Raw genomic sequence first — 256,709 nt, 5'->3', positions numbered from 1 at the left:
GGGGACGACCCGGCTTTGGCATCTCCGTGCTCCCCGGAGCCCCGACATCGACGGGACCGCTGCGTGGGGCGAAGCTGGCTGGAGCCCACTGCGGGGCCCGTGCCCGGCGTGGCCGTTTCTCGGGGGACGGCACCGAAGCCAGAGCAGGGGCACCCCCTGCCCGAAGCCACTTCTGACCTCAGCCGGAAGCGGAGTTGGGGCCCCTGAGCACGGGGTGGGATGCCCAAAACCCACGAGCGAGGGGGCTTTGTGCCCTCCAGGTATGGGGGGGCCCGGGCCACGGTCAGTGTAACGGGAGCTGGCCAGCCCTGGGAGCGTGAATAATGCATCGGGGAGAGCTGGCGGCGCCTCAGAAGGCAGGGTGCGGCGGCGCCGGGCGGGGGTGCCTGAGTGGAACTCACATGGGGCCTCGGGAGGCCCCAGCCCCCCACGCCAGGAAAGCCGGGGGAGCGGAAACAGGAGGGGGGGGGAGGGTCAGGCCCTGTTCTGACCCCAGGCCCGCTGCCGACAGGCTGTGTGGCCTCAGGAGAGCCCTTTGCCCTCTCTGGCCTCAGTTTCCTCATCTGGAGAATGGGGGTGCTGTTCCGTGCCCTCTTGTACACCCGCCACAACGTTTACCATTTCACCCATTTCAAAGCGCGCGTTCAGTGGCACTTAGCGCCTTCATGGTGGTGTGCAGCCCCCGCCTCTCTCTAGTTCCAGAACATTTTCTTCACCCCCAAAAGGAAGCCCGTTAGCGGTCACCCCCACTCTCCCTCCCCGCAGCCCCTGACATCCGCTAACGCCTCTGTCTCAGTGGATTTGCCTGTTCTGGGTGTTTCATCTACACCGAGGCAGACAGTGTGTGCTTCGGGGGCTAACTGCTCTCACGCAAGGCTCTTCTGTGCTGTAGCCGCTGAGCCACCTTAATTTTTTTTTTCTTTAGGGAATTGAACCCAGGACCTCGTGCATGGGAAGCAGGTGCTCAACCACTGAGCTCCATCTGCTCCCCTGTGAGAGCTGGTTTTTCCTTTGTTTGTTTTGAGGAGGTATCAGGGATCAAATCCAGGACCTTGCACGTGGGAAGCAGGTGCTCAGCCACTTGAGCCACTTTACTCCCCCCGAGTCACTTGTGCATCTGCATTAGGAAGAGGGGCTGGGAACTGTTAGGCGAAGGGGGGCCCAGGAAAACGTCGCGCTGGGCCTTTGGCCTCAGAACCTTCCCTCCTCACCCTCCACCTCTCCCGCCCATTCTGCTTGCCCCCCCCCCGACCGTCCCCTGCTCTCCCCCAGCTTCCCCCTCCTCTCGTCCCCCTCCCCTGCTCCCCATTCTCCTCCTCCTCTCCCTTCTCTCCCCCCACTCCCCCCACCGCATCCCTAAGGCTGACGATCTGGGCTAACGTCAGGCTTTCTACTCACTTTGGTCCCAGCCCTGCCCTCTCAGCTGAGGAAGGTTTGACCAAAGGGGGCAGACGTGGCTCGAGCGGCTGTGCGCCTGCTTCCCACACGGGAGGTCCCGGGTTCGGACCCTGGTGCCTCCCAAAAACAAAAACAAAACTGCGAGCAAACAAACGAAAAAACCGATTCAGGGGAGCCGGTGTGGCTCAGTGGTTGAGCGCCGGCTTCCTGCATACCAGGTCCCGGGTTCAATCCCCGGCCCCGGTCCAAAAAAAAAAAATAGGTTTGGCCTAAGAGACCCCAGAGTAGGGAGGTTCTTGGTTCTGTCACTTGCCAACTCCGCCCTGTGTGGGCCGTGGGAGAGGGACAGCGAGAGGCCCTTCCCTGGCAGGTGGCAGGAGCCGCAGGAGCCCGCCAGCCGGCAGGGCTCCTCTCCCGGCGCCGGCCTCCCGCCTTGCCCTGCCTTCCCGGCCCCTCTTCCTCCTGCCCCTCCTCCCCGGGATTCGCCGAGAGGCGGTGGGCGCCCAGCTCTCGCGGCGCCACGACCCTTGGGGTGAGCGAGCGCGAGGGAAACTGGAGCAATGGGGCGTCCTGGGCGGGGGGCGGCCCGGGATTTGGAGGGGTGCCGTTTTCCCCAGCGTCTCCTTCCAGGCTGCCCTCAAGCCCGCTCTCCCCTCTTCCTGGGCCCGTGGATGCTGCCGCTGAGGGAGAAGGAAGGGCGGGGCGTGGGGCACGGATGGACGGGTGGTGGACGGGCACGACGGGGTGGGCCCACAGGGTGGAATGTTGTTCAGCGTTAAAAAGGAACGAAGTACCCCTCCCTTAGACAACGCGATGACCCTCGAAGACCACCTGCCGAGCGAAATGAGGTCACCCCACGCTGAGTGGTTCCATTTACAGGAAATATCCAGAAGCGGGAAACCCGGAGCGAGAGAAAGCAGAGGGGTGGGTGCCAGGGCCCGGGAGGGGATGGGGTGGCGGAAATGGTTTGCTAGATGGAGGGGACGGGTTGCACAACACCGTGAATGCGGTAAACGCCACCAAACCGGCTGCTGTAAGACGGCTGATTTTATATTAGGCGAATTTCCCCTCAATTAACACGGTGAAAAACAAAAAGGACGGGGGAGTCTTTCCTTCTGAGCCCGGAGATGCCAGCACCAGCCTTGCCCCGCCGCGGAGCTTTTTTCCAGCCCAGAGGGAGCCAGGTGTTTCCCACAGTGGCCTCGCGATAGTATTTCCCTTTTCCAAGTGTGGGACAGGAGACTCCGAGAGGTAAGGGGACTTGCTCCAGGTCACCCCCGGGGGAGGTCCCGAGCTGCCTGGGTTGCTAGCCCCTCCTGCTCCCGAACCCCCGGGGTGCTCAGACTGCCCGGGGGGAGGGGTGAGCAGCGGGGCGGAGGCGGGGGCTCCAGGAGGTCTGGAGGCTGAAGCCCTTGACCGAGGGCAAGACGGGCCAGAGGCCCAGCCTGAGCAGGACCGGAGACCTCCAGGGACACAGGTCCCTGGACAGGCCTGGGGGGGGGGGCGCCCAGGGCGGCACCCCTCCGTGGAGCAGCCCACCCGGCCGGCCTGGCCGCATCCCTCCAGGGTCCTGCGCCAGCAGGCATCTGCCTTCTCCTTTACTCATTCCTTCAAAGGTGTTTCTGAGAATCCCGGGGCGCGCCAGGCGCGTCCTTCTAGGAGCTGAGGATGCTGCTGAAAAAATCCCCTGGGCTCACGGAGTTGTCACATGAGGGTGGGGGGGGGATCGTCACAGACCAGGAAAGGAAGTAGATGATATAATTTGCACAGAGGGTGTTAAGTGCTGGCAATTAAAATAAAGCAGGGAAGGGGTACAGAGTGCCAAGCAGTGGGGCGTGGGTGACGTCCAGCTCAGCAGGGAGGGACTCTCTGATAGTGAAGGGAGAGGAGGCAGGGTGGGGGCTGGGGGGGGGCGCAGGGGCGGGCAAGTCGGGCAGAGGGGATGGCAGCAGGTGCGATGGCACTGAGGCGACGGGGGGCCCACAAGGCCAGATGACGGGGTGTAGCGAGGGCCCAGGTGGGAAGTGAGCCCAGAGGTCCAAGGACCAGGGCCAGGCGCGAGGACCTTAGGCCGCGGTGGGGACCCCCGGAGGGTTTTGAGCATGGAAGGAGCAGGATTCTACTTGGGTCCCTGCAGGTTTCCCCACCCTGCTGTGGGGAGACCAGGGGAGACCAGACTGGAGGAGGCTGTGCTGGTCCCAGCAGGTGGGGGCAGACGCCAGGGTGGCGGTGGCAGTTGCCGGGGTGCACGGGAGCGGTAGGACGCTGGGCGAATTTCACAGGTAGAGCTGGCAGGGTTTGTTGATGGAGGAAGAGCGGAGTCAAGAATGGCCCCCAAATTAATGCACAAGGGTCACAGGGTTTCTGTTTGGGGCAATATAAAGTTCTGGTAATGGATGGGGGTGACAGTAGCACAACATGGCAAGTGTGATTGATGCCACTGAATGGTAGGCTTGGGAAGGATGGGGATGGGAGAGTTTATGTGAGAACTGGGTCAAATAATGGAGGAGAAAAGGCCCAAAAAGACTTTACTGGGACATATGAAAAAATTGGAATATGGACAGCAAGCTTTGTATCAATGTTCAATTTCTTGAACTTTATAACTGTGCTTAAGGTGGTTATGTAAATGAGTGCCCTTGTGCTTAGGAAGTATTGAGAGTTAGAGAACTGATGACTATGCTTAGGAGCCTGTGTGCCTGAAAAATGAACTAGGCCTAGAGCTGCAGGGTGCCTAAGAGTTACCTCTTGAGAGCCTCCATGTTGCTCAAATGTGGTCATTCTCTAAGCCAAACTCAGCATGTAAAGGTGTTGCCTTTCCCCCAGCGTGGGACATGATTCCCGGGGATGAGCCTCCCTGGTGCCAAGGGATTACTACCAATCACTAACTGAAGAAGCAACTAGAAAGAGACCTCGAATAAAAGGGTCAACTCAGACCAGCACAATATATCAGCCTACATGTTGGATCAAGTGTTAAAAACTGCTCTTTGACCTTGAATAAAAGGGGGAAATGGCAAAGACAAATGAGTTGATACGACTAAGAGTCTTCCCAGAAAAAGCCAAAATAGATACAATCCTAGGTACTGGTTCTCCTGAAGGCTATGGAGATCCACAGGGTATATAGTGATGGCAGATGGATTTGGAGCTCTGTGCCAGAGGGTCCTACTTTGGAATTTGTGCTCCTGAGGGTGATGGAGCTGGACTCAGATGTGACTTTTCTACACACGCCTCTTCTGTCACTTTTACTGAACCTGTGGTTGGCACTAGGGATGGTCGATACTCAGGAGACTTGAATCTCTGGACTGCTCATGTGCCAGCTGGACCCTGAGACCCAGCAGAATTGCAACTCCTACTCTCTGGTTCGTTGGTCTCACCTAGGTCAGCTAACAGGGAGGTGAAGATAGTCAACCACCACACCAGGGAATCAAGAGTGCCTACAACTGTAAGCAAAAGAATTGCATCTATCATCCATGTGGAATCTAAGCCTCCTCTTGATGTAGAGGTGGAGAGGATATCATCATCCCAGGGTCCACAGAAAGGAGGAATAAAATATGGACTAGAGTGGACTTATATTCTACTATAAAATTATTGTGATGAGTGATAGAAGAAATTTTAACATCGAGGTGGAGAAAGTGGCCACAGTAGTTGCTGCAGGCAGGGAGAGGGTAGAAGAGATGTGATGTGGGGGCATTTTTGGGATTTTGAGTTGCCTTAATGATATTGCAGGGTCAGATGCTGGACTTTATATATCCTGCCAGAACCCACTGAATGGACTGGGGGAGAGTGCGAACTACAGGGTAAACTATTATCTGTGTAGGGCAGCAGTGCTCCAAAATGTGTTCACCAAGTGCAATGAGAGTGCCGCAATGATGAGGGAGGTTGTTGGTGTGGGAGGAGTGGGGTAGGGGTAGGGGGTATACAGGAACCTCTTATATTTTTTAGTGTAACAGTTTTTTTGTGATGTATATATCTTCAAAAAAATACGATTTACAAAAATGATGTGTTGGGGAGTGGGGAATGGGTTATATAGGAACCTCTTATGTTTTTTGTGTTTTTTATGTTTTTTAATGTAACATTCCTTGTGTTCTATTAATTTTAAAAATTTAAAAATAAAATAATTTTAAAAAAGAGTTAGAGGAGCATGATGGATACAACCTACTCTCAGCTATTTAAAAAATAGATGACAGAAATGGATAGAGAGATAGAATGGCAGGGAGATGGATAGACAGATGATAGAGAAGGATGATAAAGAGATGGATGATAGAGGTGGATGATAGAGAGGTGGATGGTAGGATGATAGAGGTGGATGAGAAAGATGTGGATGGTAGAGAGGTGGATGATAGAGGTGGAAGATAGAGAGGTGGAAGATAGAGAGGTGGATGACAGAGAGGTGGATGATAGAGGTGGAAGATAGCAAGGTGGATGATGGAGAGGTGGATGATAGAGAGGTGGATGGTAGAGAGGTGGAAGATAGGTGGATAGAGTGGTGGAAGATAGAGAGGTGGATATAGGTGGAATAGTAGGGAGATGGATACACAGATCATAGAGTGACAGAGATGATAAAGAGATGAACAGAGATGGATGACAGAGCTGGATGACAGAAATGAATAGAGATGGATCATAGGAAGATGGATAGATGATAGAGAGAAGGATGATAGATGGATAGAGATGGAAATGAGAGGGAGGATAGACAGATTATAGAGACAGAAATGATAGAGATAGATGAATAGAGATGGATAGAATAACATAAGATGTGGCAAAATGCAAATAGTTGGTAAATTAGGGTATCTCGGTGGGGGGAAGGTTGGCATTCTCCATATTGTTTTGTATTATTTTTGCAATGTTAAGACTTTTATTCATTTGAAAATAAAGTGTTTTGTTGTGTGTGTGTGTTTTTTAAAGCAAAACCAGAGTGGTTCCAAGGTTTCAGACAGTCCCAAACAACTGGAAGGATGGGGCGCCATCAGCCGAGAGACGGCCGTGGGCAGGGCGGGGGCGGGCGGTGAGAGCCGGAGCTCAGTGGGCAGTGCGCAGCTCCAGATGCGAGGCAGCTGGCAGCCTCTAGATGGGGCGGAGCCACACCCCTGCATGGTGACGCCAGGGAGGGGAGCTGGTGGAGGAGAGCCCTGAACCCACACCGGGCTCCACTGCCCCAAGGCCGAGGAGAGCTGGAGCAGCCAGCACTGGGGCAGGGGGCTGGAGGGTTGGGCAGGGGCAGTAAGGGGGATGTGGGGTGACTGCGGGGCGGGGTGGGGGGAACAGAAAGGCCTCTGCTCCTGTCTGCTCGGGAAAGCGGCCTGGGGGGGACCCCTCCTGGTCTCTGGGATCCTGACTCCATCCCTGGCCCTTCTCGGTGGGCCAGGACCCCACGTCCCTCTCAGGGCCCCCAGCCTCTGCAGTAAGCACAGAGGGACTCAGGGAGCAAGTCTCATTCATTCCTTCCCAAATGTTTCTCGGGCACCTACTCTGTGCTAGGTGCTAGGAAGGGTGTGTGGGGGGTCAGAGTCGAGTGAAAACAGACACGCTCTTGCCTCTGCCTGGCGGGCCTGTGAGCCCCTCGCCCTCATCACTCTGCTCCAGCCACAGGACTCGGCACCTGTACATGCTGTTCCATCTGCCTGGAACACTGTTCCCTCTTCTGTCTGATTAACTCACGCTCCTCCTTCAGGTCGTCTCCTCAGGGAAAACTTCCTGGACTTGCCGATTTGCCGGCTGTTTGCTACGTGCCTGGCTCGGTGCTAAATCCTTTCCTGTCAATCTCACTGGACTCCCATAATACGTACGACAGGAACTATTGCTCCCATTTTGTAGCTCACAGGCCCTGGCTGAGAGTTTCCACCACTTGCCCGAGACCCCCACAGAGAAAGACTGCTGTCTCTGACTGCAGGGCTTGTGCTCGGAATCACCAGGCCCGACAGTATTCATTTAAGCCTCACTACGATCTCACAGAGAAGATGCTAATATTATTCCCACTCTACACATTGGGAGAGGCTCAGAGAGGTTTACTAAGCTGCCCGAAGCCGCACAGCATGAGAGTGGATTTGAACTCCAGGGCACTCGTGCTTTCCGCCTCAACCCCACATTGCCTCTGGGAAAGCAGCCTTGCTAAGAGGTCTTGGGGTACGAGGGGAGAAGGGACAGTGGTTTGGACCAGGGTGGGGCTGTGGTGGAAGGGAGTGGATGCGGCGGGGGCCGGAAGGGCTGAGGGCGGGGGCAGAGCAGGGGGGCCTGGGCCGGCCTGGGGCGCCTGGATGGACGGGGGCCGAGGTGAGGCAGGGGAGCGGGGCTTCGTGGTGTGGATGCGGGGGTCTTGGGGAGAGAGCGTGGGTACCTTGGAGGTGAGGCCAGCTGGAGAGCCGGGGGCACGGGGGCCCAGTGGGCGAGGAGAGGGGCCGGGGGCCGGGGGCCAGGCGCCGGGTCTGTCTGGGGAGGCCAGGGCACGCTCCAAGGCCTCAGTGGCTGACCGGGGCGGGCCCAGCTCTCACGCCCCTGGGAAGGCAGGACAGGTGCCTCTGAGAGGGGGGAGCAGGAGGATGGGGTGTCTTAGGAGCGGGGGGGGGCCGGAAGTGCTGCCCACTGAGGCCACGGGGACGCGGTCACGGGTGGCCGCCGGCGGGCGGGGCCGGGGCGTCAGGCCTCGGGGGGCTGTGTGGCGCCATGATGGGAGAGGGAAGCTGAGGAAATGGAGTCGCGGGGCAGGGACCCAGGGGGGCAAGCCAGGGAGGGGAGGTGGCCGAGGTGATGGCGGGTCAGGGCTTCACAGGTTCCATGGAGAGGTCTGAGGGGGCACGGGGGCCGGTCCAGAGCCACAGGCTGGTCCTTCTGTGCAGGCCCCGAGGCAGCTGCCACACCCCTCCATCACGGGGGAAACGGGGGTGCAGATGGGGGGGGTGGTTTGGAGACGAGGGAGGGCAGGTGGTGCCCGAGGGGAGCAGAGGGGAGGTGCTGGGGTGCGGGCTGGTCGGCAGGGCCGCCTCAGTCGCTCAGGACAGGGGCAGACGGGGGCGGAGGGCAGGAGCTGGGGCAGGGCCTTCAGGAGGCCCAGAGTTTGGGGGTTCTTGCCAAGGAGGTTTCTGAGTGAGGAATTGTAGAACCTCAGCTAGAGGTGGAGGTGGGGAACGAGCGACCAAGGGAAGGGCAGAGAGCAAGAGCACACGGTGCCTGCCCTCCGCTCCTCCCTGGCTCCCTGCAAGGCTGCGGGCAGGAGGGCTGCGGGCAGGAGGGCTGCGGGCAGGAGGGCTGCGGGCAGGAGGGCTGCGGGCAGGAGGGCTGCGGGCAGGCGGCTTGGGGACAGGAGGGCTGGGGCACATGGGCTGGGGGCAGGCGGCTCAGGGGCAGCCCAGCCCGCGGGGAGGAGCCTCTCAGAGCCCAGGGGCAGCGGGGTGGGAGGGCGCCTGGCACCGCCCCCCCACCCCCCGTGGAAGGCGAGCAATGCGGGGGAGCCTGCCCTGGGCAGGGCCGTGGGGGGCTCTCCGGGGGCTCCCCAGCCCCAGGGGGCCATCCCTCGCACACACCCGGGAGCAGAGCCAGAGGTCCAAGGACTCAACACTGACGCACACAGACCCAGTGAGGAACGATGCTGCCCTGCCTGGGGCCCCCGACCTCTGTGCTCACCCCGCGCCCGCTGCAGCCGCCCCGGAGGCAGGACGGACCCGCTCTGGGCTGAGGCCTCCCTGTAGGCCTGAAGCTGGGGTGACTGTCACCAGGGACTGGCTGGGGTCAGGAGAGGGGCGAGGCCGTCCCTGCCGGGGGCTCCCGCCCAGCTACCCCCCCCAGCCTGTCCCCTTGCGCCTCGCCCCGGGCCGCTCCCCTACCTGGGCGCCGCGGCCTGCTGCCCGCCTGCATGCCGCCGAGTGGGGGTCCTGTGGCTGGTGGGCGCCGGGCCCAGCCGAGCGGCTCCGGGCTGCGGGGCAGGGAGGCCCGGCCCACGCCGGCCGCCTGGGGCCCATGCATATTTCATGGGCTCTATTATTTCTGCTTTGTCTCTGGAGAGGGGCCTGAGCAGCTGACAGGGGAGCAGAACAGCCTGCAGGGCTGGGCCGCCGGGCTCCTCCCGCTCCAGCCGGGCCCAGGGGAGCACCCGCGCCCGCCGCCGGCCCGGTGCCCAGCGGGGCTGGCCCCCCGAGGCACACCTGCTCCCGGAGGCTGCCCGGCCCTCAGGCGGGTGCACGTGGACACCACCCGGGGCAGGTGCGGCCCCCGTGGGCCTCCACCTCAGCACCTGGAGAACAAGGGTGGGGTCCCGGCCCCTCAGGCTGCTGGCGAGATGCCCCGTCCCGCCCCTGGCACCCAATCGCAGCTCCAACGCTGCCTCTGCCCTGGCCAGGCCAGGGCCTGCTGCCCCGGGGACAGGCACGGCCGGGCTGCCTGCCCCACGCTGCCCCACAGGGCCTTCCGGATGCTGCCCTCCTCCGCGGAGGCTGCACCCCTTCTCCATGGCCCCAGGCTCGGGGCTGGCCCCCTCCGCTCCTGGCCCACCCGCGCAACCCCACGGCTGAGCTCGCCGGATCTGCGCAAAGCACCAGCATGTCTCGTCGTCAGCACGGGGACCGTTTTCCATCCTTTATTTCCAAAAGGCGAGCCAAGGGCCGGGGCTTGGGGGCCGAGGGCGCCGCCGCGAGTGGGCAGGGCCGGGGGCCCGGCGGCTTGGTGCTGGGCGGGGGCTGCCCGGGCAGGGGCTTTGAGGGGAGGCACTTCAGGGCGCACGCAGGCCGGCAGGGAGTGGCTGGGCCTCCCCAGTCCCTGACCGCCCTGGTGTCCACCACGGGACAGCCCCGGAGGCGGGGACAGCCAGGGGTCTCATCCTGGGGAGCCCCCTCCCCCCGGCCCCCGTGCCAGGGAAACCGGCGGAGCCGAGGGCCAGGTGCCGACACCCCTGCCCACGCGAGGATCTGCACGAGCCCGCATGGGGCTGGGGGCGCAAACTGCTCCCTCAGAGCCCAAAGGGGCTTGGGGGGTGGCCGGCCCAGGGGTCCACACCCAGGGCCAGCCCCCCACCTTGATCCCTCTGTCCCAACACTTTGCTTCATCTGTCTACGGAAGAAACTTCTGGAAAGAGCCGAGACGCGAGGGCCGCTCCCTGGGGCGTGCATCTGGATTTCCTGCCGGGCGTGGGTGGGTCCCGTGGGTGCCCAGCAGGCAGGCGGCGGGGGCACTACTTCTTGACAATCTGGATGACGTCCTCGTGCTCCATGGTGTGCGTGAGGCCCACCCGCTGGGGGCTGTACTTGGTGCTGGTGCCCTGGGGTGTGGGGGGTTGTGAGTGACGGGCCTCGCAGAGGGGTGGGCCCCACCCAGGACACACCCCGGAGGAAGGTGGGTGGTGGGCACGTCAGTCAAGCAGGGGCCCAGGCCTGGAGAACCCCAGAGGCCGCCTCCCGGTCTCCCAGGGGTCTGACCCTCTCCCAGGGGTGGGCTCCCTGCCTGTCCAGCCCTGCCCGGGACTCACCCACACCAGGGCATACTTGAACTGGCTGGCGAGGGACCGGTGGATCCGGTGGCACTGGTGGAGGGAGGGGGTCAGGAGGAGCCCGAGCTCTGCGGCTCCCCACGCTGACCCCAGGAGGCGGGGCTCTTCGGGACACCGCCCTGGGCCCCTCAGCGTGGAGCACAGCGTGGGCCTGACCCGCCCGAGCCCCCGGCCTGCATCCTCCAGAGCGCAAGGGGAGCTGGGACAGGCCTCGGGGTTGCCATGGTGACAGGTGGGCGCACTGGAGGGGGGCAGGGAGAAGGCCGCGCATGCTGCTTCCCCTTGGCCCACGCTCTCGGGGCGTCCAGGCCCGGCTGGAAGGGGCCCGGCCGGCCAGGCGCCAAACGCACAGCCCCGACAGCCACACCAGCTGACCGCGGAGAGCCAGCGCGCCCACGCCCTCCCCTGCCCCGGGCCTTCGCCCCTGCTCTCCCCCGCGTGGAGCACCTCTCTCCTCCTCCTTCCTTTCAGAGTGGCTGAAGGCACGTGTCCCCTTGGGCAAGAGGCCAAGGACCCCAGAGGGTGGACACGCTTGCCCGTGCCCGTTTCCAGGCAGCCCCAGGAAGGGCCCTGCACACAGGCCCAGCGGGGCGGGCTGCTGGGCCCCAGGCAGAGGACACTGCAGTCGTGGCCTGGGGTGGAGCTTGGAGGTCCATGGGGGCCCGAGGGGCTTCCGAGGACAGAGGGGAGTCCCCAGCGCGCCACTTTCAGACCTGCGTGTGCCCCTCGGCGTCGGTACCCCAGGCCGGCTCTAGGCTGAACTTGCTGAACGGACGAACCAATGAGCCCACCCGCCACCAACCTTCTAAGGCGTGGAGGGGACGGCTGGGTCTCCCAGCACCCTGCCTTCACCGCAAGACCCTGCAACTCAAAACCTAAGAGACGGAAGCCCGGGGAGGTCACTGTGGGAGCAGGAGCCACGCTGGACAGCACCTCTGGGCCGTCACCTGCTCCTGTCAGGCCCGGGTGCCCTAGGAAACACAGGACAGGCTCGCAGCCGAGGGACGGCTCCCGGGGTCACCTGGCTACAGGGTGACGCCTGCACCTTCAGCAGAGGTGGGGACAGGCGGGTCCCCACTCTCCCTGAGCCCGCCGGCTCAGCCTGCAGGCCCACCCAGCAGCCGTGCTCCTCTGGGCCTGGGCCTCTCACAGGCCGCCGGGAGAAGTCCCCGCCTCCACCATCGACCCAAGTCTGGGCAGGGCCCGTCACTCACCACGTGCTCCACAGAAGCCCCTTTCCGGAGAATGATGGCGTCGGTGAAGTCGGGCCTCTCTGCGCGGGCGGAGGGGCGAGAGTCAAGCCTGCCCATGCGCCCGCGGCTGCTCTAAAGAAGCTGAGCCCCTTCCGGACGGGCACGTTGGGCAGAGGCCCTTCTGGTCCTGGCCTCTGCCTAACCTCCCCTGCTACTCGGGACCCCTCAGTATAGACCCCTGGGACGTCTTCTATGCCCTTGACCTTAACACCGAAAATTAAAATGAAGTCCAGGATTCCAAGCGCCTGTCACTCCACCAGCCACTGAAGCTGCACCAGAAAGCAAGTAAGTGGTACTCAGGGCCCCTGGGCGCTGTGGCAAGAAGGGGACAGCTACTGGCATTGTCAGGGGATGCTGTGCTGGTGCCAAGTTCCAAAACCTCGGCTGCTGGCCCCCAGGAGTGTGAGTGAGCATGGCATGGGGAGCGGGTGGCTCCCAGAATAACTGGGAAGGCAGCTGCTGAGCCGGGGAGCAGGCTCCCCGCAAACCCCACCACCCACAGCGACAGCCATGGACAGGAGGGCTGCTGCTGCACCCACAGGAACGCCAAGACCCGGCCCGTGGCTTCACCCTCCGCCCCCAGGGCACCCTCAGCCGGCAGCCCTGCGTGCGCACTGGCCTCGTCCCAGCAGGAGGGCTGCGGCCACGGGCTCTCCCAGCCTGGGCTCCGGGGCTAGGATAGCTCGAGGCAAGTGCAGGGCCCCCAGCAGGGAGCCCGGGCCCTCCCCAGTGCATGGAGCCACTCACGTCCCCTCTTCTTGGTATAGATGCAGGTGAGGGCCAGGTACTCCCAGAGCATTTCCAGAAGGTAGTCCAGGTTCAGCTTCATGCCGCAGCTGCAGGAGGGGGTGGCCAGTCAGGCGGGGAGGGTTGGAGGGGCCCAGCCACCATCTGGCTGGGGCACGGGGGCCAAGCTGGGGTTGCCCTGCCAGCAGGCAGGGGAGGCAAGCCCCATTCTGAGGGCAGCTGGACGCTGCAGTGGCTGCTGCCTCCTCCCGGCACGGTCACACCTGGTACAGCCTGCCGTCTCTCCGGGGGAGGATGGGTGCTGGGAGAGGAGGGGTGCCCACGTGGCCCTGGGCAGCCCAGCGGGGACTTCCGCCTAGGGAAGAGGGAACAGCTGGGCAGCCAGACATGAGGGGACCTGGCCTGACATGGCTCTATGGCTGGTGGGGCGGCCTGGAAGCAGCCCTGGCCCGGGACCCGTCCCCCAACTCGGTCTCCTCGCTGAGAAGCTGCGGAGCGCCGTGGGCGAGCTGGGAAACCAGCAGAGGGGAGCACAGGAGCAGCCCACCGCACGGAGGACGCCCAGGAGGCGGGGTGCCCAGACAGCAGTAGGCCGGAGAGCAGCTGGCACTCCAAGGAACCGCCTGGCCAGGAGGGAGGCCACTGGGGACTTCGCTCCTCCCTTCCCTCCCGAGCTGGGCTTGGCCAGAAGCCACGTCTTCCAGAGCGCCAGTTTGGCTCGCACCCGGGGCTGCTCAGGGCCGTGGTCGAGCGCTAAGCCACCAGGCCCTCTGACCTTCTCAGCCCCTGTGGGTGATGCCCACGCCTGTCCCTAACCAAAGCCCCCTGGACGTGGGGACTCAGGGCTGGCGAGGCGACGGCCCCTGTCCAGGCCTCACCTGATGACCACGCTGTGGGGCCTTCGCGCCAGGCGGTCCACCTCCTCCATGGAGATCTGGTCGATTTTGTTGTAGACCTGGGTGTCAGGGGAGGGGGATCGGGGAAGGCAAGGAACAAGGGGCTGGGCGGAGGCCGCGTGCCGCACTTGCCAGCGCCTCCCTTGGGAGCCCATTGGGCGCCCACTCCCTGGCTCCCCAGCTGAGGGATGGGAAGGCACGGGGAGCGAGCGCCAGCCTCCCACGGCGCCTCCTGGCCTTCTGAAGGGAGCGGCGGGCGAGCCCGGGCGCCGGCCCCACTTACATACAAGCAGGGCATGTACACGCGGTTGCCCACGATGACGTCGATGAACTCGTCTGGGGAGCAGTCCTCTCGGAAGAGCACCTCCGCGTTGAAAATCTCTGAGGCTGGGGTTAAGGGCAAGACCCCAGGGCAGCTCTGCCTCGGCCAGGACACGGCCGGGGCTGCACGGGGCTAGGGCTGGGCGGGTGCCTGCCCCGCAGGTTTCACGAGATGCCCAAGCCTGGGGATTCTCCCCTCTTTTATTTTTAAAAAGGGACCACGTACGTAAAAGTTTGAATCAACCGTTTAGATCTTTCCTGTGAGGCAGAGAAGAAAACGTATTTTCTAGAATCCCCCAAGTTCCTCTGTGGAATCCTGGGTTTCAGCAAAAGGAGCCTGGTCTGAAAACGGCTGGTCTAAGCCAGCTTCTCCGTGCAGCACTCCCCCCCAGCTGGGCCATGCACCCTCTACTTGGACTCCTCTGGCGATGAGGAGCTCAGGCCCACGCCAGGAGCCTGTCCTGCTGTGAGCCTGCTCTGCCCAGGCCCTCCCCTTGCCCTCAGACACCTAGAGGGGTGCACGCAGCCTTCCTTCTAGAACTGAGACCTTTCCAGCCAGCAACCCGGCCCTCAGAGCCATGTCCCGCATGTGCCCCAGGGCTGGGCCAGGCCTTGCAGGCAGGGCCTCTGTCACTGTCCTCTCGAAACGGGCACTGCCACGGGGGAGGCACCAGCAAGCGCCCGCCCTGCCCCGGCCGCCGCGGCCCGCCTCTCCTCCGGGAGGATACTGTACTCGTGCAGGATGAGCTGCACCAGCTTTTCCGAGCACTGGGTCAGCGTGACGGTGGAGTTGAAGGAGATGCCACCGCCTTTCTTGGGCTGGAGGCGAGAGGCGAGAGGCGAGGGCGCTGCAGGAGGGCACGGCGCAGCCCCCTCCTCCCCCCGCCGGCCGGGGCCTCACCTTGAAGTAGAGGTTGGGCTTGCGCTTGTTGAGGCGGATGCCCACCGACTCCAGCTCCTTCTCCAGCAGCGACCTGCGCGGAGCCGCGGCGAGAGCCCGTCACGGGCTCCCCCGAGGCCAGCTGCCCCCGCCACCCCCCGCGCCGGCAGAGGCCGGGAGCCCCGGCTGCTCAGCGCCTGGAGTGCCGAGCCAAGTGGCATGAGCCTCTGTTAGGTGACCTGGGGAGGGGGTCTCCCTCTGGCCCCCACTGGTCTGTGCTGGAATCCCTGTGGCTGGCGGGGGCGGGCTGGCGCCTCTGCACGTTCCTGGTGGCAGTGACCAGGGGCAGCCAGGCCTCTGCAGGAGGAGCCGGGCCGGCCTCGCTCCTGGGGCCCGGGTGTCTGTGCTGCCAGGGGCCCCCCCCCCACCTGCCCGCCCTCGGCCCACGGACCTCTGCACCTCCCCCTTTGTGGCATCCAGCATCATGATGACGACGTCCGCGGTGCGGGCCACGGCGATCACCTGCCGGCCACGGCCTTTCCCTGGACGGGTGGGAGGGAGGGGTCGTGTCTTCGGAGGCGCAGGGCACCTGGGCGACCACCCCTCACAGACCTGCCATGTCCCTGCCCCCCGCCAACCTCTGGGCTGGGGCCTGCTTGCCCTTTCACCCGCTTTCTCTTTTCTCGTGGGGGCTCACGTTAGCAGGAAACTGGGCAACCCCCTTTGCTGGAGAAACAGGACAGCCCCAGCTGGCACTTGCTGCACCTCGTGTGGCAGGCCCTGCGCTAAGTGCTTTGTGAATCACGTTTCCTCACTTAATCCCAAAAACTCTGCTCTGAGGGAAGTGCTGTGACGCCCGTTTCACAGGTGAGGAAACTGAGGCGGGGCTTGGAGACACCCTACAACTTGCCCACGATCATAAGGCTGGCGCATGCGGTGCCCGGATCGGACCCTGAACCTGTCCCCGCTGGAGCGCAGGCCGCAGAGCCTGCCCCTCCTGCACTGGGGCAGAAGCGCCCTGGCTGTGGGCAGGAGACCATGCGCAGACCCCTTCCCCTCAGGCCGCCAGGGTGGCTGGCCCCGTGCCAGGGCCACAGCGAGCTGGGGACGAGCTGGGGATGAGGAGCAGCCCCGGGATCCGGGGGTTGGGGCCTAGGGCAAGGCCTGCCTCCCGCACCTGGGGACGAGGGGGCGCGGCCTGCTGCCCCCTGGCTCCTAGCACAGTGCTCACCCCGCCGCAGAGGGCCCGACCAGGGCCCGAGGGGGACGCGCTGGCCGGGACAGCAGCTTCCTGCGGCCACCACACTCCCACCCCGCCTCGACTCAGTGGAGTAGGCAGGACTGGGAGGGGCCAGTCGGGGCCGGGAGGGTGCAGGGGAAGGTGGCACAAAGGCCGTGGGCCCCGGGGAGGAGGCTGCCACCAGGGCAGGCTCAAGCCTGCTCTCGGCCACTTCAGTCTGACAGTGACCTGGGCCAGTCCTTGAACCGCACGCCTCCCAGGGGCCTCGGCCACGGAGCGGGCACGAGAACAGCCCTGACGCCGGGGATGCGGAGGACGACGTGCCTGCGCCGGCTCGGGAACACCGGCTGGGAAGCGCCTTGGAAGGCCTCCACTACCGCAGCCACCTGCCGTCAGAGCCCCTGGCAAGTCCCCTCCTCAACAAAAACCAACCAACCAAAAAGCCCAGTACAGCAGTGTGATGTTATCGATGAATTCCAAAAAGAAATATTGGATTATGTTTGTAAACTGGTCTTTTCCTCTGGGCACATGAGATTATATTGAAGTCATAGATTTACTTGATTCTGTATTTATGTAAACCTCTTGTGCCAGTAGGGCGTTGAGTCTCCGCCCCTTGGTGGGTGGGGACTCTCAGGTAAAAGGCCTGGCAAAGGACAGAGCTGAAGGTTCTTAATGTTGGAGTTTTGATGTTGGGAGTTTGATGGTGAAGCCTTAAGCTGGAGGCCTGGGGAAAGAGACAGAGCCATTCACCTGATAGTCTACAGCTGCCCTTGTGGAGAAAACAGAGGAGCTGAGCCCAGAGGAGCCCAGGAAGCCTGGACCCTGGCAGAGGTCCGCAGCCATCTTGCCCCAACATATGGAAATAGACTTTGGTGAGGGAAGTAACTTATGCTTTATGGCCTGGTATCTGTAAGCTTCTATCAAATAAATACCCTTTATAAAAACCAGCCAATTTCTGGTATTTGCATCAGCACCCCTTTGGCTAACACCCAGCAAGGACTCTAAGAGAGGAGCGCGGTCTGAGCGAGACAGCTAACAAGAGTGCACCTCCCAGGGGGCTGTCAGCGGCCTGACAGGAAGCCAGGAATGCAAGTCGTCCTATAAGCCATGTGACCCTGGGCAGGTCACTCCCCTCTCTGGACCTCAGTTTCCTTGGCTCTGAGGCGGGCCACCACCTGCTGGGGCAGCTCCCAGAACTGGCCAAGGCCAGAGGCCCTGAGGGAGGCCGGGCCCTGGGCCCGGGAGGCGGTGCTCTCCCGCCCACGAGCAGCCCCCATGGCCCAGCAGGGGCTCACGCGGCCCTGGCCCGCCCGTGCTCCATCGTCTCTCACCTTGTGCTGCGCCCTCGATGATCCCAGGAAGGTCCAGGAGCTGGATGTTGGCTCCTTTGTACTAGGATGCAGAGGAGAAGGCCGAGTGGGGAGGTGTGCCGGCAGCAGGGCCTACGGCTGCCACACTGGAGGCGGCTCCTGGACCCCCAGCACCACCGCGGCTCAGGGGCCGCCTGTGGGAAACCCAGTCTGAGCATTGTCACCGCCCGTGCCCGGGCACAGGCCAGATCGGCGGGGCCAAGGGGCCCCTGGGGAGGGACTCCAGCTCTGTGGTCAGCAGCAGCTGTCCCAAGCAGTAAGGGCTCTTCACACATTAACTGCTTTGCCCCGGCAGACTCTAGGCCATGGCGTCTGTGGCTGGACCCACAGCTGACGCTTACGGGAAACGGCAGGGTCCAGACGAGGAGCCAATAACGAGCAGGCCTGGGGTGGGGTGGGCGGGGGGCAAGGGGGCATCGGGGAGAGCTGCCAGAGGCCAGCCTGTCTCCCGGCACTGGCTGGAGGGCCAAGAACCTTGTGTCTGAGCTGCTCCCCGCAGGCCGCCCACCTCAGACGTACACACACCTACCCAGGCACACGCACGAGGCGGCACGCAGCTGCGGGCACACGCACACGCGGCCCGTCCCCCTGGCCGAGCAGACTTACTTCAATGACCCCAGGGATGCACGTCAGGGTGGTGAACTCGTAGGACGCGGCTTCGCTGGCCGTGGAGGTCATCAGGCTCAGGAAGGTGGACTAGGACACAGAAGGGGAGCATTCCATCAGGTGCTCCCTCCAGCTTCCACAGAGAAGCCCCACGGGCCGGCAGCCTGCGGGACGGAGGAAGAGCTGCCCTGCCCACCGCCCGGCCCCCCCCCCGGCCCGGCCTGGCGATGGGGCGTGAAGGGAGCAACCGCTCCAGTCTGCAGAGGTCCCTGCCTTGGTGGGGCAGGGGACCTGGTCTAAACGGGTTTCCCTCGTAGGTCGAGGGCCGCTCCCCGCTCCACACGACCCTCTGGAGCCTCCTGGGTGACGCACTGGGCTTGGGCAAGCTGTGCAAGGAGCGCTCAACCCTCCAGCCTGAGCTGAGAACGCTGGGGGGAGTGGGCCGGCTGGGCCGGCAGGGACTCGGCCGTGGGCACGGGTGACGATTCACGGGGGCCTGAGCCCGCAGCGTGGCTGGGAGCCAGAGGCCTGGCTCTGGATCCCGCCTCTGCCGGGGGCACCTCTGAGCGTCGCCGTACTCTGTAAAATGGGCACTGTCCCAGTGACCTTGACCTCCCAGTACTGGGCAGGGGTGAGAGGAGACAGCACACCACGAGCCTGGCCTGGAACGCAGTGAGGCCTTGGAGATGGCCGTGGTGGATGGAGGGCCGAGCCAGGAAGGGAAGAGCGGCCCCTGCCGCATGCCCGCCTGATCAGCAGGGGTCCAGGCCAGAGGCCGAGGCTCTAGGCTGGGTGGGCACAGCTCAGCCTCACACCCTCAGAGTCTCTGGGGCCCCGTGCGGGCACATGAAGGAAATCCTGAAAACTCAGCGCCCGGTACCTCTTGGAAACTCAAGGGAGGACAAAAACCTGGAGGGAGAGACAGGTGTGGCCAGCCCGGGGGCCTGAAAGCAGCGGCTGTTGAGACACACGCGGACACCCTTGCCCCGAAGACCAATCTCGGGGACACCCCAGTCTGGCCAGCCTCCGTGGGTGTGTCCTGGGTCCCCCCGTGGTTGGAGGACTCCTACTCCCAGCTGGGTGGGCAGGACCTGGCCCCAGGCCCCAGACGCCAAGGGGCCTGATGAGTCCCCAGTCCTTGGCTGGTTGGGAAGTGCAGTGGGTGGAAGACCGTCTCCCCCAAAGACAAGTTCGAGGGCTGGAGCCGGCCCTGTGAGGCACGCCCACTTGTAGGGAGCACCTCTAGAGGGGCTGTGAATCAGACGGGGCCTCGGTCCACTAGCCTGGAGTCCTCTAAGTGGGGGAAGTGGGGGCACAGCAGGAGTCAGACGGGGGAGCCGGCCCGGGAGGGGGCGGAGGTCAGGGCTTAAGAACGCCGGCTTCAGGGCCGGCGCAGCCTGCTGGCAGCTGCTGCTGGCTGCCAGCCTCCTGGGCAGGGGGACAGGAAGTGCTTGTTTAAGCCAACTGGTCCGCGGTACTTGCCACAGCGGCCTTGGCAAATGAAGAAAAGCAAAGTGAAAGAAAAACCTAAGGTGGCGGACTTGGCCAAATGGTTAGGGCGTCCGTCTACCACATGGGAGGTCTGCGGTTCAAACCCCGGGCCTCCTTGACCCGTGCAGAGCTGGCCCATGCGCAGTGCTGATGCGCGCAAGGAGTGCTCTGCCACGCAGGGGTGTCCCTGTGTAGGGGAGCCCCACGCGCAAGGAGTGCGCCCGTAAGGAGAGCCGCCCAGCGCCAAAGAAAGCGCAGCCTGCCCAGGAATGATGCCACACACACGGAGAGCTGACACAGCAGGATGACGCAACAAAAAGAAACACAGATTGCCACTGATAATAGAAGCGGAAAAAGAAGACACAGCAAATAGACACAGAGAACAGACAACTGAGGTGGGGGGGGAGGGGAGAGAAAGAAATAAACTTAAAAAAAATAAATAAAAGAAAGAAAGAAAGAAAAACCTAAAACGAAGGAGTCCATAATGACACCCACAAGGGCTCCAGCCTGAACAAAACCCACCCCCCCAGCACGCTGGGAAACAGGCATGAAAGCGCCAGCACGGCTGGTGCCTAACGGGCCACACTGAGGCTCCTCGCGGCCTTTCCAGGAGGATCCGTTCCTCACGGTGTCCATGGAGCCCCGTGGATGAGAGGAAGTGCTGCTTTAGAGAAGAGCATCAGCTAACAAGTGAGGAAGGAATGAGAGAACTAGAAAATCACCGTTCTGTAGCCACGAATAAACCGACGGCATGGGTTATCCAGGTGTCAGAATCTCGACATGGCTGTGGAGGGGGCTGACCCTTGGCAGGTTGCCGCAGCAATGCCCACAGGTTAGTTCCCTGGGGAAATGCGACTTATGATGGGGCTGCCTGTCACCCCCTCCTTCACCCAGCGGTTCTGGGGCCAGGCAGCCCTCAGGGGCTCTGGGACGTGCTGAAAAGCGAGGGACCTGCCATCTGTTACTGTGACCTGACCGACACAAGCGTGTCTTCAGCTCTAACTTTCGGCTCCTGGGAAGTATAAGGGATGGAAGGACAAGTCAGAAGCAGCCGGACAATGACAGACCAGGGACATCGCACAGGACAGCGGGCCTGGTCCCCAGGTAAGCCAAGGGCATGACAAAACGGACTTATGGGATAAAATACACAGGTGCCAGATGTGGTCCCAGAATGAATTTTGGGACAGATGGCCTTGGAAAGGTCATTTTGGAGTAAGTGGAGAAATCAGGATCTAGTCCAGCTACAAAACAAGCTTAGAGGATTATAGTCGGTTTGGGTTGGTGGGATACAATAGTTTGTGGTGAAGTGGGAAAAATCTCTTTCTGCTTTGGAGGTACAAGCCTAAAGGTCAGAGGTGAAGGGCCAAAGGTCTGCAACTTCCTCTTAAAGAGTTCTCAAAAACAAAACAAAAACAAAACAAAAACAAAATGCGTCCCTGCACATACCTAAAAGGACCAGTTACGGCAAAATGGCAGTCACTGGTGAGTGGGGGCCGAGGGCGGGTGGCTCTTGTTCTTTCAACCATTATCGCAGGTTTGGAACTTGGGGAAAATAAGAAAGGCCCGAAAGACAGCGGGTTCCAGAAAGCACCCAGGACTGACAGGCAAGGGCGCGCTCAGCCCGCAGGGGCGCCTGGGGTGGGGCCTGGCCCTCCTCCCCCGGGGCTCCTGCAGTGGCTGCAGTGGGAGGCCCGCACGGACGGCGACAAGCACCCTGACGCGGGAGGCCCCCCGCACAGGCCCGCAGAGGTGTGCAGAAGGCAGGCTCCCCCGTTTTATGGCAAGGGTCATGGGGTGGGCCAGGTGAGCTGCGGGGGCTCCGAGACCACCAGCCCACGAGAGCACCCACTGGGGGGGATCAGTTTGTCAGCCCCCTCCCTCATCCAAGGGAAGGCAAAGGCAGCCCCCCCCCCACCGCAGCCTGGGAACCTCCTGACAGCATGGGGCCCGCACGGGAGGGGCCCAGGATGCTGGGGGCGGTCCTGGTGGAGAGGACACGGCCCCCGAGGCTATGAACTCAAAGTCCCCACGTCCTCTTTTGGAAAGTGAAGGCATGAGGGCCCAGGACCACCGCCCACTGCCCGGGCATCCCTTCTGCGCCAGCCGCTTCTGCAGGCCCCCCTGGGAGGACAAGCGCAGGAACAGCCTTTCTTGACCACTTCTGTCCGCACAGAACCCTTCTCCATCGGCTTTTTCGGTTTTCTCTCGTGCTCTGTTCTCTGGCTGCTGCTGCTGCTGCTCGCCATTCTCAACACACCCGTCCTTAGCAGCCTTCTCCCAGTCCCCAGACTGCATCCCACCATGTACGATATACGGGCAAACGGGGTAACCCACCATGTTAGCTTAGTGTGCAAAACTGAAGTAAGACGCCCAAGTCAAGGCTGACAGGGCGCGTGGACTTGGCCACACCTGAGTGGCCAGAGGCGCTGGTCATCTTGGCCTAGGGTGGGTGCCGCTCCTGCCTTTTCAGCACATCTAAAGCACGTCCGGTGTGTTTATAATGCTCATTCACAGCAACTGGCCCATCTCCATTCCACCTGGCTCAGATGACTATGAAAAGGACGATGCTGGGGACTGACCACCAAGTCCCACAGGGGAGAGAATGTCGCTGAAGATCAAGAAGCACTTACATGCCCTCAGGAAGGGCTCTGTCTGCAGGTCGCGAGGCAGAGCCTTGGTCTACTCCACCTGCACATGCCCAGTCCCCTCCCCTGCCCAGCTCTGACACGCCACAAACGTGCTGTGGGTCAGTGAGCAGGCACCAGGGATCCTTTCCTAACTGTCCCCAATTACTCCTACCCACCCCCAATTATGCTTCTTCGGAGGGTAAACGGCAGGGCTGATGGCAGTTTTTAAAACCCATGAACCCCGACTCAGCGTGCCCCTTCCAGAAGCACAAGCCCGAGGACACAGAGATACAGTGGAGATGCAAGGGTATCGAATGCGGCCCTGTGCGCTGGGGCAAAAGGCGAGGACCACCCAGACACCCGTCAGCGGGGCTGGACATGACGGAACTGCTGGTCAGACACACCACTCCATGGAGTCCTCGGCAGCCTTCCAAGAGGCGAGGGAGCTCAGTGTGTGTGAGCATGACAGACACCCAGACAAAGTGCAAATGCCAGTGGCAAACGTGGGCATGATCCCATTTTCTTCATATGTGTGTATATAAAACGGGGAGGGTGGTTGGAGAGAACAAGCTGATAGCCCCCAACCCCTCACCACTTCTGACATGCATGTCCATTATACGGACAGAGGAGAAAACAAACAGAACAAAATCCACGGAGAGCACAAGGCCCGCCGGCCTGAGCAAGCGCTTATGCCTGGGAGAGCTTATCGACTCCGCTCATGCCTGGCCCCGAGGGGCGCACTTTTTTTTTCAGGCAGTTCCAGGTACTGATGCCAGGACCTCATTTATAGGAAGAAGGCGCTCAACCACTGAGCTATAACCACTCCTCAGTGAGAGTTGGTTTCTTTCATTTGTTTTGTGTTTGGAGATCCTGGAGTTCAAACCCGGGACCTCCTACATGGGAAGCAGGCGCTCAACCACTTGAGCTACACCCGCTCCCCTCCATGTACTTTTTAAGATGCATTTATTTATTTTTCTCCCCCCCCCCCGTTGTCTGCTCTCTGTTTTCATTCACTGTGTGCTCTTCTATGTCTGCTTGCATTCTTGTCAGCGGCACCAGGAATGTGTCTCTTTTTGTTGTCATCTTGCTGCATCAGCTCTCGTGTGTGCGGCGCCACTCCTGGGCAGGCCGGCGCCACTCCTGGGCAGGCCGTGCTTCTTTTGTGCGGGGCGGCTCCCCATGCAGGGCGCTCTCCTTGCGCATGGGGCTTCCCTACGCGGGGGACACCCCTGCGTGGCAGGGCACTCCTTGCGCGCATCAGCACTGCGCATGGGCCAGCTCCACACGGGTCAGGAGGCCCTGGGTGTGAACCCTGGACTTCCCATGTGGTAGGTGGATGCTCTATTAGTTGAGTCAAATCTGCTTCCTTCCATGTATTTTTTAACAGAATTAACTGGACAGTTGCTCCCCAGGTCCCCCACGTGCACCTTGGTCCCAGCCACTGTCCGTGCTGCTTGGCCCAGTTTAGCAGCCCCGGCTGGCTTTCAGCGTGCCTGCCTCTAGACTGTTACAGTGCCCACCCCGGCTTCTGACACCATTCTCCAAGAAAAGGAGCCAGGCCTCCCTAGAGGAACGGCTGGTCTAGGGCTGGGGCAGGGGAAGCACAGGATGAGGCCGGAGCCTCTTGCAGTACTGGCAAGTAAGGAGTTGTGCAAAAATAGTACAATGATTTTATGTAACATTTTTTGATTTATGTATCTTAAAAAAAAAAAAGCACAATGATGGAGGCACATCAAAGGGACACAGGTACCTATGGAACGAGCTCTCAAGAGCTGGAGCAAACTGAGCTACAGAATAAATAAGGCAGTAAAGGATTATATCCCAAAGTGTAAAATAATTACCCTTGAGTCCATGCTGATATAAAGAAATGGTTGAACAAATAAATAATTGGGAGAGGAAGCGGACTTGGCCCAGTGGTTAGGGCGTCCGTCTACCACATGGGAGGTCCACGATTCAAACCCTGGGCCCTCCTTGACCCGTGTGCAGCTGGCCCATGTGCAGTGCTGATGCACGCAAGGAGTGCTGTACCACACAGGGGTGTCCCCCACGTAGGGAAGCCCCACGCACAAGGACTGTACCCGTAAGGAGAGCTGCCCAGCATGAAAGAAAGTGCAGCCTTCCCAGGAATAGTGCCGCCCACATGGAGAGCTGACACAGCAAGATGACGCAACAAAAAGAAACACAGATTCCCGTGCCGCTGACAACAACAGAAGTGGACAAAGACAACGATGCAGCAAATAGACACAGAGAACAGACAACGGGGTGGGGGGGGATAAATAAATCTTAAAAAAAAAAAAAAATTATTGGGGGAGAAGAGATGAGTCTTGCAAGCAGAATTCCATAGGTTGCATGTGGATGCCCCACCCTCCCGGCAGGGGCTGCAGTGACTTCCCCACAAAGAGTACAGGGTGGAAAGTTTGAGAGGGAAAAAGAGTAACTTTACCTTACAAGAGAGAAACCTGACCCACACGACCTCAGTCGGGCAGTCAAGGTCAGTAAGAGCAGTAAGGCATGCCGACAGTGAGGACCTCTGATGGAATGAGAACGCCATTTGAACTCTGCATCTTCCTCCCACAAACCCAGAACCCTGGTCTCGCCATTAGGAAAACACCAGAGACAGACCCCAATTGAGGGACGACCTACAAAACCCTTGACCAGACCTCCTCAAAGCCATCCAGGTCATCCAAAACAAGGCAAGTCTGAAAAACTGTCACAGCCAGGAGGAGCTGAAAGGGAAGCCATAGTCTGAAGCTGTTATGTGCCCAGAAACTCCTGTTCTTGAAGGTAATCCATTCCTGTGGGTGTGAACCTGTCGTCCGCAGGACCTTTGGGTGAGGTCACTCCACTTAAGGACCTTAGACAAGGTCATTCAGTGAGGCCTGGCCCAGGGTGGGTCTGAATCCTCTTACTGGAGTCCTTTCTAAAAGAGTGAAATTCAGAGAAGACCGAGAGAGGAAACTACAGAAGCAGAGAGAAAGCCACGGAAGCCAGACGCTTCCAGAAGAGAAAGTCAGAAGAAAAGGGAGAGACCAGCAGATGCTGCCACATGCCTCGCCCTGTGCCAGAGTCCAGGATTGCCAGCAGCTGGTCTTTGGGGATAAAGCATCTCTGAGATGCCTTGATTTGCACAATTTTCTCGACCTTGGAACTGTACGCTTTTAAGCCAATAAATACTCCCTGTAAAAGCCAACCCTCTTCTTGTATATTCTAATTCAGCAGTCTAGCAGACTAACACAGGGGACATGACAACGAAATGGAATGCAGGATTTGCGATGGGATACTGGGTCAGAAAAGGTTAAAAACTAAGGCAATCTGTATAAAGTATGATCTTTAGATTATAAGTGAGCCCTTAATGATTCATTAGTTGTGACAGACTACACTAATATAAGCTATTAATTGGGGAAACTAGATGTGGTATATATAGGAATTCTTTATACTCTCTTCACAATTTTTCTGTAAATCCAAAACTATTCTAAAATAAACTTTATTTTTAAAATGTCTGCTCATGTCCCTTTTCTGCCCCACACCCTGCAATGACCCTTACCTGACTGCTCACATGAAAATTAAATCATTAGGGATTTTACACTAAACTTAACCGACAGAACACACCTTCCAGAAGAAAACCCTTCAGCGGCCCCCTCCTCACTCAGAGGAGAAGCCAAAGTCCTCAGGTGGCCCAAAGGCCATCCGCCTCTACTTTATCTCTTAGTGCTCCCCGCCACTCACTCCTACCCGGCTACCCCAGTCCCTTCAAAACACTGAGCGCTCCTGGCTAAGGGCCTCTCACTCACTGTTGGCTCTGAGAACATTCCAGGCTCCCCACCTTCTCCAGGCCCCAGAGAAGCCTTGCTTTTCCTTACCAAGAGCAGGCCCTCTCCCCCACCCCTCGCCCCACAGCCCTCTCCACAGCACTCAGCACCACGGACAGCCCACGGCCTCCGCCTTATTGTCCACCGTCCTTTCTCCCCACAGAGCGGGAGGTGTGTGTGGGCAGAAAGGCTGCTCGGTGCTGCTGCACCTCCAGCACCTGCACGGTCCACAGGTTAGGTACTTAATAAACGGTGCACGACGGATGGGTGTGGGAGAGCAAGCTAAGCTACCGCTGCACGAGGGAAGAAAGAGATGCCCTCCACGTGAGGTTGATAAAGCCCACGGGACTCCCTGAAGACATCCGGGCGAAACCTGGGTCAGGAGACCTGGAGCCTGGGACCTTACCCCTGGCGGGGTGGGTGGGGGGTGGTTCTCCTCTGTCTCTGGAGCTCACCCAGAAAGGGAGTGAGGGGAGGCCCAGCCAGGCACCGGTTTGGAAGGAGATGGCCTCCTGCCTCCCTCCCTCGGCCCACACTGAGCAGCGGCGACCGTCACTGACCTTACCCACGGAGGGAAAGCCGATCAGCGCCACCCGGGCATCGCCTGACTTCATGACATCGAAGCCCTCTCCCTTGGACGAGGCCGACTTGGACGGTTCCAGGAGCTGGGCCCGGTACTTGGCGAGTTTTGCTTTCAGCAGGCCCAGGTGATACTCGGTGGCTAAATGACATAAGGCAAGATGTGGAAGGTAAGTGCCCGGGGTCACCAAGCCCTGGGAGTCTGATGAGGCCCTGCACGTGGCCCAGGGCTAAGCGGGGACATCAGCACCAACAGAATCATTGTCAAGGAGGTCAGGAAAGGAAAAAGCCACCCCTCCGCATAAAACACCCCATTGGCTTCTGTGGCAGTTTGAGATTATTTTGTGAATCCCCTAAAGAGAAAGATGATATTTGTAAATTAATCAGTTCTTCTGGGTGTGGTACCCTGTGACTGCATTAAACTCAGCTGCGGGGTCTCTGATTAGATTGCCTGTTAAGACTGCTTTTAGGGCTTTTTGATTTGACTGCCTCAGTAAGGTGTGATGCAGGTCGAGTCCCCAGCCCCTTGTCGGGTCTGATATAAACAGACTCACGTGGACAGACAGACACAGAAGAGAGAGCTCTGCCATTTCTGATCCTGCCGTGTGACAGAAAGAAGGTTCTGACAGCTGAGGCCTTTGGGGAGAGATGAGTCATTTTGCCTGATACCTTACAGCTGAGATTGGGAGAGCAGCCCAGCCTAAACTGCTAGAGGCGGCCTGGAAAGAAGCAAGCCCTATGCCAGGAGAGAGGGGACGACAGGATCACTTAAGCGAAACGCCTCAAGAGGCTGGGCCCTCCTTTTCAAGGAAAGGTGAGGCTGGAGGGGAAGGCCATCTTGCTTCAACACGTGGCCGCTGCCTTTGGTGAGAAAGCTGTGCTGACGGTGCCCTGAGCTGGACTTTTTAAGGCCTTGTAACTGTAAGTTTTTGCCCCAGAGAACCCCCCACTATAAAAGCCAACAGATTTCTGGTACTTTGCATCAGCAGCCCTTTGGCAGACTAATTCAACGCCTCAGTTCGTGGAGAATAAAATCCTGTCTCCTCGCTGAGACCTCAGACCCTGGGTGAGCGGCGCCCAATGAGGGCAGCACCACCTGCTGGGGGCATGTTCTGTCGTCCCTCTCTGGAGAAGTCCTCAGGCAGGGCTCAGGGAAACCAGCTGCCCGCCAAGGGGCGAGTCAGTCCTGCACAGCCAAGCACTGTCCCGCGTCCCACACGACTCCCGGAAGACACCCAGCGGGGAAGCCCGGGTTAGCATCCCTGGAGCCTAGAGCCTAACCGCTCCACATTAACACAGGGCACTTCCCGCAGTTTCCTGTCCGCCGGCATTTCTGGGAACACAGCTACTGTGTATGTTAAGGGAAGACTATGTTACGTGTTGTTTGAACCTTGTGCTGGAGCTGCTCGCCGCTGTGGAAGTCGCACCGCCAACAGCGAGGCCTCTTACAGGGTCTCACACTGGTCGGCATCGGGGCTGACGCACCCAGGGTTCTGCCTGGAGGCCAGGGACCCGGCCACTGCCTTCTGCCTTCATCTCTTGGCTTGCCCCACTTGCACAGGGACATAGACACCACTCTTACTATAAAGGACTTTCCCTTTTCTCTTCCTTCGTATAGGATTTCTTTTGAAACAGCGGGTCTATACAGAAAAGGCAGTGTTTCAAAATCTTTGCCCTAATATTGTATGATCTTACTGATATGAAAATAATTATAACCAGAAAATTCATAGTACAGAAACGACAATACAGGTTAGCAGAGGCCAGGGTGGGATGGCTCATGCTTAATGGCTACAGAATTTGTTTGGGGTGATGAAGAAGTTTTGGTAATGGGTGGTGGTAAAGGCAACACAACGCTGTGTGAGGTGAACATGACAACCACTACATACAGAAACCAAGCAGCACAACGTTGTCAATATAGTTAACACCCCTGAATTTGAGTGTGATTAAAAAGGAAATTTTAAGTTGTATATATATTACTCAAATAAAAATTTAAAAATAACAACCACAGGACTGTACAAATCAACAGTGCATCCTAATGTGAATTATGGACTGTAGTTAATAGTGCAATTATAATATTCTTTCATCAACTGTAAAGTGTTAATAATAGGAGAAACTATGTATGTGGGAGGGTAATGGGAACTCTATTTTCTGTATGATTTCTCCATAAAGCTACAAAATCTCTTAAAAAAAAAAAAACACCAGCAAACTACTGGCTGGTTTACTCTGGAAAAGTTATTTAATCATCCTCACCTCAGTTTCCCAATCGGCAAAGGAGAGGTGCTAACGGTAATTAGGACTTCACAGGATTTTCGTCAGGGCTAGAGAGAACACTTAAGGACAGCGCCCAGCACGTGGAAAGCACCGGGGAGAGCTGGCCGCTGCTGCATGCACAGGAGCCAGCCTCCCCTCCCGCCGCTTCACCCTGTCCACTGCTTCCAAGGCTCTTACTTGAAACGATCTTTTCCCTTCTCTTGTCTGACTCTACTAGGGCAGAGGCTGGGCCTATCCCGGTTCCATCTGTATCCCCGGCTCTGGCCTGGCCCAGGGTGGGTGCTCAGGGTGTAAGTCCACAAGTGAGTGGAGAGCAGTGAGGAACGCCAGCGAATGGCTTCCACAACAGCCAAGTCTATGCGGTCCTCCCTGGAGCACCTCTGAAGGGAGGGACTGGGTCCCAGTCATTTGGACATCTTGCTCCTCCTCCGCCACCGCCACCACCTAGGCCAAGCCTGCAGTGTCTCGGGTCTGCTCTGGGCCTTTCTACTCCCTCTGGGTTCCCTATAGATGATTCTCCCCCCAGCAGCCAGAGCATACTTTTAAAACAGAAATCAGACGTTTCCGCCCTGCTTAAAATCCTTCACCGGCTCCCAGTCTCTTCAGAACAAAATCCAGAGTCCTTCCCAGAAGCTACCAGGGCCTGCCGAGTTGGCCCTCCCTCTCCAATCTCCACTCCCCTCCTCTCCTCTCCCATCACTGCCACACTCTGGCCGCACTGACCTGCCGGTCCTTGAACCCGCCAAGCTTGTCCTTGCCTCAGGGCCTCGGCACTAGTCTTCCCTCTGCCGGGAAGACTCTTCCCCCAGATCTTTGCACAGCTGGTTCCTTCTGAGGTCTCAGCTCAGCTCAAATGTCCCCTCCTCATGCTGGCTCTCTCTGATCCATCTCAATGCCTCTCCCTCCCACTCTCTGGCATTCTGCTACAAGACCCTGATTTGTCTTCAAAGCTCTCCGGCTGAAATATCTTGCTTATTTGGTTACTAGTTTACAGACTGTCCCTTGGTAGGACAGCTCTGCATGGGCAGGGATGAGCCTGCTGTGTTCACTGCTTTAACCACAGGGCCTAGCACACAGAAAGTGCTCAGTATAGATTTACAGAATGAAGAATGAATAACAAAACAACATGCCAGGACTCAGCTTCCCAATGCCTCTACCTTCAGACCTAAAGGGAGCCAAAAGAGGGCAGATGGAGACCAGCCACCCTGTGTTCCTTGCTACGCACTCCTGCAAGCCCAAACCCGACTGCAGGACTGCCCAGGCACTGGGCCTCACCCACCTTGGCAACTGCATTCCCAACTACCCCAGGTCCTTCTTCTGATCTAGACTGTTCTCACCGTGAACACACCATGCCCACCTGAATTCCCATACCTCAGCAGTGCCCCTCACCTGGAATACCCCTCCCTCAGCCAGCTCAAGTCCTGCCTCCTCATGGAAGCCTTCCTGGGTTTCACCAGCCGTCTCTCCTCTCTAAGTTACTCCAGCCCTCAGACCGGAAGGCCAGAGTTTAGGGTTTCATGATTTGTTATCGATGGTGAGGTACTTATTTTAAAATATTGAGTGCTAACCGTGCACCCAGCCCTTTGCAGCTGCTGTCTACTTTAACAGTTGTGGGGGCTAAAACGGGTGCTTCAGTTTCTTCACAAGTAAATGGGGGAATCCTGCCTACTTCAAAGGTGGAGGGAGATAAGGGTACATCCCCGATTGCAGATGAGGAAATTGAGGCTCTGAGAGGTGAAGTGGCTTTCCAAAGTTTCCCAGCAGGTAGTGGTGGAACTAGGTTCAAACGCAGGCTTGCCAGCCTCCCAGAGTCCTACTCTCTCCATTCCCCCTCCCGGCGGGCTCCTGGCTGCTATTGCTCCTAAGTCTATTCTTCCCAGCCCCAGAAGAAGGGCGAGCATGAACTCCCCAGGCCTGGCCATGGCCATCGGAGACTGGGGTTCGAACCCCGGCCCTGCCTCACCCGGTCTGGCACTGAGCGGATCTCTTGGGGACCGTCTGCAGCCAGACGAGGCTGTAGGACCCAGATCCTGGCTGGCCCTTCGGCCTCGGCACCGTCCTAGCACGTCTCCGCAGCCATCAAGCCGGATCCAGCTCTACCGCTGGAGCAGTTTCCCCCTTTTTACAGACAGAGAAACTGAGGCCGGCATAAAGGAAGGCCCCGCTGGGCCAGCCCTCACCCTTGTTCTTCTGCGTCCGAGCGATCTCTTTCTCGATCTCCGAGATCTTCTCCAGGATCCCCATGGCGGCAGCAGAGCTGGGCGCGCCAAAAGCAACCGCGGCAACTCCAGGAATTCCAGCCGGACGGCGCCGGCCGCGCAGTCTGCTCCCGGAAGCCTACGGAGAACAGAGTCCCCGCGGGCGCCTGGTGCCCCGGGATTCATGGTCCGGGCGGGCGACGTTGAACGCACTATGGGTTCCGCACGTCAGACCCGGCGGGGCGGGGTGGGGCGGGGCCAGAGTGCGCCGGGGCGGGGCAGTGATGGGCAGAAGCAGGCGTGGGAGAACCTTCGGTGGGTGATGAAACCTGGGCTCCGGGGCCCCAGCTAGAGCAGCCTTGAGTGGTGTAAAGAAAAGGCTCAGAGCTGAACGCCTGGTGGCCGGGCCACTTTGTGTAATTTAAAAGCAGATCCTCCTTTCCACCTTAGCTAGTTTCTCCAATTTAGCATTCCTACCGGATGACACCAAATTCTTACGATGCGATGCAGTGTAAAGTAGGCAACATCCCATATGTGAAATTCTTTCCAACTCTACTGTTCCTGAATTTAGAATGAGGAAGCCTCAGACAAATCTATGATGCCGGAAGAGTGGCCTGGGCTTTCCGGAATTGTCAATTACTGGGAGGTTTGGGGGCATAGGAGGGAAGCAGGGAGACTGCTTTCCATGAAAAGATGTTACGTGCAACGTGTGAATCTTACCCAGATTATGATTCAAACATTTTAAAAGCAGCTAGTAAAAGCCATTCTTTAAAAAAACCCAAAGCACTGTTCTTGGGGGAGCAGGTGGAGCTTAGCGGTTGGGTGCCTGCTTCAGAGGTAAGAGGTACTGGGTTCAATCTCTGGCCCCCACCCCCCAAAAAACAACAACAACAAAAAGCAGTTCTTGGAAGAAAGCTTTAAGACGAAACATGGGACTGTATAGCATAGCGAAACCTCTCATAGACAATGCGTATGGTTAATAGTGCATTTGTAAGAATGTTTTTCTTTGAAACAGAACAAATGTACGTTAATGTTATAAGATGTTAATAATATGGTGGTGATGTTTGGACAAAAATAAAAAGAAAACTGGACTCTAGGGAAAGTAATATATGAATATCCTTCCATCAATGGTTAAAAAAAAAAAAAAGGAAGTATGCTAAGTGAAAGAAACCAGACACAAAGTACTACATATTGCTTGACTCCATCTGTACAAAATGTAAATACAAATAAATTTATAGAGACAGAAGTAGATTTGCATTATGCAGGGCAGGGGGAGGATAGAGGGATTGAGAGGTGACTAGTAAGGAGTAGGGGGATTTTCTTTTTGGAGTAATGAAAATGCTCTAATATTGATTGCAATGATGAATGCACAGCTCTGTGATTGTACCAAAAGCCATTAATTGTACTCTTTGGATGGATTATATGGCTTATGAATAAATTTCAATAAAATTGATTAAAAAATAATGTATCTTGCTTTTCATATGAAGTATACCACTAGGCAACCAAATAGCTGATGAGGGTATGATTCTCTTTTTAGAAACATTTAAACAATAAGCAAAGACAGAATGGTAGAATTGGAATATCATCATTTTGCAACCCTTGCTGAACTGATGAAAAAGATACCACCACCTGAAAGGAATCTTCCTCCCCCAGAATCAAACCAGGATCTGATAAATCCTCTGGGTTCAACTACCAATTTGCAGGAAGTGCAGAGGGCAGAGAAAAGTGATAAATCAGTTACATTGCGGGGTTGCAATCAACGAAATTCTGACGCAGAGAGACTATAGAGGACAAATGGTGTACTTTCTTCAACAAATAAATTGCAAGGGGAAAAACAGGGGAAGGAGGAATTTACAAATTGAGACAAAAAGAAATAACCAAAAAAAAAAAAAGGCAAAGCTAACTGTAATGTTTAGGGATGCATACTCGGATAATAGAATTGCAAAGAAGGGTAAGAAGGTAATGATGAACATAAAAGTCCAGCTAGTGGGCTTCTGTTTGTTTGTGGGGAGGATGTTTTGGGGGAGATCACATGCATGACATCTGGGGTGGCTGACAAGGTCGTTGTCTCCCTTTCATGGGCGATACTTACAAGAGTGTTTGCAGTTATAACAATGTTAGTCTATTCATCAGTTCTATGCTGTTTTCTGTATTTCTGTCCCAAATTATAAAAAAAGAAAAAAAGAAAAAAATTTAAAAAGACATTCTTTGGACAATTGGCGAAACTGGAATCTTCTGGAGCTGTTCATTTTCTTGACCGTGAGTCTATGGAGACTGTCTTTATTCTTACCCCTGGTGCTGTGGAGTCGACCTATTTGTCAACAGCGTCTTTGAAGATGTTACTAGTTAAGGTGAGGCCAGACTGAATAAGGGTGGGCTTTAATCCAAAATGACTGGGGTCCTTAAAAACAGGAATTTGGGCACAGAAGGAGAAGACAGATGGGGAGAGGGTCAGCCGTGTGACGGAGGCAGAGACTGAGCAACAGAAAGCTGGCTCCACCAGGGGGCTACGGGCTGCAGAGACGGCACCATCTTGCCGACACCGTGATTCTGGACTTCCAGCCTCCAAAACTACAAGACAGTAAACCCCAGCCTGGGGAAGCAGATGTGACTCAACTGACAGAGCGTCCACCTACCATACAGGCAGTCCCAGGGCCTGCTGGCCCGTGTGCAGCTGGCCCATGCGCAGTGCTCCGCACACAAGGGGAGCCCCACGCGCGAGGAGTGCGCCCTGTAAGGAGAGCCACCCTGTGCGAGAAAAGCGCAGCCCACCCAGGAATGGCGCCACACACACGCAGAGCTGATGCAGCAAGATGAAGCAACAAAAAGAAACACAGATTCTTGGTAACGCCTGACAAGAATTCGGGCAGACACAGAAGAACGCACAGCGAATGGACACAGAGAGCAGACCACCGGGGCGGGGGCAGGGAGAAAAATAAATAAAAATAAATCGAAAAAAAAAAAAACGAATTCCAATCCGTGGTTTTTGTCACAACAGCCCTGGCAAACTAAGACAGTGTGGTGAAGTGAAAGCAGCACTGTGTTAACAATTGTCCAACCAGGGGGAAGGGTGTGTGGACGCCTATTGAACTATTTCAAATGTTCTGTATGTTTTAAATAAACAATGTGGGAAGGGGAGGGGGGCCCTTGTAAATTACACTACTGTGTTCAACCCCCAGATTCTTAGCTGTGTGAGCTTGGTTAAATTTCTTAACCTCTTAGAGCCTGTTTCCACATCCTAAAAATGGGGAAATAAATCTGGTTGCTAGGAAAATGAAATAATATATGCAGAATCTCGGTGCATAGTTTGCTTGCTCATACGTTCTTAGTGATTGCCAGAGCTATCATCAATCATTTCTTCTCTGTGGGTCTCATATCCTTCCTCTAATTCAACTCACATTAATTGAGCACCAGACTCTGGGCTAGGGGCTTTGCAAGCTTTGAGCTAGACATTCTCATCCACACTTTACAAGCTGAGGTCACAGGCCCTGCAAAGTGCCTGGCAGGGTGGCTCAAGAGGTTTAACAGGGAAGTGGACTTGGCCCAATGGACAGGGCGTCCGCCTACCACATGGGAGGTCCGCGGTTCAAACCCCGGGCCTCCTTGACCCGTGTGGAGCTGGCCATGCGCAGTGCTGATGCGTGCAAGGAGTGCCCTGCCACACAGGGGTGTCCCCCGCGTAGGGGAGCCCCACGCGCAAGGAGTGCACCCCGTAAGAAGAGCTGCCCAATGTGAAAGAAAGTGCAGCCTGCCCAGGAATGGTGCCGCACACACGGAGAGCTGACCCAACAAGATGATGCAACAAAAAGAAGCACAGATTCCCATGCCGCTGATAAGGATGGAAGCAGTCACAGAAGAACACACAGCGAACGGACACAGAGAGCAGACAGCTGGGGGTGGGGGGAAGGATGGGGAGAGAAATAAATAAAAAATAAATCTAAAAAAAAAAAAGAGGTTTAACAGCAGGGCTGAGGTTCGAACACATGACTTTCAGCAAGTTCCGGGCCCCCATGACTTGGTAGAATGTGGGTGGGACTATCTCCACAAGGTTACTGTAAGGTGAAAGGTGATGTATGTGAAAGTTGTTTGGAATGTAGGGAGTTTTGTACAGATGCAGAGGCAGGAAAGAACACGGCCCAGGAGTGGTTCCTTTTTTTTTTTTAGGAGATACCAGAGATCGAACCTAGGACCTCGTACATGGGAAGCAGGTGCTCAGCCACTGAGCTATATCTGCTTCCTAGGAGGAGGGTGCCCATGTTTCCAGAGTCCAGGCGTCTTGGCTGCTGCATCTGCCCAGCCCCAATCTCCAAGGATCGGGATGATCACTGCACGTCAAGCTTGCTCTAGGCAACCACCGCCCTTCCTGGTTGGAAGGTTTCCATTATCCAAACCCAAACCTGGGAAGCCAGCTGTCTTAGTCTGCCTGCGCTGCTATGACAAATACCACCCAGTGGGTTGGCTTAACCAAGCAGTTATTGACACACGGTTTCAGAGGCCAGGAGTCCAGCATCAAGATATAGGCAAGACTTGCTTTCTCCATGAAGACTGTAGCAATCTAGGGCTGGCTACCAGCGATCTTTGGGGTTCCTTGGCTTTCCCATCCCTTCTGACTGCTGGCTGCCAGCTTCTGGAAGGCCTCCAGGAATCCAGGTGAAAGCCCACACCTCAACTAAAACAACACTGTCACGAGGTCCTATTTACAGTGGGTTCCCATCCACAGCAAAGTGGATTAAGATGAAGGACAGGGGGGAAACGGACTTTGGCCCAGTGGTTAGGGCGTCCGTCTACCATATGGGAGGTCCGCGGTTCAAACCCCGGGCCTCCTTGACCCGTGTGGAGCTGGCCATGCGCAGCGCTGATGCGCGCAAGGAGTGCCGTGCCACGCAAGGGTGTCCCCCGCGTGGGGGGAGCCCCACGTGCAAGGAGTGCGCCCGTGAGGAAAGCCGCCCAGCGTGAAAAGAAAGTGCAGCCTGCCCAGGAATGGCGCCGTCCATACTTCCCGTGCCGCTGACGACAACAGAAGCGGACAAAGAAACAAGACGCAGCAAATAGACACCAAGAACAGACAACCAGGGGAGGGGGGGAAATTAAAATAAATAAATAAATCTTTAAAAAAAAAAAAAAAAGATGAAGGACAGGGAAGCAGACTTGGCCCAGTGGTTAGGGCATCTGTCTACCATATGGGAGGTCCGCGGTTCAAACCCCAGGCCTCCTTGACCCATGTGGAGCTGGCCCATGTGCAGTGCTGATGTGCGCAAGGAGTGCCGTGCCACTCGGGGGTGTCCCCGCATAGGGGAGCCCCACGGGCAAGGAGTGAGCCCTGTAAGGAGAGCTGCCCAGTGTGAAAGAAAGTACAGCCTGCCCAGGAATGGTGCCGCACACACGGAGAGCTGACACAACAAGATGACACAACAAAAAGAAACACGGGGAAGCGGACTTGGCCCAGTGGTTAGGGCATCCATCTACCACATGGGAGGTCCGCGGTTCAAACCCCAGGCCTCCTTGACCCGTGTGAGCTGGCCCATGCACAGTGCTGATGTGCGCAAGGAGCCTCCTAGCCATGCAGGGGTGTCCCCCATGTAGGGGAGCCCCACGTGCAAGGAGTGCGCCCCATAAGGAGAGCTGCCCAGTGCAAAAGAAAGTGCAGCCTGCCCAGGAATGGCGCCGCCCACACGGAGAGCTGACACAAGATGACACAACAAAAAGAAACACAGATTCCTGTGCGCTGATAACAACAGAAGGGGACAAAGAAGACGCAGTAAATAAACACAGAGAGCAGACAACCTGGGCGGGGGGAGGGGGGGAGAGAAAAAATAAATCTTTAAAAAAAAAAAGAAAGAAACAAAGATTCCCGTGCTGCTGACAATAACAGAAGTGGAAAAAGAAGAACACACAGCAAATAGATGCAGAGAACAGACAACCTGGGTGGGGGTGGGGGAGAAGGGGAGAGAAATAAATAAATAAATAAATCTTTTTAAAAAAAAGATCAAGGACGTAGCTCAGTCTACCACACCAACTATAAAACTTGCTTGTTTGTACCACTCAAGGGGCCCTTGAGACAGAATTGACACGATTCTGGAGAGGCAATTAATAAAGAATTTGAGAATAAACTCTGGCAAAGTAGCTGGGACCAAGCCTGGATCTTCCACTGACCACCCCACGTTTACGGAGTGCCAAGGTCGCTCAAGTTCATTTATTTGTGGAACAAATATTTCCAGAGCCCCTATCGTTTGCCCGATGACTCGTGCAAGGGTGAAGTGAGAACCGTCAGTCAGCGAGAGGCCAGGGGCTCAGGCACTCCCCCCTGCCCTGCTGAGAACTTGCTGGATGCCCTCGACAAGCCGCGAGCCCCTTCTTTGGGCCCCCTGCCTCATGCTGGGGCGCCGGCTGAGATCCCATTAGCCAACGCAGGCCAGCCTTGGGGGACAGAACCTGCTTCGCCCTCTGGATGGAGAAATGAAGGAGACACCCACGGGCCCCAGAGAGCTCGGAGCGTGGGCGGGTGCTAGATAAGTGGACAAAGACACAGGAAGTCTTGGACAAGAGACAGAAAGGCGTACACCGGGGATGGACGAGACACACCGCATTGCTTTCTTTATGCTAATTTCAGTCCAGCTCTTAGCCGCCCTCCAGACATGCTGGTGGGAATCTCAAGCTCCCGATGTCGGGCTTCGCCTCCAAAGATCTAAATAAGGGGGCGCCCTGCGGATGTTGCTCTCCCCAGGTAACAAAGGAACTGCCCTCCGGGCGCCCCTCGTCCTAGGGCCGGGGCTCCTCAGGTAGCCTCCCTTTTAAAGTCCTCTACCTGGGAAACTAAGTAAGATCAACACCTAAAGCAGACCCTCCTCTGGGAAGACAGGGCTCGTGGTGCCAGTCGGGGAACCCGCCGACCCCCGATGGCCCCGTGTCCGGGCTACAGCGCTGGGGCAGGCAGTGGGGGCTTCTTATGCAGCTGGGGGACCCCTCTGCCTGGCCTGGAAGTGGGGGTGCACTTCCAACCCTGGAAAAGAGGCTCCTGGACCCTAGTTGGGGTCCCCTGGGGGAGACTGCAGCTCCGTTGGGCCTCTGGGGCAGGGAGAGCAAGCTTCTGCACTGAAATCCAGAGCACGGGGCAGGAGGCGCCCTCGGCCTTGACCTGCGGTCTGGGCAAAGGGGTTTGCACTCTGACAGGCAGCTGCGGGCCCCGTCCTTCTGGAACAGGGAGGACAAAGGCATGTCGGTTGTATACATCGTGCTCCTTGTATACACGATACTTCCATGCCCATTTCCTACCAAAAAAGGAGTCCCTTTTTTTTCCAGTAAGAAAAACTTTATTTCCACCTCAAAAAATAACAGACAAAAGGCAACGCAACAAACGAAGGAAGCATTGCTTAAAAAAATCCTGCCCAGCATATTCATCTCACTGAATCCTAAAAACAAGCTCGGTGGTTTCTCCCGTGTTCCAAAAGATGAATAAATGAGCACAGATTGATTAAATGACCTGACCAAGATCTCCCTGTTAATGAAGGAAAGGAAAAAAAAAAAAAAAATGCTTGATCATAGTCACATCTCATAGAACCAAATCCCACATTCTTTTTCTTTTTACCTTTAGCATTGATCTAGTACCTTCTTTGCCTTTGCTAAAAAAATACTATTACTGTTAACTGTCGTCTATAAGTTACATTAGTTGTATTTTTCCCATAGATCACCATATTCTTTTTTTAAAAACTTCTCCAGTGCCTTTCTAGTGCACTTAAAGATTTATTTTTTATTTATTCCTTTCCCCTCCTCCCCTCCAGTTGTCTGCTCTCTGTGTCCATTCGCTGTGTGTTCTTCTGTGTCCACTGGTATTCTTGTCAGCAGCCCTGGGAATCTGTGTTTCTTTTTGTTGCGTCATCTTGCAGCGTCAGCTCTCCGTGTGTGCGGTGTCACTCCTGGGCAGGCTGCGCTTTCTTTTGCGCTGGGTGGCTCTCCTTATGGAGCACACTCCTTGAGCGTGGGGCTCCCCTACGCGGGGGACACCCCTGCGTGGCAGGGCACTCCTTGCGCACATCAGCACTGCACGTGGGCCAGCTGCACACGGGTCAAGGAGGCCCGGGGCTTGAACCCTGGACCTCCCACGTGGAGGTGGACGCCCTATCTGTTGCGCCAAATCCTCTTCCCGAGATGACCATATTCTTAACCTCAATCCTGATCTGCCGCCAAGATCACTACATTATACAGTCCCTAGATGATATGCTGCCTTTCAATGAACATTAACCCCTCTAGACCACCCCTTTTAGCCACAATCGCATTTATGAATCAGTAGTGTTAGTTATACACATTAGGGATATTCACTTTTTTTTGTTTGTTTAGTTTTTTCTTTATTTCTTCACTTTAAAAAAAATGTATTTTCAGCTTTATTAATGCCAAAGCAATTCAAGACAGGCAGGTTTTACCTGCCATTTATATTTATATTTTATGATTTACATTTATCTTATTCAGCTTGCTGTTTTTTTTTCACAATTGACTAGTAGTGGAAAGGGTTCTCACTGTAATTTTTTTAATACTCATTTTTAAAAAATTTATTGAAGTATCACTCATACATAAACATACATAAACAGTAACTGTATAGTAACTTACAAAACAAACATCTATAACACAATACAGGATTCTCATACCTCACCCTACCACCAATACCTTGCATTGTTGTTAAACCTTTTAAACAAATAATTAAAGAGCATTGTCAAAATATTACTACTAACCAAAGTATTTTCCCCCAACCCACTCTATTATCATTATCTTTATATCATTTATATATGAACATACATAAACAATATGTGCCTAGTAAAAGTTGTGAACTTACAAAGCAAACCTGCATAACATCATCCGGGGGTCCCGTACATCAACCCTCCACCAACACCTTGCACTGTTCTGAGACATTTGTTTACAAATTATGAAAGAATATTGTCAAAATCTTACTACTAATTATAGTCCTTATCTTACATTTGGTGTATTTCACCACCAACCCACCCTATTATTATTTTTTAAATACATTTTTAAGAAAGTTGTAACCCAACAAAACAATCATGCACATGTGCAGAATTCCTAAGCAACACCCCGCTATCAACACACCACACTGTGGTGGAATATTTGTTACAGGTTATAAGATAATATTATCTGATCGTTGCCACATCCATAGTGTACATTTGGCACACATTTTCCATACTACCTATTATCAACACAGTACATCTTTGTCATGGATGCAACAACATTACGTTATTACTACTAACCACAGTCCACAGGTCACTCCAGTTGTATTTTTCCCATGCTTCTCCACATTCCCACCACATTCCCACCATCAATAGTGATGTACATTTGCTCTAGCTCACAAAGGACACTCTTGCATCTGTACTATCAACCACAATTCTCATCCACCTCTGGGTTTACTGTGCTATTCAGTTCCTAGATTATTCTCTAGCGTACTGTCATTTGGCATTTACATCCCTAGACTACCATTTTCAGCCACATACCCATTTATAAACTAGCTGTTACTATTTGTTACCATCCACTCTATACATTGCCATAGTTTTACAGTAAAGCTAATTAAAACTTCCACGTACATTAAGCATCAGTCGTCCTTCTCAGCCCTCCTCTTATGTCCTTTAAGAATCCACAACCTACCACCAGGTCTTGAAGAAGTTTTCCTACATTTTCTTCTAGAAGCTTTATGGTTCTTGCTTTTATATTTAGGTCTTTGATCCATTTTGAGTTAATTTTTTGGATAAGGTGTGAGATAGGGGTCCTCTTTCCTTCTTTTCACTATGGATATCCAGTTCTCTCAGCACCATTTGTTGAATGGACTGTTCTGCCCAAGCTGCGTGGGTTTGACAGGCTCGTCAAACATTACTTGACCATACATGTGAGGGTGTGTTTCTGAATCATCAATTTAATTCCATTGGTCTATATGTCTGTCTTTATGCCAATACCATGCTGTTTTTACCACTGTAGCTAGGTAATATGATTTAAATTCTAGAGATTAGAGTCCTCCTACTTCGCTTTTCCTTTTTAAGATGTTTATGGCTATTCAGGACCCCTTACCCTTCCAAATGAATTTGATAATTGTGTTTTCAATTTATTTAAAAAATGATGGTGGAATTTTTATTGGAATTCCATTGAATCTGTATATCAATTTGAGTAGAACTGACATCTTAATGATACTTATGTCTTCCAATCCATGAATTCTTCCAATTATTTAGGGTTTTTAAAATTTCTTTTAACACTGAGTTGTAGTTTTCTGAATACAAATGCTTTTCATTGTTGATTAAGTTTATTCCTGAATATTTGGATTTTATCTGTTATATTTTATTTTCTCCACTCTTTTCACACTTTCAGTTACTTTTATTGGTACAATCCTCATTTCTACACTCTCTTCCAGGTCTCTCTCTTATCTTTTCTTTTTAGCCTCTAGCATACCCTTTAGTATTTCCTGAAAATCCTGAAATTCTCTCAGTTTCTGTTTATTTGTGAATATTCTAAACTCACCCTCATTTTTGAAAGACAATCTTTCCGGATACAAGATTCTTGGCTAGATGTTTTGCTCTTGTAGTATCTTAAATATATCATACCACTCTCTTCTTGCCTCCATGGTTTCTGGTAAGAAATCAGCACTTAATCTTATTGGGTATCCCTTATATGTTAAGTATTACTTTTCTCTTGCTGTTCTCAGAATTCTCTCTTTGTCTTTGGCAAACGACATTCTGATTAGGTTGTGTCTTGGAGTTGATCTATTCGGGTTTTTTTTTTGGATGGAGTACGTTGTGCTTCTTGGACAGGGATATCTACGTCCTTCAATAGGGTCGGGAGATTTTCTGCCATTATTTCTCAAATATTCCTTCTACTCCCCCACCCCCCCCCCCCTTTTTTTTTTCTCTTCTTCTGGGACACCCATGGCACATATGTTAGCATGCCTTTTGCTGTCATTTACTTCCCTGAGAGTTTGTTCAACTTTTTCCATTCTTTTTTTCATCTGTTCTTTTGTATGTTGCTTTCAGAGGTGTGATGGTTAGGCTATTATGTCAGGTAATTGTGCCAGTTGTTTGGTCAAGCAAGCACTGGGCTAACTGTAATACAAGGGCATTTATGGACTTTAGTCACCATTGACTTTACTGTAGTGGTAAATCATAGATAGCTGATTACATCAATCAGGGAGATGGCCATCAGCAATGAATGACGCTTAACCTGATCAGTTGAATCCCTAAAAAGGGGAAGTGATTCCACCATTGAGAGATAATTTCCCAGTTCATCTTTGGACAGCCAGCATCTCCCAGAACTCATCGAGGACCTTCATTGGACTTTCATCGGAGTTCCTGGTTGCACTACCTGTGGAACCTGGACTTGTGCATCCCCACGGCTGCGTGAGAGACTCTGATAAATCTCTTACTATTGACAGATATCCCTTGTTGATTCTGTTTCCTTAGAGAACTCTAATACAAGAGGCCATTTCTTCAAGCTCATCAATCCTTCTTTCTGCTTCCTCAAATCTGCTGTTATATGATTCCAGTGTATTTTTAATTTCATTTATTGCACCATTCATTCCCATAAAATCTACTATTTTTCTATGGGTGATTTCAAATTCTTCTTTGTGCTCATCCAATGTCTTTTTTTTTTTAAGATTTATTTATTTATTTAATTTCTCTCCCCCTCCCCCCGCACCCCGGTTGTCTGTTCTCTGTGTCTATTTGCTGCATCTTCTTTGTCCGCTTCTGTTGTTGTCAGCAGCATGGGAATCTGTGTTTCTTTTTGTTGCATCATCTTGCTGTGTCAGCTCTCTGTGTGTGTAGCACCATTCCTGGGCAGGCTGCACTTTCTTTCACGCTGGGCGGCTCTCCTCACAGGCGCACTCCTTGCGCAAGGGGCTCCCCTACGCGGGGGACACCCCTGCGTGGCATCAGCACTGCGCATGGGCCAGCTCCACATGGGTCAAGGAGGCCCGGGGTTTGAACAGCGGACCTCCCATGTGGTAGGTGGACGCCCTAACCACTGTGCCAAGTCTGCCGCCCCCAATGTCTTCTTAATAAAATTTTTTTTGAAGATTTATTTTTTTATTTCTCCCCCCCCCCCCCATTGTCTGCTCTCTGTGTCCATTCACTCTGTGTTCTTCTGTGTCCACTTGTATTCTTGTCAGTGGCACCGGGAATCTGTGTCTCTTTTTGTTGCATCATCTTGCTGAGTCAGCTCTCCCTGTGTGTGGCACTACTCCTGGGCAGGCTGCGCTTTTTTCATGCGGGGCGGCTCTCCTTGCGGCATGGCACACATCAGCACTGCGCATGGGCCAGCTCACCACATGAGTCAGGATTTGAACCCTGGGTTTGAACCCTGGGCCTCCCATATGGTAGACAGACGCTCTATCAGTTGAGCCAAATCCACTTCCCTTTTCTTAATATCCTTAATCTCTTTAGCCATCTCATTGAATTTATTAAGAAGGTTTGTTTGAACATCTATGATTAGCTGTCTCAACTTCTTTAGGCCATTTGGAGGCTTATCTTGTTCCTTTAACTGGGCCATATCTTTTTGGTTGGTGTCTTGGCATCTGGATTACTAGAGTATTTTTTCTGGGTGCAGATTTCCTCTGTAGTTTAGGGCTTCCTGCCCTTTCTCCCTTGCTGGTTGTGCAGTAGGAGCCAAGGATATAGTTGCTATAAGCTGTGGAGGCTCAAGCTGCCCTCATTGCCCCAGGGACCAATGAGTTTCTTCTTTGCCGAGGGTTGGGGGGGGGGTAGGGACAGAGTCACAGCTGTGTGGAATAATCCAAGTAATGTAGGCCTAGACTTTAGTTGCCTAGAGAGATTGATGAAGCTTTACTCCCTTTTCTCCCCTGCCTGGGGCAGGTGTGGGCAGCAATCTATGTTGTGCAGGTCCAAGATGACTGCAGTTGCCCCAGCAGGCTTGTTTTTTATTTTATTTTATTTTATTTATTTATTTTTCTCCCCATCCCCTCCCCCCCCCCAGTTGTCTGCTCTCTGTGTCCATTCACTGTGTGTTCTTCTGTGTCCGCTTATATTTTTGTCACGAGCACCCGGAATCTGTGTCTCATTTTGTTTCGTCATCTTGCCGCGTCAGCTCTCCATGTGTGCGGTGCCATTCCTGGACAGGCTGCACTTTTTTTTTCACGCTGGGCGGCTCTCCTTATGGGGCGCACTCTTTGTGCGTGGGACTCCCCTAGGTGGGGGACACCCCCGCGTGGCAGGGCACTCCTTGCACGCATCAGCACTGTGTGTGGGACAGCTCATCACACGGGTCAGGAGGCCCTGGGTTTGAACCCTGGACCTCCCATGTGGTAGGCGTACGCCCTATATGTTGGGCTAAATCCGCTTCCCTCCCAGTGGACTTCTGAGTACTCAGTCTGTGCCAGCCAGAGGTACCTGCAGTTCCCTGTATAGGCTGGAGCAGGGCTCCTCAGCCTCCTCTCTGCCGGAGGTGGGGCTGAAGCCTAGGCTAGAGCTGCAGGCCAATGAATTTTCTCTGCAGATGGACTGTCTTTTCCTTCCATTCCTTCGAGGATGTTGCAGGATGCTCTTCTGGTCTCCTGGAACCCCCAAACAGGTGCTTCAGCTATTTATTAACTGCCCTGAAGCAGGTGCTGACTCTAGGAGCTCTTTACTCTGCTGCCATCTTGCTGGTTGTTCTCTCACTGTGATTTTTAATTTTCATTTCTCTGATTTCTAAAGAGCTTAAGCACATTTTCGTAGATGTGCCAGCCATTCAAGCTTCTCTCTCTGTGAAGTACCTGGACAAGTTATTTATTTTTTTAAAGATTTACTTTATTTTGTGATTTCTTCCCTCACTCCTCATTATTTGTGCTTGCTGTCTGCTCTCTGTGCCTATTCGTTGTGCTCTCTCTGCGTCTTGCTCATCTTCTCTAGGAGGCACCAGGAACCGAGCACGGGATCTCCCATGTGATAGGCGGGCGCCCAAAATGCTTGAGCCACATCTGCTTCCTCGGGCAAGTTCTTGAGCCATTTGTCATTGTTTTATATTGATATGTAGAGTACTATAACTCTCCCAGATATAATTCTTTGTTTATGTATGCTGCAAATATCTTCTCCCATCTTGTAGTTTTTCTTTTCACTTTATTAATAATTCTGTTAAGGAACAGAAATTCTTAATTTTAATGTCGTCATGTTAATCCTTCTTTATGGTAGACACATTTTACATCTTATTTGAGGAATCCTTCACTACCCTGAGATTATGAAGACATATAGTTTTTCTTTTCACATTTAAATCTAGAATCCATTTGGGATTACTTTTTACTTCTAGGGGTTCTATTTGGTTCCTTTTCCCAGTTGAGAATGTGGCTCTCCACGGTCCCAGCGTTATGCGGGTATCTTCAATTGACACCTAACTTGGGGAGGCCCCGGGTCTTCAGTCCCTAAACGGGCTAAGAAAACCGATGCTTAAATTCACAAAAGTGATTAGGCCTCCCCTGCCACTCTGGATTCCTTCCTTCAGTTAGCTATTGACCCAGCCGTTCCTTACATTTTACCAGTTCATGGATGTGTCTAAAAGGACTGAAAAAGTGATCTAGCATTTTCAGTTATATTTGATGGGAGGATCCTTTCAGGGACCTAATTCTCCATGCTTGCTGGAAATGAAAGCCATTGAAAACCTCAATTGTTACATTTCTAGAAATTCCATCCTACTCCTTTTCAGGTCTGTTGGTAATTTTTAATAATCACTTACCCCTTGTGCTTATTTTTAGTTCTTGCTTTTATTTCTTTAAACCTACTGTACTATTTTTTTAAAAAATAATTCATACCTTATTTCAAATTCAAAAAATTAAATAACAAAGGCAGCTGAACAGGTTATGGTGGCATTACCCCAAAATGAACACAGATATTCATTTCTGTAGCCACATTAAATGACATTATTGAGTTCAAGAATTTTTTTTTTAAAGATTTATTTATTTTATTTCTCTCCCCTTCCCCCCTCCCCCCCACCCTCCAGCCCCGTTGTCTGTTCTGTGTCTATTTGCTGCGTCTTCTTTGTCTGCTTCTGTTGTTGTCAGCAGCAGGGGAATCTGTGTTTCTTTTCGTTGAGTCATCTTGTTGTGTCTTTTCTCCGTGTGTATGGCACCATTCCTGGGCAGCCTGCACTTTCTTTCGCGCTGGGCGGCTCTCCTTACGGGGTGCACTCCTTGCGCGTGGGGCTCCCCTATGCGGGGGACACCCCTGCGTGGCAGGGCACTCCTTGCGCACATCAGCACTGCGCATGGGCCAGCTCCACACGGGTCAAGGAGGCTCGGGGTTTGAACCACAGACCTCCCATGTGGTAGGCGGACGCCCTAACCACTGGGCCAAGTCTGCCGCCCGAGTTCAAGAAATTCAACATTGAAATAAAGCTTTCAGTCTATATTCCCATGTTTTCATATGTCCCAGTAATGCCCTTCTGAGCCTTTTCTCCTCTATTATTAGATCCAGTCGAGGGTCAAGTCTTTTTTAAAAAAGATTTATTTTTGTTTATTTCTCCCCACCCCCCTTGTTGTTTGCATTTTCTGTGTTTGTTTGTTTTGTGCTAGTCTTTTTTTATTTTTAGGAGGCACCGGAAACCGAACCTGGGACCTCCCATGTGAGAGGGAGGCACCTGATGCCTTGACCCACCTCTGCTCCCTGCTTTGTTGTGTCTCTCATTGTTTTCCTCCATGTGTCTCTCGCTGCATCCGTTCGTTGCGTCAGCTCGCTGTCTTGCTCGTCTTCTTTAGGAGGCATGGGGAACTGAACCTGAATCTCCCATGTCATAGGCAGGAGCTCAATCGCTTGATCCACATCCACGTTTGCATTTAATTGTCACTGTCTCTTTAGTTGCCCTTTTTTTTCAATTGTGGAAATACACCCATGTGTATTACAAACACATACACACACACACACTGCAACTATACAAGCTTTCCCATTGCTACCCTTTCCCAGGATTCTCTTCAGTGGCATTCATCCCATGCACAATGTTGCAACACCCTCACCTCCACCCACCACCCCCACACAGAGACCGTGCCCTCGTCATCCACCAGCTCCCCAGGCCCCACCGCCGAAGGCTGGGAGGAGCGATACGCCAGAAATAGGCAGGGCCGCAAGCCCCACCCTGCAGCTTTTGCTTGCTGTCTGCTCTCGGTGTCCACTCGTTGTGTGCCCTTCTGTGTGTTTTTACTTGTCTCCCTTTTTGTTGCGTCACCTTGCTGAGTCAGCTCTCCGCAGCACTAGCGGGCTGGCGTCTCTCCATGGCATGCGGGCAAGCCTGCCTTCACAAGGAGGACCCGGGATGGGAACCCAGGGCCTCCCATACGGTAGACCGGAGCCCAACTGATTGAGCCACAGCAGCTTCCCAATAGGTTGGATTTTATAATGAGAATTTATGAGGTTAAAAGCTCAGAGTTCTTGTTTTCCAAAGTGACTATTTGAGCCTGCATTTGCACAAGCAGTGTATGGAAATTCCAGTTGCCCCACAACCCTCTCAGCACCTGGTATTGTCAGTTTTGTTTAGTTTCATTTTTAATTTAGCTATTCTAGAGGTTATGTTGGCATCTACTGGGGTTTAATTTCCATTTTCCTGTTGACTAAGGATGTTGAACATTTTTTTCTCGTGCTTACTGATCACTTATATTTCTTCTTTGGTTAAGGGTCTATTCAAATCTTTTGGCAATTTTTTTTTTTTAATTGGAGGTTTGTCTTCTTAACCAGTTGTAGGAGTATTGGATGCAAATCCTTTATTAGATATGTGTGGGGATTTTTTTTGTTGTTTGAATTTTTTTTTATTGAGATGTAGTTTGCACACAATAAGATCCTATTATAAATGTAGAGTTAAAAAAAAAAAAGCTCACAGTTCTGAGGCTGAGAACGCCCAGGTCAGGGCGCCGGCGGCGATGCTGTGTCACCAGCTGCGGCTGTGGGGAGCAGGCCCAGGGCAGGGCGCAGTGGGCTCTGCCGGGCTCTGCTTTCTCCTCCAGGCTTGCTTTCTCCCCGAGCCCAGCAGTGGGCCAGCAGGCATAAGGCTCTTCTCTCCCCCAGCCTCGTCTCTTCAGCCTCTCGGGGGCCTCTTCCCGAGCCTCTGTGCTCTGCTGGCTCCAGCCGCCGGCATCCAGCTCCCCTTTCTCAGCCTCTTGAGGTTTCTCTGTCTCTGAAGTGTTTTTCTGTGTGTCTCTGCATGTTTCTACCATTTAAACGGGACTCCACTAAAAGGATTAAGACCCACCCTGGGTCATGCTCTACTGAAGTGATCTAATCTAAAGGAAGGGTCCTTAATGGAATCTAATCAAAAGGCCCCACCTATAATAGATTTACATGCACAGGAATGGATTAGCTCTAAGAACATGGACTTCCGAGGTCCGTCCAGGGTCAAACTGCCAGACTCCCTGACCACACCCTGGTAACCTACTCTCAAATATTAAGAAAATAGATAAATAGACAGACAGCAGACAAATGGATAGATGCATAGATGATAGGTAGGTAGGTAGGTAGATACAGCAAACATGGCTAAATGTCAAATTGGTGATATGAATATTGGGAGGTAGGTGGGTGGTATGTTGAGCTCTCCATAAGGGTTTTCTATTATTTTTGACCCTGTCCTACAACTTTCAAGTTATTTCAAAATAAAACGTTTGGGGAACAGATGTAGCTCAGTGGTTGAGCACCTGTTTCCCATGTATGAGGTCCTGGGTTCAATTCCCAGTATCTCCTAAAAAATAAATAAATAGAAGGTTTAATAAAAAAACAAAAGAAAATAAAAACCTAACCTCTCATGTTCCGTGTTTGCTCAACCCCACTGGTTCTCCCCTCAGAGTAAAAGGCAAAGCCCTTATCCAGACAAGGACCTAGAAGTTTCCGTGTGACCTGACCCCCCGCCCCCAGACACCCCGCCCTTGCTGTGTGCCCTCCTCCTCATCTCGTCCTGCTCACTTCCTCCTCATTCCTCTAAACGCAGCTCTCTCTCTCCCAGCAGGCTGCTCCCCCTGCAGGGAATGCCTGCCGCCTCTTTAGCCCCCACACCTCCTGGCCTTCTTTACTCAAACCTCACCTGTCCCATGAGGCCCACCTTGGCCACCACCTTTCTAAAACTTACCCATCACCTCCCGCCCCCATCTGGCGCTCTCAACCGCCCTTTCCCGGCTGTTTCTTTTCTTATCATATCCTTGTCACTGCGTGTGCGCGTTTAAAACTTTTTGTGAATTGCAGAACAGATCGTGTTCTTGGAATTAACCCATTCCCGTGGGTGTGGGACCCTTCGGTTGGATCGAAGTCAGCTGGGGGTCTTTGACTGGAGCACTGCAGCGAGTGGGTCTCGCCCTCCTGCTGGAGTCCTGCATAAATGGAGAAGCATGCAGAGACACGCAGACAAGGAGAGCCGCCCTTTTACCCTGCCCGGAGACCAGAGGAGAGGGGAGCCATGTGCCTGGTGGCCCACAGCTGAGTTCGGAGAGAATGTAGACTGGAGGAGAAGGCAGGCACCGGTTTTTGCCTTGCCACATGGCAGGAGTTTAGGACCGCCAGCAGCCAACCTTCCGTGAAACAGCCTCTCTAGATGATGCCTTGATCTGGATATTTTTGCAGCTCAGAACTCTAAGATTGTACCCTAGTAAATTCCTGTTAAAAAAGCCAGCCCATTTCTGGTATTTTGATGTGGCAGCCCTTAGCAAACGAAGACACTATCTAAGATCGCCTGACTTCTTCATTATGTCTGCTCTACCTTATCCCCCTCTAAAGACCTTAAGCCAGTCTCGGCATCTTCTGTGTGTTTTGTTCAACGGTTGCATCCCACGTTGTCTTAGTTTACCAAAGGCTGCTGATGCAATATACCAGAAATGGGCTGGCTTTTATAATGGGAATTTTATTAGGGTAAAAACTTACAGTTCTGAGGTTGCAAAAACGTCCAGATCAAGGCACCATCAGCGAGGCTTTCCCGCCCGAGGCTGCTGCTGGTGATCCGGGAGCCCTGCCAGGCGGGGAGGCAAGACGGTGGGTCCGCGGGTCTCTCCCTACTTTCTCCTCGAGCTCAGCTGGGCCTTGTCTCCTTGAGCCTCTCGGGGCTTCTGTCTTTCTGCAGCTGTAGCTGACCCTGGAGTCCTCTCACACGGCAGGTCAAAACGGCAGACGCCCCTTTCTCCGTGTCTCTTCTCGTTCTGAGTGTTCTCAGTTTCTATCAGACCCAGCGAGAGGGTGGAGACCCCACCTGAGTCCCGCCTCACTGACGCAGCCCATCCCAAAGCCCCGAAGCCATCTCATCAAGAGATCTAATCAGAGGTCCCTCAACTGAATCTAATCAAAAGCCCCCTTCCGTCTACACTGCTTTACAGGCACAGGAATGGGTTAGCTTAAGAACATAGTTTCTGGGGTCCACAAAAGACAACCCAGGACACAAATACACAGAATGGTGGTTAGCACGTAATAAGTACACAAGAAATATTTGCAGAAACGAACCAAAGTACTAAACCCTGATGACGATAAGACCGCCACGGACAAGGATAACTTCATCCCTTCTTTTTATTTTCCGAGGGTTCAGAGTCCCAGATGGTGCACTAGGCTATGCCGGCTCCAGCTGCACAAGGCAGGAGGACCAGGTGGCGTTTGCCAAGTGCCATTCTGACATCACACGACTGGAATGAGGGGGCATGTGCCTGGCCTCCTGCCAGCGGCGACCACGCATAGGGGACAGAGCCCACTGACATCGCAAGCCTGAAAGCTTTTCTCTAATTTCAGTGGGGGAACATCGGTTCTTCTTAGGAAATGAGTATCCAGGCCCAGTGCGTGGTTTCCAAACTTGCCTGCTCGCTGGCATCACCCACAGAGCCTCCAAAAAATCCAGAGGTTATGACCCCCCAGTCTGGGGGTGCAGTCTGGACATAGGAATGTTTAAGACTCCCCCTGATTTTAACATAGAACCAGGATTGAGAACCGCTGCTCTACACCAACGACAGCCAGCAGGAATGGAGAGGAGCGGCTGCTCAGACTGTTGTGGAGAGGGATGACACCTGAGGTACCGAGCGACGAAACCAGCTAAGAAACGAGGCCAAAACGGCAAAAAAACACAACGTGGATTTCAGCATTTGCTTCTCTACAAATGAAAAAAGCCTCACATGTTTCTCCTGCTATGTACAAATGGGGAAGTTTCAATCTTTAGTTCTTTTGGAAGAAAAATCTGGAGGGAAAGGCTGCTCAATTGCAATTCAATCTCCAGGCGCTTTTTCTCGGTTCAAAGCCAGCTGCCTAGTTCATTACCCAGCGATTTTAACGCTTTCTGCTCCCGAGCTGTGCGGATCAATGGAAACAGCCTTGATGGGATAATTTTTCCCTTTGTCCTGTCTTGAAGGTGGTTTCACACTTAATACAGAGAACCAACTGCCAAATTACACATTTCCGACAGTGCCCAAGGGTGGCCTAAAAAAACCCACAAACTGGGAGGCGCACGGTCACCGTGACAGTGCCACCTTCAAGGCCAGCACGGCCAGGAGGGGAGCACCCCTTCCTGGCCAGGCACCCACTCTGGCACCCTCTCCAGCACCCAGTCTGACACCCGCTCTGGCATCCACTCCAGGGCCCACACTGACACCCACTCTGATGTCCACTCCAGGGGCCACACTGACACCCGCTCTGATGCCCACCCCAGCACCCAGTTTGATACCCGCTCTGGCACCCACTCCGGCACCCACTCCAGAGCCCACACTGACACCTGCTCCGACGCCCACTCTAACGCCCACTCCAGCACCCACTCCTGTATTGGCCTTGGTCAGCCAACACATTCCAGCATCTTGCACCAGTCTTCGGGATCATTATTTTAATCTGTGCATGGAAAAGATGCAGAAAATTAATAAATACAATTTATATTGAATATACTCCAGGCAGGGGAGGAAGCAAGTAAAACGGGATTGGAAAAAGAAATCACGGTAAACCCTGCCGATACCAATTGCCTCCTGCCAGGAGGAAGAATTAGCAAGTGAAGATTTGGGGATTTTTTCCAGAATTTTGAAGAAAAACCCATGTATCACTGCCTCCTTTTTCTGTGTCCTTCAGGTTTGGATGTTAGATATAACCTCAGTGAGGTGGGCACATGCTATGTTGCAAAACTGCTTCAGAAACAACTCGATCTCATTTATTTAAACCTTAGGTTTAATGATAGGGGGTCCAATATGGAGACATGATTGCTAGAGTGCTACATGAGAATACAATTCCTTACTAAGAAGTAGAGTTTTATTGTTTTATTATTTTTGGAGTAATGAAAACGCTCTTCTACTGATTGAAGTGATGAATGCACAGCTCTGGTGGTACCAAATGTCGTTCATTGATTGTACACTTTGGATGGATTATATGGTTTGTGAATACATTTCAATAAAAGTTGGTTAAAAAAAAGAATACAACTTCGAAGTACCTGAGAACGACTGGGAGCAAGATTGAAAATAAGAGTGGAATTATTTTTCTTTCTTTTTTATTATTTTTATTAATTTTTAATTTTTTTTTAGGTGGAATGTTTTTGGCTGCAAGGCTGCAAATGGATTCATCCTTAGAGAAATTAGATCTGGGAGACTGCTCTAGGATGCAAAATGTGATTGCATTTGCTACTAGCCTAACACAAAATCAAGCAATTAGGGAAACAGACATAAATTGTTCTAAACCATATGGTGAATAGGAAGTGTTCACAGGTCACAGGACCATATGTTAAGAGAATCGCTGCCTTGTTGAACTACGCTTGAGCATGATATTAAAAAATGTATAAGGGAAGCGGCCTTGGCCCAATGGATAGGGCACCCACCTACCACATGGGAGGTCCATGGTTCAAACCCCGGGCCTCATTGACCCGTGTGGAGCTGGCCCATGCGCAGTGCTGATGTGCGCAAGGAGTGCTGTGCCTCGCAGGGGTGTCCCCATTTGGAGTGTGCCCCGTAAGGAGAGCCGCCCAGCGCAAAAGAAAGTGCAGCCTGCAGGAGTGGCACCGCACACTCAGAGAGCTGACACAACAAGATGACGCAACAAAAAGAAACACAGATTCCTGGTGCCGCTGATGAGGATAGAAGCGGTCACAGAAGAACACACAGCGAATGGACACAGAGAGCAGACAACTGGGGCGGGGGGGAAGGGGAGAGAAATTTTTAAAAAATGTATGAGGGAGCAGGTGTAGAGCAGTGGCTGAGCACCTGCTTCCCATGTACGAGGTCCTGGGTTCAATCTCCTAAAATATACATATACATAAAAACAGTTAGGTGAACTGCACTTGAACGCTAGCTGAGGCTACCCTGATGTCAAATGCAATAAAATACTCTGTGATAGACTGGTGCGTTTAGCTAATGACCTGAAAAGTATACCATCCTGCAGGTGATAGGTCTTGCTTTTAACAGAATAGAAAGCAAAGGAGCAAATGATTTTACTGAAAGTCTTGCTTCACATAACAGGAGTGTGAAAGCGTTCGGTAGTTAGTGACAACTCAGAGCAGGGGTTCTGAACCCGTTTTGTTCCACGGACCCCTTTGCCAGTCAGGTGAAATCCACGGACACCGTCCACCCTGTACTGTGTATTATTTTTATAAATATATCAAACCCACACCAACACATCCCCACAAGAATAATGCTTTTTTGAATTTAAATTCGAGCTCACGGACCCCTGGTCAAGATCCTCTGACACAGAGGGAGAAAGATGTGTTGCACTTCCACAGTCAGTGAAGACAAATCCCACAGTCGCTAACATCTACATTTGGGGAAACAATTTTTTTTTTTTCATTTCTCAATTAAATTTTTAAAAAATCATACAATATGTTACACAATATATTTTGCTCACAGTAATGCAATCATACAGTGTTTGTCCTTTTGTGTCTGGCTTGCTTTGCTCAACACGACGTCCTCCAGGTTCATTCATGTTGTCATATGGGTCATAACTTCATTTCTTCTTACAGCTGCCTAATATTCCATCGTGTGAATGCACCCCAGTTTATCCGTTCATCGGTTGACGGACACCTGAGTTGTTTCCGACTTTTGGCAATTGTGAATAACACTGCTATGGACATCGGTGTGCAGATGTCTGTTCATGTCACTGCTCTCAGTTCTTCTGGGTATGTACCTAGTAATGGTATTGCAGGGCCACATGGTAAGTCTATATTCAGGTTTTTTAGGAACCGCCAAATGGTCCTCCACAGTGGCTGCACCACTCTACATTTCCACCCACAGTGAATAAGTGTTCCTGTCTCTCCACGTCCTCTCCAACACTTGTAGTTCTCTTTTAATAGTGGGCTTTCTGATAGGTGTGAAATGATATCTCATTGTAGTTTTGATTTGTATTTCCATAATCATGGTGATGTTGGCTATTTCTTCATGTGGTTTTTTTTTTGCCATTTCATTTCTTCTTTGGATAAATGTCTGTTCAAGACTTTTACCCATTTTTTAATTGGGTTGTCTTTTTATTGTTAGGTAGTAACATCTCTGTATACCCTGGATATTAAATCCTTATCTGGGAAGTGGACTTGGCCCAGTGGTTAGGGCATCCGTCTACCACATGGGAGGTCCATGGTTCAAACCCTGGGTCTCCCTGACCCGTGTGGAGCTGGCCCATGCGCAGTGCTGATGTGCACAAGGCGTGCTGTGCCAAGCAGGGGTCCCCCACCTAGGGGAGCCCCACGCACAAGGAGCGAGCCCTGTAAGGAGAGCCGCCCAGCGCGAAAGAAAGTGCAGCCTGCCCAGGAATGGCGCCACACACATGGAGAGCTGACACAAGATGATGCAACAAAAAGACACAGATTCCCGGTGCCGCTGATAAAGATAGAAGTGGTCACAGAAGAACACACGGTGATTGGACACAGGGAGCAGACAACTGGGGCGGGGGAGAGGGGGAGAAGGGGGAAAGGGGAGAGAAATAAATAAAAAATAAATAAATCTTAAAAAAAGAAAAAACACCCTCATTTGACATGTGATTTCCAAGTATTTTCTCCCATTGAGTTGGCTGCTGTGATGGTCAGGCTATTGTGTCAACTCAGCTAGGTAATTGTGCCCAGTTGCTTGGTCAAGCAAGCACTGGGCTAACTGTAATACAAGGGCATTTATGGACTTCAGTCACCGTTGACTTTCCTGCAGTGGTAAATCACAGATAGCTGATTACATCAATCAGGGAGACTGCCATCAGCAATGAGTGATGCTTAACCCAGTCAGTTGAATGCCTTAAAAGGGGACGTGATTCCAGCATTGAGAGAGAATTTCCCAGCTCTTCTTTGGACAGCCAGCATCTCCCAGAACTCATTGAGAATCTTCACTGGACTTTCATCAGAGCCCCTGGCTGCAGCTGCCTGCGGAACCTGAACTTGTGCATCCCCACGGTCACGTGAGAGACTCTGATAAATCTCTTACTATGGACAGTTATCCCTTGTTGATTCTGTTTCCCGAGGGAACCCTGGCTAATACGCTGCCTTCTCACCCTTTCGAAAAGTCCTGGGAGGTGCAAGTGGTTAATCTTGAGGAGGTCCCATTTAACTTTTCTTTCATTGTTTGTGCTTTGGGTGTAAGGTCCAAGAAACCACCTCCTACCACAAGGTCTTTAAGATGTTTCCTTACATTTTCTTCTAGTAGTTTTATGGTCCTAGATTTTATATTTAGGTATTTTATCCATTTTAAGTTGATTCTTGTATAGGGAGTGAGATAGGGGCCCTCTTTCATTCTTTTGGTTATAGATAACCAGTTCTCCCAGCACCATTTGTTGAATAGACTGTTTTGTCTCATTAACATGGACTTGGTAAGTTTGCCAAAAACCCATTGACCAAACAGGTGAGGGTTTATTTTTGGATTCTCAATTCTACTCCACTGATCAATGTGTTTATCTTTACACCAGTACCATGCTGTTTTGGCCACTGTAGTTTTGTAATATGTTTCAAGGTCAGGTGAAATTTCTCCCATGTTGGTCTTCTTTTTTAGAATGCTTTTGGCTATTTGGGTGCACTTTCCCTTCCAAATGAATTTGGTAATTACTTTTTCTAATTCTGAAAAGTAGGCTATTGGAATTTTGATTAGTATTGCATTGACTCAGGTTGGTTAGATTGACGTCTTCACAGTATTCATTCTTCCAATCCATGAACATGGAATGTCATTCCATTGAAGTCTTTCTAAATTCCTCTTAGCACTGTTTTTTGCATGTAGGTCCTGTACTTCTTTGGTTACATTAATTCCTAGGCGTTGGAGTCTTTTTGTTGTTATTGAAAACAGAATATTCTCCCTTATTTCCTCCTCAGATTGTTCAGCGCTAGTGTACAAAACCATTACTGAATTTTGCATGTTGATTTTGCATCCTGCCACTTTGCTGAACTCATGTATTAGCTGAAGTAGCTTTGTTGTGGATACTTCAGAATTTTCTAAATACAGGATTATGTCGTCTGCAAATAGTGAGTGTTTTACTTCCTGTTTTGGGGGAAACAAGTTTAAAGAGGCTCTGTGTGCAGCACAGTCAGGCTGACTTCGAATGGGCTGTTGACAGCAGGACGGTACAGATGTTGGAGCCATTTCTGGGGGACTGTGTACAGCGGTCTCCAACGACCTTGACCATCAGTACTGGATACTAACTTACAGAGAAGCCATGGCCTCTCATCTGATGCGGGTTTCTCCCTTGCAAACAAGTTCTAAAATTTGTTTGTATATTTGTCTTATTGCTTTTAGTCCACAGTCAGCAATACTTTCCTTTTCTTTCATAAATTAGAAGCCACTTTTGTCCAATGTATAAAAGATATGACTATACTGAACTTTATTTTTGAAACCCAGACCTCTTATGTAGGAAGCTGGCGCTCAACCACTGAGCCTCGTTGGCTCCCCTGAGTTGTTTTTTTTTCATTTATTTTGCTTGTTTTTTTTTTCTTTCTTGTTTTGTTTTGTTTTTTGTTTTTAGGGGGGCACTGGGAACCAAACCCAGGATCCCATGTGGGAAGCTGGCGCTCAACTAACTGAGCCACACCCGCTCCCCGAGATTTGTATAATTGTCCATTGTATAAAACTGAGTAGTGTAGTAGGAAATTTTACCAAACAGAGACTAAAATTTTAACAGTGGAAAAAGAATAAAAGTGGCAGGGCGGGGGTGGGGGAGGGTGTAGGAAGCAAACTGAAGGTTAAAAATTGGGAAAGTATGAATTGAGATACAAGTTTCTTTAGCTGTAAGGATCAGGAAATGCCAATGTTTTATTCTAGATCATCAGTTCTTTTGAGGAGAAGCAACACACACACACACACACATATATATATATATTTTTTTTTTTTTTTTCATCATCCCCAACACAAAGAATGGTGCACTGCACATAGAAAGCCTTGGTAGATATTTGTAGAAATATCTGTAGTATTACTAGGAATTAAGAATGGTATCTGACAGGTATCCCCTAGTCTTTTCACAGTTTACAAAGTGCTTTCGGGCGTACCTCCTTGAATTCTCAGTGGCTCTTTGACAGAGGTAGGGGCTGCTTTTTCATCTCGTCAGTGAGCGGATGCACCTGGGATCACATCAGGACAGGGCAGGTCAGGAGGTAAGACCCCAGCTCTGCCCACTCTACAAAGTAACCAAGAGGAGGCTGCTTGGCCGAGAGTCTGCTCCTTTCTTCGCAGTGCGTCTTACGGGAGAAAAGTCTGTTACCGTTTAAACAAAATGAGATGATCCTTTGTACATGTAGAACGTGGCCATGCCATCGGTGTAAATTCTTAGTGTTCCTATCTGCTTAAGACATAAGCCTTAAAATACTTTTAAGATTCCTGTAAAAATTAAAATGCTGCATCCAGCTCTTTTCCCAGGCGCTGACATCACAAAGGGAGAACCAAGATGCTCGGGCAGCTGTCAGGGTGATGGGTCAAATCAGGTGAAAACCACACCAAGGCGGCCGAGCGAGACGCTCCAGGGTCCCCCACAGGAGCTTTCTTTCATTTCTCTCCCCATCCCCCCCAGTTGTCTGCTCTGTTTCCATTTGCTGCTTGTTCTTCTTTGTCCGCCTCTGTTGTTGTCAGTGGCATGGGAATCTGTTTCTTTTTGTTGCTTCATCTTGCTGCGTCAGCTCTCCGTGTGTGTGGCGCCATTCCTGGGCAGGCTGCACTCTCGCGCTGGGCGGCTCGCCTCACGGGCACACTCCTTGCGCGTGGGGCTCCCCTACGCGGGGGACACCCCTGTGTGGCAGGGCACTCCTTGCGTGCAGCAGCACTGCACATGGGCCAGCTGCACACGGGTCAAGGCAGCCCTGGGTTTGAACCCTGGACCTCCCATGTGATAGGCGGATGCTCTATCCATTGAGCCAAATCCTCTTCCCTCTCCCACAGGAGCTTTGAACCACCACAAGAACTGGCAGAAACATCTTTCTCAAAACTCTAGAAAACAGTCAGAGGATAGGCACCAAATCCAGGAGAAGGATGATTGAAGAGTGGAAGACCCTTGTGGCGCCCTGGCTGGCCTTCTTGCCAACTGCGTGGTGCAGAGCTGGCCCGGCTCCCAAGGTCACCCTCATGCATGTCCCAGGAGCATGTGTGCCTGGCCCAGTCTGTCCAGGGGTGGCCGGAGGGACTCGGCACCCCAGCACTTGCCCTGCCCGGGGGAGGCAGCTCCCCCGGTCTCTTCCGGAACGCTGCGGGAGCCAGCGAGCGGCTGCCCAGGGCCTGGGGCTGCTGGCCGGGGGACTCATGCTGCAGTGCCCAAGAGTGACGGAACTGTTCCCTGGGAAGGGGACATTTGTATCCGTGTAAATGGGCGAACTCCTAGGGCCACACACCAATGCCCAAGGAAAAACGTGTGCCGAGGGGCTCAGGGAGGCCCTATGCTTTGGCCTAGAGCTATTCTCTCAACTCGCTGTGTGGATAAACCCTGAAGGAGAGCACGTGCAGAGGACAATCTGCTAAGAAAACAGGAAAGGGGTATTCTTTTTTGTGTGTGTGTGATAGCTCCTGGCATTCAAGGAGAGCTCTGCCATACCACTAGCTGGAACACTTCAGGAACAGAAGATGCCTCAGAGGCTAAATTCCAGGGGCAACCCCCATAATGCACAGATTTCAACAAATCAGGCAGAGAAATAGGAAGTGATGGCCCAGGCAAAGGAGATTAAAACACTAGAACCCATCAATGAAGAGGTTTGGACCTGGAATATTCCAGACTTAAAAAAAAAAAAGGTTCTAAATATGCTCAAAAATCTAAAGGAAAACCTGGCCAGAGAACTAAAAGAACTCAGGTTGCCAGAGGTGATGGGGCAGAGGACTGGGGAGCTGATGCCTAGCAGGTACAGAGTCTCTGTTTGGGAGATGAGGAGTTCTGGTAATGGGTGGGGGTAGGGTTTGGCAATGCTGGGAATGGGATAAACCCCACGGAACGGTGTGCTTGGGAACGGCTGAGGTGGGGGAGTTTGTGCTGTGCATGTTCCCATAGTTAAAAAGAACAAGGCAGGCAGCGGCTGTGGCTCATCGGCTGGGCTCCCGTCTACCATAGGGGAGGCCCTGGGTTCGCGTCTTGGGGCCTCCTTGTGAAGGCAGGCTTACCTGCACGCTGTGGAGTGTCGACTCAGCAAGGCGACGCAACAAAGAGGGAGACAAGTGAAAAAACAGAGCGTGCAGCAAATGGACACAGAGAGCAGATGGCAAGCAAGCCGCAAGGGGAGGGGGAAATAAAAAACAAGGCACTGGAGAAAGAATGACCATCGGCTGCAGCGCGTGGTGCAGGACAGGCCCTAATGACGGAGAAGAAAAGGCTGGGGAGGGCGCCTTTTTGGAACATATGAAAAAATTGGAGTATAGACTCTGAGCTTTGCATCTGCGTGGAGTTTCTCGACCTTGGTGACTGCCCTTGAGGTGGCTACCTAAGGGGACACCCTTTAAGACCGCACGCGGCAGTACAATGTGCTCCAGGAGCGTGATGTATGCCACCTGCTCCCAAGTGTCCAGGAAATGAACTGGATGACAGATGGACAGAGGCAGACGGACAGACAGATGGACCGACAGACTGACAGACCAATAGAACGATGCGGTCCATGTGGGAAAATACTAAAATTGGTGGATCTGGGTTATCTGGGGGCGGGGGGGGGGGCGGGTAGGGGTGTGTTGGAGTTCTCTGTACAGTTTGTATTATTCTCTCTTGTACATTTGAAAGCATTTCAAAACAAGAGGTTAAATACATAAAAACAAAAATGAAGCATCCCGTGCCAACTGGCCGAGGGAGGGGCCTGGCCACAGGGCCGAGGGGTCAAGGGCGGGCCTCGCCGCCAGCGCATGGCTTCGCGGTCTCTGTCTGCTGGGGAGGGCGGCCGGGGCGGCCCCCTGCCCGGGCCTTGTGGCTCAGGCTCCCCCGAGGACCACAGGCTCCGGGGGGCGAGCGCAGCCCAGCTGGTGACCGCGTCGCCCAGGCGCAAAGATGGCGCCGCTTGCTTTTCTTTTTCCTTTGCGTGTTAAAAGCATAAATTCTACCGAGAGAGAAAGAACAAATGCTTCCACATTTCTCAAGAAATAATAGATACGAACAAAAGGGAGCTCGGTTGGAGCGTCGAGCTGCTAGAAACATCCAGAACAGCGAGGTGGGCGAAACCAGACGGCACGTGCGGCGGTTACCCAGGGCGGGCGTCGGCTGGCCCCCAGACCCCAGAGGATGGGCCCAGGGAGTCCCCGCTGCGCCTGGCCTGAGGGCGCATGGTGGGCGGTTTCTTGAGACACAACTGTTTCCATGTAGTAACAGGACCCACTTGCTGCTTAAATACCTTTATTATTTTTTAAAAATTATTTGGACATTGATAGCTCTGCAAAATACTTCTCCCCTCCCAAACCCTTGAACCCTTTCCACATGTCCTCCATAAAGAAACAAAATAGTCATACTTTGTGCCCGTTCAAATCTAATTTTTTAAAAACATAGAAATTCAAAATCAAATGTTTTTTTCCCCAAGAACTTGTTAGTAATTTTAAACCACAATGCAACATACTTAATGGCATTTCTTTTAAAAATTAGCTTATCACACTATTTTTATGAGAAAGAAAAAAAAAAACCAATTCAAGGCCTTGAGAGAATATAAATTCCCTGTTTCTGAAAGCAAAAGACGTTGAAAACCCCTTGGTGCCCCTGGAGTTTGTGACTTCAGCTCACAGGCTGACTTTCTACAAAGAGCTTAGGATGTCTGAAAGGCTGGGGTGGGGGTCGCGCTCAGGAACGACAGGCTGGGGGCCGCAGGAGGACGCTCTCTGGGCCGTGGAGGGAGACCAGCCCGAGCTCCTGGGGGCCCGGCTCGCGGCGGGCCTGTTTGGTGTGGAGGAAGACGGGAAAATCTGCAAGGTGTGCTCATTTCTTACCGACTCGAGCGCCAACCAACAATATTGCACATGGTATATCAGAGGCGTGTCGACCGCCGAGCAGGTTTGGAAAATAACTACACACGGAGACAGTCCTCCAGAGCTCCTTTGGGAACTGGCTGGAAGAAGTGAATTCTCTGAGAGAAAGGGAAGGCGTTGATGTGGATCGGCTGGACGTTCCCAGGAGGGGGTGGATCCTCAGCGGGCAGACTTTTAGGCAAACAAATCTTCATCACGGATGACTCTGAAAGATGCGAGGACAGGTATCGCTTCACTTCCCCCCAATACAACTGGCGCCTCGAGCTGCTTAGCTTACAGAGCAAGGGAGGGGGGACCAACAGGTGTGCCATTCCTTGCCAGTCCCCTCCTGTCGAGCCGGCCACCAGCGAGTTTTGCCAACTGCCCTTCCCCGCCCACTCAGCCTACCACCAGAGGCCACACACACAAGCCCCCAAGTGGCTTTGGGGCAGCTCCGGGTTCTGAGTGGGGCCTGCACCGTGAGGCCTGTGGAGAACAGGGCACGTTTCCTGGCACGCCGTGAGGAGGGCATGAGGTGGCCGGTGCCCCACGGGGAGCTGGCGCTCCTGCCCCTTGCGGACCCCGGTAGCTTCACGGGAGGCTGTGCTGCGCACCTGCTCCTCGTGGTAAAGCCAGGCGGGTCTGACCAGAGCTGGCTGCCCCGCTGCCTTCCTCGTTGTGGCGCCAAGAGAACTTTTCTGACCCATCTCCGGGAATGGACGTGAAGGGTTTTGTCACCTGAGACATGCGGGCCCTCTTGGAGGGGTCCAAGTCCCCGGCCTCACCAAGTGGGCTGGCTACACCTCTACAAAATCCTAGGCCGACAGGTTTTAGCTACCGCAAGTGCCCACTGGCTACTTCCGCAAGTACTTCTTCATGGCCGCCCCTGGCACTCGAGCTCGGTCGCGGGCAGTGCGTGGCACTAAAAGGGGAGTCCCTTTTTCTAAAGATAGAAGTGTCTGCCGCCGCTCACCTCGCCGGAGGCTCCCTTGCCCTGCCCGCACGCCGGGCTCCCGTGCGCCACGTGCTGTTTTGTTTTAAAGCTCTCCTTCCTGTGCTCGGAGCAGACCCCTCGGAAGCGCCGACCCTCGCCCGGCTCTGCCCGTGTTTGGGGGCTATGACTGACGCCAACCTGTTCAGCTTTTTTTTTTTTAACATTGAAAGAACAAAAACAAAGCAAACAAGAAAGTACACACACACACTTTGGCACGTTGAGCCTCGAGCCATCTGAGCAAGTTCACGCCTCCCGGTCCTCCCACGTCCCACCACCTCGGAGGCACCGTTTTAGGTGAACGTGGCTCCTTCGGCCCCATCTCAAGGGGCGCCGCCGGCTACTGCTGTTTTGAGTAGCAAGAGGAGGAGGTACAAATGCTAAACTGGCCCCCAAGACAGTTCTCGTGTTTAGCACTGCAATGTACGCAACGCTGCAAAACTTTTGTACCAGGATGACGAGTTTCAAAACTGCTGGTTGATTAAATATACATATATAGATATAGATATAAAAATTACTAAGTCAACATCTGCTGTTTTCAATGTGAAAACAATAAAATGCAATTCTGAACAATTGTGCATTTGCCATAGGGCCCTTGTTAAAGGGACCGTAAAAATAATTTTGTCATAAAAAAACTCTTATTTTTTATTACGTTTAGTATTGCCCTCACGTTCAAAAGTTTGGAGCAAAAGTACGGAGTAAGCAGGACTGGACTCTCTCGGTTCCAGCCAGGGATCGGGGGGCCTGGAATCTGGCGACCCTGGCGGCGGCGGGCCCAGGGAACGTGACCGCCCCGGCTGGTGCCGCTGACGGGTCGACCCGAGGCTGACCCGGCCCCACGTGCCAGCGGCATGTGCTCTGCGCTTTGCCAACTTCCTGCGCGGAGCTCTGGGGTCAGCTGTGCTAGGGCTCTGCCTTCTCTTGAGCTACCAGACAAAGCAACAGGGGTGGGGGGAGATGGGGAGGGGCCTGGCTCTGAGGTGGGGAGCAGAGGGGGCCCCACCGAGCACCAAGGTCGAGGGCACCTGGGGTGCTGGCGTTCCATGTGGCAGGAGGCGGGGACAGAGGCGGGGCGGGCACTGCAGTGATACAGAAGTTAGCTGTGCAGGAAGGAAAAGTGCATCTCAGGTAGCTTAAAAACAGGCGAAGACCAAACTGCCACAGAGGGGGAGGAAGACACACGCCGGCCCCCGAGCCAGCCCTGCCGTGGCCGCGCGTCATGGAGTCTGTGGGTGACACTCATGCTTTCTGATGCGGGTCTGCTCGCGGAGAAACAGGAACACACTTTCTCCTGGTTCTGGCAGGTGCACAGTTTTCTTGGCAAAGTTCTTTTTTTTTTCTTTTTCTTTTTTTTTTTTTTTTGCCAAGTTTCAGTTTTATTTGGTTACCATTCTGAACCACTGTCACCGGAATTCATAGATGGGCGCGCTGTGTTCAGGGACGTGAGTTAGATTGAGGGACTGATACCTGCAATGGGGGAAAAGACAGAAACGAACAAACAAAACAACAAAAACGGGAAGCAGTCATCGAATGCAGACTGGAAACTGAACCGAGGTGTCTGGAATTGTCAGGCCCCCGACACCCCCCAGGCTTGCAGGGCACACTCACCCTGCGCATCTTCAACTAAACCCAGTTTGAAGTTATTTACACGTACTTATTTTTTGATTAATCCTCTTGAACTGGTTTTAGCCTCTGCTCTCATCAATAAGCCATCATGTTCCAGAAACCCCCGCCTCTGAGCGATGGGGGAAGCTCGGGGGAGCCTGCCCCCTACTCTACCGCTCTGCTTCTCCTCCTTGGAGCATTTTGGCTGTGACATGTAGAGTTGCGGGGTGCGAGCCTCAGAGCCTGAGGGTAACGCAGCAAACCCCAGGCTCACGGTGAAGCCCGGAAAAAATCCACAGCTAACCCTGTGCCTTGCTTTCCCCTCGTTTCTGTGTTCTCACTTCCAGACCTGTCTTCTTTGACTTGGGGAGTGGAGCCACTGGAGGCGTCTGCTCTCCCCACCACGGGCAGGTGCTCCGTGGAGCTGGCAGGGGCAGACACAGGCCTGACAAGCCTCGTGCCGGGGGCGGGGTGATGGCGCAGGGGACTCTGGGTGCCTGTCAGGGCGTGGGTTCTCCCCTCGCGTGCATCACACAGGGATGGGGCAGAGCGTGTCGAGGAGGAAGGCAGGGAAATCGGAATCAAATCCCAAATCTAACGGGTGAAACAGGTCTGTGCGGTGGCCGCCAGCGGAGCGCAGACCGAGGCCACGGGGACTGCCTACTTCCTACCCACCAGGGCGGCTAGACTCAAGGGGGCCATGGCGAGTGCCGGCAAGGACGCCGACACACTGGAACTCGGGCGTGGCTGGAGGGAACGGGGAGCGGGGCGGCTGCTGTCGAGTCGGGCGGGGTCTCCAGCGATGACGCGCAGTCATCATCCACCCAGCAATTCTCATCCTGGGTCTGGGCCCCCAAGAACTGCAGGCAAGGACTCAAGTGGATCCGTGCACACCAGCGCTCACGGCGGCGGCGCTCACGGCGGCGGTGCAAACAACCCGGATGCCCACCAGCAGAGGGCTGGACAAGTAAGATGTGGTACAGCCGTGCAGTGGAGGGCCAGTCCCCCTGCAGCACGGCCGAAACTTGACAACGTTATGGCAAGGGAAGGAAGCAGACACAAAAGGGCAGATATTGTCTGATTCCACTTATATGAAAACTCCAGGATCGGCCAATCTACAGAAAGCAGATGAGTGGCTGCCAGGGGCTGATGGCTAAGGAGCCAGGGTTTATTTGTGGGGTGATGAAAATATTCTAAAACTGGGGTGACTGGCCACACAACTCTTTCAATATACTAATAACCACTGAAGTACATGCTTTAAATGAATGAATTTCACGTTATGTGACCTAGATCTCAACGAAGAGTTCTAAAAACTCATTTGAAAACAAAACAAATTTGGGGAAGCCTAACGATGGTGGCTAAGAGGATGGCATTTACCTTGCCGTTATGACTTTGCAGCCATGCAGTGGGGAACCGGAGCCATTCCAGGGCACTCGCGCATCACCCAAGCGAGGGACATTTGAAAAGACGTAGAGTACTTCTACGTTCAGAGAGGGAACCAGGTGTCGTGCGGCAGGCTGCGCACTCTAGGTGTAGCAAGGCACGAGGGGGGACAGTCCCCCAGAGGCGACAAAGGCCAGCCCTGGAAGTGGCCGCACATGAAACCCAGGGCGGAGGGTCAGCTCCCACGGCCCCTAACCTAGATCAACAGATGAGACCGCGTGGACGCAGCCTCACCAGCCACAGAACGGAAAAGGGCTGCCATCAGCCACACACACACTGCCCGCAAGAGCGGTAGGCTGACACTTCCGTTACGGCCAAGTCTGGAGGAATAAATATGAAACCGGCAAGACAGGAAAGACATTGCCAGGAAGACAGGCCTGGGTTCTAGGGCATTCCGCCATGCGTCCCTTAATCCGGCACTTGCTTTTCTTCTCCTTGACCTGGCTCGCTGGTTGGGGACGAGCCCCTGTTGTGAGCAACTGGGGTCACTTAAAGAGGCCCTAGCGTCCAAACAAAGCGCAGAATCTGTGCAGACGGGCGGCGGGACTTCCTCCAGGACCCGTCTGCAGGGGCGCGGCGGCTGCTTACCATTCTGAGCTCCTGTGGTAGTAGTAGCCCTCGATGGAGGCCGCCGACTTCTGGAAGCAGATGTAGTAGAAGCCAGCGAAGGAAGCGCCACTGATGTCTTTGATCGTGTGGTCTGGGACCAGGAACTGCTCCTGCGTGCAGACGGGAGGGCCGTGAGCGGGTGCGTCAGCCACAGGCCGCTGGGCCCCCCTGGGCAACACCGGGCGGCCCTGGGGGCCAGACGGCCCGAGCCCGACCTGCTGGGCGACAGCGAGCCCTGGGTTCAGGCTGACCTCTGAACGGCACTTGGGTGCTGCTGGGCGGAACATGCTGCGTGCTGCGTGCTGCGCGCCTCGGGCTCGCCCTGACCAGCACCGCTGGGCCCGCGCCTGACCAAGAGCACAGGCGGGACACGGCCTGGGACAAGGGCGTTTCCGCCCCGCCCCGCCCCGCCCCCAGGACTGCCCCTGGGCTCCTGACGTCTCCAGCACGGGGTGGGGGTCACTGCTGTCAGGCTATGGCTCGCCGGCAGGGTGGCCGCACCACGCCCTGTCACCAGCAACAGGCGCCTTGCGGGAGAGGCCGGGCTGCCAGCGCTGGCCTGGGACAGGCGTTCAGGGGAGACCCGGTCCCAGGTCCCAGGGCCTCGGGGGGTCGACCGGAAGCCCACGGGTGAGTGTCCCCGAGAAACTCGTGGGTGACAACACAACTTACCCCATTCTGGGTTTGGTTTGGCTTTGTTTCAAGACACTCTCCCCTTCCCCTTCCTCAACCTCTGAGAGTGTATTTATTAAATGAAAAGTAAATTAAAGCGACTTTGAGAATTTTACCAGACACTTCCTTTCAGGTTAACTGGCGTCTTTCCCATTAGCTAACAAGCTGGCCGGGGCGGGGTGCACCATTTTACTCTGCACCTGGCAAGCATCCACCCAAACAATGAAGAGTCCCACGTCCCCAAATCGTTAGGGAGACGAAGCAAAGATGGGAGATGCCGACTCCCAGGGAATCAACCATGCCGAGCTGGTGAGGTGTCAGAGAAAAACTGGTTTCCCGTACACTGGCCTGTGAACGTGGAGCTGTGAGCGCTTTCCCAAGGTGACTGCACCAACTTGCCCTGGGACTCTGCCGTGCTGTGGCTGTCACCGTGCCCTCAAAAGCGGAGGGCCGTCTTGGGCTGGCGTCTCACCCAAAAGCCAATGCACAGAGTCCAGCCACATGGAGTTCGCAGAGGGCCAGCGAGTGGGGACCTCATGTCCCTCCAGGCCCCTCAATTCCTGAGCTGGATGGAGCCACAGGAGCCCACGGGAAAGGACAGTCATTTAAATGGCCCCAGGCCCGATGTGGAGGCCTGAGCACGGTGGATGACCGCGTGCCGGGAGCGGCTGCTGTCCCCTCCCTCCACGGAGGGCCCCGAACGTTCGCCCCGAGGCAGCTCGGGCAAGAGAAAGCTCGAGTGACGGTGTCAGAGGGCGAGCCCCCGAAGCACGGACGCGCGCGCGGAGCACTGGAGCCGCCTGCCAGGGAGAAGCCGTGGGGGACGGCGGCGCCGGGCCAGTGCTGGCCACACCTGCTCTTGAGACGCCCCAGAATGCGCCTCCCACTCGGGAAGGCCTGGCTCCGCGGCCGGCGCAGAGGCCCGGGGTGCACGGCGGGCACGGGCGCCCGTGCTGTCCCCGGGAGGACGAGGCTCAGGGTGGGCCTTACCTTCCAGCGCATGAAGACGTAGTCCCCGTGCTTCAGCTCTTCGTAGTCGAAGTCGTCTGAATTAAATGACTTTGCGTACTGGTAAAAAGCCAGAAACTTGCCCTGAAAGCAGAAGGGAGAGGATGGTTGATGGAGCCGCAGAGGGAGAGGCTGGCCTGGGGACTCGCCTTGCGCCCAGGTCAGCGACGGAGACCCGGGCCTTTACGTCCACCCTCCCGGGAACTCAGCCAGAGCCCTTGGCAGAGGGCTGGCCGGGGCGCAGGCGCCGCTGCCCCATGCCTGCCTGGTAACGCGGCCCCAGGAAAAAAGCCAGAGGTTGGAAGCGGCCGGCAGATGCTGCTGGGGTCAAGTGCAAATCCACAGACCTTTCTCAGCGCCCCTTACCAAGAGCAGATAAAAGCCAGCCAGCACCTGGAGGGGCTCGGGCAGTGAGTCGCCTGCCAGAGAGGAGGCCAGCAGCCCAGGAAGGGCCTCGGGGCCGGCCACAGCGGGGGCTCGCGCGTGCTGGGGCTGCACACATCACGCCAATGGCCAGCGGCTTAGGTACAGGGCCAGTGTCATCAGTTTCCTCAAACACAGCTTTCAGCTGAATTTGAAGGGGTTTACTGCACTGTATTATTGGTGGGAAAAACCTCCTGCAGGTTTAGCCCTTGTTAAAGCACGCAGAGCCTAACTGGGTAAGGGGTTTTCGACTCCTAGTTTCTTTCTTTCTTTCTTTTTTAAAGATTTATTTATTTCTCTCCCCTCGCCCCCTCACCCCGGTTGTCTGTTCTCTGTGTCTATTTGCTGCGTCTTCTTTGTCCGCTTCTGTTGTTGTCAGCGGCACGGGAATCTGTGTTTTTTTTGCTGTGTCATCTTCTTATGTCATTTCTCCGTGTGTGTGGCGCCACTCCTGGGCAGGCTGCACTTTCTTTCACGCTGGGCGGCTCTCCTTACGGGGCGCACTCCTTGCGTGTGGGGCTCCCCTACGTGGGGGACACCCCTACGTGGCATGGCGCTCCTTGCGCGCATCAGCACTGCGCATGGCCAGCTCCACACGGGTCAAGGAGGCCCGGGGTTTGAACCGCGGACCTCCCATGTGGTAGGTGGACGCCCTAACCACTGGGCCAAGTCCACCGCCAGCAAGAACTTTCTTGCAATAGCTGGGCACCAAGCTTAGTATTTATTTTCTCCTCACAGTATAGGTAACAATTCACCATTTTCCTTCAGTTCCTGGACAATATCCAGTCCTCCAACAAGCTCCCTTTTTAACACACAGCCATGGAGATGTTGGCCAATTTGAGTCCACTTCTAATCCTTGCTGAACTTCTTCATCCTCCAGTGTACAAAACGTCTTGTGTTAGTTTAAAAAGACTAGAAACAGAATGTGCCTTTGCTTTGTACGATTAAGTGTGTATACCTGAGGGCAAGGACTAGAAAGAAATGAAAAACTCAAAGAGGTAAGTAAGGGTGGTGCAGTTAGGAGAGATTTCTTTTTTGGAAAATTCCCTTTAATGCTCTCCTACCTGTGCTTTCTGATAATAAAGGTTTTATGACAAAGAACTGAAGGCTACTTAAGACTCCAAAATGTATCTATGCATAGTAGGCAGCTATTAAATAGGATACTGTAAGGGAGTATTTTAAAATGTTGACTATACATCATTAAGTGACAAAAGGGAAAAAGGCAGGTGACAAAACTCTATCTTATGATCCCATTTTTGTTAAAAATAAAGAACATATACATGAAGGAGATTCAAGAAAAGGTTAACAGCTATGAGAGCTTTATGTGATTTCTTTCCCTTTTTTCTGTATTTTATTTATTTATTTCTCCCCCTCCACCCTTGTTGTTTTTGCGCTGGCTGCTTTCTGTGTATTCTTCTGTGTCTGCTTGTCTCCTCTTTAGGTGGCACCAGGAACAGATCCTGGGACCTTCCGGAGTGGGAGAGAGGTGCTCAGTCTCTTGCACCACCTCAGCGCCCTGGTCTGCTGCATCCCTTATTGTCTCTCCTCCATGTCTCTTTTTGTTGTGTCGTCTTGCTGTGCCAGTTTTTGCACGGGCCAGCACTCTCCATGGGCCAGTTCTCTGCACAGGCCAGCTTGCCTTTCACCAGGAGGCCCCCAAAATCGAACCCTGGACTTCCTATATGGTAGATGGGAGCCCAATTGCTTGAGCTACATCCACTTCCCACTTAAGCACATTTTAAATAAAAAACAAAATATGGAGATAATCATAAAAATGTGCCACCAATATTTTCCTTCTAACTAAATTATACATATAGAAGTCTGACCTTTATAGCAGCAGCAAAGAAAGATACTAATTTATGATGTAGATACTAATTTATCTACATCATACCAACATCTCTACCTGAGAAATTCTGAGGATATAATACAACATATCTGATTGTAGTTTCCAATCGGGGAATGGTGCCACAGGTGAAGTTTATTAAACATTTAAAATGCCAGAGGCCCCATGTGGGATCTGGGGATATGGGGTGTGTTGGGAAGCTTTGGGCAGTGCGGAGTGCTGCAGAGGAAGAGAACTTCTGGAGAGGATGGAAAGTTCTGGTGGCCTGGCTGCCTCGTTCTACTGCAAGCAGAGTACCAGGGCCAAGATGACCTTTATAGGCCCTCTTTCACCCAAAAAAGTTCAGTCCAGTCTAGCAAAGGCCAGAGCCCCAGATATTTGCCCACCTCTACTGGAAGATCAATGGGAAAATAAGAGTTGCTTTCCAGGCATTTCCTTTGCAGCCAGTCTAACCTAAAATTGAGTGTTCCGCAGACCTCAGGGGCTTTGCTTTCTGCAGGAGTGGAAATGGAAAATGAAGTGGAATAGGAGATGGGTGTGGGTTTTACCACCAGGAGGAACTGCTTCCCCAACGGCCGCCCAGGAGAGGAAGGCGTCGCCTCGTGGGGTGGCACGCGATGCGGCGGGGCCAGCGTTCGGCAGGGGTGGGCCGAGAGGCACGGGCGCCCCCCAGGCTGCTCTGGGATAGCCTGATTTTATCCGCTGTCTCGGCTGTCTAACTTGTTCTGCCTGTTTGCTACATGACAACAAAACACCTAGCTTTCAAATGGTCTTTAAAAGCTCGTTAAAACTTAAGATCTTGCAGAGTCGGTGTAGCTCAGTGGCTAAGTGCCAGCTTCACCACACATACAAGGTCCCGGGTTCAATCCCCGTACTGCCTAAAAACAAAACAAAGAAACAAAAACAAAAACAAAACAAGACAAAAACTTAAGATCTTAAAACTTAAGCTGCTTTTGTCTGTTATTTTTTGAAGCTGAAATAAAGTTTATTTAAGGAAAGAAAAAAAAAAACCTTTAAAATAGCTATCATCTTTCCCAGGCACAGAAAAATAAACCACCTCAAGATCTACTGAAACTCAGCATTTGCTAGGTGAATGTTCCTTTCTTAAGTAAAAAATAATCAGAACAGCTGCTCTGTAGTAAGGTTAGCTCAGACAAGGGGCTGCGGGAGGAATTCCCTGCACAGCGACTGTCGTGCTGAGCTTTGACAGCCGGTGTGAGCAGCAACGGGAAGAGCGAGGGACCCAGAATCCTCATTATGGTCACAACTGTGTCTGGTCGGTTTACAGAAGCAAGCCCCCTGGACTTCCTCGGTGTTAAAAATCCATCATTGTCACAGTCAAGGAAGCCAGAAGGCTCTTACGGGAGGCCTAGAAACAGGTTTCAGAGACATGAGACCTAGGTGACAACCAATGAGAAAACTCTGGGATGGTAACCCTACATTGTCTTGACGTGTGCACCACTGGTGAACGAGAACGTTCTGAATCTCATGCGTGAGGGTTAAAAATAAAAGGGGCCTGGGTTTTTCGGGGGTGTCCTTGTCCCAGTGGTACCCAAGCTACTAAGACTGTCCCGTGCCAGCGAGGTGGTCTGCCCGCTGGAATCGGCTAGCGGAGGAGGGGTTCTGCTGACAGCAGCGCCACCTCTGCCAACCTAACGCCAGAGGCCGCGGCTGTATGCACCACGAGCTCTTCCCCGAGCAGGGGTGACGAGAAAGAAAGGTGGGCAGAAGATGGACAAACAGATGGGAAGGACAGGGGGATGCTGCCAAGATTCTGAGAGCTAAGAAAAGTTGGGAAAGATATAAATACATAAATAAAAAGAGAGAAAAGAGAAAGAGAAGCGGGGGGTGGAACCCGGGGATTGCTACCACGAGCTAAGCATCTGCTATCTAAAGAGGCGCTTCAGTCGGCAGCGAGGCTCTTCCCATCCGGGAAGCAGGAAGAACTGAGGTGTGTGCGGGAAGAGGTTTCCATTTGGCTGCAAACCCTGGACAGCTCCCAATAAGATATGTGAGCTCTCCAGCTCCCGGCATTTCTTCAGCTCTCCAGCAGTCCTGGGATGACTCAAAGCAGATCAAAGATTTACTCACCCAGTGTTTCCGATCAACGTCTTCATCTGCATCCCACTTTCGAGTTAAGAAAGGATGTTTTTTGCTGATTATTTCTCCTTCAAAGAAGGTTGTAAGCGTTGGATATTCCTGTGACAGAAGTCCAAATGTCAAAACATGTTTAACAAGACCTCTAACCTTTTACAAAGGACAATCAGCTCTGTTTTCATTTCTTTCCAATACTTCGACAAAAATGATCACATTGCTAACCAGCCGTCCAAACCAGAGTTAAACCCTGCCAATGGGCTGTGGAAATGAACTTGCACCTGAGCAGCCCACAGAGCAGGGGGCCTCGGGGGCTTTCGGGGCTTGGTCAAAAACCAAGGACACTTTTCTGTCTTCCCTTGTTATCCAGAAAAAAAATCTGGATGGTTTAGGCCACAAGTAAACTCAGACTATTCTAGTACACAGAGTAGATGGTCCAAGGGATGGAACCAAGGAGGCCCCCAAATCAGTGTTTGCAGCTAAGTCTCCCTCAGGCCACACACGGATGCGCAGGTTTGCAATCTGGTTCAGTAGCTGGGCCCTTTTGAGCCAGTCCTTCAAGTGTCCAGGGGTGGATTTTTTGGGAGAATACCTTGAAACACTGGGGATTTATTTATTTCCAGGCTTCGTGTGACTGTAAGAACAATTTACACTGGGGTAACTATACGTAAATCATGTCTTCAATATAAAGTCACAACTATTAAAAAAAAAAAACATGAAAAAATATGCAAGCTGCCCCATTAACTGGCTGCCTAGACGCCTCGTGTTAATTTTATTTGCTATCTCTTCATCTGCTAATAAGCTGGCACCAGAATTTAGGAAAAGATCATGGCAGCAAAACACGGCGAGAAGTCTACCATTTCTCTGCATCTGTAAAAACCAACCAACCAACCAAAACGGAAATCAAAAACAAAAACAAAAACAAAAGAAACCCAACCAACCACGTACACACACGGCCTTGCCGAGCCCCTGGGGTCTGAATCGCTGGCCTCGCAAACGGGGGGTGACGGAGCTGACGGGACCTGCAGGGACCCCGCTTTTCTCCTCGGAGCCCACAGAAGTCCCCCCGTACTCTGCACCAAACACTTTTGTGTGTTTTAAACAAACTCCTTCAATGGTCTTGCCGCTTCTCCCAGCGCGGGCGCCACGGGGCTCAGCGTGGCCCCACTGCCACCTGCCGGCCCGGAGCTGCCCCGGAGCCCAGACCTCGCCGCCTGGGCTTTCAACTTTGTGAAGAAATGGCTGAGCCGTTCTGCTTTCCGAAGAGTGAATTTAAAATACTGTAACCGCAACACTCCCCAAGCCCCCACTACCCATGTACTCAACACTGACTCTGGGTATCGTATTTATACACGACACACACACACACGCACACACACAGACCGTAGGTATGTATACGGAATGAAGAAACTAAAGAGGAGAAATTCTACCCAAGTTTAAGATATAAACTAAATTATACTATAAGTGTCATAGAAGAACTAATTAAAGGAAGAAGTTCTATTTAAGTCGGCACCATAGATTTCTAAGGGGAAGTAGATCAGAGAGGTCACCTGAGAGGAATTAAGAGTCCTGTTAGGCCAGAACGCCAGCTCCTTGCCGTGATTTCGTGTGTTGTAATCAGTGATTTAAGACTTTAAAATTAAAAGATGTATGTAGTATTTATGGGTTTTGAGCTTTAATAATTCTTCAGAACTCCAAAAGGGAGAGAAGAAAATGATAACGTGGTCCTCTTACAGTAACACAATGAAAAATTCTTAGGGTTCAAATCCCCCGTTTTCATAACAAGTGCTTTTTGCGGCGCTGTCTTCTCTCACAACACTTGAGATTTTATCCCCCCGCAGCGGGGGCGCCTCCAGAACGCAGGGGCCGTGTGAGCCACCACTAAATCTTAGGCCAAAGAAAAGACAAGGCTCAGACCCACGTTGTCATCAGCGGCCATGGAGATTCCGGCAAGGCCACCGCTTCCGGCCCCCGACCTACAAACGTAGTGGGATCACTGAAAGAAAGTAGGAAAACGTCGCGAGGGCTACTGCGGCGGGGCAGGGGGCCGGCGGGCTGAAGGTGGGCGCGGTGCCACCCTGGAGACCCCCCGAGGTCTGAGGCCAGCAGGTGTCACGTGCCATCGTGGACGTCCCCGCACACGGGGACTCCATAGTGATGACGCTGGGCCCGCGTCGGGCTGACTGCGCTGACCGACGGCGGCTGCGTCTCAGGTCGGCTTCTCCAGGACGGGGCCGGCCCGGGAGCACGCCCTTCGGTGCACACTGGCTGCGAAACCAGGCGTGGGTGTCGACAAGGGGGGTGGCCCCGAGCCGGCAGCCAGGAAAGGGGAGGGGGTGGTTAAGGAAGTCGGCTCCGACGTCAAGAGCAGGGGCTGCGGCCCCAGCACGGCAGCATCTGCGCCCATCTCCGGCTGGAAGGGCGACAGTGTCTGGGGCCAGGTGCTCGCGGGCTTCGGTTCCAGGGACAGAGAGCAGCCGCCCGTGTGGATGGCAATGCCAGGGGAACCACGGTCGGCGCCCTGCCACCCACTCGCCCAGCGGAGCCCCTGCCCCTGCCCCTGCCCCTGCAGGATGTCTACAAAATTGGTGGCCTTGGTGCTGTCCCTGTGGGCTGAGGGGAGACCGATGCTCTCACCGGGCACAGCGGTCCCCTTTGTCCCAGGCAACGTCTGTCGGAATGCACCGGGAAGCTGGGAGGGACGCTCTTCCCAGGGACACCGTGGGCATCGATGCCAGGAACGGCCACGCGGCTGCTGACAGCAACAACAGCCCACCTGCGGGGGCAGCTGGCTTCACGGCTCAGGTGACCGTCTTGGGCCATCGGGCCCCACCAGTGCTGGCTGGGCTCCTATGCGGGGCGGTCACCTGGCAAGTCTGCCGAGCCTAGGGCCAGCTCGACCGCTGCTGTGCTGAGGAGCTGGACATCTGGTGACGCTGTGGCGGCTGACGTGGCTCCTGGCGGCCCGTGAGTGGAGAGCTCCCTGACTCTGCTGTTTGTGAGATGAGAGAGACCGATGCCGTGAGGGCTGACAAAGTGGTGCACAAGAACTGGGGCTGGCCAGAGCTGAGCAGGCCGAAGGACTGTCTCCCACACCCGCCCTGCAGTCTCCCTCGGAACGCCGCATCTCACTTGACCATTTATGTTTAATAGCAGAACAGTGGCCAGTGATAACGAGGCCCTGTGCATGCCTTCAGAAGGGAAGAGATGCTTTGTGGACCATTTGCTTTTCTGTGGTGGTTTTATTAGTTTTTAAAATTACTATTTTTAAAGGGAAACAACTTGACCAAAAATCTGTCACGGAATTTTGAGACCCATTAAAATAATGTTTATTGAAAACCTGTGTCATCTTTTTGAAAGGTCAACAACTCTGAACTTCTTAGGCAAAAGACTCGGATTGCCCATAATCTACTTTTGGTGTTTCATCTGCTGAAATTTGTTAAGAATTTGATAGTTCAGGTTAGCCAAATTAAAAAAAAATTTTTTTTTAGTTGAAGTCCATAGATTTATTTGATAAACAGTGACAAAAACAATGATGATTTGTTTTTTAAGGGACACACCTATTATAAATATTTAGTTTGCTAAGATGCCAAAATCCAGATGCTGTAGAATGGGTTGGCTTTTGCGATGTGATTTATCAGGCTTACAGTCCTGGGGCTGTGGATGTGTCCAAATCAAGGCACCGTTAGAGGGGCTTTGTCACCAAGGCTGCAGCTGTGAGGATCAGGTCCATGGCAGGGCACAGTGGTGGCACCTGCCTCTCTCTGGCCCCTCCAAGCGCGCCTTCCCGAGCTGCAGCTGCGAGCAGCCAGGCACATGGCAACATCCGCCCATCTCTGCCCTCTCCTCCAGGCCTGGCTGCTTTCGGCCTCTGGCTCGAGTGGCTCCTCTGCTCCCGGGGCCTTCTCTCTCAGCTTCCGGCTTCCCCCGTCTCTGTAGCTTTTTATCCCCCGTGTCTGTGGTTTTTTTATTCCTCTGTTTATAAAGGCCACCAGTAACAGAATTAATACCCATGCCCTACTCCCCAAAATTTTTAGGGTAGGAACTGAGGTTTTACTTTTACCGATGGCTAAAGGAGGGGTCATTCCTTTTGTTGATTCAAGTACTTAGTAAGCAGCTTAGGGGAGTGGTTTGTCGGTTCCGAGGCTCGGTAAGGACAGAAAAGCCAAGAGTAACTTGTCATGTTTATAAGCTACTTATGAGAAGGCCAAGTTCTGTAATAAAGGCCATGTGTTGCATAAAGAATTTTCCTTTTGTGAGGTTACTTCCATATTGAGTAAATTCGAGAGGTAATTGCATCTAGGTGCTAGGAAAAATAAAGATACTGGACGTCAGAAAAAACACCCACGAAACACTTTAGGCAGTATGTCAGAGTGACTCTAGGACCCCCAAATTCTGAGAGTTAAATAAAATAAACACCTACTGAATGAGGTTCAATAGGTACATTAGTCACCAAAAAGAAAATATTTCTCAGGGCAAAACAGGAAATTAAAACACTTGACTATAGCCAAATTAGTGGTATTTACAGAGCTAAAGAAAAAAATACATCGGGAAATGGACTTTGGCCCACTAGGGCGTCCGTCTACCACATGGGAGGTCCGCGGTTCAAACCCCGGGCTTCCTTGACCCGTGTGGAGCTGGCCATGCGCAGTGCTGATGCGCGCAAGGAGTGCCCTGCCACGCAAGGGTGTCCCCCGCGTGGGGGAGCCCCACACGCAAGGAGTGCGCCGGTGAGGAGAGCCGCCCAGCGTGAAAAGAAGGAGCAGCCTGCCCAGGAATGGCGCCGCCCACACTTCCCATGCCGCTGACGACAACAGAAGCGGACAAAAAACAAGATGCAGCAAAAAGACACCAAGAACAGACAACCAGGGGAGGGGGGGGGGAAATAAATAAATAAATCTTTAAAAAAAAAAATACATCAACTAAAGGAAAGATTTCAGGAAAACAAGGCAGGGAGGAAAAGCTGGTAGCCAGCACCATCCAGCCTAAGCAGGCGTGCTCTTTCTCCTGAGGACCTGGCTGTCGTCAGCTGCAGAAATTATCCAACCAACTCCCATTGCTGGTTCCTGGCTCACCAAAGGCTGTCTGGAGAAGGATACCTGGCTTTCCCTGCAGATCTGCCTTCTGGGAGATTAGAACTCAGTTGGCCAGTGAGTCTGCGGGGACTCTGGAAATTTTATGCACCATGTCTGGTTTATATACCAGTCTCTTGTGATTTTGGTTAGTGTGAGTCAGTTCCATGGTTCAGAGCAAGTCTAGCATACCTTCAGCTGGAGTTTCCAAACTGGGGTCTCAATTGGGGAGTGGGGGGTTGACCGCAACCTCCCAACTTCACCCCACAGTCCCGCCAGGCCCCAGAGCCCCAAGGCAGCTGGCTGGTTCAGATGTGCAAAGAGAATGCCACTGAATGCCCGCTCTTTTCAATGTGGGATACTTCATCCCAGAGGCAAACAGACACACTTTAATGCTGTGCTTGTTGATGAACGGGGAGGGCGACTAAGAGGCAAGTTATCCCCGGTGGTTAATATTGCCACATGGTACACAAGAAGTTGAAAGCTACTGTGACCTAAACCCAAATCACCTACACAATTTTAATTAAAATAAACGACGTATTTGATGTTTTAACAATTATAAATTGGAAGACAAATAGAAAGGGTATAAAATTCATTCCAATAATTGTTACACCTCTCTGCGTTTTACTAAATAGCTATAATGACCTGATATTAGATTTATAATTTAAAAAGTTATTAAATGGTTGCACAGCTCTGTGACTATACTAAAAGCTGACGAGCTGTGCTTTTAGTATAAATGGGGGATTATTTATATTATTTATACATGTGAATGATATAGCTCAAAAATTGCTTTGAAAACACCATTCAGCAAGGAGACGCCTACGAATCCTGAGGCTTGAGCAGGATGTGTGACCCGCTCAGGGAAGACACCTCTCAGGGCCGCTGCAGTGACAGACCCGAGCCCCTGGGCCGACACTGCCACTGCTGGACCTGAGCGCATCAGGCCGCGCGTCTGCAGGCACAGAAGGGTGGCCGGGATTTCTAAGCGCCCTGAGCCTGTGCAGGCCGCCCCCCTTCGCGGGAGCTGCCTCCCTTCCCGGAGGTTGCTAGATCCCTATGTAAAGGTCACAGCCACTGGCCGGTGGGTTTGAGGGTTTGTCTGCTACTTACAGCTTGTGTCTCCGCAGCTTCCGGGAACCCGAATGGTTGGTTCTGGAGTCAGTGTTAACATTTTGCACGTCAAACCTTGTTGGTGTCCTTATGAAGTTAAAATGTTTTGTGCTCTGCACCCTAGTGATAGATACAGCTGGCTGTCTAATAATAGCGAGTATATTTTACTATGTGTTTTCTCTCACCACAAATTCAAAGGTTAGACTCCTTTATTTTGCTATCGTTTTCTAGAAGTGGGGAAGAGCTAGCTGCTTATAGAGCCAAGAGATGCCCTTTTGGCTCAACAACAAAACTGCACAGGAAAGCCTTGAACTTCTGACACAGAAGCGGGAGGATCAGATAGAGCCGTGGAGCCCAAAAGAGCTGCTGCTGGGCTGACGATAATCACTGCTCCTCGGAGCCCCACGCTACATCGCATGAGAGGCTGTGTCAACTATTCCATTGTCCCCTGCCCCAAGGACAAGTCTCCTGAGCAGCAGGTATTTTTAATTCTCATTGGACTCAGATAAGGAAACTGGAATTTAGAGAAATAAAGTCACAGGGCCAGCGAGGGGTGGAGCAAGGAGCTCGTCCCATGCCCTGTCCGCTGTGCTGGGCAGCACTTCCGGGTCCTGCCAGATTATCAAGACAATGGGAACTGATAAGAGGCCAACAGGCGAGCCTGCCAGTTTCGGCACCTCCTTCCTCTTCCTGTTTACTCACTGATGGGAAAGGAAAGGATGCTCTTTCTTGCTTTCTGAACTCCCAAGGCTGTGGGGTTTTAAAAAGTTGGCTCGATGATCGGAAATGCATTTACTCAAGGAGCCGCTCCTGTTGGGAGCTGGACGGTGGCTTGGACTTGTTGCAAAGTTCTAGGGGGTTTAACGAAGTTCAGAGACCTCACCTCTTGAATGATGGGGGCTTATCTATGAACCTTAAAATTATGATGAGAATGCTCTCTCTTTCTTCCACCCAAAAAAAGGACTGAAAACAAAATCGATTGTGTGGGGCCCATTGAGACCTATTTCTAAACTTTTCTTTAAGAGACTTGTGAATGTTGACTTCCCAATGGGACACATCGAAACTGCAAGGGTCATGTCTACCTTACGGTAGCAATGCGGAGGCACAGAGCGTTTGAGCCACGTCTCCAGAGCGCTGCGACGGCCTGCCCTGAGTGCGAGGAGGTGCTGAGCCGCCCACCTACTCTCTGGCCTGTGCTGGTGGACGCTTACCTCGGTGAGGCCTTTAATCTTCAGGTAGCCGCAGAGGTAAGAGTTTTCCATGTCCACGTGCTGGAAAGAGAGGACAACGAGCCCGTTACAAACGATGGGCCTGGTGGGGGGACGAGCGGGGGGGACTCTGCAGGGCCACGGAGTCCAAGGGTCGGATGAGCCCGTGAGGCCCAGAGTGGGGAGGGGGGCCCCGGGGTCGGCACCCGCCCACCTCTGTGGTCTCCTGGGTTCCCCCCATTCACACGCGCGATGGGATGGAGCAGGCTAATCCCAGGAGCCTCTCCACCTGCTTAGCCGAGGAGCCCGAGGCCGCAGGGCTTTCCCTGAACAGAGCGCACACCCCCCAGCCTCACTGTCCCCACTCTCTTCCCCGTGAGCCCGTGCGCCTGGGCACTCGGCCCCCGGTCGCCCCCAGCCCTGGGCGTGGCAGGCCCTAGTGCACGAGTCCATTTCTGTTTCCGTGCCGCTCACCACTGGTCCAGGCGGCTGCCTCCTCGCTGTTATTTACAGTAAGCGCCAGCATGTATTACTCCTTTAAGAAAGGGCTGAATGTTCAGGGAAAGCATCTTAGAAGTCGTATGTGGCATAAAGTCTCAATCATGAACCAAGCTACCGGCTGAAAATCTAACCATCGTGTGTGCCCACATTGCCCATGGATACTTGTTTTGTATTTCTCAACGAAATCAGTTAGGAAGCTAAAATAAACAGAAATAACAGGAATGGTAGGATTTGAGGTTTAGCAGCCACAGATTACTGGTTGCAGAGACGCTGCCGGATGCCTTTTCAACAACCAATTTCCTCTTTTTTCCACGCTGGCGGGGCCCAGATTTTGTTCTGGTACCGACCCCACCCCTACAAGACCGGGTCAGTCCTGGTGGCTCTCAGCCCAACACTCGCTCCTGATCTCCCGCAAGTCGCTGGCTTAGGGGCGAGTGGCCCAGCTCTGACCAGGAACTGTTGAGTTTCCTGGGTGCTTCTGGTGAGGAAAACGGGCACGCAAGGAAGAAATGGTTCCTTTTCTTCCACGCGATGCTGAATCTGCATGCAGTGCTTGAGATCACAAGGGGATATGGTCGGGGAAAAGCTGAGGATGACAGCACAGAAAGATGGAACGGGCCCCCCAAGGGCCCCTGGGTTAGCCAAGCCGGAATCACGCTGCCTCCAAACTTCTGGTATTATGCGATAATAAAGGTACTTAATCTTTAAGCTATTTTCAAATGGCCATGCTAACTAGTACATTTCACCCCAAATCTACACAAATTCATCCCGAATAGGTAGATTTTCAGATTCCAGGTCAACTGGCTTAACTGACAAAGTCAAATACTGGAATCAAAGCAAAACAAAACCCCACGGTACTGCAGCGCAGTGCGTTTTTTATGTTAGGTGACCTCTGATTTCAAGAAAACTAGAGAAGTTTTGTAGCATTTATCAGATTTGGGGACTCAACAACTTCCAATTAAACCGTAAATCAAATCCTAAGGCACTCCGTACAAACTGTCACGAACTTAGTCAACCAGATGATGTCAGCACCAAAGCAAACTAGCCTCAGTGACGCCAAAGTACCTCACAGTTTGGTGCTGTTGACAAAGATACTCCATGAGCCAAAGAATTTTAAATATCCTCATGTGCTGACCTGGGCACCAGACGTTACGTACAGCAGCTGATTCACAGTGACAGGGTTCGGCAAAGAACTTTTATCAAAGGACACACAACTCTTTCCTGAGGCCCCAAGTTTCGTGCATGCAGTCCTCACTGAATTCAATCTAGTTTGGGGTTTTTCAAAGCCTGGAAAGGGTATCAGGTGGCAAGGGTACTTGACGATAAGGCTAAAAGTCAAACTGTAAATGGGTTAATACTTTGCATAGATTATTGCACGCTTGGGACTCAGAATTTCAGGCTGGCCTCCATTCAACCACATCTCTCTCCTGGTTCTGCCCAAACTGATCTTGAGGATGGCTGGGGAAGTTAAATATATGACACACACAGAGCTTGAACTGAACGGTGCCAGGCCAGCATCTTAATGGGAAAGATAAGGCAAATGTTTAGCAAGCAGGTCCCCTCAGCACAGCTGTGTCCAACAGCTGCTCTTTTTAATATTCCATTCCCAGTGACCCAGGGTTTCATTTACTCTTGGTTTCTTGGATGGCAAGGAGGGGAAGAGAGTAGACATAGTAATTAAAAAAAGAAAGACCCAGTTGGAACCTCTCAAAGGTTTGAGCAACTCCTTAAACTGGAATCTCAAAAAAGAAAGTGCCCCAACAAGTCCATGAAAGGATGCTCAAGCTCATGAGCCATCAGGGCAGTGCAGATAAAAACCACAAGGAGAGGGAAGCGGACTTGGCCCAGTGGTTAGGGCGTCCGCCTACCACATGGGAGTTCTGCGGTTCAAACCCCGGGCCTCCTTGACCCGTGTGGAGCTGGCCCATGCCCAGTGCTGCTGTGCGCAAGGAGTGCCGTGCCACGCAGGGGTGTCCCCCGCATAGGGGAGCCCCACACGCAAGGAGTGCGCCCCGTAAGGAGAGCTACCCAGCACAGAAGAAAGTGCAGCCTGCCCAAGAATGGTGCCGCACACATGGAGAGCTGATGCAACAAAAAGAAACACAGATTGCTGGTGCTGCTGATAAGGATAGAAGTGGTTACAGAAGAACACACAGTGAATGGACACAGAGAGCAGACAACAGAGGGGGTGGGGAAGGGGAGAAAAATAAATAAAAAATATCTTTGAAAAAACAAACCAAACCAAAAAGAACACAAGGAGACACTGCCTTCCACCCACTGGGATGCCCACAATCCAAAAGACAGGTGACAGCAAGTGTCGGTGAAGATGTGGGGAAACTGGAACCCTGGCACGTTGCAGGTAGGAATGTGAAATGGTGCGACTGCTGATGGAAACCTTCTGGTGGTTTCTCTAAAAAAAACACAGCTACCATTTGACCCAGCAATTCCAAGAGAAATGAAAAACCTGGCCACCCAAAAACTTCTAGATGAATGTTCTAGCAGCATTACTCCAAACAGCTCAAATGTCCATCTCTGACGCATGGGCAAATAAAACATGTTCTACCCATACAACGGACTGTCATTTGGCCAGAAAAAAAGAAATCAAGTACTGATATGTGCTAGAATGTGTATGAACCATGAAAACGTCATGCCAGGTGAAAGAAGCTAGCGATAAAAGACCACATATGGTACGATTCTGCTGATAGGAAATGCCCAGAACAGGTGAATCTAAAATAAAGGGGGAAAAAAAGATTCCTGGTTACCAAGGATTGGGGAAGGGGGGGTGACAGTTAAAGGGGATGGGGTTTCTTTTGGGGTGATGAAAATTAGATTGTGGTGATGGTTGTACAGCTCTGTGAATATACTAGAAACTATTGCATTGTATACTTTAAAAGGAGGAATTGTATGGTATGTGAATTATATCTCAACAAGCTGCAAAAGAAAGCGACTGCCCTATGCAAGGCAGGAGTAGTATAAGAAGGCTTGGAAGCAGAAACTAGTCCTGGCTGGAAAACCAGACGACGGGGCAATCCCCACACCCCTGCCTAGCCCCTGTGGTGGCCAAGCAGCTCCTGAGCCCAGAGGCAGGACGGCATTCCCTGGCATGAGTACCGCAGCCCCAGCCCCATCGTCCATCCTGCTCATGCGCCTCCCAGCCCTTGGCCAGGTCTCTGCTTTGGGCTGCCCAAGACTTATCAGCCATGCAGGAGCTTCCCTCAAACATCAGATTCTACAAACTCGCCAAGTCAAATCATTCCTTCCGCTGGCTCAAAGGAAACTGGGTACTCGACAGAAGTTCGGAAATTCCACACAGTAATGACAGATGAGAGCGGTCCCTGCAGGAACCAGGGCAGACTTCCCTCGGACACTTGGCCACACTGCCAGGTGTCCCCTACAGCATCAGAAACCACCCAAATTGAAAAACTGCACACAAGTTCAAGCTCACCCCAATCGGGATCCGCAACACAGATCTCACTTCCAGAATTTCCTGATTAGTTGTAAAAAAAAAAAAAAAAGCCCACACTTTCACACTAAATCCTCACATTTTAGGCAAAAGAGAAGGGGACTCATCGCACGGGGCCTAGCACTTTGAAGAACTGAAATTATCTCAGCCACAGTGGTTTCTCAATTACAATAAAATCACAGCTCATGCTAGAGCTTGGAGTTTACAGACCAAAGATATAATTAACACGAGGATGCAGTTTTCCCCACCGAAAAAAGAGAAGTTATTTATTCCTACGAAACAGTAAGTAAGAAAGGGAGACTGATGAAGGTGCTACAGTTAGCAGAAAGAAAACTGCCTCCCCATTGTTCAGATGGGAAGCTGTTTAGGGTTTAAGATAAAAGAAGGGCCGGAGGGTGAGTGGCCAGAAACGACACACTCCCCCCCCATTCTCGACACACTCCCCCATTCTCGCCTCTCCACGGAAGCCATCAGGTGCCAGGCTAGGACTTGGAGGCTCTGGTAGGGTTTCCAAGGGGAGAGGTGTTTGGAGGGGCTTTGGGGGAGCAGTCTAGGAGGCTGGGGTTCAGGCTAAGGAAGAAGGGGCAAAGGGAGGGAGAAGGTGGATCGTGCAGCAGGTGGGGTAAGTGTGGAGGAGAAACAGCTCCTTGGGGAAGGAAGAGAAAAAGGGGTATTCACCACCACCGATTTTGGGCTGGGGGGAGGAAAAAAGTCAAGTGTGCTACCATTTGTGTGACAGGGGTGAGGTACTGGACAGGGCCAGGGCAGGTGATGTCTGCGGTTCCAAAGCCTGATCCGGGCCTGGCAGCAGGTACTGAAGAGATCCAGGTCAGATGGGGGAGGCAGAGGGACATCGAAAGGAAATATCCGTGTGAGAAAGAGAACTGGGTGAGTTAGATTTCCCAGTACCCGGGTATCAGAGTCGTAGGAGGAAGCCCTGTGCCCGTGGAGATAAAAGAACCCAGGAGCAGGGCTCTCTGGAGCAAAATAAGGAAGATGAAGGTATGGGGTGGGGGTGGGGGTCTGGACAGAGAGCCCCAGAAGCCTGGGAGCAGACTGTGGGAGTGGCCAGAGAATGGGGGCAGGGAGTAGAGGAGCCTGGGGGTGGTGGCAGCTGTGAGGAGCTGGGTGCCTGGAGCATGAAGAGGCTGGAGCTGTGGGTGGTACCATGCAGAGGGGGGTCCCAAGACTCAAGATCCTAACACACTGGGAGGCCCCTCACCCAGTGGGTGTGGGGGCTGAGGGCCTGGTCTTGAAGGAAGCCCGGGTCTGGGGACTCAGCTGTGGGTGGGGGGCTCTTAGGGGCTGGTGGAGAGAGGGTTTGCTCCTGTATGCCGGAGCTGATCAAGCCCTGCCAAGAGAGAAATGAAATAAAGCGGGCCCTTACTGTCGGGGATTCCCTGGAAGTGAGGAAAGGGGGGGTAATGACTCAGGTCTGGGAGAATCTTGACACGGGCCCAGCCCATAGGGAGGGTCCCGAGTCAGGTGGAAATCAACTTCAGGGGCGGGGAGGGGCTAATCTAAGGGAGACAGGTGCTGGGGAGGGAGTGTCCGGCCCAAAGGGGGCCAGCTACGGTGGGGCTTCCGGATCACGTGGGGGCCGGTCCCGGGGGGGTCGGGTCGCGCGGGGCTCTAAGTGCGGCAGAGTGCTCAGGGTGTGCGGGTCACGAAGGCTCCCGGGCCCACGGCCGGGGCGCAGGTCGGGGCTGCGGCGCGGAGAGTTTGAGACGCCGGCTGGGCAGTTCCCGGGTGTGCGGCGCCGGGTGCGGGAGGCCCCGGCGGCGAGGGCCTGGTCGGCGGCTGCGGGCTCGAGGAGCCGCGGCCGGGCTCGGGCCCGAGAGCGCCGCGAGGAGGGCCCTCGGGCCCGGCGCTCACCTGCAGCACCACCTCGACGTCGTACGAGTTCCCCTTGCTCTTCTGGTGGCCGCGGAACTTGGAGCCGCTGTAGAGCAGGCTGGTGGCCACGCCGGGCTGCTGCGTGTTGATGGGCGGCGGCGGGATGAGCGAGGCCGCGGACGCGGCCGACGCACCGGCCGGCGGGGGACACTCGGTGCGGACCGGCATCGCGGGGTCCCCCGGAGCCAGGGCTGGGGGGAGGGGGAGAGGAACCGCCGCCGCCGCCGCGCGGGAGCCGAGGAGGGGGGCGGGGAGGGAGGGGCCGGGGCGCGCTCGCGCGGGGTGGGGGCGGGTGGGGAGACCACCCACCCGCTGCCTGCGGACCAGCGCTCCGGCCGCCCCCGGGACCCCGGGACCTGCGAGCAGGGCCTCCCCGTCCGGAGCTGGGTCCCCCTCCTCACTTGCCCTCGCACACACACACACCACCCTTTCCGATTGGCTCGGGCGTGCCGGGGGGCGGGAAGAGGCTCAGGCGGCTCTCCCGCTCATTGGCGGACGGGGAAAACACGTGGCGCGGTGCGCGAGCGGCCCTCTGGGACTTGTAGTCTTCTTCCCGAGGCGCGGCGTGGAGGGGCGGGGCCAGGCGCGTTTGTGACGCTGATTGACTCGGGGGCTTGCGCAGGAGGAGCGCGGGAGCGACGGCGCGCAGGTGGCGTCACGTGGAAGATGGCGGCGCCCAGGGGACGCTGAGGGCTCGGGGGAGGCTGCGAGAGAAGTTTCCGTACAGCCCGGGGCGCGACTTGGGGATCCCTTCACTCTGTTTCCTGCTCTCAGGCTTGGTGCCGCGCGTCCTCCCAGGCCTTCGGGCGCGATGTGGCGGAGCTGCCTCCGGCTGAAGGACTGGGGGCACTGCCTCCGGAACCAGCCCCCTGGTGGCCTCGCCGCCTCCGTGGGGCCGTGGCCAACCCGCCTGTCCCCTGCCCGGGCCTACGTCCCCCCGACAGGTGAGGCCAGGGTGCATTCCCTTTTGGCCAGGACCCGAGGCAGGCTAAGGTGGGCTTGAGGGGTTCGGCCGGGCAGGGCGAGGTAACCGAGGAGGGGCCCAGGGCCAATCGGGTCCTGTTACGGACCGGGAAAGCTAGGAGAGACTGCCCGAGGGCACCGAGCGCGTCCAGACAGGAGACGGTAATTGACATTCGGCCCGTGCAGCTTTTCTCAGTGCTTCTGGCTTTTCTTTCCTTAATGATGAAAGCAACTGTCATCCCTGGGGAGGTTCGGGTTCTGAATCGGGGCTTCTGCAAGGTCAGAAAACAGACTATGTGAGAGTTTGTGGAGGGCAACGGCCGGGGGCTCTGAGTCCTTCCACCTGGGCCCCCCATAGCCCCCCACCACAGGGGCCTACACAGAAGGGGCCTTCAGTTCTCCTTCCTGCCCACTTGCTCTGCCATCCCTCCCAGTGCCCTGCCATCACCCCTGCCGTCCCCTGCCTTCTCTGCTAAATGGGAGTGGACGCCGTGGACCTCCTTCCTCCACCTTGGCTCTGAGGACGTGGAGAAGGTAGTGGCTTTTTGTTGCTGGGAAGAGGTTTCAGGGTAAGAGAGGGAGGAATTCACTTCAGTGAATAGAGAGTAGTAACACTCTCCTTACATTCATTTTTCTGTACTGGGGGCAGGAGGTGCAGTGGTCTTAAAGACAGATGTAGTCCCCGCCCTGAGGATGTTTGATTCGACAGTAGTTATGACACAAAGAAGCTGTGAGACCATGCGGAAGCCTCTCCTCCCATGTTGGGGGTGTTCAGGGTCTAGAAAGGGTCTCGAGTAAATAAACATTTAAGCTGAGCCTTGGTAAATGGCGTAGGAGTTCGGCAATAAGGAGGAGGAAGGATGCTGGGGAGCTAGAACACGTCCAGAGGTGACAGTGAGCCTGGTGTGAGAAGGACCTGGCTGTAACACAGCCTGCTTTCGAAAATCCAGACCACCTCAGGCAGTTGGGCCCTATAGCGGTGCAAATCTGGTTCCCATGCTGGCTGAACCTCTGGTACTGTCATTGTGGGGCTGTGACTACTTTCTTTTGGCCTCATTTTCCCCTGTCATTTGCAGGGCTAGGTTGTCTCTGCGGGTCTTTCTGGCTCTTAAGTGACATAATTTTAGACAAATGGGAGTAGGGGGTTGGATGCTGCAGGGAGCCGAGGTTTCCACTATCCAGTGAAAGCCTGGAGATGGGCCATGAGAACCAGTCAGCGCCATGAGAACCAGTCAGCGTGAAGGAGGAAAGGCCTCCACGGAGGCCAGGCATGAGCTAAGGGTGGATGTGTGTTCACCAGGTTGACAAAGGTCTAGGGCTAATATTGGTGAGTGGATGCCCATGTTCCATCATGGTGGCGACTGGTCGACCCTCTCCTTTTCTTTTCCACTGAAGATATGCTCTTGGCAGTACCTGGCACAAGGTGGGTAGTCAAATGTGAAAAAAAAGAAAGGAATGAATGAGGTAGGGTAGGAAGGAGGCACACACATAGGTTGGTGCATGTTTTACAAAGACCTTCACAGTTGGGAGATTCTGGACTTTTCTGGAGTGGTGGAAGATTAAACCCAAGGGGACTGCTTGATGAAGGCTTCAACTGGCAAAGAGTTGAGTCCCTAGGAATGGACATGCCATTGGAAGTTTTCAAAAGGAGAGGGGGGAAAGATTTCCTGAGGTGTTGGAGGGGAGACCTTTGTAAGGCTGCCGTGCCATCCAGCTCTGTATTAGCGTGTCAGAAGCCATGGACTGGACTGCTTGGAGTGGGAGGCATTCTGCAGAGCTGAGTGCAGACACCACGGGGAGTCCAGGCTGGCAATCTTGTCTTCATCATTTACAAGCTGTCACCTGGACAAGTCCTTAGCTTCTCAGAGTCTCTACAGTCTCAGAGGCCTTACCCGTTCCTGTCTTCCTCTTAGGGTGGTTGTGTGGATTGAATTCTGTAGATAAGGGGTCCAGCCCACCACCTGGTTTTGTCAATAAAGTTTTATTGGAACACAACCACGCTCATTCGTTTATGTATCTATGGCTGATTCTACTACAATGGCAGATTTGAGTAGTTGCCACAGGATGGCCTGGAAAGCCTAAAATATTTACTATCTGGCTCTTTACAGAAAAAAGTTTGCCAACCCCTGTGCTAGATGCAGGGGCAATTTGGAAAATGGAGTGGGTTTAATTATTCAGCCTATTTACATTAATTACTATGCAAATACATTTGGCCTGAAGAATATTTCCTAACAGCTGTATTGGAATATAATTGACATACTATGCAATTCATCCATTGAAAGTAGACAATTTAATGGCCTTTCAGTGTATAATCACAGAATTGTGCAACCATCATCATAGTCAATTTTCGAATATTTCCATCACCCCCAAAGGAATCCCTGTACCTTTTAGCTATACTCCCTAACCCCAATCCCTCCAGCCCTTAGACAACTGCCAATCCCTTTTCTGTCTCTGATTTTGCCTACTCAAGATGTTTCATAAAAATGGAATCATACAATATGCATCCTTTTGTAACTGACTTTTTTCACTCGCATAATGTTTTCAAGGTTCATCCAGGTTGTAACACACATTAGAACTTTGTTCCTTTTTATAGCCAAATCATATTCCATTGTATGGATAAACCACATGTCTGTCGATTCATCAGTTGATGGGCACATGGGTTGTTTCCACCTTTTGGCTAATGTGACTAATTTTTTTTTGTAAGATTTATTTTATTTATTTATTCCTCCCCACCCTTTCATTGTTTTCACTTGCTGTGTCTGTTCATCTTCCTTGTGTCTTTAGAAGGCACATGGAACCCAACCAGGGCTGTGTTGGTTCATCTCCCTTGTTTCTTTAGGAGGCACCAAGAACCCAACCAGGGACCTCCAATGTGGGAGGGAAGTGTCTAATTGCTTGAGCCACCTCCATTCCCTGCTTTGTTGTGTCTCTCATTTTGTTTTTCTTCTTGTGTCTCTTGTTGCGTTAGCTCACCGTGCCTGCCCATCACGTTAGCTCACTGTCTTGCTCAACTTCTTTAGGGGGCACCAGGAACTTCCACTCACTGCTTTGTTATGTCTCTCATGTTTTTTCTCCTTGCATCTCTTGTTGTGTCAGCTCGCTGTGCCTTCCTGTCACGGCAGCTCACTGTCTTCTTTAGGAGGCACCAGGAACTGAACCCGTGACCTCCCTTGTGGTAGGCAGGAGCTCAGTCGCCTGAGCCGCATCTACCTCACAGTGACTAATTCTTCTATGAACATCCCTGCATTTGTTCATGTGAGAACATGTTTTCATTTCTCTCAGGTATATATACTTAGGAGTGGAATTGCTGGGTCAAACTACAACTGTGTTTAACAGTTTGAGGAACTACCGGGCGATCTCCAATACATGAGGGTTCCAATTTCTCTACATCCTTGCTAACACTTATTGTCATCTACCTGTTTTATTATAGCTGACTTTGTGGGTACAATATGCTATCTCCTTGTGGTTTGATTTACGTTTCCCTAATGACTAACGCTGTTGAGCACCGTTTCATCTGCTTATTGACCATTTATATATCTTTCTTCAGAGAAATGTCTAGTCTGGTCCTTTGCTCTTTTTTGAAGGATTGAACCCTGGACCTCGTGCATGTGAAGCAGGTGCTCAACCACTGAGTTACGCCTGCTCCTTTTGTTCATTTTTTAAATTAGGTTAGCTTTTTATTATTGAACTGTAGGAGTTCCTTTTATATATATTTGGCCTCAATCATTTTGTTTTTTGTTTATTAGTAATAGTAGAATTGAGATAATGAAAATGTACCGCTAATGATTGAAATGATGAACAAATGACAACGTGATTATACCAAATACCGTTGATTGTACTCTTTGGATGAAGTATATGATTTATTAATATGTATTAATTTTTTAAAAAGGCGTTTTGATACCTGAAAACAACAGCCCTGGGTTTCTGAGGGGACGACGGCCCTGTCAGAAGCCCACCAGATGGCACTGTTTTAAAAGATACAGGCAGTGAGGCGGCTCTGAGAAGGCGCTTCCTCTTTCCTGGGGCATGTGGGAGTTGTAGTTGCTGAGGCGGCGAGTCTTTCCAAAGCCAAGGCCAGCCCGGAAATTGTGACAGGTGGAAAGCTCACTCACTGATCTGGGGGTGGGGTGGGTAGCGACACAGAAAACTGCCGATGTCTCTTTATCTGGATTGAAGCAACAGGCAAAAAGGACCCATGGATGGCAGTTTCCAGAGTTCAGCACCCTTCACCCAGGCGGGTTCTCAAAGCTGCCCTCCCTCCGTGTGACCTGTGCTCTTGTGGCCTGCTTTGTAAACTCACCGCTTTTTCACATCGGTGCCTTGGCAGCTAAGCCCACAGAATTGTGGCTTTTGCCACAGATGTTCCAGAAAGGGCGTGGTTCATGCACAAAATAGACCTCAGTTCTGCGGGGTCCCGGGCCACTTCTCTGCTCTAAAGATGGCGTTCCGCCGCTGTTGGCTAGCCCAGCACTCACCGAGAACGCGGGAGCTTCACAGGCCGGTCTCTGGATTTGTCTGATGTGACCCAAGACCTCTGGGGGCCCAAGTGAATAACTCCTTTCTTTTTGACATTGTTGGAGAGCATGGATCCCACCTAAAGAATTTTCCAGGTTATGCTCTTGTTGGCCTACGTGAAACCCTTATTTAGCACCTTTTTTGTCCTCCTCATTGTACCCTCCATGGCTCCCTCTTCGCCAAACCTTTTCCACAGGATAGTTACAGTCTTGTCCTTCTGACCATCTCTCTAGTAGTTCTTGGAAACATTGTACTCTCTTGAAGGCCCAGACCTTTGTGTAAGCCGTTTATTTCACACACAAACCCCTCTGAAAACAAATCGGTCAGTGAAGTTTGGCTGACTCCAACTTCTTCAGGTCTTGGGTGAAGTCTGGCTTCTTGGAGGGCTTCCTTGAGCCTTCCACAAGAGTCAGCTTTGCAGAGTGCTAGGCCCTTGCCCTTTCACCATCCAAAAATCCCTCTCGTTGGCTGGTATAGTGTCCGTCTTCCTCATGGGACAGTTAGCACCTTGGCGGCAAGGACGAGCTCTGCTCCCCTTCTGTTCCCAGGACTTCTCCATCTGCTTCCTGCCGTGTGAGTAATACTCAGTGGAGTTTATTTAAAGACTGGAGCTTGCCCGTTCACGTGTCAGACCTTCATTCAGCACACACATCTGTCTAAAACATGCGTGCATGCATGATGCCTTTCAGTTTGTGGGGCCTGGTAGCTCCTTATGCCTCGGTGCCATCATTTTTATCCTTTGAGCAATTTTGGCCGCTCCTTCCCTGCCCCTCCTCCATCCATCCCACTCCCTTCCCGTTTTTTCTTTTTTTCTTTTTTCTTTTTTTTTTTATGATAGGTTTTAATTTTCTTTTTCTTAAAATATAATTTTTTACTTAAGCTGAGGTTATTTCATACCATTTATTTTAATTTTTCATAGTTTCAATGATGAAATTCTCTGATTGGTCATTGTCGTTATTAAGAGTTGTATATGGGAAACAAGTATTGATGTTTACCATGATTGAAACTACTATTGACCTGTAGTCAGTGGAACATTTTTGAATTTCCAAAAAATGGTTTCCACTGTGCTGAAAATTTCAGGAACAGCTTAGGATTCTGCTGTTGTTTTTGAAGGTTGGAACTGTCTTACTTCAAATTTTTCTTTGAATTTTAAGTAGTCTCTTCTTTTATCAAAATACTTTATCCACTGTTGAGGACAACTTGATTCAAATGAGTTTCTTAACTTCTTGCATTGAGAAGTGTCATCTGTGTTCTCCTCTAAACACGTCCAGTACTCATCCGGGCTCCCCAGCAAACCTGCCTTTCTTTCGTAGATGGGGCTGCCGTTCCCATGGGATCAAGCTGCAGGAGGAAAAGGTCACTCAGTCCAACAACCGACAGTGCGCGGGGGCCCAGCCCAGGCGCCGCGAGGGCGTGTGGCCGGCTGGAGCCCCTTTTTCTTTTTCTTGTTCAGTTTCCGAGGTGGGCCTGGCCAGGACCCAGGAGCAAGAAGGAAAAGAGACTTGGCGGCTTTTGAAAGTCTGGCCTGTGCCGTCAGCCTCAAGCCCACTGTCCGTCCCTCCAGTCCCACGTCTCCAGGGCCATGCCCAGGCCCGGTCAGGCAGCACGCTGGTGCGCTCACTGTCAAATGGTACCACCCGCCGGCGTTTCCCGCCCGTGGGGGACACCCCTCGCCCCACGTGAGTCAGAGCTTTCAGAGTCCTGCGCAGCCTCTGCCTGGCCCGCTTCGACAGGCTGCCCTGCCCAGGCCCCGGAAACGGTGTGGGATGCCATCCGGATGCCTGGATCCCGGCCAGAGCTGAAAGGATGCAGTGGGACAGCGTGGGAATTTACAAGCACCTGGGTCATGAAAACTTCCTGTTGTGGTGACAAATGTGTGGAAAATCAGGCAGGACATCGGCACATCATCTTGGTGGCCAGACCCGATCACTATTTTTTTCCTTTAGATGTTTAAGCTCCATGAGAAGAGGGGTTTTGTCTGTTTTTATTCACCGTTGTATCCCAAGTACTGAGGACAGTGGCCTCTAGCACATAATAAGCATGTAAATATGTATTTTTTGTGGGGGAAAATGGTTTGGGCTTTAGTAAGTGCAGCTGTGGAAATGCAAGTTTGGGCCCTCTGTGTTTAAGCATTAAGGAGTGCAAATGAGATTTATGGAAAAAACTGATAGGATGTGGAAAATGCAGAGAGATTGCTTGGCGTCGGACGAGATACCCTCTCTGCGTTACCCTTCCTCCAAAGCACGCACACCGAGGTCTCCTGAATTTTCAGTCTGTTTGGATTAATGAAATTTTAACATAAGGATGGCTGATTTTTTTTTTTAAGATAAAGCATTAAAAGCAAACTAATGAATCTCTTTTTCCTCCACACGCTGCATCATTACTTCTGATAAGTCCCTCAGTCGGGGACTCTGACGGCATTTAGTGCCAATGAGCCGACGAATGTGTGAAGGAATGAATGAGTGAGGGTTCTGTGCTCATCACAGGTGCTAGATGATGGGTTACGGTCAATAGCTTCCAAGATGTGACCTACTTATTCTTTATTCATTGACGGAATCTGCCTAATTCCTTATGAGGTGCTCTTGGTTTTTAATCCCTCCAGGATAAAAGAGAAAGACTGTGTTTACATTTTCGTGTAAGGTTCCATTCAAGTTATTCTCAATAGAAAACCCAGGACGCAGCCTTTCCCCTTCTGTAAAGGCAATGTTGGGAGCGCCTGCTGCATGCACACACGTGCAGGTTAATGAGGTTAATTAACTGGACAGAGGGGCTAGGAGGTGCTCCCGGGAGCTCTCCTTACTGCCTGCGTCCCCGCACGGCCCGGCCAGGGCCACCGGCTCTCCAGCTCCTCCCCTCTTGGCGGCATTAGAACCTTGCCTGCCATGGGGCTCTGGCTTTATCCTGTTGGGGCGCCATCTTTAGAAGCGGGATGTTGTGCCGATGGGGGGGTGTGGCACCGCCGTAGGTGACAGACATAGGGGCTAAATCAAGCAGAAGGCGGTCAGTCTCTGCCGCCTCCTGCCGCTGCGAGAGCCGAGCTCTGCCCGGGGCTGGGTGAGTGGTCGGGTGCGTGCCTGGCCTGCCCTGCTCCCCTGCCCGTCCCTGGAGAGTGCTCGCTACCCCCGCTCTCCCCCAGCCGCAGTCGGCAGCCATCGATTAGACTGTGCAGGGAAGGGCAGACCTTGAAGGGTGATAGAAAATCAGGCCAATCCATCAGCCCGGGCGGTAGCACCGCCAGCCGCTCGCATCGTTTCCCAGGCTGCCTCTGCGCTATTTTAAACTGCCTTTTTGAAAAATCTTTCCCACAGAAAGGAAGAGGTTTTATCAGAATGTCAGCATCACCCAGGGTGAAGGTGAGTGCCTGAAATTTTTTGACTGCCTCTTTGCGTGCGCGTGTGTGAACGGTCGGGAACGTTTTTCATCTCCAGCCGGTTCAGTGGAGAGATTATCCTTGGCGTTTTTGTCAGATGTGTCTCTGTCAGCCCTTCAGCCGAGGGACTCGGCGTCGGCTTTGTCTGCACCGACTCAAGAGGCTAAATATAGGCATGGGCACTCGATTCCACTTAACAACCCCTGAGAGGTTTTCGTTTGATCTTTCAAGGTGGCTTTGAGATAAACCTCGACCACAGGAAGCTGAAGACTCCCCAAGCCAAGCTCTTCACTGTCCCCAGCGAGGCCCTGGCGATTGCAGTGGCCACTGAATGGGACTCCCAGAAGGACACCATCAAGCTCTACACCATGCACCTGGTAACGACGTCACAGCGCACACCGGTGCCTCCTGCTCTCTGGCTGCTCCCTGCAGCAGTCGGCAAAAACGCAGGCTCCTTTCCCAGCTCCGATGAGCCCCCCCACCTCCTTTCAGTTCCCCCAGCATGCCACACTTTCCCCGCCTGGCCTGGCCACTGCAGTCCCAGCCGTTTGGAACCCCATCTGGGTGGCTGGTTCCTTCTCTGGTCCCAGGACAAAAGTCACCTCCTCTGGGAGGTCCTCCCTGATGGCCCCAGCTTTCTTACTTTCTGTCGCAGCAGCCGTTCCTTGTGTTTCTCCAGCACTCGCTGTTTGTAATTGGATGTTTCATGTGTGCGGGTCCTCCGCCTGTCTCCTCCCCACACCATGAGCAACACAAGGCCAGGGCACATCTGTCCCGTTCCCCAGCGTCCAGCCAGCCTCAGCATCGAGTTCAGTTGGCACTCGGTTAAAACGGGCTGGACGGAAGAGCAAGTGGAGGCAGATGGGCGCGCGCCCGGCGGGCGCTGGAGCGGGCCGTGCGCAGCCCGGGCTCACGAGCGCGTCCCGCAGCCCTCATGTCAGCCGGCTCCGCCGATGAGCTGACGAAATTGGGCGCCGGCTGTCAGAGTCCCCAGGCAGCCTGTCACTGGCTGGGGTGGCCCGAGCCCCGCGTTCTGAGGTGCTGGGAGCCGGGTGGGGGAGCTTTGCCCTCGGCAGATCCGATTTCCAGTGCCACCTTCCTGCTCAGTGACACTGTGTGACCGTGTGTTTGGCCTCTCTGGGCCCCAGTTTCCCCCTCTGGGAAGTGGGTGCAATACTCGTCGCTCCTGCAGAGGGTTGTGGTGAGGATTACACAGCAGGGCCTGGTGCAAAGAGCAGGAGGCCTTGGGAAGCTCACTCATTCTAAGGCTCGGGTTTTTCATCCGAGAAATGGGGATGACAGCTCCCGCCTCCCCGGGCCCCCTGAGAATAGCGGGAAAGCATGTAGCACGGGGCCAGGCTGTTCTCGGCTCTCAGCGCAGCACCGGGTTGCTTTTGTGAAAGCCCCTGGGGTCGGGCGAGGGCGTCGGCCCTGGAGCTGTCCATCCGTCGCCCCTCCGGCCAGCATTGGGGGCAGCATTTGGCCTGAGCCCGGCGGGGGTGACGGGCGCTCTCTGCCTTGGACGCAGACCACGTTGTGCAACACCGCTCTGGACAACCCAACCCAGCGGGACAAGGACCAGCTGATCAGGGCGGCTGTGAAGTTTCTGGACACCGACACCATCTGGTGAGCGACGTTTCCCCCGGGGTGGTTTTGCCACATATGCCCAGACCCTCAGCAGCAGGCGGAGGGGCAAGCCATTTTCCTTCCCCTCGCAGAGCAGGGCCGGAGTCGCTCTGGCACCTGCACTGGGCTTCCCTGCAGGGCCCTCGGGCCGCGACGCTCTCAGCGCTCTGGGCACTGCCTCCTCCAGCCCGCTGCCCGTCCCGTGGGCTGGGCTGGGGTCCCCGCAGCTCTGGCAGGCCCCAGCACCCTAGGGGTCACAGGCCGGCCCCCAGCGGCTCCCCTGACCCAGCACAGGTTCTGGCATCAGAATCCTTGTTGCCACCTGTCGGCTCAGGCACTGCATCCCGGAGCCGGCTTCCTCCCCTGCGAGGTCTCCCCTTGGGATTACGTTCATGCCGCAGGGAAGTCGAGGGCATGGCTGCCGTGGCTGAGCAGCGGGCTCTGGGCTCCTGCCGCGTCTCTTGGGGGCCGTAGGAGATTGACCTTGAGGGCCGATAAGGGGCAGGCCCCCCAGATCGCAGGTGGGCAAGCCAGAGGTATTTGTGCTAGGGATCCTCTCCTCAGCGCGCAGAACCCCGCTCAGCCCCGCTCAGGTCAAAAGGGGGCTTCTGGAAACCCACACAGGGAGCCCCAGGGTTGGGGCCTGAAGACTGGGTGCCAGAGCAGCCCAGGGAGTGGTCCTGCTTCTCGGGGAGTCTGTCCGGCCATCTGCCCCTCTCCTGGGCCTGGCTTTCCCTGCACGTGCTCATGGCTCCTCTCCCTCTGCCCCCACGAGGCTGTGCCACCTGCTTTGCCCACCCGGCTTCCCAGCCCATCCCTTTCAGCTCAGCCCCCCTCTGCTGACTTGGTCCCTGAGTCCCTGGGTCAAATCGAGGGGTACGGCCTGGCCTCTGTGCCAGCAGGTACAACCATGGCCAGGAGAGGGTGGGTGCAGGAGGTGTAGACAGGTTGAGGGGCTTGGGGCACGGTTCCTGGGAGAGAGTGAGGTTGGGGATGCAGTGCCTCAGCTTCTAGAACACTCTTCACTTCTGTGGCCCTTAGATCAGGTGCATGAGGGGCCAGACCTGCAGTTACTGGACAGAGTCTGCTTTGGCACAGCTGTAACACCAGCTTCTCCCGGTCACATAGGCGGGGGTATCTAGTTGGTGGTTCTCGGGCTGGAGCTTACCTGAGAGTCGCCTGGAGACGTGCCCAAGCCCTGGCTGCTGCGCTTTGTCCCCAGAGTTCCCAGTTCCAACAAGTGCAGGGTCGGGCCTCAGGTTCTGATTTTCGAGCGAGTCCACAGGTGATGCAGGAGTCACTGGGCCCAAGGCCATAGTCAGAACTGCTGCTTTAGGGCCACAAAGACGCGTGGGGCTGGGCTGAGAGAGAACTTGTGACCGTGGCCCGTGGCGTTGCCCTTTTACGGAATGCAGGGACTGTACTTTAAAACATTTTTTTAAATTAATGAGGTGGTTTTTGCAATGAATTAGCTACAGGGTGGAAGAGCCAGAGACGCTGGTGGAACTTCAAAAGAACGAGTGGGATCCAGTCATCGAGTGGGCCAAGAAGAGGTGAGCCGCGCAGCCCCACCACAGCCTGCGCCCCCGTCCCCCAGGCCCCAGGGAGACCCTGCTGCTCCCAGGGTTGGGCAGGGTCTGGGGCCAAAGAGCTGTGCTGGAGAACAAACACACTGCACTTTCCGAGCTGAGCAGCCCGGGGACTGGGCGCACTCATGTGTCTGGGGACAGGGTCCCCCTGGAAAAGTGCCCGCCAGCCTTTCCCTCAGACTGGTCTCGGCCTCCAGGCCCTGAGCACCTGCCTTTGGTGGGGGTGGCCGCGGTGGCTCTTCCTGGGGTAGCCACGCAGAGGCCCCAGGCCACCTTCCCCTGGTGGGCAGGAACGGGAGCGTGGTTTGAGTGCAAGCTCTGCCACGGATCAGCTGTGTGACTTTGGGCTGGTGACTTGGGTTCTCCGAGCTTTGGTTTCCTCGTCTGTGAAATGGGCCTCTTAGCATGTGGTGAGGAGTATGGGAAGTGACACTTGTAAAGCACTTAGCTGTAAGTGCAGTCTCAAAGCACGATGCACGGTACACGTGGAGGGTAGTCTGGGCAGCTTCACTGCGAAATCAGACCTAACGCTCGCCCTGTGGGTGTGCAGGTTCTAGGAATTGATCATGCCCCCTTTTTTTTTCTTAACAGGGAAAGCCTTTTCTTTTCTATTTTTAATTTATTTTAAGGAGGTACCAGGGATTGACCCTGGGACCTCATACGTGCGAAGCAGGTGCTCAACCACTGAGCTTCATCTGCTTCCCAATGGGAAGAGCCTTCTGAGTGCAAAATTAAGCCGACTATTGAAGTGGTGGCAAAATAAATTCAATTCTATTTCATCTCAAGGGAAATTTGGAAGGGCCGACTTCTTTCACGTTCCTCCCTTGCCCAGGGGATTTTGAAAGCCTACACGGGGTATTTTTTGGTAGAACATCTTTCACTAACCGAGGCCCATCGACCCATCTCGTTCCCTCGCGCGGGTATCCAGTGCTCCTGATGGGCGGGCATCCTGGGGTTTGGCAATAAAAGGCACCGCCAACCCCTCTAAAAGAACTTATCCCATTCAAGAGCTCAAACCTAATCAAATGTGACCTCTGTGGGACTGCGGGAGAAACAGCAAAATGTCATTCTGGAATCTAAGTAAATCTAACAATAACCCAGGTGCCTGGAGATCTCGCTGTGGTGCGAAATAGGTTTTTGTGGCTATTGAGATTTCCGGAACTTAATGATTTACAGAAAACCTTAGCCATTTCCTACGTTCGATTTATACTATTAGAAATTTCAGCAGGGATGCTTTTATTTTATTTTATTTTATTTAGCAAGAATATTTTTAAACCAGGGAGAGACAAAAATCATTGATTTTTTAAAGAAAATTACAAAAATTGTTTTACTCTGTATTTTTCATGTGTACTATATAGTTAGGACTATTATTGAAAAATCTATCTTTTCTGAAAGCCAGCTCCTATCCCATAGATCACAGGCCCAAGCCAATGCCTTTGCATATTAGAGAGGCTTAGTAAATATATGTTGTATCAATAAAGGGTTGGATTAGGTAAGATTCATGTGAATATTATAATAAGGAAAACAATATTTAAAAGAAAATTTTTATGGGTTCAGGTGTGAACAATTTTTTATTTTTTTTATTTTTTGGGGGGAGGTTCCGGGGGACCTCATACATGGGAAGCAGGCACTCAACCACCAAGCTACACCTGCTCCCCAGATGTGAACAGTTTTTTAAAAATATTTATTTATTTCTCTCCCCTTTTCCCCCACCCCGGTTGTCTGTTCTCTGTGTCTATTTGCTGAGTCGTCTTCTTTTTGTCTGCTTCTGTTGTTGTCAGCGGCATGGGAATCTGTTTCTTTTTGTTGCGTCATCTTGTGTCAGCTCTCTGTGTGTGTGGTGCCATTCCTGGGCAGGCTGCACTTTCTTTCGCGCTGGGCAGCTCTCCTTACAGGGTGCACTCCTTGCGCGTGGGGCTCCCCTACGCGGGGGACACCCCTGCATGGCAGGGCACTCCTTGCGCGCATCAGCACTGCACATGGGCCAGCTCCACACGGGTCAGGGAGGCCCGGGGTTTGAACCGCGGACCTCGCATGTGGTAGATGGACGCCCTAACCACGGGGCCAAGTCTGCCACCAGATGTGAATGGTTTTTAAAACAATATTCAAAAAGCAGGTAGCCCACGCTTTCCTGGGAGGTCCCGGGTGAGGGAATCAGAATGTGAGGCAGCCGCTGGAAGGGAGCCCCCTGCCGGCATGGCTTGCCAGCCATGCTGTGCCAGTCCCGGGCAGTTGCTTGGTCCTCTGGGTTGGCTCCTGGGGGGAGGGAAATTGGATCAGGGGCCACTGGCCTCCCCAAGCCTGGCTCCTCGGCCAGCTGCCTTGAGGGGCACACACGCTTTCCGGCCACAGAAGGACAGGGACACGCTGAAGCCCCTTCCTTTCAGATTCGGCATCGAGGTCGGCTCCTCCACCAGCATAATGGGACCCAGCCTCCCAGCCAGGACGCGGAAAGTGCTCACCAGCCACCTGGCATCTTACAACACGTGGGCCCTGCATGGTACTCCCGGAGCCTCCTGTGGGCTTGGGGGGCGGGGGGTGGGCTGATGCCCTCTGTGTCCCTAGGGCTCTCCGTGGAGCTCTGAGGCCGGCCCTTTGGCTCGGCCCACGGTGACAGCCTGAGCCCTTGTCCTCCAGACCCACCACCTGGCAGCAGCAAGTGGGGCTTCCTGTCTCCAGCCAGGGGGGTGGCGTGCTCCGACCGGCCAGATTGAGGCCGTCTGCCCAGCCCCAGGAGGAGCAGAGGAGGCAGCAGGGGGGCGGGGGAAGAGCAGCCCGGGCAGCAGCGCTCCCCGCTTCACCCCAGGCCAGCCCCTCCCCACGACTCCTTTCCCTCCCGGGGCTGGGTGCAGGAACTCAGGAGGGGGCAGGATGGGTGCCAGCCCTGGGTGGGGGTTGGGGCGGTCCTGGGCCCTGACCTGGCTGGCGTCCCTGCAGGGATTGAGTTTTTGGTGACCCAGCTCAAGTCCATGCTGCTGGCCTTGGGCCTGCTGGACCTGCACCTGACGGTGGAGCAGGCCGTGCTGCTGTCGCGCCTAGAGGAGGAGTACCAGGTGAGGGGCCGGGGCGGGGCCGTCACCCGAGGGCCCATCTGAATCCTGCTTTACAATCGGCCTTTATTACTCCTTGGACCTACCCCAAACCGAAGGCCGTTGCCCTGATGGCCTCGCCCTCCTCTCAGTAGCCTCTGGGGCGGCGGCTTTCGTCAGCCTCAGTCCCACGGGGTGGGGGGGGGACAGGCCCAGGGTCACGCGGCTGGAAAATGTCAGAGCTGGGGGATGAGGCCAGGTCTGGATCACTCCAGGGATCGGGGTCCTGTGCAGCCACCACACCCCGACACGTCACCCAGCGGTTCGCCTGGCGGGCAGAGGTGTGTCGGGGTGGGTAGCAGCGGTTCATATGCAAGTTTTGATTTAGCGGCCCCAGAATCATCAGGTTCCGCTATACTTCATTTTTTCACTCTGCAATTTATAGCAGTTTTTGCCAACCCCGGAATGTTAATTGCTATTGCAAGTTGGTTCCCAGGGAGAGAAAAACCTCTTTGTAATGAGACTATTTCCCCAGTCCATTGAGTCAGCCGCCGATTCAAAGAAATTCCAGTGGGGGAAAAGTCCCTCTCTGCACAGCCACAGATGCCAGCTGATCCCTGGGTGTGAGAAAGGATTTGGTGCGGGTGGGGCGATCGTGGGGTGTGGGCTAGTGGGGCCCCGGCTTCCAATCCGGCCCTCCTTTGGCCAGTGGGACCCCGAGCCAGGCCGCCTCTGAGTTTCAGCTTCCATCCTCCACGAAGTGGGCTGTCACCTAGATCACGTCGCGCTGGTGCTCTGCAAGTGGAGAATGTTCTCCAGAGAACATCTCGCAGTTTCTCAGGTCATGCTTGGGCAACCCAGGAGTGTGGAAAGATTTCCTGGCATGTCGGCTCCTGAGCTCCTGGACAAGCCCGGGAGGCCAGGCAAGGCTCCCGAGACCCCGACAAGCCAGGAGCCAGCGGACTTGGCTGGGGGGAGCCCTGCAGCCCTGACCTGGGGTTTAGACCAGTGGCTGCTGTAGGCCTGGGGGCCCAGGAACTGCCGTGGGCCCGAGCCTGGCCTGTGGGTCTTTTTTTTTTTTTTAAAGATTTATTTTTTATTTCTTTCTCTCCTCTTCTCCCCGCCCGCCCCCCCCCCCCCCATTGTTTGCTCTCTCTGTCCATTCGCTGTGTATTCTATTGTGTCCACTTGAATTCTTGTCGGCAACACCGGGAATCTGTGTCTCTTTTTGTTGCGTCTTGCTGCATCAGCTCTCCATATGTGCCATTCCTGGGCAGGCTGCACTTTCTTTCACGCTGGGCAGCTCTCCTTACGGGGCTCACTCCTTGCGTGTGGGGCTCCCCTACATGGGGGACACCGCTGCGTGGCAGGGCACTCCTTGCGCACATCAGCACTGCGCATGGGCCAGCTCCACACGGGTCAAGGAGGCCCGGGGTTTGAACCGTGGACCTGCCATGTGGTAGATGAACGCCCCAACCACTGGGCCAAATCTGCTTCCCTGGCCTGTGGCTCTTTTGCACCCACCCAGGGACACATCTGGGAGAAGATGGCCCCAGGCTCCCGCCGGCTGGGGAAGCGTGGGAAGGGGAAAGGCATATGGGAGGGGGTAAGGTGTTAGTGCTCTTGGGTGTGCTGCTCACCCCCCAGCACTCCCAGGCCCTCCCAGCCCTATAGAGCCCCCCAGGCGCACGCTGGCCACTGGCGGGCCTCTTGGGTTCTGGCAAGATCAGAGCCTGTCGCTGGAACGTGGCTTCGACCCGATTGGCCTCTGGGGCTCCAGCTGTCCTCCTGGCCCCACATCTCCTTCTCCCCACAGATCCAGAAGTGGGGCAACATCGAGTGGGCCCATGACTATGAGCTGCAGGAGCTGCGGGCCCGCACGGCCGCCGGCACCCTCTTTGTCCACCTCTGCTCCGAGAGCACCACAGTCAAGCACAAGCTGCTGCGGGAGTGACCGAGGCCGGGCGGCGCACGCCAGGCGGGACAGGGCCACGCAGCCAAGGCTCCCGGATCCGACTCCCCCAGCGCCTGCGTGGCTTGGCCTCTGCCCTGAGCCTGCCTTGGGTGCCGGGGGCTGTCTCGAAGCCGTTCCCGTTCCACCAAGGCACCCGAGCCCCGGCCTGCAGGGAGAGCCGTGGTCAAGGGGCTTTGTCTTGACCTTCGTACTCGTAAACCTGTACGCCTGGGTGGGGCCAGCCCTGCTTGGCCCCCGGGGCCCGTCTAGGTCTCCCCAAGGTGAGACAGCTTCCCTCACGTGCAGTGGACACGCCGATACTCTGCCATCTGCCGCCCTTGGCTGGGAACCACCCGCTGCGGGCAACCACCCCGTAGGCCGACAGCTCTGCGCGTTCTCCAGCCCTCCGCTGGAGGCGTTTCCTCTCCTGGTTTTCACCAAGTGATCTTTAGAGAGTGAATCTTGCTTGGTCTAAGCACACGTCTCTGTGTTCCTGCTGTTCTAGGAAAAAAAAAAGATTTACTCTTGAACAGATGACATCTTAAGTTGTTTCTGTGTTTCACAGTCTGAGCAGGCTTGGGGCCAGGTGCGAGTTTTCTGCGGGTCCTTGACTTCGGGGCCGGCTGCTGCGGGGACAGGGCCCAGGAGGGGGCAGCGGGAGACGCCGCTCCCAGGCGCACAGGCCTCCCTGGCTGAGTCCTCACGCACCCGGCAGCGGGTGGCAGTCGCTCCCTTCACACACCTCCCCGAGCCCAAATGGCAGGCCAAGGTAGGGACTGCCACGTCCCCACTGTACAAAAGGGGCTGAGACTGCGTGTCCTGGGCGGTGCCCAAGCCTGAGCTTGTCACCCTGGGGTCCTCAGATCCCTGCGCCTAAGTTCGGAGCAGAAGGGGCCACAGTGCCCGCCTTGGGCCTGGCCTGGCTCCTTCTCCCTTCGCTTCACTCCCAAGCACCCAGAGGTGAGAGGGGCTCAGCGCACGCCGGGCTCCAGCAGCCTGCCTCGGGCGCGCAGGGAGGCACGCAGTAGGCGCGCATCCGGGTCTCGGCAGCCAAGCCCCGGCCCGCCCAGGGTCTGCGGCCCATCTGCATCTCTCCTGCTCGCCCTCGAACATGCGTTCTGATTTTATTTATTTATTTTTAAGAGGAAAGGCGACCTAAGTCCTTTATGTTTGTTTCTTTTTTCTACATGTGGAAGGTTTTCCAGCAGAGGAGGAAAAATGGTGCTAAGGGAGCAGTGTGCTGAGAAATTCCACGTGGCTCTCCCGAGGGGTTGCTGACGCTGGCCCGCTGCGGGGCTGGGCTGAGGGCCCTGGGCGCAGGCACACCTAGTCCATGACTTCGCCGAGCTCCAGGCTGTCCAGCTCGTTCTGCGTGTGGTCGATGTACTGGTTGATCTCCTTCACTCGCTTGCGATTCCTCATGATCTCATCCCTGTGGATCTGAGGAGGGAACCCAGAGCCCCAGGCCCTTAGCGCAGAGAGCGCGTGCCTGTCTTCTCCTGAGCCTAGTCAGAGGGGAAGGGAAACGGTTCTTTAAAACCCGCCTGGTTGACCGTCTTCATTGGCTTCCGCCCTCCTGGCACCCCCTCACCTTGGGCCCCCCGGTTTCTGTGGATCTCTGTGGATCTGGGGTAGGAGTGAGCACGACGGGGCCTGTGAGCTTTAATGCCACTGACTGGGCCAAGTGAAGCCCTGAGTGTGGAATTCCACCCTTGGACGGTCCCTTCCGTCCCTCCTCTCCTAAAGGCCCACAGCACCCACTACCCCGCCGTGGCCCCCCTCCCCAGCGGCAGCGCGTACCCACCTTGTCTACTAACTGTGTACACCACGAGTTGACTCTGGTCATCAGCTCGTCCTCGCGGTTGTCGATCTTCAGGAGGTGGATGTCGTGGGACGCCCCGACGGCATTGACGATTGTGTCTTTGTCGACGAAAAGCTGATGCGGGAGAGTGACCGCAAGAGACCGGGACATCGTTAGGCCCTGAGCTCAAGTCAGCTGGGCGGCAGGGGGGCCTTGGGAGCCCCCTAGGCCAGCAGAGGCTGTGTCTCCCGCGGGGAACCCCTTTGTCCCGCCGGGTCACCGTCAGGTCACAACCACTCCCAGACGCACGCAGTGGCGGGCGTTACGGGGCAAGGGTAACCGCGGGGGTTGACTCTGGGAGCCTCGCTGAGAGCGGGTTTCCTCCAGGGAGAAGGCAGATGGCTGCCCCGGCAGTGACCCTGGCTCAGGACGTCTGCTCTCCCTGGGCTGCTGGGACACTTTGGTTGCTCTCGAAACCTCTGCTGGCCGGCGCTTGTCCAGGCTGCTCCCCGAGGACGGGCCCGCAGGCCCGTGGTGATCAGGCCAGAGGTCTCTCCTGCCCCTCCCGCCAACGAGCGCGGTCCTTGGTTCCATCTGGGGCTCCCATCTACCGCCTCCTGGCACTGACCCTGCTCTGCCTCGTAAAACGTTTCTAAAATGACCACCTTCCCGCCCCCTCGATCGGCCCGGCTGCCTCCAGGTGTTCACTGTTTGGTGCTGGGTGCAGGGCACGGCTGAAATCAAATGGAGTTATTTCCAGAGCTGGGGAGGGTTGCTGAAGCATTTAGCAAGGGGTTGCTCCTGCGTTGTGTATTTGTTTATATTTTGTAAAATTACTTTTATACATGCAGTATTACTGGTATTTGTATTTCACAAGGTCTCACTATGTTATATACAGTCCCATGTTACATTTTTTAGCTTTCCTTCTAGTAAAATACAAGTCCTTAGACTTTCCCTTTCAACCACTCTCATCCCCATACAATAGCTCTGCTAGTCACAAATGCCATGTGTTCTTGCCATTTCCATTCATTTCCAAAGATTTACAAACAACCTTTTCACCAATTCTGCACAGATTAACCCTCAGCTTTCCATTCTCTATCCTCATTCTATTTTCTGGTGACCTGTATTCTAGTATTAACTCCATGAGTTTACACAGTATATTTAGTTCATACTAACATAATCATACAGTCCCTGTCCTTTGGTGTCTGGCTCGCTTCACTCAACAGAACGTTTTCCAGGTTCATCCGTGTTGTCATATGCTTCACGACTTCATTTCTTCTTACAGCTTCTTAACATTCCATCACATGTACCCATCACAGTTTATCCACTCATCCCATGATGACACCTGGGATACCTTTTGGGTTGCTTCTCTGTGGGCGTGGGTGTTTGGGGAAGCCTGCACATGTGGGTGGACTATAAACCTGCTCCCTAAAAATACACCCACTTCCTAATCCCTGGAATTTGTAAATATCACCTTATGTGACAAAAGATGTGCTCAAATTAAGGGTCTCGAGATGGGGAGATTGTTTCAGACTATCCGGGTGCATCCTAAATGCAATCTCGTGTCCCTGTAAGAGAGAAGCGGAGAGAGTTTTGACAGAGACACGTGCCAAGAGAGAACGCCACGTGAGGACGAGGCAGAGTGGAGGGACGCAGCCACCAGCCAGGGAACCCTGGAGCCACGGGAAGCCGGAAGAGACACGGAACCCATTCTCCCCTAGAGCTTCCGGAAAGAGCACGGCCCCTCCGACACTCGATTTCAGACTTCCACCCTTCAGGATGGTGGGCAAGTAAACTCATCACTTTAAACCACCAGGCTGTGGCTGTGGCTGCAGGCCACCAGCGGAACACCTTATCCCCTCACGGTGCACAGCCTTCGGGAGACTGGAAGGTGCTGCGGAAAATAAACCTTTCGGCCTTGTCTCCTGTCAGTTTTCTGGCTTGTCTGGCCCTGGATTCTTGCAGAGCCGTGCCTGTTAATATTGTGTGGGGTGCTTGTTTTCCATGGAATTCCATGTTGGGAAAGCCAGGTGAGCTGGGGTGGGAGAGGAGCGCCTGGGGAACCAATTAGCACCGTTGCAGGAGAGACATGACAAGCTAGGACGGTTTCCTCTGCACGGAAGGTCCCAGGCCGCGCTCGGGAGGGCTCGGGGACGTGGGAAACCTGCCTTCCGGTGGGCTTCGGACACAGCAGCCGTGGTCCCCGTGCACATCGCGGCTGCATTTTAGAAATGCCATGACCACAGAATTGATCCATCAGGAAAAGATCCTCATTCTTTTTTTAACGGTGATAGCCGATATCCCAAGGCAAGCAGAGAAATCTTAACCCAAATTCTGCATACGTAGAAGACAGCTTCGGCAGCTGTGGGGAGCAGCAAAGGCGACGGTCTGCTTAGAAATGTCCGAGGTTAAAACTGGTTATGAGAAATGGGGCATCTGATTTAAGAGAAGGACAAGAGAGTGTAATTGTAAGCTGGCCTGGAGTGGTGGCTACTCCAGTTCCCCCACAGCATAGTTTCTGTGGGTAGAATATTCCGGATTCCCTTCCCATGTCCACAAAGGTGGACGGCAGGGGACATACCAAGTCGCGGGGAAGGCCAGCTCCACCCGCCTCGCCTGCGGCCCTGCTGACCCCCCAGCGGTGGCCCCGCAACGGCAAAGAGCACACTTCCTTGTGAGTGACCTCTTGGGGGTGAGCTTTCGAAAGGGGCATGGCTGGTTCCCAGCACCACGCCGGTCCTGGGGGCTTGAGGAGTTGCTGCCCCATCACGCGGGGTCACCCTGTTCTGTCATGCCCGCCCAGGCACCTGGCGACACTGAGCCCCCCCCCCACCACCACCACTGAGAAGCCGCAGAGGCGGCCAGCGCAGGGGCGAGTGCTGCCCGAGTCCCGCCAAACCTCACGGCCACTCAGCAGGCCGGGGTCCCACTCGTCACCGAGCGGACGGGGGACGCGTCGTCCTCCCCGCGGCCTGGGCCCGGAGCACGGCCCTGCACTCGCAGGTGGACACCCACGCGGGGCCGGCCCCAGCGCGCGCGTTCTGCCTTTCTCCCAGGGCTGTGAAGGATGTGACACCGCCGCTGGGATGGATTTGGCCCCAGCCTGGCATCAGCAGATGGCGGCCACACGACTGAACGACAGGGCGTCGGAGCTTCAGGATCACGAGAGCCACGAGCAGGTGTCAGGAACCAGAACCTTCTCACCCAAGCCCCTGCTCTTCCCCCTTCTCACCACGGGCTCGGGAGCTGTCGGCGAAAGGCGTGGCGTCCAGCTGCCTGGGTCCGAGTCACCGCTCCAGAGCATGTGCGTCCTCGGGGAGGTTTCTTTATCGCTCCGTGCCTCAGTTTCCTCGCCTGTGAGAGGGACCCACGATGCTGCCCCCGACGCCGTGCTGATGTGGGGATCAAAAGAGCAAATCCAGGCCAGATGCCCCTTGGGCTGGCCCTCAGGAGGGCCCTGGTGTTGACTCTCGGTTGACGTAGCCCGGGCACAGCTGTCCCCGAGAAGAATATGCCACATTTTGCTGCTTAAACATAAGGAGACTTAAGCAACGTGAGGTCCTGGCGGTGACTCCTGCTGCAGTGGGGGCCGTTTCTCAAAGGACAGCTCCCCCACGTGTTAGTCAGCCAGAGGGGCGCTGATGAAAATACCGGAATGGGCTGGTGTTTATAAAGGGTGTTTACTTGGGGTAGGAGCTTACAGATATCAGGCCATAAGCATAAGTCACTTCCCTCACCAAGGTCTACTTTCACGTGTTAGCGCAAGACGGCTGCCGACGTCTGCAGGGCTCAGGCTTCCTGGGCTCCTCCTTCCAGGGTCTTGCTTCTCTCTGGGCTCAGCGTTCCTCTCTTCCTGGTGCTTCTTTGTGTGCTGACTTCCTGGGGCTCCAGCTTAAGTCTTCAGCATCAAACTCCAACATCAAGACTCCAACATCAGACACCCCCACCTCTGCCCTTTGCCATGCCTTTTATCAGTGACGTGGCCCAATCGAAGCCCTAATCATAACTAATCACCCCCAGGTACGGACCAGGTGACAAACATAATCCAGTATCTGTTTTTGGAATTCATAACCTTATCAAACAGCTACAGGCAGGGAAGGGCCTCCATTGGCTCTGCCTGGAGGTGAGCGTAGGCCCCGGCCCAGGGCAGCTCCTCATCCAGGGGCAGCGAGGCCTGCGGCGGGGGGCAGAGGCTCTGACTCCCCGACTCCAGTCCTCCCCAGCTGGGTGTGCCCGGGCCACCCAGGGCTCGGCCTTGACCGCCCAGAGTGCTGGCCGCCTCGGTCGGCAGGTGCCGGCTGCTCTGGGGGCCGCGAGAGCGGGCGTCGGGGGCAGCAGGTGGAGCCAGCCCCGAGGGCGGGAGCCCGGGCTGCACGCGTCTCCCCGCGGACTCCGGCCTGCTTTTCTCCTGCGCCTGTCACTGGGGGGTGAGCTGGGGGCCAGGGGCGAGTCGCCCTGCGCCAGCCCGGGGCTGGGTTCAGGGTTGGTGCTGGAGGCCGCAGCGCCGCCCCACGGCTCCTGCGCCCGCCCCTCCCCGCATCTGGTCACCAACAGCGCCAGCGTGTCGCAGGGGCCGGGGAGGAAGGCTGTGGCCGAGTGTTCTCGGCGCAGGGCTCCCCGACACCAGGCTCCCCGCTGCGCCGGGCCTTTGTCCCGGACCTCTGGACGGGGCAGGCTGGCCGTGCCCCACTGCCAGCACCGGTGACTGAGCAGTGGCGGAAAGGACAGGTCCCCGTTCAGCACGCGCTTTGGTCAGCGCAGACCCCTAAGGGAGCACATCCACGCGAGCAGGAGGCTGGAAACGCCGGGCGGGCGCCCTGCGGGTGGAGACGTGGTCCCACGGCGGGGTCTGGCACCGGGTCAAGGGAACATCAGCCCGGAAGGAGCGGGCCGGGTGCGGCTGGGGCAGGGGCGGCGCCGGGAGCGGAGCCCAGTGGGTGGCAGGATCCCAGCTTGAGCGTCGGGGGGACACCAGTGGAGATCTCACTCCAGGTCACGGGACGCCCTCGAGGGTTTCGTGCAAAAGCTCTGCACGAGCTGGTCGGGGGTCTCGAAAGCCTCGCCCTGCTGGCGGGAGATGGGCAGATGGGGAGAAGGCGCTACGCTGGGGGTGGAGGGGACGGTGACCGCCAAGAAACGGTGTGGGCTGGGTCCTTCCGCCGTGGCCTGTGCCCCCTCCCCAGGGACACGTGCTGCTGCGGGTGGGCCCAGGGCAGCAGGTCCCCGGGGGACACAGCTGACCCCCGAGCCCCCTCCCGCCGGCCCCGTAACTGTTCATCCGGGATGCGCTGAAAATGGGGACTGCGTCCGCTGGGTGCGGGACGTGCTTGGGCGGCCCCCACCCCCCTGAAGGCGTCTCCACAGACACTCGGGGTCCAGGGACCCTGGGGCCTTGACCTTTGTCTGCCAGTGCCTCTCTCAGCTCGGGGGAGCCGCCCTGCTGGCTGGTCAACCCGCCAAGCTATCCCGGCTCCTTTGTCACAGGGCTCCCTCTGGGTGCCCCCCACCTGTGGTCTCTGTTTGTTTTTGGAGGTACTGGGCGATGAAAGCAGGACCTGGCAGGCGGGACGCAGGCGCTCAGCCGCTGAGCCGCCTCCGCGCGCCCCCACCAGCTGTTTCTCGGCCGCCTGCTTCACCCGCCAGCCTCCCTGCACTGTGGGTGACCGTCCCCCACAGATGGGGTGCTGCGGGGCCATCGACCGCCCGCTGGCTCCTGTGCCCCGGCCCCGGCCCGCGCTCACCGCGCGCACGTGGTCGGGCAGGTCCTCCTCCAGCTCGTTCTTGAGGATCCTCTCCAGGGTGTTGATGGAGATCTCCAGGACCTTCTCGTGGTGGTGGTTCTCCAGGTCCCGACACTGCGCCATTGTGCCGCGGCGGGTTAAGCAAAGGCCCCAGGGGTGGGGGTGGGGGGCGCGGCCCTGACCTGCCCGCTGGGTCGAGCCCGGGACGAGTCCTCCGAGGGCCCGGGGTCGCTTGGGCAAGAGGTGGGCGACTTCGGGGGGCCGTTGGTGTGGGGGGGCAGCCCTCTGAGGGCCGGGGGGCCCTGCGGCCCATGCAGCCTGGGTGCCACGGCCCAGGGCTCTCCCAACTCCCCTCCCCCTGTCCCCTGGTGCCCTCGGTCTCTTTCCGTCACCCACTGCTCTTCACCCCCCATGGCACCCTTGGTTCCAGGTCACCTGCTCCCCCACCTGGACCTCTGCAGGTGCCAGCCAGCCCGTGTCCCCCGCGCTGACCGCTTCTCTGCACAGCTGCCAGGAGAGCTGTAAAGACGCGGGGCGCCTCCTCTCCCCGGCCTCTTACCTCGGGGTCCCCGCCCCCTCAGGGGCTTCCCACGGGGCGCCCTCCGCGCCCCTCCCCTGCGCTCCTGGCTCACCCTGCAGGTTCCACCTCACAGGCCCCCGCCAGGAGCCCAGGCCCCACCCCTGGCCTGGCGGACTCCGGCTCCTCACGCCGTAAATCCCTGTCTCCCTGCCTGCCTGCGAGTCCCTCGAGGGCAGGACGCAGGAGCTGGCTCCCTGGCTGGAACGCAGCAGGGGGGCGCAGCCACGTGGCAGGGTCCCTCCCCAGCTCAGGAAGCCCCGAGCGTCGGCTCCTGCCTGATGAGCTTAGGAAGACTTCCTCGGGGTCCGACAGGGAGGCCCCTCCAGCTCCCCGAGCGTGGCCCCCACTGCACAGAGAGGCTGGGGGCGATTCCGGGTGTGCCAACAGAGAAACGTCACCCCTGAGGACACGGAGCCGGCGGGCCTGGTGCTGCACACGCCGCGGCCCGGCACGGCCAGCAGGCGGGGCCAGGGAACAGTGCTTCCAACAGGGCCACCGCGTCCCCAGAGCCAGCGGGACCCTCTTTTGAGCCTTCTAAGTGGCAGCCCACTCTCCATCGTTTGCAGGAGAACTTTTCCCTTAGGTCAAAACTGGAGGCTTTACTGTCCTCTAATTTCCAAGGTGGAGATTCCTGCTACCTGGGATGAACTGGAACGCCACCTTGGTGGAGGTGCCTTTCTCTAGACATCCAGTGGGGGGTGGAGGGGGGCGGATTAGGCATCTGAATGGTTATAAAGCGTGGACTTGACTCTCTGACGTGTTAAAGGCCCTGGAGGAGGCGTGCCTGGCAGAGCCCCCACTTCCGTGCATCCTGCTGAGTTTACTAAGAAGCTTTGCCCTCCCCTACCTTTTGTTGAAAGGGCAAGCACTCTCCCCACTCAACCCCCACCCACCCCGCCTGAGAAAGGGTTACCACAGGAAGGATATAAACTCTGGACGTTTTCGATGAAGAGTCCCACCAAGTCGGTGATGTTCCTTTCAAACAAGTTTATGGTCTCCTGGGAAGGATAAAGAAGGTGGTTGTGACTATTTGAATTTGGTGACTCACCCCCCAAAGGAGTATGTGTTTGAACTAATCCATTCCTGTGGATGTGAGACCCTTTGATTGCATTAGATTGGTCAAGGGACCTTGATTAGCTCGCTTTTTTATAGGACTACATCAGTGGAGCGTGACTCAAGTTGGGCCTCTGCCCTCTTTCTGGAGCCTTGTGTAAATGGAGACACAGAGGGACACACACGCAGAGAAAGGCAGCTGCCATTCCGACCCTGCCAGGTGAGAGAGAGGATTCCAGTTCACCCATAGCTGCAAGCCCCAGGAGGCCGAGAGAGTTCCCAGAGTCTGAAATCCCACAGAAGAGGGCCCCAAGGGGCTGGGCCCACGGAGCAGCTCAAGGCTGAGGAGCGCATGCCTGCTCGCCCACAGCTGGCCTCCAGGAGAAGGTGAGCCCGGAGGGGAGAGACAGCTGCCATCCTGCTTCACCCCGGGGCAGGACGCCCGCATCACCAGTAGCTGACCTTGGTGAGAAAGCATCTCTGGTGGGGCCTTGGTTTGGACATTTTCACAGCCTTGGAGGTGCACGATTTTCCCCTAATAAATTTCCCATCTCCTGGTACTTTGCATTGGCATCCCCGGGGCAAGCGAAGACAGTGGTTCGAGGTGTGATTTGGAAACCAACTTGGCTGGCCTGGAGCCAGGGCAGATGCAGCCTTCTTAGAACAACCTGGGCCTCCTCTGCTCGCAGACCTTCAGGCCCAGACCGCCTGCCGGGATCTCCCCTGGGAGAGGTTTGGGGACTGACCCCACCTCTCTGCACCGCTGGGTCCCTCTCCAGCCTTGTTCACTTAGTGCCATCCGCTGGACCTTCAGTACTTTCTCCTGGTACCCGCACTGGCCCCTCTGCCAGGAAAACCTGCCCTGGCCTTACCTGCTTCTCCCCCCACAGGTAGCAGCCCGGCAGGGCAGGGGCGCAGGCGTCTATGGGAGCAGAGCAAACCCAACATTTTCCAAATGTGCACGAGCGCAGTTAAAATGAAGGAACACAGCGTGGCTGGGAAGCCCGGTGTGCTCTCAGCTCCTGGGCCGCTGGAAGGGCCAGGGCCCCTGTGCCCAGGTTCTGGGGAACGGGGGCGGGTGTTCCGAAGGGGGTCTCCATGCTTGGAAGGCGTGCAAGCCCTGCCTGCTGCTTTCTGAAGCGCCTGAGAGGTCCCAGTGGGGAGCCTGTTGCGCAAGAGAGATTGTTGGCTGTGTGAGGGTGACGCCGAACAATCCATTATCCAGCCAGTGGCATCCAGCCAGCTTGCATTCGTCCGCCTGCAGACGCCCCTCGGCTGTCGTGAACACGAGAGGCCCTTCACGAATTTTGGACAGCGGCGCTGTCCCCTGTGCTGCTAAGTGCTGGGGGCGAGCTGTCCAACTGGCCCCGTGAGAGGCCGTTTCAGGCTGCGCGCGGAGGGGCCTCCGTTTCCTGGCCCTATCGGTGCCCACTTGCCCTGCCAGCTTCTGGGGGGGGGGGGGGGTGGATCTAAGAGAAAATCTGCCCCTGCCCCGAGTGGAGGAGTTTCTTCCAGGATGGGGCACATTCCGGAGAATGAGCTCGCCTCAGGTCCCCCAAGAATCCCTTCAAATCGGAATTATTAGGATGCGTTAAAAGCAAACGCGAGGGAAGCGGACTTGGCCCAGTGGCTAGGGCGTCCGCCTACCACATGGGAGGTCCGCGTCAAACCTGGGCCTCCTTGACCCGTGTGGAGCTGGCCCATGCGCAGTGCTGAGCGCACAAGGAGTGCCGTGTCACGCAGGGGTGTCCCCCGCGTAGGGGAGCCCCACGCGTAAGGAGTGCGCCCCGTAAGGAGAGCCGCCCAGCGCAAAAGAAAGCGCAGCCTGCCCAGGAGTGGCGCCGCACACACAGAGAGCTGACACAGCAAGATGACACAACAAAAGAAACACAGATTCCCATGCACTGACAAGAATCCAAGCGGATGCAGAAGAACACAGCAAATGGACACAGAAAGCAGACAACTGCGGGGGGCAGGGAAGGGGAGAGAAATTAAAAAAATAAATCTCTTTCAAAGAAAGCAAATATGGGGCGTTGGAGCAAGAAGGCTTTAGGCCAGGGGTTCTTAAACTTTTTTGTTCCACAGACCCCTTTGCCAGTCAGGTGAAAACCACGGACCCCTTCCTAAGTCCACACTGTGCTGTGTATTATTCTGTAAACATACCACACCCACACCAACAAGAATAATGTATTTCTAAATTTCAGTCCGACCCCTGCTTCAGTCCCACCCGCCGCACCTGCGCGGCCTCCGGCTCTCACGGCTTTTGCTGGGGCTCTTGCGGATGAGCCTGGCTGGGCCCCAGGAGATCCCTGCGGTGGCCGCGTCACACCTGTGCCCGGGGACGACCCCTCACCTCCAGCTGCTCCACCAGCTGCATTTCCAGCGACATGAGCGTGTTGAAGAGCTGATTGATGTCCTCACCGCATTCCACCATCTTCGTCTCGATGGCAGGCGGGTCAAGCTCCTCTCGAATCGAGCTTAAAATCTGGAAGCCAAAACCTGCGCTTTAGGAACCAACGGCCAACTGCAGCCAGCGGCAGCCGGCGGCAGCTTCGTCGGGTGGCTCTTTTGTGGAGGGGAGATTCACCTAAAGTAAAAATGGGTGATTTGGGTTTGTGGAGTCGGGTGGCTTAAGCTCAAGCCTTGGCTCCAGCCCTTACCAGCTCCGTGGTCTGGCCTGTGCCTCAGTTTCCTTGCCTGTCGTGAGGAGCACATGGGGGGCTTGGGGAGGCTGGGGGGCAGCCGCTGCCGTGCGAGCACTCCCTAAACCAGCTCAGGGTCCTGGGGCGCTGGGCAGAGCAGGAGGGGCAGCGGCTGCAGCGGTGGCCGGCCTTGAACGCAGGGACCCTGCCTTGCGCGGATTCGCGGTGCAGCCTCCGGGAGCCGCTTCCTGTCTCTAAGTGCCGGTTTTCTCGTCTGGGAAGGGGGTGAGGGTTCTGCGCCCCGCTGAGGCCTGGAGGTTGGTGCGTACGGGGCGCCCAGCACGTGGCAGAGGCTCCTACCGAACGCCCGCAGCGGGCGCGGGGAGTGGAGACGCTGGGCCGGCGGCCTTCGAGGAGGCACGTCGGGCCCACGCAGGACCCGGCTAGCACGTGGAAGCGGCGGCCTGCCAGCGCCAGCCAGCGGGAGGAAGGGCTGCCCACGGCTGGAGGGGCGGCGGGGCCCAGGCACTCCAAACGGCACCCACCACCCCGCCGTCCACAAAGGACCTGAGGCTCGGCAGCCGCCCGGGGAGGCCGTCGTGTGGTTGACGTTCGGTGTGAGCCGTGATGGGGGAGGGGGAGACGGCGTGGATTCAGTGGGGCAAGTGAGGTTTCGTTGTTTGTTTGATTTAGAAGGTACTGGGGGTTGAACCCAGACCTCTGCGCGGGAAGCAGGCGCTCCACTGCTGAACCACGCCCGCTCCCCTCAGTGAGATCTCTAACAATGGCTCCCCCGATGAGAGTAAAAGCAGGTATGAGCCTTACCTCAAGCCTTACATCAGAGTAAATTCCTGACAGAGCAAAGACAATGTGAAAAAAAAAAAATCAAACCATAAAAGTGCTAGAAGAAGACATATATGGGTGTGTGTTTTTAATAATCTCAAAGTGGAGAAATCCTTTCTAAGTCTAACCAGAAGAAAAGAACTGATAAATTATACTACATATGATTCTTTATAGATTCACTGCACACACACAAAAAAACTAAAACCAAAGGCAAAGTGACAAAATAAATGACAAACTGGGAAAAATAGTTGCAACACATTTCAGAAACACGGGGCTAGCTTCTTAATCTACAAAGAGCGCCTACAAAGAATTTTTTAAAAAAAGAAGGAAGGGAGGGAGGGAGGAAGAAGGGAAGTAGGGAAGGAAGGGAGGGAGGGAGGGAGCAAGGAAGGAAAAGAGAAAGGGAGAGAGAAAGAGACCAAAAACCAAATAGAAAGATAGGCAAGTGCAAAATAGGAGAACAAATAATTTGAAGAATAAGAAATACATATGGCTGTAAAAATACAATACTCACCTCCACTAAGGAGAAAATAAATGCAAATTAAAGCTCTCCTGAAATACCAGGGTGCAGCAGATTGGCAAAGATGAAAAAGCTTGATGACCTGCTGGGCTGAAGGGTGTGGGTGGGCCGTGAGCAGGACCTGGTGCCCAGGAGGGCTGCTGGACGGAAGCTATGATGAGTACAAACGCACAGTTCCTTGTCTAGGATTCCATCCTGCAGACCAAACCTGCACCACGTTATTCACTGCGACACTGTTTGAAAGAGAGTACGACGGGACAAAAACCTAACTTTCCATCCACAGGGGACGGGCTAAAGAGTTAATGGCCCATCTGTGCAATGGGACATTTTGCAGCTATGAGAAAGAGGAAGCAGTCCTTGAGTTTTGGAAGGGTCGCCAAGAGATATAGGTAAGATAGCAGAGTAAAGGGGAGAGCGGCGTGCTACGCTTTCACTCGCTAGGAAGGGCTCTGGTTTCAAACTCCTATTGGAAGGTTGTCTCTGGGGACGCGGCTGGCAGGAGCCAGGGCTTGGCGGGGGCTGACTCCCCGTGTGCTGATGCAGTTCTCCGCCATGTGCAGGTATCACCGGTGCAAGATAAACGGGATGAAACATGAAATGGGCCCTCCTTTCTTTAGCATCGGCAAAGCGTGGGGCCCCGCGCTGTGTGCCGCTGCTTGAGCTCACTGGGTCCCCACTGTGGCTGGGAAGGTTTCACAGATGAGGCTGAGAGAGGCCCAGGAACACGTCTCTGGGCCACCAGCTAGGGGGCCGCGTGAGCCCCCATGATGTCGTGGCGGCTCCGTGAAAAAGAGCAAAGGAAGGGAAGCAGATTTGGTTCAACTGATAGAGCATCCGTCTACCACATGGGAGGTCCGTGGTTCAAACCCTGGGCCTCCTTGACCCGTGTGGAGCTGGCCCATGTGCAGTGCTGATGCGCACAAGGGGTGCCCTGCCATGTGGGGGTGTCCCCCATGTAGGGGAGCCCCACGCACAAGGAGTGCGCTCCGTAAGGAGAGCCACCCAGTGCGAAAGAAAGTGCAGCCTGCCCAGGAATGGCACCGCACACACGGAGAGCTGAGGCAGCAAGATGACACAACAAAAAGAGACACAGATGCCCAGTGCCACTGACAACAATATAAGCAGATACAGAAGAACACAGAGCGAACGGACACAGAGAGCAGACAACTGGGTGGGGAAGGGGAGAAAAATAAATAAAAAATAAATCTTTAAAAAAAAAAAAAAGAGCAAAGGAAGGCATCTCCCTGCCTTGCCGAAGCAGGGTCTGGACGGGGAGAGGCCGCTGACCTCTGGGGGCTCGGCCTGGTGAGCGGGGGTCCAAAGCAGAAGGTGACACAGCTGAGAGAAGGGGCTCTTGGGGGGCAAAGGAAGTGGGGCTCCTCCAGCGCCTGTGGGCTCTGGTGAGCTTCCTGGACAGTGGGTGTCCACCGCGGCGGCACGTTAGAAGGCTCTGGGGAGCTCTGCGCACCCCCAAGCCGAGGCCCCACCCCAGACCAACTAACTCGGCATCTCCGGGTGGGGACCGGGCATCGGGAGGATTTCAAGTCCCTGGCTGAGCCCGATGGCGGGGGGGTGGGGTGATGAGAACCCCCTTGCTCTAGAAAGGATCAGCTGCGGGCAGCGCTGGGGGAACAGAAGTGGGGGAGACCAGCCGGCTCCCAAGGCCCACACCCCAAACCTGAGGAGCAGCGCACCAGGGAGCCGGGCCTTGTGGTGGCACCAGGGAGGGAGCGGGGCCGGCTCGGGCCTGCTCACGGGACTGCTCACGGGCCCGGCTTTCCAGGCCCAGGGCTTCCAGAGCCACCGGCTGACATCCTGGCACCCCAAACCCACTGCCTGCGGGGACCCGATAAGAAATGCTGAGGTGGGGGGCAGGGGAGTGGCCAGACAGGACCTGGGGAGCTGGCGACGGGGGCCGGTCCGGAGAGCCCTGGGGCCGGTTTTCCACAAACGCTGGCAGTCGAGGTTTTTAAGTGAAAATCGTCCAGTTTTTAATGTCAGCAGGATGTTCAAGCATTTTTAAAACCCTCTGCTGGCCAAACGAAACACATATGTGAGCCAAATGTGCTCCCCTGCTGACAGTTTTGAACTTCTGGTTTAACGCAGAACTACCCCACCCGGTAACAAAACAAGGAGGGTCTCTAGAAGCAGGTCGCGCACCGTGGGTGGTCTCATTAGTGCGCAGCTGATGAGACAGGGGCAGGGTGCAGCAGGAGGGAGGGCTGGGGAGCAGCTGCGAGTCCGCCGCTGGCTGATGCGGTTAGATGTGAACTTGCGCTGTCAGGGCGTTCAGCTACTTGACGCTGAGTGTTCCCAACCAGGCACGGCTCCCGGGGCCTCGGGAAGTCTGTGACGCTGTAAGCAAACTCAGTGTGTGTGGATATTTTTTGGGGTGGGGGAGAAAGAAGGTCTATAGTTTTCCTTAGAGTCTCAGAAAGACCAGTCGTTTAGAATAGGGTAAGAATCCCGTCTTTCTTATACCCGGAAAACTATAAGTCATTGTTGAAAGGAATTAAAAGAGACCTAAATAAATGGAAAGGCGCCCCATGCTCATGGCTGGAGAGACTTTATTTTGTTAAGATGCCAACACCACCCAAAGAGAGCTACAGAGTCCACACAATCCCAATCGAAATTCTAATCATCCTTTGCAGAAATGGAAAAGTGAATCATCAAATTCATGTGGAAACATATAGGGCTCTGAATAATGAAAAACATCTGGAAAAAGAACAAAGTTGGAAGACTCATGCTGCCCAATTTCAAAACTTACTGCAAAGCTACAGTAATCAATACAGTGTGGTACTGACACAGGGACAGACATACAGACCAATGTGATAGAACCGAAAGCAGGAATGAACCCTCACATCTGCAGCCAAGTGATTTTTGAAAAAGGTGCCAAGTCTACCCAATGGGGAAAGAATAGTCTCTTACAAGTGGTGCTGGGAAAACTGAGTACCCACATGCAAAAGAATGAAAGTGAACCCCTACCTCACACCATATGCAAAAATTAACTCAAAATGGATCAATGTTCTAAATATACGAGCTAAAACTATAAAACACTTAGAAGAAAACATAGCGAAATATCTTCAGGACCTTGTATTGGGCAATGGATCCATAGACTTTACACCAAAAGCACGAGCAACTAAAGAAAAAACAAATGAGAATTTGTCAAAGTTGAAAACTTCAGTACATCAAAGGATATTAACAGGAAAGTGAAAGACAACTTACAGAATGGGAGAAAAATATTCAGAAACCACATATCTGATAAGAGTTTAATATTCAGACTATATAAAAACCCCTACAACTCAACAACAAAAAGACAAACAACCCATTTTAAAAAATGGGCCGAGGACTTGAATAGACATTTCTCCAAAGAAGATATACAAATGGCCAGCAGGCACATTAAGAGGTGCTTCACATCATTAGACACCAGGGAAATGTAAATCAAACCATTTCACACCCACTAGGATGGCTATTATTAAAAACAAAACTAAACAGAAAATAACAAGTATTGGGAAGGATGTGGAGAAATAGGAACCTTGGACACCGCTGGTGGGAATGTGAGATGGAGACCACTGAGGAAAGTTAAGCATGGAATTACCGTGTGACCCCACAATCCCACTCCTGGGTATCTACCCAAGAGGCCAGAAAGCAGGGAAGCAGACATGGCCCAGTGGTTAGGGCGTCCGTCTACCACATGGGAGGTCCGCGGTTCAAAGCCCAGGCCTCCCTGACCCGTGTGGAGCTGGCCATGCGCAGTGCTGATGCGCGCAAGGAGTGCCCTGCCACGGTCCACGCATAGGGGAACCCCACGCGCAGGGAGTGCGCCCCGTAAGGAGAGCCACCCAGCGCGAAATAAAATGCCCAGAAATGGCGTCGCACGCACACAAGGAGAGCTGACACAGCAAGATGACACAACAAAAAGAGACACAGATTCCCGTGTCACTGACAACAGCAGAAGCGGACAAAGAAGAACACACAGCAAATAGACACAGAGAAAAGACAACTGGGGCCGGGGGGGAGAGAAATAAATAAATAAATAAATCTTTAAAAAAAAAAAAAAGACCAGAAAGCAGGAACCCAGACAGGTACCTGTACACTGAGGCTCATAGCAGCATTACTCACAGTAAGTGAAAGGTGGTAGCAGTCCAAGCATTTCTTGTCAACAGAAGAATGAATAAACAAAACATGGTCTACACACAATGGAATATTATTTGACTGTAAAAAGGAGTGAGGTTCTGATGGATGCTCCAACAAACGTCATACAGTATGCCTCCTTGAAGACATCACGTGGAATGAAATAAGCCAGACACAAAAGAAAAGATACTGTATGCACTCACTGCTTTGAAATAATTAGAATATGAGAGTTCATAAAGTCAGAAACTGGAATACAGGTTACCAGGGGCTGGTGGGGGTGGGGAATGGGGCATTAATGCGTAACGGGCATGGAGTTCCTGTTTGGAGCGATGGACCCGTTTTGGTAATGGATGTGGTAAAGGCAGCAGGCACAACATTGTGATGGAATTACCCCCACTGAACTGTATAACTGAAACTGGATAAAATGGGAAATTTTATGTTGTATGCTACCACAATTTAAAAAAAAAAAAGGACCCTGTCATTAAAAGTAATGCTAACTGAGAAGGAATATTTGAAGAAATAATGGTAGAAAATCTCCCAACCCTATTGAAAGACATAGATACCCATGTCCAAGAAGCACAATGTACTTTCATCCGAAAAAAATCTGAATAGACCAACTTTGAGACACATACTCATCAGAATGTCAAATGCCAAAGACAAAAGAGAGAATTCTTAGAACAGAAAGAGAAAAGCAATGCATAACATATAAGGGCTATCCAATAAGATTAAGTGCTGATTTCTCACCAGAATCCATGGAGGCAAGAAGACAGTGGTCTGATATATTTAAGATACTACAAGAGAAAAACTTCCAGCCAACAATCTTATATTCAGCAAGACTATCTTTCAAAAATGAGGGTGAAGGAGTTGGATGTGGCTCAACTGACTGGGCTCCCGTCTACCATATGGGAGGCCCTGGGTTCACGTCCCAGGGCCTCCTTGTGAAGGCAGGCTGCCCTGTGCCCATGGAGAGCTGAGGGCCCGCACCTGCAGAGAGCTGGCGCAGCAAGATGACGCAACAAAGGGAGACAAGCAGACACAGAAGGACGCGCAGCAAATGGACACAGAGCAGACAGCAAGCAAGTGGCAAGGGAAGTATAAATAAATAAAATAAATCTTTAAAAAAAAAAGAGGGCAAGATTAGAATATTCACAGATAAACAGAAACTGAGAGAATTTCTAAACAAGAGATCAGATTTTCAGGAAATACTAAAGGGTGTGCTAGAGCCTGAAAAGAAAAGACAGCAGAGAGAGGCCTGGAAGAGAGGCTAGAAATGAAGATTATATCAATAAAAGTAACTAAAATTTTCAAAAGAGTGGTGAAAATAAAACATGACAGATAAAACTTGAATAGTCAGGAATAAACTTAACCAAAAATGTAAAGCACTTGTATTCAGAAAATTGCAACTCAATTTTAAAAGAAATCAAAAAGGTCTAAATAACTGGAAGAACATTCCATGCTCATGAACTGGAAGACTAAATATCATTAAGATGTCAATTCTACTCAAATTGATATACAGATTCAATGCAATCTTGATAAAAATTCCACCAGCATTAAAAAAAAAAAAAAAAAGAAAACATGATAATCAAATTTATCTGGAAGGGTAAGGGGTCCTGAATAGCCAGAAACATCATAAAAAGGAAAAGTGAACCCTTATCTCCAGACTTTAAATCATATTATCCAGCTATAGTGGTAAAAACAGCATGGTACTGGCCTAAAGAGACACATACAGTGATGGAACCAAACTAGTGGTTCAGAAACAGACCCTCACATGTATGGTCAAGTGATTTTTGACGAGCCTGTCAAACCCACACAGCTCGGGCAGAACAGTCCATTCAACAAATGGTGCTGAAAGAATTGGATATCTATAGCTGAAAGAAGTAAAGAAGACCCCTATCTCACACCTTATCCAAAAATTAACTCAAAATGGATCAAAAACCTAAAAATAAAAGAACCATAAAACTTCTAGATGAAATTGTAGGAAAACATCTTCAAGACCTGGTGGTAGGTGGTGGATTCTTAAAGGAGATAAAAGGAGGGCTGAGATGGACGACTGATGCTTAATGTATGTAGAAGTTTCAATTAGCTTTACTGTAAAAGTGTGGAAATGTATAGAGTGGATGGTAACATATAGTAATAGCTAGTGCATAAATGGGGATATGACTGAAAATGGTAGTCTAGGGATGTAAATGCCAATTGACAGAATGCTGGAGAATAATCTTGGAACTGAGTAGCACAGTAAACCAAGAGGTGGATGAGAATTGTGGTTGATGGTACAGATGCAAGAGTGTCCTTTGTGAGCTACAGATGTACATCAAGCACTACTGCAGGGTGGTGGGAATGTGGAGAAGCATGGGAAAAATACAGGTGGAGTGACCTATGTACTGTGATTAGTAGTAATAATATAATATTCTTGCATCTATGCCAAAGATGTACTGTGTTATTAATGAGGCAGTATGGAAAATGTGAGCCAAATGTACACTATGGACGTGGTAACAGTCAGATGGTACTATCTTATCTGTAGCAAATGTTCCATCACAGTGTGGTGGTTTGATGGAAAGATGTTGTTTGGGAATTCTGCACATGTGCATGATTGTTTTAGAAGTTTACAACTTCTGTCATAAAATATATATTTAAAAAATAATAATAAGGTATGTTAGGGGAAAAACACACCAAATGTAAGGTAAGGACTATAATTAGTAGTAAGATTTTGGCAATATTCTTTCATAATTTGTAAAAAACATCTCAAGACAATGCAAAGTGTTGGTGGAGGGGTGACGTATGGGATCCCCCGTATGATGTCATGCATGTTTGTTTTGTAAGTTTACAACTTTCACTATACATTTAATTGTTTATATATGTTCATATATAAATGATATAAAGATAATAATAATAGGGTTGGTTGAGGCAAAAAATACTTTGGTTAGTAGTAATATTTTGACACTGCTCTTCAATGCAAGTTATTGGTGGTAGAATGAATTATGAGAGTCCTGTATGATGTTATGTATGTTTGTTTTGTAAGTTCACAACTATTATTTTACACTTATTGTTTATGTATGTTTATGTATGAGTGATAAACTTTAATAAATTAATTTTTTTAAAAAAGTGATGCTAACTGGGGAAGCAGATGTGGCTCAAGCAATTGAGCTCCCGCCTACCACGGGGGCGGCCCCAGGTTCAGTTCCCAGTGCCTCCTAGAGAAGACGATCAAGACAGCAAGCTGACCCGATGGGCTGGCACAATGGGCTGGCATGGCAATCTGAAGCAACAAGATGACACGAAAAGGAGACACAAAGAGGAAACTCAATGAGAGACACAATGAAGCAGGGAGTGGAGGTGGCTCAAGCAACTGAGCCCGTCTCTCCCACGTGGGAGGTCCCAGGTACGGTTCCCGGAGTCTCCTAAAGAGAAGAGGAGCAGACAGAAAGCAGAGAGTGAATGGACATGGAGAGCAGACAGCGAGCACAAACAAAGGAGGGGGGCGTTAGAAATAAATAAATCTTTTTTTTAAGTGCCTAGGAGGCACTGGGGAAAAAGGCACTTGTGAAAAACAAGATCATAAAAAAAAAAGCAATGCTAACTGAATAAAGACCTCCCGTCGAGGCCCAAGGTGGGCGCCTTTTAAGACGGCCCCTGCTCGGCCTGGGTGGGGCAGTGGGGCCCCTGGGGCCTTCGCCTTGCGGCCCCCTCCCGGGTGCCCTTCCCCCGCCATCCCCGGCCAGCCCCTCTGCCCGCCAGCCTTGGTCTTCCCTAACTCCGCAGCCTGCTCTGGGTGCTCCCTGCCCTCCCGAGGCCCCAGGCTCCCGCCCAGCACAGCGCTGACCACTCCAGGCTGCAGGGGCGCTGCGGGGGAGGGGGTGCCTGCTGTCTCACCCGGAGTGCCCAGGCCCAGGGAAGGGCGCAGAAAACGTCTGTTAAATAAATGAACAGCCAGAGGAAAAGCTGCCGAGGTCCCTGCGGTCGGCATCAGCGCGGCAGTCGCCCAGGAGAACAGCAAGGTGGGAAAAGCACGCGAAGGCTCTCCCACGCCTGGCTCGCTCCTGGCACTGGGCTGGCGCTTGGCCACTCATCAGCCTCGTCAGCTCTGATAAGCTGGGATGTCGGAGGGCACAGAGGCTGCAGCCCCGCAGGCCGGGGGGCCAGGCACGCCGGGGGGGGGGGGGGGGGGGGGCAGGGGAGGGAAGGGGCCCTACCTGAGAGTGCCTCTCCTCGAACCTGGCGATCGCCCGCTTGCCCTGCCCCTGGTTCTCCCGCACGGCCTCGCGGGTGCACTCGTAGAAGGTGTCCAGCTCCGCTCTCCGCTTCTCCTCCTGCTTCAGGCCGTACTCGAAAATGTTCAGGCAGATGATGACAAATTTGTCCTTGTAGGTGAGCGGCCGTTAAGGAAGTGTGTGGCCGTGTGGGCAGGTCGTTGCAGGGGGTCGGGGGCCCCTTCGGCCCGCGGGACCGATGGAGAGCCCGAGGCCCGAGAGCCCGGGGTCACGCCAGCGGCTCTGCGCTGTGCGGCATGACGTGTTGGTGGGCAGCTCCGTCCTCGGCCTGAGGGCGTCAGGAACGGGAACTGCGTGGGGGGGGGAGGCGGGGTGGTGGCTGGAATCGGCAGGGGAGGGGCTCCGGGGACACCGGGGGTAAGGGTGGGGACGGGGGGCAGGGGGCCCACGGATGCTCCTCGGCTAGCCCGGGAAAGCGGCCGGGTGAGGTTCTCAGCTGCTGCAGGGGCACAGAGGGGGCACGGGGGTTGGAAGGGCCACGCACGGGACTCTGAAGTAGACAGAAGTCCCGGCTCCTCCTCTGCTTCCGGGACCCCAGCCTGGCAAGTTGCTTCCCTCCCCGGGCCTCAGTTTCCTCGTCTGCAGCGTGAGGAGAACACCAGCAGCTGCTGGGTGGAGTCCTTGGCAGGAGTCCCTGGGGCAGGCAGGAGAAGCCCGTGTGCCTCCAGGGATGCCCGCTGGGACAGGCGCTGGTGTCCAGGGAGAGGAAACGACCTGCGCAGAGTCACCCGGCCGCATAGCACCAGGCCGGGATTCTAACCCACGTCTGCCCGGCTCGGAGTCACCCAGCGGCGGCCGCCGGGAGCCCGGGTGGCCTGGCCCAGAGCCAGGCTCTCGCCCGTCTGCTCAGCCCTGGACACCCCCACTACACCCCACCATTATTGCTGGGAAGTTGGGGTTCTGAGTGTGAACTTCTCTCTGTCCAGCTGTGGTGGTCCCGTAAACCCACCGCGCCTCGCGGCAGGAGCGCTGGGAGGCCGTCCTGAGCCTCTCGCTCGCACAGTGCTCCCGCGGGTCGGGTCGTGTGGGCCGTGATGGAGGGCACCGACCGCAGCCTCGGGGGGAGTCGGGTAGACAGGGGAAGGAAAGCAGGCTTTTGGGCCCCTGACCACGGTTCAGACTTGGCCTCCACTTGCAGGCCTTTGGCAAGTCATTTCTCCTCTCCAACCTTCTCGCTGGAAAATGGGACAGGTAACAGCACCCATCTCCTGGGGTGGCTGAGGATATGATAATGTACACAAAGCGCACAGCAGGAGCGAGCAAGTAGGGCTGGCGGTCATTATTACCCTTTCCGTCAATTCTTCCGTCTCTGAAACCAGGCTGCCAAGCCTGGCGGACCCGGGTCACAGTGGCCAGTCAGTGTGTCCCCTGGAATTAGACGGCATTCCCCCCTCAAAGCCAGCGTGGCTCTGAACTGCCTCTTGGGTACGTTCCTCAGAAGTGGGGCCGTGGCCTTCCAGGCCCCCTGCATGAGAGATGGGGACACTGAGGCCCAGAGAGGGAAGGGGCTTGCCCGAGGCCGGCTCCCCCACCCTGGGCTCCTCCTGGGAAGGATATGCCTCGAGGAGCTCGGGGACGCCCACCAGGTGGGCCAGCTTGCTGCCCTCCACGTCTTCCGCGTACATGCTGTCGAACAGGAAGGAGCCATTCAGTTTCTCCACGAACGCAGCCTGTGGTCAGAGCCACAATGCGGGCATGGGTGACTCGGCCCAGCCCTGCGGAGGCGCGCTGGGGGTGGGGTGGAGGGCACCGCGCTGGGCACTGGGTCAGGGAGGGCTTCCTGGAGGAGGTGATGCTGCACTCGGGCGTCCTGGGTGGGGGGAACTCCGGGCAGAGGGAATGGCCTGTGCGAGGTCCAGGCACCGACAGCCGCTGGCTGCCTTCAGAAACCTACAGGGGGCTGGGGAGCGGGGGCCAGCAGGGGCGCAGCCACAGCTCAGGGCCCTGTGGGGCCCGGGGGACCTGTCCTGGGGAACTGCCTGAGGGCACCAGGCAGCTGCCAGCCTCCCGGATGCCTCTGAGCAGCCCAGGAGCTGGGGGCAGGCGGGGGGGGGGGGGGGGGGACACGACGACGACGACGGGGGGGGGGGGGTAAGGTGGGGGGTCGTGGTGGGGAGGGAGCAAGACAGACGGGCCCCGCGGCTCCCGGCCCCGCGGGGCAGCGTGTTTCCCAGCCCAGGCCGAGTCTCCGGGCCGCCCGCGGGGGGAGGCACCCTGTGCTCCTCCGTCTCCTCCCGCCGCGCCTGCTCGTCCTCCTGCCTCGCCTGCGCCAGGTTCTCGCGGTGCCGGAGCTCGTCGAGCGCGTACTGGTGCTTGGTCTCCGCCAGCTCCTTCTGCGGGGAAGGGGCGGGGCAGTGTCACCCGGGACCCGGGGTGGGCGGGGCGCTCGGGCGGGGCCCGGCGATGGACGGGAGGGGGAGGCTGCGCCCCATCCCGGGGGCTTCCTGGGTAGAGCCGAGTGTGTTGTGTTAGGAGCCCCGCCCAGCGCCCTGAGTCTAAGGGGGGGCGGGCACTTAGAGCTCCCGAGATGCTCCCTCCCTAACCCCCAGCCCTCTCCTAGGATGGGGGGCCCAGGGCCACAGGGCTGGTCCCCTCCGGGCCTGGGGTGGGGTGCCCTTCCTCCTCCCAGCCTTTCTCCCCTCCACCTACTCCACCCACCCCAGGCGCCCTTCGGGGCTCGCTCACTGCACTCCAGGTGTCTCACCTGTGCCCAGGTATCACCCACCCTCGATCCCCAAAGGACATCCACTTCTCTGCCTGCAGCCAGGACCCCACTTCTGAGCTCCTCCCCCGGCTGTCAACAGAGCACGGCCAACTCCCCACGGCACAGAGGGGCTTCTGTCCTCCCAGTCTGGCCTGGAGAGCGGCCCCTGGCTGTCCAGGGCCCAGGCCTTGAGCGGCCCCCGGCTGTCCAGGGCCCAGGCCTGTGCCTTGGGCCCCCTGACCATCTCTCCAGGCTGTCCACTGCTTGCTGCCATCTCTTGCCAGGGCTCCTGCCTCTCCCAGATGCGGCCTGGCCCCATCGAATCTGTCCTCCGCCCTGACAAGCATCCACGCCGTCTTTATCAAACACACGTCTGCTCCCGTCGGCTCCCTGCTCACCTCTTAGGGTCTCCTCCCGGGCGGAGCACCTGCCGGGCCCTGCCTGCCTCCTCTTCTCGCCTCGCTGTCCCTTGGCTCTCAGAGCCCCAGCCCCTGGCCCTCCCTCCCTGCTGCCCCGTGGTGCAGGGCCCTGCCGCCTGCCTGGGCTGCCCCTTCACCCGTCCCGCAGATCCCAGCTCAAGAGCCCCTGCTTGGAGAAGCCTTCCTGTCACCCACCACCCCCGTCGCAGGCCAGGTCTGGCCCACTGCCCACCCACCCCCCTTCTATACCCTCTTGGTTTCTGGGTCCTTCCTCCCCGGCCCTCTCATCTCTCTGTGGGATTCTCTGCGATTCCAGGCCAGAAGCTTGAGGCGGTTCTGGGCTTCCCTCCCAGACAGGTCGTCATCGCGCCTCGGCCACAGAACAGCCCAGATGGCACGCTGTTGAAGCCTCTGGCCCACACGGAGTTGGGATCCTCCTAAAACTCTCGTCATTCATTGAGCTGTACTCTTCCATTCTGTTCCCTACGTAGTCACATGTTTAAAGTCAGAAGTTTAAAGTTTTAGAAATCTCTAGTATCCGCCCCCTCCTCTCGACTCCCCCAGCCCTGCCCTCCTGGAGGCCACCATCTCCTCTCCCCCTGCCTCCCCACCACGCTCACACTCTCCCGCTCCTCTCCCCCTCCCTCGGCCTCTCAGATGACCACGGCACCTTGCCTCCCTGTCCCCCGTCTCTTTCCCTCTACTCACTCCACCAGATGCCTGAATCTCTGATCAGATCACGACACCCATCTGCTCAGAATTCTCCACACACCCAATTCAACAGGACAGGACAAGACCCCTGTGCCCCCTCCTACCTGCTCCCCCCAGCTCCCAGCCCTGCCCGTTTCTGCCCGCTGCTCCTTGGGGCTGGATCAGGGTGAGGGCCAGCCTCCCAGGCACAGCTTGGTGAAAGAGGAGGCCCCAGGGGTCTCCCCGGGGAGCTGGAAGGCACCCTTGAGCCTCCGACCCGCCTGTGGCTGGGCTCAGCTGTCCCTCTGCCCGGGTCCCATGGCTCGGGGGAGCCTGTGGCTGGAGTCTGGTCAGATAATAACGTGGACGGGGGGCTTGAGGTGCCCCCGCCTTGCAGGACTCTTGCTTTGAGGACCTCTGGATTATGAGTGATCTGATGAGTCTAGGCAGGTCCCTGGATCCTCTCAGTGCCATGGGGGTGCCCAGGCGGCACTGCCCGCCCCTTGTCAGACCTTCTGAGGACCCAGCCGTGAAGACCTGGCCAAGGGCTGTGTAGCAACCACAGGGTGTGGGATGTCCCGAGGATCCGTAATGAGCGAGACCTACCCAGACGGGCCCAGGCCTGGCATCGGCACCCGTGGTGCCTTTCAAATTATTGTCTAAATGGAAAAAATTAAGCCTTAATATTCAAAAAACCCAGATTCTTATACTGTTACGGGACTGGAGTAAGCCACTCTCTCACCTCCCAAGAAGGTGCCAGTGAGCGGGGATCTGTGCTCCAAGGCCCCGGGGGGCGGAGCAGGCGCAGGGGGCACCTGTGGGCCTGCCCCTCTGCCTCGCTGGGCTCCCCCGCGCCCCACCAGCTTTCTGCGTGCTTGGTCCTCAGTCTCCCCAGCGCCCAGCATGAAGACAGCTCTGTCCCGCGCCAAAGGCCCCCCTGGCTGGGCCTGGTTTTTTGGTCTTTCTTGTTTTACCCACAGGAACCGTCCACCCTGTCAGCAGTGCTCCCGCCGGGGGTGAGAGGGGGCCGGCTCAGAAGCAGCCAGGCCACGGGCCGAGGAGCGACCCTTCCCGCACGATGGGGAGCTGTGGGCCAGGCGGTAGGTCCACCCTGGCGCAGCGACCTCACTGGGTGCCGGCCTCCCCGCGGTGAAAGCGCATCTTGGGGGTCTGGGTGGCTCGTGGCTCTGCCAGGAGCTGGCGATGCCGCGCTAACTGCTGAACCCCCACTCCCCGCTTCGTGCTCCCAGTCTGGACAATGGCACGGCCGCGAGGTGGCCTTGGGGGATGTGTGGCAGGGCCCGAGGAGAGAGGCGCCCCTGCCTTCCTCCTCCACCCCCCGCTCAGTCGGGGGGTGGGGGGTGCACTTGCCACGTGCTCGTCGATGCGCCGGAAGTCCAGGTAGACCAGATCGGGCAGGTAGGCGTAGATGAACATCTTGTACTCCTCCGACTCGGCGAGGGGGTTCCCCGAGAGGCTGAGCGTCCGCAGGTTCTTGAACCGCCGCAGGTAGAGGATCTGGGGAGGAAGGCCCGTTTTCCAGCCAGCTGCGGGGCCCAGCGCCCGCCCTGCGAAACTTCCCGGGTTCCCCATCCAGCGGCGGCGGCGGCCCTCGGCCTCAGGCGGGGAGGCAGGTGAGGATGGGGGAGCAGGGGTGTTTCTGTCCTGGAGGGCTGCGTGAGGCCTGAGGTCAGGTTCGGGTCTTCCCAGGGACTGTGGGACTTTGGGCAAGTTGCACATATCATCTGTGAGCCTCAGCGTCCTCACTTGTAAAAGGGGTGTAAGGCGCTACGTACGTGGCAGGTGAGGGAGGAAACCTACGGACTAGGAGGAGCATGTAGGAGAGTACCAACAGGTTGTAAGCACTCGGTAAATGGTAGCTGCTGCTGTCGTTGCTGTTACTTTTATTATTACTATTGGTCACTCGTATTACGTGAGCCTTTTAGATTGTAAACCTCAAATAATTTGGAAACAAGTGTAGAGTTAACCTTGGATTAACTGGGTAATAGCTACTAGAACAGTCCACTAACTGCTGCTTATTCTCCCTTGATTCTATTTTTAGTAAAATGAGGGAAAAGCTCAGATAGCTAACATCATTTGATAGAATCTTCTGAGCACCTAGACCCTGTGCTGTGCAAGAGATTAAAAAAAGAAACCTGGTGTGCTGGTCCGAGTCTTTCGTGGACCCCAGAAAATCCTGTCCTTAAAGCAAATCCATTCCTCTGCCTGTAAACCCACTGTAGGTGGGGACTTCTGACTAGGTTCAGTCAAGGGATCTTTTGATTAGATCACTTTTTATTGTTTTGCTTCACTTAAGGACCTTTGGCTAGATTGTGGGACCCAGGGTGGGTCTTAATTCTCTTACTGGAGACCTTTAAAATGGAGGAATAAAAAAACCACAGACAGGAGAAAAGTGGCAGAGACAGAGAAACCCCAAGAGGCTGAGAGAGAAATCCCAGATGCTGGAGGCTGGCATCGGCGGAGCACAGACGCTCCCAAGAGGCTGGGAGACACAAGGCCAGGAAGAGAGGGGAGAGAGGTCGCCCACAGCTGAGCTCGGGGAGAAAGCAGGCCTGGAGGGAAGGCAGAGACCAGCAGAGCCGCCGCTGCGCCCTGCCCTGGGCCTGCTCCCCACAGCCGCAGCTGGTGACACAGCATCTCCGATGGTGCCTTGATGAGGACATTTTCACAGCCTCAGAACCCTGAGCATTTAACTTCATAAATCCCCGTTGTAAAAGCCCACCCATTTCTGGTACATTTCTCCCAGCGGCTTTTAGCAAATGAAAAACCCCTAACATCCTCCTCTGAAGGGATCCCCTTTGGTTGTTTACTTGTTCATTCCCTCATATCCATCCCTAAGCACTTGGTAGGGAACAAGCCCTCCCAGCAAGAGCCTACGTTCTAAGGGCAGGGGACAAAAAAGTTTAAAAAACATCAGAAAAGCAAATCACGACAGTTTGGGGTAAGCGCTGTAAGAAACATAAGCATGGTGCAAGGCGAGAAAGGGGAAGCGGACTTGGCCCAGTGGCTAGGGCGTCCGTCTACCACATGGGAGGTCCGCGGTTCAAACCCCGGGCCTCCTTGACCCGTGTGGAGCTGGCCCACGCGCAGTGCTGATGCGCGCAAGGAGTGCTGTGCCACGCAGGGGTGTCCCTGCGTAGGGGAGCCCCACGCGCAAGGAGTGCGCCCCGTAAGGAAAGCCTCCCAGTGCGAAAGAAAGTGCAGCTTGCCCAGGAATGGCACCGCACACACGGAGAGCTGACACAGCAAGATGATGCAGCAAAAAGAAACACAGATTCCAGTACCGCTGACAACAACAGAAGCAGACAAAGAAGACGACGCAGCAAATGGACACAGAGAACAGACAACCAGGGTGGGGCAGAAAGGGAGAGAAATAAATAAATAAATCTTTAAAAAAAAAAGGCGAGAAAGGAATAGGGGGAGGACAGTTGAGGGGCCTGGTGGGGTGACCTTTGCACCAAGGCCTGGAGGAGCCAGCGGTGGAAGAGCAGAGTAGAGCAAAAACGGCACAGGCCAAGTTCCTGCGGCAGGAACTGGAGAAGGCCAGGGAGGCTGCAGCGTGGGGAGGGGTCCGGGGAGGACAGCTGGAGAAGAGGCTGGGGACAGGCAGGGCGGGTCCCAGGAGGACCTCGCAGGCTGTGCTAAGGGTTCAGGTTTTGTGCTAAGGACAATGGAAGCCACTGGAGAGTTTGAAGTGGGTGTGTGTGGGGGAGACGGGCTTTGATTTAATTTTGAAGAGACCCCCCCCCCCCACCCAGTGAGATGCCATTTTCCATCCTTGAGGCTGGCAAAGAGAGGGGCGTTTGGTGGCCCGGCGTGCTGGCGAGGCTGAGAGCAAATAGGCTTCTCGACTTTACTGGTGGGTGTGTGAAGTCTTCCCACTTCTCCAGAGGGCAGTTTGGCAAGATCTATCAAAATTAAAGTTGCACAGGAATTCCACCTCCAGGGATATCTCGGACAGATGGACTCACCCGTGTGCAAAGTAACCCCTGCTCACGGGTCTCCGTTAGCGCCTGAGTGCAAAGTCACGAGGCCAGAAACCGCCCTGCTGCCCAGCTCCAGGGGAGTGGAAAACGCGTCATGTCATACCCGAGCAATGCAATGGCCCAGGGAGCAGGGGGAGCCTGAGGATCGGGGCTGAGCTGTGGCCCGCCCTCCCCTTCGCCCCAGAAAACCATGTTTTGGGACTCAGTCTGCATTCCTGTGGGTGTGAGCCATTTTAAATGGGATCTCTTGGGGGGGTGGTTTTAGTTATTTGGCCTTAACCAGGACGGGTCTGAAATCCTATGCCCGGAGCCCTCTATATGGGGTGGAGTGAGGAGGCGGCCGGCACCGGAACCGGAAGGGGAAGGAGAAGGAGAAGACGTCGTCGTGGAACCGAGGAACCCCGGATGCACTGGCCAGCCAGAGCCTTCCAGCCCCCGAGGCCACGAGCCAATAAATGCCTGTGGTTTAAACCAGCCCTCTGGGTGATATTTGTAATAGCCTCCAGGCAACAAACACGGGGCAGTCACACAAAATGTCCAAATAACAGGATGCTGGAAAGGCACACGGGCCACTTAGCAGCAGCCGCGGCTGCCCGGTGGCAGGAAGCGGGGACGGAGGTCGGGGTGAGGAGAGGCCTGTCGCTGCGTGCCCTGGGCGCCGCTACATGCTTGTTTTGAACATCATAAACAGGTATTATGAGCCTCATTAAAAAAAATGAATGAACAACAAGGAAGGCTATAAGTAGATGGCAAATAGATAGGGCAGATAAAAACTAAAACCGCAGACGCTTGGGTCTCAGAGGGAACTTGCAGGTATTTGTCAGGACTCCCTGGGCTGTATTTGTCAGCTGAGCCCCGGGAGCACTGACGGCCGGGCCTGGGGAGCACGAGGACCTGGGTCTAGGGAGCATTGACAGCCGTGCCTGGGGAGCATGGGGACCTGGGCCCCGGGAGCACTGACGGCCGTGCCTGGGGAGCATGGGGACCTGGGCCCTGGGAGCACTGATGGCCGGGCCTGGGGAGCACGGGGACCTGGGCCCTGGGAGCACTGATGGCCGGGCCTGGGGAACACGGGGACCTGGGCCCTGGGAGCACTGACAGCTGGGCCTGGGGAGCAGGGGGACCTGGGCCCCGGGAGCACTGACAGCTGGGCCTGGGGAGCACGGGGACCTAGGCCCCGGGAGCACTGACGGCCGGGCCTGGGGAGCACGGGGACCTGGGTCTAGGGAGCATTGACAGCCATGCCTGGGGAGCATGGGGACCTGGGCCCCGGGAGCACTGACGGCTGGGCCTGGGGAGCAGGGGGACCTGGGCCCTGGGAGCACTGACAGCTGGGCCTGGGGAGCACGGGGCCCTGGGCCCTGGGAGCACTGACAGCTGGGCCTGGGGAGCATGGGGACCTAGGCCCCAGGAGCACTGACGGCCGGGCCTGGGGAACACGGGGACCTGGGCCCTGGGAGCACTGACAGCTGGGCCTGGGGAGCAGGGGGACCTGGGCCCCGGGAGCACTGACAGCTGGGCCTGGGGAGCACGGCGACCTAGGCCCCGGGAGCACTGACAGCCGGCCTGGGGAACACGGGGACCTGAACCCTGGGAGCACTGACGGCCGGGCCTGGGGAGCACGGAGGGTCTGGGGGTGGATGGAGAAGGAGCGTCCAGCTCCACAGCCTCTGTGGCCCCAGGCCTGGGCCTCGGTGGGGACGCAACTTGGCTTCAAGGGCTAACAAATCAGAAGGAGACTGATTTACCCCCAGGCCCTTGGGTACTGGAAATCAGCAGGGCAGAAGAACCTGAAAGGCTTCTGAGCAGCAAGGTTTGGGGTGGGCCCTAAATCTGAACATTCTGGAATAACTCTCACTTTCTGTGCACCTACTGGGTGCCAGGCCCTGGCACGGGCACTTCGTTCTAATTGATGTAACAGTCACGACGGCCCCGGTATGTTCCCGTTTTGCGGACGGGGAGATGGGTACGCAGGGTTCTAAGTCCCCGGCCTCAGGTCCGACCGAGGCAGGGCTGAGGCTTGAACGCAGGCTGACTCCAAATCTCAGCTCTCTTCACCGTCTCCCTGGGCCTCCGTGCCCCCCTGCCCTGGCCTCCCCAGGCGACACAACCAAGACTCGGGGCCTGGAAAGGGGGCTGGTGGGGGGTCACACCACCCATGCTCCTTCCTGTCCAACACGCTGGGCAAACTTCTGCCTCCAGGCTTGGGCCCTGCTGGACAGACCCCAGGCTGGCCAGCTCACCCCCCAGCCTCGCCAGCCCCCCAGCCGCAAAAGGTCTGAGGGTGGCTGTGGGCCCCGAGGCGGTCCAATCGGATCTGCGGGAAGGACTTGGAGTGGCTGCTGGGGGGAGGGCGTCCCTCTCTCTCTCGCCCCCCCCCCCCCCCCCCCCGGCCCGCCAAATGGAGACAATAAAGCCTGTGGCCTTGGCTGTGACCCGGAAGAGATTCGGCCTCGAGGAGCTGCTGAGGACAGCAGAGCTGGGGGGCCGCGGGAGCCCGCGTCCTTGAGGCCTGCCCTCCTCGCCCAACGCGCGGCGTCCTTGCTGTTTGCAGCAAGTGCCCGGCCGGCGGGGGATTCCACCCGAGTGGTGACAGGCCCGTGTCCCCTCTCCCGAGACTTCCCCAAAGCTACAGAGCCATGGGGGGTCAGGACTGTGGATAACTGCCCCAGGCGCCGGCCCTTCAGGTGATCCGCCCTGGGAGGCTGTTCCCGACACTTCCGGGCCTGGCAGAATTGAGCACCGCCCCACCCCCGGGGCCTCAGAGCAGCCACAGGCCTGCAGTTGGTTCTTCCTCTTCCTCCCTTGGCTCAGGGCAGCTTCAGGAAATCACCTCCCAAGCCAACCACCGGCTCCCAAGTCCTTGCCCCAGTCCTGAGCTCAAGCCCGTGTGACTCTGAGAACTTCCGTTCCTTGCAGGCAACGCATCCTTCCTGGGGTGTCTGTGATTCCCCTCAAACCTCTCCTCTCTGCGGCTGGGTTTGAACGTGCTGCAGCTCAGAAGCCTTCCGTGGCTCCCCACTGCTCTCCCGTCTGGGCACAGGCCCCAGCTCCCGCCTTGGGGTCCCTCCCCCACTCCAGGACTTGGGTAACCTTGGAATCTTTAACCGACCCGGGCCGGGCAGGCCTCCTCGAGCTCAGCTCTCGGCCGTCACGCCTCAGGGACGCCTGTCCCTCCTGCAGACGGGCACGATTCTGGCAATCTCCTAATGAGCCTGAGCCAAGGTCACCTCTCCTCCCCTGGCGTTCTACTAGGAACCATCTCAGCCACTGCAGCTCTCCTTGGTGAGGAGCTTGCTCTCGCAGCGGCAGCGCCGGGCCTTCTAACCTCGTCCGGCTCCCGTGGCAGCCTGAGGTGGGGCTGCCGGGGCCTTGCAGAGGAGGAAACAGAGTCCTGGAAAGCTGAGGTCAAGCCCAGACCCCTGCCTGCCTGAGTTGGAAAGGAGCCTCGGGAGGGTGCCGGGCAGCTCCCGGGAGGGGCAGGTCCTCACGGAAGCTGCCGGCTCCCAATTGTCCATCACGTCTCACAATCCCAGGTACAAGCTGGGCCTGGCTGCCGGTGGAGCTCCGTGCCTGTCCCCGAGATGGCTGGTCTCTGCTGCCTCTCCCCCCGCAGGCCTTGATTTCTCGCTACTCGTGACCCTGGCTCCTTGTCCCCTGACCACGTGGGCGTGTGCTGGTGTCCCCCTTGGGGAGCGGGACTGGGTCTGTACCCCACTGAGCTCAGAACCAATGCCCCACCTGGGCGAGTGTGAGGCTGAGGGACGGAAAGGGACGTGGCTGACGCAGAGGCTGCCATCGGGAACGGCCGGACCCCGGGATGTTTTGCTGGGCCGAGCGCGGTATTTAAATGTGAGCAAGCCTCTCGCTGGACCCATCTAGGTGGCCCGGCTCTCCGCCCGCCCCGGGCCCCACCGCCAGCTGCTGGCCGCTGCCCTGCGGCCTCGGCCCTGCCCTCGGCCGGGGTCCCTGGCGCCCGCCGCTCACGTTCATCAGGTTGTCGATCTGGTTGTTGCCCAGCGACAACACCTGCAGCTTGGCCAGGGCGTCCAGGGAGTCGATTTTGGAGATGCGGTTGTTGAAGAGGCTCAGGTCCTCCAGGTTCACCAGCATGTCCAGCCCCTCGATGGCCTCGATGTTGTTGAAGGACAGATCTGGAAGGGAAAGGGCACCTTCGTGCTCTGCGAGCCGCCGACAAGCTGCCGGCGCCCGCTGCCCGGCGGCTGGGATTTCTTTCCCCTGGTGCCAACTCTTTGTCACCCTCTGGTTCTGCTTTATTTATTTATTTTTTAACTCAAATTGTAAATTTTTTTTTTTAAGATTTATTTACTCATCCCCCCCCCCCCACTTGTTGTCTGCTCTCTGTGTCCACTGGCCGTGTGTTCTTCTGTGTCTGCTTGTCTTCTCTTGAGGCAGGACTGGGAACTGATCCTGGGACCTTTTGGAGTGGGAGAGAGGTGCTCAGTCTCTTGCACCACCTCAGCTCCCTGGTCTGCTGCGTCTCTTATTGTCCCTCCTCTGTGTCTCTTTTTGTTGCTTCTTCTTGCTGCACCAGCTCTCTGCGTGGGCCAGCTCACCTTCACCGGGAGGCCCCAGGAATCGAAGCCTGGACCTCTTATATAGTAGATGGGAGCCCAATTGCTTGAGCCACAACCGCTTCCCTTGTTCTGAGTTAGAACCTGGCCCCTGTTCTGGCTGGAGACACCTGGGCGGGTGCGCGCACGTGTGCTTACTGGCAGGGCCGAAGCAGGGGCTCCCTGGGATGGCTGCTTTCATGAGTCAGGCAGTGGCCTGGAAGTGGCTGGGAAAGTATTTCACAGATGGGATTGGCAACTGCAACCAGCTGACTTTACGTAAAGGAAGCTGACCCTTCATCACGTGGGCAGGCCTCATCCGAACCGGGGGAGGTCTCCGGAGCAAAGAATGGAAAGCTCCAGAATGGAAGGCGTTCCACCCCAAGACTACACCCTCGACTCTTTCCTGAGTTCCCAGCCTAAGGAAATTGGCACTCATGAATTCAAGGTCACTCTCACTGGCATTTCCAGCCCCTGGACTGCTCTATGAATTTGAACTTGGCAGACCCCACAGATCACGGGAGCCAATTCCTTATAATAAAGCTCTACACACACACACACACACACACACACACACACTTATGCATATATGAACACGTACACAAGTATGCCTCGATCCTGCCCGTTGTTTCCTGGAGAACCCTAGCTGACGCCACCTCCCAGGGGACACAGGCATCGGTGTCCCCTTCCCTCACGCCAAGGGCCCTTGGGCACTAATTCCTCCCACCTGCTTCGCATTTGCCAGGATGTGTCGTGCCTGTGGGTCCACCCTCTGACAAGTGCCTGCCGCAGCAGCTTGGAATCTCTCCCCACCTTACCCATCAGGAAGCTGAGGCTCGAAGGGCTTGGCCATATGCCCAGACTGCACCCCCTTCAGCTGACCAGGAGGTGGCCGGGTCCACCAAGGTCGGCTCCCTTGATGTGGGCATGTCAAGTGTTTCCGGCACATTCCAGCCGGCTTGGGGTCCCCACCACTGGCTCTCAGGGTTGCTTGGGGTTGGGGACTGTCACCCTATCCTAAGAAATGAGTGGCCCAGAGGCCAAAATGGGACAATTTGTCCTGAGCTTGGATATAACGGCAAGAAATTCGTATTTGAAAGGGTGACTTGGGAAGGTGGGTTTAACTGCGTCTGAATTCAGCCTCCTCTGCACATCAGGGGGCTCTGGCAGGCGGCGCTTCCGAGATGCTGCTTCCTGCGATGACAGCCGAGCCATCCTAGCTCACGCACCTTTTCTAGGTCAGGCCCTGCGCCGGCACGGCCTTATTTATTCTTCCCAGCATCGGTGACACCCCCGTCTCACACATCGTGCAAAGAGGCCCAGGTTCACAGAGGCGAAGGTGCTGGCTTTCCCACTGGGCCACCAGGTCCGTGTTCCTTGGCTGCCTGGGCGCCAGGCCCGGAGCTAGCGCTGGGCTGGTAAGTGTCTAACAGCTGGGGGAAGGCCCTGATGGGAGGTGTCAGTATTTCCGTTGCCACCTTCGGTTTCACGCCACTGGGCGCGAAACTGGACAGGGCACATACAAAGCCAGTCCCCTCCAGGGGCCACCAGCGGGGCACCCAAGGGCCCCCTCGCCCCCGCTGCACCCCGGGTGGGCCTGGTTCTCTGGATCCTGGTTCTCTGGGCAACTAGCCTGAGGCTGGACAGAGGCCGGCGCCTGCCTTTGGCTCTCACTGCCCAGAGCTCTCTCCTGTTCACTGCCCCCCACACCTGGGAGTGCTGGGTCTCTACCTGTGGGCCGGCCCCCTCCTGTTTGCCCGTGCAGGGGCTCCAGGTGGTGAGGCCGATAAGCTCTGGCGACGGGGGAGACTGAGACTAGCCTTCGAGTTCGAGCTGGGTGAGCGGGCGGCGGGGAACACGGGCCACCTGTTTAGGACTAAGGGACAGTGGGGCCCGGTCACTTCCCTGAGCTCACGGCGATTCCAGGGCCCAAGAGCGGCAGGCCATCCAAGGGTGTGGCCAGGGCTGGGCTGACCGGGTCACCCTCGGCGAAGTCCCAGGCCCGTGTCTTCAACCCACAGGCCGACAGATGACCCTTGGAGAGCTCCGTGGGCTGCCAAGCCCAGGAACCAGTGCTGGGGAGGGAGGCCTGGGCCTCGCACAGAGGCAGCTGAAAGCGGTTTGCAAAATGGGAGGGGCTGTGCCCCCCGGGTTATTCCTGTTATCGGGCAGCAACCTGATGAGAGAGAAGCAGCGTGGGCATCAGAGTCAGGCAGGCGTGGGCGCGAGCCCCAGCTCTGCTACGTCGTGGCTGGGTGACTTTGGCCAAGTGCCTTCACCTCTCTGAGCCTTGGTTCCTCTGCTGCAGAGTGGGATTGTAGCCGATCCCGCTCTCTCCGGATCCTGGTGAGCGAGGTGAGGTGTACACACCACCCTCAGGCCCGCTCCTCTCCGCTGGGGGCCCGCCTCCGGGGAGGCCTTCCGTGGCCTGGGCAGCGAGGGGCAGCGGTCTGGGCTGGATCGGGGTCCCTGTCCCTCCCCCTGCTTACTTGCTGTGGCCTCCCTTGGCTCATCACCTCAGTGGGGGTGCTGGGAGGATCTACAGGCCGCGCGTGGGAAGCTTAGAGGATAGGCTTAGTGTATAGTAAGCGCTCAGCGTGCCAGAGCAGCTGAGACAGTTCATCCTGGTCTGACCTGGCCTGGGGGGAGGGGAGCACGATCAAGGTCATGGGCGATAGAGAAGGAGCCCGCGGGCGCCCCTCTGCTCCCCTCGCAGCCCCAGCGCCTGGGCAGGTGGGAGCTGAAGGTGCTCTGCGGTGCTGCGCCCGGCCGGCCGGGGCAGGCCCTGGGCCTCACACACCAGCCGCTTTCTTGCTCCGGGCTGACGGTGGGGATGGCCTCGGCGGGAGGCCGGCTGTGAGGAGGGCAGACACGCCGTCCGGGAGGGGCCTTACCCAGCCAGACCAGGTGCGTGAGGCTCTCCAGGCCCTCGATCCTCTCGATGATGTTGTTGTCCAGCTGCAGCTTCCTCAGGTTCTCAAACTGCCAGAGGTGGTCTATCCGGAGGATGTCTGAAACCACGGGCGGCGACCCCTCGGGTGGCCCCGGCCTCCGGTCAGGCTCAGGGTCAGCGTGTCGGAGGATGGGGTCGGCTAGTGCGAACGGTACAAAGGGCCCCCCGCCCCTCGCCCCTATTAGGGCACTGCCACCAGTTGGCTCTGCTGCTGGGGACACAGGAAGACCTAGCGGGGGTCGGCGGGGGCTCGGCCAGACCTGCCCAGAGCACGGGACTTGCCCGAGCTGCCCCCGTGGGGGCCGGGCTGGGGGGCTCCTCAGGACCCTGGTACAGTGGGTGGCACCGGGCAGAGACAGGGGGCCGTCCTTCTGCGCTCTGCCCCAGCGCGGTCTCCTCCGCTGTCCCAGATACCCGAGGCCCGCCCCCGTCTCCACGGCCCCTGCACCTTGCTCTCCCCACTCCCTGGCACGCTGTCCCTGCAAAGGCAGACACAGCTCCCTCCCTTACCTCCTTAAGCTGGTTTTTTTTTTTTTTCAATTTTTAATTTTATGGTGTTAACAGCTGTACAACATAAAATTTCTTCCATTTTAACCACTTTCAAGCACACAGTGGGATTTACCACATTCAACAACTTGTGCTACATCCTGGTTGCCCATTACCAGAACCTTCCACCACCCCAAACAGAAACTCTACCATGAAGCCTTGCCTCCTCACTCCCCTTCCCCTCGGCCTCTGGTCGCCTGTACTCTGCTTTCCATCTCTATGAATTTGCATATTCTAGTTATTTCATCTAAGTGGCATCCTCCAGTATGTGTCTGCGTGTGCCTGGCTTATTTCACTCAACGTGATGTGCTCACAGGTTCACCTATGGTGCGTGTTTTGGGACTTCCTTCCTTTTCAGGGCTGAGTGATATTCCGTGGTGCGGCTAGACCACGCTGCTGGTCTGTTCATCAGTGGATGGACACCTGAGTTGCATATACCTTTTGGCTCTTGTAAATCATGCTGCTGTGAACATTGGTGTACAAATATCTGTCCAAGTCCCAGCTTTCAGTTCCTCTGGGTATGTGCCCAGGGGTGGAATTGCCAGGTCATGTGGTATTTCTATGTTTAACTTTCTGAGGAGCTGCCAGACTCTTTCCTACAGTGGTGGCACCATTGTACATTTTACCACTTTACATTCCCGCCAGCAATGCAGCAGGGTTCTAAACCTTGTAGTCTTTGCTTAATCGTTGCCTCTTTGGGGAAGCCTCCTCCGACACCCTGTACCCCCAGCTATCCTTTTCTCCTTACCTGCTTTATTTTTTCCCATGGCCCGTATCACCTCTAGTATATAGTCTATTTTCCTTAGTTGCTTCATTTATTTATTCTTAAGATTTAAGCGTCCTATTGTCTCTCCTCTGTGTCTCTTTTCGTTGCATCATCTTGCTGCGCCAGCTCTCTGCATGGGCCTGTGCTCCTGCATGGGGCAGCAACCCTGTGCAGGGCAGCACTCTGCACAGGTCAGCACTTTGCGCAGGCCAGCTCGCCACATGGGCCAGCTTGCCCTTACCAGGAGGCCCTGGGCATCAAGCCCTGGACTTCCTATATGGTAGACGGGAGCCCAGTTGCTTGAGCCCATCTATTTGCCACTTGCATTTATTGTTTGTTCTCCCACTTGAAGGTCGGCTGTGTGAGGAGAGGGCTTTTTGTCTTTTTTCTCACAGTTGAATTCCTAGTGTCTAGGAGAGCACCTGGCACACAAAGGCTCTTGATACATATTGCCTGAATGCATGTGGGTGAGGGGGGTAAGGGGAGCAAAAGGAAGGGGGTCGACTACTAAATGCCCTCATGGTGTCAGCTGGTCTGCAAGCTGTTGGACCCTTGGAGGTGGGAAACTGAGGCTCCTGCACAGCCCTGCCTGCTCTGGGTGGCCAGCACCCCTGCAGAGCTGGGGCCAGCCCTGGGAGCCACACTCTGGACAGGTCGGTGGGCTGGTCCCCAAGGCCGGGCTGAGGCAGGACCTTGGTTTGTCCTGGGTCAACCAGATGACCTGGATGGTAGTAGGCCCGGGACAGAGCAGGCAGGTGAATCACACAGGTGGCTCTGCTGCAGCCTCATTTCCAAAAGCACCGGGGTAGGTGCCAGAATCTGGGCCCTGCCTGCCGCTCTCACTGCCTCGTATGCCCCCTGTGCCCCGACTTGCTGGCCTTCTTGGCTCGGCCTGGCCCTGGGTGGGTGCTTCTCCCCTTGTCTTCGCAGCCAGCCCCCTTCCTCAGACGGGGAAACTGAGGTGGAGAGGGGGTCCTGCTCCTGAGCCACGCCCTCCCACTGCACTGCCCTGCCCCTCCAGGGGGGCCTCCCTCCGCGTGGCCCCGTGCCCCGCTCTGAAGCTGCTCCCGCAGGCCCTTCTTCGCTCCCTGGAGGCCAGGTCCTGGCTGCCTGGGCCCATGCCAACGGCTTCTGCTTGCTGGGGACTCTCATTCCCAGGACACACATGTGGAGTCACGTGGCGGAAACAGCCCGGGACCTTTGGGGTTCGTCTGATCTTTTCCTCTCTACTTATTTGGAACCAGGAGTTTATGGAGATTCAGATGCCAAGGACACTTTCCATCTGCTTCCCAGAAGTGTTTTGTGTGAAAACAAAACAACACGTCCACATTATCCCCAGGCCTTCACACCGGGGCTGTCCCGTGACCCGCCTTAGCAAGGAATTCCGAGGCTCAGGCTCAGAGACAGGGCGGCCCCCACCTGGCTCCCGTGACCCGCCCCCCCGGGCCCCCCAGGGGATACGCACTCTGGAAGTCCAGCTGCAGGGCCAGCACATCCTTGAAGAGGATGCCCTCCTGCTTGGCCAGCTGCCCGGCCTCGTCCCGTGGGCCTTGCTCGCTCACAGCCAGCTTGAGCAGGTCGTCGTCTATCACTCGCGGCTCCATCGAGTCGCCGAGCCGGTTCATCTTGCCCGGCGCTACCCTGAAAAGCACCACCGTCCGCTGCTTCCTTCGCGGGACGACGGGGCGGGGCCAGGCCTCCCCGGCAGGTGCCGTGGGGCATCGCGGCGGCCGCACACGGCGGCCGCTGAGGTCGGCTTCCCTCTACCTCCCCCGCCTGGCCCCCCACACTACAGGCTAGTAAACGTCACCCCCAGAGGCCCCAGGGCCTGGCCTGACTGGCCGACAGCCCGCAGGAGTCCATCCCTCGGCCTCATTACCCCAGCTGTGCTGCCAGCCGGGCCCATTGCACTGGTGTCCACACTGCTCTCCTTAGCTTTGGGATCTCAGGTATCCTCAGGCCTTGACCCTGTCCTGGGCCTCTGGTCTCTGTGCCCATCCTCGTCGGGGCTTCCTGGTACCCACCACCGACCACGTCCCCCTGGCCTTCCCGGCCCTCAGCCGCCCCTTCTCTGAGAGCCTTGCCTCTTCCCCCCATCACCTCACACGCCAGCCAGCGCATGGATGGATTTCTGCCCCAAGCTGGCTCTTCTTCCTCCTGAGAAAAGCAGCCTGTCAGAGCTGGCTGCTTGAGCTGGGGAGGAACGGGAGAGCTGGGGGGCAGCCGGGCGCAGGGTCAAACAGAGAAAGCATGAGGGGCAGATGTATGGGAAGCAGAGATGAGCACCTGGGCGATCTGGAAAAAGAAAGACCAAAGCACAGGCAGAAAGACTGAAAGGGACTGGGGCTGCCTTCCCCCGGCCAGGCGTCTCATCTCTACTCCCAGCCCCTGCGGGAAGCCTGGCTGTCAGCGGGCTCTCAGTGGGTTCCAGGAGGGCTTCTAACTTCCTGCATTAAATTCTCTTTTACATAAGCTAACTCCAATGGGTTTCCATTGGTAATGGTCTGTGTTGCTTTGAGTCTTTGGTGGAGCCCAGAAAATGATTTTCTTAAATTGATCCACTCCTGTGGGTATGGGACCCTTTGGATTGGATTCAGTTGGCGGCCTTTGATTGGAGCGCTTTAGTGAGGCGTGACCCGGGGTGGGTCTTGGCCCTCGCGCTGGAGTCCTTTATCAATGCAGAGACACACAGAGAAAAAGGGCAGAGACAGAGAAAGCCTGATGGCTGGAATCAGCAGAGCATGGGGATACCGAAAGAGACTAATCATGTGCCTGATCGCCCACATCTGAGCTTGGAGAGAACAAGAGCCTAGAAGGGAGAGCCTAGAAGGGAAAGCAGAGACGTTGGTGCAGACTGGCTGCCATTGTGCCTTGCCACGTGGCCAGGGTCCGGTATTGCCAGCAGCTGACCTTTGGTGAGACAGCATCTCTGATGATGCCTTGATTTGGACATTCTCACAGCCTCAGAACTGTGAGCTTTTCAGCTAATCAATTCCCATTATAAAAGCCAACTCATCTCTGGTATTTTGCATTGGCAGCCGTTAGCAAACTAAGACATGGTCCACAGGGTTTTGGCTGAGATGCCGCAGGCAAAGGAGGCGACCTGCCCTGGGGGATCTGGTTAGTCACACTGTGGGGGCAGCCCCCGGACTACTGTCCCTTACTGCAGAGTCATAGCCCTGGCAAGCTGGGGCACCCACCTCCTTCTCACCCTCACCAACCTCTCGTTAGGAACCCAGAAGGCCTGGGCTTTGCATGAAGGTATATTCCTCCGTCCGTCTCCTAGAAATGCCCAGATTCTGCCTTCTGACCACTCTGGAAACTCAGGTGTCCCCTCTGCCTTCCACCTGTTTCTCACCTTCTGGTCTTTACATTCCACCTTTGCCTGCAGGCCTCCCCGACATCCAGGCCACTGGGGCTTCCTGACCCTCTTGTCCTACCTGCCATGCAAGTCCTTGATGCTGGACAGTCCCCCCATGTCCCCTGTCTTTTGTTTCACCAGGCACTGCTAGAGAGAACCCTAACATCGGGCTGGTGGTGTCCATGGCAAATTCAGAAGGGCCCGGTCTTAGAGGCTTCTACTGCCTGACCAGTCTCTTCCCTCCTCCCCCACAGGGAGGCAGCTTGGGCACACTATGTGCCCCCTGATGCTGGTTGGTTTACAATCAAACAGTCTGGGCCTTTAACTCTCCTGCATCCTTTGATTCTGCCCCAGAAGGCGGCATAGCCCTCCTCCCCCTTCTCTACCTGGGTCCTTCAAGACCTTGGTCTCTTTTTCCCCCATCTCTCCACTCTCTGGACATTGGCTCCTCCTCCTTGGGTTGATCGAGTCAACCCCCAGAGACGTTTCTAGTCCTTGCCTCTCTCCATCTCAACAATCATCTGAGATGGTTTCCTCTAACTTATCATCCATTTGCCTTGGGGGAAATTTCAATGTGCTGTATTCGGCAGATGCCATCTGCAACGTGGTTGTGCTTTTTTTTTTTCTCAAAGAAAGATGCTACCCTTTGGGAAAAGGTTCTCATTTCAAAACTTTAACTCACTTGCTCATCTCACCCACTTTGCTCCATCAAGGCAGAGCATCTGCGACAGATTACGCTCACTTCCAGACAAGCACGGTAATCACTATACAATGTGGAATAGCCATTACACACACCATGTGTTACACACACCATGTGTTAAGCACACCAAGGCAGGCTTGGAATGCTGACCATGCAGCCTTTGGGAACTCACACTACCTGTCCAAGCCTCCCGTTTCCCACCTTCCCTCCCTCCAGTTTTTAAGGCCCACAAAACTGCTGGACATCATTCATTTCCACACACATTTTTATCAAGTACCTACTATGTGCTGTGAATGACACAGATCTCCTTCCCTCAATTCCAGGCACAAATTAAATAATCCTACAGATATTTAATCACAAACCATGCCAAGACTGTAGGGACAGGAAAGGCAAGGAACTAGGAGAGCACACGTTATGGCACCTGGCCTGGGCAGAGCAGACAGGGCTGAGATCTGAAGAAGAACCGGTAGGAATGAAGAAAGAGGGAATGGCCTAGTAAAGGCCCAGAGGTGGGAGAGAAAAAGACACATTCCACGTTGGCTGAAGTGCTGTGAGGTGGGAGAGGCCTGCAGGACTTTTATTGTTATCCTAGGGTCCCTGGGTAGTTCCCAGCACTTTCGAAGGGCAAGGACGTGATCATATTTTAATTCTAAGACATTCATCTTAAAATTAGTACTGAGGATGGCAAGAACAACGAGGCAAGAGCTAACGAGGGTTGATGGTAGATTGTTGATTTGAGAAATCTCCAGAAACTCAATTTCTATGTTGGTCTAATCTCCCTGGGTCTGAAGATAAGACAGCTGAAGCTGATTAGAAAGGCTAAGGAAGCATGTCCAAGTCTAGACGGCAGAGGCAGGAGAGTAAGACGCCAGAGCAACTTTTTCTTAATTGGGACTCAATTGTGGACTGTCACAGTCACAGCTCACATGGTTTCTCACAATTGTTCTGGGTTGGGGGCGAGGCCCACATGCTCCTCCATCAAGGGGATTTTATCAGTAATTTACCACCCAACCTGGGTTCCTGTTGACTTGCCTTACAATAGACTGGTTGATGAAGACCAGTGGTAGGAAGTGTGCAAAGCAATCGAGAGGTATCCACCACTGTCTATGCAGTAGCTTCTTCTGCAGGAACAGATCCAGAATCGTCCTGGGAGACAACCTGGGATCAATTGGATCTGAAAAATATAAACCCCATTGTCCATGAATTTACAGGAAGCAAAGCAACCAACCACTTAATTCTGTGTACTAAGTTACAGTTATTTAATTACACATCTGCTCTGGAGGCCATTGTTCCCTTAATTCTGGAATCCTAATGCCCTTATTTCCCAGATAGGGAAACTGAGGCCCAGAGAGAAGGAACTTGTCCCAAGTTCCAAAGCACCAGGCTGGAGAATAAAAATAAGAAAAGAAATAACTTAATGAGTGTTAAGAGGTCGGATTTGATGGTTAAAGCCTATAATTTATGAGTGGACTGGTGCCTTTCCTTTGAGGAAAGGGATCAGAGCTGGAGGCTGGGGGATGCAACCCTCGACCCCTTAAAAATCCCTTCTGGGCCAGTTCTCTGGGGAAATACTCATTTAGTTGTTTTGTTGTTGTTGTTTTCGTTTCCCCTCATCCAAAGGCCTGAAAACACAGGACTAAAGTGCTTTGAGCGCCTCAGGGCGACTGTAAAGTGGCTGGCAAGGACTTGGGTACTCATTTCACAGAAGAGAAGGGCCGGGCAGACGTCTCAGAATAAAAGGTACCAGGAAAGAGGAAGGCGGGGTGCTGCTTCGTCCCTGCGCGTTCTCTTCTAGCTCGGGCGCCCAGCTCTCACCGTCCCTGCGCAGGCTGCCGGCCTGAGCTCAGCGCAGCCGACGCGTCGCCGGGTTGCTAGGGGAACCAAGGACCGCCACTTGGTTGCTAAGGGGGAAGTCAGGAGGTGGACTTCCTGGGTGAAAGTTGGTGGACCACGTGACCGACTTCTGGGCGGGGACCCATTCCCAACACCAACCAGCCGCAGAGAAAACAAACGTTTTTCCAATGAACACTTTCTACAGGCGGGGTTCCTCGTAGCCCCACCTTTTCTCCATCCCTCCCGTGGAGATTGACTCATCTGTTGCCCAATAACAATGAGGATTCCCTAGATGGACCACTAGGTAGATGAATCAAAACGCAGAGCTCCCGTTTGGAGGCGGGCAAGGGGAGGTACCGCTGAGCCAGGCGGAGACTCCAGTGACGTAGCTCGCCCCTCGGCCCAATCGGACGCCGCTGGGTAGATGGGGCTTCGTGGAGACCAATCGGACGAGGTCTGTGCCAGGAGCTGCCCAATAGAAGCGCGACAGAGGGGAGGGGCCAAGGGCCCAGCGCTCGGCGTTCCTGAGGGTGGGGCGGGGGCAAGTGTCAGTCAGGTCCGGAGCGCGGCTGGGGACAGCGGGGACCGCGGCGGCACACGGGGGGTGGGGGCCGGCGCCGGTGCCGTGTGGTCCACCCAACATGGAGTTCCTGCTGGGGAACCCCTTCAGCACCCCCGTGGGACAGTGCCTCGGTAAGGCCGCGCGGGGGGCGCGCGACGGGGCTCCGGGCGGCGACTGCTGACGGGAGCTGGCGAGGGCCGCGGGCCTCTGCCAGGCCCCGGGGCCGCCTCGCGGGCGCCTGGGATAGCGGGGCCATCCCACGGGCACCCCACGGGTGAGGGGGGCGCGGGGACTCCCCGCGGGCGACTGGGCATCCTTGTGGGCAGGCCTCTGCCCGAGGCTCTCCCCGCCCCGCGGTCGAGCTGGGCCTGCTCCCCGGTGCCGGTGCCACCTCATGGGTCCGGTGCCGCCCTGCCAGCTTGGACTTGGCGATGCCTGGCGCGACCTTATCCATCAGAGCCCACTTCTTCTTGTCTCTCCTCGAGGTGGTGCCAACTGCTGTTGGAAGATGCCTCTGTGCCTCGCTGCCCCCGCCCCCAGGGCCCGGCTCTCCCAGCCCCCTCTGGGGGATGTCACTGCAGTAACATTCCTCCCTGCCCATCTCTCTCCACCTTGTCCCCCCTTTCCCGTACCAGCAGCCCTCAGACTCCGCACCCTCCCAGAGAATGCCCCTGCTCCAAGACCTGCTTATCTGAGCTGCAACTCGCTGGGCTGGAGGAGGGAATGTAGTGGAGGGGGAGTGGGATGGGCTTGGTTCTTAAGAGGGTGATAATCCTGGCAGGGGGGTGGCATGCCTGCCATGCCTCCCAGGAAAGAAGGGAGACGGCGCTATTTAATAAGAGCCCTGGACCGGGCATCAGGAAGACTGGACTCCAGCACTGACTTTGCCAGTGACCCTTCCTGTGACCTTGTGCAAGTCACTGCCCTTTCTGGTTTGAAGTTTCCTTGTCTGTCAGTATGGTGTTTGGAGGTGTAATGTGCTAGGAGCCTTCAAATTCGAAAGTTTTGATGTTCCGTGTAGCAGGTATCTGCACATCGACTGTTGCTCTCTGCCGAATTCAATTTGCCAAAGCGGAAATCTTTTCAGTAGCAGGATAGAGAGATTGGTACTCGGGAGGGAGTACCTGTTAATTCTATCCGGCACCAGAGATAACTAGTACCCTGGATAGGGAAAGCCCAAGTCAAGGAGATCCAAAGTGGCTGCTAGCAAAGGGGTTTCCTTACCAAGACAGCAGCTCGCCTTCTTTCCCAGAGCAAGGACTCATGCCAAGGACCAGTAAAGAATGTTGATTGGTTTCTTTTACAACTGGATGCCTCCTGGTTAATGGAAGGACTGGTAAGACATCTTTTAGGAGGAGGGACTTTTGGTTTCCTTCTAGCCCTGACTGGTTTAGCAGCAGTGATTTGTTTACTCCTCTTTGTTTGTGAATTTCCAGCTCACTTTTCAAGCTTTAGTGGGACCTGTGAAATTATTAGGGCCTCTTCTATTGGCTAACTGGCATTTGGATGGCTTTCTTTCCTTTCTGGTGAAGTGACTTTTATAAGGGATGATGGGCTCTGGGTTCTGGAAGAGTCTTGTCCCACCTTTATGATATTTTGTCCCCAGCTGCCCACTGGAGTATCTTATTCTCAATCACCTTTCTGCTTCCTCATAACCTTTTCCACTTTTCTCAGGTGTTCTGTCATTGCAGCCTTATCCCAAAATCACATCTCAGTCATCAGTGAACTCCAGCCAGTTAATGGAGAGAGCATCAAACTTTGGGGGATTTTTTTCCCCTTTTACATCTTCCTTATAATAGGAAACTCTATGCCCTTGAAATGCATAACTGATGAGAGGTGGAAGTTAAAATATGCAAATATAAGGGATGAATGGAGGGCTATCTAGGGAGTGCAAAAGCAAGGAAGCTTCTATCTGGAGAACCTGAATTGAATTTTGGCTCTTCTGATTTATTGGCTATGTGCCTCCAGAAGGTGTGTACCCATCTCTGCTTATCTATTTACTTATTTACTTGTTTGTTTATTCCCCCCTCCCCCCGTTGTCTGCTCTCTGTGTCCATTTGCTGTGTGTTCTTCCCTGTCTCCTTGTCTTCTCAGTAGGTGGCTCCGGGAACGGATCCTGGGACCTTCGGAAGTGGGAGAGAGGTGCTCAGACTCTTGCGCCACCTCAGCTCCCTGACCTGCTGCATCTCTAACTCTCTTTCCTCTGTCTCTTTTTGTTGCATCATCTTGCTGTGCCAGCTCTCTGTGTGGGCCAGCACTCCTGCGTGGGGCAGTACTTGGTGCAGGACAGCACTCTGTGTAGGTCAGCTCGCCACACGGCCCAGCATACCTTTGCCAGGAGGCCCTGGGCATCAAACCCTGGACCTCCTTCCTATATGGTAGAAAGGAGCCCAATTGCTTGAGCCACATCTGCTTCAGAGAGAGAGAGAGAGAAAGAGAGAGATACAGAGGAATGAGGATTAAGTGAGATAATGTATATAAAACATTAAATAGAGCCTGGAACATAGTAGCACACACTGTTAACAGCAGAGTAATTATTCGGGTGGAATTTACGGTATGGGGAGAATATGCTGAGACCACTTGCCCATCTGTGAAGGAAATGAACCTTCCAGGCCCCAGCACCCACCATCCTTCCTAAAAGACGCTTAACCCTTAAGGGAATGAAGGCTCCCCAGTGCTATTTAGCTGATAGGCAAGGCCTCTGGGATTTCACAGTTCAGCTCCATTCAGTTCAGATAAATGTCTGGAGGACGGAATGAGGTTCTCATGTATATTCTGTACTGTTGTGACAAAGACTTTTCACAGCATTTAGTATTCTTAGTTTTTTGTTTGTTTGTTTGTTGTTTTAGGAGGTTCCAGGGATTGAACCAAGCACCTCATGCGTGGGAAGCAGGCGCTCAACCACTGAGCTGCACCCTCTTCCCTCTTAGTATTCTTTTAGAGGAGTGTGCCAGGGAGAAGCGTCACTTGTTGTAGACAGCAGGGGAATTAATATTAACCACATATGCCACCTGGAGGGGAGGGGGTACAGAAATAAAATAACAACAACAAAGGTAATTATGATTAAAAGCAGCAGTTACAGCTTGAACAAAGCAATTGCCAGACCATCAGTTGTTCCTCACAGCTACTTTGCAAGGTTTTATTGTTCTTCCTGCTTTAGAGGTGAGGAAACTGAGGCTCAGAGGAGTACAATGACTTGCTGGGAAGAGAGAGAGCTGGGAAGCTGGGATTTCCTACCTGGTTCCTGCCCTCAAGGGTCTCACAGTTTCTGGAGAGAAAACTGAGATGCAGAAAATAATGAAAGTCTGTAGGTAAGCGCTCAGTTGAGTCATAAGGATTGTAGATGCTGTAGGAGTTGAGAAGAATTCAGAAGAGGCTGAGCAGTGGGGACTGGCTTCTCTGAATCTGCGGGCTGTGAAGGATGGAATGACTTCCACAGGCCCTGGAGAGAAGGCTGACCTGGGCTGGGGACCAGTGAAGGAGGCAGGAGGTGGGCGTTTTTGTGGACTGAGTAGAGCCGAGGCGGCTGTGGTGCTGGAGGCTCGCAGGGTTTGAACCACAGGTGACACGCCTGGTTCCAGGGGGGTGGTGTCCCAGGCTACATTTTTCCCACTTTAAGGTAATGATTCCCTACAGCTGCCTGGGACCTCATACCGAAATAGTTCAGTCAGTCCATACACAAGCATCGGTGAGCAAAATGCCTCGCGCCTAGGGAGCCTTCAGTGGAGGCAGTGCCCTCCCAGGAGGGTGACGCTGAGCTTCAGACCTTAGTCTGAGTGGTGGCTAGGGTACTGACGACCCTCTCCTGCCTGCGCCTCCTGCGGATGCCCTCAGTTGGTGCTGGCTGGTTGAACACTCTCTGCCCATCTTGAAACAGCAATCCATACCACGGTCCACTCTAGAATTTCTTGCGTTCCTTCTGGAAAGTGGTTCCTTTCCAATGAGAGCAGAGAGAAAGAGAACAGTGATGTGATAAGTTAGGAAGTATGGCGGAAGAAAGAGTACTTATTTTTATTTCCTGATTTTCTTTTCTAAAACAAGTTTCAAAATGTTACTGTCTTAATCTCAACCCTCTACAACTGCCTGGCGTTGGATGTCATACATTGTGAGTTCTGTGCACCAGCTCAAAGGGTCTTTGTAAATGTTTGCAGTTGGCGGGAAAAAGTTTTCAGATAATCCTCTTCCAAGAGGCAAATTTAGATAGAAAGATCAGTGAGTTAGTAATTAGTTAAGCCTAACCAGAATACTGGGGGAGGGGGTGAGAAAGAGACTCATTTATTCTATTGGCGATTCTGCTTGAATAAACATGTGAGACACAGATATTCTGTTGGAAGATTTGTGTTTGTAGGTTCTGTGATGCCGAACATAAACCACTTCCTAATGTCCTGTGAATGCTGGGGAAATCTGGGCTGGGCATTCATACCAACCGCAATAGCTGGACTGATTGCCGTAGCATTTGGCAATCCACAAACCCCTTTTGCTTCCATAGTTTTATTTATTTTTCCCAACTCTGTGAGATATACAGGAAAAGAAATAGAATTAATAGTAAGCACTTACTGTATGCACAGGGGATCTCATTTAGTCCTCAGGATCTTTAATTAGCTGGGTGTTACTGTCCCTTATCACTGATAGGGAGATTGGGGCTCTGAGGTTAAGAGCCTGGGGCAAGGTCAATGTCTAGAATCTATTCCTGGGCCAGGACTCATTCTGCACTGCCATGTTGCTTCTTGTGTTCAGAACTCAGGATTCAGAGACATCAGAATCACCTGGAGGGCTTCTTAAAACACAGATTGCCAGGCCCGACCCCCAGACTTTCTGATTCCATAGATTCTCTGTTGGAGCCTGAGAACTGGCATTTTTGACAACTTTCCAAGTGAGCCTGATGCTATTGGTCCAGAAATCACACTTTAAGAATACAATTTCTGCTTCTTTAGTCTCTTCCTTATCTTCCTTCAGACATTAAATTTGGGCCTTCTTGTGGACAAACTATTAAGTGTGATTATGTAGAATTCGTTTCTTCATTCAGTGGCTCTATATCGACACTGTGTACCAAGCTAAGCATTTACCAGGCCTTTCAGTCTACTGAGCAGCTGAGACAGGGACAAGATTGAGTGGATAAATGCAGTAAGGGAACAGGGAGGGGAGGGGCCACCTCCAGCAGTAGTAAGGATAGCTGAAGGTGGTCAGGTTTTATTTTTTGGCTTAGGGCTATATTACTATGTGCCAGAGACCCGAGTAGGTCCTTTAGAAGTTCCAGTCATTTACTTCTCACAACAACCCAGAGGAAGTTACTGTTAAGACCTCCGCTTTGCAGGTGGGGACACTGAGGCAATGAGAATTTACTCAACTACCTAAGGTCACACAACTAGAAGTAAGGGCACTGGGGTTTGGACCCAGGCATTCTGGCTCCTCAGCAAGGGAGGGGTGGGGGAAGCACGGTCCAGAAGCACCGAGGATGATGGCAGGTTCGGTTCATTAGAAATGGAAAAGGGCTGATAGGATAAAATGTAAATCATAATGTAAAATCGTAAGATAACTAAAAATTTAGAAAATTGTATAATTTAAGATATAAACCACAATGTAAACCCAAATGTTACCTTGTTTGAAAGCTATTGTCTCAATATCTGTACATCAGTTTCAATAAATATAGTATGAATATGTAAAAAGATTATTGCTGTGGAAGGGAAAAGGGTTTTATGTTGGATATGTGGGAGTTCTGTATATTATATATATGAATTACTGTGATCTAAGACTTTTGTGAAGATAAGCTTAATAACTAGGAAAAATAAAAGAAAAGGAAAGGACGTAGACACTGAGGAAAAGATGAAAGTAGTTGCCTTGCCAGTTTGCATACAGGGCAACACTTATTACAGTGATGGAAGGCAAAACATCAAAAACAAAGCTTTTGCATTTAAAAAATTTTTTTGATAACCCAATTTATTTTTACCTTAATTTTTCTAAATTAATATGTATTCTATATCTAACCTTTAAACTCATCACTATATTCCATTTTACTATTAATGGAACCTAACAATATATTGGGCTTCACTTTTGCAGAAGTTTTGGATCACAGAGAGATTCAACAATGGCAGGGGAGGAATACTGGTGTGGGATGTTATTGACAGGGGACACATGGTTGGCAGGGAGTTCTCCAGGGCATATATCTAGGGTACATAAAAATGTTTGGATATTTTCATAGTGGTTACAATTAAAAACAACAACTGAGCGAGTGCTGAGTTCCTAGCCAGGGGAGCTCTATCACAGTCCCTAAAGGAACAGCAACAATCCCCCAAGTGCAACGGCAAAGACCAAAAAAGAAGGAGTGTCCAACAATGAGCCCTCGATACTAATGACTATGCTTATGAGCCTGTGCACCTGAAATAAGAACAAGGCTAGAGCTGCAGGGTGCCTAAGAGTTACCTCCTGAGAGCCTCCGTGTTGCTGAAATATGACCAGTCTTGAAGCCAAACTTAGCATGTAAATGTGTTGCCTTCCCCACAGCGTAGGACATGACTCCCAGGGATGAGCCTCCCTGGCGCCAAGGGATTACTACCAAGTACCAGCTGATGATATAACTAGAAAATGACCTTGAATAAAAGGGTCAACTCGGACCAGCAGAATATCTCAGTCTACATATAATACCAGGAGTTAAAAATGCTTTTTGACCTGAATCAAAGGGGGAAATGGAAAGGACAAATGAGTTTATTTGGCTATGAGTCTCCAAAAAGAGCCATGACGTTATCAGAGGGGTTGCCCTTATGCACACCTCAGCAGAGTCCCAGAGACAGATAAAGCAGATACAACCCCAGGTATTGGTTCTTTTGAGGGCTACAGAGACCCACAGGTTCTATGGTCATGGCAGATGGAGTTCAGTGCCATGTCAGTTGGCCCTACTTTGGAGTTTGTGTTTCTGTGTGATGGAGCTGGTCTCAGATGTGATCTTTGTCCACAAGTCTCTCCTGTTACTTTTACCGGACCTGTAGTTGGTGCTGGGGTTTAATATATACCCAGGGGACCCGAATCTCCGGACTGACCATGTGATAGCCAGGCCCTGAGCCTCAACAGACGTACAACTCCTACACTCTGGTTTATTGGACTTACCCCACTCAGCTAACATGGAGGTGAAGAAGGTCAACCACCACACCAGGGAGCCAAGAGTGCCTATACCTGAAAGCAGGAGGATTGCACCCAGCATCCATGTGGAATCTAAGCCCCTTCTTGATATAGATGTGGAGTCGACACAACCATTCTAAGGTCCACAGGATGGAGGAATAGAGTATGGATTAGAGTGGACCTACTGATATTCTATTCATGAACTGTTGTGATTAGTAATCGAAGAAAATGTGGCATTGGTGTGGAGAAAGTGGCCATGGTGGCTGCTGTGGGTAGGGAGTGGGAGGAAGAGATGTGATGTGGGGGCATTTTCGGGGGTTGGAGTTGTCCTGGGTGGTGCTGCAGAGACAGTTACCGGACATTGTGTGTCCTCCCATGGCCCACTGGGTGGACTGTGGAAGAGTGCGGGCTATGGTGTGGACCTTTGACCATGAGGTGCAGCGGTGCTCAGAGATGTATTCACCAAGTGAATGAATGTCTCATGATGATGGAGGAGGTTGTTGTTATGGGGGGAGGAGTTGGGTGAGGGGGGTGGGGGGCATATGGGGACCTCATATTTTTTGAATGTAACATTAAAAAAATAAAGACAAAAAAATTGAAAAAAAAAAAAAGAAATGGAAAAGGATGCTTAGAGGGCTTTCTCAGCAAAGGCACAGCATGAGCAATAGCTAGATAGTAAGTAACGGCAGGTGGAGGTGATAGGGACAGGTCCTAGCAGCCACCCCGATGGGAGTGGTGGAGCACAAGACTGGAAAACTAGGGTAAGACCTGCTCGTGGAGGACTTCAGATGCTGGGCTGAGGAGTTTGGATTCTTCCATCAGACACTGGGGAGCCATGGGGGAGTTCTCAGGAGGGAGGGGCATGGATGCCATTACAGAAGCAGCAGATTTTACCTTGGCAGTCACCAAAAGACTACTCTTCTCTCACCACCGAAGCCCCCATTTGTGCGGTCAGCGGTGGACAGGGCCCTGAAGCTCCGGGGAGGGGTTCTCCTTAGGAGTCCCTGCCAGGGGAGGGGGAGGTGCCATGGCAGGTTGACGGAGCGCTGGGGAGAAGCCTGCGGTGCTGAGGACGTTTGTCCTTGACCTCCTGACAGGTTAGAGAACGCCAGCTTTCGGAAGTCACGTGGTTGAGGGTCAGCCTGCTGCCCATTCTGCTCGGCTTTCTGTGCCCAGGCACAGCAGATGACCCTCACAGGCTCTTCTGAACGGGTCCAGCTGCTTAGAGCTGCGCTGTTTAGAATGTTTACACCTCTCCTATCATTGTGCTTTTTAAGAAACAATGGCTTCCCATGGAGAAAATTTGAAAATATAAAAAAATGCAAAGGAGAAAAAAAAAATCACTGTAATCCTTTTTCAAACAAACTTGTTGAGATTCTTCTTGTTTCATATAAAGGGGTACTTGGATATCTCACTCTCCATTTTCTCACGCCTTGATGATGCAAGGTTGTATAACCACTGTTAGCAGATTTCTGGATCTTAAAACTTTTTAAACTGCCTTAAATTTTTTTTTCCAGCTTGGGCTATTAGGTGAAGAAGGGGCTATAAATAGAGTGCCCAGGGAAGCATGTATTAAAGGCTGTTGAAAAGAAAAGAAAAAAGTTGTTGCTCCTGACCTAGCAGACAAACCACCCAGCTTTTCAGTCTAACCTAGCCATTTAAAAAGACGTAAATGATGTTCCAGCTTTTCCTGCTGACCCAGCTTCTTGTGGTTAGAAAAGGGAGGGGCCTTTTACAAAGCAGCCTCAGACTTGGTGCTTGTGTTGATGCTGGCCATCAACCCTTGCCTCCTCCTCCAGGCAGCCTTCCTAGATCATTCGTGCTTGTTATCCACATCATTCACTTGGCACTTCCCTCACATATACTATTGAGACAATTATATTACTTACCTTCCAGGTTTTTGTGACGATTAAATGAGACACTGTGTGAAGTCCCTAGCACAGTATCCTGCACTCAAATAATATACTCAAAGCCTGCTGACTCCTTTCCTCCCACCCAGCCCTGTTTCTTATTGTCATTTTGCATTTATTTCCTTATCGCCTTAATAAGACTGAGGCTTCTTGAGGGCAGGCTGTGCGTGTTCTAGTTTTTCATGACCTGTACAGTGTATGATAGAGTGTACTCTGCCGTTAGTCACACCATACAGTCCCTTCAATTCATTTTAATCTTTAGCACCTTTCAAAGCTTAAAATATTAGCCATCATTTACTGAACCTTTGCTGTATACCAGGCACACATTATCGCATTAAATTTTTTTCTTTGAAAACAACTCCATTAAGGCAATGGCATTATATGCATTTGGCAGATGAAGAAAGGGGTTAAGAAGTTTGCCGAGGTCTCCGTAGCTCACCTTACTGAGCTGTGAGCCGCACTCAGGGAGTCCAGCTCTAGAGCTTTGAGACAGCAAGCATGATCTGTTTCCATTTGGACAAAACTGAGCCTTAACTGGTTCCAAACAGGAATTCCATATGGACAGCACAGTTCCATCAATGCATTCTAGAGGACTGTTGACCTCCATTGCACCCTCTGTTCTCCTCCAGCGTTTGACATTTCTTGTTTTTTATTGGAATCAATCTCATCTCTGCCTCTGTGTCTGCTTGCGCTGGTATGAGTCCATGAACTGCTCTGGTCTCAGTTTCCTAATCTGTAAACTGGAGCAATAATACTTGCTGCATAGTTAAGAGGGTAGTTAAGAGGATCAGATGAGATGCTGTGTGTCCAGCCCTTTGGAAGGGAAAACTGACATACCAGTGTATTAGGTCCTAGTTCCCCCCATGCGCCATTTAGACTAAATGTTCCACAAGGGCATTTGTTCCTGCTGTTCTTATTTTTTAGTAGAGTCTAGCACAGTGCCTTAAAGACTAATGCTGCTGCTGAGAGCACTGGGTTAGTACCTTACACGCATCGTTTCCTTTCATCCCCACAACAACCCTGTAAGGCAGGTGCCATCATTCACATTTTGTCGACTTGAAAAATGAGCCTTAGAAGTCAAGTGACTTACTCAAGGTCTTGTGCCTAATGCAGGGGCTTGAGCACAGGCCAGTGGACTCCAGAGCCGGTGCTCTTAACCTCTGTGCTGTCTAGAGCTCAGTCATTATTTGTGGGAATGAGTGAATAAATACCTGAATGAAGTGGGTGGCTGAAAATCTGGTGATGGTTTTTTCAAATTCAGATCTGCCTTAAGATTATAAATTACCCAGTTTCAGCTCCCCTGGTATAATTCAGTGTGCACTTGTCCTCTTCATCCCAGCAAGTTTTCTGAAAATTCAATCAAGGATGTGCTGTTTACAAACTCATTGAGACTTCTCTTAGTAATGAAAATCTATGTATTTTACTTTCTCTTTAGACTGGCTTCGGAACCACAATGTGGGATGGAGGAAGAGAGGGGATTTAAACAGATGCTAAGCTGTCTAACTGACCAACTTGCTTGTAAGACATTAGCAGCTGCCGTTTTAATCATTAATGTAGCACAAGCCTTGTAGTCTGGGAGGCATGTCAAAAATCCTGTTTTGGGTTTTGGTTTCAAACTGAGTGTAATATGGAGAGACCAATTCTTTAATCTCAGAGAACTGGGCTGCAAGTCTTTGAGAGGTGGGGACAAGGACAGGGCCCCGTAATAGGACACCATTGAGGGTTTTTTTTGCTGCTTCTCAAAGGAGAAATCATGCAGGGATCTGGCATGTCATTAATCAAAATAGGGAATGAGGCCTGAGAATTGACGCTGCTTGGAGTACGAAAGCTGAGTTTGCTAGTGGCTCCCAGAGAGTGAGAGTCCCTTGTGTTAACCCTGGAAATTCTTAAGCCAGCAGTTCAAAAACATCACAGGGTTCTAGCTGGAAGGGCATTTAGCGGCATGTGGTCCAACACCCTAATTTTTACAGGTGGAGAAACTGAGGCCCAGAGAGGGTGGGCAACTTGCCAAGGTACCACAGTGAGTCACGGCACAGCTGGGGTAAGAGCCCAGTTTTATGACTCCTAAGTGTCTTCCTACTTACCTCCTGGCCTCTTGTCACCCATTTGGGTGTTTGTGTATGAACAGGGAGGCTAAACAAGGAGTATTAAGTCTGCCATTTAACGGAGGAGCCATTTTTGACTCAGCCTGGTGAAAGGTAAACTGTTTTTTATCCTGATTTAGACTGGTCTTGGGGGTTGGGGGTGGCTATGTAGTTCTAGGTTGAATGGTTCAAACAAAATTAGTTCAGCAAAGCAGGTGTAGCGCAGTGGTCGAGCGCCTGCTTCACAAGTACGAGGTTCTGGGTTCAATCCCTGGTACCTCCTAAAAAAATTAGTTCAGAAAATCACCCTTGATCCTTTTTATCTACTTTTTTGGCACTGGTCCAGAACAGAGAAAATGACCCCAGGCTAGGACTTGGTCTGGGATTGGTCCCCGTTCTGCTGCTGATTTGCTTTGTGACTTCCGGTAGGTGGTGTGCTGCCTGGGTACTCATCCGAAGAGCGCAGGTTGAACAACAGGGTGAATTCGTTCCCAGGCCTCAAGTTTAAGGATTCTGTAATTCTAAGTCCTGAACACAAAATAGCTTTTAGTTTTCCTTAAGACCTCTACCCTCCTAGGAAACGACTGTCTTTTGTATCTAATTTAATATATGTATTTGTCTTTAATATTTTTCACTGAGGTATAGTTGACTCACAGTGAACTGCGTTGTGAGTTTTGTCAAACGCATACACCCTCGTGACCCATGACCCTCTCGACACAGAACATCACGTCGCCTGAGCACACCCTCCAGAGCAACCGCTGATCTCAGTTCTTTCACCATAGGTTAGTTTTGCCTGTTCTAGAATTTCATAGACATGGAGTCATTACGTACCCTGTTTGTTGTGTTGAATCCAGTATTTTGAAGAGGCTTTCCTTTCTTCCCCCGGTTCTGAGAAATCATATACACTCCGTTCTCCAGCTGCCATTGGAAAGGCCGTGTAGCCTGAGGGTTTGCCCGTCCCCCGAGCTTCCCTGAGGAGAGAGGGCCGGCTGCCAGGGACCACCATCTTGTCTGCGGAGTGCGACGGAGGAGACGGGGAGAACAGCTTGATTTCCAGACTCCGGGCTGAATTTGTTTCTATAATTGTTGGTGTCACAGTCTTTTCACTTGTCAAGTGGGCAAATCAGATCCACCAGCAGTTGAGAGACACTAACTCTAACACCCAAAAATGTCACTTGTCATGGCACGTTTCTGACAAGGTGCCCCTGAGATGCACTCATTTCCACTTCGCAAATCCTTTTGAACATAAAGACAGATTTCTCCAGGGGTGAGCAGTGAGGAGAGGAGAGCAGGTTAGGGAGGGGCTGAGCAGATGACAGGAATTAGGCTCTGCCTGGAGCTTCTGTGGACCCCTGTGATGTGGGGCTTGAGTACTGGTTGTTGTTGTGTTTTTTCTCCTTTCGTAATGCCTTTGGCATTTTGTTTCCTCGTCTTCATTTTCACGTCCTCTACCTTAGTCCATCCCTGGTCATGCCTGGGTCATTGTGGTACCACCCAAATGGTCTCCTTCCTTCCATTCTCCCTCCTTTTCTACACTCCGCTGCCGCTCAGAACTTCTGACAGATCTGCTTCTTGTTCAGAAGCCTCCTGGACCGCTCCATCTCCTTCGGAATGAACTATAAGCGCGCCTGGCCCTCAGGCCCTCGCTGGCAGGACGTCTTCCCGTCACTGTGCCCTGCCCATCCCCACCTCCCTGCTTGCCTTTGCTCACTGGGCTTGGGACCCTGCCTGGCATCCCTTCTTCTCTCTTGTGCTTGTGGCAGAATCATCTACTCTCCTGCTGCCCCAGAGCTGCCCAGCGCCTCCAGACTGTGGTGGCACATCCACTTTATTTATACGAATTTAACAGTTTTATGATTGGTTATTTCAGTATCAGGTGGGGTGTGCTTTTAAATTCAAAGGGGATTAATGTGTCTGCCTGCCCAGAGAGGAGCTCCCGATCCGGTGGGTCACATCCTGGGTGGGTGAAAGGAGGGAAGAGGGAACTAGCATCTGTGTCCTCTTAAGGTTTTGTCTCACTGGACCCTCCTGACCTTGTGAGCTGGGCATTTTTATCTCTGTTGTGACTTCCTCTGAATTACACAGCTGAAAGGTACCAAGCCTGGACTGAAACACAGGGAAAACCCCTAGCACAGCCTGGCCGTCTCCTACTGCACCACACTAGCTTAGTCTGGTTGTTGGGAGTCGGGGCAGGTTGGCCCAGGGTCCACTGGGCTGGGGGTCAGGTCGTTGAGGTCAGGATACTTGCTGTTCCCACATTCCCTCCATGGGGCATGCGTGGCAGAGACTTCCTCCAGGGTCTGGGCCGGGTGATGCCTACGGCTCTGTCCGAAAGTGGTCCTCTCTGGCTCTGCCTCTCTAGGAGACGGTGAGCCCCTTTAGAGGCCTGCGGGCGGTAGCCCTGTGCTCTAGGGCCAGGAGACGTGCCCTCAGGCAGTTCGTACTTTCCAGGCAGGCTTCTGAAATTGTCCATCGCGCTTCCTGATGAAGTCACCCTGAAGGGTGAGGACAACTCTCTGTCCTTTGCTGGGGTATACTAAGCACCTCCCTAGATCCAGCATTGTTCAGAACCTACGCGAAGGATGTGTAACTGGAGGAGGGCAGAGCTTCTGTATCATGGTGGCATTCTCATTTTTCAACATTTCATGTTTGCTACATGATGCTGCACAGAGTAGTTTTTTGTTACGCTGAATTGCTTGGTTGAGATGTTTGCTGTATGATGAGGGGGGACGGGTGGCGACAGACCTTCCTCTACTGTTCTTGGTGCTAGGGGTGTGTGGGGGTCAACTTCTGTCCCCAGGGAGTTGGCATGGGAGGGAGACGGACACGGGAGTACTTCATCTCAATACCCAGGGCAAGCTCTTGACAAATGTGGGTCTAGGGCACTGCGGGAGGCTCTGAGAAGTGGTGGGAGTCTCCCTGGGGTGCAGTGGGCAGAAGGACGGCTCCTGAGAGGTGCTGCCTGGACCTGGTTTTGAAGGATGTATAGAAGCTGACCAGCCAAAGAGAGAAGGGGGTTGGGGGAGGGAAGGGGTACCTTTCAGCTGGTCACTGAGCCTCATAAAGTGAGGGCTCTTGATTGAGAGAATGTCCCAAGGGCTCTTCAGTGTAAAAACTGGTAGGATTAGGGAGAAGAGTATGAAACGGTACCTGCCTCGGAGCTCTACCAAGGGACAGGGTGGAGGCTGGTGCAGGGGATTGGACCACTTGGACATGGCCCTCCTGAAGCCCCAAGTGGGGTGGTAAAGCTGCCATTTGAGAAAGGGGCCGTGCTGGCACACAGGCCCCCAGGCCTCCTGCACGGCCGTTGGGGGCGGCGCAGCCGCGGCACCTGGCTGAAGGACCCCTCCACCAGGCCAGCATGCCGGCTGCCGCCTACCCCAGCGGCTGCCTCTCTTTCTGTCTGCCCTTCATTGAGTGGGTTATTACAAATGTAGACATTCTTGTTTCTGTTTTGCTTTAAAGATAATTAGATGTGTATAAAGTGAAAATAACATATGTCCACATTTTTGTTTAAAAAAAAAAGTAGGAGTATATAACGTCCCCACTTCCCCAAATCCACCCATTTCCCCAGCCACTTTGTGTACAGTCCTTGGTCTGTACAGCTTCTTTTATATAAGTGGGTTCCTGCTCCAGGTTTCACTTAGAACCTTGTACATAGCGTTCCGTAGAGTGGATGCACTGTCTGTACAGCCAGCGTCTTCTTGGCGAGCAGTTTTTGTATCCTCACAAAACTGTAGCAAATATCGTTGTCCATCTTTGTTCTGTGGTTTAGATTTTTAAAAATAAAATGCCGAGTCAGACTACAGATACTGCCAAATTGCCCTCCAAAAAGTTGTTCCGAATTAAATTCCCACGGACAGTGCCCAAGAGTACCTGTTTTCCCTGCACGCTTATGAATGTGGCATATTATTAATCTTTTATGTTTTTGCTCTTCTGAGCATGGGCGTCTGGTATTGTTGGCCCACGCTCTCTAATGAGGCCACCTGGCACTGGGGGGATTAAAACTACATGCCCTCAGCCCACTTTCCTCTTAAGCACCATGTCCCCTGGGAGTGTGGAGGCGGGAGCTGCCCGCTGGAGGGGCTGCAGAGACTCCCTGTATCTCACCCCACCCACCCTGCCTGCACTCCTGGCCTCCCCCTGCCCTGTAAAAGGCCAGCCAGGACCCGTACTGTTTTTGAAGGGTGTTCTTTCCTAAGAAACCTTTTCGTCACTGTTTTCCAGTTAGTTTTCACATGAAGTCTATCAAATGCTTCATTTCTTGGTCTTGTCTGCCTGCCAGTTTTAAACTGCCACTCCAGGGTAGCAATCCTTCATGCCCAAGCTCAAATTCCCTGCATTTTATTGGTGACATGTAAGCCTTGAGAGTTCACAGCGTCCTCCCATGTGAATGTTTCTCTACTTTGTCTCTGACCCACTAAGATAAAGTGAGATCGAGCGTTCTGTACATCCTTTAGTTCGAGTCAGAATGCAGGAGTGAAATTCTATTTCCCCCAAGTCTAATGAGCATTCTCAGAGACAGGTTTTCAGGTTCGGTGCCTGCCAGAGCGCGTTAGAAGGGGGTGGGGGAGTGGTTGAGGCAACAGCCATCCACGAGGGCCGCAGGTCATTTTCCTCCCAGCAACCTCAGGTGGCGGGTGTCCGTTTTCTCCCAGCCACCTGCCGGAGACCTCAGGGTGTGTTGCAGAGTTAGACATGCACGAGGGCGCCCACTCCGCAGCCCCACCCTTCTGAGCAGGTGGCTCCAAGCAGCCCCGACAGCCACCGTCCAGTTCTCCTCTCCCTGGAGGCTCGGAGGAAGACAGCACCTCCCTGCTGGGCCCTGTGCCCTCCCGCCCCACCTCAGTTTCTCCTCCTTCCCTTCCTAGAGCTGGGATAGAGTTTCCCAGGTCTCCCCACTTGTGCTCACTCCTTGGGACCACTTTCATGGTTTTGCCATATCCATGAAGCACCTAAACTGTTATTTATAGAATATTTTCTTTATAGTTACTCCCTTTTTGTACTTGCTCTTATATTTTGAAAACCGGTATTACTTAACATTAATTAAAAATAACAAAAAAAATGAGAATAAAAATAAATAAATATAATGAAAGCAAAACCAAGTTATTGAAGGCAGATGCTGTGGCCCCCTAAGGCCCCCTGCCCTGCCAAGGCCGCCTCCTTGTTAAGGAAGAAGGTTCTGAATGGTGGTGGCTGGGCGTGCAGCCGTGGGGACAGGCGTAGGAGACGCTAGGGACCTGAGTCAGTGCCGTTCACCACCACTGGCCTGGCCCTCCTGTGGTGACCCCCTCCTCCCCCTTGTCCACGGCGCCATTTGGGGCCTGCCTTTCCAGCCTTTGGCTGCACTGGAGCATGCACCTTCCTGGGGCGCCTGGGCCTTTCTTCTGCCTTCCCCTCCACCGCGGCAGCTCTCTTGTCTTCCTCTCGTTCCTTTTGTGAGAACCTGCTCCCCTTTCGAGGCTCAGCTAAATATCATGCCTACCGAGAAACTGGGATGGAAGAGCCGCTGTCCCTGTCCTCCCTGGGAGCTCTTCATACACCCATCGTGGCCCTGACAAGACTGTGGAGTAGAGGGCTGTGTGCGTTTATCTTGTGAGACCCTGAGCTCCCGGGGGGGGGGGGGGGGGGGGGTGTGCTTTGTAGCGTCTTTGCTCTCGGCCCAAGTGGAAGCAGCTGGGGGCTGGGACAGGCCTGGTCATAGAGGAAGCCGGGTAATGAGGCAGCCCCTACACTGAGCCCTGTTTTCTGCCATGCTAGGTGTTCAGTAAATGTGGCTGATGGTTTCAGTTCCCCACTCTGGTAGGTGTGCAAGCCATGAAACGTGGTTAAAGCGGTCCTCTGCACTTGCCCCTGAGGCCCTGATGTTCCCTTGCCCTTGACCTGCTCTGTCTTCCTGCCTCCAGCTCCCCATTCACCTGGTCTTTGGTGACTCCCTCTGACTTTCTGGCCTTCGCTTGGGGAATCTTTCACTCTCTGGGGACCCTCGGCACTGTCACTTTTTGGCTTTGCCCACTGCCCTCGCTGGGCAGGCCTGGCTCTGTAGTCCAGCTCCCCTCCCCCCAGAGCCGCATCACCACACCACGTGGCCTGGGTCTTGTTGGTCCAGGGGTGTGGGAGGGAGGTTGTCGATGTGGGTGAGGTGGCAGGTGGGGAAGGGAGCAGCAAACACTGCCTCGGGGCGCCCATCACTGTTCACTGCGCTGGTCTCCCCCTTAGCAAGAGGCCTGTGGACTAGGTACAGAATGCAGGACTGCCGAGCACGGCTGGGCAGGTGCCCCACACAAGGGCACTCAGCCAGCTGAGAGACTGCGGCCGCCTCTGCTCGGAGGAAGGGGCGCCTTCCTCTCCTTTGTACAGAACTCCACAGGGGCTAGCGGTAGCCCTGGCACCTTCCCAGCTGGGCTGCACACCTCCAAGCTGGGGACTGTGGCGCACCCATCTGGCACCTGGAGCGCCCCTACACTGCAGGTCTCAATGAAAGGGTGAATGAATGGGATTCAGGTCAGGTGGCCGTTCAGAATGTAATCAGACTGGGGAATTTCACTAAAAACCAATTCAGGGATACAGTCACTTATTGTCCCCAAGCTTGGTTTCATCATGTATGACCTAGGATTGTTTAAAGCTTAATTGGATAATGCATATAAAGCACTAGACTCATTAAATGTTTCCTTTTTTTCTCCTCAAAAACGTTTCTGAAATAAATGAATTTTGAGATTGGACTCAGGTATATGCTAGGGAGAATACATACTGGTCTTTTAAAAATAGAACAAACTTTTAAAATTCACTTACTATAACTGACCCCTCATGCTGCAGAAAATTTTTAAATAAATTACAGAATATTGTACTTTCTGGAAAGACATAAACTTTGAAATCATACAAACTTCCATTCAAGTCCCAGCTGCACTAACCTCTTTGAGCATCAACTTCCTCATCTGTAAATTGGGGTGAATAGTCCTACTTTTCAAATCTGGGAGGGACATTAAATGAAGTATGTTTGCAAAACACTGAGCTCAGTGAAATGATGGATAGCTTGTACTGTTTAAATGATGTCCTTCAGCTCTTTATTGTTCCTTGCCACAGATTGTATCTGGTGTGTGTGGTTGTCATGAGGACTGGTAGTCCTGTTTGGTATCTTCCTAACCTCTGTTTCTCAGAAATTTTCTATTAAATTAGACAGTATGATAGGCTTGCCTTTAGAGAGCAAACACAGGCCTCTTTCGCTCCTCGACCCACAATTCCTGCAAAGGGTCAGTAGCTCATCATTTTAGCAAAAGCCAGGCTTGTCTTTGTAAAGTATGCAAGAGGACTAAGTTTTAAATGTGTGAGAATCAAGAAGGGAAGGAAATGTAACAGAGTGCTAATAAGAATACAAATGTGAACACATTATGCTCAGTGAAAGAAACCAGCCACAAAAGGCACATGTTATCTGATTTTATTTTTTATGAAATGTCCAGAACAGGGAAATCCATGGAGAGAAAAGGTAGATTAGAGGTTGTCAGTGGCTGAAAGAAGGGGGAGAATGGCAGTGGGTAGGGTGACTGCTAGTGGGCACAGGGTTTATTTTTGGGGTAATGAAAGTGTCCTAGCATTAGATAGTGGTGACGGTTGCACAACTCTGTGAATATATTAAAAACCACTGGGTTGTACACTTTAAAAGGGCGAATTTTATGGCATGTGAATTATATCTCAATAAAGTTGTTATACAAAACTTGAATTAGGGTGTAGTAGACTTAAGTGAATGGCCTTTCTTCTTTTCTCTGTTCTCTTCTGTAATTTTCTCTGTAATTACTTTCTTTTTTTAATGGAAAAAGCGCAGAGTCCTACATGTCATAAGATTAACTTTGGATCGGTTTTGTGTGCTGCTGAATTAGAACTGTGTAAAGAAAATCTTCATGAAATATTAAGGGGTCATTTTTGCTCCTAAAATATCTATGATTGGCTAAGATTTACAGGACTATACTTAGAGAGAAAATGGCTATTTACATTATAAAGCTTAACCATAAATTTAATCCCGTATAATTGTGGAACCCCTAAGAGGGGATCTGTTTTCTCATCAATAGGAGATTTGTGCTCTGTGGCAATGTTAGTTCTTTATTGTTGGATAGCGTCTAACTGTTGTCAGGCATTGAAATCCATGTTTATTGCAATGTGTAAGTGTACTCTCAGAGAATTGCTAGTTCCCAGTTTGACATTGTTTTCAACCCAATGCCAGGAGATTTCTAAGCCACATATATTTTTAATGTATGTTAAATAATTAATCAAGGAACAAGTTTGTGCGCGTGCATGTGTGTGCTGTTTGAAACTTTGATGGCTACCTTACTTCCAATTTAACTATTTCTATACAATTTTTAACCTTGTTGGTCCTACAGGCAATCTCTTGCTTGGCTCATAATTGCATAAAATCATCTTTGAAAGGGAAGCTAAAGACTTTTGCATTACCTTTTACCAGTTTCTGCTTTAAATCTACCCTTTGATATTTGAAAAGGTCAGATGAGCTATTTTGGTGTCCACAGCTCTGGTGAATGGGAAATCATACATTTCCATTGGCAACCGAGGATGAAGGATTAGTGTGGTGGCGGCGGCGGCGGCAGTGGGCAGCATCTGCTGTAATGTCAGCGCGTGGTGTTGGGAATTGCTAGAGCAGCAGGCCTATGAAAAATGTAGGAGGAGGGACGCTCCTCTAGCACTAGCCCCCGATGAGTTTTTCTCCGTTTGCAATCATGCAAACATCTCCGGGAGCATTTGTTCTCCTCCGTTAAGCCTTGTCGCTAAGATTTTAATATGAAGAGCACAAGTGCCCCTTTCCTGAGAGGCTGTGGGCTGTGTTTGTTTGGTCTCCTGCTACCCTGCCAGAAGGCTTCCTTAGTTCCCTGCCAGTCAGAATGTTTGTGTTCAGCTTTTCACCCCTTCTTGTAGGAGACGTTGGTTTTATTCTAAGTTAAATAAAAATTGTTGTGTTGGCGCTTAGGTTTTCGCAAGAGAAGCAGGTGCCTGGTGCTTTAGGGAGAATGAATCTGAACACGGGAAGCTCTTTTCCCACCCAAGAGCAGATGGTCTACTTTAGTTCATCTCGTGACCTTTCTTTGCTTCGAAGATACCAAATCTCTGATCCCACAGATCATAAATATTCTTTAGGTTTGCAGCCATGGAGGTAGGGAGGGCATCAAGCTGTCGTTATCGTTTCCCATTTGTCTGGAACCTTTGGAAGGAAACTGTTACAGCGTTTTTAGGCACTAAATTAGCCCCCTGAAGCCTTGGGAGGGAGCGCTGCTCCCTGCGCTTTGCAGACATGTGAAGGGCACTGCAGCAAGGCTGCCACAGCCCAGGCGTGGAGGAGCCTTCTGTTCTGCCGCCCAGCCCCCCTTCACCTGTCTGCTCGCTGAACCGCCTCTCCAGGTAGCTGCTCTGCGCCAGGCCCGGGGGTGGTTGGCACAACCCCCGCCTGCCCAGGGACGCATCATGTGTGTCATCAATAATGATGATGGGGAAGCAGACGTGGCTCAACTGATAGAGAGTCCGTCTACCATATGGAGGGTCCAGGATTCGATCCCTGTGTGTGGTAAGCTGGCCCACACGCAGTGCTGCTGTGTGCAAGGAGTGCTGTGCCACACAGTGGCGCCCCTGCATAGAGGTGCCCCATGCGCAAGGAGTGCGCCCCACAAGGAGAGCTGCCCCGCGTGAAAAAAGTGCAGCCCGCCCAGGAGTGGCGCTGCACACACAGAGAGCTGACACAACCAGATGACGCAACAAAAAAGAGACACAGTTTGCCAGCGCCACCAGATAATGCAAGCGGACGCAGAAGAACACACAGCGAATGGACACAGAGAGCAGACAACGGGGGCGGCAGGGGGGGGGGGAGGAGGAAGAGAAATAAATAAAAATAAATCTTAAAAAATAATAATAATGATGATAGCCTCCTTGTATTGATCACCCATTGTGTGCTGGGCATCAGAGAGGTGGTAAGGAAGTCCCCATTTTCATCCAGAGGCAGACGGACAAACAAGTGCAGTTTTGGGGTGTTTTGATAACACAGGTGGGTGTCTATGCCCCGGGTCAGAGTGGGGACTGGCTTCCCAAAGGAGGTGATGCCTGAGCTGGTCTTGGGTAGGAGTTCGTCATTGGGGGTGGGGGGTGGTAGGGGCATTTTAGGAAGTGAGGACGTTAAGAGAAAAGGCCCTACGGGTTTAGGAACTGTCGAGTCATCTGAGGCAATTGGACCTCAGGCTCTGGGGATCTATGTTGGGATGGGGCGCGGTGGGGGTGGAAGTGAGGGCTAGTTAGTGATAGGCACCCCAAGGGTCAGGCTTGAGGAGCCTAGACTTTCTCTGGAATTGCGGCACTCTGGGTGGTTTTTAATGTGCTGGGGGAAGATGGGATCAGATTTCTGATTGGGGAAGGTCATCCTGGGGCGATGTGGAGAGTAGGCTATGGGAAGAAAGACCAAAAAAGAGATGCCAAGGAGGAGCTGCAGTTGGAGTTCCAGAGAGAGACAGGGAGGTGGAGCTTAGCAGAAGAGGCCGAGGAAGGCATGAGCTGTCCCCGCGAACTGGCCACCTGCACCCCCTTGCCCTGCCCCTCCCTCGGCTACTTCCTTCTCTTTCTTAATCCTGAATTCCCCTTCACATTGTCCAAATCCTCTCCACATACAAGCCCTGCTAACTTTCTTTTAAAAAAATTAATAAACTTTACTTTTTAGTATAAAAAGTAATGCAGAAAGTACAGAGTTCCCATATACACCACTCTTCAGAGTTCTCTGTTACTCACATTTAGCATTAGTGTGGTACATTTGTTACATTTAATGGGCCAATATTACTAGAATTATATTATTAATAAAAGTCCATAGTTATACATTAGAATTCACTGCCTTGTATTTCTATGGTGGTATTTTTTTTTTAATTGTGGTAACATATATACGATGTAAATGTTCCCATTTTAACCACTTTCAAGTAAAGGATTCAGTCGTGTTAATTCCATTCAGAATGTTGTGCTGCCATCACCACCGCCCCTCACCAAGACTTTTCCTTCACCCCAAACAGAAACTGCTCCCTGTAGACATTACTCCCCGTTCCCCTCCCCTTGCCCCTGTAACCTAGCCTGCTCTCCGTCTCTATGGATTTGCTTGTTCTGGCTATTTCACATAAATAGCATCATACAATATGTAACCTTTTGTGTCTGGCTTCTCTCACTTAACGCGCTGTCTTCAAGGTTCACCCGTGCTGTCTCACGGGTCAAGACTTCACCGCTGTGCGCCGAATAGCGCTGCACTGTAGGGCTAGACCACACTCTGTACCCGCTCATCTGCTGAGGAGCACTTGGGTTGTTTCCGCCTCTCGGCTCTTGTGAATATGCTGCTGTGAACATGGCAGTACAGGTGTCTGCCTGGGTCCTGGCTTTCAGTTCTTCTGCGCAGTACCTAGGAGCGGGATTGCCTGGTCATGTGGCCTTTCCTTTCTGAGACCTTCCGAGGCCTCTCCAGGCAGCAGGGCTCACCCTTGCCCTGCACCCCTGAGCAGGGCTGTCTACTACGACCTGTCCCTTGCCTTTGGAACTCCTCGCTTGGAGTGCCAGCACCATGGGGGTGAGCTCCTCCAGAGCTCCTAGAATAAAGCCCTCCCCTCCAGGGTCTAGGTCTACGTGGAAGGACGGTGAGGAGGAGAAAGCAGTTCTCACAGCACATTGGAGGGGACTCAGAATTGGGGTGCAGAACACGCCCAGTTTGAGACCCGCCTCTGCCTCACACACTCTCCAGAAGATGAGGTGATTTATTTTTGCTTTTGTTTTTTTAAATTTTAATTTATTTTTTTTATTTTTTTAAAAGATACTTAGGGAAATGGACTTTGGCCCAGTGGTTAGGGCGTCCGTCTACCACATGGGAGGTCCGCGGTTCAAACCCCGGGCCTCCTTGACCCGTGTGGAGCTGGCCCATGCGCAGTGCTGATGCGCGCAAGGAGTGCCCTGCCACGCAGGGGTGTCCCCTGCGTAGGGGAGCCCCACGCGCAAGGAGTGCACCCATAAGGAGAGCCACCCAGCGCGAAGGAGGGAGCAGCTCGCCGAGGAATGGTGCCGCCCACACTTCCCGTGCCGCTGATGATAACAGAAGCGGACAAAGAAACAAGACGCAGCAAAAAGACACAGAAAACAGACAACCGGGGGAGGGGAGGGGAATTAAATAAATAAAAATAAATCTTTAAAAAAAATAAAAAATAAAAATAAAAAAAAAAGATACTTAGATTACACAAAATTTTACACACAAAAATATAAAGGATTCCCGCATGCCCCACTGCCTACTCCCCATACCTCCCACCCTTCCCCATTTGCTTTTGCTTTTGACCTTTCTAATATGTAATGTCTGAAAATCATAAACACAAATACTGAGAACAGAATGATAAGCCACCATGCATCTAATCGTCCCCCTTCCCACTATGCGTTATTTTGAAGCAAATTGCCAGGCATCACATAATTTTATCCATGAATATTTAAGTATATGTCTCTAAAAGAGAAGGGTTTTTTATGTTTTGCTCAAACATAACTGGAAGAACTCTAGCCGTCTTAGTCTGCCTGAACCCCAGGCTTCTCCTGTGAAACGGGAATGACAGTACTCCATCCCAGGCTGCCGGGAGTCCTTGCTGGAATTCCAGCAGCTCCTTCTCTGCTACCGCCAGTGCACCGGGCAGACAACCCCAAGTCCCTTTCTCAGCCCTGTGTCTTTTAGGGCAGATTACAATGTCTTTCCCTCAGTTTTCTCATCTTTAAAAGTGGGGAATATAATAGTTCCCTCATAGGGTTCTTTTTTATTGTGGGAAAATATATATATAACTTAGAATTTGCCAATTTAATCATTTTAAGTGTATAATTTAATGGCATTTACAATGTGTAACCATCACCATTATTTCCAGAACTTTTTCATCATCCCAAATGGAAACTTTAAGAAATAATTCCATTAAGCAATAATTCCCATCACCACCCTGCCCCTCCCCAACCAGCCCAGCCCTTGGTAACCGCTATTCTACTCTGTCTCTGTGAATATACCTATTGTAGGTAACTCATATACAGGTGGAATCACATGTCATAGAATTGTTTTAAGGTTTAAATAGGATAATGTCAATATCAGCACATAATAAACTCTTTTATTTTTATTTTTTTATTTATTTATTTTTTAAAAAGATTTATTTATTTATTTAATTTCCCCCCCTCCCCTGGTTGTCTGTTCTTGGTGTCTATTTGCTGCGTCTTGTTTCTTTGTCCGCTTCTGTTATCGTCAGCGGCACGGGAAGTGTGGGCGGCACCATTCCTCGGCGAGCTGCTCCCTCCTTCGCGCTGGGTGGCTCTCCTTATGGGTGCACTCCTTGCGCGTGGGGCTCCCCTACGCGGGGGACACCCCTGCGTGGCAGGGCACTCCTTGCGCGCATCAGCACTGCGCATGGGCCAGCTCCACACGGGTCAAGGAGGCCCGGGGTTTGAACCGCGGACCTCCCATGTGGTAGACGGACGCCCTAACCACTGGGCCAAAGTCCGTTTCCCTCTTTTTTATTAAAGTTAATAGAACACAAAGAATGTTACATTAAAAAATAGAAGAGGTTCTTTCCTGTGTACCCCCCACCTCCTCACCCCTCTCGTCAATAAACTCTTAAGACACCATAGTTATTATTATGAAAGCCCATGAAATATATATATTTTTCTGACTCTCACCAGAGTCCTACAAAGTGTGCAGTTGCCATTCCCATTTTATGTATGAAATGACTGAGGCCTAAAAACAAGGTTAAATGACTTGCCTGAGGTTGGAACTAATAAATTGCGGAGCCAGGAGTTTGAGCCCAGGTCTGACGGACTCCAAGGCCCCACGCTCTATTGTTGCTTTTATTTCCTAAGCTTGGCTATGTGGCTTTTTGAAAAGGACATGCTGACCTTGGGTCAGGCACATACAAGGTCATCTGGCCCCTCCTCTGTCTGGTAGTGAAGGCAGTGCTGGGGCATTATTAATAGAAGCTCATGATTCATACTGTAGAGTCTCCCTAGACCCTTTGTCCACATTGCCTGCCTTCTTCCTGCTGCTCACTGTAGGATTAGGTTATTGCTCATCCAACCTGTAATGAGACAGATAAAGGGAGCAGGATGAGGAAGAAAGTGTGAACACCCTTTTGTGGTATTAGTGGAAAAGAGGCTGAAGCTCTTTTTTTAAAAAAGATTTATTTTTATTTATTCCTCTCCCCTTTCCCCCTGCAGTTGTTGCTCTCTGTGTCCATTCACTGTGTGTTCTTCTGTGTCCGTGGCACCAGGAATCTGTGTTTCTTTTTGTTGTGTCATCTTGTGTCAGCTCTCTGTGTGTGTGGCACCATTCCTGGGCAGGCTGCACTTTCTTTTGCACTGGGTGGCTCTCCTTACAGGGCGCACTCCTTGCACGTGGGGCTCCCCTACGTGGGGACACCTCTGTGTGGCAGGGCACTCCTTGTGCGCATCAGCACTGTGCGTGGGCCAGCTCCACACGGGTCAGGAGGCCCAGGGTTTGAACCCTGGACCTCCCATGTGGTAGACGGACGCTCTATCCATTGAGCCAAGTCCGCTTCCCCAGGCTGAAGCTCTTAAGGCAAAGTAAGGTTCACAGGTTATCTGTGGATCAGCCCAGGTTGTAAGAGGTGGACATTTATTTATGCATTTCAGCTGTAAAATTGTTAGAAATGGAACATTTGAAGATAATCTGGTAGAGCTGGAAATCAAACCCAGACCTGCCCAACCCCTGCAGGTGCTGGTTCTGTTGTCCATACTCCCTGCCTCTGGGGGCAGTCAAGTTGGAGACCTGCTAAGACTTGGCAATCTTCCTGGGGGGGTTTAAGCTACTGGCTTGGAACCTCTGTCCTGAAAGATCTGATCTGGTTCTGGCTTAAGGGGAGTCAGCATAATCATACAGATACTCAGCTTTCTGCCTCACTCTTTCACATGTTTCATTCTCCTGGTGCAGTGAGGTTCTCTGAAAGCCAAGGCTCAGATAGGTACGTGAGTTGCCCATGGTCACCCAAGGATAGGGTGAGGACACGCACGGCGTGTTTAGTCCTGTTCCTACAACACGGCGGAGGCCTCTGGAACCTGCTTGACCCTCCATCATGTGAAGGGCAGAACTGCTGAGTTGGAACAGGAGCTCCAGGCCCAGTAGCCCTCCCCAAGGTGCTCCGCAATCACCTGGAGGGAGAAGTGGCGGTTACCATACAGAAGGCCTTGCTACTGCCGTGGCCTTTGTCTGCCTGATTACCAAAGGGTGATCTCCCCTGTCAGTCTGCATTCTGGGCAGTCATATTTAATGGTTTCGCTTTCCCCAAATAAAACGCTGGAATGGATTTTAGCAGAAGATCGAGAATCCCAGGGGTGTAGGACTTACCAAGCGTGGTTTGCAGACTCCGTATAAAAGCCTCCCTTTTGGGTAGGAATGCAAAACCGATCACCCCGTTGCTGGAATGACAGCCTGGCTTTCTTGGGAACCAGCCAAGAAAACAATTTATGAGACTGACCCCCACACTTAACTGGCTGAAGCTTTGGGCTATAATCCAGGATCCTTAGTATGGAAAGCAGAGTTAAAATTGTTCCCTCTTAACACTGTGGCTATTTATTTGAATTAGTGAGGTTACCCCAGTGACAGCTGTGGAGACCAGTCTTCACTTAGGATAAGAATTTACCCTAAACTTCATCAGAATGGCATTTCTGAGGGTTTCGGGTGCTTTCCTTCCTGAATTATTCTTCCTTATCTTCATCCTACTCTTTTTCAAGTCACAGCTCATTTCTTCCCCTAAAGCCAATGCATTACCAACTTTTGGCCATTCCCATTTTGCTGGAGTCATCATCCCTGGGTTCCACCCACAGGGCTCTCTCTAGCGCGGCACTCTCCAAGAGCCCAGCCTTGAGGTTGGGGGGCTGGTTTCAAGTCCCAGCTCAGCCTCTTACAGGCAACATGACTTTTTTGGACAGTTGCCTTATGTTTCTGAGCCTCAGATTCCTCATCTATAATGTGGGTCTAATAATATTTACTTTCCAGGGCCGTGTAAAGCTATTTATTGAGTGCATTTACTGCATAACTGGCACTGTTATACATGCTTCACATGTATCATAAGCTCATTCAACCTTAATAACAGCCATTTGAGGTGACGTTCTTAACATCCCCGTTTTACAGATGAGTAAGCTGAGGTGCAGAGACCACACAGCTAGTAAATAAAGTGCTTTTGAAGAGTTGAGTACATGCATGGTGGGTACTCAGTAAATGTTTATTGAGTCTGAGTGTCTCCCTCCCCTAAACTTCTGTTATATTCATAATCTATATACTACAGTTTTTATTTTTAACTTTTCTCTGAGAATATTGATTTTATTAATCATCTTCCAATGTAGATTTGTTTTATAAAATTTGTATTAGGGAAATTCTTAAACATATGTAAAAGTAAAGATAGTATAATAAAACTCTACATGCCCTTTATACACCTTCAACAAGTTACCAATGAATGGCCTATTATGTTTCATTGATATGCCTCCCTCTTCCCTCTCCCCACCCATACTATTTTTATTTTTTTTAAAGATTTATTTATTTACTCTCCTCCCCCCAGTTGTCTGCTCTCTGTGTCCATTCACTGTGCTTTCTTCTGTGTCTGCTTGTCTTCTCTTTAGGCGGCACTGGGAACCGGTCCTAGAACCTTCTGGAGTGGGAGAGAGGTGCCCAGTCCCTTGTGCCACTTCATCTCCTTGGTTTGCTGCATCTCTTATTGTCTCTCCTCTGTGTCTCTTTTTGTTGCGTCATCTTGCTGCGCCAGCTCTCCGCATGGGCCAGCTTGCTACCTGTGGCAGCACTCCGCATGGACCAGCACTTTGCGCGGGCCAGCACTCTTCGTGGGCCAGCTGCCTTCAGGCAGGAGGCCCTGGGAATCGAACCCTAGACCTCCTATGTGGTTAATGGGAGCCCAATCACTTGAGCCACATCTGCTTCCCCATATTATTATTATTATTTTTTTATAAATCCCAAACATTATTTCAGACATATATTTCAGTGTCTATCTCTGAAAGAAAATGGCTTTGTGAAAACAATCCTAATACCATTATCATAATTCCAAAATTTAATTATTCCCTAATATCACATATTCAGTGTTCAAATTTCTAGTTGTCTTATAATGTCATTTTTTACGAATTGTTTGTTTGAATTGGATCTAGTAGGGTCCAACATCACATGTGGTTGATATGTCTCTTAAGTCTCTTTTAATCTGTAGGTTCTCCTTCTGTATTTTTCCCTTGCAGTTTACTTGTTGAAGAAACCAGGTCGTTTGTCCTAATTGAGTTTTCCATAGTCTGGATTTGCTGATTGTTTTCTCCCGGTATCGTTTAACATGTTCCCCTGTCCTCTATGCTTCATATAAATGGAAGGTGGCTCTAGAGACTTGATCAGATCCAGGTCTCATTTTTTGACAAGACTCCTTCAGAGATGCATATTCCTGTCAGAACGCATGTAACATCTGATTGTCTTGTGTGTGGTATCTGTGGTGTCAGCAGTCACTGATGAGAATGCCTTTTGGAATTGCAAAATGGTTTCCAAACTAGATTTTTATTACCTTGAGGACCCATTGCTTGTGACACTTATCCCGGGGGTAATTCATTACTAGGTAATGAATATTTGACTCGGAAACATTTGCTTACCAATTGGTTGTGGAAACATGGCTCTACTTGGTGGGAGGGGTTAAATTCCCCCTTTGACCTGGGGCCAGCACCTTGGGCTCAGTGCCCTTTGTATCTTCCCTTTACCCTCAGTTATTCAGAGGTCAGCGGTGGCTGTGGGTTATTTGGGGTGTGGCCTGAAGTGCAGGGGAAAGAAGCCTGGGGTCCTCAGGCCTCTTGTACAGCACGCGGAGGGCTGAGCACAGCCCTTGACTGTGCGTCCTCTCCCCAGGCCAGGGAGAAGGTCCTGCTGGCTTGGAAAGCCAGTGGTCCTTAGTACCTCCTCCAGCCACCAGCTTTTTGCCCGCTCTTAGCCTCACCACCAAAAGATAGGCAATGGAAGGCAGGAAAAAGCCACATCAGAGATGTCTGGGCCACTTTGCAAGCCTTACAGAAAGTTTGATTCAGCTGGAAAATGCTTTGGTATTTGGCTAAAATAAATCATTTAGAGACTGCCTGCACATCAGGGTTCTTAATTTTATCATTTTCATCCCATTGCTGAGTTGCTGCATTATCACTTGCTGGCAAAGAACTTTGGTTCTGAAGTCTGACAGAACTGGATTTTAGCCCATGTCTTTCTGCCTGCTGCTTCTGACGAGGCATTTACCTTCTCTGAGACTCACTTCCCTGGTGGCTAAGAAGTGAGAATAAGAGTTTCTCCCTTTACACTGAAGTGAAGACTAAGTGAAGGGGTGAGGTGAGGTGTCTGGAATATTGGAGAAACCAATAAGACCAGTGGCGTTTCATGGCTTCCTGTCGCCTGGAATGAGCCCCGGTGCATTCACGCGTATGAGGGCAGACGGGAAACCTGGGGAGATTTGCAAGCCTCCTGCTGTTGTCACATTGGCCTCCACCAGAGCACCCCATCACTCTCTTCTCTGGTAGACAACTGAGTAACTCCTTTTCTCCCTAGTGCCTCTCCTGGCAGTCATTTATTGCGTAGGACATCCTAGAAAGGGACAGGACTGCTCCCAACCCTGTGTATGAATGAAGAAGGCAGCTTGAGGGGGCGCCAGTGAATCAAAGGCACCCAGGGTCTCAGAGGTGGAAGGAGCCCTGTGGGTTGCCGAGGGCAACATCTCCAGCAAAGCAGCGTCCCTTGAGCAGCACCCTCCGGGCTTGAGTGTCTCCAGTGATGGGCAGCTCACTTTCTCATCAGGAGGCACTTCACGTTGTCGGCCTCTCCTCTTAGTGAAACGGCCGCCCTCTCATTTCCCATTGCTTCACTAAGCTTGGGAAAGGGAGCCACTGGGGTATGGGAGTCTTACAGAAGGCGCCTCCCCCCTTAGTGACAGTGCGTTCTAGAGAGAGCTCCCCAAAGCAGGTGTACCGTACGGCAAAATCCCAGCCAAATGTGTGGCACTGCCTTTGTGTGGACATCATCAGAGACCTTTCTGTGAGTAGCAGGAAGGGAAGTGTATTCCCTATTAGGAGCGTCAGATGCAGGCGGATCGGTGAGACATAACGGGACCCGTGTGGGAACTGCCTTGAAGCTTTAGAGCTCTGGTTGGGAGCCGGGTGAGGGGTGTTAACCTTTCCACTGCACCCTCCCCCACCCCTCCATGCAGCTCTCTCAAATGTCCTTTGTTATGCTCCTGCGTGAGTGATGTTCACCCCTGCATTATTTAGTGCCATTTATCCTGCACAATATTTCTACGGCCTGCAGGAATAGAAGCGGTTGCATGTGGGTTGTGCGTCAGCGCTGGGCGTTTGTCAGCCTGAGAGGGCTGCTGGTGAGCCAGGGGCCCGTGGTAGCAGCAGGCAATGCAGAGCCTGCCCAGCACTGGGGCCTCCGGCCCTGGCGGAGACCTTCCCCCAGTGGGCACAGAAAAGCAGAAAAGGATGTTGTTCCTTGTGCTGGCAGGCACCAGCCTCCTTGCTAAAGATCGTCGGCCCTCACCATCCATACCTCAGGAACTCCCCTGATTTAAACTTGATGGGACCAGATGTGGGTATTCATCAAGGGTGGATGTGGTCACAGAGGCTGCTGTTTATGTGTCGGTTTACTGCTACCAGAGATAAAAGTAAAAATTTGAAATATTGCTTGGAGGGGATTATATTATTATTTCTTCCAAGACCAGAAGAAATTAGTTAGGCTTTTAGCCCATTTCTGTGGGGGGAAGGGGCTTGTAGCCTTCTGTGACAGTTTGAACATCTTGCTTTGGGGGTGGCCAGACAATCTTGGGACTGCATACCACTGGAGTAGGGGCACTTTGCCAGACATTGCTCCCCTGTATCCTTTGGGGCTTTGGGGACAGATGGCCTCAGGCACCCTTTCTCTCCCCTGGCATTCGTTGTAGCACACTGTGGGTCGAGAGACAGGGACGGGGGTTGGGGGGGTGGGGAGTGTGGGAGTGTGGGGGGAGTTAGGCACTGAGAGGCGCTGCAAGGGCCAGGAGGAGCCAAGGCGCTCTGACTCTGCTTAGCATGAGGCAGAAGAATTGAAGAGGCTGCACTGAGGCTCTAAAAGGCCTTAGTTTTCTCCTCCCTGAACACTTAAAAGTATGAAGAAATGCAGAGAAGCAGAGAATACTCATTAGCCCTCTACCCAGAGGTCACTACTATACACATTTGGGCATATTTTCTTCCTATATTGATAATGCATTTTTCTTTTCAGGGATTATGCTGTAGATGGAATTTTGTGCCCTGTTGTTTTTTTTTTTAACTTAATGTGTAATAAGCATTTTTAATTTAAAAAGCAGCTTAAAAATACCATTTTGAAATGACTACATAATGTTCTATCATGTGGATATATTGTAATTTACTCCACCATTCCTTTATTGTTGGACATTTAGATTGTTTCTGGGTCTGTTTTTATTTTTCTGTTATAATTAATACAGTGATAAACATCTCAGGGCTTAAATCTTTGTCTGCATTTTAGATTGCTTACTTAGAATGAATTCCTTTAAATAGAATTACCATGTCAAAGGGTATGCACATTTTGAAGATTCCTATTCTGCACAAAATTTATACTACTGTATATTGGCTCAGCCTTTATTGCACTCCACCCCAGCCCGGCCCAGGGTGGGGTGGGGGGAGTAGTATGTGGAGCGGGGTTGGAAAGGCTGCCTTGGAGAGGGGATTTTTAGGCGACATGCTGAAGGGCGTTAAACGGTTAACTAAGGTGGCAGCAGACAGGGGCAGCGGGGAGAGCCTGTCCTAGATATCCAGGCAGAGAGAACAGAATGTGCACATGACTCAGGCTGCTAAAGAACCCTGACCTGGGCATCTGAGGCCAGAGAATGATGGTCCCCCCAGAGCGGGGGACCATTAAAGGGCTTTGAGCAGGCCAGGGACATGATGGGCTATGCATTCTAGAAAGGTCACTTGGGCTGCTGGGTGGAGGATGGACTGGAGAGGGCAAAGGGGATGCTGGGAGACCGCATAAGGCTGCTGCTAAATTGATAGGTCACTGTGCATTTTGATTAAATTTTCATTTCTTTAATTACTGCTGAGGTTGAGTATGTTTTATTTGCCAATTGTATTTCATCAGCTGGGGTCTGACTGCTGGTGTCCTTCTAAAGGCACTTGGGGCATCCCAGGACCATCAGACGTCCGCAGTGGCAGGGGTGTAGAGGCCGTGTGGTCAGATTCAGTTCTGCTTTGCATCAGAGTCTGGGATTCGGGCAATGCAGGTAACCTGCATAGGCGCCCGGGGCCAGGATTGCAGCTACCAGGCATGGCCTCCCGAAGCAGGCACCGTGACCTCGCCTGGGAAGCTCTGGGCTCCCTGCCGGAAGGGGTGATGGGAGTGGCCCTGGAGAAAGATGCCTTTTGCTGCCATTTGGTTTGGGAAGAAGGGGCTCAGAGTTGGGCAAACCTAATTTAAATAAGAGGGTCCTTAGCCATTGGGGGCAGCTTTATTTTCGGAAGAGCTCAGCTGATTTACCAGTGGATTGTAAGCATTTGCTAAAGTGGAAAAGATGAATAGAGAAGAGAGCCTCCCCAGACCAAACTCACAATTCAGCTGCCTCCCCAAAGTTAATAGCATCCAACTTGTAGGTCTTGCTATTAATATATTTATTAGCTCGCTTGTTTGAGAACCACAGAGGTTTCCTGGGGAAATTGCAAGCGGGGGTTTGCTGAGAAGGTGCCTTGATTGGAAAAGGTTCTCTTAATAGCTGGCTGCTTGCCATGCTGTGGGGCTTGTGCATTTTGGTTGGTCCCAGAGGGTGGCCGGCTTTGTATGCGGTGCACATGGCGCCCCGAGTTCCACCCTAATTGCTATGTGCAGGGCAGCTGAGTGCAGCACGGGGGCTGAGTAATGAACCGGCATTTCTCCTTGCAGCTTCTCAATTAGGAAATCACAGGACCTTGAGCCTGTGTTTCATTCTGGAGTGTTTTCCTCTGTTAAATCTGAACAGTTCCAGATTTTCAAAACACTGCCTTTGTAGCCAGCAGCCTTGTCATGCTCTGTACAGAGCCATGCTCTTGCTTTGGCTGACGTCCTCATTTGCCAGTTAATTTTATACAAAAACCGGATGAGATCAGAGATATGGCAGAGTCGCATGAGCTGACACACCAAAAGACTTCCAAAATTATCTGATTCCTGATGACTGTATAGGTTGATACATTTCAAAAGGAAAATTTAAATCTGGCTCAAAAGAAATACATATTTCTTGTAGAAAAATTTGGAAGTCAAAAAGCAAAATAAAACCAAACCCAAAGAATAAAACAATGACTCTCACTGCTAAGATGTGTACCACTGTTTCCAGGTCCGGTTTTAGCCTTGTATCTTGATTTTCTTCCCCCTAGTGTGTGATGAACACTTGCTTAGTCTCATAGACCACCCCCACCCCTTATCCCAGTAGCCAGATGTGTCCATGGGAGCGAGAGCAGGCCTTTCCAGGAGGTTTCACCCGTCGGGTCCTTGTGGCTGCAGCCATGTCTGGGGGCCCAAGTCACATTTTAAAATTATCTTCAAGGGTGGCAGATCATCATTCTTAGGAGGATGGATTTGATTTTTAGAACAAGTCAATAATTTTCCACATCCTAGTGTCAGATGCTGAGTAAGGCCATTTGAGGCCAAAACTGAGATATGGCTGTAAAAATGAGATTAGGTGTGTTTTTTTATGGTTTGTAGGAGAAGGAAATAAGATGAGAGCACATACTCACTGGACACCTATTATGGCCCCACTAGGCTGGGCATGGTGAAGCTGTGAGCTCAGCCTCTGCATAAACACTGTAGATGTGACAGCATTCCTCAGAAGCTGGGGGCATCATAATCTCCTGGGGAGCTTCTTAAAAATGCCCATGAGGCCAGGATCGAAGGGTTCAGGGGACAGAGGGCCAAGGGAACATGAACCTTACAGTAATTAAAGGAGACATTGCTAATTCTCTACCCAGTACCCGCTCCTTCTTTTCCTATTCTATTTCTTCTTTTCTTTTTTATTTATTTGTTTGTTTCTCTCTCCTTCCCTCCCCCCCAGTTGTCTGTTCTCTGTGAATCTGTGTTTCTTTTTGTTGCGTCATCTTGCTGTGTCAGCTCTCCGTGTGTGCGGCACCATTCCTGGGCAGGCTGCACTTTCTTTCGCGCTAGGTGGCTCTCCTTACGGGGCACACTCCCTGTGCGTGGGGCTCCCCTACACGGGGGACACCCCTGCGCGGCAGGGCATTCCTTGCGCGCATCAGCACTGCGTATGGGCCAGCTGCACAAGGGTCAATGAGGCCCAGGGTTTGAACTGTGGCCCTCCCATGTGGTAGGCGGATGCCCTATCCATTGGGCCAAGTCCGCTGCCCTCTATTTCTTCTTACTAACACAACCTCGATTTTATTTGGGGCAGCTCTATGTCAAATCAAGATACAGCTGAAAAATTTGCTTACCCAGTCTCCCTTGTAGTTGTGACCCATTTCTGGTCTGTGAAGTACAGGCACACGTGCCTGGGGAGAAGACCCCTTCATAAATAAATTGGCAAAGTCCTTGGATCTTGAGCATTCTTCCCACCTGCTTCGCACACTCTGCCGGGCGTACCATGCAGTTATAAGGATGGAAGCCAAGGCCTGATTACGGCAGAGCAGGAAGACGAAAGGACCCTGGGCCTTGAGAGCAACCTTGAGCGGCTGTTCCAGCTCTGTACTGCCTGCTTCTAGGTGCCTTCTTGTTGCACGAGTAAAATAACCCCCTATCTGTTTAAGCAACTGTTAGTTTTTTAATTGCCTGCAGCTGAATGCAATCATAACTGATAAGGTAATGTTTTAATATTTTATAAGGGAGAAATATATTTACACAGTGTGTAATTAAAAATGAAAAATAATATAAATCCCCATAGATTTCTGGGCCCCACACCAGACCCACTGAAACAGAATCTTTGGGAGTGGGACTCATGTATGTATTTTAAACAAACTGTCCAGATGATTCTGATGCATAATAAAATGTGAGAATTTGTGAGTAATATTATCTCTGTTTTATTGATGAGAACACTGAGGCTGAGGGAAGTTAAACAACTTTTCCCAGTATTTTTAACTGAAAAGTTAGATTTGCATCTAGATCTGTCTGGCTCCAAAGGGCCCCCACTCTCCACCTCTCCCCAAGGACCTTGACGCCTCCTCCCTAATACAGGACACCACTTCTGAAGGGGACTTTTAAAATAGAAGATTCAAAACGATTTTCTAAACAGTTTTATGTGGTTTGCTGCGCAGGGACAGCATCACTGCAATACCCTTATCTCTTAGAAAGGAGGGGATGTATGGTTTCTAGTATGTTTGTTAAAAAGCAAACTCTTAGGTTTATGGTCATCTTCCATTTTTGAAACAAAAATTCTTTGAAACCAGTTTTCCCCATAGTCTTTCTAGGGTTAAGTCACTTAAAAATTATTAGAACATCTCACCCATGAAAGGTAATTATGGTGGTTTTATGAGTGTGGAAGACGTATAGCTTGTAAGTACTGGAGTAGTCTCCTGTGAGTTATTAGAACTTGCAGTATTCATGTTACACTGGATTAGCCATCAAGAGCTGATAGATTTTATCTGTAGTTTGTGAAGGCATTGGTTAGTTATACATTCATAACAATTAAATGCACACCGGCTCCCGTCAAATGGGATCTTTGGGTAAAGTGGCCACCTCAGGTTGTAATAGTGTGATCTGCATGGGTATTTGGAGACCTCTGTGCTAAGATTGATTTTCTGATGGAGGCTCTTAATTGTGTGGAACAGGAGGTCAGTGTACTTGGGACCCTCAAAGGGCAAGCAGCAGGGCGGCACTGAAGAGTGGCCTGGGTGTTGGGACCTTCGTGTTCTGGGCCTGGGTCCGGCCTGCGTGCATCTGGGTGCATCTCTGATGCGATTGCAAATAGACTCTCAGACAACACTGTTCCCGAGGCCCTGTGTGTGAGGCATCCTGGGAGGTCTTCACCTCGTTGCCTGCAAGGAGCGCCTTTTCTGGTGGGGAAGAGACGACAGATGCCCACGTCTCTGTGGTAGCAGCTCTGGCCACCGCAGCTTTCTTTTCCTGAGCGCTTCAGTTGGGCTAGGCACTTTACAGACGTACATTTAAGTCTTACAAAAGCTTTGCCAGGTGTAGGGGTCATTATCCCCACCCCACAGATATGGAACCCAAGGCCCAGAGAGATTTAGTTACCTGCTCAGGGTCACCTGCCCGTGAGCGGCGCCTCAGGGTCTGAGCTCAGGCCTTGCCCTGCCTGACTGCCCCTGGGCGCTCTGCCCGCTGTGGTGGGGCAGGAAGCGTGGAGGGAGCAGACGTCACGTGGCCGGGAGAACTGGGGGGCCTCGGAAGAGGCGGGCCTTAAAGAGTAAGGCTGAGTAAGGTAAGTAGTGAGAAGGCGGGGGTAAGGGGTGTTCTGGGCATGGGTAGGAGTCTGGTTTGCTTGAAATGTGTAGTTCCTTGTGGGATGAGAAGGGGTGGAGAGTAGGAAACCAGGCTGCAGAAGCAATTGATAAGTTGTGAAGGGCACAGAATGCCAGGCTACCAGGTAGCATTTCATATTTTATGTAAAATTATTGTTGCAGATATTATTTATTATCCTTATCCTTAATATAAGAAGAACTGCAAAAAATTGATATCAATACTTAGTGTCAGGAAACCCCCCAATGGATTTGTTATTTTTAATTTTTTAATTTTTGTTTTTAGGAGGTACTGGGAACCAAACCTGAGATCTCCCATGTGGGAAGCAGGTGCTCAACTGCTTGAGGCACATCCACTCTCGTGGAATTTCTTTTGTTTTTTGTTTTGCGGCTGTTGTTGTTTTTTAAAGATTTATTTATTTATTTAATTCCCCCCCTTCCCCTGGTTGTCTGTTCTCTGTGTCTATTTGCTGCGTCTTGTTTCTTTGTCCACTTCTGTTGTCGTCAGCAGCACGGGAAGTGTGGGCGGCGCCATTTCTGGGCAGGCTGCACTTTCTTTCGCGCTGGGCGGCTCTCCTTACGGGGTGCACTCCTTGTGCGTGGGGCTCCCCTATGCGGGGGACACCCCTGCATGGCAGGGCACTCCTTGCGCGCATCAGCACTGCGCATGGGCCAGCTCCACACGGGTCAAGGAGGCCCGGGGTTTGGCGCATGGGCCAGCTCAACACGGGTCAAGGAGGCCCGGGGTTTGAACCGCGGACCTCCCATGTGGTAGACGGACGCCCTAACCACTGGGCCAAGTCCTTTTCCCTGTTGTTGTTGATATCCTGGGGCCGGGGACTGAACCTGGAACCTTGTATGTGGGAGGCCAGCACTCAACCGCTGAGCCACATCTGCTTCCCAGAGTTGGTTTTTTCATTTGTTTTGGTTTTTTTTTTTTTTTCCAGGAGGCACTGGGAATGGAACCCCAGACCTCTCACATAGGGGGCGGGAGGTCTACCTCTGGAGCCACATCCACTCCCTCCCATGGAATTTTAATTAGAAAGTGAGGACTGTGGAATTTTCCCTTTTGTCGCAGTCTACCAGGAAGTCCAGGCCTGACTTAGTGTCCAATTGCAATAACTGTCTTCTGATTTCCTGATGAAATAGTGACTGCTTTTACTCCACATGGCTTCCAATATTCCTTTAATTTTGTTTGCCTTATTAAAAACTACCCTTAATTCCTGTTGGAAATAGGCAGGAGATATCTTTTATTTATTTTTATTTTTTAAACTATTCGTCTTTTTTTTTTTCAGATTTGTTTATTTCTCTTCCCTTCCCCCACCACCCCAGTTGTCTGTTCTCTGTGTCTATTTGCTGTGTCTTCTTTGTCCGCTTCTGTTGTCAGTGGCATGGGAATCTGTGTCTCTTTTTGTTGCGTCATCTTGTTGTGTCAGCTCTCCGTGTGTGCAGCGCCATTCCCAGACAGGCTGTACTTTCTTTCGTACTGGGCGGCTCTCCTTATGGGGCGTACTTCTTGCGCATGGGGCTCCCCTACGCGGGGGACACCCCTGTGTGGCACGGCACTCCTTGCACGCATCAGCGCTGTGCATGGGCCAGCTCCACACGGGTCAAGGAGGCCTGGGGTTTGAACCACGAATCTTCTATGTGGTAGACGGACGCCCTAACCACTGGGCCAAGTCTGCTTCCCAGGAGATATCTTTTAAATCACCCACTACCCCCCCCCCAAATTTTTTTTTTTAGGTACTGGGGCCAGGGATCGAACCTGGGGCCTTCTATGTGGGAAGTCACTGCCCAACCACTGAGCTATGCTGATGCCCCTAAATATGTTTTAGTACTTTGTAAGAAGAAACTTAGACTGACCTTTTTTTTGGCATTATCATAGGGAATGGCAATAAAGGGCTAGAAATGGGGTAGAGTGATGTGATCAAAGCTCGTGTCAGAACATTTCCTTGGCATCTGGATGAACTGCTTGCCAGAGGCTGCTGGGAAGGGATTTTGTCCCTGGGGTTGAGGACTGGGTCCCGAGGAAGCCCAGGAATCCCAGCCTGTCTGGAGGGCCTGCCTGGTTGCATGTGCCGTGGCAGTCTGTCTGCAGCCCTCCTCGCCCCTGCCAGCTTCGAAGTCATGTGCCGCACGCCCTGACCCCTTTCCTACCATTTCCACAGGAGCTCTGGATTTGCTTATTCACTGGGACCACCTGGGCCAGGTTTTTTTGCCTCTTGTTAGGAGACAGAATGGACTAAACTCTGTGCTGGCAATTTTCCGTACCTGGCTTTCTGGAGCATTTAAGGAAGTTCTCAATAAAATGACTCTCCACAGTGACCAGAAGGTCAGCATCCCGGGCCCACTCCGCGGCCTGGTGACCTCTAGACCATCAGGAAAGGGGGGCTTCCCGGGCCATCTTGCCTCGGGCAGCACGCCGAGGCTGGGCCCACGCAGCGTCTGTAACCCTTCACCCTGACATAACCACTTCGTGGGTTGGAAAAGTAGGTTGTTTTACTTTTTAAGTGTTTTCATTAACAGCTGCCATTAGAGCACCTGAGCCTCTCTAGGGCAGGAACTTGTGAGCAGAACTGTGTGTGTGCACTTTTCTGGAAGGTCTTAGCAGGCTCTCCAAGGAAATATATTCTTCCTGTAACATTTTATCCAAAAAGGGTGAAGAGCACGCTGTTCTGAAAAATGGCCTTCTGTGGATTTCTTGTCTGCACGATTGAATATCCCTAAGGAACCGCCTGCCCCAAAGCCTGCTGTCCCGGCATCCCTAAGCAGAGGCCTGCGAGCACGGCCCAGGGGAGGCCGAGGCCAGGAGATGGGCTCTGCGGCCTAGCGCCAAAGCCCCGGCTCCAGTCCAGACAGGTGGTTTTTACCTTGCTCACGGCGCCCTTGCTCTTGGCCTTCACTACTGCACTGCCCGCAGGAGGCAGCCACGTTGCGGTCCCCTCGGAGTGGCCGAGGAAAGGCCATTTTCCAGAGCTGTGCTTGGGGAATACATTCACACCTCTTGAGGCCCTGTTACAGGCTTTCAGGACAAAATGAGGCTTTCCCCTGCGGCCCAGTGCGGACCGGCCAGCGGCCACTCGGTGGGTTTCTCCTGGCGCTGGCAGGTCAGCGGGGGAGCTTTGTTCTCCAGGGACCACCAAGGAACTCCGTTCCTGAATTGCCACCGCGGGCATGAATAGCTTCACAAGACCCAGCTGGCGGTGGTTTACGACCCACCGAACCCACCCTGGATGCCGGTCTCATTGGGCCGGCGGGCGGGGGCAGGAGGGCGAGGAGCGCCTGTAAGCCCTGTGGGGAGGGAGGCAGAGGCGCAGGGCCGGTGCGCATGCGCGCGCAGGGTGGGGAGGGGCTCTCGGGGAGCCGGCTGTGGCGCTGAGTGCTAGGGGAAGGAGGCCGCTTTCTGCGCGCTGCTTTGACCCTTTCATCATGTGAGCGCGCATTCTCACCTTGCATTAATCAGCATGCACGTACTGTTTTATGCTGGCTGTTTTCCACTTAGCATTCCTACACCGATTTCCACTTAGGAACTAGGCCGAAGTATATATCATTTTTAAAAGCCACGTAGCAGTTTTGCCTTATTGATATGCCCTAGTTGCTTAACCATCTTCTCATTTGTTGGAACCACCGAGGTTTTCTCAATTATGTGTCTTTGCAGAATCAGCTCTCACCCGCCCCCTTATTTATTTCCTTAGGAGTATATTGCTGGGTCAAAATTATGAATGGTTTTATGCTTTTTCCTATTGAATTTTTTTCCTTTTATTACGGAAAATGTCAAGCATACTAAAGCAGAAGGACTATTGTTACAACCCCCATGTACTTATTGGGAAGCTTCAATAATAATCAATTTATGGCCAGTTTTGTTTCAAAGCGCCCCTCAGTCAATCCTGGGTTATTTTGCAATGTCTCAGACATCATATAATTTCATCCATAAATACCTCAGTATGCATTTCTAAAAGATAAAAAGATCTTTTAAAAAGTATAACCACTACTTCATTATCATATCTAAAAAATTATCCATGATTCTTAATATAATAAAATATCTGGAAAGCAGAAACGGCTCAAGTGATTGGGCTTCCGCCTACCACATGGGAGGTCCTGGGTTCGGTTCCTGGTGCCTCCTAGGGAAGGTGAGCTGGCACCTGAGGCAGGTACCATGAGCTGATGCAACAAGATGACACAACAAAAGAGACACAAAGAGGAAAGACAAGGAGAGACCCAATAAACCAGGGAGCTGAGGTGGCTCAGGTGATTGAGCAATTCTCTTCCACATGGGGGGCGGTCCCGGGTTCAGTTCCCAGTGTCTCCTAAAGAGAAGACAAGCAGACACAGAGAGCACACAGCAAATGGACATAGAGACCAGACAGCAACAGCAAACAATGGGGGTGGGGGGGAGTAAATAAATAAATAAAATCTAAAACAAAAATGTATGTGTATATATGTATAGAGTCATCCAACTGGAAGGTTAAGGTTTCCAAATGTTTTCTGTGGCCATTCTTATAAGGCCCAATGGTTGTTTGTACCAGTGTGTTCTCTAGGGAAGGGAAGGCTTCACTGGACACACACCATCCTGAAGGTTGGGAACTTGTTGTCCAGAAGGGCTCATCAGCCTGCAGGTCCTGGCCTGAGTGAGAGGGAGGGAGCAGGCCTCCCTCTGAGGCCTCGCTGCTTGCTGCCTTGGTCTGTAGTGCACCAGGGTGCTGGGTGCTGGCTGTCCATTCCTCACGTGGTCAACCCGGCTGTGCCATTTATCCACATACCAGCTTTCCTTCCCTCTGGCCTTCCCTTTGGGCTCCACCTAACTGAAGAATGAAAAATCATCCTGCTCTTTTCTCAGTGTTGAAGCTGGATAGGTTTCCTTTTCTACCATAAAGATTCCATAAAGCTAGGAAAATGCCTATTCCCTGCTGGATTTTGATCATCTGATTTGCATGTTTCCCTTGGCAAGCTTTGCTTGGTATTATTCAAGGTGACCCAGTTAGAACTACTGTTTAAAGTCACATTATCGTTAATAAGTTACACAACCTGTGTGTGATAAGTCTATTAATTCTGAATATTGTACACACAGGAATACATACTTGTGTTGGGGCTCTTCTTCATATTTAAATACGGCTGCATTCAAATGTAATCTCCTCTGTTTGTTCTCACTGTTGATATTTCTGATTTTTCACTGTTGATGGATGGGAGCAATTTCCCAGATGATCCAGAACCCTGCTAGACTTGGCTTTGGAATGCAAATTGCATGTATGTATTATGCCTGCGTCTCACCTGGCCCAGCCCAGCTTGGCTTGCGTCGGGCCCTCCTTGAATAGCTGGGTAGGGAAAAAGAAGTCATGGGCACCCCCTGTGGAACAAGGGCAAGTTCACAGGCAGGCTTGATCTGGGCGAAAATGCCTTTTAAGAGATATTAGGTCCAGAGTGCTTTTGCCTTTAAGGAAAATAGTCTTTATATTCAGTTAAAGCATATTTCTGTGTCCTGGGCCTAGCTGTTTTTGATGGAAGAATTAAGTAAGTGGATTTTAGCTTTGGTTATGAGCTTGCCGTTTCATTCCTTAGTCATTTGGGGTTAATGTCCCCTTTTCTTCTTTTTATAACAACAATAACTGAAATTTTTAAAAAAGATTTGCCTGTAAGCCAAATACTTCAGCATCTTGATTCTTTCCTTTTTTCCCCCCATTTTTCTTCCAGGCATTGTCCCCATGTATCCTATTTTTAAAAACAATTTTGTATTTATTGCCTTCTTCACTTTACACCATTTCAAAATGCAAAATGTTTCTATATGATTTTTTTAATTACTTATAATGTGCTCCTAAGTACAGTATAGTACCTACTTATAATTAATTATAATCATTACTTATAATGGCTCTATAGTATTCAGTTGAGTCAATATGCCGTAATTTACTTAACAGTTTCTTTTCTATTATATATTTGAGATGCTTTCAGAATTTTAAATAATACTATATTGAACATGTTCCTTTGTGTAGCTTCCCCACCCCCAACTTTTTAAAGCTGTATTGAGACATAATTCACCCTTTTAAAGTATACAATTCAGTGGTTTTTAGTATAGTCACTGAGTTGTACAACTATTACCACAATCAATTTTAGAGCGTTTTTGTCCTTCTGTATTCATTAGCAGTCACTTCCCCTTTCCTCTCAGTCCTAGGCAGCTACTAATCTATGTTCCGTCTCTATAGATTGGTCTGTTCTGGACATTTCCTATAAATGGAATCGTACACTGTGTGGTCTTATGACTGGCTTCTTTCACTTAGTGTCATGTTTTCAAGGTTCATCCACATTGTAGCGTGTATCAGTACTTCATTCCTTTTTATGGCTGAATAGTAGTCGGTTGTATGTTTAGACCACATTTTGTTTATCCAATCATAAGCTGATGGATATTTGGGTTGTTTCCACCTTTTGGCCATGATGAATAATGCTGCTTTGAGCAAGTTTTGTGTGTACAAGTTTTTGTGTGGACAGATGTTTTCTTGGCTTTTAGGTATATATGTAGGAGTGGACTTGCTAGGTTGTGTGTGGCTTTTTATGTTGAAATACTTCTTCAGGCTAAAAGTTCTAAAAAAATTTATCAGGTCAAAGGATAAGAACCATTTAGCCTTTTGCCCAAATTGTTTCCAAAGGATTTTTAAAGATATGCTACTTTCAATAATGTGACATTCTGGATTTACTGTAATCTTCCCAGCAGTGGGTATTAGTCTTTTAAAAATCTGTATGTATTAATTTAAGAGTAAAAGTTTTAACTTCATTCTTTTATTATGAGTGGTGTTTTTTTGTTTTGTTTTTATTACAGTATTAACTGCTTTTCCTCCCCAAACAATGTTCAGTTAGGTCTCTGGTTGGGAAAAACAGCTAATATTTGAGTTTTACTCTGACAGGTTACTTTTGACTGCTCCCCACAAGTGCCTTTGAATACTGCAAATGCTGTGCTGGTGGCCCGGAGAGTGTTTCTCTTTACCTCGTTCTGAAGGACAGCTATTTGCCAGACTTAGTCAAAGCTCTGGTTTAATGAGCGCGGCAGGTGTGAGCTGTGGGGAGCTTCTGGGAGTCTCTCTCCTGGCATGGAATTTTGTAATCGCTCTCTGAGGCAGAAAGGAGGCTCTCCTAGTTAGCTCACTCACGGTGATGTCCGCAGGCCCTGGCTGGCATTTAGGCCGACAGGATACCGTCCTTCCTGCCTTGGCCCTGCTTCCTCCACTCTGGGGGGGTGCACTGGGCTTGTGCCTTGCTCTCGGGCCTGGAAGCTGCCTTGAAGACAGTCGCCCCTGCCTTTGCCCTCCCCTCTGTCCTCCCTACCGGAATTCAGTCTTTCAGGAGGACTGAGGTCTGGGCTGCATGATGCAAACGGTGGCAGGGTGGCTACTTCCATTGAGCATCCTGTGCTGGGCTCTGTGCTTGGGGCTCTGTGTTCATTAGCTCATTTAACCATCCCGACTGCCCCTTGAGGCAAAAATGACTATTTTGTCCATTTTCAGAGAGTTTAAGAAATGTGGGAAAGCAGATGTGGCTCAAGCAGTTCAGTGCCTGCCTACCACTTGGGAGGTCCCAGTTTCAGCTACCGGTACCTCCTAAGGAAGACAAGCAAGAGGCTGGTGTGACAGGCTGGCGTGGTGAGCTGACCAAGCAAGATGACACAAGAAGATGATGCAACAAAGAGGCACAATGAGGAAACACAATGAGAAACACAACAAGCAAGGAATGGAGGTGGCTCAAGCGATAGGGCGCCTCCCTCCCACATGGGAGCTCCCGGGTTTGTTTCCTGGTGCCTCCTAAAAAGAAGACACACAATGAATGGACATAGCAAGCACAAACAACAAGGGGGGGGGAATAAATAAGTAATAAATAATTTTTTAAAAAAGTAATGTGGCTTGGGTCACAGAGAGCGAACCCTTGAACCCAGGGTCCATGTGGTTAAAAACCATTCAAAGCTTCACCATGTGCTGCAGTCTCATTTTTTCCCACTGCACCTTCAGGATAACTCCCTCCCGGCTTCCTGCCTGCAGGCGCTCGGCTCCACTACAGCCTCTGCTGTTAACCAGAGCGATCTGTTTAAAGCACAGATATTCTCCTCACTCCTGTCCAAACAAAGACCCGTCCACTGCCTCCTGCGGAAAGGCCGGACTCCTTACGGGAAATGGAAGGGCCTGCCCGGCCTGGCCTCGTCTCTGGCTACTCCCTTCCCCGCAGTCCTGGACTTTCTTCCTGAGCCTTGAATGGCCCCCACATCCTTGCTCGCACCCTGCACGCTGCTTGTGATGCTCCCTTGCGCATCCCTCTCAGTGTCCAGCTCAGGTCGTGGGCCTTTTCCTCAGTTTCAGCTGGTCGTCCCCTCATCTCCTTTTCCCCGCTCCTGTTCTAGCACGTCATGTACGAGCTGTTCGCCTCGGGAGCTCTTTGAGGGTGGGGCTCTGTGCTGGCCTCACGCCGTGCCCAGCAGGGAGAGGCCTCTCCGTGTGAGGCTTTGAGCCCAGCTGGGAAGCCTTTGGATGGCCTCACATCCTCAGCCTCCCCAGAGAATGACCTTCAGGTCTCCTCTGAGGTGTCTCTATCGTCTGAGGCAGCTAGGATAAGGTCGGTACCAGCCCCAGCTACACAGGGGAATTCGCAGGGCCGCCTCATTTCCTCTCTCCCCACCACTGGGCTTTCTTCTTAGGGTGGTGGGAGTGGCTGGTGGGCAGGTGGGGCCGTCTGGAGAAGAAGGCATTTGCAACACAGCAGCCTGTTTAGAGAAGAGGCACACTATGACCTGCCAGCATATTCCCGCCGTTTTACTACAGAAGGTCCAACCTGAACCCCGAGTCCCAGGGTGCCCGCCTGCCTGGCCTTAGGCTGCAGCTGATCTGGGCGGGCCGCTGGCACCTTGCTCCCGGCCTGGGGTTGGCTCCTGCAGAGGCCCCTCCTCCTCTGGCTGTCAGTTTCCATCCCACCCCTAAATCAGTCTCTTCCCCCAGCTCCTTTTTCATACCACTTTACTCTACCAGTAAAATATTTCATTAAAGACAACGAAGGGAATACATCAGGCCAGTGGCTCTGCCCCTAGAGACACACCCCAAATGCATTTTAAATCTGTGGGTCCCCCTCCAGGGAATTCCGGTTAAAAAAGAACTTGGATCAGCAACCTCGGGCTGGGGTGGCTAGCAAGCATCTATTTTCTCTGTTGTTTGGCTGGCCTGAAGCACTCCTTTGTCAGGGGAAAGGGAGGATGTGGTGCCCTAATTAGGCTGGGGTGTGGGATTGTGGCTTCCACAGAGCTGCCCTTTAGAACTGAGCTCTCCAGACGTGAGCGTAAGTTGGTGATTTTGTGAGCTTGTCAGGCTTTCAAGAAAATAGAAGATTAAAAAGACAGGGAAACGAAATGCAATGTGGTATTCTGATTGGCTCCTCGAGAAAAAGGACATAAGTGGGGAAACCAGAGAAATTCAAAGGAAGTCTGGAGTTTAGCTAATAGTACTGTACCAATGTTGATTTTTTTAGTTTTGATAAATGTGCCGTGGTTATATAATGTGTTAAGAACAGGGGAAACTGGGTGAAGGGCAACTGGGGACTCTGTACTACCTTTGCAGCTTTCCAGCAGATCTAAAATTATTCCAAAATTGAAAGTTTGTTTAAAGGAACAACAAAAAGTAAAAGATGAACCCAGCAGCTAATTTAACTTGTCCTCCCCTAGCACTTGCTTACACATTTCTTATCCCAGGGTCTTTAGTCTTCAAAAATAGGAGAGTGGGCTGCAGCCAGGAGCCCTGGACTGGCTGCTGCGGAGGCTAGAGTCTAGTGCTGAGAACCCTCCTCTCCCAGGCTAGAGCCTGGCGCTCGGGGCCTTCTCCTTTGCCCCCGCTGCCCTCTGTTTGGGGTCAGTTGGGGCCCAAGGCCTAATCTGCCAGGAAGCTCTGGGTCGTGTGGTTGGCAGTGCTCCCACCTCCTAGCAGTGCGCTGTGGACTGTCCCCTCACTGGGCTTTGTTTTCTCCACCTATTAGAGTGGGCACGGGCCTGGAGGCGGGAGGGAAGGATTAAGTACGATAATGTATGTAAAGCCCCTGGCTTGCTAAACTGGTTTTCATACGCTCTTCCCCTTCTCCCCTTTCTGTGAAAGTTGTCCATGTTCCCTCCTTGAAGACTTGAGATAGGGGATCACGGTGACTCTTAGGGCAGGAACACAGAGGTCCAAATGTGACTCTGACTGAACACCTGTTTTAAGTGACTTGTGGGGAGTCTTGTTACTAGATGGTCTCTAAGACCTCTTGGAGTTTCAACATTTGGATTCTTCAGGAAATTGTGCCTGCCTCCTCTTTTACCCTGCAGCTGGGCCCAGCTAAGTTTGGGGGCTTCTTTCTGGAAGGGGAGCCCTTCGTGCTTTGGGGCATGGCTTTCTACCCTCTTGAAAACCCACACACCTGGAAGGCTGGGGGTATCCACTGGTTCCAAGGGAATGGAATCCGGTGGGCCTGGCTTGTGGATGGCCATTTACCTGTAGGTGGCAGTGGTGACTCGGGAATGCCGAAGGAGGGGGCAGGAGGGAAGGGCGCTGGCAGAACCCCTGCCAGAGAGCATTAGGAAGCAGAGAAGAAATAGCAACGTGTGTGTGTGTGTGTGTGTGTGTGTGTGTGTGTGCATCTTTCTATTACTCCGCGGAACTGGGTGAAAAAGCTGCTATAATGATCCCATTTTGCAGAGGAGGGAAGGGCTTGGAGAGGTCCATTTCTCCCCTGGAGTCACATAGTCATTAGCAAAACTAGGACTCACCAAAGTCCTGCTGTGTTGCCCATCTCTTTTACCTCTAAGTCCAAAGGGAGATTGCAGAAACAGTTGGGCTCCCTGCTCTGATACCGCCAGCTTGCCCAGTGCCTATCAGCCAGGGGCCTCAGTGGGTTTACAAGCACCATTTTGCTTCTACTGGGTCCTGGGCCAAGTCAGGCCCTGTTGAGAAGCTGAAGATGCCTTACCTTCAAGCATCTTCAACTTTAGGCCAGGGATCAAGAAGGTACTCATGGCTTTTTGAGCCTGTAAAACTTGAAGGACCTCTCAGAGCAGCCTGGGAATGGACTGTGCTGTCAGGTGCTGGAGCACTCCAGGGGCATTGCATGGGGTGGTAGCAAACGCAGCTCCCAAGGAGCGTGCACTAGCGGGTGTGTGGACAGGATGTGGCATTCGTTCGGCTGCAGGGGACAGACGAGTCTGTGGGATCTCCTTAGAGGGGATCTAAGGCACTTGGCTTGCAAAGTCCTAGGGACCTTGATGTGGCTCCTGCTTCCACCATCCAGCAGGCACCCTACTTTTCTCTTTCCTTTACTTGCTCTTCTGGTGGAGGATTGGGTTTTATAGAAATATACCCAGACCACAGACAGTCGGAGCAGGGGTGAAGTTGGGGTGGCAACCAAGGTGTCAGACAGGAGACCTAAGGCCCAGAGCAGGGAAGTGACTGGTCCAGGAGTTCAGGATCGAGGCCCAGGGTCACTTGACTTCCTGACCTCCATGACCACGAGTTCCTCGATAGCTAGATTGCGTCTGTCTTCCCCCGGTGCCCCCAGTGCCCTGCATTTGGGAGATGGGCAGTCCATTTGTGTTGTGAATGACCATGCTAGGATTCCTTCATCTCAGATCTTCTCAACTCTGGCTGTCTGTTAGACTCACCTGGGGGATTTTACCTGGGCCACAAGCCCCAGAGTCAGTTTAAATGGGATGAGTGGGACCCAGGTGTTTGTATTTTTAAAAAAGCCTCCTGGGTGTTCTAGTATGTAGCCAAGGTTGCCAACCCCTGTTGTGCACCATGCTCTCCTCAGGGCTTCCAGTAGCTGGGGACGTGGGAGAGCAGGGGCTGAGTCATCTCCTCTGCGGTGCTCGCAGTCTTTGGCAGGTTCTTTCTGGGTGGCCTTGTCGTCTGTGTGCGCTGCTTAAAAAGGCATGCTGGTGCTCTCTTCAGCAGCACATACACTAAAACTGGAACGATGCAAAGAAGATTAGCATGGCCCCCGAGCAAGGATAACACACACATATTCGTGAAGCGTTCCATATTAAAAGTAAATAAATGCATGCTGTTCACTGTGGAAGACAGGTTGGCAGTTCCTGAGAAAGCTAAGTATAGAATTACCAGATGATCTGGCAATATACCTCTGGTAGGTCTATACCCTACAGAGTTGAAAGCAGGGACTCGAACAGGTATTTGCACACCCGTGTTTATAGAGGCACTGTCCACAATAGCCGGAAGTTGGAAGCAACCCAAGTGTTCATCAGTCGATGAGTGGATAAACAAAATGTGATCTACCCATGCCATGGGATATCACTCAGCACTGAAGAGGAGTGAAGGCTGCCTCCAGCGACAGCGTGGATGAACCTTGAGGATGTCATGCTCAGCGAGATAAGCCAGGCGCAACAGGACAAATATTGTGTGATCTCACAGATATGAACTAACTGTTAGCACACTCCTAGAGTTAGGATCTAGAATATACGTTACCACAGGCTGGGTTGGGGTAGGCAATGGGGAGGTAATACTTAATTTTACAGAATTTCTATTTGGGTTGATAGTAAAGTTTTGGAAATGCATGGTGGTGATGGAAGCACAAAATTGTGAGTGTAATTAACAGCACTGAATTATATATGTGAATGTGGCTAAAAGGGGAAATTTTAGGTTGTATGTATGTTACTGGAATAAAAATTAGAAGAAAAAACATAGGACTGTACAACACAGTGAATCTTATTGTAAATAGTGGGCTATAGTTAGTAGTATAATTATAAAAATGTTCATTCGTGATTTATAACAAATGTACCACCCTATTGCAAGGTGTTAGTAATAGGGTGGTATATGAGGAAAAAAGATACACTCTAATGTAAACTCTGGACTATAGTTAGTAGTACAATTATAATGTTCTTTGTAACAAAGGTACCACACTAACGCAGTGTTAATAATAAGGGGGAGTATATAGAAACGCTGTAATTTTTACACGATTTTTCTGTAAAACCTGTAACTTCTTTAATTAATTAAAAAAGAAATTAATTTTTAAAAAAGGCTTGCTGTTGCCTGTCACTGAGTGCAGTGGGGAGCCACCTCACCCAGTACTGGAGCACCTGTGTCGTTGTGGAGGTCCTGTGAGAGCTCACGCTGTGTCCTGACCGACTGCTTCTCTGCCTGCCCCCTTAGACCATCCTCCGAAAGCAGGGTCTCCACCGTCTCCATCTCCTCCTTCCGGGACAGGCCCGGCACTTCTCAGGCCTTGTCAATATCCAGTAAATGCCACTGGGACCCTGTGGTTTTGCTTTGCCTTACTGTGACGGAAAGAGCCGCCTCAGAGTAGCTACTCCACACACCTTCTTCTCGCCCGCTTAGCTTCCTTTTATGAGAGGTGGGGGGGCGGGGGCTGTCACAGAAAGGGACAACCTGTAAAGTGGGACGAGTACTTGGAGTACATTCTCCTTTCTCGCCAGTGGAAAGGAGTATCTGCAATTAACATTCACGAAGCACGTCAGGAGTCTAAAGCAAAAGGCAATAATGGTTGTGCGTGGCATGTCGGGATTGATTCTCCTTTCTAACTGACTTGTAGAAGCCAGCCTGCCTCGCTAGCAGATAGTAATCCAGAAGGTTCATCTCATATTCTTGGGGCATAATTATTAGGTGAGCTTCCTGCCCATCGAAACCCCTTTGGCTTTTTTCCCCACACCTGTCCCAGGCAGCTCTGAAAGCCGAGCCTCGGTGCCGGCCCCTCTGGGCTGCTGCTCCCACTCCCTGATGATTAGAGAGGCAGATAATTTGGCTGTTTGTTGTTTTTTTTCCCCCCTCCATTCTCACCAAAAAGGATGTTGCTGAATGCAAAATGCTAAAAGCATTTTTCCTTCACCTCCTGATGCTGGCTGCTTCTGAGTCACTATATTTAACAGCTAAGTACAGAGTGCCGCAGCCCAGAAACCAAACCATGGGGTGGCGAGGCCCTCCCAGCAGGACTGCCTTGCGTTTCAGACTGCAGAGGAGGGCTGGGCTGGCAGAGGCCCGAGCCCCAGAGCACTGGCCTACTGTCAGGGCCAGGCGTCAGGGCATGCTGGCCCAGGTCCCCACGCCAGGAGGGAGGCCACCTTTCCTGAATGGAGAAAACACCAGGCCACCAGCCCCAGGAGGACACGCGGCCTTCCAAAGCCCTGGAGGTTTAACCTGAGCTGCGTCTGATTGCTTCTGGAACTTGGGCCATTCCAAGAAGGCTGCTCAGCAGGGGCTTTGTCCAACCCCTGGCTGCCCAGCCCTGCCCATTAGCATGTCCCAGGAGTCCTCGCCAGGTCAGTGCTTTGCCGCAGGGTCACTGGTCTTTTGATCTTTATCCCTCCCAAGGGCTGGCTGGAAGGAATGCCTGCCCCACTACTCCCCTGAGCATGGTGCTTCTCTGTTTCTGCTGATGCACGAGGATTTATTTTAGGGTTTGACGACTTTACGTGACAAAGGAAATGAGTCTGAACTTTATTCTGTCCTGGGGACAGGGCCCAGTGAAGGAGCCCACATCCAGTGGCTGCAGTTCCAGGGGCCATCAGACACAGCTCTGTTCCCATTTGCTGGAAATTCTTTTATGAAAAGAGGAAACCAGGAACTGATTTGAGCTCCTTTGTCAGCCTGACTTTCCTCCTCATCTCAGCAGAGCCAAATACCACATTTGTGTTTGTGTGGTAATTTTAACGAATTTGAAAAGAAAGAAGTGTTCCCTCTGGGTTGGTCCTTTATAATCAAAATGAGTATCTTTTAGCTTGAAAATGCAGGATCACTGTAAAGGACTAGAAAGCGCTGACCCTGAGGACAAGTTATGATGCCTTTGAACCCTTTCCCAGTATTATTAGAGGAAGGGGGAGGGTGACTATAAGGTTAATGGATTCTGCTGCTAAACCGAACTTGGAAATGAGATTCCATTGATTTAATATTCCCTCCATTGAGCTACGCAACGCAATGCTCCTTGTGGTCCTAAGAAAGTTCTCTCAGGTGCTTTCTTCCCCTTGCGGCTCTGTGTGGGGGTGGAACCGCAGGTCGGCCCATCGGCAGCTGGCCTCGCCCTTGCTGGCAGGAAGGGTCCTGGGGCTGGGCTGCCCGCAGAGCGGCTTCCCGCGGGGTCTGCCTCCTCCTCCCGAGGCTGCTGGATTTATGGCTGCAGGCGTGCCCCCAGCTGTCTGTGAGCCCCAGGGTGAGTGGACCTCTCGAAGGCAAGGGGTGCTTAGGGACTGCTGAGCGTGGCAGGAAGAGCCCGGGCTGGCGCCATAGGTTGTTCCACCCACATGCCTGCCCAGCTGAGCCTTTCTGCCGTCCCCCGCCTCTGGGCCAGCCCCACAGGTGACGGCAGCGCACTGCGGGGAAGACTGGAATCTGCACCTTGTACCCATCGACCGCCCTGGAGCCTCTGTCCTCTGTCTCCTCCTCCCTAGACAAAGCTGACCGGTGCTTTGAGCCATTTCCTGGGTGCCTGCCGCTACCCTGCCCCTTCCTAGCCGTGCCACTCGCCACCTTGGCCGCCCTCCCGGGTGGGCCCAGGCATGCTACTTACATGGTCAGGTGGATAAAATCCGTCTCTTTTCCGCGTGGTGGAAATGGGTGTGGGGGTGGTTCAGGTGTTCTATGAGACTTGTCTGGCCTAAACAGTCTCTGTAGCATCTCCCCAAGTCTCGGGAGCCTGTCAGTCCCATGTTGCTCTCTGCCATGCTGTGCATTCATATAAAGACGGATTCTCTCCATTTGTGGGTGATTTTACTTTTTCAAGGTGATCACAAGTCTTTTGGTGCCAAGTGTGATGAATAAGAGGGTGAAAAGGTTGGGGATACAACCTTAGGTTGAGAATGCATCCTTTTTGGTAAAAAAAAAAAATGAGGCATGGTTAAAACAATGAGGCTTTTAAAAATGCAGACGGAAGACTGTTGCCCAAATGTTTTAAGCAAATTTTGGAGTGTGTTGTCACTGTGTGCAAGTACAGCTTTTGTTTGGATGTGTGAGTTCTGGTATGTTATGTAAAAAGCAAGTGTCACTTCTTCATAGTTGCATCCAATAAAACAAAGACACTTCCAGCCTGTACAGAGATCATCTGTTTTATGGTTGGAGCACCAGCGGAAGTGGGGCTTGTGTTAAGTGTTTGTTAAATGGTGGTGGCGGCATCCCTGCCATGAAGTTTGGGGCAGGTTTAGAGTTCATCTAAGATAAGAACTTCAAGCCGGAACTCGGGTTTTGTGGGGATGTGGGGCAGTGTCACGCAGACGCCTGGCCACACAGACCTGAGGTCAAATGTTGGGGCTGCCACTTCACTTACGTGATCTTGGCCAAGTTACCCAATCTTTCCGAGCCTCTATTTTCCTCTTTTTAAGTGCGTATGTGTGTGTGTGTGGACGGTACATAATCCTACCTCGAGGCCATTTTGTGGATTAAATAAAATAATGTACTCACTTAATAGAGTAACCCCCGTAGTAGCTTCATAGATGGTTCTTCCTCCCTCCCTCTTATTTGGGTTTTTTTTCCAACTTGTTATTTAGAAGTACTTCCAAATTTACAGGACAGCTACAAAATAATACATATTTCATACAGAGAACTCCAGCATGCCTCCCTTACCCCAGGTACCACCAATTTAACATTTTACCACATTCGCCGTATCATTCCATCTATCTGTCTTTCTATCTATCTATCTGTCTCTGTCATCCATATCTATCATCCATCTATCTAACTTCTATCTGTATCTTTCTTTATGTCTGTCTATCTGTGGGATGTATTTTTTAACTTCTGAAGTTGACTTTTAATAATTGTAAGAGCAAATACCTGTAGAGCACTGTGTGCCAGGCTCTATTCTAAGTGCTTTACATATATTAACTCTCTTAATCCCTATAACAAATCTGTCGGGTAGGCACTGTTATTTTCACGAGTTCACACCTAAGGAAGCCCAGGCACATGAGGTCCAGTGATTTGCCCAAGGTCACACAGCTGGTAAGTGGTGGTGCCTGTCGGCAGACCCAGAGGGCCAGCTCCAGAATCTATGGGCCCTCACGCAGTGTGGCAGGTCTCGGGGGCTTCGCTGGCTTAGGCCTGGTGTCAGCGTTTCAGGCGTGGGTGAAGGCACGGCAGCGTCATGCCAGCCCTCAGGCCCTCACCTCTCTCGGGGTGTCTCTCAGGAAAGCAGCGCTCTCAGAACAGCTCCCTGGGCTCAGGCCATCTGCTCGGCAGAAGACCGCCGTGGCTCTCGCCTCTTCCTGTTTCCTCCCAGGGCCCCTCACTCCAGGGGGAGATGTGAACCAGTGTTCTCTGATTTCACAGAAAAGGCCACTGATGGCTCCCTGCAAAGCGAGGACTGGACGCTGAACATGGAGATCTGCGACATCATTAACGAGACAGAGGAAGGGTGAGTGCGCCCCTCCCCCATGCCCTCCTCTGCTTGCTCGAGCCTTGTCAGCGCTTTGGTGTTGCTCAAAGCCTGTCAGGTCTTAAGGGTGTTGGGTGTTTTATTTTCTGTTTTGTTTTTAATCTGTTCACTTTGGCATTTAATAGACTGGCACTCTTAATTATCTTTCCTTTTCCCTTCTACTCTCCCCCCACCCCTTCCCCAGTGGCAGTTCTTGAATTAGAGCAGCGATGACCTCTTTTAATAAACCAGCTTTTAATCACAAGTGAAAATGAAGTTGCCTGGTTACTTGGGCCCCCAGTGATCATTAGTCTGAGCAGCCAAATCATCGCCCCCTTCCCCCTCTCCTCCCTGGCCCTGCCTCCCCTTTGTAAACATGGGGCTGGGTCTGCCCTGGTTCTCTGCCCGGAGCACAGGAGTCCCAGGAGTCGGAAGGGACCCCATCCTGACCATAGAGGGAGGTCCAAGGCACGAGGTACTCGGGGTGGGGAGTAGGTGATGCCTGGGCAGAGGGTGTTTTTAAAGTTTCCTTTACTACATTCTCCTCTTCTACATGATATCTACACTCTCTTTGTACTTTGCACTTCTTCCAAAATGGTCACTTTTCAGCCCTCTGTCCACATCTGTAGCCACGGCCTCTTAAACCAAATCTAGAGGAGCTGGTGAGGAGCCCGGGCTTGAGCCTTGGCATTGCCACTCACCTTCCACATGGCGCAGTCTGGGTCTAGGCTCTTAAGGTTGGTCCTGCTTTCTTTCATTCAGCAAGTGTTTATTGAGTGACTGTCTTGTGCCAGCCCCTATTGTAAGTGCTGAGGACACAATGAACAAGACAGACAAACTCCCCACCCCCAGGGAGCTGACAGCCTAGAGGGGAGAGACAGGCCCTAAGACAAGGTGTTGAACACGTAGGATCAGGTCAGATGGTGACCAGACCGTGGAGGGACATTTAACCGGGAAGGGAGACGGGGAGAGAGAAGGCTGAGAATTAACAATTTGAAGTACAGTAATCAGGGAAAGCCTCACCGAAAAGTGACCTTGAACGAAGACTTGAAGGAGATGATGGAGTGAGGCATGAGGGTTGTATGGGGGAGGAACTTTCCAGGTGGAGGGATCAGCAAGCATGGAAATCCTGAGGCAGTGGAAGAGCAAGGAGCCAGTGGAGCCGGAGCAGGTGAGTGAGGCAGAGGGCAGGAGGAGCGGGCAGAGGCAGCCCGGGCTCTGATAATGCAGGCCGCTGTAGGCGCCACAAGGACTCTGGCGTTTTCCTGGTGTGAGAGCAGAGTCCTTCAGAGGATTTGAGCAGAGAGGCGGCGTGGCATGATCTAACTTTCGTTTTTAAAAAACCACTCTACTACTGGGTTCAGAATTGCCTGGTTAGGGTGCCGGGAACTGGTGAGGAGATTATTCCAGTAGTCCAAGTGCAGGAAGGCGGCGGCTCTGCCCAGGGTGATAGTAGAGGAGAGGGTGAGGAGGGGTTCGAGTCTGAATATGTTTAGGAGGTAGAGCAACCGGGACTTTTCTGGAGGGAGGCAGAGGAGAAGAGTCGAGGCTAACACCGAGGTGTGGGGCCTAACAAGTACAAAGAGAGCGTGCTGTTCCCTGAGAGAGGAGCCGTCGGGGAGCCGGTGGGCCGGGGGCCAGGCGTTCACTTGTGAGGCCTGCCAAGTATCCAGCGCAGACAGTGACAGGATCATCGGAGAGTGCAGTGTGGGGCAGCGGCCTGCCCTGGAGAGAAGTCCTGGGGCCTCCAGCGAGCGGTGAGATGTCTTCACTCTCAGTGTAGGCAGGCACGTGGGTGTGACCCAGGCCCTGGGGCTGCGTCTCCTCCTGCTGCCCTCACTGGGCTCAGGCTGGCCGCTTCCTTCAGATCCCCTCGGGCTTCCTTCTTCCTCACACCCACTTTAGAGCCCCTCTGTCACCCATTCTTCTGGCCATGCAGCCAGCGTTTATGGAGCACCCTGGTGTGCCAGGCTCCAGGATGCCGATATAAATGTGCCACGTCAGCCCTGGAGGCTGGCTGAGGAGGCGCGACCGTGGCCTGGCAACCAACGTGTGTGCGCAGTGCCGAGGGCTCAGACGGAGAAGGCAGGGAGACGCCTCCGGCATGGGCTGGCTTTGGGACGGGCAGTAAGGGTGCAAGAAAGCAAGTGCTGTGGAGTGAGTTGCTGCAAGGTGCGTCGTGGGAACAGGGTGAGGCACAGCAGAAACCGAAGGCAGAGGATCCCTTTATTGCACAAAATGCAGCGTCCAGAGATCTCCTTGTCGCTTACATAGTCCAAAAGAGCAGGGAAACAAGTCCCTCACCGCTGGTCTCGGGGGAGTGGCTGGAAACTGTTCCAGTTGGGAGCGGGCTTGATAGAGGCAACTCCAAATGCCCCACTTAGCGCCAGAGAGAGATACAAATCTATACTGTTAAAATGTGACTTTCATCCAGCTGTGGGCGGAGGGGGCCCTGCCACAGAGAATTCCTGTTTGGATAAGCACCTGTGGTGTCAGGTCTGGCAGGGTCTTTTCGTTAGACTTGACATCTCCCCCAGCTTGTGGAAGGCACACAGTCGAAAAGGGGGTAGGCAGCAGAAGGCCAGAGGATGGGTGCTTAGTGCGAGTTTGTGACTAACCAGAGAAAGAGGTGGAGGTAGGTGAGGTCTAGGTGATGGCTGCTTAACAGGTGCCCACGATGGCCTGGCCCGGGCCAGCCTGTTGAGGGATACAGGCATTCTGGGGTGAGCAGGAGGAAAGAGGGGGTGTGCTGTGTAGGAGGGGGTGTGCATGGAGTTGAGGCTGGGAAGGGAAAGGTCAGGTGGTAAAGCGTCATGCTCCAAAGCTGGGGCATCATCCTAAAGGCGGCACATCTCCGTTTGCCCTTTCCCTCCCCTCCCTTCTCCACACAGAAACCAGAGGGTCTTTTAAAAACCCAGCCTCATCGAGTTTCGTCCTTGCTAAGCAGCCATCAGTGGCTTCCCACGCACCCCCTTAACCGGGCCCACACACGAGCCCTCCGCTTCCCTCTCCAGCTGCATTTTGAGCCCTCTTCCCCTCGTTCTTGTACTTCAGCCCCACTGGTCTTTCAATTCCTTGAATTATCCACATTCCTGTATCGGGTCTGAAGTTCTTCACCGATCTGAGGAGTATACAGTTATGCTCCCAATTCTTATTTTTAGGGCATCGCTCAAACGCGGTGTGGCTTGAAGGCAGGAAGCCCAGCTGCTGGGGTTGGGTAACTTCTTTTCCAAATCCTGCCCTCACAGGAGGCCTGGTCACACCTTTCTCCTTAGGTAGTGCACACACCTTTCTCCTCAAGTAGTCCAAGCTCCTTGTTCCTGCACTTTTGAGGGTCTCTCAGTGATTTCCAGAAATTTGCTGTGTGATAACTGGCAAAGTCTCTGCCTAAAGTGGGAGAAAACACCTCACAAGTCCAGATAAGGGTAGGGTGCCCCACCCCTCGTCCCTTCCTCAGGGCCTCTGTCCTGCTGTTCCTTCTGTAATGTGCCTTCAGTTCCCCGTACCAATCACTTCTGACATCCACTGGGGCTCAGCTGACTCTCATTTTTCTGACTACGTTGGGCAAGTCCCCTGTCATATGATTCCATAATATCCCTTGTATTTTACTTAGGCTTGTCACAGTTTAAACTTACATACTTGTGTGGTGTTTGTTCACGTCTGTCTCAGTTTGCCAGGGCTGCTCTGACAAACACCAGACCCTGGATGGCTTAAGCAATGGGAATTTCTCGTCTCTCAGGGTGTTAGGAGGACTCACTTTCTCTGGACTCCAGCCTTCCAGCAGTCCTCTGCCGCATGGCGCTCTCTCCCTGTTTCTCTGTTTCTCTCCCTCCTCTTCCTTTCTCTCCCTCCTTGCTTCTCTGATTTCTGCTGACTTCTGGCTTCTTCTTCTGCATCCACATTTCCTCTGCTCATAAGCCCTCCGGTCATATGGTTCCAGGCTACCCTGATTCAGTTTGGCCTCTTCTAAATAGGGTCCTCAGAGATCCTATTCACAAGTGAGTCCACACCTTAACGAATAACAACATCCTCAAAGGACCTCTTTACAGGCGGTTCATACCCAAAGGGATGCAATTAAGATGACTGGGTCTCTGGCCCGCTGTCTCACCCTGCACAGATGGGGAGCCCCCAGAAGGCAGGAATTCTGCTTGTTTTACTCACCATTCTTATCCCCAGCACCTGGCACAGTGCCTGGCACACAACAGACAACTCTTGAGAAACACTTGTTAAAGGGTGAATAAATGAATGGTGTCCCTAAGGGATTTGCAGTCTGGTGAGGAATGGAGGCCTGGAAGTATAATCCCAGCACAGCGGGACAGGTGTGTGGGGAGAGGGAAGCTCTGTGGAGGAGGCGACACCCAGGTGGTCCTACTGGCTCTAGGCGTCAGCAGGTGAGGTGGTGGCTGGCCGGGGAGGAGGGGGCCCCCAGGCTGGAGGGTTGCGTGCACAATGTCCACAGGGGGCGTGGCCTGGAGTGGGCCCGGGGCCACTCCCCGCTGCGCTGTGACCTCAGGTGGCTGCCCTGGTCTTCCTGTGCCTCGGCTTCCTCCGTTGTAAACTGGGGTATGACCGAGCGTAGCCTGTGGGCTGTGTAGGATTGGAGGGGTCGGCGTGTCCACTGTGTCTGGCCCTCTGTCCAGCCGTCTGTGCCGTGGGGAGGGATGTGCTCTCTGTCCTTTGAAGACACATCACCTATGCCTTTCACCCTACTTCAGTTGTGGCGTCGACTGCCCTGTCCTAGGGTAGTGGTCTCTGATGACGCGCCTGTGGCTCCCACCTTAGGGAGCCACGCCCTGGGTCGTGTCATCTCAGCTGGCCCCCAACAGCCTTCTAGGGTGCGGACAGCCCATGTTAAAGTTGAGGAAACCAAGACCCAGACTGGCCAGAGGCCTCACAGCTCAGCCAGGAAGCAGCAGACGCAGGACACAGCCACTAAAGCTCTGTCCTGCAGGTCCTTTACTTACTGAGAGTGCCACATCTGGAGGGCAAGTATGGGAACCACCCGCAGGCCCTCCCGGGACTTCCCTGCCACCTTGGGGCCGTCCGGCCTGGGGGGCTGGGGCGCCCGAGGCCTCATGAGGCCGTGCCCTGTGCCGGGAGGGCCTGGCTGAAGCACCCTCGGGGATGCTGGAGACCCTGTCCACCAGGCCTCACCCCCAACCTACAGAATCAGGACCGAGCTCGTGGCTGTGCTGACGCTCTCAGGTGGTTCTGCTGGGCAGCGCTGAGGCTGCCCCAGCCCCAGTTGTTCTCATGACCATCTCAGCGCTTCTCCCACTCACGGAGTCCGCTCCAGCCTGGAAGCTGGAGGGGGCCAGCGAGGAGAAAACGGATGAACTCAGTGGAGCGGAAGAAGAGCCGAGAGGGGGAGATGATCAGGGTGCTCTGGGGTCCCAGAGGTGGGGGCGGTCGTGTCCTTCTGTGGGGGGCGGGGGGAATAAGGGGAAAGCATCTCGGAAGCAGCGCTTCTGGAACTGGGGCACAGAGGCACAAACGCGCTGACTTGTTTAGGGACCAGGAAGTTCGATGTGACCAGAAAGAAGGGCCTCCTGGGTGTCTGGGGTGGGCGAGACACTGAGGAGGGGCCCTCGGTAGCGGAGGCCGAGGATGGCACAGAGGCCGGCCAGTGCCGCACAACACCGCCCCGAGCCTGCCCTTTACCCTGAGAGCCGCAGGGTCTCCACACCATCTCACTTGTCCTTTCCTCATCCTTCCGTCTTGGCTCTTGCTTCTTCCCTCCTTCCCTCCTTCCCACTCCATGCTGTCTAAGCTGCTGCTGCTTCTGGAAACTTTTCAGTTCCTCCGACATGACTTTGATCCTCCCCTCTGAAGCTTCTCCCCCGGGGACAGAGATAAATACTTGCTTTTGTGCTCACCCAGTCGCTCTCAGGCAGGGCTTTCCACGGGTGAGTTTTCACTTTAAATCTAACCCAGGAGCCTGCTGACTCTCTGGTCGTGTCCCACCCCCCAGGAAGAGCTGTAAGGCTGAGGCTCCACAAGCAAGCCCGAGTGATCACCGCCCATGCTCTGTCCCATGCAATTTCAAAGCTTGGGAAGGACTGAGCAGAACCAGCAGCCAAGGGTCAGGGAGGGCCATGGTTTGGCAGAGCCCGTGAGAAAGAAGAGATCAATGCATCCCAGCCCCGGCCTCCACCAGTGCCAGCCCACAGATCGTCCCCAGAGAAGAGCGCATTTTCTGTTTGCAGAAGTCAGCCTCGCGGTTTTGAAACGGCACCGCCCTGCAAACACTCTGCAGAGGCCTCTTCCCCCAGAGGGTCTTGAACTGTCTCCCCTTGACACAGGAGCCAAGAATCCCTACAGGGCAGCCGTGTTTCAACTTGGAAATGAGAAATAGGTGGCTCAAGGGCGTATTTTATGGCTTCCAGAAGCCTTCTGTGTGTTTCTGTCTAAATTGGGCTGACTAACCAAACCGTTTTCCACAACAGCTGCACCATTTTACATTCCCACTGACAATGAAAGTGTTCATTCCTATTTCTCCACATCCTCTCCAACACTTATTTTCCATTAAAAAAAAAAAATAGGAGCCATTCTAGTGGGTGTAAAATGGTATCTCATTGTGGTTTTGAATGCATTTCCCTGATGCCTTTTGGCCATTTGTATATCTTCTTCGAAGAAATGTCTATTGAAGTCTTTTCCCCATTTTTTAATCGGTTGTCTTTTTGTTGTTGACTCTGCGGTTTAAAAGTCATTTAAGGGGAGTGGATGTAGCTCAAGTAGTTGAGCACCTGCTCTCAATGTATGAGGCCCTGGCTTCAATCCCCAGGACGTCCTAAAAAAAGAAATGTCATTTAAAGAAGAATGCCTTCCAAATTCCAAACAAGAGATTTATGCATGAGCTTCTGACTATGACCCGTTTGTCAGTTTGGGACTGCCTATTCCCTCTGGGAATCCACATCAGATATACTACCTTGGGTTTCAAGGAGACTCACTTAAGCTTTCTCAGGGAAAAATGGGGTTCCATGGAACAGGAGAGGCTGAACATCCAGTCTTAAGCAATGACCTGGCCCCTCTCTCTTCTGTCTCTCTTGTGGTTTCTCTGGGGGAAAAAAATCTCTCAATGTACCCACCTACCAGTGTGTTATTGTTTTGAATAAATAATACTTGCATGTGATACACAATACAAAACGTCTGCAAAAGGCAAGCCAGTGGAAAACCTCCCTTCCATGTCTGCCGTGCAAGACTGCTCCTCAGAAGTAGCCACACCAGATTCTTAAGAATCCTTCTAGAGATGCTCTATCCCTATGCTAGTGTGTGCATCTGTGTAGATTTGTTTTTTCCTTTTATAACTCAGAGAGTATCATATCTTATGCATGGTTCTGTGAATTACTCATTCACATATCTTTGAGCTTGTTCAGTATTGGCACATAGAGTTTCTTTATCCTTTTTTGCAGCTGCATAGTATTCCATTGTGTGGATGTGCCATAAGTGCTTTTAACCTGTTCCCTTAGTTTGTTTGTAATCTTTTGCTTTTATAAACAGTACCTCAATGAATAACCTTGTATGTATGGTAGTTCACCCAAATGGGAGTGAACGTCTAGTTCCCCAAAATGGAAATTGTAAGGATCATAACATGTCTTTTTCTCCAGGCCAAAGGATGCCATTCGTGCGCTGAAGAAGCGGCTCAATGGGAACCGGAACTACAGAGAAGTGATGCTGGCGTTGACGGTGAGTGCTGCTCTCCTGAGGGGGCAGGCGCCTCGGGGACAGCCGTCCTCCCTGCCCGCTCATAGGGCCCCTGTCCACTCACATGGCCCTGGGGACCACTGCCAGCGAATTGGTCAGCAGGTGGGCCCAGCGGAGCCTTGCGGCAGTGCCCGAGAGGTTTCTCATCCACCCCTGAAACAGGGAGCTTCTGTCTGGAGAATGTGCCAGCAGAAGAGGGTGTGTGTGCAAGTGCTGTGTGGTGCAGGGACCCTGGCAAGAAGCTCATCCTGGCTGTCAGTCTCCTTCTGCCACCAGCCTACTCTGAGACCTGGGCCAGGTTCCTCCTTTTAAAAATAACTTCCACATCTTGAGTGTCTGCTGGGGACCTGGCCGAGCTTTTAAGATGTTAATGCAGATGCCTGCAACAACTTTCCAGAGTAGGTCTCATCATTACCCTCATGTGTGACGGTGAGGAAACTGAGGCTTAGAGAGGCCTGGGCCACCCAGCCAGGGTGGGCGGGCTGTGGATCGCTGTCATAAGGTGCTCTATCATAGGGGTGAAAACTGACAGTAGCACAGAGGTACTTAAAAAAGAAGTCCTTTTAGGGCTCCTTTTAGGAAGGTACGGATCAGCTTTTTGCCTTTCCTCAAGATGCCAGATAATTAAGAGAGACAACTTCTGTTATTTCTATCTGGAAAGCTAACCGTTTCTCAACCATGTGGCAAAATCTGGGTCACGATGAACTCTTATAATAAAAACTGTAACAGGTCAGCATGTTGACTTCTCTGTAGGTTTGAAATAGTGAGATTTTACAATCTAAAACAGGAACAAAATGGTTACTTTTAAAGCAGAGAAACTGGGTTTTTTGCCCAAATAAAACTGGAACTTATTAGGAGAGCTCCCTCTGCCAGGGAATTGGGATTTGAATAATAAAAGAGACAAGGCCCGACAAGAAGTAGGGAGTTGAGAGCTATTATCTTAGATTTTGAGCCATCGCATCCACTAAGCCAAGAGTGATGCCCAAAATGAATTGTTTTCAATAAATAAAATCATTAGGGAATGAGCTTGAACAGGCCAGGGCGTTTTCCTGGCGTCTAAAACCTTTGCCTCCGTGCGCCCAGCTTCATGGCCACCGCATTGGAGCTTTCCCGCATGCAGCCACATTTCTAAAATGGATGTACGTTGACTTGCTTTCCTACAGAAGAGCATGCTGGGCCTCGTCTGACCTTTCCCGACAGACCAGGTGTCCCCTGCAAGCCCAGCCACACCTTGAGGAGCCCTTTGACATGTGCAGAGTCATTGTCCCGACCCTGGCCCCTGGGCTGGTGTACTTGGCAGGTCTCGTGTCTGCTTGGTGTGGGTTCTCTGTCTTTGCCTCCCTTAACCTGCTGGTGGCTCTCAGACCTCTTGCTTCTCAGATCCCTCTTCCAATTTCATACCTGTACCCATGAAGATTATTGCTGCTTACCTAAAGTAAGAGTTAGTGAGAGGTCCTCACCCACAGCGACAGTTCACCAAGGGCCTTTTGGGCAGGGTGGTCCAAAGTGGGCCCCTGGGCCTCCCCAGGTGGCATGGCCTGTGCCAGCCCCGGGCGGAGGCCTCGCACCACCTGCTCTGCGAGGCTTTGGGGCCAGCTCGCTCCAGGCACCTGCAAGCCCATATGCCTGAGGTTCTCAGGGAAGGCTGGGGCCCATGGAGAGCGTCAGGCTGTGTTCCTTCAGGGTGAGGAGAGCCTCCTGGCCCTGTGCTGCCAAGAGTGGAGCAGGGCCGCAGCCTGCCCTCCCACCCCAGCCTTCCTGCTCCTCTCTTTCCTAGCCTCTTTCCCACCTACTCGGGCTTTCCTCCTGGCTGCCTGCCCTTCCCTCTCTTGTCTGCTCCTCATGGAATAAAGCATGCTTCTTGCCATGCCTCGTGGCCAGCAGCCACGCCTTCTGCCTGCTTAGGTCCAGGTGGGAGGCTGGCTTTAGAGAACCCTGGAGAGAGGGTGACTGTAAGCTCCTTGAGGGCAGGAGGGATACCTCCAGTTCATCTCTGTCATCTGCACAGGGCCACTGAAGGAGTGAGTCCTGCTTACCTCATAGTTGCCTACGAAAGGGAAATGCTTCCTTGGGGAAGGAAAAACTGCTCTTGTTCAGAGGCCCTGAGGATGCTAAGCTGCAGGCCTTCTTTGGCAAACCAACGGGAACCCAGAGTCCCCCGTAGGGCAGGCAGCAGTGGGCACTGGGCGTGGCGGCTGCCTGGCCGGGAGGAAATCCCAGTGCCTGCCTTCTGTTTCAAGTTATTTCATATCTCTAAGCCTCAGCTTCCTTACCTCTAAAACGTGAATCACACCACATCTCAGGGTTATTTCAAGGACTAAAGGTGGAAACAAGACATCTAGCATACCTTGATGACGGAGGGTTACTTGGAGCAGACCGAGAGGGACGGACAACCCTGCAGCCTCTTTGTGGGGAAGAGACGCGGGCTCCAGAGAAGACCGACCTGAGCCCCACCTGCCTCCGCACCACCAGCAGAAACCTTCACCTTCTAAGGCTCTTTACTCCGAAAAATGGGACCATATCCACTTAAAGAGAACTGATTAGTCGTGAGAATTAAATGAAATTACCGTTACATGAAAGGCCCTGTCATCGTGCTTGGCATGCAGCCAGCCTTCAGTACGCGTTGTGGTTACGTTACAGCCAGGCTCTATCAAAGCGCAGCCTCAGGTTTGAGCCCTGTTCTGTGGGATAACTGCTGAGTTAACCAGCGGTCAGGTTAGCCTGGGCAGACCCCAGAGAAACTGGACTTGGGCCCATAGCTCACAATAACTAAGGCAGTCAGAAATGTTTCCTGCTGCTGCTCTGTCCTTCTGAGGAGGCCTGGAAAGGTCGGGTGACGGGATAGGCTGGTTTGCAGAGAACTGTGCTCCAGGCTGGAGAGACTCTCCCAGTGGGTACCCCTGAATTCCAGGGCACCTCTCTGCTCTGTGGGGGGGGAAGAAACAGCTCTCCCTTTACTTGAGTTACACAGCAGCCTTCTGAACAGTCACCATCCTCGTCACAATGCCATCATTTATTGGACCCCTACAGTACGCAGGAATATTTTAATTTAGCGGCCCTGTGAGGGGGCAAGTTGTCCCCAATTCCAGGTGAGGAAGCTGAGGGTCAGAGAAATTCAGGGAGAGGGGCAGAGCTGAGATGCAAGCCCTCCTTCCCCATCTGGCCAGAGCCCACACGTTCCAGGCTTTTCTAAGAGACTACAGCCTGGGTGACTCGTTTTCCTAGATAAGGGAGGAGCAGGCGGGATTTGATTTTACCATCCACCGTAAAGCTGGCTGGTAGCTGAGGCCTGCAAACCATTTATCCAAGATGGAAAGGGTTTTGTTCCTGCCAATTTTAGTTGTAGGAACAGAGTTGTGTGGGGTGGGTGAGGTATGTGTGTTCGTTTCCTTACATACAGGGGCCAATAACTCACAAGGTAATTCAAGCTGTCACGGCAGCCTCCCCTGGTGACAGAGCCTGTGTTCCATTGGCTAATGCCTCCCGCCCAGAGGCCCGAGAGAGGAGTTAAAATGCTAATTTTCAGGGACCGCTCAGTCATTTTGATCCCATTAAAACACCAGCATCCTTCTCATGCAAAACTGGTACCTCAATTACCGACTAATTGCCTGATTATTGTGCAGGGACAGGCGACTTCAGTCAGCGAGGGGCTGCTCTCCTCCCCAGAGGGACGACTGAACTAGAGTGTGGGAATGCGGGTGCCACCTAGGCTGGGCTCCGGAGGAGACGTGCAGAAAGAAGACCTGGGAGAAAGACAAAGGGGTGGTAGAAAGCCAGCCCCCCGCCCCAGGCCCCTCCAGCCCTGGCCCCCCCGGTGGTGACTCTCCTGTTTCTCCCACGTCAGGTGCTGGAGACGTGTGTGAAGAACTGTGGCCACCGCTTCCACGTCCTCGTGGCCAGCCGGGATTTCATCGACAGCGTCCTGGTCAGAATCATCTCTCCCAAGAACAACCCGCCCACCATTGTACAGGACAAGGTGCTCGCCCTGATTCAGGTAGGCCGGGGCAGCGAACGGAGGCCTCTTACCAGCGAGTCCTCTTCCAGCGAGTCCTTGTGCTTTTCCATTGTTTGGAGGAAAGAATGGAGGCTCCTGGGCTGAAATATTTGTTGCAAAATACTCATTTTGTTTGCTCACCCCACTGACACCCTGAGCTGTGGCTCTCCAGCCGGCTGACAGGGCTCTTTCCTGGACTCTCCGGTGCGCAGCTGTCCGCGGCCCACAGGACAGGGGTCTGAGCCTCCAGGGACATTGTGCAGTTGGAGGGCCACGTCGGGCCCATGTGCAGGGGTGGCGAGGCCACAGGGCAGGGATGTTTCGCTGAGGAGACCATGTTTCTAGTGGACCTTGAAAGATGACGCGGCGCTGGGTAGAAAGGTCAGATTGCCAGAGGCATCACAGGCAGAGGGGACAGCGTGTGCAAAGGCACAGAGGCATCCAGGGGAGCAGGGGACACAGCAAGGTGTGTTCATTGTCAATTGTTCTGCAGCAAACCACCCTCCAACTTGGCAGCTTCAAACCACAAATGTTTATTATCTCCTTTGTTCTATGGATCAGGAATTCAGGAGCAGCTCAGCTGGGTGATTGTGGCTTGCGTCTCTCCTGAGGTGGTTGCTGTCAAGATGTCAGCTAGGGCTGCATTGTTGGAAGGGTTGACTGGGGCCGGCGGGCTGTCTTCTACGAGGTTTACCCACGGGGCAGTGGGCAGGAGGGCTTTCTCACCTTCAGAGCCACCGAGTGTCCTCAGGACGTAGCAGCTGGCTTCCCCCAGAGTGAGTGACCCAAGAGAGAGCAAGGAAAAGCTGCAGTGCCTCTGATGACTTAGCCTCAAAAGTCACACGCCATCATTTCCGCCATACTCTGCTAGAAGAGAGTCGCAGGTCCAGGCTCAATGGGAGGGGAACTAAACTCCACCCTGGAAGAAAGGAGGATCAAAGAGTTTGTGGACATGTTTTGAAGGCATTACGTGGGGAGCAGGATGTAATGTAGAATGCCTGGGACCAGGTGTATGTGTGTGGGTTAGAGCGTGCAGGGAGTAAGGAGGAGATGAGGACGGCCAGGGGCTCGTGGCCGTACGTGCCGGGGAGCTCGTGCTTTGTCCTGTAGGCTCTAGAAGGCCTCTGAGCTGGGGTGGACAGTCAGATCTGGATTCTAGACAGGGCCCTTGGGTGAGAGGCTGAAGGCCCACAAGTCAGCAAATCCAACCCTGGCCGGTAAGTGTAGGGGCAGAGGGAGGGTGAGCCTGCAGGAGCCAAGAGGAGAGGGCAGAGCCAGGGCGTGGGAGCAGGGCTGAGAAGGTGGCGACCCTCCCGGTGTGGCGGGCCCTGAGGCTGGAGGGGAGAGGGGGCCCCAGCGAGGAGCCTGCCGCCTCGGCCCGGCCTTCCCTGAGTTCCCCCACCAGAAAGAGCCTTCCTCGGCTCCTGATGTGGCTGACCCACCTCGTCATCCAGTGAGCCTGAAGTTCACCTACACGCTCCCCCTCCCACCTCTCTCTCCCCGCGTCCTCTTGGATGATCTCACAAGAGGTCATTTGCTGACTTTTCTGTGGTCGCCTGCGCTATCCTCTCGTTTTAGAGCAGGGCTTCCTAACCAGAGATCCGAGAGCTTGAATTGAAATTCAGAAAAGCATCATTCATTACTCTGGTGGGGATGTGTCGGTAGAGGTGTGATGTATTTATTAAATAATACACAGTACAGTGTGGACTTACTAAAGGGTCCTTGGTTTTCACCTGACTGGCAAAGGGGTCTGTGGGACAAAAAAGGTTCAGAGGGAAACGGACTTGGCCCAGTGGTTAGGGTGTCTGTCTACCACATGGGAGGTCCACGGTTCAAACCCCGGGCCTCCTTGACCCGTGTGGAGCTGGCCCACGCGCAGTGCTGATGCGCGCAAGGAGTGCCCTGCCACGCAGGGGTGTCCCCCGCGCAAGGAGTGCGCCCCGTAAGGAGAGCCACCCAGCGCGAAAGAAAGTGCAGCCTGCCCAGGAATGGCGCCACCCACACTTCCCGTGCTGCTGACGACAACAGAAGCGGACAAAGAAACAAGACACAGCAAATAGACACAGAGAATAGACAACTGGGGGGGGTGGTGGAATTAAATAAATAAATAAATAAATAAATCTTTTTTTAAAAAAAAGGTTCAGAGCCCCTGGTCTAGAGAGAGTTGAATGTAGAGAGTACGCGCTCAGTAAATATGAACAAATAGATGAGTGTCGATCGCCGAGGCTCGGAGTAAGGAGAGGAGTGTGGGGACAGCGGAGCCGCCTCCCTGTTTCCTTGGGGTTGTCCTGCCCAGCATCTTTCTCTCTCACTGCACACATACCGCTTTGCCCCTTCTCCTCCCCCCCACCCCCTGCTTCCCCAGCACATTTTGCTGCCACAGTGCATCCATTAAAATATATCGGGAAAATGAAGAGTGGCCTTTTCTCACAAAAGGTGGGACACCCCAGTCTGAACCTCTGGCACAGGAGCCACTCTCCGCAGGGCCCTCCCTTTGGGGTCCTGGAAGGGGCCTCCCTGTGGTGAAGGGTTCCCTCGCCGTTGTGCAGGGTGTGACTGGTGCTGGCGGGGGTCCTGGTGGAGGGAGAGCGCCTTCTGCCACAGCCGTGAGGACAGCCAGTCCCAGCCTCTGCAGGCCTTGCCTGCCAGGACACCTGGAAACCCATCCAGGAGACCTTCCCACTAAGGTCACAGGCTCCCCACAGCCTCGCTTCTCCCAGCTGCGTCGCCCCAGGTGGGTCCTTTCATGGCTCTGGGCTCTGGTCTCCAGATCTGTCCAAGGAGGCGGGTTCTGCAGCCGCCACAAACGGCCTGCCGAGGCGCCCCCTGCTGGCTGGGCAGCAGCAGTGTCCGCCGCCCCGGGCCCGGGCAGGACCGGGCCTTGACCTGGACGCAGTCTCCCTAGTCCAGCTGTGAAAGACCAGGAGCTTCCAGGGGGCTGCGGTGACCACACTGGGGAGTGTTCTTCCGTGCCAGGTTCCGAAGGCCTCCTGAGGAATTTTCACCACCTGGAGAGAAGCACAGGTCAGCCCTCAGAGGTGGAACAGAAGAATAAACATGCTCCTTAGCATTTTTCAAAACTTCTTATACTGAATTATCATACATGAAATGGCTCATCTCAAATGTGTACAACCTGACAAAATTTTTACAAACTGAACCTACCCATGTGCTAGCCCCTACGTCGAGGAGCAGAGCATGCCCTGCCTCCCAGGAAGTCCCCCCAGCCCCTAGGCATGACACCAGCCTGGCTGCTAACAGCAGCAGTTGGTTTGCCTGTTGTGGAACCTCCCCTCCGTGGAATCGTGTACTGGGGCCTGTCTGTGTCTGTCTTTGCTGTGGCTCTGAGGGCCGTGCACGCTGTCCTGTGTGCTTCTGGGTCTCCTTCCCGCTGTCCTCACGGCCCAGCAGTGCTCTATTGTGGGAATGTACCACAGTTTATTCATCCCTTCTGCCATGGATGGGCACTTGGTGATTCCAGTATGAAAACCATTGCTGTGAGTCTCTTTCAGTTTCTTTTAGTCAACACATATATTCCTTTTCATTGGGTCTGCATTTGGTTGAAAATGTGAAATTGCCTTTTGGCCTGAAGTTGACATGCATCAAGAATGGTCCAGTATTGGCGACTGTATAGCTCCACCTGATACCTGGTCATGAACTTGCTGGGCCAAGGGGGTGTGGACATCCATCTTCAGGAGCTGTGGCGGCTGCCACCTGGACCATCCGTCCCTCGGCTGCCGCAAGGAGGGAAGCCGTGTGGGGCAGGGAGGAGGCTGGCCTCCAAGCAGCTTGTCTGAAGTTCCCGTGTGTTACAAGGAAAGGGCTGATGACGCTTGTTCTTGCACGTCCACCTTCTCCCTGAGCCCACCGTTCTCTCTGATGTCCTTCTGGGTTAGCCATGGAGGTAGCACATTGACCACCAGCAACACCCGGGGCCAACTGTGGGGAGAAGCCGGTTGGAGCCTGCCCCTCCTGCCTGCCCTCCACCCTCCTATCCACCTCCCCCCATTCCTGCCTTTCCCCCGTCCTCCCCTCCCCACACTCCTGCCTTCCCCGCACTCACCGCCCCCAACTCAGGCCTTCGCCTTCCTCTGGCCCTACTCTTACATTCCCTTTTGTTTCCTTGTGCTAAGTCCTGTGTGTTGAGCAGGCAAGAATACTGCCACCCTACCCCATCCCGCAGCATTTCCCTTGGAGTTGTTTTCAGGGGCAGATGTCATGTCTCCCTGGCAGAGCCACTGTGGTGTAGTTATGCCTCCCTGCCCCACCCTGGTGCACCAGCAGTAAGGCCAAAAAATGACCTCTTTGGTACTGGTTTGGGCAGCACATACACTAAGAGTCATCTTCCACTGAAAGGTTTTCTTTCCCCCGAAGAAAGTGAGCTGCCTGGAGTGGGGTGGGGGCAGGAGGACCTGGAGATGGGGTGTTCTCTGACAGTGTCGCAGAGCCGGGTGGCAGGGCCTCTGCCCAGGTGCCACTGGGAGCGGGAAATTTGGCCCAGGGCCATAAATGGAACACAGCAGAAGCCTTCTTCTATCCAAAGGCAACCCAGAACCCATAGTTTAAATCAGCAATTCTGAAATCTGATGATTCAAAACTGTCGAAACCTCAAGGGACATGTATAAATGAACAGGTGATGGTTCATGCTTTTATTTCAGTGTGGCTCACAGCTTTAGTCTAAGGCATAATCTAAGGAATGAAAGAAAGAAAAGCATGAGGCTCTCTCTCTCTTCTTCCCTTCATTAGACCTTCCTCTGGGTCTTTTAACCCCCTAGTTCTGTAGCCACAGGGAGGAGAAGAGAGAATCACATCAAGAGCACGGCTTCCAGGGAGGTGGTTGCCATCGCCGTTAATGGCAGCTCCGTGACAGGGACCCCCAGAGTGTGCCGGCGTGGCTGTGTCACTCTGCTTCCCGATAAGGCAGTCATCGGGAGGGCGGCTGCCAGCACCATCTCTGCCGCTCCTGGCTGTGCGTTAGGAATGCCGAGAGCGGCCCAGGCCTCCTGGGGGTTCTCAGTAGGTTAGCCTTCCCGACGGGTCCCTTCCTTTGTCACTGTCACTTCAGTCAATTGACAGCACAAGTAGCCAGCTTTCCTCTCTTCTCTGAAGTAGGAAAACAAGGATGCTTAGTAGCCATGAGAACGCATCCAGTTTAACCTGACAAATGTGCACTGTGCAGGGCTGGGAGGACTTGGTTTGTGCTTTCAAAAGGCCTATGGCATAGCGGGAAGGGCAACAGGAGCACAGTTCTTTAGACATTGTCCCTAGAAGGTGCTAGAGACACACAGCATCCCTGGATTTCTCCTGCTTCTCATCTCCACAGGTGACTGTTACTTTAAAGATACTCCACCCCGTTCCTCTGTTGGCATCAGAATGCCTTTCAACGGAGAATGGGAGAATGCAATCGTGAACATCCACAGTCAGCCAGCCCCCCTCCCCCAGCCGTACGGGGGTCCAAGATGGGATTGGGTGGCTTAGCCACGACAGCTTGTTTGCAAATAACAGGTGCCAACCCCAGCTTGCCCAGGCAAAGGGGAGAGCTTGTTAGGAAAAGGCAGGCCTTCCTGGAACCCTGGGTTGCTGCTGGACCTGGGGAAGGGCGGAAGGGCCAGGAAAGCCCAGCAGTCCTCTCCTCGTGTGTCTGCACCTCTTAGCATGCTAGCTGCCCCTTTCTGAGCACACAGGCTCTCTCTGCTCCCTGGTCCCTGGGTGGCGCATGGGCCACCTGGTCCCACATTTGACAGTTCCACCAGCCCAAAGAGAGCAGCCAACTCTCCCTGAGGCCCAGGGCTGAGCTCCTGGGAAGAGAAGCGGGTTGGTCCAGCTCAGGATATGGGTTTCCCTTTCCCTCCCCTCCGCCTCTGTGAAGGGGGAGGGGAAGGTGTGCCCATGCAAGAGCGGGCCTGTAGACTCACAGTTTGGGCAGATGCCCCACGAAGTTTCCACCGAAGGGGAAGAACTTTCTTTCTTATCTAATTTTGGCTCAGGAGGTGAGAGAGAGAAAGGGCTACCCTGGAGCTGTGTGTACTCCCGTAGAAAGAGAGGCAGGAAATGGCACCAGAAGAGCTGTCCGGCTTTCTTCCCCCAGCTGCCCACAGCAGGCCATGAAACTGGCCTTGAGACTCGAAGGTTTAGACTCTAAACTGAAATGCTGGACTGTTTTGAAGCTGGAGTCATGGGACTCACCTGGCTTTTGCACCACCAAATCTACCAAGGTGGAGGAGGGGCTCCGTGGGTGCACCCCGAGGGGTGGCAGGGGAGCCTCTGAGAGCTCTAAGCGTCCTCCGCAGGCACCCCAGGCCCTATGCTTAGCTCAGTGACGGCTCAGAAACCCCAGGAGGGGTTCACCAGGGCGACCCTCCTCATGAAAGAGCATTCCCCCCTGAGTATGCAGATTAAAGAAGGGGATCAAGAAGCACCCGGCTGATAGAGTACAGTAAGCCAGGGCTTCCGTTTTATTTAAGGAGGCTTTGGGGCAACTGACCTTTTTTTTTGTCTTAGGTTTTATTCATTTTTTTATTTATCCACCCTGCCCAGTTGTCTGCTCTCTATGTCCATTCGCTGTGTGTTCTTCTGTGTCTGCTTGTATTCCTGTCAGTGGCCCGGGAATCTGTGTCTCTTTTTGTTGTGTCATCTTGTGTCAGCTCTCCATGTGTGCGGCGCCATTCCTGGGCAGGCTGCACTTTCTTTCGTGCTGGGCGGCTCTCCTTACGGGGCGCCCTCCTTGAGCGTGGGGCTCCCCTACGCGGGGACACCCCTGCGTGGCAGGGCACTCCTTGCGCGCATCAGCACTGCGCATGGGCCAGCTCCACACGGGTCAAGGAGGCCCGGGGTTTGAACCGTGGACCTCCCGTGTGGTAGGTGGATACTCTATCCACTGGGCCAAGTCCGCCTCCCGGCAACTGACCTTTTAACTTCACATGGGTCTGTCCAGTAGAGAGAGCTTCTGTGGCTGCCCAGGATGGGTTGGAGCGTGTTACTGGAGCCAGTGAAAATGCTGGTGAGAGTTACAAAGTTGGGAAATAGAGGCCTTCCAGCCTGTGAACTCCTGGGATGCCGTGCAAAGACCTGGGCCTTATTTCTGGAGAGTCTTTTGGGTAGAATATGGGACCTGTTTTGAAATATTCTGTAACTTCCAAAGAACAGTATATATATATTTTTAATTTTAAGAAGAGTTTTGTGAGTTCACAGAAAGGATACATAGCAATCCATTTGAATTTTTGTTTTTCCCTCTCTGTGCTGTGTTTTCACTTAGGGGCCTCTAGTGGCTGTTCCTTCTGTTGGGTTTTCAGTTTGGACCTGTGCCTGGGTGGGAGCAGGACTCCCGGGAAGGACTCCCTGCCACCCCGCCTCAGCCATCGCGCCCGTCAGATGCTGTAGGTGACCCGGTCAGGCGCGGCAATTTCAGCTTTCACGTTCCCCGATCTGCTGAGGAGAAACCTTATTTCAGAAACCTAGCGTTAGCCTTTATTTCATGTCACACACCAATTTCCCCTTTCCTTTCTGCTCAATTTGCCTACATCTGCTCCTCCCCCCGTGAAAGCTCCGCACAGGAGAGTGCGATGATGGATGCGCAGGGAGCTGCGTGGGCGCCCCCGCACCCCGCCCGCGCGGCTGCTGGCACAGGAGTGGGGCGCCCACGCCTTTCGCTCCGCAGCACCAGGAACTGATTTCCTGGCGATTAGGGAAATGCCTGTGTTTCAGGATGCGGCACGGTGCTTAGGTGTGATTCCTCTGTCTTCTCCAAGGAAACACTGCACGCTGAATTACATTTTATGTTTTTGTTCACGCCTAATAGCACCACTGAGAACCCAGATTTGGCCCTGCCCCCGGGGGCACGCCTGCGGGGGTGGGGCGGGGCAGCGTGCCCTGCGGCCAAGGGCAGGCCTGGGCGAGGCAGCCTTCCTAACGGGCCTCCTTTCTCCTGCCAGGCTTGGGCGGACGCCTTTCGGAGCAGCCCCGACCTCACCGGCGTGGTGCACATATACGAGGAGCTGAAGAGGAAAGGGGTGGAGTTTCCCATGGCAGACCTGGACGCTCTGTCCCCCATACACACCCCACAGCGGGTAAGCCCCCAGCTGACGCTCCTAGAGCCCTACTGCCGGTTTGGCTAGCCTGCCGCCACCCTTCTGCTTCTCCGTTTGAATTATTCAGCTTGTCATCACGCTTCCTTAGAGCTCGAGGGCATTTCTTTTCAATAATAAGGGGAATGCAGGAGCGAGCAGCTGGTTGACTGGTGATTAAGGGGCAGCCGCGTCTCCCCCCAGTTTTCACACTGACTGCGGCAGAATATAATGGAGGGATCAGTTCAGATGTTTTCAAGGAAATGGCTGCTTGGGCGGAACCATCCCGCGAGGGTCATTAGCCCCTGCTTTTCGGAGGCCGCGTGGAGTCTGGTGTGGGGCTCCACCGTCTTCCCTTTGACAGCACCAGAGTGCCTCAGGTTGGCTGGCACAGAGGGGTTGGCATCACCGGTCGCAGGGCAGAGAGCAGCTTTCTCAACCCCACCCCCACCCCAATTCTGCAAGTCAAATGGATCTGAAATTTGTTTTGAGCCATGAGTACTCAGAATCAATCCAGACATCCTCGAATTCCCGTCAGCCTTAGGGTTCAGAGTCCAGAGAAGGCCCTCTGGGAGCCGCCTGCCGGAGCGCTTCCAATGCCTGCGCTGAGGCCAGAGCTGTGGAGGGGGCGGCTTTGGGCTTCAGAACTCTCAGCGGGCGGCGGCGCTGCTCCCCAGCTCCCAGGAACGCTCTCAGCGCTGCACTGGCTGGGAATCGGCTCCCAGCGAGGGCGGAGCCAGGAGGATGCCGGGGCCTGGGAGAGGCCCTTCGGCCTTGCTGCCTCATCTGTGAAAGGGGCCACCAGAAGAGCAGCACGCCCAAGCACGTCTTTGTGAGAACAAATGGGTTAAAACGGTCAGGAGGTTACCTGAGGTGCCCAAAGGGAAAGTACCAGGAATTGTGCTTTCCAAAACAACGTTCTCATTATGATCCCTCCAAACCACTTACCATGCTTTGTGAAATAAACATAACCTGTTTTATTCTCCTAATAACCACACAAAACAGTGTTGTTGTTCCTATAATTACAAAGAACATTCGGTAAATTGCGTAATTACTATTTATGGGAGTCTGCTTGTGAAGGCCAATCTTGTGGTACCGACTAAGAATTTGTGATTAGCAAAACTTATCACAGCCCTCCCAGCCCTCCGATGCTGAGGCCTTAGTGAGGGCAGCCCTGGCCTGAGTGCTCGGAGAGCTCGTCCTGCTCCTGTCCCAAGTCGCTTTAGTGGTCTCACAGCTGGGCAAGGTGAGTCGAGGGAGGAGCCCCAGGAGCCCCCTTAACAGACGGGGAGCCTGGGGCCAGAGGGGTCAGTGACTCGGCCAGAGTGACAGGGAGCTGGGCTTCCCGCCTCGCGGCAGGCGGCTGCCCCCGGAGGGCGAGGTGCGCTGGCCAGCCCCGGCGGCCCTGTGACCCGAGGACTTTGTCGTTGCCCTGCCAGAGCGTCCCGGAGGTGGATCCAGCCGCAGGCACACCCAGGCCCCCGCCACAGCAGAGGACGCGCGCCGGCTCCTACTCCTCGCCTCCTTCCGCCCCCTACTCGGCTCCGCAGGCCCCGGCTCTGAGCGTGACGGGCCCCATCATGGCCAGTTCAGAACAGGTACTCTTGTACTTCCAGGTGCGGGCAGGCCGGCGTGCCTGTAGAGGACCGCACGATGGAGGGGCTTACGGGGGAGGGGGGGCCGTGGGGGCAGAGCAAAGGCCGCCCTGGAGCCAGGGCAGGGGCCACAGCGCAGGCTGGGCTGGGGCCTGCAGGCGGCGGGGGCGGCGCAGGGGCTGTGGCGGAGGCGGGCTGTCGGTGGAGCGCTGGCCTCCCGTCCGCAGGTGCACAGGGCCCGGCTCTCCCGGGAACAGCGGGCTCCTGCCAGAGAGCTGTGTGCGCAGGGCTGGTCGGGGTGTGGGGGCCTGCATGGAGGCAGCAGACGAGGCCAGAAGGATGGCCATGCAGTGGAGTTGAGGAAGCCCTGTGCGTCTCACGGGGTGGTTCAGAGTTATCCTGTCAGGAGGGACAGCGCCAGGGGTGTGTGACGAGCAGGGGGGGCCGAGAGACTGAAGTCAGGGCTTTGGGAAGTGCCCCCACTCCACCTAGCTCACCCCTGCCCCCTTCCCCACACCCCTCCCTGGCAGCTGACACAGTCCAACCCCAGGCTGGATTTTCAGAGGACTTATGGAAACTGACGTTAGATGACTATAGAATGTTCATTAGTTAACATTTTGAAAATTGGTCAGACTTGGGGGGAGAGGGGAGCTATCAAATGTTTATATTTCAAAATCCTTATTTAATATTTGTGATAGTGTCATTATTCTAGAAACTCATTTAAATGGAGGTATTGTGTCTAGCTACCAGCCATGCTGTGCCAGGGCCAGGCATTTGAATTCTTTGCTAGCCCTGAACAGACAGGCAGCTTGGCGTGGGCGCAGGCAGGTGGCCCAGAAGTCAGCTGAGGATGGCTCTGCCACGGCCTGGCTGTGAGGCCTCGGTCCAGCCATTTCACCTCAGTCCCCTCCTAGGTGGGACGGGCAGCGGTAGACATGGTGGGCAGATGGGAGTGTACCCTTCAGAGAGGAGGTGGGGCCCTCGGTGGGCACACGGGGTTTACTGGTTCCCTGTCCTCAAAGAGGGCCAGGGTCTTCCATGGAAAGGGGGAGCCCTCAGGAAGCTTGCCTCTGGCCGGAGGCCCTGCTTCTCGGGGCAGCAGCCTTCCCCCTTCCACTCAGAGAGAAGCAGAAAACCCGCAAAGGTGGCTGGCCACTGAGGCCTTTCGCTGGTTTGCCGTCCATGCAGTGGGCGCTCTGGAAAAGCCCTCCCAGCAGCCAGAGCAGGCAGGAGGAAGGTTTGGAATGGGCAGGGGGCATGGGGAGTGCAGGGGCTCGGTGGCCTGTCTCCCCTGGGGGCCATGGAAGCAGAATTAGGCAGGCCTCAGAGCACACGTCTCCCCAGGCCAGGCTCTGCAGGGGCCCCACGGGTATCCCTGGCAGAGGCCAGGGCAGGGGACCTCGATCACCAACCGACCGTCGGTCCTTCCACCAACCGTCTGTCTGTGCACCCAACAAACATTTTTTTTTCTTTTTAATTTTATTGAATTATGTCATATAAACATGCACATACATATTAGCAAGTGTATAGTAAAAGTTTGAACTAATAAAACAAGCACACATATCCTACAGGGCTCCCTGCCAACACCACCTTGCATTGTTGTGAAACATTTGTTAAAAACTGTGAGCTGGGAAGCGGACTTGGCCCAGTGGTTAGGGCGTCCACCTACCACATGGGAGGTCCGTGGTTCAAACCCCGGGCCTCCTTGACCCGTGTGGAGCTGGCCATGCGCAGTGCTGATGCGCGCAAGGAGTGCCCTGTCATGCAGGGGTGTCCCCCGCGTAGGGGAGCCCCACGCGCAAGGAGTGCACCCCGTAAGGAGAGCCGCCCAATGCAAAAGAAAGTGCAGCCTGCCCAGGAATGGCGCCGCACACACGGAGAGCTGACACGGCAAGATGACACAACAAAAAGAAACACAGATTCCCGTGCTGCTGCCAATAACAGAAACGGACAAAGAAGACGCAGCAACTAGACACAAAGAGCAGACAACCGGGGTGGGGGGAGGAAGGGGAGAGAAATAAAATAAATCTTAAAACAACAACAACAACAACAAAAAATCTATGAGCTAACTCTAGCCCCTGTCTTACATTTGGTCTATTTTCCCCCCAACACACCCAATTATTAACACCGTGTATTAGTATTACATATTTGTTGTTAATGAGAGAGCGTTCCATATTTGCCCTGTTAACCACAGTCCATCTTCCACCACGGGATTCCCTGGGTTATAGCCCCATGCTTCGTACAGTCCATTCAGAGTGTACAGTAGTGGCTCTCACTTTCATAGAGTTGTGCTGTCATCACCTCAGTCAATTTTAGAACACTTTCATTACTCCAAAAGGAAAAAAATCCCATATCCCCTCTTAGCCCCCTCTTGTCCCTTAGAATTGATATAATATTTTTTGCCATTGCTGCAAAACCATTACAATATCACTGTTAACTATCATCCCTAAGTTACACTAGTTGTGGTTTTCCCTTGCATCTCCATATGCTGAACACTTGATACAGGAAGAGCATTCCTGTATTTTACAGCGTCATCCACCACTGAACTCACTGTTGCTCAGTACCTAGATCATTCTCTAGCTTCCTTTCAATTGACATTTACATCCACAGACTGCCCTTTCAGCCAGCCTCAGCCATGAATCAGCAGTGCCTAACAAACATTAGTGAGCCTCTCGGACCTGTTCCTGGGCTGAGGGTTCCTGGGCTGAGGGTGCCGAACTCTGTCCAGAGTCAGTCAGCGTCCCTCGGGGTGGAGCAGGGGGCAGCCAGAAAAGGCCTGGAGGAGCTGTCATCCCAGCTGAGTCAAAAGGCGGCGAGAGTGAGTTCAGAGCCCCGCTCTCCGGGCCTCGGCAGGAAAGAGGGCTCCTGAGGGCTGCAGGTGCGCCGGCCTGGCTTTTGGCATCAGTGCTTTACAGCCCAGTGGCGGGGCCGTGGCTCAGGGCCAGGACTGCCCACGGGCCTCAGACCCTCCTTCAAGTGCCTCCCTCCCAGCAGTGTTTCGGGTTGGGGGGGCAATAGGTGTTTCTCCCCATATTCCTTCCTAAGGCTGCCTGGAGGTCCAGGAGGTCCCTGAGTCCTGCACAGACGCCTGGAGGGGTTAGAGAGTGGGGGACCGGGGTGTGTTGGGGGCAGGTGGGATACTTTTAAAGGGGTCGTGCTCCCAGGTAGGGAGCTGAGTGGCAAGGGGTCTCCCCAGGGATCTTCTCTCGCTCCCTTCCTCATTCATGCCACACCAGGAAAGGGCAGGCACACTGGCTGCCAGCCTCTCAGGGTGTCCCCATAGTTAGGCCTACACTCCTAGGGGACAGGGTTTATAAGAACTGGGTCACCCCTGAAGGCCTTGGAGACCACGCACACCAACGCTTCAGAGCAGAGGCAGAGGGCCGGTACATAGTCCAGGTCCCCTCGGGGCGCAGCCGTGAGAAAACCAGCTCGGCTGCCCCCTGGCCCCGCGCTCTTTGCCATGGAGGGGGCCTCGGCGCGCACACATCACCACCAGCGGCAGACTGCTGGCACCCAGTCCCTCAGCAGTGGTTTCGCTCTCCCATTCATTCCTCTCCAGAGCCCCCACCCCACCCCACCCACACACGCGCATAGCCAGGTAAAGAAGCTTTCTTCTTTGCCACGTCTCAAATGTGACCCAGATTTCAGAGCGGAGCTCTCACCGGCTCCTGGAGCAAGCTGGTTCTGATACTCCAGGTGAAGGCTGACTGATCTCTTTCCCGCTTTCCTCCCTCCCCCGCCCCCGACAGATTGCCAGGCTGCGGAGCGAACTGGACGTCGTTCGGGGAAACACAAAAGTCATGTCCGAGATGTTAACTGAAATGGTCCCTGGGCAGGAGGATTCGTCCGACCTGGAGCTGCTGCAGGTGAGAAGGACCTCATCTTGCGGATGCTGCTTATGCGACGTGACAGGGCCGTGCCAGGGGAGGGGGCGGCCCCCTGTACCGTAGTCAAGGGTAGGCCACATGCAGCCACACTTCTAGGAACAGCCAGAGAGCATCCCAAACATTTATTTGCAGCCCCAACTGCAGTCTCTCTCTTTTTAAAAAAATTTTCCTTAATAACATTTGTTCCCTAATTATAAAATGCTCAGTGTAGAACACATGCCCATCAAAAGAAAACAAAAGCACAAAGAAGAAAATTGTCTTTAATCCCGGCATAAGAGTTGACATTTTCATGTATCTCTTTCAGACTTCTCTCTCTCTGTGTTCTAAATGTAGTTGAGCTCATAGTATACGTGCAGTTTGGCGTATCGCTTTGTTCCCTTCATGTTATGACATGCACCTTGGGCAGCCGGCCTCTTAAACCCAGTGAAGTAGGAGGCCTTCTAGTCACACCCTACCCCCAAAGCTTTTCTGGGACCAAGGCGAAGCTCTGTTTTGCCTCCTACGTACTACTGAAGGTTGCCAGGCTAGGGTTGCCAGCTGTCCTCGCCGCCCACTCTGGACACCCCTCCAAGTCCAAGAGCACAACAGAGACAGGCCCAGGAGGAGGCCTGGCCTGAAGTTCTGCCTCAGACTCGACGCTGGGGCCCCAGCCTCAGGCCTCTTTCCCCCACTAGCCAGCTCTCCATCACACCCGGCCTCAGAAGATGCTGGCATTTATGGAAGATGGCAGTCAGTACACGGCTCTTAGAAGCAGTGACCTTCCAGAGGCGTGGAGAAAGAGCTCTAACCTGAAAGTGCCAGGTCTTTTTGGTGGGAAGCCAGATGCTTGAGGAAACAGGTCAGGGGGGGCAGGTGGGTTTGGAGCGCCTCCTGATGTGCTGCTGCTGCTGCTTTTGTCCAGCTCTTGGTGGTCAGTCTTGGCCCTATGTGCCTCTCTCCCCCTCCCCTGCCAGCGCATGTGTGCAGCCTGCAAGGCTAAGCTCTAATGGCGCTGCCCTTCGGGAGTGCGCAGGCACTGCCTCTTGAAGTGCCCCTTCCTGCTCCAAAGCCGTAGGCTCCGCGGCAGGGAGGTAGAGGGCCGCCTGCTGTGGACTACACACGAGCAAAGCCCTTGGCTCCCAGAGAGGAATAAGCCATGGTCCCTGCTGGGGAAGAGCTCACAGCAGGAGAGAGACGGGCCAACAGCTCACTTCCACAGAGCCCTGACAGCAAGCCACTCTTGAGGGCTGGACAAGGCCCCTCGGCCAGCCGAGTGAGGAGCCCGGGATGGCCTCTCTGCAGCGCCCAGGCCTCGCTCCTGACGCCTGAAGCGGGCCAGGCTTGCCCCGGCTCAGCAGCTCTGGCTGCCTGCTGGCCTCGCGCCATGGGACCCAGCATCCCTTTCCTGTGCAGTCCTTGGCCCCTGTTCCCAGCCTGTTGTGGGGTGCTGCCAGGCATTACCAGGATGCCCAGAATCTGAAGTCAGTCCGAGCCTGGGAGGGCCCTTGGGGCAGCTTTGTGCTGTGTCAGCATCAGATTTCCTGCTGACAGGGGGCTTTGCCGTGGACAGAGCTGAGCTCCTGGCAGCAGGGGGTGGGCCAAACAAAGCCAAGAAGCTTGCGGGCAGCCGGAGCAGACCAGACAGCAGGAGTGCTGTGTGTGTGTGTGTGTTTGTCTGTCTGTGGTGGTTTTTTTTTTTTTTAAACAAGCCTATCAGCCAAGACAAACAGAACCTAATCTCCTGGCACCCAGCTCACAGTTTTCAAAAATAGGTTGCTTCCCGTGACGTTCTCCTTCCTTCTGTTTTGTTCCAACTCCAAGCCTACCAGCCCTCACTGCTATCTTATAAATCAAACAGAGAAAGGACTATTTTGGGTGCCAGTGGGAGGCTATCCTTTCAGCCCAGGAAACTCAGGAGTCGGGCAGCGCCATGTGAACCAGACACAGCTCTTTTAGCTGGTGGCCCCACTCTCCAGTCACCCCTGACGGCTTCCTTCCCATCTTCTGTGGCAGTTGGGGAGCCAGCCGGGCAGGGTCTCCCGAGGGTCAAGGCCATGCCAAATGGCAAGCCTTCCATGTGGGAAAAATGCCACAGTCTGCTTGGAAATTGATGGGATCAAAATGTGCCCCTGACGCCCCTCAACAGAGCTGGAGGGCAGCCAGATTGCTCAAGGAGGAATTTTCCAGAGCTCACAGTGCTGGCCAGGGCTGCAGAAATCAACACATTTGTCACCAGCCCAAACATTCCTGCCAACAAAAGCTCCTGATGCTCGCATAAACTGCTGGGTGGGAAGTGGGGGAAATGGGAAAGGGGCAGTGGGATGTGGGCTCAGGGATGCACTGGCGTGCCTGGTCCTAATCGTGGGGCAGGTTATGTCTCAATTGCTTCAAGCACGTTGCCTTCTCAGGGCCAGCCGCCCAGCACCCCTGCGCAAGCAGCAGGGAGGCTCAGTGAGGAGCGCGGCAAGAGGGGAGGGTGGCGTCTGAGGGGAGCCCAGGCTGCCCTGCCACCCAGCCTCAGGCCTGGCCGTCAGGCAGAGAGTCAGGGCGCAGGGCGTGCACCCGGCCCTTCCTCTCAGTCCTTTGTCGAATCCCCTACTTTGGGAGTCGGAGGAGACCTTCCAGGCAACGCGTCCCACCCTGAACCAGTGCTCAGGTTCCTCCATGCGACACCCCAGTGTCACACCAGCCCGTTGAGCACTTCTGTCTCCCAACATGCGTCTTTGTCAGAATTAGGGAAGGCCGCAGCCAAGTGGGCTTTGGAATCACTTGGGTTCCAATCCTGGCCTAACACTCGTGAGCTCAGTGACTGTAGGTAAGCCACCTCTCTGAGCCCCATTCTCCTCCCTTATGTGCGTGAAGTGCCCGATGCAGTGGTGGGCACAGGTGAGTGCCATGACTTGGAGTGCTCCTCAGTATTATTGGAAAACTCATCCATATACTGAGCTCCAGCCCGTCTCCCTGTGACACCCAGTCTGTCCTCTGACAACAGAACAAAAGTAATTCCTCCTTCACGTGGCAGGCCTTCCCACTGCCCGGCCTCTTCCATCAGCTAAAAGCCCTCCAGCTCTTTCTTTTTTTTTTTTTTTTAAATTTAAAGATTTATTTATTTTATTTAAATCTCCCCCTCCCCCCGGTTGTCTGTTCTCTGTGTCTGTTTGCTGCGTCTTGTTTCTTTGTCCGCTTCTGTTGTCGTCAGCAGCACGGGAAGTGTGTGCGGTGCCATTCCTGGGCAGGCTGCACTTTCTTTCGCTCTGGGCAGCTCTCCTTACGGGCGCACTCCTTGCGCGTGGGGCTCCCCTACGTGGGAGACACCCCTGTGTGGCAGGGCACTCCTTGCGCGCATCAGCACTGCGCATGGCCAGCTCCACACGGGTCAAGGAGGCCTGGGGTTTGAACCGCGGACCTCCCATGTGGTAGACGGACGCCCTAACCACTGGGCAAAGTCCGTTTCCCTCCAGCTCTTTCTTGGGAGATAGTTAAGCCATAGCTTCCTCACCTTTGAGTCGACATCTGGGTTTTGGGCTCAAAATGTGAGGCCCTACTGCTAAAGTTCTTGTCCGTAGCCACAGCCTATAAGTGAAGCTTTCTGGGGTCTTTGAAGATCCCAGTTCTCTCATCCTGTGTGTCCTTTCTGTCTCCCTTTAGCCTGTCAAGCTTTGTCTTTAATTAGTAATAACTCCTAATTAATCCAGTGATGCCCAGTCCTGCATGGCTGTCCACCCAGTAATAAAAGCAGCTCTTCTCCAAGTTGTTTCTTTCTAATAGCAGATGGCATCTCCCTTTTTGCTTCTTGTATCTCATTTCAGCAAAAACAGCATGGCTAGGACTATTTTCTCTAGAGAAATCTAGTTTACTCTACATGTTTAGCTTCATTATTTCCCTTTTCTCTTCAACAAAGAATTCCTTCTCCCTCCCCTCTCCTTTGTAGCCTCAGAAAACAGATCTTCAGGACTTTATTCTATGCTTCTTAGAACCTGGAGAGGGTTCAGAGAAAAACCCTAAAGATGATTAAAAGATTTTCTGTGAGGTGGGGATGAGACTGGCCCTTGAAGAAAAGATAAAGGCACTGGAATTAATTAAACAGAAACGAGGGGCTATTTGAATAAGGATTTCTGGTTATTGGAGTGCTTCTGCACAAAGCCCAATGACCTGCTGTTCTCCCCTCTGTCAAGAACCAGAGAGAGGCGGCGGCTGCAGCAGAAATCTTCAGCGTTGGGGACATTCCTGTCCCAGCCACTGCACAGTGACCAGAGTGGCCCGGCGAGCTGGGAGCTCTCAGGTGTCTTAGGGCTGGGAGAGAGCACCCTTTTGGGTGATGTGGGTGTGGACAGAGGCAGAGGGGGTGGTCTCCCAGCCAGCCTGTTGAGGTTCCCACAGTGCGCGGTGGCCATTGGGTTTTCGTGGCTATGGAAGGCTGCACCTTGGCTCCTCTCACCTTCTCTTTTCTTTTTCCTTCCTTTAAAAAGATTTTTAAAGACAATAACCTAAAAGGCTAAAGCCCAGAGATTGGGGGGCTTTCTCTAGGCAGAGACCTCCAGAGACTCCTGTTTCAAAAGCCCCAGGCCAGAGCCCTTGGACTTCTCCTTAGGCAGAGCTCTTTGGAGAGTCCAGCAGGGAAGCTGCTCCAGAGTCAGAGCCTGGACGTCTTACCCGCCTGGGGGAGGCTGCAAGGAGAGAGGCTGGGAGCACGAAGCCCGGGAGCACAGTCCATGAGACGTGACACCCTCTGCCCTGGAGTCTCCTCCAAGCCATGGCGGTCATTTCAGAGTTAGCAGAGGGCTCAGAAAGGAGCTAGCGTTTTCCAAACATTCCAACACAACAGCAACAACAGCAAGAAGCCTTTCTCCACAAATAAAATTCTACAGAGACCCGCAGTGTTTAAAGCAGGTGAAAGCAGAGCTGCCTGGCAGGTGCAGGGCGGGGCGCCCTGAATGAGGGACAGGGGGCTGCCGAGGGACCTCTGAGGTCTCCTGCAGAGCTTCACCGTAAGTCAGCCCCTTGGCCTACAAGCGGAGAGACAGCGGGAGCACTGGGGGCTGGGTGCGCCCGCCCCGCCTTGGGCTGCTTGCTGACTGCCCGGCTGGGGCTGGGGCTCTGTGAGGGAGGCTGGAACCCGAGCCTGCTTCCCACTGGGGGGTTCTGGGGCTTTGGACAGTTGTACCCATCCACACTTTATAGACACTCCCTGCAGTCTGCTGAGGGAGCGGGTTTGGGTCTCTGGTTAACTAAGACCTTCTCCTTCCTCCGGGAGGAGGAGGCGTCAGCTCTTCCCTGGGGGGCGGGCAGCCAAGCTACAGGGAAGGTGTGTCCAGAGTGCTGTGGGACTCTTGGAGATGGTGGCAGGACCCCCAGAGAACATTCTGGGTAGACAGGCAGATGGAGAAGTGGACGGTGTTGAAAAGGGAGCCTTGTCAAGTGTTAATAGTGGTATCTAGGTAGAAGGTGTAGGGGTAGCCGCTGTGGAATTCTTTCAACTTTGCTGCATGTTGGGAAATTTTCATGGTAAAATGTTGGCAAACCACTGTCAAGGAAGAAGTCCTGGGGGCTAAAAAGCTGTGATCTGAGTGACACAGAATCGGACTCTGCAGGCTGGTATTCAGCTGGCGCTGAGCTTGTCTGCTCCATGATTTCCAGGTCCGCAGGGCTGGGCCCTGCTCTTCTGATAGGGTCCAGATGAGGACATCACATTGCTGCTTTTCTGCAGTGACATGGGAGGGGGGCGTGCACGTGTGTAAGAACAATTTAGATACCTTGGACTGAGTGTGGGTGGAAGGAATGCACCTTGTCTTTAGCTACTCGGAGGCATCTGGGGGTACCTGTGGGCCAGCTGCGGGGCACCAGGGAAACGGGACAGAGACGCTAGCTCTGCCTTCAAGGAGCTGCAGCCTCGGGGAGGGGCCCAACCCCAGTGACCTGGCGTGGCACGTACTGAGCTACAGGGCACTGGGGGCACTGGGGAGGGTGCCTGCTGACCCTGACTGGAGAGCTGGGCAGGGACCGCGCCAGAAACTTCCTGGCGTCACACATTCCCCACCTGCTCCTTTGACCACCTCGGCGATCTGACTCAGCGGATGATTTCTGGGCATTTTTCACACATGTGGCCTGGTGCCAGGCCTGAGGGCCTCCATGGGTAGAGAAATGATGGCACCCCCCGAGGGGGGCTTACAGTCTGGTGCGAGAGAAAGCCGTGAGCCAAACAAGCCCAATTACAGGCCAGGATGTCCAGGCAGAGATGGTCTGTGTCTGTTGTGAGTAGATCAGTGACTTCTACCAGAAAGGTTTGCAGGAGGGGCTTGGAAGCTGGGTGGGGAGAAAGCGCTTCTCTTCCTTCCTTACCCCTGACTTCCCTGTCCCTCCACTCCCACCAGGGCCCAGGTAGGTGGGGTCAGCCTCAGGCCTCTGCTTCAGCCTTTGCAGAGGACTTGACGGTTTCCCACAGACAGCTCCTGTCGTCGGGGCTGCCGAGGTGCCAGCCTGCCGAGCCTGCCAGCTCCCACCCCTGCAGGGCGCTCCGTCTGGTGGACAAGATGGCAAGGAGCCCTGGCAGGTAGTGGAGGGAGCTCCGCGGACAAGCTAGAACAGGAGCACCAGGGAGGCTGCGTTCCGGAGCAGGGAGGGGCCACGGCAGCCAGGCCCCGTCCTCCCGCCTGCTTCCCAAGGTGGGGAGTAGCTCTGCGGCGACCAGGGGCGTGGGCCGCACCTTCCGCAAGCTGCAGGCTGTGCGGGAGCTGATTAAGCCTCCGAGACCTCTGCCTGGTGACAAATATGCCTCCCAAATGGATCTAATTGCTGTCATAAAGCTACACTCCTGCGCAGCTGGGAGTATAAATAAATTGATGTCATCCTGCTGGAGGACCTTTTACTATCACCGGTCGATATTCTAAATGACCCTGTCACCCCTAAACTCCACTTCCAGCAATTTGTCCCATGTGCTTGCACAGGTATGTAAGGATGGATGTACACAGAGGTTCATTGCTGCGTTGTTTGGAATTAACCAAAACTAAGACCACAAACGTAAGGCGTACTGCTCGAGGGGCGAGACGTGTCACGATGCGCCTGTGAAGGGGTGGGGCGGTCTGTGTGAAGGGGCATTTTGGTAAACTTCAAGCCGCGAAGGATCCCGTTTTTTTGTTTTAGAACCTGCGTGTACAAACGTGCCGTTCTATGTGTACAGCAGTGTGTATGGATGCCCGTTTGTCTGACCGCTGCAAAAGCACTGGCGTCCCCTGGGGCCAGGGGCGGAGGGAGGGCCTGCGCCTTTGTGTCTTGCCCACGTCTGCCGTGTTTCTGAGCAAGCTTGGGCTCCTTTTGTGGCTTGTAAGAATCAGTACACATTTTTTCAAAGGCAGTAAGTGTGACAAAAGTGTCCCCAGCAGGCTAGCCAGAGGTGCGTGTGTCCCCTAGGAGCTGAACAGGACCTGCCGGGCCATGCAGCAGCGCATCGTGGAGCTCATCTCCCGCGTGTCCAACGAGGAGGTCACTGAGGAGCTGCTGCACGTCAACGACGACCTCAACAACGTCTTCCTCCGATACGAGAGGTGCAGGCAGCCTTCTCTTTATGTCTCTGGAAAGACTGTTGCCATAACAGAGGGATTTTTTTTCATAAACAAAGGGGAATGAGAGAGAGAGAGAGAGAGATTAGGTTTGGAAAACACTCATCAGAGATGCTAATTTGTTCCCGGATGACAGGGAAAATGCTTCTTGCTCTCCTGGGAATAGAGCAGCAGCAGGAAGTTGGCATGCAGAATTAGGCTTTGCCCTTTGTAAGCCTGGGGCTGCTCTGCTTCAGCCCCCCTCCCTGTCCCAGAGCTGGGCCGCAGCTTCTGCACCTGCTCCTTTGATGATCCTCCGAATTTGAAAAGGATTACAGAAAAAAATCTCTACAAAGAAAGAGAATTTCCTCCTTCCCATCTTGAAAAAAGGAAAAAAGGATTTTTCCTTTTCAAATGTCACTGTGTCTAGAGTATTCTGGAGAAGCAGACAGGGAGTAAGTGCTGAGCTGCGGCTGCTGAGGGAAAACACACATCCACTCCATTTCTTTCTGCAGCCAAATCGTCTTCAGGTTTGAGGTAACAAACTTATCAGTTCTTTTCCTTCCCCAAAGCTTTCTCTCAGGAAAACATCCAAAACGTCTCATTCAGATGTAGTTTTAAAATGGGAGGTGTAACGGCAAGCAGCAGCTCCCACCTGCCTCTCTGGTGGTGGACCTTAGTCTTTCCCGAATCAGCCACTGTCGGGCCCAAAAGGACCTCAGCCAGGCAGCCGGGCTTTTAAAGACGAGGCTCGAGAGGGCGGCGGCCTGCCTCAGCTCTCCTGGAGACTGAGGTGCTGGCCCCCTCTGCGCCCGTGGGCTCACAGCTTGTCGTCTGAATTCCCTGTCGGGTGGGCTCGAGTGACAGAGCCTTGCATTTTCGTAACCCTTTGGGAGCTCGGAGGGTGATTCTGCTGCCGCGGTCAGCAGCCCCGGCCTCACCTCGGCTGCCTTTGTGTGGGCTGGGTGGGCCTGTGCCCGTGGACAGATGAAGAAACCTCTGCAGTAAGAATGTGGGGTGACCCCGGAAGGCCCAGTGTGTTAGGGAACAGACTCGCGGTGCCTTGACTTCGCAAGACCCCTTGGTCGAGGCACGCGGCTGCAGTTTCTCCATGTTGGGGGCTGGGGTTTTAACCCTTGAACCGATTTAAGCCCCTCCTAGAATATTACTGGGCATTTCACTGGAGAATGGTCAGTCCCAGACTTCCAAAGAGTTCAGAGGCCAAGCCCGGGCCAGTGCCTGAGGTGCCGTCCTGGTCGGAGGGCCCTTGCTGAGTTGTCTCGGGACAGGGTAACAAGGCGCCACAAAACAGCAGAAATTTGTTCTCACACAGGCGAGAAGTCTGGAATGCAGGGCCAGCAGGGCCAGCAGGGCCGTGCCCTCCCTGAGGCTCTCGAGAGGCCTTCCTTGCCTCTTCCCGCTGCCAGGGCCAGGGCCAGCCCCTGGCCTCCACGGCTGTGGGCCTCGCTCCACATGTGCCCTCTCTGGGTGTGGTTCTGTCTCTGTGTATCCTCTTGTAAGGCCGCCCAGTAAGACCGCACCTTAACTGAGTCCAGCCACAGTGACCCTACTTCAAAATAAGGCCACATCCTGAGGTGCTGGGGGTGAGGACTTCCATGTACCTTTTGGGGGAACACAGCTGCTCAGTGTGGGAAAGGCACCCCAGAATTAGAGGATGTTCTGATGTGTTAGTGTGTCCCAGTCTCCTCCTTAATGACCATGACTGCAAGTGCCACACAAGTCCTTCTCTAAACCCCCATCAGCCCTGACCTTGTCCCTCCTGGGGACCCCTTCTCACCAGGTGCCGCCAGCAAGTTGGCAGACAAATGTGGAGCTCCCAATTTCTCAGACTCCAATAAGCTGGAGAAAGTTTCTTAGCTACCTTTTACCCATGGCATTTGGGAGCTTTTATATACAGTAGCAGAAGATTATCCACCCCTGCCATCTCACCATCCCTTTCGTGTTCTGCCACCTGGTGTGAGCCTGACTTAGGGGAGAAGAGAGGCATTCTGCCCTGGCTCAAAGCCAAGTCCCACCTGCGGCAGGAGGGGGGGGGGGCAGAGGTGGCCCCCTGCGGCCCCTTCCCCCCAGCAGCACCGCGCTTGCTCACTGGTTGGCCTAAACTTCCTGGAGAAGATTTGGCTCCTAGGAGAGCCTTTTTCCCAGGCTGTGGCCCCCCGCACCCCCTTTTCCTCCAGCAGGTTGTGCAGATACAGTTCATAACTGCCACAGAATGGGGGGGAGTGTTGAGAGACATTAACAAATGGCTGTGAGCCTCAGCGCTGTGAAACGGGGGGTCTGGGGTTACTGTTGCTTTGGAGGTGATACCTGAGACACCCCAGAGGTGAAGAGGTTGACCCTCAGGGACAAGAGGAGCACTCTGGGCCCAGGTGGGGTGGGCGAGAGGCTGGTGATACTTCAAATGGCTTCCCCCACATGCCGACCAACTCTCTCCCCGGACCTGCTCAGGGTGCTGGGGTGAGGCAGGAAGGCTGCCTCCCAGGAGGCCCCAGGCAGAGAAGGGCCTTGTGTGGTCCACTCCCACAGCTCCAGGTGGGACTGCCCGATCTCCTTTCCTGGGGCCTCGACCTCTGCTGGTTGCCAGGACCCCTGAGCACCAGGGGGCCCCAGCCCAGGGGCTGCTCTCCTGACTCCTGCTTTGCCTTCCCCGTAGGTTCGAGCGATACAGGTCAGGCCGATCCGTTCAAAATGCCAGTAATGGAGTGAGTATCCCTTGAGAATTCCCGCAAGTCCTGAGGCGGGGCCTATCCCTCCCCTGGCGCAGGCCAGGGAGGCCTGCCTCAATTTGCTCTTACCTCCAGTTTTTCTGGTTTGGGCAGTTGAAGGGCAAACCCAGATTGCTGTGTTACTGGGGACAAGCTGGCAGGCTTGTCTCTTGAGGGGAGGGTGGCGGGGAAGCGCCAGGTGGACAGCCACGTCCTGTGAGGGCGGTGGGGGGCAGGCTGCGGGCAGGGGCTGGCTCTGATGGGCCCTGCTGCAGCACTGCCGCAGCCTTGGTGCTTTTCCCTGGTGCTCGCTTTCACTTCAGGACACAAGGATAGGGCTCACTGCCAGTCTCTTGTTCTGCCAGGTATTGAACGAGGTCACTGAAGACAACTTAATAGACCTGGGGCCGGGGTCTCCAGCTGTGGTGAGCCCCATGGTGGGGAGCTCGGTGCCCCCGTCCTCCCTCTCCTCGCAGCTTGCAGGCTTGGGTGAGTATCTCCTCCGGGCATAACGGGCCACCCCGCCCCTGGCCCCTGGCCTCTGGCCCCTGGCCCCTGGCCTCTGCTGCTGTTTCCCAGCTGTGAACCTGGCCTGAGGGTCTGTTTCTCACCCCCTGGTCGAAGGCCTGGGAGAGCCTTATGGGGAGTCCCTGTGAAAATGTTCTCCTGGCCAGTTTAACATCTTTCCATAAACTACAGTTTGACCCTGTGTTAGAAAGCAGGGCTGGGTAACTGGAAGTTGTTTGTTTTCAAAAGAAAGGGAACCTGCTGTGTTTTACTTGGAATATTCTCTATGGTTGAAGTGATTTCCTTTTCCACGTCTGTGAGGTCAGAGATGGCGAATAGGTTTCAGCTCATTAGCTGCTTGGAACCCAAGGTTGAGAAGTATGTGGAAGCCACATCAGGCTTAAAAGATGAGTTGGTGATTGATTGGCCCTGTCTGCGAGGGGCCGGGAAGCAGGAAATGATGGCACTCACATATTTGCTGTCGTCAGCCTAAGGTGCTCCACTGCCTGCTCCTTTAAGGGAACTAACCAAGCTGCAAATACTTGGATAGTGCCCGTTTATAGCTAGAAAAAAGTCCTGGTATTGAAATAATTAATAAACATGGCCCTCTCAAGATTCTTTCTTCCACCCTGCTCTCCAGTTTTCTTTTCTCCCGAATATTCACCTACCTGCCTTTATTTCACTGCAGCTGAATTATGCTTGGATTAAGTCACTTCTCAGTAGCTTGTGTGTCTGTGGATTCTGTATCTCTAATGAAACATTCTTTGCCTTCACGCCATCCAGCGTATGGCCCCCAGATTGAGCACCTACAATTCAAATTGCTTTCTGCTGCCTCCCTTCTTAGAAAATGTTGAGTATTTTCCTGTCAACTCCTTTACCTGGCATTTGAGGACTTCACCAGCCACCTGCTACCTGCCTTTCCAGCTTCATCCTGCACTAAACCCTTTCCATGAGCAGTTCACCCTAGAGTCCCAGGACTTCTAGACCATATGCCTTCATAGCCACACTTCAGCCGCTTGTCCCCCACCCAGCAGGTCTCCCAAAGAGCCACTCTGGCTCGCTTTTGAGTCTTTGCTGTGTCTTGGGCTAAGTCCTGCCATAGTGGGTCTGCTTTTCTCCCACCTGCTCTGTGAGCTCCTTGGAGCCAAGGACCATGTCATATTCAATTTGGTCTACTTGAGATCTAGCTCTGAGCATGGCGGGTCAAATAAATGAAATGACCCAGCTCTGAGACATGCTCCTTGAGTTCACAAGGAGCTCACTTCAAATGCATTATGGGAAGGATGCCCATGAGTGGATGCAGCCCCTGCCACAGCACTCGCTCTCCCCCCTTGTTCACAGTGACTCTTACCCGCCCCAGCGCTTTGGGCTTGAGTGGCCGTCCTCTCCTGCACCCGAGCCCTCCACCCTGGGGTGACTGCACTGGGAGAGACTGGAGAAGGCTCTCTCCCCATCCCCCCACCGCCGTTGGAACCAAACTCCTTAACCCACGGGCTGGCATCCTAGTTCCGGGGCCCTCCACTAAGTCTGGGGCCCTCGCTTTGTTCTCATCCTCCCCTGGTTTGTTTTGTCGCCACAGACTTGGGAACAGAAAGCGTTAGTGGCACCCTCAGCTCCCTACAGCAGTGCAGTCCTCGTGACAGCTTCGACATGTTCGCCCAGACAAGAGGGAATTCCTTGGCTGATCAACGCAAGACGTATGTGGGGCCCTGTCAGCAGCTCTCTAAAGACGTGGGATGTGACCCAGGCCTGGTCACAGGGCAACAAAAGAGGCCTTTTCTGTACCAGGTCCAGGGCTGCCAGAAGCTTTCAATTATGCCGGTGCGGGCTGGGCCTCCACTGCAGCTGTCGAATGCATGCTCTCATGCTCTGTCCCCACGGGGGTCGACTGTAGAGCCCTCTCTCCCATCAGCCACAGAGAGCAGGCCCTTCCTTTCTCTTTCCTCCCCACATGGCTGCTGAGGAAAATAAGCCACCTCGCCCAGCCCCTCAGCAGCAGGAGGCGCTCGGAGGCTGGGGGTGCAGTCGGGAAGGACTGAAGTGGGTTCCCAGAGGCATGGCTTTCCTGCCCGTAGGCGGGCCAGGGGCTCCCCGACAGCGGCTCTGATGAGGACGGCCGTACGGAACTGGCCCGCCTCAGGGAGCTGCTGGAGCGGGCTCTGAGCTGTCTGGCAGCCTGAACGTGGGCGAGGAGCACTTTGCCCACCTGGCCAGGGCCGAGCACCCTGGTGCATCGCAGCGCTCCGAGCTCAGGACTCAGCAGGTGGACCAGAAACCCAAGGACGCCGTACCCTTGGCCAACCAAAACTGCTAATAGAACCAATAAAGCTCAGGGGGTCCGGGAGCAGAGGAAGTCACCTCGTGGCCACACAGCCCCAGATTCCCAGCCTCAAGATCCCCCTTGTCATACGCGGCTGAGACGGCTTCTTTTAAAGTAAGAGTGGATGCTGCTCTCCTTTTATCTAGCCCCTTCCTCTGGGGAGTCTTACAACACTTTAACACCCTGTCACCTAGCTTTAGAGACGCTCCAGGATTATTACTCAGCAGATGGAACCTGAGGCTCACGACATCCCAGATCCCAGAGGCCCAGCAGAACCAACGCTAGAGCCTAGGCCTCCCAGCGCCGCTGCCCCGTGCCTCCACGACCACTGACTGCGACTTGACTCTGTGCTGCTTTGTCTCATAGGGTGACCTACGAGGACCCTCAGGCCATTGGAGGACTCGCTTCCGCATTGGATAGTCGAAAACAGAGCTCCGAAGCGGTAGGTGTTTCTGCCCGGGTCCTCTGGAGGGAAAGTCAGGCAGCCTGGTGTTGCTGTCGGCTTGTTAGGCCGGAGCTGGCCGTTGGGGAGAGGCCTGGGTAAGGACAGCACCAGTGCTGAGCCCGTGTGCCACCAGCCAGCCCCAGGAGGCAGCTCCACGAGGCCAGGGCCAGTGTGCCCCGGCAGAGAGCAGCAGGCCCAGAGAGGCACACAGCGAGCAGGGAGCTCAGCCTCGGAGCTCCTAGGCCAAGGGGCCTCTCCTCATTCGGCCCGGTGCCCTGGGGGCAGCAGTGCCCTGACAAGATAAGGAACCTTCCGAGGAAGGAGAATGCTGACCTGATGAGAGTGGGTGCCTGAGGAAGCCCCTGCCTGATCAGAAGGCAGATCAGAAGGCAGAGGGCGGCCGGGTCAGGACTGGTTTGGGGAGCTGCAGCTAGAGGGGTGGAAGCGGTGCTTGGAAGGGGAGGGGCTCAAAGGGAGGGAGCTCTGGGAAGCTCCTCCTCTGGAAGCAGCAGAGCCAGCAGGGGAAACGCTTTGAAGAAGCAGAGAGGTGCTTGTTTGAACTCCCCACGCCCAGTCACGGTGTCTGGAAGATTTCAGACCACTGAAGAGGAAAGGATTGTGTTTTAATGCTTCTCAAGAGAGTTCTCTTTCCAGTGCCTAAAAAAGAACCCTGCGTGGCCATGCATGGATATGTGTCTGTTGACAGAGGCCCGGGGCCTGCGGGGAGGCGAGGGATGTCCCCTCACCCGCGAGCACTCCTCTCAGAGCCCCTCAGTGCAGGAAGGCTAGCGAGGGCCTTGGGCTCCCCCAAAGGCCAGGTCGTGGCCTCCGTAGCCCCTTGCTCAAGTGTGGGCGCGGCAGGCAGCAGAGCTCCGGCTCCTTTCCTGTGGGAAACACCCACCTTTGGGGGGCCAGGGCTCCCCAAGTTGGTCAAGTTGGCCAGACCAGCTCGACGAGATGAGGACCGTGCATGGCTCGCGCTGGCCACCAGGGAGCGCCCAAGAGCCAGCCCGGCCGGGCCAGCCCCTCTGGCCTGGCTGCCTTTGGTGCCAGCCCCCCACCTTACAGGGCCCTGAGTCTGGGCTTCCCCAAACACAGGCAGTGGTCCTGGTCCTCTTCCTCCCGGTTCTTAGAGACAGTGTCCTCGCACCTGGCCGCTCTCACCCACGCAGCCACAAGAGCGCCTGCCTGGCTGTGGTCCCTCTCCTGGCATCACTCGGGCCGGCTGGCCTCCTGTGCCCCCACTCTGGCCCCGGAGCTGCCCTGGTCGTGCAGGGTGTGCCCTGCTGCTGTTGGCGCCCAGGTCTGGAGCCACGCCAGGGCGCCCGGCCCAGGAGCTGTGGCAGGCGCCGTGACCCTCACCCCCGGTGCCTGCTGGGAGCGCCCTCGGTCCTCCAAGGCCTTGAGGACTCCAGCACGTTTCCCTGCAGTGGGAGGCGGCGAGGTTAAGTCGATTTTCATGTTCGCTGCTTGGTCGGGTGACACCGGCCTGGGCCCTGGAGGGGGAAGGACCAGGGGCCCATCGGCCAGGTGTCTGCGCAGTGCATGTGACGCGCACGTGGGCAGGCACACCGGCTCCCCACTCAAGGGTCTGCCGCCCCGTGTCTAAGACGAGCTGCCCTGGAGGTGTGGGTATGCTCTCCAGGGTCCCAGGTGGGCCAGCAGAAAACCCACGGCAAAGCAGGGGGCCCTGGTGTGGCTGCGTGGCCAGGGAGGGCAGCTGGATTGGCAGTCTTGACTCTAAACACTTAGAAACTTGAATACTTTTAAGTACTTATGAAAAGGCAAGAAAGAATACACCCAAATTCAGCCGTCCAGCTAAGAGTGTAGATAAAGAACACACCCGACACCTGGGAAGCAGGGGAAAGAGAGAGAGAGAGAGAAAGCAGGAGAGAGTTAGAAAACGTGGAAGTGCTTTGTACAGGCTGGTTCTTGGAACGGCTGGCCCGGCTTGGCAAGCCGGGGAGCCCTCCCGGGAGAAGCAGCCCCAGCGGCCTCCCTAGCTCCTCCCACGAGGGTGTCGGCCACCAGGGTTCTTGGTTGCTAAACTCTTCTCTCTCCAGGAAGGTAAGGGGGGCGTGGGGCGGGGGGCTCGGGTTTCATTTCCTTTCGCGGCAGAGCCAACGCTCCGCAGCGACTCTTGCCGCCACGCTCTGTACTGCTGACCTCTGTGTCCCGGGTCTTGCTGTGACTTCTTTCTCTCTGGGACTTTTCCGTCCTCGGCCCTGAAGAGAGGTACAGGTGGGGACTCTGACCTGGAGCCCATCGACGCGTGGCTCATGACCCAAGGAATGGTGAGCGGCTCCAGCTGAGCCGGCCCCGCTGTCCCGCCAGCCCCTGGCCCCTCTGCCCCCGCCTGCCGAGCCCGCGCAGATCAGACAGTACAAGGCTGTCCTGGCGACCAGGACACCGCAGCCCCTCCTTTCTTTGTAAAGGCTCCTCAAGTCACAGGCCAGCCCCGGGAAACGCCCCGCCTGGCTTTCTGCTGCGGCCGTGCCCCTGGGCCCTGCGGCCTGGGCGGCAGCCGCAGGCAGCACCCCCTCCTTTTACTGTCTCTGGGGCTCTGGGCAGTATTCACTTTTCCAGGATCAGCACAAGTTACCATGGCTTTTCCTTGGGAGGGGACAGTCAGAACAGCTGACCCTTCAGAGAAGTCCCATGTAGTCCAGTGCCCGTGACTGGGCAGCTTTTTATCCTGTAGTTGTATATGTCCACTAGGGCCCCCAGAAGGATTTCCCACCTCGGAAAGAAATGCACACGCAATAGGAACAGACTGAAAAGCAGACAAAGCGGGGGAGTTCAACACCCTAAGCACAGTGCCCACGAAGCCGCGCCGGTGGCACCAAGGCCTGGCGGGGTCTCTCCCGCCTTCTCTGGCAAGGGGACGGTCTCATCCTGGCCAAGTGCCTCTAACCTGGAGCCCCAAGAGGGGACAGAGGAGCAGGGGATAGAGAGGAAGGGGATGGGCTGGGGAGGGAGTATGTCTGCCCCGTGTCCGCCATGCCAGACCGTGGCCGTGTTGGGGCACCCAGATGGCTGGGTGTCCAGGCCAGGCCAGCACGCACAGGCTTGGGCCAGACGGGACCGCAGGGAGGGGGCATGGGCCTGGCAGCCTGCAGGGAGCGGTGACCTCTGCACAGCCATGCCCAGGTGGGCAGGCCTCCTTCACCTGCCGACTGCTCACGGGCAGAAGGCAGGGTGTTTCTGTGCCAGACCCCCGGGCTGCCCAGGCCCCTCGTTTGCTTCCCCTGGGACGTGCTGGCTCCCTGGCCCGTGTGGGTGGCCTCCCAGCAGGCTCCTGGGACCACGTCCACTCCGTCCAATTAGGGAGGATTCAGCCCATGTGTCCTTGTGCCTGTTAATCCTGAAAAAAAGGATACTGCCCGACCCTGAGTGTGGCCTGGACAGTGGGTGGTGACGGCTGTGTGCCCCACTGCTGCCTCCACACTGCCCTGCCCCGCCTGGAGCCCAGGCCCCCACCCTCCTGAAACAAACCACTAACAGCTAACCTGCTGTCCTGTCTGTCCGACCGCAGTGCTTAAAAACAACGTGTATTAATTGCTTTGCCCTGTTTCCCATAGCATAGAAATGCTGAGTCTTTCCATACCCTCTGAGTACAAATTCTTTACCTGGAAACTTTTTGTACTATTGAGTGAGACCAAAGGGCCTTCGGACCCTTCCTGCTGTTGGGGTGGTGCTTTGAAGCACTGAGGGAGAACGTCACACCTTCTCCGGAAAGAGCGCAGTGGAGCTACAGACACTGCTCCTGTGCGCTGGAAACCGGACAGTGGGGTTCCCCGTGGGCTTGGGGCGAGGGGGCAGCAAGGAGCACCCACGGGCTGACTGCCCGGCGGCGTCAGGCTCACTGCCAGCTGAGCAGAGCCTGAGGACGGCCGTGGCCCGCGTGAGTGCCGAGCCTGCTCTCCTCCCTGCCTTCTGTGGCTCCTGGGGATTCTTGCTGTCCTGGCTGGGGATCTACTAGGGATGTCTGCCCTACACATGCAGGGGCCGACCAGGAAGGCACCCCGCCAACGTGGCCACATGTACAACCAGAACAGAGTTTGGTAGCTGCGGTTCCCCCAAATTAGATGCAGGGGGGGCCTCAGGCCCCAACCATTCAGGACAGATGATGGGTAACTGGGTGTGCCCCCAGATACAAAGCCCAGGGCCTGAGCCAGTGGGTGCCCCTCTTTGTCTCGGCCCTCCTGACCCTATGGCAGAGCTCCCCTGCCCGCAGACCCGCGAGAGCCAGCTGATGCACAGCGCCCCCTCCCCCCAGGCCTGCCGCTGCTTGTCCAGCTTGGCCCGGGCGGAGCCAGCAGAGCCCTTTGGGCCTCCCGGAGCTGGCCTTTAACGGAGGGGCTGCCTTCCAAGCTTCCTCGCTCTCCTTCCGACTCTCCTCTTGCCTTTCCGCCTCCCTCCTCCACCTCGCACTCTTCAGCCACCTGGGACCAGCCTCGGCTTACGCCGTCGCCCAAGAAGATGCTGAAGCCACAGCGCGTCTGGCTGGCTATCCTGGCGATCGGCTGGCCTAGCCTCCTGTTTTAGAGGGACCTGGTGACTTGCCCCGGCCACAGGGCAAAGGCGAGTCCCTGGCCCTGGGCGCAGGGCCCTCCTGGCTGGCTGTGGCCTCCCTCTGCGCCCCCGTCAGCCTGGAGCGCAGAGCTTCCTCTCCCTCCCTCGCTGTCTCCTCGCTGGCGTGTTAGAGCAGTGTGCGTGCTTAGTCTGTGGACCGACAGCACCCACATCGGTCAAGGGAGCTTTACCCTGGCGGCACACTCAGGGCGTTTATTTTCCAGGCTGGGAGGTTTCGAGAGCTCAGCAATTGTTTCCAGCCGCAGGAACTCCACCCCCGCCTGTGAGCCTAGCCCCGGAGGCCAAGCGCCTCTTGCCCCCACCCAGGCACTCCAGGCCTTTCCCACAAGCCCGGGTTTCTGGATTAGGAAACAGAAGTGCCAGCCCAGGAGTTGAGGGATCCAGAGTCATCGAGCTTTGGAAGCTCGGTGCCACAAAGCAGTCACCTTAGTTCCCAGCTGGGGAGACCGAGGCTGAGAGACCTCGCCCAGGGGCTGGCACGGGAGCTGGGAGCCTGCTCACGGCTCCTGCTGCCTCTGCAGCCGAGTCTCTGAGAGGCCTTGGAGGACGACGAGGCTTGGGGAGCTAGCAGGGGAAGGAACAGGGTCCAGAGAGAGGCCCCGTTAGCACCAGGACCCAGAACCCAGCCAGCCCCGCCCCTCGCCTGCTGCGTGCGTCCCCAGCCTCGCTCCTCAGGCTTGGCTTTGCCGAGTCCCCGGGCCTGGCCTGGAGGATGTCAGTCCACAATCGTGCTTATTTGGAAAAATCTAGAAGGAAGAAAAGTGTTCCCATGACCCAGCTTTTGGAGAATTTTTTGGAGGGCGTGAATTGTTTCTCAAACATCAGTGTTTATTTTCTGAGCATGCGGGCTCTCGAGATTAATCCTCAAAGAAGAAAACTGGAGCATGATCTTAGGCCTCAAGGGACTTATTTTTGAACAGTAACAAAAAAAATTCTAAGAAAACCCTGAAGGTTTATGGCCCATGAGCCCTTGATGACTTCTTTTTGTTGTTGTTTTTAGTCTCTCGCAGCATGTTGAGAAGCTCTGCACACTCTGCGGCGGTCTCCGGGGTGGGGCTGAAGTGAGGCAGGATGAAGGAGGCCCTAGCGCACATTCAGGCGGCTTCTGCTGGGTGGCTGATTGGGTTCTCTTTGGAGGTGCAGGCTCTGTCCAAGCTTTAGTTCTGGCAGCTTGGCGTGGCCTTCTCAGAGGCCAGCTGGGCGTTCTGATTTAGAAGCTTATGATAATGAAAATTGGCATCCACTGTTAGGGACTGTGGCACGGCAGCAGCTCCGCCAGCCCACAGCAGGCCAGCAGGCAGCACCCTGGGTGTCCGGGCCTTTCTGATGGGCAAGGCAGGTGCCTGTCTGGGTTTGGCACATCCCATCAGGCATCCCTGCCGCTGAGCGAGTAAATCACACAGTCTTTGTCCCTGGCATCCATTTCAGGGTGAGAGGAACTCTGACAGTTTCTAGATTCATGTCAAAGAAATCAAACGGCACAACAGGCTCCTCCTGATGGCACTCAGTGGCTGGCTTTCGCCTCTGGGGAACTACGTGGGGGCCGCCCACGGGGGTCTGTAGTCAGGACCCGGAGCCCGTTTTCTGCTCGGGTTAGTCAGAGCGAGGGCCTGTGAGCTGGCTGAGGAGCTGTGAAGGCTGGAGGTGGGACACTCCCTCACAGGTGCCCGGAGCCGGGCTGTCCAGCCGGCCATCGGCTTGAGCGCCTTGTTCTTGGCCCTTGGCCAGTCGCGGGGCCTTTCAGGTCTGTAAACACTGAGCCGGCTTCCAACCGGTGTGTCACCCCTGGTCTTACCCTAGATTATGACACTGGGGTGAAGGCAGCTGCAGACAGGGTGCTGGTGTTCTCCCGGAAACCGTGGGCTTGCGAGTGAGCCCCTGAAAAGAACCCCCCTGCCGAGGCCAGGTGAAGTGGCCGCCCCGTTAGGGGCAATCCCTTCATTTCTGCAGGCCGGGAGCCAGCATTTCATGAATGTGCCTTCTGGGAGGGGAGACTTAAAGGTTATCTCCTGCCAAGTGCTTTCTTCACAGTCCCTGCCCAGGAGACCTCGGCATGGGCGGCCAGGGACGGAGACGGCTCAGGCACTGAGGACGGGCCCCTGGGTTGGCTCCGGGGCTGGGCTGCCAACTGGCTCCCCGGCCACAGTTCCCAGTTCCTCGGCTGCACCTCTTTTCTCTGACTACTGAAGCACAGACAGCCATTGAACGCCCGGAAGGAGGCTGAGACCAAAGGAAAACGTTGCATTTAGGGCTGCTTCATGATTTTCCCCCAACGAGACATAAAGAGGACCCAGCCTAAAGCCCCGCAGTCCCTTTTGTCATCAAAGCCTCCGCTTTGCTGTGTCTGCTGGCAATAAAACGTGCCTGCCTTCTGTCAACCCGGCCACACCCAGGGCTCGGGAGCGCGGCCTCCCACTCAGCAGCGCACCTGGATGCGTTTGAAGTACGTCCAGCTGAGCAAACACAGCAGGGCGGCTCTCCAGGCCGCTCACTCCCCCGACCCCCAGCACCTGCAGGAGCCCTTGGGCAGGCTGCACCGTGGCCTCCCTGGCAGCAGGGCCACGGGGCGGGGCTGGCTTGGCAGCAGGCAGCAAATACCCCTCCAGCTCCCAAAACCCACGACTCCACATCGATGCTCAAGACCAGGCTTCCCCGACACCCGAAGGCACTTTGCAGCTCTGGGCTGGGAGGGTGGACACACGGAGTCAAAAAGTTATCCATTTCAAGAAGGCGTGCTGCCACCTTCCCTCCCTGCCAATACCCGCCAAGCCCTGCTTCTTATGATTTGCCATCCCATCTCTGTCCTCACCCCCATCTCACACGTGGCTGCCCTGTGTGCCCTGTCCGTGCTGTGCCGGTTGTGTTGTTTTGCTCTGTATTTTTTTGGTTTCATTTGGGGTTTGCTTTTGACGCTTTCCTCTCGTCCTGGTGTCCTGTCTCCCCTGGCTGTGGCTGTGTGTGGGGTGCCTGGCCGGCCGCTTGCCGCCTCCATAGATCCCCGTCGCGCAGCCCTCTGTCATGGACGACATTGAGGTGTGGCTCAGGACCGACCTGGTGAGACTCGACTTTTCTACTTTGTGCGGGCTGTGGAGAGGCTGAGGCCCCTCCCCATCGGGGTGGGGCGCGGGGAGGGAAGTCTGGGCAGCCACAGTTCAGACAGCCTGAACTTCCTCCCTGGCTGCCAGCACGCTGGCCAGCGTGATCCCGGGGGGCGGGGGCCAGCCCCGACCTGACGGAGCCGCTGCCCTGGGCAGAGCCGCCTCCACCCGCGCCTTCCCTGCGGGGCCAGAGGGACGAGAGCCCTGCCGGAGACCCTGCAGCGAGGAGGCGGCCGCTGCTGTGGCGCTCGCTCCCGGCAGCTCGCCCCTGCCACGGGGACTTGCCACTTGCCGGCCTGGGAGGAGGGCCGCTCCTCCTTTATTGCCCAGCTTGCACCTGAGTCAGGTGCTTTGTTCTGAAGTCACTGTCTTCCCTGTCTCTGACTTCAAAGGATCCCTGCCCCCAAAGACAAGTGTCTCTGTTCCGAGAGAGTAGGTGGGGGGTGAGGAAAGGGCGCACCTGCCAACGGCAGCAGACCCCAGGGAGAGGCCACCTGTCTTCCTTACGAGCATGTCACCCTGGGCCACCCTGCAGGGCCACTTGGGCCGTTGGCCCTGCGCCCAGGAAGAGGCCTCTGGCAGGGAAGCGGTCCAAGGTCCCCGGCTAGGTGCTTTCTTCCCGGACCTGTTGAAGCCTGGCCCCCTGCTCCTGGCTGCCGCCTCCTCGGGGGGACTCTCCCCATTGCAGAACAGTCTCTTGGGTCCCTGGACCCCAGGGCGGCGCCTGCCTGTGGGTGGGTGGCTCGGCCCCTCCCACACGAGGACAGCAAGCTTGCCACTGCCCCGGCCTCCAAAGACGCGAATTCCAGATGAGGCAGTGCCCAGGTGCCAGGGGAGCAAGGAAATCCACCAACACCCCCCCCCCATTACTGTTTCCCGAGGGGAAGCCCTGGAAAGGAACAGCTGCCGTCACCCAGGCAAAGCAGGAAGGGCCAAGCCAGGACTCGCGAGCAATGCTGCACTGCAGGCAGGGCTGCCCCGGTCACCTAGGCCTGCCCGGGGCTCGGTCCACCTCCTCATCCACCCTGCCCGGGGCCCCCCTGCCCGCGGGCTGCCCCGGGGCCCCTGCGGAGCTCTGGGCCACCTTACATGTTCAGGGCGCCACCTGCCCGGCTCCTGCGGGGCCGCAGTCCTGGGCAGAGGCCGAGGGGCGTGGCTGCCAGCGCCCCACCGGGTGCTGGTGTAGACCGTGACCCCTCACAAGCCCGGGGGCGAGGCAAGGGCACACTGGGTGGGGGTGGCGGTGGCGGCGGGCTCCTGCTCTTGGGGCTGCCCCTCCGGCCCTCCCGCCGTGTCCCGCAGCCCCAGCCGCCAGCCCCTCCGGAAGATGGAGACCTGGAGCCCTCTCGGTTTTAGGCCGTGTTTTAAAGCCTCTGTTTCTCCACTACGAAGAGCAGCCCTGTGCTGTCACAGAGAGCGGGGAGGGAAGGGGGCACAGGAGGCCCCGCCGGGGCTGCGGCCGGCGGCACGTGATGGGTGGCGGCAGGGGACGAGGGGTGGTTGGTGCGGCCACTGGTTCCCTGACGCTGCCCTCTCTACTCCTCCCCAGAAGGGCGATGACCTGGAAGAAGGCGTCACGAGCGAAGGTATGGCCGTGCCCTCATGTGCCCCCAGAGCTGCGTGGCCACGGCGCCCGCAGATGCCGGTCCGGGGCCAGCGCCTCGTGGCTTCCGCCCGCCCAGGCCTTGTGCAGTGGGCGGTGCCGTCCTCCCCGTCCTGCTTATTGCAAAATGGAGGTCAGAACGGGCACAGGGCTCTGGAAAGGTCACAGAGCTAGTGCAGGGTGGGCGCGGGCTGCCACCCCAGGTCAGCAGGACCCTGTGCCCGTGCCTGTGCCCCTCAGACATTGCGTCCTGCTGCAGAGGCCAAGGCACAGCCCCAGCTCCAGAGGAGCGGGAAGGAGGGAGGGCCAGGCGGGGGGGGGGGCACCAGCTTGTCACCGCCCCACCCGCATCCCATCGGTCTCCTGTTCTCTCTCCCCCCTGCACCCCCAACCCTCTCGGGTGTGCCTCCCATGCTCCTCATGCCCCTGCCACCCCCGGGCCCTCATCCCACCCAATCCCACCATCCAGCTCCCCTGTCCTTGCCCTCTCTGCTGTCGCACCGCACCAGACCACTGGCAGAGCCTCTCCGCAGGGCGTGTGTTTGGGCAGGCTGGAGAGGGCCTTGGGGCTGCCCGGCCTGACAGGGCAGTGCTGGGCGTTAGGTGCTAGGAGAGGAGAGGCCCTTGGGGCTTTGACTGGGGGGGGCCAGTCCTCTCCCCCCCCCACCTCCTTCCTCAGCAGCTCTTCATGGGGGGGGAAGGTGGGGGGCTGTTTCTGCCTAGTTCCTCTGGGACCTCCTGCTCCAGCTCTCCCCGCCCCTGCCCCCAGGGCCTAGCCGGAGACTGGAAGAAGCTCCCAAGTCCACGGGCACGCAGTAACAATAACCGCTCTGGGCTTGGCCCTCTGCGGCTCTCAGAGCCTTTTCCTCCCTGCAGGACCTGCAGCTGGGCACAGCGGGCACCTCCCCTAAAGCCACTGGGAGGCTGCAGGGGTGGCGGCAGGGACTTAAGCCCACCCTGGACAGCTCCCTGGAGCAGCTGTGCACCCTGCACAGCCCTTCCTCCCCCTGCCAGGGCGCAGGCGGCCCCCACTGGCTCCGGAGGTGGCAAAGGAGGCTGCACAAGGGCCCAGAAACAACCTTGCCTCCCTCCCTGGCCGACAGGGATTGCCCGCACAGTGGGGTGCCGGGCAGGGGACCTGGGGCTAGGGGGGTGTCCAGCCTCCTTACCAGTTCTGTCCCTTGCCTTGGTTCTGTATTGCAGAGTTTGATAAATTCCTTGAAGAAAGAGCCAAAGCTGCTGAAATGGTCCCCAACCTCCCTTCGCCCCCAGCGGAGGCCCCGGCCCCTGCCTCGAACCCCCCCGGCCGGAAGAAGCCGGAGCGGTCGGAGGATGCCCTCTTCGCCCTGTGAGCCGTTCCTGTGGTTCGCCTCCCCAGATGTCCAGGCCACCGGTGTCCCCGTGGAACCCCGGCTCTGGCACTCCTCCCCAGCCCCAGCCCCGTGCGGTCCTGCCCCGGCAGCGCACCTGTGTCTCCATGGAAACGCCACTGTGTTTGCTCCTAGGCCCCCCACACATCAGGACCATTTAACCGCCCTCTTCCCCGGGTGGTGGGACGACATCACTCCAGCCGGAGCCCCTGCCCCTTGTGCCCTCGTTTCCTCCCAGGAAGCACTGGCCGCGCAGCCCAGCTCCAGGCAGGGCAGTCCCTTGGGACCGTCCCTGGCACGGGCACCTTGGACTGTCTTCCCCGCCCAGCAGGCCACCGTCAGAGAGGGGGCCCGCGACAACCCCACCCCTCCCCGTGTGCGCCCCTGCCCGGGCCCCTGCTTGGTGGCCTCCGCAGGCACCCCTGACTCCCTGTGCCCTCCTGTTCCAGAAGGAGCCGTGCTGCCGCCCTTCTGAGGCATGCTGCCCGGTGGCACGTGGTGTGCCAGCACTTTAGAAGGCCCCTTGGGGGGGTCTCCCACTGTCTTGACCCTCCCCCCTCCCTCAGCTGCTAGCCCAGCCCCCACACTCCAGCTGGTTTGGCAGCCACGTCTGTGACTGGGGGCCGGGGGGGACCCAGGCTCCCGGCGTGGGGAGAGAGAGCCCAGAGTGGTGGGAGGCAGCACCCAGTCGCCAGACGGCGGCCACGCGGCCTGTTGGCTAGCTCTGCAGAGATGGCGCCCCACGAGTCCGCGTCACCCCACCCGGCCCTGCTGAGGAGTGGTCTGCAGGGAGGCCTGCTCTGGTTGGCTCGGCAGAGCTCTGGGGCTTTTGGACATTGCGTACTCAAGGCCTTGGCTTGGGCTGTGGTAGCCCCTGCCCCTCTACCTCCAGGGCCCTGCAGCAGACAGCTGGCACCCCGCAGAGGCACCCGGGCAACGCTCAGGCCCCTGCCCTCCAACACAGGCTGTCCGCGTGGCCCTGCCGCTCCCACCGCCGGCCGTGGCTGACTGGGACGGCAGACCAGCCTGGGAGCTCCCTCCACTGCCCTCGGCGTACCCCTGGCTGTGGGTGCGGCCCAGTGCTGCAGGCCTCGGGGCCTGCCGGTTAAGAGTCTGCCCTTCTCCTCTCGCACGCACTGCCCACTGTCAGGGCCCAGGCCTCGCCCGGGCTGCCCCGTGCTCCCGACCCCCAGCAGTGGTCAGCCCTTCCACCTGGAGGGGGCCTGGGAGCTGCTGCCACCACCTGAGCCCCAGGCGAGCGGGGACAAGAGGCTGGGCTGCGGGCAGAGGGGCCAGTGGCAGGAGCCCTAGGGAAGTCCCCGTGAGCGGGAGCCTCGTCCGGAGGGGCTGGGGGCGCCCCGCGGGTCTGTCCACCCGGCCAGCTGGATGTCCTGCTCCCGCACGTCCTCTCCCCCTGGCCTGTGGGCAGCCCCAGCCTCAGCTCCATGTTTTTCAAGGTCAGCGCCCCCAAGTCCACAGGCTGGACACCAGCTGTAGAGAAGGTGGTTGGGGTGGCCTGGGGTGCGGCCCCGGCTCTTTGGAGATGCCTGAGGGGTTTTCTCTGAGGCCCAGGCACCCGCCTTTACCAGCCTGCCAGGCAGCACGGGGTGGAGAGCCAGGCCCTCCCTGGCCCCCGCCGGTCTCCCCACCCTGCCGCCACGGGCCAGCCTCTCACAGGCGCAAGAGCTGGCTCTGCGGACAATGGGCAGCAAGGCCTGCAGGGACCCGAGGGGAGAGCCAGCCCTCTGCTGTGTGGGGGCCCTCACCACCGGGAGGCCGAAGGCTGGAGAGGAAGAGGAGGGAGGGGAGGCTCCTGGCAGTGGTGAAGGCCGGATGGGCGCCTGTCTCACAGAGCCCCAAACTGTGCGGAGGGGCCTGGCTGCCCGGGGGCCGCCGGGGAGGGGGCCCGAGAGGTGCCACCTGCCCTCCTGGCCCAGAGGCCCTGTGCCCACGTGCCTCCCACTCGCCCTTCGTGTCCGGGGTCGCCCAGCTTCCCCAGGCTGAGGGGCGCTGGCTGGAGGCCACACAGGGAGCGCGTACCGGAGGCGCCCCCGGGGAGGCTGGCTGGGCCCTGCCCAGGGTCTCCTGCCCTCTCGGCCTGAGGTTCAGCGGGGCAGAGCCCCAGGGACAGCCAGACCCCGACGCCACCAGCCTCCCCACAGATACAGTATGTACTTAATTACACTAAATTATTGCTGAGATTCCGCGTAAGCATTAATTATACCTGATGATAGGTTGAACTATTTATTTTGTCAAAATATTTTCGCGGGGATGTGTTTAACCTTTTCTGTGTTCATTGTGTGCTGAGATGTGAAAACTCACCGGCTCCTGCTGCCCACCCCTCTGGCCGGTGGGCAGCGGCGCGTGGCGGGCCGTGAAGTCTGAGCTGGCACCCCTCGGCCCCACGAGAGAGGGGCCGTCGCTGAGCAGCACGAGCAGGACACGGGATTTCAGAGCCCAAAGGGCTGGTCGCTGGCCTGCCCCGGGGCACAGCGACCGTGCGCTCGTCCTGTCTGCCTGTCCGCCCCGGGGTATCGCTCCCTGGCTCCCTGCGGTGGCCGTGCAGCCTGGGCAGGGGCCCAGCCCTATCTCCTGGCTCATCTTGGCCCGCTGCCCTCCCTGCCCCCAGAGCGGGTGCTGGGGCGTGGGTCACGCCGTTCCTCCCCAAGCCTTGCCCCGCAGCCCCTCACCGGGTGGCGGCAGGGGCCCTGAGGACCCGGGGGCAGTGCGCGCTGGCATCCCCAGAGCAGGCCCTGCCGCCCCCGCTCCTCCCCAGCCCGCTCCCCGTGCCCTCAGCACCTGCCCCGGGGGCCACGGCCCTGGGTTTCCTACGAGCGCTGCGAGGAGGGCCGCCCCTCGGCCCCGCCCGGCCCGCTGCTGCCGCCGTGTCCCAGGCTATCCCCCCGCCGACAAAGATGTTTCCACCCGGAAGACGCCCCCCGCGAGGTCCTGCCAGGCGTGCCTGGTGCCAGGGCCCACTCTGGCCCCTCCTGGCCTGGGGGGCCGTGCCAGGCGTCCCCGCACCAGCCCTCGGGAACAGCCGCCACCTCCGCAGCCTCTCCGCGACTCCGCGGAACCACTGCTTCTCACGCGTGCAAAGTCAGGCTTTCCTGGAGACGGCGGATGTTTATTCCCGAAAGTCTGCACTTGATTTGTGAGGGTTCTCAGGATTGTATCCCAGAGGGCCGAGTCAGGCTGGCTGTCCAGTCGCCCAGGAGCCGGGTCTCGTGTCGCTGTCGTGTGTGCCTGGGGCAGAGCTGGCTCTGGGGGCCGTCAGTGCCCGTGAGGCGCAGTGACACCAGGGCACCCACCCACCCGCTGCCCTCCCTCCAGATGCCATCTCTCCTCCGGGGCCTTGCATGTAAAATCCTCCACAGTCAATAAATCAGACAAGCCGCCGTGTGAGCTGTCAAGTCTGCTGTGACGCCGACGCCCGCCTGGCCATCGAGCCAGCGGGGACCCCGTCTCGGTCTGGGGGCGTTGGTCGGAGTGGTCTCACCCCAGGCTCTGGGCCGTGTGCATGCGTGGGGGGGCTGGGGGGGAGTGTCAGCCACCCTCAGGCCGCAGCCCCCAAAACGCTTGAGCCGCTCCTCAGCCAGGCTCGCCACACTGCGGGGCCTCAGACGCCCCTGCAGCGGTTGTGCTGGGCCCTCAAGCCAGGGGGGCGCCTCCACGGCCTTTTTGGTGGCAGCTTCACCGAGAGCTTATTCACATGCCATACACTTCCCCATTTAAGTGGCACCATGAGTGGGTGTTAGTGTGTTCACAGCCGTGCACCCATTACCACAGAGACTCTGAGACCATTTTCTTCACCCCAGGAAGAAACCCCGTGCCCCTCAGCATCACCCCCCCTCCCTGTCCCCTCAGAGGCCTTCCCCTGCCCTCAGCTCGTCCTGCGCCTCTCAGCTCTCGGAGGCCGGAGGGTGCTGGAGGGCTGTCCAGGAGCGGGTGGGAGGCTAGGAGTTTTCCGTTCCCCTCCCCTCCCAGGGTTCAGGCTGGACCTAAAGGGGTGGCTCGGCCTTCCCTAGGCAAGCCGGGTAAGCGCAGGCACGTGCCAACCCCGTGCTGCTCAGACAGAAAGCTTGCCCGAGCTGCTCAGGGACCAGCAGCAGAGCCAAGCTCAAGCCCAGGCCCTGGGGCGGAGGGCTGGGGCCAGCATGGGTAGCACAGCAGCCTTCCGGAGGGCGCTTCGGGCGAGGCTTCTGCCCGTGATGGGGACCCTGGCCAGCCCAGGCGGGGGCTCCTAGCTCCCTCCGGCCGCTTGCCTCCCTGGGCGCTCTGGAGGCCCTGCCTGGTTCCGGCTAGTCAGAGAGGTCGCGGGTGAGGGTGAGGAAGGGTGTGCTTCAGCCGCCCTCACACTCCCCAGCCCCCCTTCTGGGCCCCACCTTACGCCAGGCACCTGAGTCCCAAAAGAGGGCCGAGCCGAGCAGCGCCGTGCCCTGTGGGACGCCAGGAGGGCCCGGGGACGCCGCTGTGGACTCACCAGGCACCTGGTCCTCCAGTGCTTCTAGAGCCTGCTGGGTGGCCGGTGGGTGCTGGGAGGGAGGGGCTTTCCAGAACTGGCCAGGCAAGCACCGTCTCAGCGGGCACTGGAGCTGCCCACCCTGGCCCGGTACTCAGGCTGCAGCCAGGCCCCGGGGACAGCGCAGGTAACTCAGCTCCTGGGAGGAAACTCAAGACCCTGGCGGGCACTTGCCAACAGTACAGTGCCCTCCCCATACACTGACAGTTGTTCCTCAAAACAGCTGGGGGGAGCAGATGTGGCTCGAGCAGTTGAGTGCCTGCCTCTCACACGGAAGGTCCTCGGTTTGATCCCTGGTTCCTCCTAAAAACAAAACAGCAAGCAAACAGATGAAAACACCCACTAAGGGGCGCCGCCGTGGGTTGGCGGTTGACTTTGACGGAAGGCTGCCCGCAGCTCCAGGCCGTTAGTCTGTCCCAGGAGTTCCCTCCGAAGTCCCAGAGCCCACCCCAGGGACCAGGCTGTGAACAGAGCGGGGACGATGAACTCTGCGCAGGCACAGACGATAGGTGGCCACTGGGGCTGGGGAGGGCCCCAGATGGGTCCCGAGGCGCCGATGGAGAGAGGGTGGATGCCGGGCAGCTCCTGGCAGTGGGTCCCGGCGAGAGGCTGCTTTCCATCCAGAGAACTGAGGAGCCCTTTGCAAGCACTGGGGGTCCTGCCAGGGTCTGTGGGTCCCTGGCCGGCTCAGGCCCCCGTGAAAGCAAATGAATGAGGGCGTCTTTCCCAACCCTTCCCGTGTCCAAGTAAAGAGTCTCTTTTCGTCAGAACAGAGGCCGTGGATGGACACACGTCACCCAGAAACCCCAGGAGCTTATCTCAGACGTGCCCTCGCTGGAGCTTGCAGGGCCGCCCCAGAGGACTCTGGCCAGGACTTGGAACCCAGGTCCTCAGCGAGTCTGAGCTCTCAGCACTAGAGTCAGCGGATGTTTCTGGAAAGTGAGTGAATTCCTCAGTCTGGTGCCATCTCCCCCCGCCCCCCCATACGTGCCCTGAACATCCTACCCGGGTCTCAGGCTTCACCACCGGTCCCTGAGCAAGGCCCTGCCCGCTCAGGCCCTGACTCCCCTAATCTGTAAAATGGGGTGGTAGTGGCAAACTGATGCCACGACATGAACGGGTGAAGCAGGCTGGGTGTGATGCCCTGGAGGGGTGGGGGCTGTGCAGGAGCCCACAGCCTTGGCTTAAGGGACAGCCAGCTGTCCAGCCCAGGGCTGCCCAATGGTCCCCCCACTTCCTCCCCCCCCCCCCCCCAAGAAAAGCCAGCAATCCAGCCTTCAGATGAGATTCAAGTTTTGACAATTCAGAATCAGAACCCATCTCCGGCTGGGTTTGGTCTGTGGGTGTCAGACGATGCCTGGGTGGGGGGTCCCTCTCACTCTCCCTGCCACCAGCACTCACTGGGTTCTGACTCGCCCTCCATCCACACGACCTCTCCCCCAAGTGTGAATCTGAGGGGGAGGGAGAAGAAGCCCGGTCTCCCACCCAGTGTAGAAATGAGGAAGGCAGAGAGGGGCAGGGGGCCCCAGGAGCGGGGAGGGGCTCAGCCGCTTCCCGCCGCGGGCAGCAGCCCAGGCCACGCGGCGCCTGCCCTCCACCCTCGCTGGGCTCAAGGCGCCGAGGGCGCCCAGGCCCTGCCCGCGGGGACGGAGCCGCGGGGGGCGCGAACCCCGACGGCACATCTGCCGGGCCGAGGTCGAGCAGGGCCTGGCAGGGAGACGGGGGCCAGGCCTGCAGCCGGGGC

The 256,709-nt window shown here is 54.2% G+C and overlaps 5 protein-coding genes, 1 non-coding gene and 1 pseudogene across 16 annotated transcripts; 4 read left to right on the top strand and 3 right to left on the bottom strand.

Annotated features, from left to right (window-relative positions):
- Positions 1-9,944: 9,944 nt before the first annotated feature.
- DRG2 (developmentally regulated GTP binding protein 2) lies at positions 9,945-31,296 on the bottom strand. 3 transcript variants are annotated; one of them, XM_058283349.2, is made up of 13 exons: positions 31,135-31,296; positions 26,665-26,825; positions 18,178-18,267; positions 17,533-17,593; positions 15,413-15,503; positions 14,983-15,055; positions 14,810-14,900; positions 14,044-14,141; positions 13,743-13,819; positions 12,865-12,953; positions 12,079-12,137; positions 10,844-10,897; positions 9,945-10,636 (listed from the first exon to the last, which is right to left on the bottom strand). In XM_058283349.2, the coding sequence occupies exons 1-13, from the start codon at positions 31,196-31,198 to the stop codon at positions 10,550-10,552; spliced, it is 1,095 nt and encodes a 364-aa protein (XP_058139332.1). In that variant the 5' UTR covers positions 31,199-31,296; the 3' UTR covers positions 9,945-10,549. The 3 variants fall into 3 exon arrangements, with proteins under 3 accessions (XP_058139332.1, XP_058139331.1, XP_058139333.1); XM_058283348.2 differs by having other exon boundaries at positions 10,298-10,636; positions 10,860-10,897; XM_058283350.2 differs by having other exon boundaries at positions 10,298-10,636; positions 10,860-10,897; positions 26,670-26,825; positions 31,135-31,285.
- Positions 31,297-51,917: 20,621 nt separating this feature from the next.
- Positions 51,918-52,776, top strand: LOC111762920 (leucine-rich repeat-containing protein 34-like; annotated as a pseudogene).
- An 8,019-nt stretch (positions 52,777-60,795) lies between these two features.
- Positions 60,796-85,715, bottom strand: GID4 (GID complex subunit 4 homolog). The gene is made up of 6 exons (XM_058283347.2): positions 85,329-85,715; positions 79,493-79,552; positions 72,097-72,204; positions 67,722-67,823; positions 66,039-66,169; positions 60,796-63,869 (listed from the first exon to the last, which is right to left on the bottom strand). Exons 1-6 carry the CDS (start codon positions 85,515-85,517, stop codon positions 63,806-63,808), a joined length of 654 nt encoding a protein of 217 aa, XP_058139330.1. The 5' UTR covers positions 85,518-85,715; the 3' UTR covers positions 60,796-63,805.
- A 243-nt stretch (positions 85,716-85,958) lies between these two features.
- ATPAF2 (ATP synthase mitochondrial F1 complex assembly factor 2) lies at positions 85,959-106,127 on the top strand. 3 transcript variants are annotated; one of them, XR_011646763.1, is made up of 9 exons: positions 85,959-86,293; positions 94,136-94,180; positions 94,429-94,574; positions 95,726-95,823; positions 97,296-97,376; positions 99,800-99,912; positions 100,350-100,465; positions 102,258-102,676; positions 103,592-106,127. XR_011646763.1 is itself a non-coding variant. In XM_004453248.4 (8 exons), the coding sequence occupies exons 1-8, from the start codon at positions 86,161-86,163 to the stop codon at positions 102,393-102,395; spliced, it is 870 nt and encodes a 289-aa protein (XP_004453305.2). In that variant the 5' UTR covers positions 85,959-86,160; the 3' UTR covers positions 102,396-106,127. The 3 variants fall into 3 exon arrangements, 2 of the variants coding, with proteins under 2 accessions (XP_004453305.2, XP_058139329.1); XM_004453248.4 differs by having other exon boundaries at positions 102,258-106,127; XM_058283346.2 differs by lacking the exons at positions 85,959-86,293; positions 99,800-99,912; positions 100,350-100,465 and adding an exon at positions 93,705-93,881 and having other exon boundaries at positions 102,258-106,127.
- DRC3 (dynein regulatory complex subunit 3) lies at positions 103,512-146,622 on the bottom strand. Its single transcript, XM_071210277.1, has 14 exons — positions 146,442-146,622; positions 145,730-145,871; positions 142,102-142,277; positions 139,266-139,382; positions 135,785-135,951; positions 129,162-129,308; positions 126,191-126,310; positions 125,535-125,647; positions 123,900-124,074; positions 113,924-114,055; positions 111,445-111,515; positions 109,938-110,061; positions 104,200-104,331; positions 103,512-103,835 (listed from the first exon to the last, which is right to left on the bottom strand). Exons 3-14 carry the CDS (start codon positions 142,259-142,261, stop codon positions 103,722-103,724), a joined length of 1,572 nt encoding a protein of 523 aa, XP_071066378.1. The 5' UTR covers positions 142,262-142,277; positions 145,730-145,871; positions 146,442-146,622; the 3' UTR covers positions 103,512-103,721.
- A 417-nt stretch (positions 146,623-147,039) lies between these two features.
- TOM1L2 (target of myb1 like 2 membrane trafficking protein) lies at positions 147,040-253,841 on the top strand. Of its 7 annotated transcripts, XR_011646760.1 has the most exons (17): positions 147,041-147,223; positions 200,937-201,021; positions 208,629-208,707; positions 212,570-212,719; positions 220,648-220,782; positions 222,219-222,377; positions 226,127-226,243; positions 233,651-233,784; positions 236,453-236,501; positions 236,870-236,993; positions 238,591-238,708; positions 239,698-239,773; positions 242,008-242,070; positions 247,367-247,426; positions 249,020-249,056; positions 250,277-253,116; positions 253,194-253,841. XR_011646760.1 is itself a non-coding variant. In XM_004453249.5 (16 exons), the coding sequence occupies exons 1-16, from the start codon at positions 147,172-147,174 to the stop codon at positions 250,423-250,425; spliced, it is 1,587 nt and encodes a 528-aa protein (XP_004453306.2). In that variant the 5' UTR covers positions 147,041-147,171; the 3' UTR covers positions 250,426-253,841. The 7 variants fall into 7 exon arrangements, 4 of the variants coding, with proteins under 4 accessions (XP_004453307.2, XP_004453306.2, XP_058139325.1 ...); XR_011646761.1 differs by lacking the exon at positions 242,008-242,070; XM_004453249.5 differs by having other exon boundaries at positions 250,277-253,841.
- LOC111762921 (U6 spliceosomal RNA) lies at positions 195,596-195,704 on the top strand. Its single transcript, XR_002795913.1, has one exon. It is a non-coding gene; the product is annotated as a U6 spliceosomal RNA (small nuclear RNA).
- Positions 253,842-256,709: the final 2,868 nt, after the last annotated feature.

The sequence above is a fragment of the Dasypus novemcinctus genome, chromosome 21, assembly GCF_030445035.2.
Source record: "Dasypus novemcinctus isolate mDasNov1 chromosome 21, mDasNov1.1.hap2, whole genome shotgun sequence".
Classification (NCBI taxonomy): Eukaryota; Metazoa; Chordata; class Mammalia; order Cingulata; family Dasypodidae; genus Dasypus; species Dasypus novemcinctus.
This window is presented reverse-complemented; position numbering and strand designations above follow the sequence as displayed.

What these genes read in the sequence shown, in the direction of transcription:
- TOM1L2 (XM_004453249.5), top strand. Translation starts at nt 147,172, where the DNA reads ATGGAGTTCCTGCTGGGGAACCCCTTCAGCACCCCCGTGGGACAGTGC. An exon ending in AGGTGCTCGCCCTGATTCAG is followed by an intron (nt 212,720 to 220,647) that starts GTAGGCCGGGGC and finishes TTCTCCTGCCAG; the next exon opens with GCTTGGGCGGACGCCTTTCG. An exon ending in CTCGCAGCTTGCAGGCTTGG is followed by an intron (nt 236,994 to 238,590) that starts GTGAGTATCTCC and finishes TTGTCGCCACAG; the next exon opens with ACTTGGGAACAGAAAGCGTT.
- ATPAF2 (XM_004453248.4), top strand. Translation starts at nt 86,161, where the DNA reads ATGTGGCGGAGCTGCCTCCGGCTGAAGGACTGGGGGCACTGCCTCCGG. An exon ending in ATCGAGTGGGCCAAGAAGAG is followed by an intron (nt 97,377 to 99,799) that starts GTGAGCCGCGCA and finishes CCTTCCTTTCAG; the next exon opens with ATTCGGCATCGAGGTCGGCT. An exon ending in GCCTAGAGGAGGAGTACCAG is followed by an intron (nt 100,466 to 102,257) that starts GTGAGGGGCCGG and finishes TTCTCCCCACAG; the next exon opens with ATCCAGAAGTGGGGCAACAT.
- DRG2 (XM_058283348.2), bottom strand. Translation starts at nt 31,198, where the DNA reads ATGGGGATCCTGGAGAAGATCTCGGAGATCGAGAAAGAGATCGCTCGG. An exon ending in CTATACCAAGAAGAGGGGAC is followed by an intron (nt 12,138 to 12,864) that starts GTGAGTGGCTCC and finishes CCGCCCGCGCAG; the next exon opens with AGAGGCCCGACTTCACCGAC. An exon ending in GGGCTTCTGTGGAGCACGTG is followed by an intron (nt 10,898 to 12,078) that starts GTGAGTGACGGG and finishes TCCCTCCACCAG; the next exon opens with TGCCACCGGATCCACCGGTC.
- DRC3 (XM_071210277.1), bottom strand. Translation starts at nt 142,261, where the DNA reads ATGAACCGGCTCGGCGACTCGATGGAGCCGCGAGTGATAGACGACGAC. An exon ending in CACGCACCTGGTCTGGCTGG is followed by an intron (nt 135,952 to 139,265) that starts GTAAGGCCCCTC and finishes TTTCCCTTCCAG; the next exon opens with ATCTGTCCTTCAACAACATC. An exon ending in AGGAGACGGAGGAGCACAGG is followed by an intron (nt 125,648 to 126,190) that starts GTGCCTCCCCCC and finishes CTCTGACCACAG; the next exon opens with GCTGCGTTCGTGGAGAAACT.
- GID4 (XM_058283347.2), bottom strand. Translation starts at nt 85,517, where the DNA reads ATGCCGGTCCGCACCGAGTGTCCCCCGCCGGCCGGTGCGTCGGCCGCG. An exon ending in ACGTCGAGGTGGTGCTGCAG is followed by an intron (nt 79,553 to 85,328) that starts GTGAGCGCCGGG and finishes CTCTCTTTCCAG; the next exon opens with CACGTGGACATGGAAAACTC. An exon ending in ACGTCTTCATGCGCTGGAAG is followed by an intron (nt 66,170 to 67,721) that starts GTAAGGCCCACC and finishes GTCTGCACGCAG; the next exon opens with GAGCAGTTCCTGGTCCCAGA.